The sequence below is a fragment of the Chaetodon trifascialis genome, chromosome 5 (assembly GCF_039877785.1).
Source record: "Chaetodon trifascialis isolate fChaTrf1 chromosome 5, fChaTrf1.hap1, whole genome shotgun sequence".
Lineage (NCBI taxonomy): Eukaryota > Metazoa > Chordata > Actinopteri > Chaetodontiformes > Chaetodontidae > Chaetodon > Chaetodon trifascialis.
In genome coordinates this window covers 15,145,563-15,402,500 of record NC_092060.1, presented here as the reverse complement: position 1 = coordinate 15,402,500, position 256,938 = coordinate 15,145,563, and the positions used below count along the sequence as shown (strand labels likewise).

The 256,938-nt window shown below is 43.1% G+C and overlaps 10 protein-coding genes across 12 annotated transcripts in view; 8 read left to right on the top strand and 2 right to left on the bottom strand.

Moving 5' to 3' along the window:
• The window catches only part of LOC139331384 (uncharacterized), a 2,343-nt gene extending 1,077 nt beyond the window's left edge, over nucleotides 1-1,266 (top strand). The window contains exon 2 of the mRNA XM_070962834.1: nucleotides 127-1,266. Within this exon, the coding sequence (XP_070818935.1) occupies nucleotides 129-917 (789 nt within the window). The 5' untranslated portion in view covers nucleotides 127-128 and the 3' untranslated portion in view covers nucleotides 918-1,266. The remainder of the gene's footprint in view (nucleotides 1-126) is intronic.
• Nucleotides 1,267-8,061: 6,795 nt separating this feature from the next.
• LOC139331498 (C-X-C motif chemokine 10-like) lies at nucleotides 8,062-9,444 on the top strand. Its single transcript, XM_070962985.1, has 4 exons — nucleotides 8,062-8,255; nucleotides 8,443-8,563; nucleotides 8,899-8,976; nucleotides 9,086-9,444. The coding sequence occupies exons 1-4, from the start codon at nucleotides 8,192-8,194 to the stop codon at nucleotides 9,162-9,164; spliced, it is 342 nt and encodes a 113-aa protein (XP_070819086.1). The 5' UTR covers nucleotides 8,062-8,191; the 3' UTR covers nucleotides 9,165-9,444.
• A 1,582-nt stretch (nucleotides 9,445-11,026) lies between these two features.
• On the top strand, nucleotides 11,027-20,189 carry LOC139331429 (putative monooxygenase p33MONOX). Its single transcript, XM_070962895.1, has 8 exons — nucleotides 11,027-11,250; nucleotides 12,258-12,380; nucleotides 12,528-12,715; nucleotides 12,900-13,011; nucleotides 13,282-13,409; nucleotides 16,816-16,979; nucleotides 17,158-17,336; nucleotides 18,959-20,189. The coding sequence occupies exons 2-8, from the start codon at nucleotides 12,353-12,355 to the stop codon at nucleotides 19,162-19,164; spliced, it is 1,005 nt and encodes a 334-aa protein (XP_070818996.1). The 5' UTR covers nucleotides 11,027-11,250; nucleotides 12,258-12,352; the 3' UTR covers nucleotides 19,165-20,189.
• A 9,053-nt stretch (nucleotides 20,190-29,242) lies between these two features.
• Nucleotides 29,243-46,703, top strand: gfpt2 (glutamine-fructose-6-phosphate transaminase 2). The gene is made up of 19 exons (XM_070963440.1): nucleotides 29,243-29,353; nucleotides 30,496-30,603; nucleotides 31,804-31,911; nucleotides 32,412-32,537; nucleotides 34,095-34,153; nucleotides 35,082-35,216; nucleotides 36,333-36,394; nucleotides 38,340-38,419; nucleotides 40,404-40,521; nucleotides 41,429-41,592; nucleotides 41,932-42,027; nucleotides 42,377-42,474; nucleotides 42,637-42,757; nucleotides 42,980-43,137; nucleotides 43,328-43,442; nucleotides 43,695-43,822; nucleotides 43,995-44,162; nucleotides 44,258-44,419; nucleotides 45,483-46,703. Exons 1-19 carry the CDS (start codon nucleotides 29,347-29,349, stop codon nucleotides 45,525-45,527), a joined length of 2,058 nt encoding a protein of 685 aa, XP_070819541.1. The 5' UTR covers nucleotides 29,243-29,346; the 3' UTR covers nucleotides 45,528-46,703.
• An 894-nt stretch (nucleotides 46,704-47,597) lies between these two features.
• Nucleotides 47,598-62,909, top strand: mapk9 (mitogen-activated protein kinase 9). The gene is made up of 12 exons (XM_070961920.1): nucleotides 47,598-47,815; nucleotides 53,194-53,340; nucleotides 53,819-53,948; nucleotides 54,890-54,948; nucleotides 55,225-55,363; nucleotides 55,793-55,958; nucleotides 57,083-57,154; nucleotides 58,394-58,576; nucleotides 58,976-59,100; nucleotides 59,181-59,244; nucleotides 60,524-60,595; nucleotides 60,749-62,909. The coding sequence occupies exons 2-12, from the start codon at nucleotides 53,225-53,227 to the stop codon at nucleotides 60,883-60,885; spliced, it is 1,263 nt and encodes a 420-aa protein (XP_070818021.1). The 5' UTR covers nucleotides 47,598-47,815; nucleotides 53,194-53,224; the 3' UTR covers nucleotides 60,886-62,909.
• On the bottom strand, nucleotides 61,889-65,329 carry LOC139330941 (uncharacterized). The gene is made up of 2 exons (XM_070962176.1): nucleotides 64,332-65,329; nucleotides 61,889-63,369 (listed from the first exon to the last, which is right to left on the bottom strand). Exons 1-2 carry the CDS (start codon nucleotides 65,327-65,329, stop codon nucleotides 63,132-63,134), a joined length of 1,236 nt encoding a protein of 411 aa, XP_070818277.1. The 3' UTR covers nucleotides 61,889-63,131.
• Nucleotides 65,330-104,799: 39,470 nt separating this feature from the next.
• LOC139331762 (ras-GEF domain-containing family member 1C-like) lies at nucleotides 104,800-125,209 on the top strand. 2 transcript variants are annotated; one of them, XM_070963385.1, is made up of 14 exons: nucleotides 104,800-105,163; nucleotides 116,611-116,826; nucleotides 117,018-117,140; nucleotides 117,333-117,470; nucleotides 119,497-119,718; nucleotides 120,899-120,973; nucleotides 121,552-121,653; nucleotides 122,141-122,243; nucleotides 122,326-122,405; nucleotides 122,501-122,596; nucleotides 122,713-122,808; nucleotides 122,891-123,014; nucleotides 123,124-123,196; nucleotides 123,283-124,716. In XM_070963385.1, exons 2-14 carry the CDS (start codon nucleotides 116,617-116,619, stop codon nucleotides 123,305-123,307), a joined length of 1,467 nt encoding a protein of 488 aa, XP_070819486.1. In that variant the 5' UTR covers nucleotides 104,800-105,163; nucleotides 116,611-116,616; the 3' UTR covers nucleotides 123,308-124,716. The 2 variants fall into 2 exon arrangements, with proteins under 2 accessions (XP_070819486.1, XP_070819488.1); XM_070963387.1 differs by having other exon boundaries at nucleotides 105,022-105,163; nucleotides 121,555-121,653; nucleotides 123,283-125,209.
• Nucleotides 125,126-126,613, bottom strand: tmem126a (transmembrane protein 126A). The gene has a single exon (XM_070963388.1). The coding sequence runs from the start codon at nucleotides 126,463-126,465 to the stop codon at nucleotides 125,839-125,841; it is 627 nt and encodes a 208-aa protein (XP_070819489.1). The 5' UTR covers nucleotides 126,466-126,613; the 3' UTR covers nucleotides 125,126-125,838.
• A 1,226-nt stretch (nucleotides 126,614-127,839) lies between these two features.
• LOC139331761 (dual specificity protein kinase CLK4-like) lies at nucleotides 127,840-135,424 on the top strand. Of its 2 annotated transcripts, XM_070963383.1 has the most exons (13): nucleotides 127,840-127,982; nucleotides 129,294-129,454; nucleotides 131,104-131,350; nucleotides 131,995-132,097; nucleotides 132,410-132,476; nucleotides 132,575-132,691; nucleotides 132,811-132,977; nucleotides 133,078-133,172; nucleotides 133,283-133,412; nucleotides 133,501-133,583; nucleotides 133,670-133,749; nucleotides 133,885-133,975; nucleotides 134,652-135,424. In XM_070963383.1, the coding sequence occupies exons 2-13, from the start codon at nucleotides 129,294-129,296 to the stop codon at nucleotides 134,865-134,867; spliced, it is 1,557 nt and encodes a 518-aa protein (XP_070819484.1). In that variant the 5' UTR covers nucleotides 127,840-127,982; the 3' UTR covers nucleotides 134,868-135,424. The 2 variants fall into 2 exon arrangements, with proteins under 2 accessions (XP_070819484.1, XP_070819485.1); XM_070963384.1 differs by lacking the exon at nucleotides 131,995-132,097 and having other exon boundaries at nucleotides 127,845-127,982.
• Nucleotides 135,425-136,265: 841 nt separating this feature from the next.
• On the top strand, nucleotides 136,266-254,262 carry LOC139330829 (collagen alpha-1(XXIII) chain). Its single transcript, XM_070961940.1, has 31 exons — nucleotides 136,266-136,858; nucleotides 137,360-137,429; nucleotides 221,437-221,481; nucleotides 224,602-224,609; nucleotides 225,607-225,633; nucleotides 232,567-232,593; nucleotides 232,680-232,706; nucleotides 235,204-235,230; nucleotides 236,123-236,149; nucleotides 241,344-241,418; nucleotides 242,920-243,036; nucleotides 245,426-245,452; nucleotides 245,579-245,605; nucleotides 245,754-245,807; nucleotides 245,920-245,979; nucleotides 246,135-246,170; nucleotides 246,277-246,354; nucleotides 248,880-248,924; nucleotides 249,081-249,125; nucleotides 249,278-249,358; nucleotides 249,450-249,503; nucleotides 249,979-250,053; nucleotides 250,149-250,175; nucleotides 250,270-250,329; nucleotides 250,420-250,491; nucleotides 250,577-250,603; nucleotides 250,709-250,753; nucleotides 250,957-251,043; nucleotides 251,385-251,477; nucleotides 252,017-252,055; nucleotides 252,893-254,262. The coding sequence occupies exons 1-31, from the start codon at nucleotides 136,565-136,567 to the stop codon at nucleotides 252,941-252,943; spliced, it is 1,827 nt and encodes a 608-aa protein (XP_070818041.1). The 5' UTR covers nucleotides 136,266-136,564; the 3' UTR covers nucleotides 252,944-254,262.
• Nucleotides 254,263-256,938: the final 2,676 nt, after the last annotated feature.

Sequence of the window (256,938 nt, the reverse complement as noted above, 5' to 3'; positions counted from 1 at the left end):
AACCTCAAACTCAGACTGACAAATCAGTAGAAAATGGCTTTCCTGAGGCTTTTATACACCGTTCGCGGACATTTTGACAGATTTTGGCTGTAAACATGACCTTCTTCCTCCTTGCCTTTCTCTCAGCCATGCGGCCGCGGTCCAGACTGCTGTCCAAGAGAAGGCTCCTGCTGCCCACAATCAGAGAGGGCACAGAGGAGACTGTGAGGGATTTGAATGAGGCGAACACACTCCACATCGCTGGCCACAGCCAGGCTGTCTCCTCAGAAGACTACCTCCTCTCCATCTGCCACCTGGCCCACCCCACCTTCCCCAGCAGGGACACCTCACCCTGCAACATCCACACACGGCAGCTGGACACTGTGCACCAGAGGATGCGGCTGTCACGGCTCAGTGGGACTCCATCAGACACCTTTGAATTCAGCTCCACAGAGGAGGCACATGCCAACAGCATGCAGCAGGGAGAGGAGAAAGACCTGAATGGCGAGCTCAACTTTGGCAACTCTGACCCACTGGAGTATCTTTATGGACACCAGAACAACCTCTCGGGAGGTGTGAGGGGGGCATTTGCTGAAGGAAGGTTTATAAGGCAACATGGGAGCATCTGGGAGGGCCAGGCTCGCCCCAGAGCTCACAGCATCCCCCGTGCTTCAAGTCCTGACCCCCCATGCCAACGCAAGAGCAGCTGCCCTGAGTTACACACCAGCGCTGACACTTCTGTTCCAAACTCCCCAAAACACAGCTTGACCAGGTTAGGCGCCAGGAGAGGGGGCCCAGCAGATAGAGGAGCAGAGGGGCAAAAAGAGAATCCAACTGCCAAACAATCCCTCATCTCCCAGTGGATCTCTGACTGCAGGTTGGCGTGGAGGGAGGCGCGTGTGCGAGCCTGCATGCTGCCCACCATCGCTGAGATATAGAGTGCAAATGGACAGACATTGTGACAGGAGACATTCCTCAATAAAGTATCCTAATCTTTTTCTGTCAGTGCATGAGACATTGACTTAGGAGATGTGTAGAAGTGTATTGAGCTGATATATGTAAGGGATATGATTAAATACACATTTAAATACATGCAGAGACAAGTAAATATTGCCATGATTGTCCATCTGTAATGTAATATCAATGTCCTTACTGACTGCCTATGCTTGATGTATGCTGGTGATCATACAAAATCATAGAAAATAGACAAATCTGCAAAATCTTTTTTTACCTTCCAGTGTTTTGTGAACTACATATGAATCAATTAAACATCCTTTTGATACTCTCAACCAAACCACCTCGTTTTTCTTCCTGCCATGATTGGTGTTGTCTTGCATGTGCAAATCCTTGGAAAATGAACCCCACTCTGCTGGTGCCAGGCGCTAGAGTTTCTATGGTAACTGTCGTGGGATCCTGCTCTGGTAAAAACAAGTGTGGAGAAACACAGGCTGAGCGGAGACTACAGCGCTTCACCGAAACATGCATGACTGCAGGTCATCTGTTGCTGCGGTGGCGCGACTGCATCGCCCCCATGTCACAATCAAAAGCAGAATTCTATATTTTGATAGAAGAAAGAGCATTCATTCATCATTTAATGAAGACAGAAAAATATTTGCTATGATTAATGAGAACAGATTTCATGTGAGAAGGTTCAGCAGGAGACACTAAATAACACAAAGCAAGCCTTGGATGTAGTATGAATGTTAAACACTAGGGGGCGGGCTTATGTCATGCACAACTGTCAATATGTCCAAATTAGCATAAAAGAGTATCCCTTTAGGGACCAAGTTATGCAATTAGTTTTGGGGGGAATAGGGTGTACCAGGTTTTAATATATCTGCTTCTCAGATGCCCTAAACAGCTCAATAAAAAATAGTTTTGTCTCTCTAGAGATAATATCCATCCTCCATACACTGTCTTTTTTACAGTCCCTCTGAGAACAGTTGACAGCGTGTTCTGAGGATCATCCAGAGTAACTGGGACACTGGTTCTGTAAAGTGATGATGTTGTTGTTGCTGTTTCAAATACATTTTTTCTATTCTATGAGCACTGTAAACAAAATGTCATTCACCACCATTGTACTGGGATGGAGGCAGAAATCTTAGACACAGATACCATCAAGGCTAAGAGAACTAACTCCATAATTCAATACCAGCACAGCAGGTGATAAACTGATAACACATAATACTTCCAAAAAAGCTGGGAAGCTACATAAAAAGTAAATAAAAACATAATAATAATAATAATAATACATTTTATTTAGAAGCGCCTTTCAAAACACTCAAGGACACTTTACAGAGTGGGTAAAAACACAAGCAAAATACACAGAATAAATAAGAGCACAATAATTAAAAACACATCAAGTTAAAAACAAGCTAAAAGGAGAAGTGAAAAGAGAGAAAGCAGTCTGGAACAGATGAGTTTTGAGTCTGGATTTGAAGATGGGGAGAGAATCTGTGTTTCTGATGTCAGGGGGCAGTGAATTCCAAAGTTGGGGGCAGAGTGACTGAAAGCTCTGCTCCCCATGGTGCTGAGACGGGCGGAGGGCACAGAGAGGTGGAGAGAGGAGGAAGATCTGAGGGAGCAAGAGGGGGTGGCAATGGAGATGAGGTCAGATAGATATGGGGGGGCAAGGTTGTGGATGACCTTAAATGTATACAGCAGGATTTTGAAAGTGATTCGAAATTTGACCGGGAGCCAGTGAAGCTGCTGCAGGATGGGGGTAATATGGTGCGAGGGGGGGGGGGTTCTGGTAATAATGCGGGCTGCAGAGTTTTAAACCAGTTGACGCTTATGGAGGGACTTGTGAGGGACACCGAAAAGGAGTGAGTTACAGTAGTCAAGGCGGGAGGTGACAAGGCTGTGAACCAAGATGGTGGTGAGGGGTGAGAGAGGGGCGGAGACGATTGATGTTACGTAGATGGAAATAGGCAGACCGGGTAATGCTATTGATGTGAGAGTGGAAAGATAGTGAGCTGTCGAGGATGACACCCAGACTCTTAACCTGAGGGGAGGGGGACACCGAGGAGCTAAGAATGCAAACATTTGCCAACAAACTGCGTTTAATGACAACTGTTTTATGAAGAGTATTAATATCCTTTATACAGTCATGTGTTCATAAAGTGGTGAGCCTCACTCCATCCTTGCTTGTAAGCCTTTCAAGGATGCCCCTTTCATACCGTGTGTACGTTGCTTGTAGTTTGGTTAAATTCATCATTTAAGATTAAACATTATTCTCCTTAAAGAAGAATAATAAGAAACAACAGTCTTATTCTGAAATTATCACAGAACTAAATGCAGTTTTTAAACATGTGGTTTGCACTTCCTGGTTCAAATTCGCCCAACCTACGTAGTTGTGCCCAAACACAGTTTTTCTGTGCAATGGGAGATTACAACCAACATTTTCAGGGCTCACTTTTGATTTTATTGCTAAATAAAGTAGGCCTAGTTGTACCTGTACAAAACGTCCAAACTAAGCCGCTGTAATAAACAGGAATTATTATTTCTATCATCTATTAAGAAGCTGATCACTGAGCCAACACTGAGATATGGCCATAAACTGGAGGAAACAAAGGGGGAGACGTACTGCACGTTGATCGTTCCAGTAAGTGAAAACCACCAGACTCTCATGCAGTCAAGCGACTCTCAGCTCTGCCTTTGTTTTCACACTTACCTCAGCACACCCCAACAAAAGGCGAGGTCTATTTTTACCAACCTGACACTTAGTCAAGAGAAATCTGAGCAATAATTTGCCTTTCTGTAGGCTGTTGTAGACAAATTAGAGCAGCTGTCCTAATCCGGGATGACTCGCTCCATGGCAGCCGGGTTTCATTACTGTTACTGCTCTGCCTTTAAGGCTTAAAAAAACACCCTCAAAACATCATTCTGATCTCCGGCTCTCGTATATTTGAAAACAATTGAAAGGGAATTGTCTCGAGTACACTGTGGAGAGAATCAACCACACATAGGAACCACACAAAGGAACAGTCCTCAAAACATCAAATGAAACTGAAGTGTACCCTGTTGACCTTCACCAGCAACGTCTGCTCCCTTTGCCGGAGGCAATGGGTCACTTACAGTATAGAGCTGATTATGCATGAAGAAGTCCAGACAAGCTACGGCTTGACTTCTGTGTATAACACAGCATACGGGCTCTTCCCGTTTTGCGTAGATTTTACCAATCAGGGTTTGTATGCCACCCTGTGTGACCATTGGAGAGAAGAGATGACGCCGATGAGTTATTGCGTTGCTGCTTGATATGTCACTACATTTCGGATGGGAATATTGTATTTTTTACTCCATCACATTTATTTGACATCTACAGTTACTTTTCATTTTTCAAATTTAGGTCCAGACAAGCATCTACTGTACTTAAAAAAAAAAAAAAACATACGCTCAGCTCAAAAACCCAAAACACATAGTTCAAGATTAAAGCAGTGGTTACCAATGGCTGCATTTCAGATGTCCAGCGAGTTACAGGAAATGAGTGACTGTGATGCTTTCATTTCCGTAACTCTGTTGCACAAGACGGAAAAAAAATCCCTAAAATCAAAAACAGCCAAGATAAAAGTCCCAAAAAATACATCTCATGAACCCCCAGGTTCATACTATGACCCTGTGGAGGGGCTGGACCTCAAGTTGCAAACCACTGGACTAAGCTAAATGCATTTACTGTAAAGTGGTTAAAAAAAGTCAAATGTTATTTAAGAACAGGCGCATCAATATTAACAATGTAATCATGTAATATTGTATCACTGTCAGGGGCCTGCAGAATGTGTATTTTTACTGTTGATATCTTGAGTACATCTTAGTGGAAAGTACTTTGACCTAAGTAAGAGCTGACTTTTACTTGGAGTACTTTCACATTGCTGTACTTTAACTTCAGCACAGGATTTGAGTACTTTTTTCAAAGACATTTTTTTCTCACACTATTCGCTTTATATTTCGTCATAGCTTTTCTGTTACTCATAAAAATGACTTTTACAACAAAATGAGAAGTGCAACTGCACCGGACTGCACACTAAAAGTCTGCAGAGGAAGAGACTCTGCTGACGTTATTAGTTCCTGTCGGCTCATTCCTAATCAGGGTCACACTTTGTGGTATTGGCTTTTTGGTGAAGAGCACTGCTTCACGAAAAGGAAACATTAATTATTAAAGATTATGGCTGGCAATCCCCCCCCGCGTACCCAGACCAACATTCACCTCCTACACAGCCAGTAGGGCAGCTAAAAAAAAAAAACCCTACACTTTTCCATGAGCCATGCTGGTCATACAGTATGTGTGCTGCCACTGAGAGCTGGACAGCAGAGGAGTCGCCTCTTTTTGTTGCTGTGCCTGTCAGAGCGCATGAAGGAACATGCTGTACCTTACTGATGAGAGCTGGTGCACTCCACGCTCCCCAATAACTAAAACTCATGAAATATTAACTGCAGGGAAATATAAAATATTCAAGCTTGCTAAGAGCAGTCTGTCTGTCAGAATGAAAACGCAGTTCAGCAGAGGTGGCAGAAGTATGCTCAATGCAAACCGCTGCGTGATTTCTAAATCCCCCCATAAGTCAACCAGAGCTCTGGCTATGACTCACAGTTTTCTACTCACATTTTTTTTGTGTGCCTTGTGACAGGATTTAATTTGTTTTAAAAGCTCTCTTTTTTGACAGCGGTTTTATAGAAGCCACTCCTGCTGACCACCTGACCGCTGTTGTTCGGTCGGATGCAGAAAAAGATGAAAGTCCCTTTCGCTGCTCTTTTTTTTTTGTCAGGGAAGACCCCCGTGTCTCAGATTAGCACAGCTCTGCTTTGACACATTTCTAAAGAATTCTGAAAGCTCTTCCTGTATTTCAAAGATTAGATGTGTTTGGTGGAACACAGAGGAGAAATGCATTCAGCCATGAAGGCGGTGAAAGGTACATCAGGGTTAACACTTGAGAAATGTGATCATTTTACATTGCAGGATTTTATACTCCAACCTGCTTACAAACCCTTTCAAAACCCGCTCGACTGTTAAAAATAAAGGCTTCACCCAGATTAGAAAAAGCCAAACTTTCACTCTGACCTGTGGTGGATTCCAGTGATGCAGATACTTTTGGTTTTACTTGTCCAGTCTCGTCTGCCTTCACCTCAAAAGGAGATACATGCTGAACCTCAAAACTTGGCCAAGTAACACCAAAACTCTCTGCGTCACTAGAAATTGTTAGAGGTAAGTGAGAATGCCTTTTATTCCCACTAATTTTTGCAGTTTTGGTGAACTAACCCTATAAAACAAGTCTGAAAGTAGTGAAAGTGGACATTTTTAGGATATATGGTTTTCAGAGGACACACATCTGCTTTTCAATGACATGTTCTCACACTTCAGTGACTGAACAGGTCACATATATGGCCATAGGAGAGTACCAGTAACAGGCATACCGGTCCTTCATCATACCAGACCTTCGTCGTACCAGCCCTTTGATGAAGCAGTCTTTACATGATTAACACTTTGATTTAGACAACATGGTTAGGTTTATATAAAGATCATAATTTGGGTGAAAACAAGTACGCTACTGTTACGCACCTGGTGTAACTTAGCTACATTAAGTTAAACTAAGTCAAAGGTTTCACACGGGACACAAACGGTGGTCTGCTGGGAAGATCCTGCGTTTGTTTGACCCCTCCATCAATCTCACATCATCCATATGCAAACTTGCACCTGACTTCCTCCTTGATCCCATTATAATGATTATATCCAGTAGAGGTTGCCGCCCAACAACAAACGTTAATGTGAATGTTAATAACCTGCTTGCACAGAGGACCTAGCCAGCCATTTTATTTTTTTTAGGTAATTCAGTCACCATCTTTTGCCTTCAGGCCTTTATCATTCTTTTGAATGCTCGATTTAATGGTCATGAGTGGCCTAAATACAAAGGAAAAGGGAAGGGTGTCAAAAATAGTAAAGGAAGAGAAAAGCCGTGATGGGATTTTGTTTTGTCCAAAAAAGTGAAAGAGGACATAAAAGTGAAACTAACATTTAGACCATCCTTTCTGTTGAAACCGAGCATTTCCTCTCAAACCGTGGCCTTATAGGGGCACGTGAGATCTGTCAAGATATCAAAGTTCATTTTATTGTCATTTTACAACACCAGCCCCTTCATCCGACACATACTGAGAACATACACAAATATTTCAACTGGAGGAGAATAAAACCGAATAGAATTACAATAAACAACATATGCAGTTACTCACATTCATACACATACAGTATATACCTGTACGTATGTAAAGCAGTGTCAGTGTCTGTGTGCTGGTGGTGTTAATATGAAGTAACAACAAAATATAATGATGAAATGATGATCACAAGCCTTCAGATAAAGGTGTTAATACTCACCACAAATGTCATGACAGTGTGACTATCATGCAGCTCGTGGAAAGACAAGACTTTTTTCTTTTTTTTTTCCCCAAAGCACTCATACGTCTGACTTGGTGCCGAAGATGCTAAAGGTGTTAACCACAGGTGCATACACAACGTGACAAAGCTCACCATTTTGTGTTGAAAATATCAAACAGCCCACGTACATCTAAATCTCTTTTTCAAAGTCTATTGAATGGAAGAAGAGATGTAACAATATGCCTAAAGAGAGATTTGATATGGCACTTTTTTCTTTATTGTGGTATTTTATCGTCACCAAACACATTCATTTCAGTTGTGTCTTCGTCTGATTGCTTTGTTTGTCTTAAATGAGAAAATTGTGTGAACCCCATGTACTAATGTGCAGTCAACTCAACTCAGCTCAGCTCAACGGTAAGATTTGTTGGGAACTCACATGACAGTTTACACAAATACTGGAAGTACAAGATGGAAACACGACTGTTTTAATGATCCTACATAGTATGTAAATGCACTATTGAAATCTTATATTATATTATTATATATATTATAATGGCAGGGAAGTGGGGGGTGTAGGGGGAGTGGAACGAGTGAGTGTCTTTATTTCTTGTGGTTTGTGAGGTTTCACTTTCCAGTCTCCGAAAATTCCCTTGATCACCGGAAGGATGATGTATGCGTCTCAGGAGAATATTTAAGACGACCCTCAGCCTCTAACCATCACAGTCACCTTCTGTCAACACACTTTGCCCTCTGTGGCTGTGCTTAATACAGCTCCTTTCTGTCATCTTCAGCACAAGAAAGATTTTTTTTCTAGCACAACTCTCATCTTGACCAAAGAGGAACTCAACAATGTCCAGCATCATGAAAGTGTTTCTGCTCCTGGCTGTCGTGGTCTGCATCTCCAAAGCCCAGCGTAAGTTTTTATACTTTTTTCATTTCGAACTCCAATAGAGACAATGTGAGGTTCTTCTTGTTGAGAGTGAAAGAAAGAAAAACCTGTTTCTGATGCATTTCCGTTTGTTTTGGTAGCTCTGAGCAGAAATCTGTGGAGTCAAAAAGATGTTAATGAAATTAATCTTTTAACTTGCTTTTATCTCTAGACAACGAATCAGGGCAGCAGTGTCTGTGTGGGCGTGTCAGGAGACCTGTTGGCTCGAGGACGGAAATAAAGGACATCCAGATTTACCCAGCAACCATCTTCTGTGACAAAGTGGAGATTGTGTAAGATATACTAAACTCTTTTAGACCGTGGGAATGTGGGGTGGTCATGCAATAATGTGCTATAATTACACAATTAGATTGGCTGTTTGTGCTAATAAGAGGCTTCTATGTTCCTACGCAAACATGGTAACGTTAAACCTAGAATGGCATTTTAATCAATTTTTAAGATTTGGCAAAAGTTGCTGTCGGGCCTCAGTTTTACTGAAAATTCTGATTAGCTCCTGCTAAAGATACCTGCATACTCAAGATGTATCACAAAACTCTAAAATGGTTTCTAGTTATCAGTCCACGTGCCTTTTTCACCTGGGCTAAACCTCTACTGTCCATTTCAACAGTGTCACCAACAACAACGGCTTTCGCTACTGCCTGAACCCCAAGTTGAAAGCAGTGAGCAATCTCCTTGCCAGCATCATGTGAGTACATTTACAGCGATGGAACTGACAGCGATGAGAGACGTGACGTCTTCTCCATGCTGGTACAGCGTGTCTGATGTGTGTCCTTCTTGTTTGATTGGCATTTCAGGAGAAAACAGAAAGCCTCCACACCCAGCCCAACTGAGATCAACTCCACCCCAGGCAGCACCAGCACAGCTTCCATGTGACTCTCTCTTTAAGTCCCTGGATCGACAAGAAGTTTGCTTGACCTCTGACCCCTGACAAAAGCACCTTCAGCGAATAGAGATGTGAAATGAATGAAACTCTTTGTCTATTTATCTTCTATTTATACTGGTGTGCGCTTAGTTTATCTTTTATTTCCTTTGACCTGTTTTTGTAAATAGGGTTATGTGTGTATGCAAACCAAGTTTTTCTGTATTTTTGTAATTTTTCTTATTTTTATTTTATTTTATTTTTTTTGTAATAAAATAAAATCAAAGAAGCATTGAGCGATTGTCATCTGTTGTCAGTCTGACACTGGCAGGTAGGACTATATCAACAGTGCCACCTTGTGGTTCAGGGCTCTCAGTGCAGGAAATACATTTCATGAAAAGATAAGAGTTAGTGAGTGTTAAACCCTCAGATCCCCATGCTTTTAATGGAGAGGTAAGTCAGAGACCCTCCTCATAATCAGTTTCCTGCTGTGTTAGCAGGCCTGTGTTATCTCCTGACAGGCAGGGCGAAGGGGGGCAGTCCTCAGCTCAATGTGACCATGCTGTGCGTGTTTCTAAGTGCTTCCAAACGGCAGTTGGACTTGTGGTTCTGAGACATTTTGCCTCTCATCCAAAAGGCTTCTTCAGTTCTGACCTTTGTCATAGTCGTTTACTTTGCCAGTACTGATCTGTCGGAGCTGTTTTATTGGAAGATCTCTGTTACTGTATGTGCGCTCTTTATCTCCTGGAGAGTGCAATGCCATGAATATAAAACAAACTTTATAACTATTTTTTTCTATTTATATCCAATAATATTATAACTTTTTATGTATATTTAAAAATCTGAGACTGCATGATATCTTAAATAAAACAATGTGGCAATAATGATTTAGTTTGCTTTGATTTTCATTCGACAAAAAGGTATTTCTGATACAACTCAAATGAGTAAGACATACAATAATACCTGCTGATATGAAAAATGCTGTGATGCTGATCAGGATATTAACTTTGTTGTCGCCTTATCATTGAGCGTCTGGCCCTATATGCAATGCCACGAAATGCCTCTAAAAGCTGGTGGCCTTTGCATTTTTTTTTTGTCCGTGGATCTGAGACAGCCTGAGACCAGCACTGTTGCCAAGCATTAAATATCAGAGGGTGTCTTCCAGACACCGTTAATGAGTCTTACTAGTTCATACATGCATCAGATACCAGAGGACACCAAAGCTGCAGACAGACTCTGGGATTACAGGGTCAGTGACTAACCAACATCATGTGTTCCTGCTCAGTTGTGACAGGGGCGGCTCAGATCGGTTGAGTCTCATAGGCTGTAATCCTCTACACCCATCACACACACCCATCGCCCCCCCTCCCCCCCCCCCCCCCCCCCCCCCCCACACACACACACACACACATACACACACACACACACACACACAGGCACTGACTATACTAACCACCATATGTGTATAAGTCTAACCTACTTTTGTTTCCTATTGGGAACCAGTGTTTTGACCCCAAACCGGAATTGAGAATCATTCTGTGGCTGTGTGGACTGATTTTTGTCCACACAAAGTGCAAACAATACAAGGACACACACACACACACACACACACACACACTTGGTGAGTTCAGTGTGCTCCATGCAGAAAACATATTCGCCTATTTAAGGCAGTTTTTGCTGCAAATTAAATTCTTCTCCAGATTTTACAGAAAACTTTATTCCCTGACCTCTCTCAGCTGTGAAATGTGACAGATTTGTGCGATTTCCTCGCACTAGTTGACATTATTGCATGTAAAACGGCAACATTTCCCAATGCCGGTACATTGCACCACATTTATTCCCACACAGGCTGCAGGGCTTTAAGTTTCCCATCATCACTTCCGCCGGCTCCGTTAGCGGAGTGGCGCGTTCACTGGTGCTGTGTGGACGTCTCAGCCCTCTGTTTACTGTTTGCATGTCCAAAAGTCATGGATGAACCGACCGGTGAACAAACATTCACTATTTGTTCTTTCAGTCTGTCAAAGCGACGCGACTGTGACACAGAAGCCACTGCAGCTGTGGAATAATTCCAGCGGGAGAGGAGGATATTGGCAGGTTGGGGTAAGTGTTAAAAATCCTGCAGCGTGCATGACAAGCCTATTGTCCTTCATCGAAACGCTGCAAAGGACTCAACAGTATAAAGAGGCAATGAAATTCAAGGCATGCCAATATTCTAAACATGCCAATCAGTGCATGGTCAGTGGTGCAGACACTCGACAGGTTTTCTCTGTTTAGGCGTCCACCCCAAAAGCAAATGTTTTTTCTTTTTTTTGTTGTTTGTTTGTTTTTCTAATAACAGTTTGCAGATAACGGTAGACGTTCCCACTCGTCTATGGCGTGACTCCGGCTCCTGTTTTTTTTGCAAGTCACTGTGTTTGGCTCCCCACAGCGCCGACGTGAACAACAGCAGATAAGCCAAGTGTCAGGTGTCTGCAACACTAGGCTAAAAAGTGGCACCGACCTAAATCTGCAAAGGCTGACTTCTGAAACAATTTAGATTTCGGTGTTGCAGACGGTGGACGGTCTTATCTTCATTCATTTAAATGAGGAAGACGCATGTGGATTCTAATGAAAAGTGAGCTCAGACACTTGGCTGATAAGGTGCGCTGATTACAGACAGATTCACCATAACACAAGAGGACTAATGGCGGCTTTGTATTTCAGACAATAAGGAACTGACTGCAGAGCAGATTTGTCTGTCAATGAGACACAGTATTTCCTTAATTCAGAAACTTTCATTTCCCTATGAAAATGAGCCTGCTGTGTGTCACAGTTTGGCTGTTTTCCTCTGCCAGTGCAGACGAAAGGGTGGCGTGTGAGAGAGACTCTGACATAAACTGATATTAATGACTGTGCTGTAACCAGACTCTCTGGTTCTATTTGCAGCAGGTCAGGAGCAGGGCACGCTGCACTGTGCACATTAAAGACAAGTCTCTGATGAGTTATTCTCTGACTTAACCATGGTTAGGTTAAGCTAAACCTAACGTTCTCTGAGGCGGTGGTGACAGGACCAACATCAACGAGCTGTCTAATGATCCAGTAACACTGTGTGATGTCATGTGATGAAGTGTTCAGATTTGGAGTCCAAAGCAAAGCAGAGTGGACCTCTACATCGTTACCCTCCAGAGTCTCCTGTGGTCATTCCCATTCATTTGCTGTAAAAATGGCCTCAAGACAGGGAGACATTCCAGGTAACTTTGGATTTAGAAACTTAGACATGTGTAATAATCCTTACATTCCTTAACTTGTGGAACGAATGCCGGTTTTGCTGAAATATCAGAAATAGTTTCCTTATGCAAAATGAAACATAACATTTCTTCCTTCCTGCCATGCTTCAGCAATTGAGAGTAGCACGTCATCCGGACTCTTCAGTGCCTTATCGTCTCCTATTGGGATGACACGGCGCAATGTCAGTTATGACGAGCACATGGATGCCCCCATACATTCACCACCCCCAGACTTGACTGTCAACATCTTGTGGAAAGACCCTGTCGTCCCACAGCACAAGTTCAGGAACACTGCAGAGGTACTTCACTGTTTGTTCTTATCATCCGATCCAAATTGTTTTGTAGTGGCTGCCTGAACAAAATGTTTGTATTGGCTTGTGTGAAACTTGTTCCTGAAGGTTAGGTCGTGCCTGGACATATGTGATATGCTTGTCTATCTGTTATGTAACTGGCTCGTAAGCTGATCCTGACTTGTGTGACCAGGAAAGCGAGAGTGCTGGGAATTTTCTGACTTTTGAGGCAGCAGCGCCACCCAAGTCCCCAGTGCCTGTTGTGAAAGCCAAAGCCACCTCTTTAATGAGCTCACTCATGATCAGTAAGTCCCACCGAGTAACTTCATTTAAGAACATTTATTTTTATTTAGATAAACCCAGACACACAAGTTACAAAGGCACCAATAAGTTTCTTCACTACATGTCACAGAGTTGTGTAAGCTTTATCAATGATTGTCCACATGGCTGCTGCCTTGGCTGTCTAATCTGGATAAACAATCTGCAGAGTATCAGTGGGCTATAATGGAGTGCAGCATATTAAAACATTGACTTATTTTGTCTCCACTGTTGACTGTATGTCCATCTTTGGTCAGGGCAGACCCAGGAGAACCTACAGAAGTTTGAGCAACAGGCAGGGCTGACAGACGCCGTGTACTCTCCCCACAAGGGGCTGTCTGCAGAGGAAACTCGCTTTCACCGGCTTGGTGATGGCACACTGCCTGTGAGTATGAACAAATGTGAGGTAGAAGCCACATGATGTGCCAAAGAGCAGTGAAACATTTCTTTCTGCCTTCATATAATAATAAATAGCTGAGCAACTGTGTGACAGGTGTGCTAGAGGACAGAAGAAAACACCTTGCCTTGCTTACAGCTGGTTCATTGCAAAGTTTAGGCCTAGAGGAAAGGTTGCAGATCTGACCTTCAACAGATGTACCTGCTGAACCCAATCAGGTATATCTGATGACTTCTGTTCAGGCTGAAATGTCATAACAAACAAGGAGTAAGCAAGGCTGTGTAACAGGGTTTTTATAACCTTTACATTTTTCTACCACCAGTGAACTTTTGGCAAGATCGACATTGTTAGATCCCATCAGGCTGAAGGAATTTGGCTCAGCAATGTCACATTAAAAATAGCTTTTTATGATCATCTTGCAGTGCGCTAACATCCCATGAAAGCTGAAAACAAGAATCCTGTCTCAGTCATCAAAATATAACTGACACTAATAGAAAAACCAAGTTGTGTGTTAAATGTTAACCAACAGGATTAGTCTTTATCTAGATGGTTTTGCAAATACTGTTTCAAGAAAATCACGGAGGAGTGCAGCTACACAGTACCTGTGACTGTGTAGATGCACAAAAGGTTGTGCTTTCTTTTCTACTAAGGTCTGTCCAGTTTCCCTGCCCGTTATGGTCCGCCCCCACATGCTCACATTTGATGTGATATCATCTAACCTGTCAGAGGCACAGCAACTTTCCACAGTGTTGTAATTTTGAACACACCAGATCACAAGTTATCAAGGTGTCAAGTAATCAAGTTTCATTTATTTGTTATTTTACAACACATGGTTGCACATTAGAATGTAAGTTGTATCCCTTCATGCTACACACATTTAGAGCATACAAATATTTAAATCATAATATAAATATAAAATCTTATATACCTTTTAACATAATGAGGACTGTAGTTTTAGAATGAATGAAGAATGTTGTTTGTGTCATCGCTTTAAAATAAACAAGCATTTTTCTGCGTAAATTAGATGATATTACTGTATTGTTGTAACCTCTTGAGTGACTGCAGGGAAACTACGGAACATCTTGGTAAACAAATTACATAATCAGCTCTGCGCTGTTTCCACAGGCTGGAGTTTCTATAAGTGATGTTACCAGGCAACGCCTTTAAATGAGCCGAGCCCCCTTATTTTCTGAAACGGACCAATCACCGAGCTTCTACCAAAAGAGACAGTTTGGAGGCCCACTGCTGTGGATAGGGACCGTGTCGTCTGTGTTTTCGAGAAACAATAGTCCCTTAACCTTGTTAAAACAGCTAATTATGGACAAAATGAAGGAATCTATCGGACTGGAACGCCAAAGAAATATTATCATAAAAAGGTTTGTCCAGGAATTATTATGTTTCGCTACAGCTATTTGTATATCCCGGCCGGAAAGAAGGCCGTTAGCAAAGCTAACAGCAGAGCTAACCTGAGTAAGCTAACTGTTAGGTATATCTGACTATTCTTTTCCTCAAACCGAGAGCTGTCAATTATCAGTCTACGACAACTTTAGTTAGGCTACTGTAGAGCTCATAACTGTCTCAGGACCAAAGAGACTGACCTTAATTTAAGCTGTTTAGGTAACGTTAGCTCAGTGTGTAAGGTAGCTTGATAAGTACATACAGTAAGTCAAGTGGTCTGTGGCACCGTTAGCTTAGCGCCTGCAAACAAACGTTAACTGTACTCTTGACGGTAATATTGTTTCATGAGAATACGTTCAACAGAGAGTTAACTTTATCAGAGACTGCTCCCACGCCTGTCGAGGGTTGTGGGGTATTAACGTCATCATAGAAACTACCTAAATTATAATGCATGAGAGGTACAAACGGGCTAGCTTAACTTGCTAGGTTTATTTAAAACTTGTTCCACACTAGACCCTCTCCTGCTATGTTCTGTCGTGTGTTATTAATTGATGATAGACACATCTGTAAACGTGTTTGTAAGAAATATAACATCACCTGCTTGTCTTTTATCAATACTCGATAAGCGGTGGGTATAACGTGAAACTAGTTTCAAACTGCCGAAATCGTGTTGAGTTGTGATTTGGAGTATTTTGACTGAGAGGTCCTGCCGTGGTTGAACAGTGATTGAATCTAACAGGAAACAAAATAATACAAGGATGGAAAGCCCCGCGGCACTCCCTGTTATTCATTTGCATTTCCCTGAGCAGAATACAAGACCATATACACCAGATTCATAAGAGTTTGGAAGGATGTTCTGTATCCAGATGTGAATATTCCCACATTGAATGTAGACCAAACATTGAGAATATTCTTTCAGAGATCATTACACTTAATGGCAAGGTAAGTCTGGTTGATAGTGTTTGTGGTATCAGGGTCTAAACCTAGATTTTGCACATTTATTGTTTGAATAGAAGAGCAATGATGTAAAATCAGAGCAGGTTATATTCCCTTGGACTGGTGATTTTGCATGTGTTGCAGGATGACTTCCAGGAAATATACTATTGTAGTAATGGCCTTTTAAATAAAACTTCTTACCTTCATGCTTATGTTAGGGAAGCTCATTTATATGCCCCTTTGCTGGCGATAGCCATGGCCAGAGGTTGTTTTTGTTTATGCTTTGTCCATTGAACACAATACCTCAGGAACACCTTGAGGTAATTTTTATACATTTGGCACAAACTTCCACTTGGACTTCAGGATGAATATATTAGACTTCTATAGTCAAAAGTCAAGGTCACTGTCACATCTAATCCGTGTCATTCTCATGAATGTAACATCCGTAATGCCAGGAGGAAGTTTGATTACAGCTGGCACAAACTTCAGCTTGGATCAAAGATGAACTCTTTGGTTTTGGTGGTCAAATGGCACTGTGGCCTCACAAAACATGGATATAAATCAAGATAAGACATCATGGATGATGATGGATATGCGGAGGCATACAACTGCAAGGCGGTGGTTCTATTTTTGTCTAACAATACATGTGCCTCATAAATGTAAAATCTTAATAATTTTGTCTGTGGTCCTCTATGTCTGCCCTCTCTCTCTTTCCTGTACACACCACATGGTGACATGCAATAGGCTCTTAGGATCTTTGACGTACTTTGTTTTTGATCTGCAGGTCCAGAAAAACACTGCTGACCTTTCACATTGTGTATTCAGGCAGTGCTTGCTCTGTAAATACAATCAATGTTTTGTCTGAAACATGAATCACAAGTGTCACAGCTTTGGTGCTTGTACAGAGTGTACAGGTAAATAAAAAAAAATAACAACCAACTGTTGTTTTGAAGATTACAACCCTGAATGGCCTTTTGTGGTACAGGGTGATTCTGGATCAGTGGGGAGATATTCCTTCATTGTCTGTTTGTTTCATTGCTTGTTTTTCTTGTCTGTGCAGAAGTTGAGAATGCCAAGTGGGGACTTCAAGGAGGACAGGCTTACAACATCAGCACAATCCACCCCAAGTGGCACTCCTTGTGTCACCCCCTCCGCCACCCCCTCCGTCACCCCCAGTGTCACACCCTGTGTTAGTCCCCACTCATCACCAGCTGTCAGTCGCAGGTAGGCATCATGCTGGTGAATGCTTAGCTGATGTTGTGTTTTTTGATCTAAACCAAGAACCCCTTATCATGACACGATGCTTCATTTCCCAATGTGGCCCATATTAGGTGCCATATGGCATATCCCTCCATGTTTATTTTTGCATTAATGTGTTGCTCTTTTTTTGGCGGGAATGCAGGACCTGGTTCCAGCTGAGTCCTGCACCTTTTCTTACCACTCCAGAGCTCAACAGTCCCAACCCCAGCACAGACATGGGAGGAAATGAGGGAGGAGGAGGAGGAGAGAGATGGAACTTCTTTGGAACTCGATCTGTGGTACAGAAGTCCCCCACTGACCCAGGCTCTGAAACCAGCACAGGTGAGAGAGTTATACCCTGACCTGCATCTGGGTTTTAACTGTATTTCAGTAGCTTTATGGTTGTAGTGCTCAATAGATAGCACGTTGTTATAGCAGGGGGTTGAACTCTATGTCACGACAAACTGGTTTGGCCCCCACTTTTTTTTTTTTTTTCTCTGAATACAATAGTGCTGTTTCCACTGCCACAGATGAACTCTGGTTGCAGCTGAATAGCTTTTCAAATGAGTGTGGATTTTCCAGTGAGAGGATTGGGCTTTGTTGAAGCCACAATCTGTGATCCAGGTCTAAACAAAAGGGATGCCCCACTGCCCAATAATCAAAACACAAGATGGCACCCTCTTATCACTTGTATTACCAGACATGTGTAATGTTGTTTTAATACAAAGACTAACATTAGACAGACAACAATTCTCCATCATTAATGATTTCTGAGGCATGTTTTATCTGGTGATGTCACATGGTTCTGAAGCACACTGCTGGGTATACTATGAAGCAAGTCCAACTAGTCCAGGCTTTCTTTGCATTACCTGGCTTGACAAAACCACAAAACCCCAATTAGAGATAATGGGTATCATGACAGTATTTATCAACTGTCTTTGTTAACCGGGGTTTTCTTCATCAACGTCTTTGCGTGTTCCCATGAAAAGTGTGTTTTGTGTCTTATTTGCCTCATCTTCCTCATAAAAAAGGTAGCGCCTGCTTCAGTCCAGGGGAAAAGGTTATTTTAATGGAGAGCTATGAAGAATAGAACAAAAATATAACCTCAGAAAGCAACACACTTGCTGCAAATAAGGCAAGAGGGGAATGCTGGCGGAAAACTGCTAATCTAATATGGCTATATTAATATATGTATTGTACCACTCAGTGCACTTTCAGTGTCTCCCATTTATTTCTAACGTGCCAACAGTATATTCTTCATCTCTTAAACTTTAAACTTGATACAGGATATTTGAACATTGTACTCAATCAATTCTCCATTAGCTATAATACCAGTAGTGTCAAACAGACCAGGCAGCAAATCAGGACCAAGCATAAAAAACATAATCCAACGTGTTCACATTTAAAGTGTTAATATTAACTGAAGCCAAGGGGGAGGGGTTTCTGCATCACCAAACGAACTCATGTAGGTTCACATGGCAAAAAACAACAATGCAGTGCACAGTTTGTGCTGCTGTCACCACACGGCTTTGTTCAGTGACATTACTAAAATATGGATCAGCAAGTTTACATATGTAACACATCCCCTCAGCTGAGAATCTATACTGCTCATAGAGAATATCGTCAGGAAAATAATGAGTGAAAGGGTGGTGCCTTTTAAAGCAGGTTTAATCAGAAACTCTGAATATGACCCCCTGTTGAGCACATTAGGTGTTTATGCATTTGTGCATCTATGCATATTGGTTTTTGTGCATAAGTTACCATGGAAGTCTAGCCAGGTTAAAAGGAAGCCACGTTTGTGACAGGGAAAACTCTGGCTGTAGGCTCCGGCTGTGGCTGTAGGAAACCGCCCCCCCCCGCCCCCCAAGGGCGGGGGTGAGGGGCATTTAAGTGGCTCTTTGAAATCAAGATACTAAACTAGATCATTAATGACAACATCCGCCACTTCCTCCTCTCTCCTGCAGGCTTCTCACTGCAGTCCTACTTTGGCATGCAGAAGTCCTCTACCATGGATGGCACCAACACCCAGGTCAACTTTAAGGTGGAGGACCCGGCCAACTTCTTGCCCCCCAAGATTGAAATCACGGGCATCGAAGCCAAGCGGGTACCCCCACGGCCACACAAACTTAAACCTCGGGACATGAATGTTTTAACACCTTCGGGCTTCTGAGGCCGGACCAGCTGTGTAGTTACACCTCTGTACTACATCAGTTGTTTGTTTTTCTGCCTCTCTCTGTCCTCTTCACTTCCCTGCAAATTCACTGGGGCTAAGAGAAATGAGGACCACCTATAGCATTAGCTCACCAGCCCCAGAGACATCACCGCACTGTGTCTCCCCCCAGTGGATCTTCTATAAGTCCACATCAGCCTCTTTGTGTCTCCCTCAACTCATTGGTCCAAACACAACACCACATGAAGTAACTTCCTTCGTCATCCCTAAAGACGGCTCTGCTTTGTATTATTATTGTTGTTCTGTCACATAAAGGGTGCATCGGCGTGCATTGCCTTGCTGTCCTCGTTCCAATGTCAGTGATGGCATGAGATAGAAGTTGCAATATTGAAATATTTTGTCAGTTCTTTGCTCAAGTTCATCACTTTAGCATTGCCTCTCACACTAAAACTGACCAGCTATTTCAATTCATAATGCTCAGTTGCCTCATTTGTAGTATTATTATTATTTTTTTTATTTTAAATAAGCTTACAGATTTGTAGTTGTGTAGTGCTTTCTCTGTTAGCATGCAGAGTATAGTGTGGAATGACTGATATTGTGCCTAAACTTGCAGCGTGTTTGCTTTTGGCATTCTTGCCATTGAAGTTCAGCATTTTTTATTCTGTGAAAGAGCATCTTATTTTACTTTGTGAGAGCGTTTGACTTCTGGCCTGAAGTGTTTTTTTTTCTTTTAGTTATCATTTCAGCTTAAATATTTTCAGACTGTTCTGCTTTAAATGAACATTGCTCATTAGAAACAGTAGTTGGTATGTTGGCTTTATCACATTTTTATATTTCATCACAACATAGTTTCAACGTGCTATAAAAATACAAAGCATTGAAATGACAATTTTCAATCCATTGTTTTTTGTGTCACAATCCCCAGTGTTTTATCTGAAAAGCTGACAAATTCCAATAAGTAATTGCACAAGGGAGATTGTCTCCCACTTACATCTGTAAATAAATCTGATAATAACAAGCAAAAATGGTTCTGATTCCTTTCTTCACACAAACAAATGGAAATGCACATGCATGGAGTCTGTACAAGCACCCCTTTCCATTATCATAATGTGCACTTCTTTATGTACACTATCTTGTGATAAGCATATGCAAAATCATAGTTAATCTCTAAACTGAAGGGTCTTGATTGACTGATTTATGTTGTTTGCTTAGGAAATCAAAATACTGCAGAATATGAATTGTACTGAGAAGATGCAGCCTTGTAATCTGACTGAGCTGTCTTTTAGACCATTCCTTCCCCTGGAGCAAGGCCATTTAAAATTATTTTCATATATAGGCATTGTATACCATGCATCAAAGTTAAAGTACTATACAATAATATATTTGTATATTTTCCTTGTCATGGAACCAAACAGAATTCTCCCTTGCTGCAATAGCAACTCATAAAAGTGAAATTTGACACTGGGCCTTTGACAATCTTGTGGAAGGATTTTCACTGACTTTCAGCTACAGTCTTTGGCCAGAAGATGGCGCAATGACTTCAACATGAGATGACTGGGTTTTATGACTTTTACGTTCCATTATGTGTTATATTACTCACATTAGAATGAACAACAGGAGCAAGTGAAATCAAATGATGTATTAACTATGACACACTCCACAAATATTTATTTTAATTCTATTTTTTCCCAAAAAATGAAAGGTGTGATAGATGATCAGGAAATTTATCTTGCCACATGAAGGCCAGAGAAGAGAAGAATGTTGGCTCGTCCATCAGCTCATCTACTCTGTACACGTTCATTTAATCACTCATGCCTCGCTGTTGACAGAGAGACTGATGTTGTAACAGCGATTACTTTGGCAACAATACCACACAATGGCTGAATGTTAGTAACAACCCAACCGCCTCTCTCCCTGTTAAAACCTTCAGACAGTCAGACATCAGGTTGAAACAGTGGAGGCCGGAGTGCCTCCCCTGTAAGCTCAGTCGTGAGCTGGATGAGTTCAAAGTCTCGTTAAAGCTCTCGGCAGTTATTGTTTGATTCTCTGTTTATGGTGTGTGTGGTGAACTTATTACAGGGTGTGCCTCTTGCTCTTGTTTTATTATTTCAAAAACATACCAGAATGCAGATCAGTGTTAGTCATAATGAATCTGAGATTCAGTGCCATAGTTCTGATAAAAGCAAGGCCTCGGCTTGAGGCAAAACCTCAGTTTCTCATCAGCTTTAAACTCTGACTGTCGTCTATTCAGAAATTAACTGGAGCTCCTAAAGGGAGCACTCTTTTGCTAAATTACAGGCCGTTGAGTGTCCACATCTGGTTTTCAGGTGGTGCTACAGGAACGAAGGTGTACATCAAATGAGACAGGCGAGTGCAGACGGGGTGCTGTCAGTCAAAGGCTGGACAGTCATTGGTGGCAAATGAAGTGATAGACAGACGCAGGATGAAAAATGATGGATAAAGTGCAGCAACAGAGACAAAATTTGGTGTGGGTGTTTGGTTAAAGTGCAAACACAGATGGAGATATTCAGTCTTGGGTCACATTTCTGTGAGAGGCATGCAACATGGCACATAAACAACTGGGCAGCAGTGACTGTGTCAGTAACACTAAACCAAAAACACACCCATGAGGGGAAGGCAAGAGAAACAGTGGGTGGGGGATTCTGGGAGGCAGGGAAACAAGGAAATACAGAGCAAAAGGGTGGAGTGCTCCGGCAGCCATGACATAATACAGATGGCTCTCTCTGCGGGTTCGACATGACCCGGTTGCGTAGCCCCCTCCCCCGGCTCGGGTCCCCACCCCCACCTCTGCTCTGATCCCACACAAATCATTTAGCTCACTCACAGATGTGCCATGGCAAGCACCACCCTGCCAGAGTGACCACGCACCATAACAAACACCAGAGCCTCAGCTGACACTGCACGCTCACTTACTCATCTGTATGTTGAAAGACGAGTCTCGCCAAATTCCTTCCATAGCAACCTCAAAACAGTGACTTTCAGTCCACAGATTATACTTTAATTCCTCACACGCCGATGACACAACTTAGATTTCCCCGTCTGGCCAAACTACCGTGATGCGGAACACAAAAAATAGAACACGGTGCCAGTTAACAAGAACCCACAGCATTTTTTTCAGATCAGCTTGCTCCAATGCCCCAGGTTGATGTGTGTTAGGGATACTGTGATTATTAAATGTGCACTTTGAGGAGGATTGTGTAAGCTTTCATCTCTAACGTGGAGGAGTGGTCGAAGCACTCTATGTCAGGGTGATTCCAGGAATATGACTCTGAAGTGTATAACTTCCAATAAATCCAAGTCCAGATTAGGCAGTGCCTTGGGCTGCTGATGCCTGACCTATGAGAATTAATTGCCCTCAAGTGGTGGAAAACTCCTTCCTTTGTTTTTCTTTGTCATCCGTACATGAGATGTTACAAAGCTATGAAGAAAATTAGGATGAACTTCATAAGTTAAGGAGAGCTGCTGTGATGATAATAATAGCAAGAAGCAGACTTTATTACTGGAATTAAATTTAAAGCGTCACAGCAGCTCCTCTCCATCGAACTCCCAACTTGTTTGTGCAGCAAGCGTCACCGTCCACAGCGATGACTAATGTGCTGTTTTTCAGAGCTAATCTAGTTATTCACACGATGACACAAACAGCTGGTGATACAGCTCGACAGGAGATTTGAAGGGGGTCCCTTTTGACGTTTGCTGCTGGGTGGGACTAGCTGTGTCATATGCGACAGCATCCGACTCCAGAACCACATCTGGGGTTGATTCACAGTGAGCTGGCCCGGAGGTGAACCCACCATGCTGAGAGGGACCTGAGCGACGCTGATGGCTGCCTTCAGGTTCTGCATCCTGCGAGAGTAAGCATCAATCATGCCCACTACCTGGGATAGGGTTACTGTGTTACGGCTATTAACGCAGATGTAGGCCACGCACAAAGGAAATCAGTGTGCTCATGTTACGCAACAGCAAACTGCTGTACCTCATAAATTGTTAAGACATGACCTTTGATACAGCATCTCCTTGTTCCTGAAGAGGGTGTGCAGAAAATGTGTGACGTCTCATCCGTCTGTATAGATCAATGCAAAGCTTTCCCATAAGGTCATGTGTGCAAAACCTTTTGCTTGAAATTGCAGCATCGCATCTGATTTCCTGAGCTCCGTCTCTGCATCTTTCCTGCTAATCTGAAACTCTCACAAGGTTGTTAACCTGCGTGTGCTTCAACAGAAGAAAACAAAACTGAAGGGCTACCATTCCAAATAATGAGGGGGGGTGCAGATGTCCATCCATCCATCCATTATCTATACCGCCTATCCCTTTCGGGGTTGCGGGGGGCTGGAGCCTATCCCAGTTACAATGGGCGAGAGGCGGGGTACACCCTGAACCGGTCGCCAGCCGATTGCAGGGCCACATGTAATGACAAACAAACATTCACACTCACACTCACACCTACGGACAATTTAGAGTCATCAATTAACCTAATGAGCATGTTTTTGGTCCCGGAGAGAACCCACGCATGCACGGGAAGAACATGCAAACTTCACACAGAAAGGCCCCGCCTGACCCGGGGATCGAACCGGCAACCTTCTTGCTGTGAGGCACGCGCACTACCTGCTGCGCCACCGTGCAGCCGGGGTGCGGATGTGTTTTTTTAAATACTATCTTTTCTTGTTACTTCTGTGTACTGCAGCTGCTTTATTTTTGCCTTTTGTTCTGTATATTGTGCCTTTAGAAAAGAAAGAATCACTGGGTATATTAGACTAAAGATGTTACCTGTTTTACATACAGTAACTGTGTGTCTCTGTGCGGTTCATCAGGCATTTTCCTGCCATCCCCCACTGAGACAGAGGGAGAGAAGTGGAGTGTGTTGTTGGGCCCTCCTGTACTGGCTGCCATGGCCTAACACGAAGCAGATGTGGAGGGGGAGATCCCCCTACAACAAAGTCTGAGCAGTGAGCTGGAGGTGCTCAGCTCAGTAGAGCCGCATCCGGCTGATGCACTCAGACCTCGGACATTCATTTAGAGGCTACACACCCCCAGAGAGCTGCCGATGTCTAATGCTCCGGGAGCAAGTAAAAGAATGTGTGAGCGTACGTGCTTTAAAGTGTAACGAACATGTGTGAGATGATCCATTTCATGGATGTGCTGCTGCAATGGAGCTACACAAGAAATGTTATTTTATTGTCTAAATCACGTCATCCAGGCTGCAGTGTTTCGTGATAGAGGGGTCTCCATCCATTTATCTCCATGACACCGCTATAGACCAGTTTTTATCATCACATTCACATACCCCTCCTCAAAAATCCTGTTTTGTCTTATTCTACCTGCTACTTTTTCTAATTAATAGTTCATTATTTTTCACTGGCTGATTATGAAAAATGGATGAACGGATGGTTTTTTTTTCCTGTGCTACGGGTGTCACGAGTTGTCTGACTGTGATTGCTATCACCCCTGAGTGCTGGCCCATGCTCAGCAAATAGCGCTTGTTAATCTGGGTGTTTCCACACAGATATTTCTAGCATTGTCTCTACCATGACACAATATAAAACGGTATTCCAGTAGTATAAGCATGTAACAATTAGAGAGGATAAACACCAACAAGTAAAATCATAACCTGGCGAACGAGACAACAGATATTAAAAGGTTAAAGTCTTGAAAGCTAAACGTGAAGGTCAGTCAAAATGTAGAAACTCCCTGAAGTTCCTTGATTAGCTGTGGCAAAACCTCGCTGTTTGCCCATCATTTTATATCATCGTAGTAGTTAAGGAACCTTTGATCTCTGGGGTGGATCTCATTGGATAACAAAGTCATGGTGCACACATAATTATGCTTAGGCTATTAATCCCTTAAGCTAGGGGAGGAATGTAGTTCTTTGGCTTCTGTCACTGGTTCTCACTCACGCACATCCAGAGCACACCTTAACACACGCCAACCTACAGAACAAAGAACCAACCTCATGTCCAAAGTCACATCGCTGTGCACTGTGTGATTTTGGATCAACATCGGGAAAAATATTATCTGATTCTACAAGTGTGTGGAGCTCTAGTGGAGGGATGGAGCACCATTCTTCCAAAACATGTTCCCTCATTTGGTGTTTTAACGGTGGTGGAGAGCACTGTCTAACACACAGTCCAAAAATCTTCCACAGGTGTTCAACTAGGTTGAGATCTAGTGACTGCATGAGCCAAAATATATGATTCACATCATATTTATACTCACCAAACTACTCAGGGACCCCTCAAGCCCTATGGATGGGGGCATTGTCATCCTGGAAGAGACCACTCCTATCAGGAAGGGGGCAAGTGGACCCAAACCACGCTAGCAAAATGCCCCCCACAGCATAACAGAGCCACTGGATCCCCTCACTGCAGCGGTCAAGCATTCAGGCCTGCCACTCACCCACTTGTGGAGAAAATGGTGAAGAATGACTCGTCTCACCATACCACTTTTTCCAGATTTCTGTAGACCAGTACCGATGGTTTTTGAACCACTGAAGTCTCAGATGTGCATTCATCTTTGTAATGAGGGGTTTATGCACCGCAGCCCTACTATAATATCCCTCTGTGTGTGTGTAATTGTTAGACTGTTCTTGCTGACACAGTTTGATCACATCCTGCGTTGACATTCTCAGTCACCTGAGGAAAAGCTGCTCTTCTGTTTTCATTACATATCACACTAATGCACGAGCATAACAATCATCAAATGTGAGCCCAATTTCTGACTATTTACTGATGTCTTTCCCATAGATCTAAAGGCAGATGTCACTTTAGTCACTGTTCCTATTGAAACACCAGTCAGCTGAACAGTCTCTGTGACTGAAGCTCCTTCCGACTGCGCCGATGAACCCTCTTTCATAGTCACTCGGACATTTTCCTCTTGTCATTTTGATGCAAAATCAGAATCAACTGGGCCTGCTCAGCGTTTTTATACGTGCCACAGAGCACGACTGCTTAAATGTACCATGCAGCGCACCTGTGTGCAAAGTTTCTCCACTCATTTATTCAGGTTTTTCCTTTCATTTCTCTCCTGTCTAAATAAGCACAAATTGGTCTAAAAATAAACATTTAATGAGTTGTCTGTAACATTTCCTGAGGCTTGTAAAAGGTTAACAACAAATTATTCTTTTCCATACACTCACAACTGCCCACTTGTAAAATAGCCCGTCCCTGTTCTCCTTCATCAGGCTCACATATGGGCTGATGTGGTTTGGACAAAGCGAGGTGAGGCGTGTGACTTGGCGAGGCGCAAACACATTCCTCAAGCAGAGATGTAGACAGTAAGCGGAAATGATGTGGTTAGAGAAAACACACCAGCTCCCATTCCACACTTTCCTGATTCTGCTGCTGTGCCTTTCTTTGTCATTTTTCTAAGTCTTCCTCCCTCCAATCTTGTCTCAATGCACGTGTCCTTCTATCTGTGCTCACTGGCTGTTGGTCCACATCCAACTGAGATACAGGCAGAGACTGAGATAAGCTGCGTCTCCAACGCTGTCTGTGCCTCTCATGGACATCTTTCATATGTTTTCAAATAGACCAACCATAGTTCAACTGTAGTTTGGATAGACTATTATTGCTTAATAAAAGAACTTGTCTTCTGCACGTGTACATGCAATAAATCAATGTAATCCTGCTCGACGTCAGTTCAGTTTGTATCGTCCTTTATCGCTCTAAATGTTGTCTGGCATCAGATCTTACCTCAGGCAAGACAGCAACACAGGTAAAACCAGAAAGTGTAGCAAGTAATCAAAATGATAAGGCTGTTACAATAAGCACATGATGTCAGTGCTGGACAGCTGCTTCAGTTGGACTTTTGCTTTGATGACCTGCTAATACAAGTTGCTGTCATGCTGAAACAATCTTGTGAATGATATATATGAATGAAGGAGGGGTATGTGAATGTGTTATCCAGTCACTTGTAGTTTGTCATCTGTTGACTGTTTATGTAATCTAAATCTGACCTGACATTTCACAAGACTCATCTCTGTGTGTCTGTTTGATACCTCAGACTTCTTTTTTATATATCAACATAATCATAAAAAGCTTTCAATGTAACTATGCACGCTACCAACAAATGTTCCAGAGTGCAGGAAATATTCAGAGATGATAAGGAAGTAAGTCATACCAGGCAGGATGGGACCAAAACAGGTGCCAGTGGACTGAACTCCCTTTCTGTCTTTAAAAAAAAAGACAGAAACTGTATAAAAAAATGTATATTCATAATAAAAAAACAGTAAATACGGCCAAGTTTTATGAGGTTTATGAGCCCGCTGCTGTATCTGCAGGTTCCTTGGAATAGCAAGATTACATTAGCTTGAGTCACTGAATTAAAAAAAAAAAAAAAAACAGGTCAAGTTTTTACATTATTTCCTTTCAGTGGATGTCACGCTCCCTTCAACAGAACTGAGTCGCTCCTCCTGACAAAGGTATGCATGGAGGAAAGGTGCATGTTTTGTGATTTCTCACCAGGAAATGACTGATGAATAAATTAGGAACTGGCAGAGTTAGATCACCTAAAATAACAAGTAGCTCATGCCTAACACTGAACCCACGACTGACTACATGACTTAAACCATTTCACTTATATAGGTCATTCACAGCATTTTGGGTCGCTTTCTCGGTTGTTCTACCAAGGTACCTCCAGGCTGGCCAGACAGGCGGGTGTATGGTGGGCAGCTTTGCCAACTGGGCCAGCCTACAGTTTGAATACAGTAGCCAATGGTGCTCTGGTGAACCTGAGGGGGCCAGACTCCTGGCCATGGTGGCTTCTGCAGATTGCAAAGACAACCACAATGATCTCGCTACTCTGGGGCTTGATGCAGGAAGTTATTTAACACAGAATCAGTGGATGATGGTAAGTTACATAACAGACAAGGGTACCATGATCTGGTGCGATTAGATCGGGAATCTGAAATCCCCTGATTATTCCCGAATCATGAGTCAAGACAAAACTCATTAATACTTCCTTCATACTTTCTGCTTTTGCATTGTGGGAAGTTACACAGCTGTCATGATGTAGTTATTCAGAAGCTCACTTCATTTGGTAGCACTTAGTTCCTTATTCGATAAGATGATTAGATTTGATTCAACTTTATTGTCATCGTCAGAGTGCAACACACAGAGAAAACGAGCTGCAGGCAGCATTTGCAGCAGTATTTGTTGCTCACTGATTCCCTGGTAATTCATAATGTAACGTGAGTGTTGATTGGGTGAGTTTGTGATGTTATGTGTAGGTGTCTGTGGGCAGGGTAATAATTATCATTATTACTATTAATTACTCAGCCATTCCTAAGCACAGTATGCCTACCATTAAATATATAGAAGCAACAGAATATATATAGTTTCTTTAGAAATAACTGCATTTCGTTGTCTCTGTGTTGCATTCTGACAATGGCAATAGAGTTGAATCTAGTTTAATCTGATAACATTGATTAAGAAATAGATTTATTTATTTCAGGGGAAATGAATGTAAACACAGCACCAGATTTTCACAGAGATACCTATTTTCAGACCTTTGGGGAAATTATGGAGCAGGAGGGACCAAATCTTCTGCAAACAGAGGGTTTAGTGAAATCAGTAATAATACAGCACAGTTACATCCGTTTTACAGTAAGCGCAATACACCCATCCTCTTCATCACCATCAAGATCCCTGCAAATTATACAGACCCAGCCTCATTTACAGCCTGGTTCTTCATTCACAGCCGAAAGTTTTGGTGAAAACAGTTTAAGTTGACGCAAAGAAGTCAGGTCCAAACCTTGATCAAATAAATGGTCAAAGAAAGTAATGGCTGGCTAGTGAATATAACTCTTTCATTACACGGTACACATGTCAAACTTGGCTGATAGATGAGGTGAACCACACATTTCGTGTCCCACTGAAACTCTGCAAACTCTTTAATACTGCTGATTGACAAAGAAACGAGTTAATAGGCCCCTATTCATCTATGCTAGATGAAGTGGCAAATACCTGTGAGGCAGCAGGACAGTGAATTCGGGACAAGCGGAGGAGGTGGGGCCGCCGCCCCTTCAGGAAACACCATTTAAATGACTTGTGGGGAGTGTGCAGTCGCTCTGGATTTAACGCGGCAGAGGCTGAAGCATCACTCCAACCGGGAAACTGCGACTCATTTTCTGACCGAAGGGTGTCCAACAACGATTGCGAAGCTTGAACCATGTGTGGTAAGTTTCCTTTTTGTCGAGTTCAAATCTTTTAAACTTTGTTGGAAGGAACTGCGCTTCTTACGCACGGACTACTGTGCTGTGATTGCGATGTCACGCGTGTAACCAAAGCGATACAGCGTGGAATTGGCAGTCATCATCTCACACAACTGAACTCACGGAGTCACTCTGCTCTCGTAGTTTTAGTGTTGACGGACGTTAATTCTGATCCGAAACAGCTGGATAAACGTCTCCGTTGTCTGATCAGTGTGGATATCTCAAGCGCTTTAGACTGCTACGTGTCAGTGTTTTCACTCACTGGTGGAGACTACAGGACAGGCAAGTCCTACCAGTTCCTGTCAAAACGAAACAAAAAAAATACAATAAAAGATTCAATGGATCATCTTGAAGGGACTCACATCCATCCGCCGAAACGACCACAAATCGAACCATTAGTACATATCGCGCTTTTTGACAGCCTCACATGTCCCAGTCTGGAAGAGGGACGTTTCCATCCGACAGTAAACCTCTAACAGTACGGCGGCCTCTCTGCAAGGAAGGGGCCAAAGCTGTGGGGGAGCGCACAGCAGCCTGCCTCCCTGGCTGCCCCAACACTGCGCGCAATGTGCGTCCGTCAATGGCCAGCTGTGTGCCTGCGGGAGCGGAGCTGCCCGGAACATTCCTACACACACACACACACACACACACACACACACACACACGGGCAGGTATATAAGGACAACATACCCAACACCTCACACTGTACACCGTTATTTTAACCCAGTGTGAGGACGCACCAGCTTGAATAATTGAATGTAATGAGATGACATGTCTGGTCTCTCATCCTACCTGTTGTGAGTTCTTGTCCTTTCACTCTTAATCGTGTTAGGTGAAGATTATAGATGATGAGTTCCCTCATGCATCAACCCTGTTTTTCCTCAACCAGTGAGGCAGAACATGGATATTAATGTATCTAACAGTCAGCCATTGTTTGTTCCAGTATTCATTATCTAAACTTTCTATTTATCTTTAAACACAATTTGATCATGCGTAGCTCAAAAGATGTCCGCTGTGCTCTGTGCTGCAGTTGTGTAAAGTCTGCCTACAAGGTTGGAGCATCTCAGAGGATTCAAGTTTTCTTTCTCTTTCTCCCTCTTTAAAAGGGATCTTTGCCTACCTGAATTACCGAGTGCCTCGCACCAGAAAGGAGATATTTGAGACGCTGGTGAAGGGGCTGCAGAGGCTGGAGTACAGAGGGTACGATTCAGCAGGTAAGACACTCAGCCTCACAGTGTTGCCCCACACACACACGCACACACACACACACACACACACACACACACACACACACACACACACCATGCACAAAAGCTTATAGTACTCCTTGGCAGCACCTGTGTGTCATGTCCTTTAAAAAATTAGATGTATGAAACATTTCGGAAACAGAATCAGAAATACTTTATTGATCCCCGAGGGGAAATCGTTTTCATTACAGGTGCTCCTTACAAGAATAGAAGAGATAGAAGAGATTTAACATGTAGTGCAATTAGAGGAGGAAAAAATATATATATAAAAACTATATATATATATTAAGAACTATCAAATATACAAATAGACAAAATGGCAAAAATAGAAAATAAAAAGAGTATATACAGTAAAGGTATGTGCTTTGTTTTTTGAACAATAGTATACTGATATTGTGCAGGCTTGTTATTATTCATATATACTGTAATAGATTACAATGTACAATGTCTGTGAATATTCTCATTCATCCAGGTCATTGTAAGCTTACAATGTACAATGTATTTGAACATATGTTCTGGAGTTGAATCACTGTAAATAGCCCTGAAGCACAACATACATGAGTCATGTTTAACTGACAGCCTTTAAATACTGTGGTCTCTCATTGGATTGGTGCTTTAAAGGGCACGAGCACACCTTTGAATGCACATGATCATAATTACCTCAAATGAAATGAAGAAAGACTGGTGTAGCAGCTTACGCCTAACCTAAGAGCTGCTGGGCAGAGTGCGGTGGGAGTCATGTGGGAATGCCTTTAATCATAAAATCAAAGTGGAAACATCTACTGTAAGAGACACCTTCTTTGTCGGAATACAATGTATGAATGAATAAAAAGCTCCATTGACTTCTAACTCAGAGCAATGTCCTGCTACGTGGAGGTTTAATGATGTTCACACACACGCACAAAAGGTGTTTGTTCATCCTATTTGAGCAAGATGCAGTAACACAGCCAAGAGGTCATTTAATTGCTCCTACACACGCATCCATTCAGACACACACACCCACTATAAATAACACCTCAGATGCTAACATATTAAATCCAGGAACACATCAAATAAACGACCTGCTGATCTGCCTTTTCATGATGAAGTTGAATTATATAAAAGACTCAGTGTCTTTCTTACCTCACTGTAAAAGGATCTATGTCATCCCCCCCCGCCTGCCTGCAGGTATCGCTGTGGACGGCCCCAACAAGACAATGACTGACATCAACAGCAACACCATCTGCCTGATCAAGAAGAAGGGGAAGGTCAAGGCTCTGGATGAGGAGCTATACGGTGGGTTTATGCACATTTGTAAATTAAGTTTCTGATATTTGTTGCTCAGGATTTCAGATTTGATATACTGTCCATTTACCTGATCCTGTGCTCTTTGCCTCATTTGTAAAGAAATTCAAACACACAATGCCCTCCTTCGATAAACATCTTGTGCCGCATATTTCTGTCTTTAAAATTCCCTGCAGTCTTTTCCTGTCAGTAAAAAGGAATGATGCTGTGTTTTTATGCTTTTATCCAACTGAAATCCAACTGACTTCACAATCTGATCACAGATCAGTTCATTTTTGAATAACTGTGCATTAACATTCCTTAACTGGTGATCTAGAAGTGTTAACTGATCACATGACATCATACTGATTTGATCATTTCTTAATGATGAGCAATTCATGAAACACCCCAAATGAATTCATGCATCAAATCATCATGAGTCAGGCATTAGTGAAGTATTACTTAAGTATATGATTTGTATGAAGTCTCACTGCTGTGTTTTGCTTGTTCAGAGAAAGACTCGCTGGACCTGGACGAGGAGATGTGCACGCACTTCGGCCTCGCTCACACTCGCTGGGCCACACACGGAGAGCCGAGCGCTCTCAACAGCCACCCTCATCGCTCTGACAAAGATAATGGTAACATGTTTGAATGTGCTTTGATGCATGCTCACATATACAATACAGTATATAGAGAATTTATCACCAATGCTTCACCAACTATAAATGTATGCAAAACATTCTGTAGGAATGTCAGTATTAATGTCTTTTTCTGGCGTTCAATGTCGTGTTTCTACTGTAGCCCAGAACAGACAAACCAAACACTGGCTCCAGAGAGCACCTTTCACATTTTTCATGTTTTTAGCGAGGGTGAGGCAAGGGGTCACCATTATATGCCATTAAATCCTACATATTGGACCTTTAAAACACCCTCACACAACCACTGTTCTAACCAAACATACACCCACCTCTTTGTCACTAGTTCATATGTTTGTCCATAACGTACCTTAGCATTAGACTAAGGTATGTATGCTCATTGTCAAAGGCCGAGCTGGCAGACCAGAGAGACACAGGTGTTTTTTCTGTACAATGTTTTCAAAAGAAGAAGAACAACGTAACAAAAGCAGGCTAATTCTGGGCCCATAAAACAAGTAACACAACAGAACCAAACTCAAGCTCTAACAGAAGAAACCTAAACAGCACAAACTAACCAGCCAAACCGAGACAAGGAGAGGCACAAGTGGTGAACTCCATGGCTGAAAAATGAAGCCAATGCAAAGTGTTAGGCTGCCTCCAAAAAAACGAGTGAATCCCCATAGAACTCCATATTAAAATCGGCAACTTTACAGCTGAAATAAATATGTTCACATGGTACAAAAGTTTTGGTCTCTACAGCGAATTTCCCTTCCAGGACAGCTATAAGATGTCCATGTTTTATACAGTCTATGGGGAAACCCGTGTAGTGGCTGATCACATGGGGCCATATTTTAAGACATAGCCATTTAAACAAACTACAGTAGTCACAGAACAGGTCAGTGTAGTGCTCCCTAATATTAACAAAAGAAAGAAACAACAATGTCAAAACACAGTTGTCAAAGACGTAACATCAAAAATCAAGCTAGAAAACACTGCCCCCCCCATAATGATGCAGGAGTCCAATGAGCAATAAACACCATTTAAGCAGATCTGGCACTGCTGTGACTCTTTTTGTTGGCCAGCAACATAACTACAGCAGCAACCCCCCCTGACCTCCAACTCAATCACACCATCACACTCGGTAGTGTGAGAGTATTTGCATTATATTGTGCCTTATTAGTAAATTATATTTGCTATAGGCCTATTATTTCTTGGTTATCATTTATGCTGACTCATCACCTTCCCTGTTCCTAGCCCTTTTGGTTCTATATTTGGCTGCTTGCATGAACCTGCTCTACCACGCCACTGTGACTGCTGAATGCACTGCTTTGCCTACATGCATTAAGTCCCATTGTTGCGACGTTCTCTGCGCAATGGAAACATACTTTGCAATTATAGCTATAGTTCTATTTTAAATGTGATCAGACCTGAGACAAAATGTGAACTCAATTAGACTGTGAATCCAAATTAGCATAAAGAGGAGAGAGCATCTGAGTGGTTTTATGACAGCTTCTCTGAGCCTGTTTGTCTTATCTGTTCACTCTCACTGCCTTTCCTCAGAGTTTGTCGTCATCCACAACGGCATAATCACCAACTACAAAGAGCTTAAAGAGTACCTGGTAAGTCATCTTATCAGCAGGAATTCCTTTTTTACGGATGACTTTCTGTTCTGTGCTGTTTTCAGAACCACCCTTTACAAAGGGCTCAAATTACCACAACAGGTTTCAGATTCATCCTGCCAGCGGCAGGCCGTTCTGTCACTGCCCCTTAGATGAGTCATAAAGATGATGCAATGTGATAATACTGCCAGCGAAGGCATCCCAAAACAACAGTATCATATGAGTGCATTTGCAACAATGCAAAGATGTTAAACAAATGAATATTACTGATATATTGACAGGCAGGAAACATTAGACTACATGTTAGAACATGTATGCAGATTAACATTTATTATTCAGTGTGACTGATTAATACTTATACCACATAACTTTTATGTTATCCCTCTGCAAGGAGCATTGATAAAAAAATTAGGATGTTGTAACCTTTATTTTAAAATAGCACATGTTTTGATTGACAACACCTATGGCGTCTGTTAAACTAGATTGTTGCACATACAGCATTCAGTGTGAAATCACTTCATTGGCCCATGCAGCTTTAGGGTCATATCATCCCTGTAGCGGGTAAAGTATTGAAGAGCTTACCTGGTCGAGGACATTTTCATTTAATTAAGTTGGTAAGAATGATAAGACTACTGTAGTAACTGAATGAATGCTCAGCCACAGTTGTTGTAGTTTGACCATACTTTCTCTTTCTGTTAATCAGTGACATGCAAAGGTTACGCATTTCTGTCTTAAAAGTGACAGATTTCACCCTCTAAGCTAAAATTTTGGTGTTTGCTCAACCCTGCTTATTAACAGCAGTTAGTAAACCCTTTCAATGTATGATGGTGAGTTAACAGCACAGTTGTCAACTGTGTCTTACGGGATGACTGACAGCACATCTGCATTGTGTTCATGTTCAATAAGCTATGTCTTTTTTCTTTCTCAGATCACCAAAGGATATGAGTTTGAGTCAGAGACGGACACGGAGGTGATCCCGAAATTGATCAAATATGTCTACGACAACCGAGAGAGTGACAACGTCACCTTCTCCACCCTGGTAGAGAGGGTCATCCAGCAGCTGGTGAGTAGCTCACAGACAGCAACACAACTTAATGACAGCTGCAATTCGACAAAAACACACCAAGCCACTTTACAGCAGCAGCGCACGTACTGTTAGCATGCTAATCTGTGTCCTGTGGTGATATTACAAGATGTCAGGGGTTCACTTCTTCCTCTTTCTTCTGTCGGTGGGACACATCACAGTTGTATTCTTTACTTCAGCTCTACCTTAAGTGATGGAAATTTTTACGACCATCTTCTTGGTAACCATGAAGGGTAGCATCATGTAGCTTAGCATCATAAAATGTGTCATTGACTGGTCATAGACACACACACACATGCACACACACTCATTTGCTCATTCTGCAATGGGCGAAACTGCTTGAGTTTCCTGTCCATTAAAACTCTGTACACCATCACAAAAACAGTCTCCACAGCAACCATCCTAGCAGCATCACAAGTGACATCATCACTCGTGGAAAGAGATTTTTTCGGGGTGAGATTGAGCAAGCCTCTCTTTTCCATTGTGTGATTTTCGGAGCTTCATGGTTTTGGTTGTTGTGGGCCCTGTCTCCTCAGAGGACCAGAGGAGGCAAAGGCAGCCCGTTTGGATTTGGAGTAATGGGAACCAGATAGTGAGACCCACTAACAGACTCACAACCACGACCCCTCGCCTCCCTCTCGATGCTTATCCCCCCACTTTCAACACCACACACAAACACACTCTGAGCCAGTTCTGCTTCTAACCACCACAGGCAGCATAGCAGCCAGTGCTTTCGAAACACAGCTGATGTTATACAATAGAGGTCTTATTCCCCCCCCCCCCCCCCCATCTCCGCTCCCCCACTTCTTCCCAACACTGACCCACACTCCCACCACAACTACCAAACCCCACAGGGCCAGAAGAAACTTTTGTTTTTGTGCTGTGTGCTGTGTGTTTGTGCTGTGTGTTTGAATGTTTCTCTTCAAGCTTGCATACTTTCCAGGAACACAGGACTGGATTTACCTTTACGTTTTCATTTTTCTGTTCTGAATCGTTTCTCCTCTTCTCCCCTAACGGTCTGCATCAGCATTGGTGTATGTCAGCCTTTCATCAAGCTAATGTAAACTCAGTGTTTCCTCTGCTTCTCTGTCTCAGGAGGGCGCCTTCGCTCTGGTGTTTAAAAGCCGTCACTTCCCTGGAGAGGCTGTGTCCACCAGGTTGGTACACGTGCACACACACACACACACACACACACACATCTGATCAGGTCTGACATTTCACTTCACATTTTAGTCCATTATGTGTGCAGTGAGCCAGACACTGTGGAGATGAGTCAGCCCTGCTATTACCACTGTGAAGCAATCGCAAATATGATTTAAGGAGACTTCTTCGATTCAGTCATTCGGTCTTATCTTAGCTAACATCCATTACATGTGACACGTTGTAAACGTGCTTTGCTTATAATAATGTGCAATTGGGCTCTTTCTCAAGTGCACGTGTGAATGTGAGTAAATTCCCATCCGCCTGCATGCGTCAAACCTATCTTGCGTCTTAAGACCCAGGCGGAGAAGGCAGCAGAGCAGGGGTTGAATTCAGGTCCCCCCTCTCCCTGCTGGGCCTCCGGCCTCTGGGCTGCTCGCCGGCTTCTCTATGACTCATTAACGGGGAGACTAGAGAGTTTCCTGTTTCGTCTCTGGGAAGTGCCCCTGCCAGAAAGACTCCTGGTTAATCACTTCTCATCATTTTATTTCACTTTATACTTTCCCTGGTCCAGCGAGCCATCATGAATCAGGGGAAAAGGAAATGGCTGGTGCATGGGAGTAGGAGAGGGAAAAAGTAGGGCAGAAGGGCAGCGAAATGAAGCGAGATAAGACAGCCATTACTTGTGGTTTATGGCAGCAGGCTTCCTGGCAGTGCTGCTTCTTGGCGCGAAAGTCACCACAGTTTAGCAGCTCCTTTGTCTTTATTGTGTTGCTGTAGTTTCTGAAGAAAAAGATTATGATGGCTAATATCAGTGTGTTTCACGGCTTTGGCTAAACTCAATTTAGTTATGTGGACAATATGTTGAATAGTCAGCATTGTCTCCAAGGAGGGAGGCATGGAGGAATGTTTGTAATTATCTAGTGATGCTAGTCACCACCCAGCCTTCGATGTCAAGGATCACCTCCCAGCAAGACTCTTTACTCCTTTCTGAGCCTCTCTTCCTTTAACTTTCTCTCTATCTTTTGTTCTTATGTTCTCTTTCTGTCCAGTCTTTCACTCCTAACTTCTCTCACATCCTTTTGCTTTGTGTCTCTCCCTCCCTCAGAGTAAATATTGTATTGGATCGTGACCATATGTTTCTGTTTGCAAGCCTCCCTCTTCAAGCCCCACACCCCTTAAAACAACCAGCAGTCTTACATCAGCATAGCCGAGCCCCAGAGAAAGACTGAGCAAAGAGAAAAGAGAGATCCAGACGGAGAAAGACGAGAAATAAGCAGAGGTCTTTTGGACGCAGTTTCTCAAGAGTTTGTGTCATAATAACTCACCTTGAAGAGGTTTTACTTTATGTTGAGTGTCGTAAGATGAGTGTGTAGGGTTTTGTGTATTTTAAGGTTAGTTTCCTCACACCCTCCTTCCTCACCTGTCTGATCTGCACGTGGTTGCCCCTTCTCAGCCTCCACAGCCAATAGGAGAAGCCCACATGGAATCAGTGGCCAATGAGGAAGTAGGGACTCGGTCTGGGAACTATGAGCAAATCCAAGAGGGATGTAGACGAATATAAGATCGGTTTACCCATCGAACGTTGAAGATTAGACAGTTTAGAAGAGATTTGGAATCAGTGGGAGGATGTCTGGGTCGCTGTCTACTCATGGATAAACTCAGCCTCAGGACTGTGTACAAAATGATGTAAAAGGAATCTTACAGAGATTGAATTAGAGGCGGTGCAGGTTGAAAAAATGAATAGATGGAGGAATAAGTAGTTTGAAATGTCTGCTTTGCTTGGAGTAATACAGTCGGATAGGATGTCAGATTACCTCAACATTCATGCATTTACAAAAGCGCCACGTGAAGAGTGTGTGTATCTGACATTGTTGTGTGTCTGCAAAGCCTAATCCTCACCTCACCCACACTTTCTCTCCCTCTCTCTGTCTCTTCCTCCCTCCACTCTCGTCCCGGCAGGAGAGGAAGTCCATTGCTCATTGGTGTGCGAAGCGAGCATGAGCTGTTGACCGAAAACATTCCCATCCAGTACAACAGTGGTGAGCTCTGTTCCTCTCTCTGTCTCTGCCACTATCCGCTTACACTGCACCCTAAATCTCTGCATAAATACACACTCACACCCAGAGGTACTGTAGGTACACACATTCACAGAGATCTATACATCTGAGGGAATATTTAACAGCATATTAAATTATCTAAAATAAAGCTCGCTGCTGACAATCACCTGACAGTGTGTGTGTCTCTGAGCTGCATAAAAATACTCACAGCTGTATTTGTCATGTAAGTTTGCATGTGGCTGGATTTTAGTTTAGTAGCTTAGTGGCAACACAGCAAGGAAATATGAAAAATAAATGAAGAAATTAAATATGGGCTTCTTAGATCTGGCCTGACCTCTCCAATAGGAAGTTATGAAATTGGAGCAAAGCCCCAAACCAACAATGCACTAGTCCGTCTCTCAACACTCCCTGACTGTTGGGGAGTGGCCCATTCATTCCTACTGAAGTTGTAAACCTTAAAAATGGGTCACACATATAAGCTTTCATTTTCGAAGATGATGAAATAATTTCCTTAAACAGACAGGCACTGTCTGTTTAAGGTTTTGACCAAACTCTAACAGGAGTAAATATTTGTTTGGGACTATTTTCAGCCGCCGATATGGTGAGCGAGTGAGTATTTACAGCAGCAGGACTGTGTGTGTGAGACTGAATCAAAAGGAACTTCAGTGCCCGTGTTCATTTAATGAAGGATCAAGTCACCAGCAGTTTGCCTCACCAATGTGTTTTTAGTCATTTTTGGATGACAACAGAGCTCTATGGCACAGAGGAATAAGCTAAATCAGGCTTTGGCCATGCAGGTATGCTTGTTAGGTGGATAAGTTCATTGTTGGTTTTGGTCTTTTCTTGAAATTCTTACTAGACTTATGTTTACATGGGTCATTACTGAATCTGCTGCAGGTTAAAACAGTGTCTGATTCAGCAAGATATGCAGAAGACAGCCTCACAGCTTGTATCCTAACAAAGGAGCATTTCCTTTCTTTACTTTCTCCCTGGAATAAAGTGAAATACCTCTTTAACTACTAATTTCCTCAGTCAGTCGAAGCAACGCACTTGGCTAACTGCAGAAGTCATGCAAGATGTTTTGTGTTTCTGTTATTTATTGTGCAACAATTCTGTTGAAAAAACTTTCTTAGAAAGCCATTTGTGTTGCCAGGGATCTCTACGGGAAGTTTTAGAGGATAGTGGTCCTTTGGAAATCCATTTGGTTCTCAGTCCTCCAGCTCTTTCTCTCGTTTCTCTTGCAGTCTTGCTCCGACTACAATGAAAACATCTGTCGGTTCTGGTTATTTATTGTGAGCAGCACCCTGCAGGTCTTTGTCTCTACTGTCCTTTCTGTTTACACACTGTTTACTGTTTAAAATGTGTGGTTCCTAATGGCTCGTGTGAGATCTGTCCAAAGTCCAAAGCAGAGTTAGGTGGTTTGAGGCCAGGAAGGAACCCAGCAGGATGTGTGGTTTTAATGGTAGAAAAAAAAAATCCTTTCAGTTCTCGTTTTTATAACATTTGAGCTAATACCAATGTTACCACAGGTCTTCTGTTAAGATGCATTATTGTTTAAACTCTATAAAATACTGCAGCAAAATTGCCAAATAAGACCATGATGACTCTTTGTCATGCCGGTCTTATTGTAAACTATGAGAACTAAGAGGAGATGATCCTCCTTGACCTCCCTCTTGCTGACTCCTCCAGCATCTTTATTGTGCATCTTGATTCAGGTAGCATCAGGAAAGACAATGTGTCTGACAGAAACGTATTGTGCTGTCTGAATGTTCCGCCTCAAATGATTTCTGATCTCACCATAAAATCAGAATTTCACATCATAACGACCCCATTCCCAGCGCAGAGACCTGACTGCATCTGGAAGTTGAGAGGAAGAGTTCAAGTGATGAGCACATCTTGATTGTTTTAGTCACTTGAAGTCACTGTGCGACCTCTGACCCTTGATCTCTGACTTTTGACCCTGTAGTCCACTTCAAGGAGGGAGTCCAGGAGAGGAACAACCATAACCGTCCTGACTGCTCCAACGGCATCAACTCTGTGGGGGATGGCAGGGCAGTGGAGTATTACTTTGCTTCTGACGCCAGGTCAGGCACCAACTGCTCTGTGTGTTTTGTGGTGAATGCAATATGGAACCTAATCATTGAATTCTTATTTGTCATTTTATTAGTGTCACCAATAGGGTTGCAGTGTCCATAAATTTCCAGAAAACTTCCAGGGGAAGTTGAGCTAAGGAATTTTTGGAATTGTGGAAATCTTGCATATATTCAACATAAACTTGTACCTAAATACACATAAAAAAAATACTAGGTCGTCTGGCATGCCCATCTAACTGAACTGTAACAGTGCACTGTATTCAGCAGCACACTCTTCCATCACATGATGTCATGAAATAGGAATTCAGTAAAATTACAACCCTTTGCATACACAGTGCATCCTCCCATCACATGTGCAGCACACACTGCTGTCAACTGCACTGTCTGAGCGAGGGGGCTACATGCTGTCAATCAAAACCTGAGTATACTACTGGCCTGAAGCAAAGTACGCAGCTTTTAACTTGTTAACATCTTCCGCTAGTCTTTGTTAGCTAGCAGTCACCATACGGTATGTAGCTCGACTGAACATGCAGATTGAGGAGTTTTAATGAATCTATTTTCAGTCATTCTTGTTAACTGTCAGCTCTTTTTTCATTTCTTTAAGAAGGGTTTTATGCCTGTTTATGATATGATAAGAGATTTGTTTCTGTCTGCATATTACATGATAAATACAGCCAGTAACTCCTACAGATTTTCATTTTATTCCAGTTACTTCCCATAAATTCCTGTTAATTCCCATGCACCTTAACATTCCCAGAATTTTGTGACTTTAGTCACTGACAAGTATGAGTGAAAAATTATCCAAAAAGAGAAAAAGGTTACGTACCCTTTGCAAACATCAGACCAGTGGACGTCCTCAGGAAATCAACACACGTATCCATCTTATGTGTACCCACAGCGCCATCATTGAACACACCAACAAGGTGCTGTACATGGAGGATGACGACATTGCAGTGGTGACTGGCGGGAGCCTCTCCATCCACAGGGTGAACCGGCGGGCTGGTGAGGATCCAGTGAGGGCCATCCAGACCCTGCAGATGGAGCTGCAACAGATCATGAAAGGTTAGAAAATGGTCCAAAAGACAATTTTGTTCTCTGGTGGATAGGAGGACAATACATTGCTTTTATTTTTTTCCATTCCAGATAAGTAGAAATTGTTGAAACACATAAGAGAGCAGAGATTTGAAAGAACGTTAACACAGTTTCTATCAATCCCAATGAGTACACTGGGAACATACTGCAATGTGCAGTTCTGCAGATAAAGTCTAGTTTGCAGACTTATACTTGCTCGCCCTCTGCTGGCTGAAAGTGAATATTACTACTGTCAGCCTCCCCCAGCACAGATCTGATCCTCTGTACACCTCTGAAAACTGATCTTCATATATGCTCCTCCCGTTGCAGGCAACTTTGATTCCTTCATGCAAAAGGAGATCTTCGAGCAGCCAGAGTCAGTCGTCAACACCATGAGAGGCCGGATTTGTTTTGACTCCAACACAGGTGACAAGTGATTTTACAATCTGCCCTACCCGACAAGGTTTCAGGATACATAGTGCACGTGAACACCTTGAATCTCTCCTCACAGGAACTAATCCAGGACACAGGAACTGCCGTTTGTTTATATGTCCCTGTTATCAGCGTCTATTTGAATGTGGAGCTTTGAAAGATAAAGAGCAGTCAGACACGGAAACATTTGTTTGCACAATAAGTGCAATATAACTCCTTAGGTAAATTTGTTATGTGTGCAGGATCTGTTAATGATAACTATCATGTTTTCCTAGGGCCTTAAACATTCAGAGAATCAAAAGTATACTTGTTCAACTAATGCATCTGTCTTCTGTTCTCTCAGTGGTTCTCGGTGGCCTGAAGGATCACCTGAAAGAAATCATGCGCTGCAAACGGCTAATCTTGATTGGCTGTGGCACGAGCTTCCATGCTGCAGTGGCTGTGAGTAGAGCTATCAAAAATTTGGGACAGACATGATGAGACATCTTGTGAGACAGACAGTTGTGTTTAGCCAAATTAAAGTTTGAAACATGAAATTACTGATTGTGCAAAGAGTGGTGGCGGTGGTGATGATGGTGATGCTTTTGTTTCCCTAATGTTCAGACCAGACAGATCCTCGAGGAGTTGACGGAGCTGCCTGTCATGGTGGAGTTGGCAAGCGACTTCCTGGACCGCAGCACGCCGGTTTTCAGAGACGATGTTTGCTTCTTCATCAGCCAGTCAGGTGAAAACACGCCACAAAAACATGTCCTCAGTGTCTTCTCTGTCTTCCGAGGTCACTGGTTTAGCTTTGTTGGATTTCAGTTCCTCAAAAACAGTCATTTCTGACTATTCTGATCATGAATCTGGCTTTAAAGAGACACTTTCTTCATGCAAAACCTGCTGGCCTTATTGTGCTGAAAGTCTGCATTGTAAGCATATCTCTTCATTCCCTCTGCTCCCCCAGGAGAGACAGCAGACACCTTGATGGCATTACGCTACTGCAAGAACCATGGGGCTCTGACAGTTGGCATAACCAACACCGTGGGCAGCTCCATCTGTAGAGAAACAGACTGCGGAGTTCATGTCAATGCTGGGCCTGAGATCGGAGTGGCTAGCACCAAGGTATTCTTCATGCTGTAGACTCCAGTATCCAAAATAGACATGAAGGTGCATTCATGCATTGCATTCACTTTCATTCTAAAATTCACCTCTTTAAAGGCTGCATGATAATACAGAACTTTTTGCTATTTGCTAGATGCACTGTTCTGCACAGCTTAGGGTTATATGAGTGTTTCTTGTGTGTGCGATTCAGGCCTATACCAGTCAGTTTGTGGCCCTCATCATGTTTGCCCTGATGATGAGTGAGGACAGGCTCTCCCTGCAGATGAGAAGGCAGGAGATCATCAACGGCCTCAGAATGCTTCCAGGTCAGTCTGACAAACACCAGAGGTCTCAACGTGGACATACAGCATCTTTAAAGATCTCCTCCACACATATTTTAACACATATATAATTTGCTATGCTTTGTATCATAATTTATATCTAGTCCACAAAGATTACAAATCTACAATGTATAAATAGAAGTTTCCTAACTAATCATGCTAACAAGTCATGCCAACAAAACTCTGTATCTTTTGTGTGCTCCCATATGCTCACTGTTACTTCTTCTGCTCTCCTAGAGCTGATAAAGGAGGTGTTGTCCTTGGATGAGAAGATCAAGGCCATCGCCAATGAACTTTATCAGCAAAGGTCTCTTCTGGTCATGGGCCGAGGATTCAACTACGCCACCTGCCTAGAGGGGGCGCTGGTGAGTTGAGAATGGCACAGTAGTCCCTTCTCCTAGAATATCATAAAATATGAAGACAAAGTAGAAATATTCGATGAGATAACACAGTTGTATGTCTGTCCTGCTGTATGTGTTATGTTGTTACTTGGGATGATTTTCCTGAGCTTGTTTTATTTTTATCATTTTAATGCAGAAAATCAAGGAGATCACTTACATGCACTCAGAGGGCATCCTGGCTGGGGAGCTGAAGCACGGTCCCCTGGCACTTATAGACAAAGACATGCCGGTAATCATGATCATCATGAGAGACTCCTGCTACACCAAGTGCCAGAATGCTCTACAACAAGTCACTGCCAGATCGGTAGGTCCTGGACAAGCACTTTCACACAGTACAACAAATGAAATACAATGAACTGACTGACTGAGCAATCTTGCTTGTGACTGTCTCTCCATCAGGGTCGGCCCATTGTCCTCTGTTGCCAGGATGACCCTGAGATGACTAAGAATGCCTACCAGACCATCGAGCTGCCACATACTGTGGACTGTCTGCAGGGCATCCTCAGTGTCATCCCCCTGCAGCTCCTGTCCTTCCACTTGGCCGTCCTACGAGGATATGATGTAAGTAGTCAACGCGATTTTTGACTCAGACGTGAGACTTTTCGTCTGCTAATTTGATTACTGGTCTGAGCCCCAGAAACAAGGCAGAGCATACAAACAATGAAATATGTCTTTGTATGTAATCTCCTCAGGACAAAATCCTCATACTGAGATGTTGTAGCTCATACGTGTCATGTCCATATATACTGCAAATGTCATTGGTTACATTTTATTGAAAAACAGAGTTAATTTTATTAATTACTTGATTTTGTAGAGGTCAGTAAATTATGTCAGAAATCATTTGCAAATTCTAACAATATTAATTTTGTCTATACCAATAACTAGTTTGGAATATTTCAATGGAAATGCACATATGTACTAAAACACCTTTTAGCTATTTGCTTTTCAAATGCTTTCAGTTGCATCTATTTGCATGTGACTTTGGTATTGATATTGTTGCACTTTAGTTTTAATGCCATGCTGCTGCAATTGGCAGTACAACACAAGATGTATATCTCAGTGTGTTTTCAAAATTTCAGTGGAATTTCATTTACATGCAGCACAAGACTCTGGGAAGCTTCTGTTTTTTGTTTAGTCTTTTGCCTGCAGTTAATTATTAATGAACTGTACAGTGTCTGAGGAGACCAGCTTATCAAGCTGCACTTGCTAAAGCCATATGTGTATCTATGTCTCTCTCACTAGCTTGAACAGGCACCATGTCTTGTGTCGTGTGTAATGTCTTTCCAACACTAAAATGTCTTATTTAAGGACAGAAACTGGACAGTGACTCAGGCATCAGTGTGTACATTGTGTTGATCCTGTCTCTCTCATTTCTATCCACCTTTTCTTACCTTGTTAACGTGTGCTTATTTATCTTAGCGTGACATGGAAGCACGTGTTTTCCCACTTAACATACAGTGAATGCACTTTCTGTGATGCAACACTTAACGCTTGATACACATGGCACATCTCCACCAGTGTGCTATTTATACTTGTTATACCAAGAGTTAAAAATATGTACAGTGCAGCCACAGTCCTGATCACAGGTAATTTGCTGTAACAAACTGTTTTTATCTCTTTGCAGGTTGACTTCCCCAGAAACTTGGCCAAGTCTGTGACTGTGGAATAATTACAGCTCGCAGAGCACAGCAGAGGAGAAAGGAGGCTCATAGATTTACAGTGCAATTGAACATTCAGTGTGTGTGTGTGTGTGTGTGTGTGTGTGTGTGTGTGTGTGTGTGTGTGTGTATGTATGTGTGTGTGCCCAGAGGTTGGGGTAAAGTAAAGTAGGGGGCTGTATATGCATGCATGCACAGATGAGGGTGTGATTGACAGAACGTGGCTAATGAAAGAGGTACGATGACTTTTTTTAGAAAAAGAGAAATGTGAAGTCCGACCAATACACTGCTGAGGAAGTACCAGTGCCAATGAGGCCTCGCGGAACAATCTATGAAAACAACATTCTTGCATCCAAAGCAACACGCTGTGCCTTTTGTCTTATCTCAAGTTGAGCCAAAAACACATACAACAGGCTTAGCAGAAAAGTATTGACAAGGTTTATTGAAGTGTTTACAGTTGTGCAATATGGGACCAGATGTGCATTATGAATGTACACAATCATGAGTGAGGTGATTACTTCTCTTCCTGTTTTATTCATTTCTTATGTCTGTTGGGGCCTTCTTACCTCTCTTCACATAATGGCAAATGTAGAAATTTAACAGTTTTATTCCAGAGAGTTTTCTGAATTATGAAAGTGTCATTGCACATTCATACTGTCATGGTACCCGGTGTGCCCTGAATCCACAACTTCAATATTTTAAGCAAAAACCACCCAAAGGAAGTTCTTCAATCTAGCTTTTCACTTCATTCTTTTGATTTGTTCATGCTCCACTTTATTGTTATATCATTTTAATTTAAATTATATTGTATGTCTATTCTGTTTAACAGAATTGCAATTTCCAAAGTCAGCTCATGTTAGGACATGGACCTTTTTTCCAGAATTTCTTTATACTTCTTGTCATCGGTTGGAGCATTTTAATAGACATACATTAGGATTATTTAAAGAGCACTCATGCAGCAAAAAATAGTAATGCAGTTACTTTCAATAATACTTTTTTCAGCAACTTGTATGGGATTATGATACTGATAATATTCTGTATTTATCTGATTTTTATTTGATCTGAGTTTTATTTTACAGGGACTTAAGAGAGGGTTTGATTTATATCTTGAACAATGTATTTTATACTGTATGCTTTGTAGACATAAGAGGCACGATCAATCAATAAATAGATAAAGCATTCTGTTCAGCCTTCAGTTATTTTTTTTTCTTGTTTTTTTCTTTCCTACAAGTGTTGTAGTAAGCAAAATCTGATTTTTATCTGACTATATATTCCTTGAGGCTTTATACTGTTCTATATTACAAAAGGTGAGCCTGCATGGCCATTAATTCAGTCAGTCCTGGTTTGTGCTTGTAATGTATTATCATTATGAGATGCATAAAATGGGGTTAGTTCAGACTATAAATGCATCGCTAAGATATGTTGCAGACAGGAATGACATTAATGGAGCCAGTTCACAAAAATATTTAAAACCCAGGACAGAATAAAAGTGTATACATTTTACAATCCCGTCATATCTCCTTGTCTTTCAGAGCTGCTGTGTTTGTTGGATATTTCAGCAAATCACATTTCCATAATTGTGCTTCCTTGTCTGGGGTGAACAGAAGTACAGAAGTACTGTACTTAAGTACGTTGTTGAGGTACTGGTACTTTACTGAGGGAGTACTTCAGTTATGCTAAATCTACATTTTGGAAACATTTCTGATAGCTAGAGTTACTTTGCAGATTTTGCACACAAAAATTATTACAAAATATTAATTAGGCACACAGATAAAACACGTTGATGCATCAGTAACAATAATCCAATACTGTGTTATATTACAAGAACACTGACAGGGCTCATTCCACTTTTAATAATTTGAGTACATTAATTCGGTTTGAATTCTGTTTTGAATGCGAGACTTTTGGGGATTGACTTGAGTTTACTTCAGAGAACAATCTGCGTATTTCTCCTCCCATGAATCTTTACACCGTATATTTTAATCAATAACGCGCACAAAAAAAAGTTTGTGTTTTTTTTCTACAGTTTTCAGGGAGAAAAAAAGTTTGCGCCCACGTAAACTTTGCGTGATGACGTCATTAGCATGCTCGCTCTCTGCTTGTTGTGGCGTCTCCTTCCTCCGCACCCGTCCCTCCGCGCTGCTGCTGGAGTTCGCTAGGAGCCGGAGGAAGGTCTATCTGTCGTGACAGCCCGTTCTCCTGAACTTTTTCAAGTCGGGGTTGTGCCTGAAAGCCGGAGAGAGGGTTTTATCTGTGTTTTCGATCCATGGGAGTGCCCTGGGAGCGGCGAAGGGAGAAGGTAGGTCTCGCTGCTGCCGCTGCCGCCTCCTCTGCCGTCCGTTGGTCCGTCAGAGCTCCCAGTTCAGCCCCGGCCTGACTACCGCATTGCTGCCGACAGAAGTGAAAATACGGCGAGTGTAGGCCTCGGTAACTCTATAACCGACCACAGGAGAGCTGAATTTAACTGGCCTTCGTGTTAGTGTGACTAGTGGCTGTGTGAACCGATGATTTCTGAGTGTTAAACCACCAAGTGGCAGCGCTGCTGCGGCCGCGGTGTGTCATAACGTTACACGGGTGACTTCATACCTCTGTGTGTGTGTGTGTGTGTGTGTGTGTGTGTGTGTGTGTGTGTGTGTGTGTGTGTGTGTGTGTGTGTGTGTGTGTTTCAGAGTGGGCGTGCTGGAAGCGAAAATGATTAATAATGTCAGTTTTACACCTTTGTTACGTTACAGGGTTGTCAGTGTACAGAGCTCACCCACAGACCCACGCTGATGCAACTCCAGCCAAATGAATGACATTTGTTCAGGCCGGGTATGCTCAGGTTTTTAAACCTATACGAAAACAGGTGTAGATGAGATGAAAGCTAATCCTGGAGCTATATTTCACCCCCATCTAGTTTATTTGGCATGGTATGTCAGAGGCAAGATTCAGCTTGTCAACAAAGCAGGCACCATGTGTGCATGGGATTAGCCTGTCATGTCTGACGTGAAGCGTGTCAAAGCATGGGCAGGTTGGCATGGGTTGTTTTAGCTAGCAGTGCAGGGGGATCATACATACAGTATATCTGCACACATGTGAGAGGAAACCAAGAGAAGAAATGTTTCAAGATGGAGCAGTACATGTAGTACTGGCATCCTTTCCCATCGGCACACCTTCAGCATCCTTCATCTTCTTCAAGAGACTGGTCTCACCAGTCTCAGCAGACATCACCAGTGCAGCACCAGCAGCAGCCTAGATGGAGTTTTACCCGCCCTTGTGTGTTTTATAACTCTGCTACATCAGGATGAGACGCTGAGCCTTTGGGCCATGCTAATCTGATATCATAGCCAGCTCACTGACTCCCATCCAGCTGCCAACTGAGGGCCAAGGCCACGTCAGACCCCAAGGCTGGGCCGAGCTGAACTGGACAGTCGACACGATGAGCTTTGGTTGAGGATGGTGATGTTTGCACGAAGGTCATTTCGCTTATCGACTCCTGGACAGAAGGGTTGAAATTAACCAAATGCCATCCATTTATAACAATGGATTTGAAGGCACAAGGGAAGGAGAGCATTGTACTCATCTGCCATCTTTTCATTCAAATTTATTCTAAATAATAAGTGTGCAACAGATCAGACAGACAGCTCAGCCTTTTGCAGGTTTATATCTGTTTGATATTTGGTGACTAAAAGCGCTTTATTTTGCATTAAGTAAACACTATTAACAAGGGCAGCATAGTTAAGGGAAATATGAGAATTGAAATCGATGTTTTTTGACAGTTAATATCTTGGTTGGTGTCTGGGTAGAACAGGTTGGTCCTTAATTGTAAATTTGGTACATCCCAGACTCCAATTGTCCATGTGATGAAGTGTCCTTAAGCAAGATGCTGACCCCCAAACTGTCCCAGATTTATGTGTTGAGAGAAATATATTCCTCATTGGACAAAAGCCTGCCGAACAAATGCCAATTCATTTGGGCTCTATGAATTGTACTATTAGATTATCCATCTTCAGGAACTATGTGTATAACTTTTTCTTTTAAACATCACACTGTTTATACATATGAGTGAAACTTCATCTTTTAATAACAAAAAACTAAGTTTTTCTTCTCAGTCTGTCGCTCAAGCAAAATCTAAATGAAACTGGATCGATAATGTCCCCAAAGAGAAAGCAAGCGGCTAAATGATTCCTGCGTAGAAAACAGTGTCACGCTATACTGGCAGGCTGTCACTGAAAGCGCTCTTGCATGCAGCCTTAATGATGTTTGGGAAGCAGACACCAGTTAATAACAGCGTTCTCTTAAGAAACGTCTGTGATCAGCCAGCGTGGACCACAGTTACTGTCAGTTTACCAGGCACTGTTGTTCTCTGTTAATATTGTGACTGAGTAAGTTTAATTAATTGTTGAGGCTAAAATCACAATCATAACACGGGTAACTGTCTGTCCTCTGGTTGGTATCTGCCCTTTTATTTCCCCCTCTTCTGATGAATATTGCAGAATGATTTGTACCATGACTGTCATGACTGAGGTCAGGCAATGTGATTGTGCCAATATGATCACACCTTTACTAAATATGTCAGTGGTGGAACAAGTAGTTCAGCTTGTTTATTCGATCTGCCTTTATGTCCTGTTCCTTTGATGTACCCCACTTGTAAACTGCCTGCAATGGCTTAAATTTCCTTTGGGGGCATTAATGTTCAATCAGTTGATCAATTACTTGTCAGCTATTAAATAAATCCCCAACTATTTTGATAATTGCTAAACAGAAAAAAACCTGTCAAGATTCTCTTCTTCCAGCTTCTTTAATGAGGATATTTTAGAGTTTCTTCACTCCTCTATGACAGCAAACTGAATATCTGTTGATTGTGGACAAAACAAGACACTTGAGGACGACATCTTGGTCATTTTATGGATCAAATAATCTATTCATCGAGAAAGTCATCGACAGATTAATCAACAATGAACATAATCGTTAGTTGCTGCCCTAATTGAATCCCTTTGAATTTGCCGGCTTTAACAGGTGCCTGCTGGCGTCTTTCTTTCTTTCTGAGCTTACATACAGTTTTCATCTCGCTTCAGTTGTTGCCTGTCAGTGTCTGTATGTCTGTGCTGAGTCAACTGTACATTTAGCCCATAGTTGTGCCTAGCTTGGCAGAAAGTGAAGGCTTGTATATACATTGTGCTGCAGCTGAAATGAATTTTAGTTATGATTTATGGCCCCTTCGTAGTGTTTTTCAGCTTGATGTATGTGTTGTGAATCAGTGCACCACATGTTGAGTTAAAAAGATCCTGGAGAAGAAGTGCCGCTGTTAGTCAACACAGCTTCCAAGCTAAAATAGCACTATGTGTTTCGCCTAGAGGGAAATGCTTTGCAAGATAATTGTTGTACAAATTGTTCACGTGCGCGTGTTGAATTAGTGGCCTAGAATCCATGCTGTCTGCAAGAGGATCTTTAGTTTTATTCTAATTGAGCACAGCCGAGGCCTTAGCGTGTTGTTTTCGCCGCACCTGCATTTTAATCAAAGTGGGAGAAGTGCTGCTTGCATGTCCGAATCAGAGTGTTCATCAAAAGCCTGTCAGTACCTTTCAGTCACCCAGTGGAGATGTCTGCGAGGAGGCCAAAGGGAAGATGGAAGAAAAACAGAAAAGGGCAGAAGAGTGAGAGAATGTCAGGAGCATAAAATAACAACCAAGGAAGATAAAGCCAAGGAAAATGGAAAGAGTGAGGCGAGGATGGAGGAAGTAAGGGTCCTTGCTGCTCTCTCCCCCTGGGTGTAGTGAGAGAGCCAGCTGGACGTGCATGTGAGGAGGAGGAGGAAAGGCCGGGGAGGAAGAGGAAGAAAGTAGATGGTGATGAGAAGGATTCGTTTGTCATCTGAGTAATGGTGTGCTCGCAGACCCACACCTACTGCATCTGAAGGCATGTTTTTGTCAGTATTTCTCAAAGTAGTCGGAAAAGAGAAGCGACGGCATGTTCAAGAGCGATTAAAAACCCGGGCTCATAACAGAAGCGAACAATTCAGAACAAACCAACACAGGAAATAAACAAAAAAACAAGATGACAAGCGGAGACTCTGAGGGATTAGGTAATACAATCAGATGAAGACATGCAGCAAACGCGGAGGAAAATACTTCAGCCATTTTTTCTGCACGGTGACAAACTTCACTGCACCGCGATGAACATCACTGAACTAATGGTGATGAGGAGGATAGTTATTACTATTGCAGCAGTTTTTGTTTTATATTGTATTTTTATAAATACATTGTCTAAAAAAAATGAATGTGGTAGGTAGGTAGGTAGGTAGGTAGGTAGGTAGGTAGGTAGGTAGGTAGGTAGGTAGGTAGGTAGGTAGGTAGGCTAATTTTATCATTAAGCTTTCGGAGTTTGCTGTCGTCCTACCTGAGTAGGTTTTGCCAACACTGATCCATACATAAAACAATGATATTAGCGAGGGCTGCGACAATTAGTCAATTGATATTTGTTCATTTCTAATTTGCTTAAAAGCTCAAAGTATGAGCTTATAAATCTTAAGCTTCATTTCTTCAGTCACCAGCCTTCATTCTATTACTACTAATAATAATGTTTGTCATTATTATTGTCAGATGATTTGGTAATAATATAGTGTACTAAATCATTTCTGAAATGGCCTTTTTCTTTATTTTCATGCGATGGAAGCCTTTTTCTCCTAAGATTTTTTTTTTTTTGAGTGCTCATTGCTTGTCAAAAGGAAAAGGCTGAAGTATCAGACTCCGTTTAACCTGTGGCTGTTTTCTGAAGGAATTACAAACAGCCGTGACCACTTGCTGTTGCATAGCTACATAATTGTGTGTCCTCGCCCACACACACACACGCACACACAAACCCTGGCCAAGAATAATACTCCTCCACTTCCTGCCTGAGGAGTCGATGCTAACACGGACATATTTTTTTTTAATATAAACACACAAACACATCGTGTGTTAACATCTTTTAACATGTATTAGTTACCATGTCCTCATCCTATGCTGATGGCTACACACATGCTTGTTGTGAAGCTGGATGCAAATCAGAGAATAATGAACACACTCAAGCTGAATTCTGCCAGCATCAGTGTGTGTGTGTGTGTGTGTGTGTGTGTGTGTGTGTGTGTGTGTGTGTGTGTGTGTGTGTGTGTGTGTGTGTGTGTGTGTGTGTGTGTGTGTGTGTGTGTGTGTGTGTGTGTCTTTGTGTTATGTATGTGTTTACTGAGCATGAGTGTGTCAGCATGAGTTTAGAGATGGCAGTAAAAGCCTCAGGAACTCCAAGCTGTCAGCTGCCTCTGTTCTCCACTACACACACACGCAGACACACACACCAAAACATTTACAGCCTCGGTTTCAGTTCAGCTCCAACCCACTGTTACCTTTGTCGGATGAACAAACGGGGCAGAAAGTGGTGATAGATTGCTTGGCTTTGGACTGGGCTGAAAATGAAGGGAGTGATGCCAGGGACTGACAGATGGAGCCATATTAGGTCCTGCCATTCACTGTGGATCATTTGAGTGATTCAGTGGGCTGAAAAAAAAAGTTTTTTTCGTGCAGTAACGTCATCGCACTGATGTAAGATTATTAATGTCATTTGGAGATAGGAGATTTTGTGCACAGCTGAAGCACCTGGCATGAAGTCAGTCATGCTGTTTGGGTGTTTATCTGTTTCTTTTTTTTTTCCGCCCCCCTGCAGACAGTGCCGGTGGTCCTGACTGTTCAGCAGGATGAGTGAGGCGGAGGGCCAGTTCTACAGTGTTCAGGTGGGAGACTCCACCTTCACTGTTCTCAAGCGCTACCAGCAGCTCCGCGCCATCGGCTCTGGGGCCCAGGGCATCGTCTGGTGAGAGGCTGTGCTTTTTATTAGCGTGTTGCCAATTGTGTCACCAGCCGAGGGTGTTGTTAATGTTCCGAGTTCCTTCTAATTGCATAAACATGTCAGCTGGTGCTATTGTAGGCTGATTTCGCACACAGAAGGAAAAGCGCCGGGGTAAATGTTGAAATGAACGATGGCTGGATTCATTTAGCTGCTCCAGTTTCAGGGTCCTGGTGTTGTTCATGCTGGCTCCCTGTCACACTGTCATATCTTTGTCTGACGAGTCAAAAAAAAAAAAAAGCCTATTACAGCCAATATCAGTCTGTTTGTCGAGCACATGAGTTCAGAGTATCCCGTCTAAAGTGAAGAGAGGAAAGTCTCTAGCATCATTACCATCACGTTAATGGTAAGTCAGACGATAGCTTCGCTCTGCAGGATGCATTTATGTTCTTCCTTGATAACCTCTGTCTCTGTCTGTTCCCTCCTCCATACACTGCGTGACTAGCTCTGCTCTAGATACAGTCCTTGGTATACCGGTGGCAGTGAAGAAGCTGTGCCGGCCCTTCCAGAACCAGACCCATGCTAAGCGTGCCTACAGGGAGCTGGTGCTGCTCAAATGTGTCAACCACAAAAATGTAAGACTTCTATGTAAAGGGTAGGTTTCCATTTAATTGAAGAAAATAATCAAGTGCATATATGTACAATCAAGGTTAGGTTACTAATATGATTCCAGTGTAAGTTTCAGGGACAAATTCCAAAAAGAAAAATATGAAGTTTATCTGAGACTTCAGCAATGTCAGTTACAGGAATCAAGGGGGAATCATCCAAAGTAAATCTAGTTTTAGTTCATAATTCCTTCTTTGCGTGTCCTCGGTTTCTGCGCTGAATTTCAACGTAACTGAAGACACTGTAACTTTGGAAGGTACAACCCTAACGCTTCGATTAAGTCAAAGTACTGACGCCTCATGTTAACCACAGCTAAAGTTCAGAATGTGTTCTGCATACAGTGAGGATTTTATCCCCTATCAGTTTGAGCCTATTAGAAGTGTGTTAAGAAAGGAGCACTGAAAGACCAGTATGAACAGGAAGAATGAATACAGCATCAAAAGATGTTTCAATGTCCATCTGAGGGCCTGGCTATTGCTTTAAGACAGACTGGAAAACTATCCTGTAAAGTGGCCTCTTTTTCCTTCATTCTGAAATATGTGTTATATGTTTGATAGAGATACATAAAGTATTCTAACACAATAAAGCAGTAAAAATCGTTTTTTTTTGTTCTCGTCTATTATTTCATAAGAAACTTCAGAGTTAAAAGGATGCCCCTCCATCTTTCATTTGGCTGCATTAAACTGGCAGCCAAAGCACAGACTTCGAGATAAAAGATATTGAAATAATTTACCGACTTGAGGAAAAAGAGAGGGTCAGCTCGCTGAATGTAATTTCTTGCTCAAAGTGAGAGAATCCCGACAAACCTACTCGGAGCTCTGCCCCCGGTTGGCTCGCTCTCCACACTGAAGTGGATGTAGTGGATGGGAGAGTATCAGAGTGGACTAATGGCCTGTCTCTCTGCTTGCAGATCATCCGTCTGATCAATGTGTTCACGCCTCAGAAGTCCCTGGAGGAATTCCAGGACCTGTGAGTGGCAGCGGAGTGTTTTTTGGCCGCAACAATCTACTCTGTGCTCTCTGTGGGATTCAGAGAGTTTAGCTGAAGCATTTTCTTTGTGTGTTTTCTTTCATTAAACAAGCATTACCTATGTACTGTACCTCCTGTCAGCCTCCTCTATTGTACTCTGTTGCTTTTCATCCTCTCTCTGCTGTGATTGCTTATTTTTGTTCGTCACTGTTCCTTCACAACTTTTCTGCCTCTTCTTTGTCGCACTTAACTTTTTTTCACTCCCTCATCCTTTAGGTATCTGGTGATGGAGCTGATGGATGCCAGCCTATGCCAGGTGATCCACATGGACCTGGACCACGAGAGGATGTCCTATTTGCTCTACCAGATCCTCTGTGGCATCAGGCACCTGCACTCTGCTGGCATCATCCACAGGGTAACAGGACAAGGAATAAGTGTGATTTGTGCAGTGTAAAGAGTATCTTAATATCAGGCTGAAAGCAGCATCCTCTGTAGTTAAAATTTCATGTTTGTGACGTCACTGCTGGGTGCAGCCACACACCTGCAGTAAACCTCAACACCACTGCTGTAAGGCAAGGTGATAAACCAGCGGATGGCAATAGCTGATGTTAATTTGCTCATTAATCAGCCATTAGATCAAGAATCTCCTTAATATTTCTTACCACATGAAAAGTCACATTAGAACATTTGAGCTTTTGACCGAATGGGGGGATCGAATGTGTTTAAATGTTCAAGTTCAAGTCTGTCTCCAGCTGCTGTCTGCAGACAAATCTGCACCTCAGCGGTAATATTTGTGTGCGTGTGTGTATGTTTCTGTAGATTTATAGAGTTTCTCTCCCCTCAGGACCTGAAGCCCAGTAACATCGTGGTGAAGTCCGACTGCACTCTAAAGATCTTGGATTTTGGTCTGGCGAGGACGGCCTGCACTAACTTCATGATGACCCCCTACGTGGTGACCAGATACTACCGCGCCCCGGAGGTCATACTGGGCATGAAGTATAAGGAGAATGGTAAGGACAACATGCACCAGTCTTAAAACAGTAGCTCTAAAGATCATGCGGTATCTCTGAAATGTTGACATGAACTGAGAGGGATGGATGAAGGAGTAGGTCATTGTTGACTGATATACGTTTATCATACATTCACTCGAAGCTTACCTGTATGACAGCTAGTATGCAAAAAAATACATATATATCACAGAACATAATGCAGAGCACAGCGTGAGGTAATTAAGAAACAGTGTCATCATTATGTAGTTTGGCTAACAGACACAGTTTGAGTAAACAAAGGTAATTTCACTTTTCACTCGTAAAAACCAAGTCACAAGTCTTTGATCCAGTATCGGGTTGTTATCTGCTATCATAATAATGATAGCATAATTTATAACGTGTCAATTGTCTATAAAACTCAGTAAAGTTGTTCATGTTCTTTCTAAACTAGCTTTACTTCAAGGTGATGCATGAACCATCACATAGAAGTAGGATTACAAACAGGAAGCAGTCAAAGGACTCGCCAAGACTGGCCGAACAGCAAAGTCCTTTTGCCGGATCAAGAGTTTATGCACCGTTAAAGCAGTCACCATGAAAAGTGTTGCCTGTTGTTTAAATGTGTGATTTATGCATTGTGTTTTTAGATTAGACCTGAAGTGGTCCGTCTGATGTGGAGACGTTATCAGAGCGCAGAGAGCTTTCAGCTTCGGTGAAACTGAAATAGAGGGAAGAGAGGAGTTAATGGCTGTTTGCCACATACACACGCTCTAAAGCAAACAGGCGACTCGGAGAGCGAGCGTGAGACCGACTACATCCTACTCTGCTGAGCGCGCACACAGGGAAAGTGATGAAGAGAGCAACAGCTGTGTAAACTGATAAGCAGAGCTGCAGAGGCGAGGAGAAAGGCCTGGAAGGCTGCGGCTGCTTCCGGAGCCAGAGAGAGAGAAAAGAAAGCCAGCCTAAAGATGAGCATGATGAAAGCATGGACCAAAATAACAAGAGCCTGTGCTCTGGCTTAGTGCTTATCATTCAGATATAAACCATGGAGCTTCATTTTACTCTGTATTTTGTGTGCGTTATAGTATGTGGTTGATTTTGTCTCGTCATTATTTGATATCTTTTCTGTATGTGTGTTGTGTTCCCAGTGGACATCTGGTCAGTGGGGTGTATAATGGGAGAGATGGTAAAGGGCAGCGTCATCTTCCAGGGCACCGACCGTATCCTTTTCCGCTGTCTCTGTGCCACTTGTTGTCCCACTTCTTCTATCTTTCACCCTCCATCCTCCTCCATTTAGCACAAACTGTCTCATTCATCTTGCCAATTTTCTTGTCTTAGTGTTCCTACACTTGTCTGTCATTTTCCTGTCATGTCCTCTATACGTCATCTGTGGGAAAGGATCAGTCCTGCTCTCCGGTACACCTCTGTTGAAACACAGAGCTTAATGTGTTTCACGTCCTCTTCAGTGATTATTAATCTGTGGAGTTGTTTTTCAGATAACGTGCTAATTGAAAGAGGGAAGCAAATTGACGCGATTCAATTCATTTGCATTTATATTGGCCGTTTCTCCGTTTTTAATGCGTTTAGTCACCTCTTCACTCACCAGCTGCTTTCAGTGGCACTGTCCATTTGCACCTGAGTAGCTGAGAGTGGATGCAGGGTGCACTGTGATTCCAGGGTAGTTTGCTTTATTCATTCTAATATCCTTTTACTGCTATTGTAAGTCAGCAGACCCACAGAATGTGCATATCTGTATTTTTAGCCGCGCCAGTGGCGTGGTTCAAGGGATGGCAATGTTGGTCTCTGTCGGTCCACCGCTTTGGTCCAGCCTGAAATATCTCAACATCTGCTAAATGGAATAGCACAAAATTTTGTACGTACATCGATAATTCCCAGCTGATGTATCCTGCTGTCCTGACTCTGACTGTTCCTCTAGTGCCACCTTGATGTTGATTTTTGTGGTCTTTAGCAAAAAGTGGTAAAGTTATGAAATTTAGTATACACGTTCGTGTTTTCCTCAGGATGAAGTGTCATAACTTCAATAATCCTCAGACCTTTTGTTTGTTTGCACCATTGTCAGGTTTCAGTTTCTACAATACTTCAGTTTATGTTCAAATATCTACAAAGCTAATGACATTCTCATCAGCCTCAGCTGCACTTTTTGTGCAAATTAGCAATTGTTAGCATGCTAAACTAAGACAATGAAAATGGTAAACATTATACCTACTTAACATCAGCATGTTAGCATTGTGAGCATGTTAGCATGCACCACTGTGCCTAAGCACAGCTTCACTGATACACTAGCCTGACAGTAGAATCTTTATTTTATTTATACATGTTGTGCAAAATGCATCAATTTCAAACATTTATCTCCCGCCTAATCAAATCTTTCTCTCATTTGCTGACATGTGTACATGCCCATAATGCATCTGACTTTTCCGTAACAAGCGTGTTTCCAGACATTGACCAGTGGAATAAGGTGATTGAGGTTCTGGGCACGCCCAGTCTGGAGTTTATGAACCGACTGATGGAGACCGTCAGGAACTACGTGATGAACAAGCCACAGTATCCTGGCGTCAGCTTCGCAGAGCTTTTCCCGGACTGGGCCTTTCCTTCTGATTCCGAACATGACAAGCTGAAGAGTAAATCTGACACTAAAATACACTTGTTTACACTTTAAATGCATATTTTTACAGTTCCATTTCATGGATGTTTGAGAAGATGGCCAGATTTCATGGTTTTGAAATCTCATACCAAGCACGCTGCCATAATGTTTACATTTTAGTGAGGCATTTGTCTGCATTATATTGATGCAACGAGACATTTGAATCATCATGTAGGTCAAAAGTTCCTCTGCCCTAATCTGTGGCATTTAGAGTCAAAGACCACATCACTGAAACCAGAGAACAAATCTTGACTCTCTCAGAGATGTTACCCAACACTACAAGGGGAAATAATCAATTCTAATGAAGGCTGCTAAAATGAAATGATGTCATGGTCATTTCCGTATTAACACTGCCCTCTCTCTGTTGCCATAACAGCAGGTCAAGCACGGGACCTGCTGTCCAAAATGCTGGTCATTGATCCTGAATGCCGCATCTCTGTAGAAGAAGCCCTCAATCACCCGTACATTCACGTGTGGTACGACCCCGCAGAGGCCGACGCGGTGAGGAGACTGCTCCGATGTTATCGATGCCGCGGCTGTGTGTGACCTTGCTGATGTATGTATTTCTCTTTGTTTCTCAGCCTCCCCCCCAGATTTCAGATAAGCAGCTGGAAGAGAGAGAGCACACCATCGAGCAATGGAAAGGTAGGATGCACTGCCCTCTAGGGAAACCTATCAGCAGTGCAGCTTAACCTTCTTTGCACTTTAATTAAAATGACAGGAAACTAAGCCTATTAAGAATCATGTTTCGCCCATGTCTATATATATATATTTATATGTACGGTATATACAGTAGCATTCTCATTCAGTCTTTATTTCTGTCATTTTCTACATTGTAGATTCATATTGAAAATGTTAAAACTACGAAAGAGCACATGTGGAATTATGTAGTTAACAAAAAGCAAAACGTGTTTTAGATTTTAGGCTACCTTTACACTTAGGGAAAACGCGTATGTTTTCATGCGGTTTGGCCTCTCGTTTACATGCAAACAGAGTTTTTTTCATGGAAAACGATCATTTTTAAAAACTCCAGCCAAAGTGGAGATTTCTGAAAACGCCAGTTATGTGTTGGCATGTAAACTGGGTTAAACGGCATTTTAGGTTCCGAAACGTCACAACATGCGACTGAAAATACTTAACGTCATGTGAGCGACCTGTGTTTACACTCGCGCCCGTAGGTTTGGCATAGTTACGATGCGCTCGACGGCGTATTTATCAGGGTTCATGTAAACGACAACATTTTTGAAAACGATGTTGTGTGCACGATGTTATTTTTGAAAACGGAGGGGCCAAAATATCCGTTTTCCAAAATCCCCTGCTACGTGTAAACGTGGGGTTAGATTCTTCAGAGTATCCACCCTTTGCCTTGATGACAGCTTTGCACACTGTTGGCGTTCTCTCAATCAGCTTCGTGAGGTCGTCACCTGGAATGGTTTTCAGTTAGCAGCTGTTCCTTATCAAAAGTTGATTAGTGGAATTTCTTACCTTCTTAACACCTTTGAGACCATCAGTTGTGTTTTGCCACAGTAGTGTTGGTGAACAGTAAATAGCCTGAGTCAAATACTGTAGTAATCTACATTATGGCAAGAGTCGCCCAGCGAAGTAAAGAGAAACGACAGTCCGTCATTAGGTCAGTCAATCCACAACATTTCTTACTGCATACAGTAAGTCCACATGTTTTCTTATAGTTTTGCTGTCTTCAGTGTTAATCTACAATGCAGAAAATATATATCGCTGGCAACAGGAATTAAAGAAGTAAAATTTAAGTTACAGTGTGACCGATTAACAGCAAATTGATGACATTTCTCAGAGCTGATTGCAGGACCACAGTTAATTAACACATATCTAACGACAAATTGACAATCTAGCTGTAAAGCTACATTCTGAGTGTTGACAGCACCAAGCGTTGTCTGGTTTTCTACAGAACTCATTTATGAAGAGGTGATCGACTGGGAAGAGAGGAACAAGAATGGGCTGATGAAAGAAGACTGCTCCGGTACGTACACGCTCCATTCTCTTTCATTGTCTGCAATATCAGGCAGCACAGTGCTGTCAGGAGTCAGCACAACGAGCTCCACTAACTCTAGATGTTATTCCTACATGTACAACTGCCTAATCCTTGAATGTGTGTGTGTGTGTCGCGTATCAGATGTGGTGTCAGGTTCAGCCTCCCAGTCCTCATCAGCCAACGACATCTCTTCCATGTCCACGGAGCAAACCTTGGCCTCGGATACAGACAGCAGCAGCATTGACACGCTGACGGGACCGCTGGATGAGAGTCAGTGAACAGTCCATGGCCACGTGTGTCTGCCTGTCTGCTTCCCTCAGTTCCCATTTAGAATATCCAAATATCACTTTCCTTTCTTCTCTTTTCACCCTTATCCCCCTATTTTCTGTATTCTTTTGTCCTTTTTTTATCCCCTTTTAATCCTGCATTTCTCTTCTTTCCACTTTAACCTCAGTGAATAGGTCTATTTTTTCTATTTCTTTTCTGTGTGCGATGTGCTGGATCTTGGTGATTCTCAACAACTTCAGACTTAGTTTCTGGACTGCTGCCCAGAATTCAAAGCTATCTATTCTATCTATTGGCTCAAAGGTTTATCTTTCTCTTCCTTGTGGATATTGTTTAACTTGATCAAGTATATATGATGTATGCATCCATATGGATTTTCAGGTTGCCAGGAATTAGGTGGGGGGGATTGTTGTTGGTTCTGTACGCCTGTATTTTAATAGTTTTATTTTTTTAGCAGATATTTAGTTGAGACCAGAGGTTATTGTCATCAAATACGAGCAGACACGCACTGAACATAGACCACAGCAGCCAGCTGCTGTCATGCATGTAACGCCAATATGAACAAAAGCTTACCATAAGTCAGTCGCGCCGACCACCTGATGTCCATCTGATGATCAAACGCTCATCCAAAGTTTGATCGATCCTTTAGCAGCTTGCAGTATTGCAGATCTCCACCGTGGTGCTTTCTGCACAGTGTTTTTAAATTAATTGGCTTGAGTGATGTGGATTATGAGCTTTTCCTCCTGACAGCTAGGGGAAGCTGTGGTTGCAGTGTTACAGTTTTCTTTCCTGATTATAATGTACTGTATGTAAAGATGTTATGATCTGACACTTATAGTTGCTGTAGACTCTTTTACTGCTAATAGATAAGGTGTGCTTGTTTTGTTAAGAAACTCGGCATATCTGTAGAACCACATATTGCAATCATCCCCATTTGAAATAAGGTACTGACTAACAAAGTGTATATCACAAAAAAAAGATCACACTTGTAAATTCAAGAGAGGCAAAAAGAAATGTGGTATTTATTTTTGTGTTCATGCAAAATGTTGCACACAGTCAGATTGAGGCTAATGTCAGCAGAGCCTCTTGTCAAAACATTTCATCCACAAATCAATACATTGGCTGCTCCTTTTCTAAACCATTCCATTCGTCCTGGAACAGTCACAAAATTGGTCATGAATCAGACATCATGTAGAACGCAGTCAAACACAGATAACAGTGTTTAACTTGCATGAAGGCATTAAATAAGATACCGTTGTTCTTGTTATAAGGAGAAATCGGTTCAGGTCAGTTCTTTCATTTACAGAAACTTGATGTTCTTGGTTCTGAAAAGCCTGTTTTTGATGCAGATGTTTTGTTTGTTTTGCTGTTTGTTTTTGGTCTTGTAAGCATATATTTGTGTGTATTATCAAAATGTACTGTGCAGCGCTCTCCTTCATTATCTCTTGTAATTGTCCTTAAAGACAGCAGTGGCCTGGTTGCAAAGGCAGCGTCTGTGGAGGACGTTGGCCCCTCAGCGATGTTGTGGTTTAAAATGAGGATGTGACTGTGGAGTCCTGGATGAAAATCTGGACATCAGAACTCCAGATGGAAACTCAAAAGCGAACCTCGGAGCTGCTTTTTGCAGAATTGATTGCACAGTGTGATGGACATGCAGAAATACGACACTATGGAGTCACTGGACTTGAAGCACCATGTTGTACACTATATTTTCCTTTTATATACCATGACCTTATTCTTTCAGTCATGCCTTAAAAGACCAGAGGAGTGGCCAATTCACTCCCAAAAATCTTACAAGATAAGGACTGAGCATTACAGAGCATCCTGTGTGTTTACCATGTTGTTAAAAAAAAAAAGAAAAGCTCCATTGTACACACTGTACATCTCACGTTTTTGTTCCGTTTGTTTCTCCTTTTATTTTCAGAGATGTCCTGTGTGACTGCAATGACCACAATATAATCACTTGGCCAACATCTTATGCCCTCACGTAACTAATAAAGTGGACATCAGTGATTCATTTTCTTTCAGTGATGTTGTTTTGTACAATTCTCAGATTCTTAATGAAGAAACGACCGTAGACTTGAACCATTCCCAATCAGGGAAGGACATATTCTGCTTGGATTTTGACAAACTACAGTGCTAGAGCCTCTCTAGAGCTTAAAGACTAGCCGGTCTTGTGCCTTCTGTCCTTCTTTTTGCACACACTGTTCATATCATCACACTTTTTTTTTTTCTTTCCTCAAAAGCTCTTGACGATACATTCTGTCTTCTTGGCCTCATTATTGAGCTCTCCAAACGAGTCAAAGAACTGCTCCATCTCCTTCTGCAGGCTGGCATTGTGTTGTTCTGCGGCAGCCCGAGCCCTCTCAGACTCCACGATCTTAGCCTGGACGACCTGGTACCAGTGCCGCTGCTGCGCGAGGTTTGTTTTCAACCGAACAACCTCTACCTGCAGCTCTTCATTTCTTTGCTCTAGGCTGGTGGTGAAGACATGAGGAAGAGGGGAGAAAGACGGCAATATTGAAATGACTGGGTCTGAGCAAGAGGCTGAGAGCAGGAGTGAGAGGAGAGGTCTATTTGTTGGGCAATCTGTAACATCAGTATGTTGATTGTTTGGTTTTAGTAGCTTTGATTCTTAATGCCTGATCTGGTTGGATAACATAAAACAGGTGGCTTTTAAGGTTGAGTGAAATTGTACAATTAAATCCATCCACTGTATCTATCGCCTTCCTCCTCTGTTGAGCTAAAAGAATCGTCATTTTCCTCTTGACCTTCCAACCGGTACCAACCAACCTTACACTGAGACTTGCTCTATCTATATCAGTAATAAATGAGGTATGTGTTGTGTCTAGGTCAGCAGCATGGCCCCTTAAATTAGCTCTCTTTCCAGTGCCATGAGCCGTTCCTATAGGTCAACCACACAGGCTGTGCTTTCTTTCTAATAAAGCCAAACTGCTATTTTTCAACAGAAACACTGAATTTGTAGTTTAAATCAGCGGAGGAAAGAATTATATGTACATCCAAGTATTTAATGCAGTAGTCCCTGAGATATCCTGAGATTTCCTCGATAGACTGACATGAGAGGTGGTTAAACAGAAGAAATAATTATGGCTTCAGATAGTTCAGACTTAATTAGTCATAATCTTAGTATTGTCCATGTTGTAAACAGCACATCGTGGGAGAATTTGGGGAGACTTAAAAGGAATAACATTTGATGGCGCACTCAAACTAAACAGGAAATAGCATGACACTCAGGTCAACTGTGGCCTGGGAACATTATGTTAAAAATGGGCTGTAAAAATGTCAGAGGCTAGTCAGTAAATTGAAAGTGTAATACCGAAGCCAAGAATGTAAACACGTTCAGTTTGGGACATTTTGTTTGTGTCTTGTCTGTGCAGCTTTATAACTGACATGCAGGACCAAATGAAGTAGACATTACCTGATTATCCGTGCCTCATACTCCTCCCTCTGTCTGACTATTTGCTGTTGGAGGCTGGTGAGGAGGCTACGAAGGGCACTGGCAGAGGGGTCAGCCAGGGGTACAGGTGGGGGCACCCTCGGAGACCAGGATGGCTGCTCTGAGTGCTGGGCTCCAGCTGGGGGCCACAGAGCCTGGCACTCAGTTTGGGATAGCTGATGGGGACTCGCTGCGCCTTGCTGTTGCTGAGGAGGTGACATCGGGTACTTGGTGTGCTTCATCAGGTCCCCCTGTTTAAATCTACAGGACCCTGAGTCCGGCTCTGGATCCTGTTCGTGCTTCTTGTCTTGGTCTGGATTCTGGTCCTGGTTGCTGGAACCACTTTCAGCGAGGATGATTTCACAAGAAGACCAGGGGCTCTTGTCTTCAGTCACTCCCTCTGCGTCCATCTGTCCCTGGATCTGCTCAGGGGCCCATGCGTGGTACAGCTGCTCCTGCAAGTGCTCCTGGAAGCTTGTTTCCATGTCAAAGACCTCTTGGAGGCTGTCAGGGGTGACGGCGTCTGGGAGGTTATCATACAGAGACAGAGCACTCCTGTGCTCCTCGCTCTGTGATGGGCTGTGGCTCTGGTTTAGATGAGCTCTGTCCTCAACCCCCCAGCTACCTCCCTGTTCTCCTCCTCTCTCTCCTCCTCTTGTTCTGTTTATGCCTGGATCCAGCTCTGTTTCCCAGCCCAGTCTTCCCAGGCCTCTTCTCCAGCTGCAGTAGCTGTGATCTGGCCAGTCGCCAGTCCCTCTTCCCCCACTGACCAGTGTGGGAACCTCAGCTGGGGCCAGACCAGGCAGAGGGCTGCAGGGGCCTGGGAGTCTGGTTACAGCCGGGCACACAACCCTACTCTCCATTTCCTTTTCCCTGGCCATCCCTCGCTGGGCAAAAGGTGGGCAGTTGTCGTACAGGGGGTCCGTGGAGCAGGAGCTGGCTGTGGTGGGGGTCTCAATGGGAAGACAGTGCAGCTCCATGATCCCACCATGCACATGGGGGTGCTGAGAGCCTTAGATAACTGCCCTCCCCTCCTCTCTCTGCTGTAACTTGGGATTCAAGTCTTGGGTTGTGGATTTGTCAGCGTGGTACAGAGTCTGTGCCAAGTGCTGATGTGTCGTGGGGAGAGGAAGGTGTAGGAGCCCTCCTCCCCTTTGGCTGGCTCTCTGCTGTGAAGCTGCCGCCTAACGGTGGACAGGTTATAGTCAGTGTGTGTGTGTGTGTGTGTGTGTGTGTGTGTGTGTGTGTGTGTGTGTGTGTCTGTCTGTCTTTCTTTAAGCAGGACTGACATCAGCTGTTACTTTAGCACAGCTTCTGAGGGAGGGACCAGGGTGTAATATAGTCTGGCTCATTCCTAAAGACAGTCACACATAACTGCAACCACAGAAATAGACAGTGGCCATGGGCACAAAGTGTGAGGCGCACACACAATGATCCCCAATGATCCCCATCTGCGCACAATGTTTGTTTATTGAAATGTGCCGAAACACATCAGACTTAAAGATTTGATATACAGTAATACAAGATTTTTACTTTTACTGCATAATGCTTGCATTAGCCTCTTACTTCAGCTCGGCCATTGATTTTCCTTCTCCGTTTTAATGCACTCTGTCTGCGTTAATGCTGTAGGACGTGTTAACAGCTAACTGCTTGTACTGTAGACAGAAGTTCACCCCATGGAATCTGCCCCAGTGCATTTATCAAAGCTCCCAGAGCAGCTCAGCACCAAAGCAGTGAAATGTTGACATCATCAGGAGTGAGGCGACAAGTGATTTAGTGTCACCTGCTATTATCAAATCACGGAGGTTGCAGATTTAACCCACACTGTGTGGTTGAGAGGGGACATGTGGCTGATGTTCAGGGACATTGTTTGTCTCATTGCAGGTGTACAAAGTGAAGGACACAAAGGGATGACAGGAAGAATCTGCAGAGAGAGAGAGAGAGAGAGAGAGAGAGAGGCTAAAAAACAAGACACACACAAATCCTCAAACACGCCAGTGTGTCTGAAGACCACAAGGTGGAGCTATAGACAACAATATGAAGAGTCCTTGCTGTAAATGGGCGGTGTACACTGAAATCATTTAAGACATTTTGAAGACAAGATGATGCATTCAGAGAAATCTGATTTGATTTTGTTCTCAGAATTATTTCTTTGTCGTTTAAGATCATTTTGTGAGCTTCTTGCCTTTCATCCGTTCTTGTTCAACTGGATGTTTTATGGCTTCTGTTTCTATCTGAAGGTTCCTTTTTGGTCCATGTTTGATTTGTAGAGAGAGGTAGTTGGTTTTTGGTGCCCTATAAAGATCAGATAAGGCCAATTGATCCACTAGTTATCTAACAGCCCAGTGAATAACTCCCTAATTACACTGATGCCATGGAGGAACCACTATCAAGGCACTTCCTCTTGATCAGAGGAAACATCCATACATGCAATTTGTCCTTAAATCACTTCCAGTTAAACAGCTGCACAGAGGAAGGAGGAAGTGACGTCAGTCAAAGGTTTTTTTTAACAACATGTACTGCCTTTGTTTTTTTGTTTTTGATTTACTCTGTATTACTGAGGACAAAGGCTTCCTTCCCAACTCACATACATGTTCTTTTTACTTGTAGTACATATTGCAGCTGCCCTTACAAAGTATGTCCTGTTGCCTGCTGTTTTGCAAATAATTGGGACATGCTACTTTGTTGTAATTTGCGCCTTGAACTTTGACCCTCTTGTTCCTACATCTGTCGCTGTCCATAGTGCGAAATTTGAAGTAAGAAGATGATGAGACTTTGAAGGGGCACAAAGGCTTTGTGCGAACCCTGCTCTCGGCGGCCCAGTTGATGTGACGTATCTTTCACTGCACAGATGATTGTGGGTCAGAATAGCCAGAAAAGCATGCTGGCTTGCATACTGCAAAATGCAATTTGACATACTATGAATTGGTACATACAAAATCTTTTACTGGTGGACTAAATAGCATGCCAGTATGCTATTGGACCGCTGCAAATGTGTTCCATCAGAGCCTTGGAGTGTCACAGCAATTTTTCACGAATCAAGGGCGCGCTGCAAACTTCACTTGTCCATCAACGCTGATAAAACTCCACTCTTATCTGCCCTATGTAAATCGCCCAACGTCCTTCAAGACTGCACAGACAGAGGAGGAATCACAATGTTTTTCAGTGTTTGTAGACCTACTCTGCAGCATTTAAATGTGCCGAGTTTCCTCCCTGTGCCATCCTGGCCTAATACAGGCAGATGTGTTTGAGATGTTTGAAAAAATGCTCTGAAATGTCCCCTCTGAGACAGCAGGGACTGCATAAAGAAAACAACCAGCTGGAATACAGACTTGTCCTTTAATCTCGCTCATGTCCCTCTGAGGCTTTGCCCTGACCTCCACCTGTCATTGAACAAACGCCATCTTTACCCCCTCGCCCTGAAACCCCTGTGACTGATCACAGCTGGATCTCCACCGCACAGAGGTTAAGCTTCCTCTGAGATCCCTTATTGCCCCCGGCCCTCCCTTCTCCTTCGTCCTTCTCCACTTCCTGTACATCTGCATAGTTGTTTGTAGCCATGACGACAGAATCCATGGCAACACAGATCCCCATGGTTCCAAATAATAAAGGTGGACGGAGGAAGGCGGGGGGGCGGATCTGTGGCTATTTTAGCAAGTGTCTCGATGGAGAGTAATTGAGGAGGGCCCTTGTTAACAAGAGACCGGCTCTGTTTAACAGGCGAAGCTTCCAAGGGCAACACACAGCCAGCTTCTCTTTGAACTGCTGAGTGGTTATACTGAGGCGTAATGTATAGCATACAAATTCATCACTGAGTATAAAACTTAGACAAACCAGGCAAAGTGTGGCTGCAGAGGACTGACGAGAAGTCAAGCAGATAGGCAGCAACTTGGACTGTTAAGGAGAGATAAACAAGCAGACAGCGTTTGTGTGTAAAGCAGTGGTATGTTCCTGCACGCAGGTGTGTTTTTGAGAGATTAGCATCCTCGCCTCTCTTGCCTCTGATCCCCAAACTGTGTGTGTGTGTGTGTGTGTGTGTGTGTGTGTGTGTGTGTGTGTGTGTGTGTGTGTGTGTGTGTGTGTGTGCTTTAAAGCTGCAGTGCCACTTGAGCAGATTATATACTGTTTCATTGCTGTTTACTCGTGTTTTATTAAGACGAGCATGGTTTCCGATGCAGCAGTCTCCTCGGCTCTCACAGAGGAGTCATACTTTGATGCTGCTCTAAGTACGTTGCTTTAGGGTGTGGGGCATTTATTCTTTTTGTTTTATTCCAATATTCTGAGCTTCAGAGGCCGCGCTGGAAAATAATTAAAGGTATACCAAGCAGGAACTGCTGTTAATGTTTTCAAACACAACATTCAAACGTTGCCTCTCCTACCCGGCTCAATGACATCAGAATTGCAGTGCTTGTATGTGCACTATGAACTACTATTCATTCATTCATTCATTCATTCATTCATTCATTCATTCATTCATTCATTCATTCATTCATTCATCCATTCATTCATTCAGCCTTTATCTAAATGTCAAGGAATCATTGAGAGCATGCCCTCATTTCCAATGACGTTGACAGTATTTGACAGAATAGAATAATCATGAGAAAACAACAGAACGCAGTTAAAAAAGCTACATTCAAGACCGCAGGAGTTTGTAAAAATGGTTTTAATGTGTGGAAAGCTGCTGGGGCTCCCCCTGCCTACACTGCCAGCCTCCAGAGGGGTCCCACCCTCACCATGGGTCTCCAGCCTGGCCTCCAGAGGTGTTTCATCGTAAGTAAAATTTTAAATGCATAAATTTTACTTGTAATGGAATATTTTTTACAGTGTGGTACTGGACCTTTTCCATAAGTATATGATCAAACACTTTCCTCCACCACTGGAGACTAAATTCAGTATGTTTAGGTGACAAAAGAATTTCTTTTTTTGATGGCATTTCATCGACATCACCAGTAACCCACGATTTCAAATAAATTTTTTTTCTGAGCACTTTCTGTCCAGGTTTCTTTCTGTCCTTCGTGGCTTTTCAAAGTGAATATATGTTGTCCAATCAAATGATAACGAACGGTTCCTTTTTCCAATAGCATAGTCTAAATTAGCTTCCTGATCCATGACAGGAGTAATGAGGGTTTTTCTTTAAAGGAGGCACAAAAGTAATAATCAAATAAGGCTATAATTGACCTTAGTTTACTTGACATAGCTTTACCAGATGGATGAGGACCATTTTTCCAAAGGACATCCCCTCATTTTGTGTTTTCACGATGATGGTAAGAGTCTCAAACCTTCCACAGGTGTTCACCTGGGTGACAGCAAAGCCCACAGCACACGATTCACATCATTGTCTGTGTGTTATTCAGGGTCGGCTCCTAAACTTTCCCAGAATATAACTCACACCCAGATGAACAGAATGAAGTCATGAAGTGTCTGCACCTCAATCTCATCCATTTTACACAAGCGTCTGTTACGAGGTTTCATTCAACACAGCGGATTATTTGAGAGCACGAACAAATCTTCAGGCACACACTCACATGCACACACACTCCTACTCTCACTCAAACAATCCCACATAGATTTATCTATTGGAGTTGTGCGTCATTGGTATCCATGTGTGGGTAGGTTATGTTGCTGCCATGCTGAATTGGATTATATTGCTTTTTTTAAAACCATCTCTCCATATTCTCTTGGCACATTTTAGCGTGTGACACGTTCACGCCTGCCAGCCAGCGTCCACAGGCTCTACAGTTTCATTATAGCTCATATCATTAACATTTTGATTAGATATCTCCTCCCATCATCTCCTGAGGCATCTGTGATTATCTACCAAGTAATACGATACATTTGTTTGCAGGGTTTTTTTCTCATCATGGACCATCATACATGTTGGCAGTCAATTAACAGACCTGGCAGAGTTACCATGGGAACAACTTCTTTTAAAGTAGACAGGACGGGAGAGAGCACTCAGGAGCGACACCTTTAACAACCAACCTGTCTTTGTGGCTGACTGCAGCCCAAAGCAACTGATGCATGTGTTATATGTATATCTGCAACCGCCAATTTGCATCACACAGCTGTCGTCCCGGAGTAAGGTGAGACAGATGTTACACTTTGCTCGAGCTGAAAATGAAACGGAGGGGACGAGAATTTCAGCGGAAATCCCCTTTGAGCAGGGACGTTGTTAAAGTGTCCTGCTGTCAGATTCCTGGATGAGCAGAGGAATGGAAAATGTGTCAAAATGAAAGCAATTATTACAGATATTTTGGATGGATGGAGAGAGGGCAAGGACGGGTTTGAGGAGTAAAATGATGACAAACATGACGGAGGACAGAGCGAGAAACAAAGTGAGCACAGTTAAACGTGCAGCAAGTGAGGGAAGCCCAAGCAGACATGGAGGAAAAGAAAGGCTAAGGGGGCTGAAAATATTTGTGTGGGGAGAAAGAAAACAGTATATTGGCCAAGATATGGAAGGTGAAAAGAAATATGCCACTGATTTGATGACTTATTCAGGCTTTCTCTAGAGCTCTCTTCCAAGAATCCCTTTGAACAGGAGCATATTTGAAGCGTGTGCGTATATGATAGTGTGTCTGTCAGTGGGAGGTGGAGCAGGGGGTGTTAGAACCGTCAAAAAGACAGAAACAGAGTGTGAGAAGGTGAGATAGGGAAGAAGGAGGCAGGAGGAAAGAAAGTGCTGTAAACAGGAAGACAGCATATCAATGCTCTCCTCTGCACTGTGAAGGCTCAGCAGGGAGGATATAAATATAAAGCCCAGCAATGACGAGAACGCAGAACCCACCAGAGAACCAGACTCGGTGCAGTTCCAGCTCCGATGACGCGCCCTGCAGAACCTGCATTCATGAATCAGGCCTCGGAGGACATACGACACCTCCTGCTGAAGTTGCATTCAAGAATCAGGCCAGGTCAGATATAACTTTAAAGGCCAGGAAAGAGGAGAGAGCAGAACCCATCAGAGAACCAGACTCTGGTGTGGTTCCAGCTCCAGTGGCATTCCTTGGAGAACCTGCATTCATGAATCAGGCCAGGGAGGATATAAATTTAAGTCCCAGCATTGAGAAGAAAGCAGAACCCAGCAGAGATCCAGACTCCGGTGCGGTTCCAGCGCCGATGAAACCCCCTGAAGAACGTGCATTCATGAATCACAACAGGGAGGATATATGACATCCCCCGCTGAACCTGCATTCAAGAATGAGGCCAGGGAGGATATCAATTTAATGCCCAGCAATGAGGATAAAGAGTAACTTTTACATGATGCAGGAGTCACAGAAGGAAACAACGAAGTGACAACTTCCGTCAAGTTGCTTGCATGATCACATGATCTGCATGGATCATCACATGATCACAGTAACACTCTTCATTTTTCTTTGTTTTCATTGATCCTAAACTAGAACCCAATCTAATTACAATGCCTGAAAAAAGGCGGTGGGGCTTATTTGTGAGCTGCTGGTTCTCCACAGTCAGAGGGAGGCAGAGGTGAGTTATCACTGAGGAGTCAGCAGAAATACTGTATGACTGCATTACTGCTCATCACGTGTGGCTGACGACCAGTTACCCCTCAGGTTTGAATAGGAATAGCTGTTAGCATTAGCTTATTAGCCATTTGAGAGCAGTTTTCTTCTTGCTGGTGAACTGTAGACTGTCGCTCATGTTTTGTTCCACCTGCTGCCTGCCTGTTGCCCAGTTTCCCCTTCATCTAACCTGAATATGCCCAGGATTCGTGAGGGCATGATAACATTGTACGTACATTGTTATTTTATGCTTGTGTAAACAAATGAAGCGGCCTTTACAGTTTTTAGGCCTCCACGCTCCCGAGCAACGACCCAGGCTATCTTTTCTTGTTTCCATGTTGATATCACTGAGTGTCTTTGTGAGTGTGGGCCCACAGTATATTAAAGAGGTTTACAGGTTAGAGGTACTATTCACCATTGATATCAGAGATGAATTAAAACTAACAAATTTTATTTAAAGGAGACATTGAGAGAAATAGACTCATATTAAGTTAAAGGTACAGGGAACAGTGCCATACCCACAGCCCCATCCATACTACTACTACACCAGCAGATTGTATGACTACATGGGACGGGTGTTACACCCGTATGTGATCACACTGCAGCTCTGCTGGAATATAAATAGTTCCAAGTCTCAGGTAAGACCCTCTGTCCTTACAAGCCCACGCCAACAAAAAATGATAGACTCTGTCTCATCATGCTTAAAGATGAGTCACCTCCTGTCTGTTTTGTAGATTGCACTGGTGATGGAGCTCGTAAGGCTTCAACAGAAAATCACAGATCCAGTCTGCTGAAAATATTATCAACGTCATTTTGGACCAGAGCGAAAATAAGCTAAGAGGACGGTAAGTTACAAAGAGACAAACAGACGGTCCGCCACGACATTTTGTGCTAGGGTTGAGCAATATGACCATAAATTTCTATCACAGTATTTGTACGAAAATGTGCTTTGGAAGGAATAACCTGCCCCATCATATAGCTTAAGTATAAAATGTAATGTGATTCATGCTCAGGGTCAGAAAAGGTTCAGGATTAGGATCAGGATTTTCCAGTAAGAACAAAACCAGGTTATCTTCTATTAAAAGCGGAGATAACATTGGATCTGACTACGTTGTATGATAGTAAAACCGTGTGAAAAAACAGTATCAGGTTTTACATTTAAAGCCGAGCATTGAGGAGAAAGTAGATCCCACCTGAGAAGCCGAACCTGCATTCACAAGTCAGGCCAGGGAGGATGTAAGTTTAAAGACCAGCATTGAGGAGAGAGCACAAAACAGAGAACCAGACTCTGCTGCAGTTCCAGGCATTGGCAACATGAAACAGAATATGAAAACTGGCTGTTAAAGGGTCTGAAACTGATATCACACACTTGATTAGTGCACTGAAGAAATGCTAAAAGAGGGCAGGAGAACATGATGGGATCAAAAATGCTTTTATTGGAACACAAAGCGAGACGGAATCAATGAAATGTGTATAAAGGTTCTGCAGGATACAGCACAGGAATGTATGACATGAGAAAACATTTAAATGAGTCTATAAACATTGGGAGCTGATGTCATTGTACCTCAGGAGCTGCAGGGACCGTAAGCTTTTCCACGCCCTCGTGACGAGTAAGGACACGTCCGACCTTCTCGCTGTCTGCTCATGGGCAAACAGAGACCTGACAGTTTTTCAGTTTAACAGAACGATCTGGCCTCACAGCGTTGGCTCCTACGCCTGCACCGTGTGTGTGTGTATGTGTGTGTGTGTGTGTGTACGTACGTGTCTATGTGCATCTGAGCACACATTTGAAACAGGTCCAGTTTGCACAGAGCACCGGGAGAGCTCAACTCATTGGCCGGCCCCACTGTCGCTGTGGGAAACGGTCCCAGGACTGCTGATTGGATGTGGGAGAGTAAACAATGAGGATGATGGGAATAGCCACTGTGAGGGTCAAAGGTCAGCAGGGTGGATTACACGTATGAGCTGTTACCATCCTCGGTGTACCTTTTTCATACACACACACGGATCACACAGAAAACATGTCTTAATGTAAGTGAATAGCAATCATGTGTGAGCACATTATTCTTGGCTTGTGTGGTGTGTGTGCATGTGTACTGTGTCCAGGTTAGCAGGCCATCACACAGCATGTGTAAGACACCAGGTTTACCCATGGTTCCTTTCTATTTATAGGTGTGTAGAAAGCCACAGCTCATGTTTATTTATACAACTGATACACATGCGGAGAGCAGTAACGGAGGGCTGTTATATTGCAGATAAACAATGATATGTGTATTTATGAGCTCACAGTCAGCATGGCTTTAGAAGGGGATGCAGGGATATTGCAGTGTTTTATGGATGTACTTGTGAACATCGCAGTGATTGCTCTGCTTTTACATACTACAGGGGTTTAAAGAGAGAGCGGGAAAACGAGCATGAATCCACGGGTGATGATTGTATTAGTCCTGATGGTGTGTGGCATGCGTGTGTGTACTGTAGATGTGTTTCTGCTGCCAGAGCCGCTGGCCTCCCATCCCCCTCTGAGAAAGGCCGTTTCTGTGCTGTTTACACTGTAAACGGACAGGAGCTGGGCATGGCTTTCATTATTGTAGCAGACACTCAGAACCACTGCTGCTCTACCTCACATACTAATATATAGGCCTGTGTGTCTGGCTCTCATATTTGTGGCTGTTATATATATTCATCATTGTTGGAAAATAAAGGCTTTATTTGACAGCTTTATTTGGAAATGTTATTTTGAGTCTAAAGTGAATATTGTATAGTATCTGGTGAGTATGACGTGACTGTTCGCCATAGAAAAGATGGCCAATACTACGACCAAAAGATCCGTATTATATGAAATCAAAATTTCATTTCAACATCAAGATGAGGAAACTTAGAGGCAACATTGAGAAAATGGCGTGGGGTTAAAATGTAGAACAGAATAGAGAAGTTAGCAAAAGGAAAAATATACAATTAATAATAACAATAATAAAATATCGAAGATTTATAGAGAATTGATCTGCTGCTGTATTTGAAGCCAAATCACAAGTGAAGCGCCCCTCAGCACACTTTCTATTTTCTTTCTATATATTTATTTCACAGCAGGCTGCCCGCTGCCTCACACTACGTGCTGTATGTTACAATCACTCATGTCTCAGTCTGAACCTTTTTTAATTCCTTGTGTGTGATTGCATGAATTTATATGTAAATTACTGCAGAAAGCATGGATTCTTTCGAGCTGTCACACACGTGTTCTCCCTCACTTGAGCGCAATAGCAAGAGCCTACAGAGGAAGCGGATCTCCGTTTGGTCATTTTGACAACCTGAGTTGAATATTGATGATATGATTCTTATGATAGGAAGCCTTTGAGGAAATGTCGCCAAGCTGCTGGACAGTGAAGTATGCAAATATTTGCTTCCTAATCAAACGATGGGCGACAATACAGATCAACAAAGTTTTACCTCTGGAGCTTCTTGATAGAAGTCTGCTTCTGCTCCACTGCTAGTCGGAGGAAGAGATTGGAAAGCAAAGAAGCAGCTAAGAAGAGCCAGAGGCATGTGCTCTGTGTCTCTGCTTCACACCACTGTCTTCCTCAGTGGGAGGGCTGATGATCACACACTCAACTGTCTACTTCTGTGCGTGATTCTGCACACCTACCACTTCCAGCCCTGCAGGCACAGACACTTGCTATCTATAGAAAGATTGCTTGCTCTTTAATTCAAGCTCAGTGGAGGCTTGTGCTGCAAATGACAATGATGAAAGATTCACAGAGCAATTGTTTGCTTCCCTCTCTGGACAGCCATTCAAATTCCTGTGAAGGAAACGTTTTATGGTGCGCTGTAAGAACACCAATACTCCATCTGTCACACATAATTCCCAACGCATTGTCAACCCTTCCGCGAGCAAATACCGAGGTATAAATAGAAAGAGTCTTATCAACTACAAGATGTGGTTATGAGAGAGGAGGGAGACCATAAAGCGTGGATTTAATAGGCAGAGACTGTGTTCCTTTAATGTACCTGCTGCTGCAGAGGCCCACATTCATCAGATACTCGTTAAAATTCTCTCACACAATGACAGGAAATAGGCTCATTCAAGCTTACAGAGGATCCATATGAAATCAAATTATTGAATATAATGCTCTCCTTCTCCTCGCTCTGTCTCTATCTTTCTGTCTCTCCGGTTTGCACACACCAGTCCTCATCCCTGCTCTCCCCTCCCAAATGCTGCTCCCTCTCATCTTCACGGACAGGCTTTTTGAAGATTTTTGTGATTTGGTTCCCATCAGGAAATGTGTCAGGCAGAACAATTGAAATATTCTTTCTATTTGCGCCGGAGAGTAGGAAAAAAAGAAAAAAAAAAGAATAGGAGGGTGTTAATTTGCTTCTCTGTATAAAGGAGGATGATTTTAGGATCTTTCAGATGTGTCATCCATTTGCACTTTGATTGCACGAACGAGGAGAAGTGACAAAGTAAGCGAGACGTCTTTTATCTATTTTTAGAATGAAAACATTATTCAGTAAATTTGCAACAGAGCAGCACCTCGAGGGCACTCACATCTGACCCTCACCACTTCACACTGACAGTGATTTATACAGTAGCATTACATGTTGTATGGACACAAGGCCGCATCATTCACACTGTCCTCTGGACATGGTCCTTATCACAGCCATTACAGCCCTCTGACATGACAGTCAACAGGCTCTACTGGGGTAGAGATGCATACATACATGAAAGAAAAGCCCACATTTGGAAGGAGAAACATCAGCTTTTAAACATGAAAAACTTGGATATCAACAGGTTTCTACGCCGACCTTTTTGAGAAGGTGGCTGAACGAATGAAAGAAGGAATATTCCTTTTTATTGACCATGTAAACAGCTTAGTAGTAATATTGTGTATGTATTAATATTTTGTGCATGTGGACATAGTCAGTGAGCCAGCATGCACACTACCAGGACCCTGAAACTGAAGCAGCTAAATGGAATTCAGCCATCATTCATTTGATCATACACCTGTGCTTTTCCTACTATGTCAAAATGACTCTGTGAAAAAGGCCTTGGAATTTTTAAACTGTTTGCTCTTGAGCCATTTCCCCTATATTTCATCACAATTTGTTTCATGCAGCTGTGAGCTTTGTTCCTTTTTGTATTTCATCGTGTGCCAATGGTGTCCATCAACAGCACTGGAAAATCAAATTTAGCATGCATACTAACACCTTGGAGCAGACTTAATGTTTTCACTTTTCCACTGGGAACACATGTCATGCTGAAAACCTGCTTAGATATGACAGGAAGTGGGGGACTGGGTCACAGCTCAGGCATCACCAGCTGATTCATCTCACCTGTGAACGTCAGACCCACCTCTCATTGGTCAGACTGAAATGCAGTGGACCAATCACATTGATCACCTGTTTAAGAGCACCTTGAGGTACATGTAGAGTTTGTTCTGCCTTTGACTGTGTTGAATTTGTCCAATGTTTGAGAGTTCATTGCAGTAAATCTATGTGCGAATGCAGCTATATTGAGAACAGAGGGTCAAAGTTGAAACTTTCAACTTTCTTGGGCTGATGATCTGACCCTTTCCCTGTTGGACTCAGCTATAAAGTAAGTGTCTTCACTGCACACACACACATCTTTTGGGGTTAAATAATGAGGCTTTTTGCAGATAATTATTATTTTAATTCTTACTTTTGAGCAAGGAATTTTTATCGGCAGCTTTAATTTGGCACGACTGTTATGTTTGTTCCCCCACACCATACAGTCAGGGTAAATATTGTCAATAGGGAAATCATCTTTTCTGTCCCTGTCTGATGTTTGATGTAAAATTTTTAAGTTTTTTTTTTCAGTAATATAGACTCATAGATTGTTCTACAGTGATAATATCTGTTATCACTGCATTGCAATAGTTTTATTCACTAAGTGTGAATAAAGTCCCCAGAAATGCATTAAAGGCTTGTAATCATTAAACATGTGCTTCACAGCAAACCATGATTGCTGAGGAAGCTTGAGGTGTTATTTTCTACCTCAGCTTCTCCTCCTTTCCCACGTCCTTTCTTTCGCAACACAACACACATTAAGCCTGTTTCATCACATTGTGGAGGGGTATCCTCTTACCTTGGTTTGTGTAATTGCTTTCTCTGTTTCATAAAAGGCCTCTTTAAAGGAGATGCAACTCCCAGTCTCACACACACTTAATGACTATTCCCCTGGATCTTATTAGGCCTCGTATTCAGGAAATCAATTAGGACCCAGAGAGAGATTGCAGAGACTCCTTACCCTGATCAGGCAGCACTTAAAGATGAGATGTGTAGTCATTATTTAAGCATTATATCCACACTGAGACAGACAAGGACTAGAGGATGCAACAACGCAGCCCCAATACCACAGACAGAGTCGGAGTAATGATGGAAGACGGGCAGAGGGGAGTGTACAAAGCCCTGTCTGAGGGAGAAAAATCCAAATTGGTCTATTGAAGAGAGCTGAGGGAAGCAGAAGAAGGACAGACAGAGAGAAAAAGGCAGAGAGTATGTGGGCCAGGTCTCTCTAAAGGTTCCTGTCACATTAGAAAGGCTCCACTGTCTACAGTGCCTCCTCTCTAAAGGTGCATCTCGTTTGAATGAGCTATCGTTTTAGACTGTTTGACTCCCTAAACCAAGATTCATAGCTTTTATATCCAAGAAACCAAATTCAGTTGAGCACATCTCAGTGTGTGCAGTATGAAAATGTGTCCAGAGCTTTTCTAAAGGGCTGTGATGTGATTTGGCCTGTCTCCTATCCATAGTATTTTACAGACAAAAGAGGAGCCCACACCAGCCCTCCTCTGCCTTCCCCTCCCTCCTCTCCTCCCTCCCCCGCTGCCGGTAGTCATTTCTCAACTATCCATTAACTGCACCAAATAGATGCCTGGAGGAGGAGAGGAAAAGGTCCTCACTCTGTTAAAGGGATTTTCTGAGAGATGGAAGGACATGAAGAGAGGCAGAGGGGGGAAAGTGAGGTAACAATGAATGGGTGGGAGAGGAGGGGGGAGGCAGGGGGAGAGATGGGTGAGGAAGAAATGGCTTTAAAAATGGTAGATTGGAGGAAAACAGGAGGAGGTGGGTGGTTGGCTTTCAGCTTGATGAAAACACGATGTAGAAAATATCCCATGACCTACTTTTGAACATGTCAGTCATTATGTTCCTCTTGGCCATTTCCCTGTCGCCGGTCACTCATTAACTCTGTACAGTCCCTTATTCACTATGCATGAGACGGGCCATCAGTCAGAGCCCGGGCGCTGCGCTATCTGAGTGAGATATGCTGTTGCTGTTCTTCTCCCGCTGCCCTCTGCACCACGAGCCTCAACAAGCAGCACTTTTTATTGCTTTTTTCTAAATCATGATGATGATGATGATGATGATGATGATAATAAGCTGTTCAAATGTCACTGCCCAGTAGTGGATGGTCATTTAATTAACTATATATAGAGAAAACTCCACTATTATGTTTTCACTGTGTCAGAAATAGCAATAAATGAAACCCTCTATGAGAAAATATGTGTGAAAATAAAAGCTAAGCCTAATTTAGATACTTTGTGCTGTGTATTTGGGCTGCTCCCCTGAGAATCTGTTGTAAATGGAAACCTGAATAAAGAATAGGGACACTCAGACTTTACTTCTTTTTAGAAATGCTCCTCTAGCTGCCTTGCTCATTTTTCCACAAGGCTTTGGATGAAGGGATTTACTCCAAATTGAGAAAATTACAGCCCAAATGTGTTGGACGGGGGTTTTGTGCAGGCCAGTCCTGCTTGTCCACATCAAACTTGAAAATACGATTGTATGAAAAAGCAAAATAGCTTTGAGATTCCTTTTGATTCACAGAAGTACACTAAAGGACACAAATATATCCTTTTTTTCTACATGAACTTCAATGTCCAATGCACACAAATGTTAATGTTACACCACCTGAACTTGTCATTAACTTATATTCATTTTCCTTTGTGTCACTTTTCACACATTTCTGTGCCTTTTTTGCTGCCTCACCTTGTGAAAAGGTCGCCACACTGTAAGAGACAGCCGGCACCATATCTTTGTTAGCTTCTCTCACTTGTATTTCTGACCTGAAATGCTGAGGTGTGATGCGCTTATCGGGGAGTACTTGCGGTCCAGGGAAACATAAATATACGAACAATTCCCTCTCTGAAATGCAGAGTAAATTTAGAGATCACTCATGCGTCAGAAACTGGGCTGTATGCACACCAGATCTCACAGCACAGCTCTCTAGGTAATTGTTGCAGCTCAATCTGCTGTTACCCCTGGGACAGAGCAGAGGTTCAGCATCTAAAACTGTGTAATGGATGGCACACTGGCACACACACACACACACACACACACGTAGGAGGTCCGGAGTGAGACCATATCACTGTGCATCACCTGATTCGTATCTCCACAACACAAAGTCCCAGTTTGATACTGTAGAAATAAATTGTGAGACTGCTCGTTAACTCTGAGAGCACAGCCTGCAGCATCTGGGTGTTTGAAAGGAGGACTTTCTGCTGGTGGTTTGCCAGAGCCAGACGGCTGGGAATGGCCTGGATCTAGATGTAGATCTGGGTTCAGACCCTAGATACAGTCAGTCTGTCTGCCTCTCTGGCCCCCAGTGCTTTCAGCCTCCCTGAACCTCCCAGACGGGGGGTAGTGGATGAGCTAAATGCTTTTAGCTCTCCTTAGCATTTTTAGTTTTTGTGTGTTTTCCCTCAGTAACCTTAAAATATTTCCTCTGGCAAAGCTTATTGACAAACTGCACTTTTATAAGCCCTACTTTTTTGCCCTTACAAATACATTAATAGCACATTGATCATGGAAAAGTGAAATGCCTTCAAATTGCCCGTCAAGTTGGTATGAGTGTGTAATGGGAAGCAACAGGGTATATTAACCCACAACGATGGGTTCAAGCTTGGTGTCTGGCAGACAAGGTTGCTATGACGACATGGTATTTGCATAGCTGACGACCTGTTAAAGGAAAAAGCATCATCCGAAAACAAAGAGCGACACACAAACAAAAAGCTTAAGATGAGAGAACAATGAAATGCGGAGGGGCAGATCAGCTTAAAGTGAAGTCCAGTGTGCAAACCACAGATTTTATTGTGATGCCTGTCTTTGTTTTTACCATCCAGGTATGATAACAACTTACCAGATACAACGGCAGTGGTGGAGGCGAGCGAAACAGAGATGCAGGTGGGTTTTCTTAGTCACCGTGGGCTGAGGAGAGAAGATCTCACAATAATACACCAAGCTCAGAGGGAGGGCACGTACAGAAAACAAATGATGCACCTCTAGATGAATTCACCGATGGTTATTCTCAGTGGGACAATTGCAACAGACCAATTGCTGTGATTGTATTTTGTTTCCTGCTGTGTGCATGTGCAATAGGTTTGCCCATGTCTGGATCTGTGTCTTCGTGTGCAACACATATCCCCCCCTAATTAAAATGTAATACACATGAAGGTTAGTGTGAAACATACTGACCTGCTCTGTGACAGGACCTCGTGGACCTCACTGAGGTAGAAAAACATCTCTCTATCCTTCTTCCCGTCTTCTCACACACGCAGCCTCCTTCCTTTTGTCTGCAAACAACTCTGCTTCTCCTGCGCAGATGTCCTTCCATACGCCCACATTTGATCATATTCCCGTCTCCTTCCTCCCGAGAGGCCTTCACCCCCACACCTCCTCCCTGCCAGAGCAACATTCATTACAGCTATAGCTTTCCAGATGAACACGTAGTATTCGGCCTTTGGCTTCCCATCCCCTTGCCTCCAAAGAACTGCATCAGTGTACAACTAATTTGAAATTGAAAATTTTGTTTAAGATGTAGATCCAGCGTAGGAAGCGGAGGAATGTTCGCACAAAACAGGTGTTAGAGGTCATGGTGGTGGATTGGTATACATACAAACATTTGACTTCAACACCAGAGGCGTTTAGCTGGATAAACATAACCATACAAACCTTCATGTTTCAGTGTTTTAGTTGCAGATAGAAAAGATTGTTCAATATGAATATTTGGTTGATATATAATCAGGGCAGCATTACATTTCCTTCAGAGTATCTAATTGCATATGAATGTTATATATTTTTATTTCAATCCACTTGACTGGAGGACAATACAGCATATTCATATGCTTTGTCTGAGTGAAAATCTCATGGACATCACTGTGATATTCACTCCATCTTTAGTTGTGATTACAGTTCTCTGTTGGCTGTGTTTAAGCATTGGTTGACTGGTTGTTTCTCAGTGAAGATGTTGGTCATTCATGCATTCATAGTTCCCACATGCATGTTGTGTTTCACTTTTCGCTGGCCTCCTCTGTGCGTCTCCACTCTTGGCTTTGCATTCACAACAGATTATCAGGCATCCAGCCTCTGTGTGTCGAGCCTGCTGCAGCTGATTGTTCCACTGTTAGAAAATCTAATAAGCATTTAGTCTGTTTATAAAATGCCCTGTGACAGAGAGCTTAATGACTTGGGGCTATTTACACATATATGTCAGCTTTAGCATGAGTGCTAATTCATCAACTGTCACACCGACACTTCAGTAGACTGGCCCTCCTGCAGCTAGCTATTATAATGCTAATGTTATGGATTGAGATTGGATTGCCATTTTATTTTGGTCAGCTCAAACATTCCCATAATGCTGCAGCAGACAGCAGAGACTGTACTGCTGTAGCAGCTCAACTTAAAAGCCGAAACAGCATTGACGGGGGATAAATGAGGCGGATCCAAGCAGCCTCTCATTTATGTGACAAGACTAAAGATGCTGTTCCCTGCAGGCAAAGCAGTTTAGTGTGAAATACATATTACTCCAGGGACAGAAAATTGTACTCAACCTGTCCTGCAGTATGTATGGCATATCTTAGTTTGTTTTTACCTCCGTCTGAGAAGCAATTTCAATTTTAGACTGAAGACATTTTGTTCCTTACTTCATCAAGGGGGTCTTTAAAGCATTAAAGGGGTATTTCAGTGATTTAGGGTCAAATTTTCATACATTTGGAGGAATAGCAGAGACATAAGAGACTTAAAAATGGTCGTAATTGAAGCAGTACAGGCAGAGATATCCTGGCTTCAACACAGGATTCTAAATTTCCCATGTTGCAGTCAACAATATCTTTTCTTAGAGTCTCTCCCTGGCTTCTAAGTGACCATGTCTTTCAAACTCCATGCCCCCAGTTTGTAACATAGAGGTTTTCTGCCAAGCTTTTGTAATCTCCGAACCCAAGATGAGATAACCTGTGATAACACCATCATTTTATGAGACTTGTCAAAGCTCCCGTCAGAACCGAGGAAGAGATTAAACAACTGTTTCAGCAGGCTGAAAAGTGCTGCCCACGACCAGCAAACTGAGCTTTATCTGTAAAACCTGCGTGGTTCCCCTTTAAGATTCAGTGTAATTTAAAAAACCCATAATAGAGTTTTGTTAGGTCATAAAAGTGACTGCAGTGTTAATGCATTAATATGCATGTCATAAATATTTTAATTATTGCACACTCACAGCAGGTGGAAATGCAGTAGTAGTAGTAGTAGATTAGTTTTATTATTGCACAACATCCCCCATCTGAATGTTCACACCATCTTTCTTCAAGTTATAATCTCAAAGTTTTTAATACAAATAAATGTTTGTCAAATCACTCTTTATTGCTGAATGAGGCAACACAATGGTCACTGTCCCACTCATGAAACTATCACAGTATTTATATATTGCAGTGCAAACTTGATGTCGGTCTCAACATTCCTGGAAAAAAATGATGCATTAAATTAACAATGATAATGCAAACAGATAATTTCTTACAGCTGCAGCTTCACATTAAAAGCACTAACCTCTATTATGAAAAATGTATCTACAAAATAAAGCAACAACCTTTTTTTAACCGCAGATCGGTTTGAAATGTTGCAGGAAGTAATGGAACAAGAGGCAGCAGCCACAGTGAGCTGTTGGATGAAGAGCTGCAGGCCACAGGCTGCACACCTCCAACTTCTCAGCAAGGTAACAAACTCCTTTCACCGTGCCCTGTTCGCAGACTCAAGCTGTGCGCAGCATAAAATCAGATCAGGACTGTTCACAGACTGATGGAAACGCCACTTATTGCCTGACTTCTTTATTAATGGAACAATAGTTTGTTTTGCTGCCTCCAGATTTATGTGACCTGTAATATTTAACTGTATTTGCTGCTGCCAACGGTGACTTTGCTGACTGACTGATACAACAGAATAGTCTGAGATGAATATGAGGAAAAAGAGAAGAAGAGGCAAAACAAATTGAAGACCCTAACAATGCCACAGTTAACAAAATAAGAAATGTAATCTAATTTCACTACAATGGTCATCATGCTCGTGATGTGATTTACATTAGTGCTCCTTGGGCTGTAAGATTTGGGGAATATGGAATGCATTATGCCAGTAAGGGTCCTTACAAGCATGGTAATATATGTGTGAGTGAGTGAGACCACACTCCGGAAATGTCAACATAATGAACTACAGTCTGATGATGACAAATTGGAGAGCAGAAACAAACCCCTCTGCAAAATGAGATTACTGAAGCATTAGAGGTGATGTCACCTTTAAAGGGCCGGTGCAGGTAATGAGGAAGTCCTTATTGGTACCTCTGAATGCAGGACTACAACCCTACACTGTTCAACCTTGTTTAATGTTAACCAATGTAATTTTCCTATCGTCAAAAAAAAAAAATAAAATAAATGTCGAAACGTGCAAAATATGTAGGCTTGTCCATTCATATATTCATATATGAATTAATTATGTCACATTGTCTCACTCACAGTAACTTTTTGCAGTTAGTAACAAAATGTTCTGCTAAGCCTGCGGTCTGTTACATTTTGTTCCCATAAAATATTCAACTTTTCAATCTGTGATAGTGCCGGAAATGTGTGCAGCTCAGCAATATTTTTTTGGCAGATGAGTCTCTAATCTGTTTATATTTTTCTTCAGAAGAAATGAGAACAAAGTGAGTCTCAGTTTTCACTTCTCACTTCCTCTCTCTTTGGCCAGCTGAGATTTTCTTCCAGGCTGTGGTCACTCTCTGACCAGGCACACTCTGTCTCTCCTTCCTTCTACACCGGATCATGCAATGAATCACACGGGAGCACAATCAGTCTATAACACAGACCATAAATCTCTCTCTCTCTCAAACACACACACACACACACACACACACACACACACACACATACAGCAGGGTTCTTTAGCTGGTGCAGTACAGAGGCTTCCTCCACTCCTTAAGTGTGTGAGCAGCCTCCGGCCCTGCAGAGCTCCTTCTACACATCAGCCAGACTCCTCAGGGTTGAAGGATGACATGAATAGCTTCTGTACGACAACTATTCTGATATTAAGCATGAAAGCATTTCCATCTGTTTGTATATATTTGTGTTTTTTTCTGATTGCAAGGGCGCAGATGTTACTATCTGCCTCACCTGCCTTTTTCTAAAGTGACTCCCTCATTTCTGCATAAGAAGGAAGCCTGTCTTTCCACGGGGACCTACATGAGTGTTGTTGTTCATGTGAATTAGAGCCCACTTACGGGAATGGTTTCATGATTGAGCTGAGAGAGAGGGAGAACAAGGGGACAGGGGCTAGTTATCCACTTGCTGATGTGGGACTTTGTGTAGGGAGCGGAATATAGCGGAGACTAATCTTTCACCCTAATACAGCACTAGCAGCTGTCTCCCAAGCCCCTGCAATGAAGACAGATGATACTGAATAGCTATGATCAGTGGGAGCAGGAATTCATTTGCTAGCGTAAGAGAGTGAGAGACAGGAAAGAGTGAGAGACGGTGTGTGAGTGTGTGCTCCAGCTGTAGAGCAGAGATAGAGGAGTGAGCCATGCTGTTTTAACAGGCCATTTCCCTCAAGCTTTCTGTGTGCACAGCCGGGGCCCACAGAGACACTGCAAAGATACAGACAACCATTCATTTAGCTTAAAATATTCAAGGTATTAGATGAAGCAAGCATAATGACTGCGGTTGAAGATGTAGGCCTGCTCACATTACAATGAAAGTGTTATTGAAAGGGAGCAACAGTTTGTTCAAGTCTGAAGTACAGATTAAAACTATGATGAACTTTGTATTGGCAACTGTATATCTCAGCAACTGTTGAATGGATTGCCATGATATTTTGTACAGACATGCATGATCCCCAGAGGATTATCCTTATTGATCCTCTGACTTCTCCTCTGGCGCCAACAGCAGGGAAAAAGTGTTGTTTATTTAGTGGATTTATGTGCGTCTTCAGTTTGATGGATTGGATCCTTTGGTGATTTCCTGACTTTTCCAGTAGGAGCAGGCTGGCATTTTCGGGTCAGGTTGAATGCTCTCCACACTTGTGGATGAATTGCTTTGCCCTTTAGTGCAGGCACTCATGTAACCCACAGGATTAATTGCAATAGCTCTGGCTATCCCCTCAGCTACTTCTGTAGTGCCTCTGTCAGGTTAAAACTTCAGTTGTTCCAATATTTTGGTTTTGTACAACCTCTCAAAGCTGCTACGTCATCCACAGACTGCATCAACAGCTGCAGGAAAAGCCCGGAAGCTGACAAAAGTTTGTCTTCATTTTGCCCATTAATCTGCAACACAATGGCACTGAGCAAAAACTGACATCATGATGGTTTATTTTTGCATGTGTTCACCACAAAGAACTTTGTAACTTATATGAGTCTTTCTCAGCACAATCAACAAAATAATCCTCCTTGTGAATGCAGCGTGATGCAGTTGAGGAATTGTAATGAGCCTGATTGTGGCAGTGCTCTAATCTCTTTCATAAATGCAGCCTGAGGCCTTGGCAAAGACTCACACAGGCCATCTGAGTACATGTGAGCTGCAGCTGATGCCACATTACCAGTCTGTCTCTTTTTAAAAAGAAACTAAGTTACTGGTTAGGAATTAACATGAAGTAAAAAGTATTTACTAGGGGTCCACCGCTACCGACACCAGTATCCGGGCCAATACTGCACACATGTAGGCCCACTTGTCATTGTAATAGTAAAACTACTCCGATGCAATGGTAGTTGATACGGCTTCATGGCAATGTGGCATTAACCTCTTGTCATTAGAGCAGGTAGGCTGAGGACATACAATATCTGCAGTTTGGAGATATTTTAGGATAAGCAATGATGACAAAAGTGGAAGAGACTGCAAACTATGCTCTGCTAAACTGTACAGAGGAGGGCTGACAAGTAGATCCTTTAATGTAATCAGTTTGATAAAATATCTGAAGAAGCAACACAAAGCAGAGCTAAAAGAGTTTACTAATGCTAGCAGCGGGAAACAGCAACAACCAATTCTGCAAATGCTGGAGAAGTGCAGAGACAACTCACAGGCAGTAAAAATAACTCAGCCCATTGCTCTGGATGACCAGTTGCTGACTTTAAAAACATGTTTTATTTTCATCATGTGTTCTTCACTTCCTGACAGTAAGAAATCAACATCTACATCATGAATTTTATGAAGCTTTCACCAACATTTTAACATTCAACTTTGTGTTTTCCTGGTCATTCTTAGAACTGCAACGGTATTATTAAGCACTCATATCAGTACCCAGATGTGGGTACTTGGTCTGAAGAAAAGTGTTATCGGTGCATCCCATGTATTTCCTTTGTACAGCTGGTTGACAAAAGCAAAAGGCAATGAAAAATACACATGGCATGCACGCGCACAAAAAGAAATGTCTGTGCTTAACGTTGTAGTGATCTTTTTGTTTGGAATTTTTGGTTACTCTCTTTGTTCCCATTTATTTTCCTCATGTTCTCCTTGTATCAACAAGGCAATGAAAGATTAACAGCCTCCCCCTGCACACCAGTGTTTAATTCCCCCCAGGAAAACATGAATGACACAGAACAGGCGGCTAGGCAGTTAAGCAATAAGTGGAATGTCGAATTGGGAGATGCCCTTTTCAAAATGTCCCTCTGCTCTTTGCACCTGAGGGACATTTCAGAAGCCTGAATCTGCTGACTCATTAATACAAGCAAGAGAATACTGCTTAGTATACACTTTATGGGATTTCTGTGGATTTCTGTGTATGGACTCTCTCACTCACACACACACATTTTCCTGCAAGTAATCCCCAAGCTCTGTCTTTCTCAGCCTCAAATCAAATTGAGCAGCCACCACGGCGAACACCACAAAAACAATTTGGCTCCCAGTTAGCAGTGGAAGTGGTGAACAATCATCAGATAACAGTGGCTGGAACATTTGTGGAGAATCTGACACCTTGCTTCAGTACAGACTCTCTCTGCTCCGGGGAATACACGCTGAGAGATGTACTGGATGTCGAAGCAAGAGCAGGAGGCTGGAAATGACAGAGGCACAGAAACACGGAGAAGGAAATGTTCACACACAAGCATGCAGCATGTGCATCCAGTATATTCTGCAGCAGCTCAAAAAACACACGCACAGATAAGCACACGCGCGTAAATGCAGGAGATTCTGTGAAGATGCAGCAACACGTGCACAGAAAATGAATACCCTCTCATCTCCCCATCCCCCAATAACACAGCTCATATGTGTCAGCATGAGTGGATTTGAATAGTATTTTGGAAAAGCTGCCCTGACTGATTGGTGTGTGTGTGTGTGCGTGCATGTGTGTTTGTGTGTGTGTGGGTAGTAGTGGGCACAGCATCTTCAAAGACTCATTGTTTCATGATGTGATGGCATGAAAACAAATCCCTGGGACGAGGAGTATAACCCTTTGTGCTTCATCCAGATACATATATGCGTTTTCTATAGAACTATGACAGCTATGCAGTTATGTAATCAGCTGTGTATTGAAGCTGTCAGAGTCTTTAGCTGGCTGCAAAGACACTCTCTATACATAGACGCCTCTTTCGGTTCTTCTCGCGCTAGGCCTACACACTCTGACTCACCGACGGCTCCACGCTGGTTCTCCAGCAGCACGTAAGATAGATATCATCTGTGTAGAAGTTAAGCGGCAGGGCTTTGTCATCTATTTGGGGACTTTTGAAAAATATTATTAAAAGAACTCAACTGGGGTGTTTACTGGCAAATGCAGTGACACTGGTAAACACTGTTTCCCAGCTCTTCACCATAGTAACCACTCTGGTCTCTGCAGGATTGTGGGTCATCGCTGAAGGCTGAGTGAAAATGACACAAACAAATGCGCTGAACTGGGAGGCATCATGGACATTTAGCATAATTTCCTTTTCTTGGTCTGTGTTCATTTGCATTTTGAACTATGTCCTCGAGATGTGTGCATTTCAATAGTGAGTGTGTATGTTGCAGAGGAAATCATAGCAGGAATGCAGAGAATATCCTATGTTGCATATGTATGCATGTCACACATCTGCCATAACTCCATACCACCACCCATATACAGTACAATCACCGGATCTATCTAATTTAATGACAAAATATGCTAATAAACCAATCAAAATCTAGCTACACTAAGCTGAAATGAATCATTGTGAGGGAAACGCTGTGGCACTTTGAAGGTGATGCACACAGATTTCACTGCTTTATTATGTAAAATCCTTTATCGCAGCGATAAACAGCGAGAGCGGGGCAAGACTGAGGTGAATATTTTGCCTGAAGGAACATCTTTTATTACTGTACGATTTGTTCCAGCATGCTCAACATCTCCACCCACACAATGCCGGGTGGGGTACATGTGTTTGAACACACAAACATACAAGATGTACACTCACAAACAGACACACATCCAAGCCCACTTTACACATTTAGAAATGAAGTTTCAGTTTCTCCATGGGACCTCTTTGTACCAGGCAAAATATCTTATTTTTTCACCCTTCTCGATTCCTTATGCTTTTCCTCCACCTCTGCCTCCTCCATCTCTTACTCTATCTTTAGTCTTCCCTGCTACATTATTTGGTTTGAAATACAATTTAAGGCTACAAAAGGGTTCCTTTAAAACGAGACTCACTGGTGGGAAAATTCTTCACAATAAGTAAAAGTTGGACTACAATTAGAAGTAAAAGTTTTGCATTCAAACGGGTGGATGAATGCAGGAAAATGTTCTTACGGTTTAAAAAGTGCAAGTAGTATTACTGAAGAATTAGAAAATATTATATGATTATTATTTTTGACACACTAACGTATGTGCAGCACAGAAGTTATACTGGTGGGCAGTTTAGCGTGTAACATTGTATTTTCTGAGATGATCATCATGTTTGTAAAGTGTTGCCTGCAAAGTGACAAAGTTACCACATACAAACTTAAGTTACTTAAGTAAATAAATTAATTAGTTACTATCTATTACTAGTATAGAGAAAAGAAAACAATTGGCACTGCAGCATTAAATCAGGGGTGGATGCAGAGAAAATGGCTAATGGACGACCTATAGGTGCCAATCTATGGGTGTTAAGGAAAACTTTGCAGGGGGGGGGGGTCACTTCCATTAAAGCAATTAGAGGATAATCATGATAGGGACAGCGCTTCCCCCCCGTGCCAACCATCACACAGACCTGTTGCTAGGAAACCCAATAGAGGCCCGTGTAAGGACTATCAAAACAAACCTGCCTTATGCCTCATAATAAATTCCCTGCATCAAGGAAGGTAGCGCTGAACGAGACACTGGCAAAATCCAGACATGGTAATGTGATGGAACAGTTGTAAAAGAGAGCTGATGGCGTGAATAGCTTTCCCCACAGGTGGGAAATAGGTTTTGAGGGCTGAGAACTGCTATTTAATTCATATGGTTTTATTTGATGCAATCTGAAATATATCCATTTCAGTAAGACAGGTTTAAGAAGCAAGTCGGAAGAAGCTATGAATAGACGGTGATGCATGTTGTGCTTCCTTTGTGTCTCCATAGGCATGTTATTAGCGCTATTGTATATGGTGCCCCATGCGTATCCATCCCAATGATAATGATGGAGCAGCATGTCGGTAATTATGGAGAAGAGGGAAAGACATGGTTTAATTATCAGACATAATGAGTCGAGATGTTTCTTCCTCACACATCTTTTCAATCTCTCCACCATCATCTCACCATGTTTTCCTTTCTCTTCGTCTCGCTACGTCTCTCTCTATCTGACCATTGGCCTCCCTCTTGTTCTGCCCTCACTCGCAGACTCACGCTAATTATTAGATATTTGCTTTCCTAATTGCTGATTCTGCCGTCTTTGTGAATTCCCTCAGGCATGTGGAGTGAGTCCTGCAGGCCTGGACGGCTCACTGAGATCTGGGGTAAGCTCAGGGAGTGCAGGGCAAGACCAGAGGGGAAAAAGAAAGAGACAGCAGGACGTGTGACGGCATGGAGGGTGTGATGAAGCGAAGAGCGCTATTCTCCTGGAAGACAAAGTCATCATCAAGGTATGATTCACTCGATTGGCGACAGCTCACAGCACGAGAGTCTAAAGTTGTGTTTTGCTGAAGGTCATGTGAAGTTTGTTCTGTGGACTGGTTAGCAAGTACAAGTGAATCCTGAATGAGTCCCCATGAGGGATAACCAGCCACTGCACAGTAGCTAAAACAACAGCAGGGTACTCAGCACGTGGTGAAGGTGAAGGTGACACACTGACGTTACAGACATGCACGAAATAAGCCTAACTCAGACTGCACTGTCCATGAGTCATACTGTAGCAGCACTCTCATTGCTCCTCTCTTTGCATAATGTACCGTACTTGGAGGATCACAGTCCCACACACCCACTCAGTGCCCCTGAAGAGTTCTCTGCAGCTGTCCATGACTTGGAGCGCTGCTACAGCGATCTTCATGCTGCAGCAGGCACTTTTATATAATAAGCCGCCAACTGTGGATGCTCTGGTAATGTAAAGCCAGACATGTCATGGATGACAAGCTATAACCAACATCATTTTGCTTAAGTAATCGCTCTAATGGACTGTCTTTTTGCATGTGTGGACAGAATAATCTAAATCAGTTCAAGTCAACGTTGCAATTGGATGTTCGCCATCGGGCCACATTAATTTTTCTGTCCATGTGCAGGTAGGACCTGTGTGGATGTCTGCGCGTCTGACACCGTAACACAGGCATGCTCTCTGCAGAGAGCACTTTCTGCTTCTTTCCTTCTCATGCTGATAGGGTGCTGTCAGTATTAATGATACATACGCTGCTGACTGGCAACTATTAGGACAGTCACCGGAATGTGCACAGATAGAAAATGTGCTTTGTGGGGTGGATTTCATCTGCAAGATATTACCCACAATCCCTCACCTTTGACAATGCATTTTATCCTACTGTCACTCTTGAATGCTGACAAAAACCCCCAGGGTAGGAGCTATGCCGGTGGAATATTGCTAGAACATGAGTGTGACTACCTTTTTTATTTTATCTCATGTTGTCTTGTAAGTGCTGTGTCCACCTTTGTGGCTGTAGCTCTAGCAGCAGATCAAAGTCAAATAAAGTTTATTTAATAAAATGATCAAATTATTTTGCACAGTGATCAGATTTGGCTTTGTCACTGCTGTCTTTTGTCTTTTCTCATCAACTTATTTGGTTGAAACGGAAAAGTTGTTTCAGGATTCAGGACATGGAATCAGAAAGCACCTCTCAGCAAATTCCTCCCATGTATTTCATGATTTTTATGAATTCATAACCGTCTCCTGATAGTCAACCGTAGCTTGGAGGCAGCATGCATGTGTGTTTACTTTTGTGTGTGCCCACCCCTATGCAGTTCTTGTGCATCAGATGGGCGTATGGAGTGTAACCAGTGAAGCGTCCTCCTCATGCCGTAACACACCATTCACCATGTCTGAGCATCTGAAATGATGTTCATTATCCACCCATAATTAAACATGTCACATACCTGAACTGCTGTCAAATGTGACAGGATGCAGCTGTGCATTTGTGTTTGCGTGTGGGCTATTTTTGTGCGTTCATGTACATACCAAAGAGAGAAAGTGTGTGTGTGTGCATGTATCCAGCCCCTCATGACTAATAAGACACTTTTTCACCCTTTTTTTCCCCTTCATTATCACTGCAGACGGTTCAGTGTCTCACCTTGTTCCCTCATGTGCCTCTTCTCTCACATATCTGTCTCAGAACAGGGAGGTAATATACTCACCTCGAACTTCCAAAATAGCAAATATGGCACCACAAACATTTGGGGGTATGTAAGGTTACAATAAAATGGCCCAAGTGTTCAACAAGAACCTCTACAAAACAGAAGAAAATTACAAAAGGGAAAGAAACTTGAACATGAACTTGAAAGAAATTGAAGTGGAGTGTTATATGTGTTCTGTCTTGACCTCAAAGATGAGAACATGACCTCTTCACATTGTGACCACACAGGAACCAGCAGGTATGATAAGAACTTGATGGACACTCTGTATTAGTATGTTTGTAGTGTGTGCTCGCACCTTCCAGTAATGCACATTCATCTGTTCTTCTGCAGTGTTTTGCTGTCATATCTCTCTCGTGGGAAATCACTTTTTCTGTCGGGGAACCTTATGAGTGTTTCCCCACCTTTTTTTTTTTCCAAACCTTTCTTTTATTTTCAGCACGTCGGCCTGCTTCAGAGACAGAAAGGAATGCAAATACAGTATGGAGCGTGTTGTGGGGCTCCGCGACTGTTGCTGCGGCAGAGATCTAACAGAAGAAAGGGCTTAATAGGAAGAAGAATGATTCCAGTGATTAGACTCAGCAGCCAGTGTACCCACACATAAACACACTGTGACTGTGTGTGTGTGTGTGTGTGTGTAATAAATGTGCCAAAAATAAGTAAAAACTGATTAGCAGCCAAGGTGTTTCATTGGAGATGGTGTGCATGCAGTGTGAGATTATCTGTGCGTGCGTGCGTGCGTGCGTGCGTGCGTGCGTGCGTGCGTGCGTGCGTGCGTGCGTGCGTGCGTGCGTGCGTGCAGTGTAGTGCAGCTGGACAACTGAACTGCCCTGTGGCCTTGTGTAAGACTCCTACAGGGTGAGGTAACCCTCAGGATGCTGCTAGGCTCCACTGACTCTGATTACTTTTTGTGTGTTCTTTGGTGTGTGTGCGTGTGTGCTGTGTTGTGAGTCCGATGAGGTAATGTCACACTCCATTATTCTCAGATAGGTCTCATAAGTGTGCATGTGCGTGTACATGTATATATGTGTGAGTGGTCTCCAAAGAGAGCCTGTCCGGATGGACTTGAGGCTGGTGCTAACAGAGCATGGGAGGAGTGTTTACATTAGTGAAATGGAGAGGTGAGAGAGAGGAAGTAAGTTTAGGCCACATCTTTCTCTAAAGGTCCCTGTCACATTAGAGAGGCTGCACTGTCTGCCTGGCCAGTAAAGGTAAACCTTGTTACAATGAACTATTGTGCTTGGCTTTCAAAACCAAAAGTCATAACCTGAGAGGGGCCTTGACATTTGTCTACCTCTGCTACATGTGAAATAAGTAACAATTTTCCTTTTTAAGTCTATATCAGATACTATTTTGTTATGTCTGTGCAACAAGATACAATATTACAAAGATGGGAGGGGGCTGAAATCCAGTGGAATTAGATGGGATGAGGTGGGACTGAATAGGATTGAATGGGATGGAGAGGAGAGGAGAGGAGAGGAGAGGAGAGGAGAGGAGAGGAGAGGAGAGGAGAGGAGAGGAGAGGAGAGGAGAGGACTCAACAGACAGGGGAGAGACAGACAGGAGACAAAAGGAGGGGGAAGCAGAGGAGTACAAAGGGCAAAAAGGAGGGGAGACTGCTGATCTCTACAAGATAGAACAGGGTAGGATTGAATTGGACTGAATGAGATTGAATGGGACAGAAAAGGAAATGATAGGATATAATAGGATAGGTTAGGATAGGACTGACTGAATATGATAGGGTAGAATAGGTTTGGATGGGTTGGGGATAGGTAAGAACTGAATCAAAACAAAAAGACAACAAAAATATACAAAATAAAATCAACAATATAAGGCTATGGACATTGTATATAAAAGATTATATCATACACTGATGACAGTGAACATCAACAATCAAGGACCATTGCACAGGATCAGATCGGATAGCAGGACAGCACAGAACCAGATTGGATAGGATCGAAAAGAAGGAAAGGAGAGAATCAGATAGGAGAAATGGCAGAAACAAAGATAGCAGGTGTGTTTGTGACGGAGGCTTAATTATTACAGGCTGGCTGCTCTCTGTTATATGTCGAGTGTGCATCTGTTAGAATGCACTCCATATGTTCCTCGATGTAAATAATGAATCCTGAGACAGTTGATCAATTTACCGCACTTTAATGCAACACAAACATTGTGTGTGTGTGTGTGTGTGTGTGTGTGTGTGTGTGTGTGTGTGTGTGTGTGTGTGTGTGTGTGTGTGTGTGTGTGTGTGTGTGTGTGTGTGTGTGTGTGTGTGTGTGTGTGTGTGATTCTGAAAGATAAGAAAATATAAGGTGGCTACTTATAACAGCTCACTCATAATAAACGCTACAGCGCAGATATTCAATAACCAGATATCTGCAGCTGTGCCCCTCGTGGCTGGGCCCCCAAAACAACCTGTCCTGCTGCACATCAGTGTTTGCCAAGCGGTGTTTGGCTTTCACACAGGTTCACACATGCGAGTGAGCGTGTCTGAATGCACCAGTGTGAACAGCGCATAGACAGTCTAGATATGACTCATTTCTCACACCTGGTTCAGTATGATAAATGCCCAAATTCTTTCAGGGGTGATCCGGGACCTGTAGTCATTATTAGTGAAGACACTGAAACAGATCATTAGATACCAGCAACTCTCATAATTGACTCACACAGGATGATGTCAGTGCCTCCGTTGGGAAACTGGCTGAAGGATGATGTCATGGGCTCAACGCTAATCATGTCCAAGGCTCCACATTGGTGTCTGGGAGCCTGATTGGATTGGCGACAAGCACAATGGATGATGTCATCCATCTCATTTGGCAGTGGCCCAATTGTGCCATGGGCACTGCCAGTGTGAATGATGAACTGTGCTAATAGCAACACTGTTAGAGCTGATGCTTAGTGACAAGGAGAAAGGCCGACATAAGAAAGAAGGGAGCTAAACAAAAAGAGAGTGGCTTCAGCTGGAGAAGTAGCTGCCTCCAGGCTATTTTTTGGCCTGTTCTAGTTGGTTTCGAATCAAAGACTCCTACCTTTATGCAGGCAGCCAGAGCAGTGTGCTTAAGCGCCCTATGTGGCAGAGTGGAGGAATATTATTATAGTGAATCATGGACAGGCCCTCACAGGCACTGGGCTGCTTTTTATGTCAGCTAATGCTCCAGCCTGCATGTGATTGGTGTTGAGCAGAGTGTGATAGACTATGAGACACTGTCGCAGTTATAAACATAAACGAACACTCGCTGTACGCTGTGTGTCTGCATTGCTGTCGTTTGTCATGGGAAGTGCAGGATTGACTGAGTCTCACCTATCCCTCCCCTCTCTCTCACTACCTCACCAATCTGAGGTGACAGAGACGGAGACGGAGTGTTTCGATGGAGAAAACCCATCTGTCACCCTGGAAACGAGAGGTAGGAGGGGTATTATCCAGTGGAGACACAGCACAGGCCTGTCAATCACACAGCCTCCTGGAGCCTCTGGTTGTGAAGTGAGAGGATGGATGTAAGATCAATGAGAATGTAATAAAAGACAGGAAGAAGAAGTGTATAAAGAGAAAATGTGAACACAAGAGAGAAAAAACTGAGTGATAATGAGGTAAGAGTCACATGAAATGATGCATTGCTCTGGATTGTTTAAGGGATCGTGTTTAGTCCCATTCAGTTACATGCCTGTCAAATCTTACATCAAATCAAAATAGATTACAGTAGGTAGCACGTCCACTACACTGTGAACCTTAAGTAACTCACTTTACCATCCCAAGATCTGCCTTTTCAAGTTGCGTAGACTAAATCCAACCAATACATTGCGGTTCACTCAGAAAGTTAAAGAAATTATACAATAACAGAGTTATTTTCTTTCAAGTTTCAGTAAGAAAAGATGAGGATAGAGTCGTGTTTCAAAAGATAGAACTTGAGAAACATAAAAGGATAGAGAGTGAGATGAAGCGATAAGAACAAGCGAAGACGCGTTGAGGAGATTCAGTGTGATGAAGAAAGAAGAAACCCAGAAGCAATCAGTGACAGACATTCAATACGAACCTGAAAAGTTCCAGCGCTCTAAAGGCATCCTGTAGCCTTTTGGCTATCTTTCAAGTCCTCATGCTGAGAAAATGTAATTGCAGAGCGATAAAGCACAGGTAGAAGAAACAAGGAACACCTCATTCATGTACGGGTACATGTGCAACAGCGCCTCGATCAAAACACCTACATGTTGACATCTATCAGACCGCACAATAATCTATTAGTCAAACGTTTTTCAAGTGCTTCTCATGGATGTCAAGACTCAAGTTGATGATTCAAGTTGATTAAATATAAAAACTTTTGATAAAAAAAAAACAACTAAATATCAAATCCTTCACTTCCATGACAACTTCAGAAACTCTATCTGCCTTTTAAGATGATGTGACTTGACTGAAAGCTCCAGAACAGCTGATAAATGGATCTATGGGTGATATTGTTTAATTGATTGTCAGCTTTCAAGATCAATTGTGATCTTTTGTAATGACACTTTCATCGTACCAGTGTGTACCAATAAACTTCAGTATTGGCTATTTTGGTTTTATTTATTGATTTTTGTACTTGTACTTTGTGTCAAGTGCTAATTAGCAAATGTTAGTATGCTAATGTGTTAAACTCAATTTGGGAGCATACTAAACATTATACCTACACAACATCAGCATGCTAGCATTCTTATTGCATGTTGCCATGCTAGCATTAGCATTTAGTTAAATGCACCACTGTGCTGAAGGCTTTGTTCAGATTGCAGGCAAATCAGATTTGTTTCTAAAATCAGATCTTTAAGACAGACTGTTCACACTGTTATTAGCAGGTGATCAGATCGGATTTATGTGTCCAGACATCACCGTCCCATCTGCATACGTTGCTGCGGTAATGATGTCAGCATCAGTTAACTATAGATGCGGGTGACACGGCTTTACAACATGGAAGCATGAGAAGTTCCAGTTTGACCAGTACAGAAGCCTCCCCCCAAATGCCGGCAGACAATTTATTTCAGCGTCGGTGGACTTTTGTTCTCTGGGTTGTCCCCCATATCGATCTGCTAGTAGCAGCATGGCTTCTGATGCGTTTCCGTCACTCTGGATTGTGTGTCACGCTGCGAGTGATGCCAAACATGCTTTGAAATATGACTAGAGTGGCCAGGGCTGAGATGCATTTGAAAACCAAACTGCATTTCAAACCACCTCTAAGTGCAGATTGGAAAATAATGATTTGCAAAAATCACATTTCATGCATTCATTCTTTGTGGTCCAGACTTTCTTCTTCCTTCTGGCTGTTGACTCTTCTTGTTTAATTTTGAGATTATCAGCAAAGGAATGTTTGGTTTCTGAGTGCCAGGCTGTTTATTTCATGTGTTTCAAACAGCCAAATGGTTGTATTAGGCAACTCTGTCTTCTTATTTGACATGAACCTGAACCTTTATAGTAAAAAAAAATGGCTGTCACAGAGACATGCACTATGTACAGTACATCCTCTTTGGAGATACATGATGTCAGGACCAAAGCTGTCAGTGTAGATTCCTGGAGCTTCACAGTGACCTTGTATGAACCAGTCAGTCTCGTATCCTTTCTCCCCGTCTCAGTGTCAGCATAAGACATGACACATGTCAGAAACTGTCAGGCACAACCATGTCAGTGCAGCGCAAATAAATCACACTTGTGCCCTGAAATCATTGTATGCACAAGCACAGAAAACATTCATGAGGCTGTCTGACAAACAAGAGTACACATCTTCTCCCTTTAGTCTTGCTAAATATTGCAGCTGACACGGATTTGGATCCGTGCTGTTTGTGCGTCTGTGTCTTTGATGAGGAGCTCAGGCGTCGACTTAAACATCAAATAATCCTTCATTTGTCTGGAAACAGCTGACCAACATTGCAACCCTGAAGATTCCTCAGTGTGAATATTAAGAGTATGACTATATTATATATATGACTATATATATATATATATATATATATCTTATTTTATACAAAGTATTTTGAACTTTATGTATTATTGTTAATCTATGCTTTTCTAAGTCTAAGAACAAATCTGAAACCCTACGTCTGTAAACAGAGTACATTTCCCTCCATGTGACCATGTAATCCTCTGTATCCTGCTGATCCCACAATCACAGGGAGAGTGGCAGTGGCCTGTCGCCCATCGAAGGAGCTCTATCTTGGGCAGGCTAAACACAGACAGACCCCTTCACCCTGGGAGTCCCGCAGCAAACATGAGAAGGATTATAATCCCTGTTTGAAAACTCAGCATGCGATTGACGTCCGGGTCTACACTGTGCATGACAATAACGTCATTAATTACATCTTCCTCTCTGATAGAATAGCAGGGGTAAGTGCTGTGTGGGAGGGTTAGTCTGTGAATAGATGCTTGCCATCACAGTCTCCTCTGGTTGTTAATGACAGAGGGAAGCATGCACAGGTGTGGAAAGACGACTCAAGATGATAAAGCTTTCTCATACACCCCCTCAGACACACACTCTATGGAAGGTTAAAGATGTCACACTGAATCACCAAGACCTCCTCTAACAGCCATTTAAAAAACCAATTGCAATCACTTTCCTCCTATTTCTTCAGCTTCATGCTATCAAACATCTGTGCATTCCTAAGTGTTAGCAACAGACCCACAGAAACCTTTAACCAGCCTGCAATTCTTGTGCCAAGCTAATACATTGCCTTCTGAATTACCAACAATTTATCAAGCTCTTGCACAAACAGGTGGGGGGAAGGAGAAAGGCTGAACCTACCACTGTGTAACATACAGCCCAGGAAAAGTTTCTGACAATTTTCTGATGATGATGATTCCTTCTACAACAAACATGGGACAGCTCTCTTTGAGCTAGCACACATACCAGTATCTTATATCTCAGAACTTTCTGTTTCTGACAGAGAGTCAACATGGGTGGTTTCTAAGACACACAAAAAACTAAGAAGTGATGCCCCAGAAACCAAATGTAACCTAGATTTAGAAGACACCACTTGATGGGGAGAAAGTTTGGCATGTCAAGCTCTGACATGTCAGGAACTAACTTTGCCTGCCATCATGTTCTTGACATCTTTTGATATCGAGGCCTGTCTCTAAAATTTGCTTGAGCTCTATAAAATGCTAAGTTGAAGTTTCAGATGATGTCAGCGAATTGTTTTAAGGTACCATCTTGTCTAAAGTTTCACTTGTTTATCAGCATAATTGAGCAAACTGTAATTTCAAGGAAGCAGCTGATGGTGCATTGATTACTTAATTAGCTGTTTTCTCAATCAAATCTTCTAAAAACAGCTGTAGTTTAACCCCATAATGACGGTTGCCAGTTAACAGACAAAACTTTCAATTTTTACCTTCATGTGACATCAAGGACTCGTTGCTTAAAAAATGAGAAGAATCTTGAGTGCTAAATATTCCACCGTTATCACTGAACCCTCCATACTGTATGTCCTGTAACTAAGGGAAGCAGGGCTGAGCAACAGCCATGCACTTTGTTAATGATTAGATAGGTGAAGTGGTTGCTTCATTCAGTGTAGATGCTGCTGCTTTCAGAATCTAAAAAGGTATAAACAGATACCTTTTTCTCTGAGCATGAAACAGTAAACACTCATAGCCGGGTCAGAATTGCTTCTGTCATTAACTCCAGGTCATACTGTCCTGAACTTCTTTGTCTTAGACTAGAACACAGTATTCTGGCTCTTGCTGTGGTCTCTCAGGCCTTGTTATTGTGCCTGTTCAGTCCTCACCGCTTTCCAGATTTGCCTGCCAGAGGGGGGCCTATGGCTGGGAGTGTCAGACAACACTCCCTTTCCCACAAAAGAGTGCTCTCATTTTGTCACCTATTTCAGTTTATCCCCCTCCTCTGAAAGGGGGGGACATGGGACGGGTGGCGTACAGACTGAGCCATTCGACTGAGGAGACAACGAGGCGCCTGGGGAAAGGACTGATTGGCCAGGGTGGCCGACTAGATCTGGCACTGACAACGATTTGGCCAGCTTGCACTCTTCACAAGAAGCAATGGACCAACAAACGACAGACAGCAAAGGTCTCTCAGCTCTTATAGAAGCAAAGCCTCCAGGAATCTGTCCTCTGAAGTCTTTGAGCTCCCTATTCATGCTTTTCAATGTAACTATCTCTCTCGTGAATGCCTCTTCTCTTTTCTCTCTTTCCTCCCACTCATCCTCTGGCAACTAGTTGTCTGTTCGTCCTGTTGTGCACAGGGGAAGTTTTGCTGAACAGTCTCTACCAGAACATCCTCGCGTTACATCACAGGCCCTCTTCCCTCAATGTTACAACTATTTTTTTTTTCCCACACACAGCAAGATTAACAGGGTCTAACTCCAAAGCACAGTGTGTTTGTAGCTTAAGAGTGAAAACCTAATTTGTTCAATAGAACTTGTAGCCACATTTAGAAATGATTTATATTTATACAGATGCAAAAGCAATTTCATGTTGTTTTGGTACATTTTCAGTGGCATAAATAATGAGCATGCTCCTGGCAAGGCATGGTGGGCCCTGCAGGAGAGCCAAGGAAAGAGGGTTGTTACAGAAAGACAGAGGGAGAGAGAACAGACAGAATAACCTAAGAGCTACTGGAAGTCAGGGACACAGCAGAGAGAAAAACAGAGCAGAGGTCCTAAAAGAAAATAACAACTTTTTATTTTCTGCTGAAAGGTTTTAAGGTATTAGGTCAGTCTGCACCCATTAAGGAGAAAGCTGGATCTAAGAACTTACATTTCTGCAAGGTCACCTCCACTGCAGCTACCTTTGTTGGTCGACCACGTCTCATCCAACTGAAAGGAATTTGCATAGCAACTTAATAATTATGCTGCTACAGTTAGATGCTACAGTTTCCGTGAAGACTGTATTTGTGGACATAGCATTCTCACCTATACTGGCTGTTAGGGCTTGATTTGATCTGTAACTGTCAAGTTTATTAACAGCACGTCTCTGGGATGTTGTTCCCAAGCAACAGCTTTTGGTACGGCCGCAGTGTGTGTGTGTGTGTGTGTGTGTGTGTGTGTGTGTGTGTGTGTGTGTGTGTGTGTGTGTGTGTGTGTGTGTGTGTGTGTGTGTGTGTGTGTGTGTGTGTGTGTGTGTGTGTGTGTGTGCGCCGCAAACAAACTTCGAGTGTGAAAGCTGCAATCAGCATCTGTCACTGATACTGCTGCAACACTTCTGTACAATGTGAGCCTGCGAGGGGAGAGTGTGGAGCAGAAGCGAGGCGCAGCCTTTGAATGTGCCTGTGTCCACTTCCTCTTCTATTCTACAAAAGCTGTTTGGAAAGTTTAAATATAAGAGCCCTTCTCACATGCGCAGGGGCAGCACGACACTCTGCTGTGTAATCATTAGTGGAGGCTTCTGTTTAAGTGACTACACACAAACACACACCAGACGAGCTAACCGAAGAGACTGGTGAAGATGAGAGAGGTAGAGTCAGTGAGTGGATGTCTGAAACGGGGACAGACATCCTCATAAACAAAATAACCTCAGCAGCTCTAACATATTCTAAGTTGGCCACGTGCTTCCTCATATGCTGGCTGAGTCATCACTGTGTTTGTGTGTGTGTGTGTTTGTGCGTGTACTTGTATTATTCACATCTGTCACGCAGTCACACTGTGGGGGACTTAACCTTCCATCTGGGGAAAAACACTTGGTCACTGCAAGCATGATGACTTTTGGTTGTTGGTTAAGTGTTGGGGTCAGATGTTTGACAGAAAAGGTTTATTAAATTTGGGATTATTCACTTTTTGTCTATAGGTACGTGTGTCTGTATGTGAGGCTTGCGTGAAGGACATCAGAAAAACTGCATCTCCCCAGGAAGAATAAATTAATCACTTCTTGTTTAAAACCAGTCTGATCATCCGATTGCTTGTTTCTTGGAAACCTGTTGCCAGATGAGAATATCAATATTGAACAATTCTGCAAAACTTAGATCACGTTCAGTACCAATTTTTATTTTTACAACCAGAATAAAGCTGAATTATTCTTTGAGGTTAAGTAACCCTTCATGGACTGACTATAAGTCAATACAGACTCCTCACAAGTGCCAACAACAAGTACAACATGAGTATGTGTTCGTCTGAGAGTGAAATAGCATGGCTGGTTAATGCTAACACCTCACTGCAGCAGGACCCTCCACACCTGCGTCAGCGCCTGTGTGTGTGTAAAGGAGAGTTTTATCTCTGCCCTCTGCTGCAATGTCAGAGCCATCCTCACCCTCATCCAGAGGGCCCAGCAGCAGGCGTCAAAGCTTCAGGGACAGCAGCTCACACACAGCCCCTCATGGCCCGACAAGGACCTTTACCACTGAGCATCTCTTCCGTTAATTAATTCTCTCTCTGTTCATCTCTCCCCCTCTCTCCCCCTACAATACTTAATTAATCCCCTCCAATAATTTACCTCTCAACCTTGCAAAAAAGAGATCAATACCAAGCAAGTCCCTTAACCCATCACTGCAGCTTCTCATCTGCACTCAGTCAGGAGGTTTTGGACATTCCCTCATTGTTGTTTTTAAATCAGGTAAATGCTAATAATTAACTACGGTTTTAATGGCTCTGAATGCCAGAGTCTCATTTCCATATTCAGAGATGGCCCTTTCATTCAGGGGTCACAGTCAGCGAGTGTCACTCAGGATGGAAGAGGGGTTGCCCTGGGAATTACAACTGAAGAGTGCCCATTCTTGTTATCTGCCCACGACTGTTTGGATAACCTCGCTGGTCTGCAGCTTGTGTATAATGGGATGACTCATTTGCCAATGAAAGAACAATTTGTATAATAAATGAACAGTTCTGTTTTGCCTCTTATATTCGCTTTGAAACCAGTCTGGCTTCAAAAGCCCCCTAGTGAACATGCTGTCTGCGTTTTTCTCAACTCTGCCCCACACATGTCATTGCACTACATGTACAGCTCACAGAAATGAAGCTGCCTTCTCATTGTCTTTACATCCTTGAGTCAGGTGAAACAAGGATACACTCTATAGTCCTGTGAAAAGAGAGAAAGTGCCTGAAGCAATCAGACATGTGGGACTGGAGCGTGTTTGTGCATGTTTGTGTACTCGTGTTGTGGGGACATAAATATAGTCACACATTGTGGGGACTTGCCTTCCTCATGGGTGCAAAACTCAAGTCCCCATAACATAAGACATTAAATTTTAAGGTGAAAGGTTAAGGTTAGTGTTAGACAAGTATCAGTTGGGGTTATGGTCAGGGTAACTCCCCAGAAAATGAATGTAAGTCAGTGTAATATCCACAGAAAGGATTGATGTGTGTGCGTGTGTGTGGAGACCAGAGAGAGAGAGAGAGAGAGAGAGAGAGAGAGAGCACCTCTGCTTGCCAACAGCAGTATGAAAACAGATAGGCTGCCGGAAATAATTTTCACTTCAAAATAAAAGGTAAAAAAAATATATATATATTTCATAGTTCAAATTCCAGCACCGACTTAAATGATGATGATGAAAGTTTGTCTATGTGAGAAACAGCGGTTTTTGGACCGAGCTTGGATTAGAGTGGGTAACTGCCTTAGGGCACCTGGCCCCAAAAGCCTCAGATGCACTCTGTGTATGCGTGGTATATGTACTACATAATTACAGTTTCCATATTGAATTAAAATGACAAGGTCTTGTAAACAGACCCTGCATTAATCTCATCAAAAATCTTTAATAAGCTGCATACATATATGCATATACATACGTGTGTGTGTGTGTGTGTGTGTGTGTGTGTGTGTGTCATGTTAAATTTGTTAAGGTAAGACTGTCGCTTGTTGTGTCCCTAGTGTCGAAAAGTGGATTAATCTAGGCCCTTGTGTCGTTCCTCCGCCGCCAATAAATGAAACTCATCGAATGTCTTATTTTGAAAATCGAAAACGGAAGTTAATTAACTGCACTGACTTGACCGGTGTATGAGTAGTTCTCTCTCCTCTCCTCCGTCTAATCACTTGCTCCTAGGACGTGTGGATGTGCAGTGCGGCCGCTGTGGCTCCGTGGCGCAGGCAGGACGGTCGCCACGCCTTCAGGGACGCACTTTTTCACGGCGTCAGCTCTCCCGCTGTGTCCCCCGCTCACCGGTGGAAACCCGTCCAGAGCCAGAACGTTTGATAAGCTTCGATCAACAGACATCTTGCCCACTCTCATCTGTCAGGCTGTGCCTCTGGAGTCCGGCTCTACTTCCCCCGCTGATGCCAGCTGAACAGGCTTTTTTGTAAACGCTAATTAATTTGGGAATATCTGCAGCGGCAGTTTTATTGATTTGACATCGGACACAAGTCGGATCAAAGATGGGGATCAAAGTGTAGTGCTGGTGAGTATCGTATTAAAGCAAGATTACAACACTACTATAATATTAACATATTGAGATTGCGCTCACGCCCACAGCCGCGTGCGTGTGTGTGTAGGCTAAGTGCAAGGTGTTAGAATGCCTCGCATTCCGCTTTCCACGCATACGTTCTATTTACTGTGACTGGAACACTGTGTCGTCACAGTAGAACTTTACTAGTGATGACATCATAATTCCTTATCGTGCTCGAGATACTGTAGGGGCGCTTGCATCACTTTACTACGATGAAAGCATCCCAGTCTGTGGCGTGAGTCAGCGGTGTCGGGGTCTGTTTAAAGGGCGTGTGAGGGGATCAGCTGCGTCTTCTGCCTCTGACACGTTTACGGGGGAGAATAGTGGATGTGTCAGCAGGTGACATTGTGATAGTCGATGGACTGCATTGAAAATGAAGACAGCAGCCGCTGATAAGTCGGACAAACGTCCCATTTTCAATTGTGTTGTTGACAAGCTTGGTTAACCGGCGACGTGGTGCAACGCTTATCTCGTCTAATTATTAACGGGCATTAACGTGGGAGGAAAGACTCCATGCAAACTCACTGCTGATTTTCTCAAACACTCCCTGGCCCTCTGTATCCATTTTTCCTCCGCATCTGCACATTTAAGTGTGGGCTATTTATTATTTTTCCCACGGAGGCAGGGCAGAGTGAACAGGTGTGGCACTGTTGACATTTGTACCCTGTTTTGCTTGGAATGGGGAAAAGAAAAAAAAAAAAAATCGCCATCATCCGCGAAAGCATCCAAGAGGTGGTAAGCAGCCTTTTCACCCAAGGGCGGTGTAGCAGCTTGCACAGCTTACCAGTACAAACCCAAAAAAGGATTTGTTATCTTTCTCTCGCAGCTTATTGCAAGGTGCATGGAAGTAAGACCAGCTCTGTCAGAAACCAGTTAGGTGGGGAGAAATTCTAGCCGGGGGTTGTTGATATTACCAGTAAAGCCACCTCTTCCCACACCGTCAGCTCTGGTCTCCTGCACTCCTCAGCCCCCCTCCCTGGAGTGAAAGCAGTGGAGTGGGGCATCACGTTTCGTGACCGTGGCCTCACAGCGCAGAGCTCCATGAGGCAGCAGCAGCCTCTTTCCCTTCTTTCTCACCACTTGCCCTGCTTTGTCTTTATTTACCCCCTCCCCCTGTTTAGGGTGCAGCCGTGGGAATTATGTGTTTGTTCACCTTCACCTTCAGCGGCAGTGTGGGCCTCCGTCTGCTCAGAGGGCTGAAAAACAAATATTTTTTGTTTGGTGTCGTGCCTGCCGAAAACGAGTTCCCCTTGCGAAATCAGATGGTGCTGCAAATCAGTTCTTGTGTGAGGTAATCACTGAATTATTTCACTGCTGTACCATCATCAGATTAGCACCCTTTGACTTTGTCCTCCAGCGATCAAGACCCTGCACGTGCGCCTCTTTGTTCCACCTCTTGAGATCGTCTGTGCTGTGCCCATAAACAGCCTCTGCCCTTGGTGATAGAATGGTTTTGAATTGAAAAGACAGCTTTGCTCTGAACAGTACAGTAGATGTGGGCTGTACAGGCATGAGTCATGAGTAGGGGTCTGTTGCTGGTGACCCGTCTGCAGGTACAGACACAGATTACAGCACATGTTCCCTCCAATTCAGGCCAAGTCTGCAGAGAATAACAGGTGTGCTGGTAATGAGGGCATCGTTTGTTCTTACGTGAGATTGAGAGAGGCAAGTTCCCGGAGAGTGAGGCGGCCAGTCATTGAGAGAGAGAGAGAGAGAGAGAGAGAGAGAGAGAGAGAGAGAGAGAGCTGGGGCAGCGTCTGTCTGGGGCAAGTCAACAAGGAGGTAAACACAGTAGCTGTTAGTCTGGTAGCAATGACAGCTTTATCACCACTACAAGGTTTATGGCTTTGTGTGTGTTTGTATGGGGGAAGGGGGTGTGTGTGTGTGTGTGTGTGTGTGTGTGTGTGTGTGTGTGTGTGTGTGTGTGTGTGTGTGTGTGTGTGTGTGTGTCTGTCTGTCTGTCTGTCTGTCTGTCTGTCTGTCTGTCTGTCTGTCTGTCTGTCTGTCTGTCTGTCTGTCTGTCTGTTCAGAGGAATCATAGATCACCACTTTACAGACATGACAGAATTCCACTACTGCCTTGTGGTGGAGCAGTCAAAACAGGAATTCACTACAGCATCCTGCTGGCAATTCTGTTACCTGTGCAGTAGGAACTCCAGCTCATTACGGGATTGTTAGATTGTTAAACGCATATGAAGCAACCAAACTTTTATTTGATTAGGTCATTTAGTCGATGGCCCACTTGTCCTCGCTGGGATATACTTGAACTCTTCCCCCCAACCGACTGCGCTGGATGCATATATTAGTAACTTGTCAGCAAAGAGGGAAATTCTTCATTTCTTCTTTTTTAAATATAGAGAGGGCTTATAGAGAAGGTTTCTTCTTCAATAAAAGGAAACTTATTATAAATAGTGAAAATAAATTTTGGGAAACTCCCAAACTTCTCTTCTCAGAAGTTTGACCAATGGATTTCCTCGTATGTTTGATTTTTTTTATTGCCCACCAAACAGCTCCTCAGGCCGACAGAAGCTCGATTGAAAAAGGGGACAGAACACGGTGATGGCCTGTGTACCTGACAGGCCTTCGGATGTCCTCTAGCTACCGGCAGCTTTGCCACTGACACCGGGATGATGAGGGCGATCTCGGCAACAGGCCGAGGCAGACGGGGTTCACATGTGGAATCACTCTGTCACACCCGGCTGCTCTGTCACGAGAGAGAGAGAGAGGGCGAGAGAGGCGGGGGGAGGAACAAGGGATTTTGATGGAATAAAAAAGAAAAGAGGGGGTGTCACAATGGGGACTCAACAGGCATCTAATTACCTCCCAGCAGGAGCCTTGACTCCATGGAAACGCTCTGTGCTCTCCAGAGCTGGTCTTAGCAGCCTCCACATGGCCTGCATGCTGTCATATGGGCAGCTATTGACAGCCTGTCTTTATGGATCGTCTGGGTCAAGAAAAAGCAATGAAATATGATTAGATCCCTGGAGTGTTCAATAAACCTCTGGAGTAAGCGTATAGATTGCACCATCAGATATAGGCTCCAAGTAAAGAATTTTTGTTGCCAATGTGAACAGCATGTTTTATAAGAACTTAATGTGGGCTGGTTGTAGAGCTATTGAGCAGTGTTTTGAACGGGTGGACCCTTGTTTTGTTTGTATAATGCGCACACATGATGATACACATTGCTGACTGGTTTCAAGCTACTGTGCGACTCAGCAGATGGTGGCGGGAACATGTAGAGAAGCAGCATTAGCAGTGCACCATCAAAGGAATGCTAGCTAATGAACATGGATGCAGGATTTCAAATATTTAGACAATGACATTTTTGTAAATGTAATCTCTGTAGAGGGATGTCTGCATGAATTAATGCGCAGAATCTGTCAGCAAATGACAATATTCTATGTATATTATATTGGCCAAAATGCAATTTCAGAACCCCTCAGCCATCAGCTGATGGCGATTTTGCTTTTTATTAGCTTTTTTTTGTGAAAGGTATTTGTGAAACAGTCCAATTGTAGACGTCATCTCTGAACTCCGTACTCACCTCTCAAGTTGCCAAGCGGACCGTAAACAATGACTGGCACACGGAAGAGGAAGGCTTGTCCCTGATATCTGTTAACTGGATATCCTTACCAAGACTTCCTCTGGCTACCATTGGCCATTACCCCCAGAGGCTAAATCATCATCAGACTTTAGCCAACTTTACACACTTGCATTAGAAACCTAATCGATGGATACAGTAGGTCTGAACTCTTATTATCTGCTCTAATGATGTGGTTCCACTTTAAAAATGTGGTCTTAATTTTAGCATTCAGTGATCAAAATATGACGGTAAGATCTTGATATCGATAGCGTGCTGTCATGCTAACTGGAAAGTCCAGCGTGCTGTTGCTGTAATTGATACAACCACTCATCACAGATAGAAGTCCATGCATAGAAGGTGTGAATGCAACATGAATCATTTTGATTGGATGAGAATGCACCGTGTTCGAGCTCCCCTCAACAAGCTGCATGTGTTATTTCACAAAGTGTTACATGAAATGACTAGTTGCAGATTAATGGAGCAAGTATTCTGACCTCTGTCTGTCTCTAATCATATCAGAATACACGGGCACGAGTTGTGAACGGTCGGGCCGAGCGATCCCTCAGCGCTAATTAGTACGCTTCGATATCATACATCAACAGTGACACACCGCGTGGCCTCTGCCCATGCTGGTTATAATGAGCAGATAGATGTGCTTTAACGGGAAAAGAGGCAGCCATGATGAAATTAGTAACATCAGGTTATTAGATTTGTATCTGTTGCCGTCTCACTCATTAGTTTGTGGTGGTTATTGTGCAGGTTTGATTGAGAGTAATGCAACACTGAGTGGGTGTTTGGATGAACAATTTAATTTTGAAAAGAGCTTAAAGTACTATTGAGGTAGCTGCACATAGGCATTGTTTCATTCAGCCTTTCTGTCTGGATGCTCTTAATCACTCCACTTTGTTTTTCCTTCCCGTATTCCTCCGTTCACTTGGCAAGCTGGTAATTCCTCATAAGTGGCACTTGAGGCAAAATTATGCCTGTTAGGAGACAAAGTCACTCTTGTCCGATTCCCCTCCAAGGAGCATTGCATCAAGGGTGGTTGTAAATTGGAATATTATGAATAATACATGACTGTTTTTTAAAGCATTATGACCATTGTGAATGACAGATTTAGGGCACTCGAGGCTGAGACATGTGCTACGTTTCCCACTAAGAGCCAAACTGCGCTCAGCTCCAATTATCTCTGAGTAACATGATAGATTGCCCAGACCCATCACATGTCACAGACCTTCAGTTCATTTTAGTGCACCATTTCCATCCACTCTGAACAGGGCAAATAGATTCAGAAGTGTATTTTTCACATGTGAAGTGGATAATGGTGCTCAACCCTTTGGTTTCAAAGGTACTGACTTTCTCTCAGGCAGATGGCTTTGTGTAATGTTGATCCTGATCTCATCTAAATGTAAATAGCAAGGTAATAGTTTGACTTTAGGGATTGAAAGTACACAGTTTCTCTCATGTAACACAGTCGTTGCACCTTGCCTGATCTCACACTGTCTCAGCTTAAAATGTGAGAAAACAGAACCACAGCCGCACCTCTTGGAGAACAGTAAGCCAGATGGTTGTATGCGCCGCGAAGGAATGACTTCACTTGGACTTAGATACACTTTGACTCTCTGAGCCCTTTTGCAAGCGCACATACAAACAGAGACACAAAATGCATGCACACAACTGTGTCCAAACTCGCTCAGGAATGAGGATGGCTGCACACGTGCGCAGGGTGTGTACATGGAGGAGAATTCCCCATGGGCTTTACGTCGGGACCGATGGCGCTGGTGGGTGTGGAACAGGTGCCAAGATGTCAGTGTGACCTCTGCTCAGACACAAGGGGGATTCCAACAGAAGGGATTTGGGAAGTGTGTCCCTGTTCAGCCTGGAGTGTGATTCCCAACCTCTGTCAAGCTCGTACCACAGAGTGAGGCTGGGGATTGGGTGGGGAGATGGAATGCCTTGGACAGTAACTCAATCCCGTGTTTGGCTGCTGTGTGGGTGCAAGTGTGCACGCATGTGTTCCTTTTTTCAAGACACAATGAACTCATTTGTTTTCAGCTCCACTCCTCCCCAAACACACACCATTAACCAACAGTAGTGCGCTGGTTTGATTTTGTTGCAACCCGTGTGCGGTGACATATGTGTGGTATTTTGCGCTCTCTCTGTTGTCAGCGGCGCCAAGCAGCCACCGTGCATCTCAGCAGCCAGATTGGCTCGGCCCCTGCACCTCGGCATTCAATCTGGACGCCAATACACTTTTGGGCCTCCTGTTGAGACTAGGGATGATGGTAGGGGCAGAGGGCCAAGAAGCCTCCCATGCCAGCAGCTCCCACTGGGAGAGCAGGCTGCTGCAGGGCCATCTGCACAGGCGTCCTGACTGGGCCCATTGGAAAGTAGGGCGTGGAGAGGGAGATGAAGGAGGAGGGCGGGAATGGAGAACAGACGTGTGGAAGGGAAAGGGGTGCGTGAGGCTGGATGACAAAGAGGTGTTTACTTCCTTTTAAGCCCCTGCCACCACAGGAACACTCCATTATTTCTCTGGTCGCATCATTTCAGCTTTCAAAGAACACTGTAGAAAATTTAGGCCAGAGCTGCAATACTCGGAGGCACGCAAAACAGTGTCAGGACCAAAAATATGCCTGTATGTGCTTTTTTAGAGCGCAGTCCCAAAATAGATGAGGTGTTGAAACTGTAATGTGTTACAAGAGCGAACATGTGGATCCTAAATTAGAAAGGAAGTGTTGGAGTATGTAAATCAGTCTGCAAAGGAAAGAGGAGTTTAGTTAATCTGGCAGTAGGTGAATTTAACACACAGAGCCTAGACTGTCTGCACACTACCCTGGAGGGAGTATCACCCTCTTGCCCCCTCTCTACAGCTCACCTTCTTCTTATTCTTCTACTCTTCACATCCCAGAGCAAGGTAGGAGATGCTGTTTTTACCTCAGTCTTTTCACCTCCCTTTAACAGTGATCTCTGAAACCAGGAAGCGACTGCAGAAACAAAACAAAACGTTGCTGCAATACCCATGCCGGATATTTGCTGTGCTTACTTCTGATGATGTGCTGCTCCTCTAAGAATAGCATTGCATCACATCTTAGTTTCACTCGTGCTTTGTGGTGTTTCTCAGTATTGACATGCCAAATCCTTTCTGTAAAAAGAAATGTGTTCAGTCTGTTAGATATGAGCAGTCCTAAGGCAGGAAAATGCCAAAAATTCAGTCTTTTAACCTTACTCATCAGAAGTAGAGCTCATTCTTGTCCAAACTCAGAAATTAAGTAGTTTTTTTCATCATCCTTATGAAAGGAACTTGACTGTTTCTGCTAATATAAAAAACACGAGGGTCTGAGTTATAGACCTGTAGGCCAGTGCTGTGTCCTTACCTTTCAGTTGGGATGATGATAAATAGACATGGCCAGAAGTGCCAATGAATCAAAGTCAACTGTGACAGCCCTAATGGATCTTATAAAGGCTTTTTTAGAGATGTCCCTGAATGCAGACAAAGCCTATACAGTATGCCTCAAAGCTGAGCCAAGCAGCAGAGCACTATTACAACAAGAGCGGCTTGGGATCCATCTGCCTTCACTGAGGAACCTTAACTTTTCACCTTTGACCCTTGACTCCTTAATGGTGAAGGTCACACAGTGGTTTGATTTGCTCTGAATAAGCCTCTTCAGTCTTAATGGAGAGCCGTCTCCAATGCAGTCCTCATTCATTAACTCCTTAGTCGCAGAGCAGATTTGTCAGCAGCTATGTCACCATTCTCCTCAACAAACACATGAGTAATACTATTTATGTATGCGGTGGAACAGGTTTTACAGAGACTAAGATGGAAATGGTCACTGGAACACTGAGATTAACAGAGTTGTGAAGCCGTTTGACAGCTTCGGGCTGCTCGGTCATGTCAGGAATGCCATTGTTTCATTAACACACTTACACACACACCCATGGACAGCAAGAAAATCAAGGGTGCTGATAAAGATTGTGTGTCTCCAGACATTGCCGTTCTGTTAATCATGATAGAACAAAGCAGGCAGATCCCCTGATGGCAACGATAACAACCTGACAGAATCACAAGACAAAACACAGACACGCTTACCCTGCAAGGGCCCTGAACAATGACACTCCCCCAGCTGTCTAGACGGAGCGCAGGGCTGCCGTTGGCTAGCTGCTGGAGATCTCAGGGGGGATTAGAGCACACGCCACTGCACTCACCTGTTCTTCGCTGCTTGTTTCTCAGTGTATTTTGTCATGCAGTGTTGATGCAATGTGACAGGCACAGAGGGAGCTGGGTGTATCATGAGGTATGGAAACAAGTTATACATAGAGTCCAGCTGTGGATGACTCCTTGGTCACATTGTAGGAAAAAGACTGCGTAAGTGATATGGCTGAGAAATAGCACTATAAGTTCTAAAATAGTAATCTGTGACATTATTTTTGCTAGCAGCCGCCCATTTTAGTTTGCATTCACCAATCATAAGACTCGCTGCGTCATGTTCACAAAAAGTGATGAATTATAACCGAAGATAAAGGGACCAGTTCTAGCTGGGAACTACTCGACTCCAAAGCTGTCACAGCTCGGCAATAGCGTTGTCACCAAAATAGCCAGATTGCTCCATTAAAGCAATTCAGTGCACTCAGGGGTTTAGCTGCTGCAGCCATGCTTGCTCTGGTCCAGTAGCTAATGTTTGCAAACCTGGTTACTGGGTACTTGGTTTGCAGTTTAACTGAGTGAGTTCATGAACTTTTGAACTCTTCTGTACTTGTGCTACTGCTACACTATGTTTTTGCATGTCACAGATAAATGTTTCAGTGGTAATGATTTATTTAAAAGAGTACACCAGTGATTAAGCTTTGCATTAAGATGCTAGTAGCAGCTAAAGTACCTCCTCATTTCTGCTTGAGGCTTTGGCCTCAAGCAGAAATGAGGAGCGAGCTACAGAGGTCTGGTCAGCTCTCTTCTTTCTAACTCTACACCAATAGCTTTTTTTCATCTTCGCCCTTAACCCTTTAACTCAAGTGACATCACATGAGGCAGATTTTGGGCAGCTCCCTCTGGAGCCACAGAAGGCTTTATAGGACTCATATGTGCAGAAGTGCTCCCCTGAGCATGTAAACACACTTTGATGTGTAAAATTGGTGGAGTACCCCTTTAAAGCAACTGACTCCAGAGACTCTAAAGGGAAATTGAATGTGGCATTTTCCTGTAAATGTCACTTTTGACCAAAATGACTACTGTTCAGCAAAAAGTTGCATAGTCACACTTCAGCATCAGTGCAGTCCCTCTCTTCATTGTCTGGGTGAGTTTTAGTGACACAGTGAGAGCACGGCCTGTTGTGTCATACACAGACACTGATGACTGGTCTGTCATGTGATGTACACATCTGGAGAGGAGTTACCTGGCTGACATCTGCTCGCACGCTACAGACTCTGAGGTATCGACTGTGATGAAATGATGAATCAGACCCGGGGAAATGCTGGAGGGAGGAGAGGGGAGAGCTGAGAAGGGTGCAATTGGGAGACATAAGGAGGGTGAAGATTACCACAAATGATAGAGGAAATCATTGACAGTGTGGGCACGTAGAATAACACTCTCAGTCACTCCCATACATAAATGAATAAAACACTGGCAGAGGGATGTGTGTGTGTGTTTGCATGCATGCAATGACTCACAGATAAACTCCTGGATTTAGTCACACACACACACACACACTCCTACACACTCACTACAGCTGAGCAGACTTTTTCTCCCTGTCGGTCCTATCAGAGATGAAGTTTCCTTCTAGCCGCCATATGCTTTCCCACTGCATCTGTGCGGTTGTAGAGGCATGTTGGATTTGTCCGTTTCTCTGCTCATCAGGCCATTTCTTCTCTGTGGCTGCATGTTGCAATCCAATCTTGAGGAGGTCGCTGCAAGGACACCCCGGGTTTACCCCCTTTTGGAACCTAATCTAGGGAGTGACGATCACTTTTACAGGAGGAAATTCTTTTGAAAAGGGAATTTTAGACCAGCATTTTAAATTATGGAGTGTGTGTTTTGCCTGTTAAGTACAGAGTAAAGCTTCAATATCTAGGTTGGTTCAGCTCAGTCAGATGTCCTGAGTGTCATCTGCTCTTTTTTTCACTCTCACTGTTTCACAGAGTTGGGTGCAATGCAGGAGCCGTGGTTATACTTCTGAAGAGCGCAAAAGAAGATGTCGGCCTTCTTTAACCATAACTGTATATCATGAGAGTGTGGCTGTGGGTGTCAGCGGTTTAAGTAGGAAGGAAGGCAGTAAAAGCGCCCCGCAGAAAGGCTCCCCATCCCCCAGTCTTTTGTGTGCCTGTCCGCGTGTGTTCGTGTCTAGGTGTGTGCAAGTGCATGAATAAGTGCTCATGTGTAATAGAGCAGGGAGAACAAAGGAAAGATGAACCCATCACACGGGAAACTTGAGACGCGAGCTGTGCTTCTGCATGCTAGTGCGCGCTTGACCTTTCACCCCAGGGACCTGGGACACCCGGGACAGTTTAGGTGGTGGCTGATAGGCAAGGGGGGGAAGGGAACCTGAAGGTCACTCGATGATGAAACCACTGCAGCAATCCTGGACCATTCCTGTGTTTCCTCCAGTGATTGAGGATGATAGTGGATTTGGCCATAGCATGCTGCACCATTTTTTAGATTTTCTTTGAACTGTTGCTGCTCTGAAATCGTATTATTAAGGTAATTTAAAGAAGTTCTGCTTTATCTGGCAACATCTTAGTGAGAGAAAGGGCTCTTTTTCCACCCTTCTTGTGTTTTACTACTCAATTTCTGTCAGAATCAGTGTGTGCCTTTGTGTGCATGTGTAATGATGTTGGCCCAGCCCAGGCTGTTGTCTCAACTACAAACAGCAGGAAGAATATGCCATGGCTACTTCTGATATAACTTCCTGCGTGCTGCTCAAGGTCTCACCGTCAGCACGTGGGTTTGCTGCCTTTCTTGTGACTACTGCAGGCAGAGAGGCTTTGTGCTGCTGAACTTGCCCATAGCCACCCAGACTGCAGTGGTCGTTGGTGATGATGAGTGATTCAGGTGGATGTGGTCGCCAGGTTCAGGCAGTGAGAGCATTTGCCATTTTAAAACTTGGTTACGAGGGAAGGACGTCTATGATTTATCAGTTTACATGTAGATGACATTAAGGTGATGATGAGTGATGATGATAATTGCGCCCTGAGGACCACAATGCTCTTTGTTTCTGTACTGTCTCTACTCTAGCGTACAGCACAATAAGTGCTTCTTTCTACTGCAGCTGCAGTCCATTGAGGGAAGGAGCATGTTGAATTTTTAAAACGTGTAACCGAACGCATTCTTAAAGGGAAAGACATACAGGGCAGAGATGGAGGCCATGCGATCGCTTTCAGGCAGCAACAGTCTCCACGGCGACTGAGCGACCCACATTTATGTCCTCTCCTCTGTCTTGTCGATGTGGGAGACGGGGGGCAGCTGTTGGGGGGGTATTCCGCATCCCCCGACGACGGTAGCGGGTCATCAGTCTGACGGCATGAGTGTGCTGCTGTGTTGAATGAGAGCAAAGAGGAGATGATACTCTAAGAGGATGAACAGAAGACTGAAGAAGTGTGTCAGAGCTTTCAGGCTGAATGAGGGGCTTTGCAGATTACCACCATTACCACCAGTTGCTAAAAGTGGAGTAGTTGTGAGACCTAGCTTGAGCAAAATTAGCATTACATTTATTTCCTCTTACCAAATTAAGTTTCCATTTCATAAAACGCAGCCTCATTCCTCTTCCTCATCCTGTCTATATTCAGCTGACTGTATTTTTGGAAATTTCTGTTTGTGTTTTAGACAGGAATGCCCCAGACTGTGTGCTCAGGCACCATGTTCACCACTCCCAGTGGCTTCAGCCCCCATCTGGCCTGCGCTGAGCCTGGGGAGGAGGAGGAGGCCCCACAGGAGGGCCCGGGGCCCGGTGCTTGCCTGGCCGATGGGCCCCCGATCACCTCCGCCTCCCTGGACACCCTCATCCAGAATCTGGTACCCACTGCCGATTACTACCCAGAGGTAAATGGAAATGTTGTGCAGTCGTCAGCTGTTCATTATAAACTGTCAGAAAGTCGGTTCACTTTATAGTGCTTGTGACAGTGCTGTCAGTTAGATTATGAGCACCTGAAGTGCTTCCTTTAATTACAGAACGCTGCAGCATTTTTAAGTGATGTGGTGTCTTAACAATGTCTTCCTCTGTCCATTGACAGAAAGCCTACGTTTTTACCTTCTTGCTGAGCGCTCGTCTGTTCATCCCTCCTCCGGAGCTGCTGGCCAGGGTCTGTGAGCTGTGCATCAAACAGCAGCAGCTGGACCAGAGCCCGCTCGATACGGTCAGCACTGCACCACGCATAAATACATAACTCCTGTATGAACATGCACAAGCTAATTAACAGAAGCACACAGCCTTACATGTGTTTTTTTTTTTTTTTGCCAGATTGCTAACTTTATGATAGTGTATTCTCTTTCTGAGGATGTCCCGAACGCAGACAGCACTAAACCTCTTTCACTTCTTCCAACAACAGGCAAAAGTGCGCAAGTTTGGTCCCAAGATCCTGCAGCTGCTGACCGAGTGGACAGAGACATTCCCGACTGACTTTAGGGACGAGAAGATGGTCGGACACCTTAAAGACATCATCCACAGGATAGCTCCATGTGATGAGGTACGCTAAGGACAGCCATATGATAGCAGTCTGGCCATCTTTACAATAAGCAGGAAGTCTTTTCCATTGGAAAGATGTTGAATGGTCTTTAAAAGGGATAAAATAACAAAAAAATACCTGGTAGTTATCTGCTTTGACAGGATAATAATTTGTCATTCGATATTGGACTCTTGATTTTGATGTGTAGTGTAATTGTTGCTTTTATAGCCTTTGTAAGCTGTAGCTGCAGTGAGAAATGCTCTGATGGGGAACAAAATTCAATTATCATCACTACCATTGTAGCAGGGTGATGGAAGGAGTCAGAGTGTCAGTGCAGGGTGAGTAGCCACAGCTCCGTGTTACACAATCTTACATTACAGGAGAGGAGAGGAGAGGAGAGAGGAAGGAAGGATGTAGAGGAGTGGTTCTATCTGCAGCCTCGGGGGGAAAATAGGGAGATGGATGGAGAAAATAGGGGATGGGGGGGATGGGATAAAGGAGCACACAGAGCAGAGGAGATGGTAGAGGAGGAGGGTGATGGAGTCAGAGTGGAAGGGAAAAAATGGAGGGAGGTGAAGAGAGGACATAAAGAGGGGAAGGGCAGGTGGTGATGAATGTGCTGCTATTTACAGCTTGCTGTCTACAGTATGGGTGTGTGCGCGCGCGTGGGAGCTGTGGCTCTGGGTCATTTGCGAGACAGAGTGACCCTACGGCCTCAGTGACCAGTCGTGTGGACGGAGGGACATGGAGACACACATTCCTGGACACAACACGCAGCGCGTCGCCACTGTTGTCAGGAAAACCTCGAAAAAGGACATTTTAATTCAACTGAAAAATGACATTGTGCTCTTAATTCGGGGGCTCATTAAATCCTTTCAGACACCATTAGATAAAGTCAAAATGCATCGCCTTTGTTCTAAAAATAATGTTGTTTTTTAATCCTAATTTTTTTAAAGATCAAACCAAACAGCGACCAGCCACACAGTGATGCAGTTCATACGCTACCAATTTATGAATGTTAAGAGTTTAGAAATGCAATGGAATTTATGAATTCTTTACAAATCAGGAAGTAGATGCAAGCAATCACAGAGAGATACAGATACAGAGAGCTGAACAGGGATAACAAGCCAAACAGATAACAAGCAAGCCTTGTACACTTATGTGAAAGTATCAATGCTACCAAGACTTGCATTTAATTTTTATTGAAGTAAAAGTAAATAAGTATTACCAGTGAAATGGAAGTGTCAAAAGCAAAAGTACTCACTGTTCAGCTACTTAGTATAGCTGTCTAAATGAAGTAAAAAGTAGAATGTTTCCCTCTGAAATGTTGGCAAGTAAAAGTCTAAAGTAACATAGACATACTAAATTCTACTTAATGACATACTTAACTGCAGGTGTGTTGTTACTTTCAGCCACTGCAGGTCAGATTGTTATGTACTGTATGTGCAGAGATTTGGTACAGATTGTGTAAGAGAGCATGGCAGTGCAAAGAGTGCTGGACTAAATACTGTATGCAGAATACTCTTTTTTTAAGTGGGTTAGTGTACATAATGGCAGTATATGTGCTGTACATACAGACTTGCACATGATCTTGAAAGGATATTATGTATGTATGCATGTTAGTGCACAAGCACATTGTAATGTAAATGATATGTATGCGCAGTATGATTATTTAGCATTGCACCTATTTAGGAGGATAATTTCTGGGGGATTTTTTTTTTTAAATTTCAAGTAATTTCAGACTTATTAGCTGTTTTTCTGAGACAAGGCTTCTGAACATCCCTACAAATAGACATTTATTAACATCTATAACTTAAATTGATTAGAAGTTCTCAAATGAAGAACTGGGGTAAAAACAGTAAACATGCTTTGGTAGAGATTAAAGTGTGAACATATAGGCTCACAACCTGGCAATCCAGTGTTGTTTTGATTTATGCCTATTACTGATCTGTGGAGCATTGATAAATTATTCATTAAAGTAGTTATTGACATCTCTCCTCCTCTCCTCTCCTCTCCTCTCCTCTCCTCTCCTCTCCTCTCCACTCAGGCGTATTGGAAAACCCTGAACCAGGTGCTGCAGAAGCTTAGCCAGAGGCTGGCCCTGATGAGCCAGGGGGAAGAGAGCATCGTCAAGGTCTCCCTCAATGCCTCCTCTATCTCTGACAAGCTGGTGGCCTTCAAAACCAAGCCTCCACCCATCCAGAAGGACATGCTCTCCATCTGCAATGACCCGTACACACTGGCACAGCAGCTCACCCACGTGGAGCTGGTGAGGAAAGGGGATGTGAGAGGGAGGGGGGATTGTGGGTTAGACAGAGGTCAGGGTAAGAGATGATAACAAGGATGGACGAGAGGAGTGGAGAGGATGTTACATGGGGTGGGAGAGAAGGAGCTGAGGACAGTGAAGCATGTTTGGAGACGTGGTCCACGTCAAGGACGTAACCATGAAGTACAAGACATCAAACGAGGAGGTGGAGGAGATAGAAGGAGATTTGATGGTGATAGGAAATGACTCTGAAAGAACAAAGGAGAGCCAGGTAGACGGTGTAATAGCAAACCAAAACTGGCAATCCCTTAACATTGTGATCTTGTAGCATTTTGCAGCTCCCTGTAGTGTCACCTTGATTATTACTTGTCAGCTAAACCAGCGTTACCTGGTCTTCAGCCAGCGTAATAAAAAAAAGGGACTAATGCAATGAAACGTAGATGAACAAAGAATCTCTGCAGCACCCCTCACATTGCATGTGTGGTGCCTTCAGTCTGTTCATGTGTGTCTTGATGTGGGCACGTGGATCTGGGGGTGGGTTTCTTTCTGTGTGTATGTGTTTCTGTGTGTGTGTGTGTGTGTGCCTGAGTACGCTTGTACCCTTGTCTGAGTGGTGACATCACCCCAGAAGTCAGAGATGCGCCTGGGGCTTCAAACAAAGGGGATAAAACCGCTGTGGATATATGTGACCTGACAGCTTCACACTCGGGCGCACACACACACACACACACACACACACACACACACACACACACACACACACACACACACACACACAAGGAGAGAGAGAGAGAGAGAGAGACAGACAGGCATCTACAGTGCACACATACAAGCATATTTCTATTGTAGGATCTAGCAACGTGCTGATTTCAGTTAAAACCGATGTGTTAAGTGCTGTTTTTGTTTTGGATTATATCACGAGTTGAGATGGGTCTTATGAGTCATTGTGACTTGCACACATATGCAATCACACAGTTGTCTTTTAATAGAAGTGAATATTGTCGCTCGTGTCACTTTGAGGAAATATGATTCCAATGAGTCACGTCAATGAGTCATTACTTCCCCTCATTGATTGTCTTCCATTACTGAGATGAAAGAATTATTAATGGGACTACCCCCCATCGGTGTGTGTTTATGTGTGTGCGTGTATGTGTGTGTGTGCATGCGTGCGTGTGTTTTCCAGGAACATTTGAGTCACATTGGACCGGAGGAGTTTGTCCAAGCCTTTGTGCAGAAAGACCCCCTAGATGGAACCCAGGTAAACTTTTATTCATTTTAAATCAACATTTTTTTTCATGTGTCAGTATGTTTTTCATGCATAATGTATGAATTCTGAAATTTGTTTTGTGTAATGCAACACCACGTCATGAGGAAGCTCAGTCTGTCCTCAGGTCAAACCACAGCATTTTTTCATGTCATCAGTTTGGTTCTTTTCTCACATATAAGGCTTGTTGTTTGGCTCTAATCTGATCAGGAGGGGCCATACAAAGATCAGCGGGTCACTAAGGTCACATACAGGACAGCACTGTAATATCACAATCTGCCCTCTCTGTATAACTGCAGAGTGCATTCACTCCCTCTTCCTCCACCGTCACTCGTTCCTTTTTCTTTTCATTTATTCGCCTTCTCTTTCACCCACCTCCCCCCCGTCTGTCCTTTTCCTCGTACTCTGCATTGATCGTGTTATTTCCCGCTCCCAGCTCACTGTCTTTGTCATTTACACTCACAGAGGGACGGGTCGGTCTGTTGATAGGAAGCTAATTAAGATCAGATGAATTCCCCCCGGTAGCACTCCCTATACTGACTTGGTGTGTGAATGTGTGTGTGCATTGTCAGCAACCATGCTTCAGTGACCAGAAGAAGAAAACTTCTAACCTGGAGGCTTATGTCAGGTGGTTCAACAGACTGTGTTACCTGGTGGCTACTGAGATCTGCATGGTGAGTGGCAAATGTTGATACACCAGGTGCTCATTTACTCTAATGCTGGACATCAGGAACACGAACCCTGACATTAGAAAGATGTTCCATGTTTTTATACATGTTTTTTTAATGTTGTGCCTGTTGAATGGAGATTTCAAATGTCGGTAACTCTACACAGTATATGTGGATGAACATTTTAGGATATATGTATGTCCATAACTTCTATTTCTATTCATCATAGCTGCAATTTGTCTGTATTTTAACATATTTTAGATTGTTATTCCAAGAAAATCTTATGGGAGTATTTCATTCTTCAATATAAATAGAGGGCCAGCAGATAAAGGAAAAGGGCTGTTTGCTTGTTGCAGAGAGTGACTGCCCCCTAATGGTCATTTTGTGTTACTATACGCTCATCTGCAAGAATATGTGAACAGCGTGCATGTGCAGAGACATATAACATTCACTATGACAAATAAATCTGAAATCTCTGGTATGTTTTTTGAAGCCTGCGAAGAAGAAGCAGAGGGCCCAGGTGATCGAGTTCTTCATCGATGTTGCCAGAGAGTGTTTCAACATTGGCAACTTCAACTCACTCATGGCCATCATCTGTGAGTCTCATTTTGAGAGAATTATCAGAGAGAAATCTCCTGCATTGTCTGGAGTTAATAACTGACTGATTTCCCTCCGTAGCCGGTATGAACATGAGTCCTGTGTCACGGCTGAAGAAGACTTGGGGCAAAGCCAAGACGGCCAAGTTCTTCATTCTCGAGGTAAACACGGCCCAACGCTTCACTGACTGAGAGGTACAAGACAGGCAGTAACTTGAAGCTGACAGTGTATTTCTTGTTGCCGTTGGCTTTGACAGCATCAGATGGATCCTACGGGAAACTTTTACAACTACAGGACCGCCCTGAGGGGGGCCGCCCATCGCTCTCAGACTGCCAACAGCAACAGAGAAAGGGTAGGGCTCGGCACCACGGTGCTGCTATTACTCTGAAAGCATGCTGGCATGTGCTCAGTCCTTCATTTTCATCTCCAGATCGGTCCTACATCTTCCTGTCTGTTTTGCCTCCTCAGATTGTGATTCCCTTCTTCAGTCTGCTGATCAAAGACATTTACTTCCTGAATGAAGGATGTGCCAACCGGCTGCCCAACGGCCACGTCAACTTCGAGGTGAGCCGGCCCCTTTTTCTCCTTGCCCCTCCGCATTGAACCACCCCGGAAACTTTATACTCACTGTCACTTTGGTTCTCAGAAATTTGTGGAGTTGGCGCGGCAGGTCGGGGAGTTCATGACGTGGAAACAGGTGGAGTGTCCATTTGAGGAGGATCGGGCCATCCTACACTACCTCCACAATGCTCCCATCTTCAGCGAGGACGGTGAGAACCTGTTTTAACTTCTCCGCACATGTTGATTCACATTCTTGATCGCGATAGTTTGCTCTTACTCACCAGTCCTACACTTGTTCCCAATTCTTTTCCTCCCCAGGACTCTACCTCGCATCCTATGAGAGTGAGAGTCCAGAGAACCAGGTAGAGAAGGACAGGTGGAAAGCACTCAGGTAACAGTAATAACACCCGTCAAATGAGAGGCGCCACTGAACGTAAAGACACGCACCGATCTTCATCGTCCCTTTTCTCCCATCAGGTCTAACGTTCTGGGAAAGACATGAGGCACTGACGGCAGCTAACCCTCCCACCAGCGAGGGAGCGTGTGTTCTCATTGCACTAAAATGAACTGTGAAGGAGCCTAGCTGGTACTTAGGTGTTTTTCTATGAAGAAATGATGAAAAAAAAAAAGACACGGGGTGAACAGGATTCATCAAGAAGAGTGTAAAAAAAAAAAAGAAACATCACAAAAAAAGTGAATTGAAAAAGTGAAGCTATGAAAACTGGAGCAAAATGCCTTTGCAGCATATGAACTATCAGTGATGAGGATACAGTATGTTGGAGAGGCATACAGCCCCTGCCTGCCCCTCCCTCGATGTGTGTTTACTCTGTGCAGATATGTTTACTACTATAGAGAGTACAGTGACAGGGAAAACCACTTTCTAAAATGAAATTCCTACTGATGCTATCGTTGTTTTTGTATTTGCTCCTCTCCCTTTTCTCCCTCTTTCTCTCCCCCCTTTGGTCCAAAGCCTTGTCTAGGTATTTAACTTTTTTTCCCTTTCCTTGTAATGTACTGTAATGAAACTTACAATGATGTGAAGGGCGCTGGCTAGCCCATATCAGCTGTCAAATTTTATAGGTCTACTGAAGGAGTCGCAACTGGGAAGACGGAGGAGGACACGCCTCGAGCATTTTACCAGTTCATCTCACGTGTACTCTCGTGTGTTTGTGAATCAGACGTTCATGCATTCGTGTCTGTTCAGATCGTCACTGTCTTGTTTTTGCATGAGAGTGACTGGAAAAGCCTGTCGAGCGTTCATCTCTTCTTGCGTTTGTTATTTATTGTATTTTATTTGGGGGAAGTGTCGGATGGGGAATATGAACTGTTTTAAAAGTGTTTACTCTTTTTCCATGTATTGTGCCATTAATGCAAGACTACAGTATAGCTTAACAGTCACACAGCCAGGTGTACATTGTGTACAGGTGACATTTAGCCCTCATCTTTCTGCTCTTCAGGAAGGTTTCTCTGACTGACGTTCAGTTGTCTGATATATTTATGGAGATTTCTGTGCTGACAGATGTATAGTTTTTATCGTAACTTTCCTTTACTGAATATGAAGTCCCATGGCATGCTACGACAGGTGTTTTTAAAGGGGCATTAAGTGTATCCACCTTGTAAAGATTACTACTGCAACACCTACTTTGTAGTCATGATGCATCGTTGCATATTGTGGGAGGACAATGAGGATTTGGAGACTTCTGTCTTTCTATAGAGTAACGAGGGAAACTTGTGCCATATGAATCACTGCTTGTCATGACAATTCAGGTTCCTCTGACTTGAAACGTGTTGTTTATCGTTCTGTGGGATTGTCACTGAGCTTTTGGCAGTCTGGTTGTAATTTGGGAACCATTTTTTTGAGGGTGGGCGATGGGGACGGGATCGGGAACTATGTAATTATAAGCTTTTTTTTTTTCTTTTCTTAAAAATGGTCTTATTGAGTTTGCTATAATTGATTGATGTCAGTGTTTTCTCTGAAGAAGCACCTTTCCCTCCCAATAACAGACTGACTTTAATTCTCCCTCCTCATTTGTCATCAATAAACTTGCTTTCCTTGTAACACATTCCCATATAAGTTAAGACTGTAGAGAGCCAGAGATGTGAAGTCAAACCTGCCATTCAAGGTGAGGACATTTTAATAAAACATTGCCTGTGTTGAACACGTGTTTTCAATGACAATCTCCTACATCGCATCACTTCTGCTCTTTTGATGGTGTCACTGCACTGCCAGCTCCATTCTTTGAATTCTTGCTTACATGCGTACTTTGCAGTTGGAGGAGTGGAGTGCATTCAGTGTTTTTCATGGTTAGTGAGGCCAAGCAGACAAACCGTCGGCTCCAACTTCACTGCGAAATGTGTGACCGGTTCCTAAAAAGCCTTTAATAAAAGTCAACCATGCTCAGTTGATGGCCTGCAGTTGATTTTTTTTTTTTTCTGACATGCTTGCACGCTGTGCAAAGATTAATTCATGAGACAATTGGCAGAACCAAACCACACACTATCTTTAAAAGGGCTGCAGCTGACAATTGTTTTCCTGACCAATATTGATCAATTCATTGGCTTGTCTATAACATGTCACAAAATAGTGTATACTGCCCACAGCCCAAAATCAACGCTTCAAATTGCTTTTGTCCAACTAACAGTCCAACTATGTTTATTTCACAATGTAATAACAGACAAAAGCAATTCATTTGCAAATGGCTGGAATCAGAAAATGTTTGGCATAAATTAATTCTTAGATTCTCAATATTGTTGCTGATTATTTTTAAGGATGATTAATTGAACAATTGTTTCAACTCCAACTTCAAAGAACATGTACTGATAAGATTGTCAACTTTTGACAACAGTTTTATGTCGTACATGCATGAGATGAGATTTATGCCTCATTAATGTTAGCATACCAGAAATCTTTGAAAGGTAGTCCACACTTCATTTTATTCCACATATGTCACATGAAATAGTGAACGTGACAAGCATATAAGCCACAAGCCGCAGCAAATCAACAGAAAACGAACGTTAATTTCGAGGTTCGGCTCAGGACATTTCAGTCTTGGGGTCCTCTCTGTCCGAGCCAAACGTGATCTGGGCCAGTTTGGTGAAAGATTCAAAGTGCCTGCCGCCCAAGTAGCCGCCGAACATGGCCTGGAGCAGCAGCACTGCCCTCAGTTTATTCAGGATCGGCCGAGAGAGGTCCAGCCAGTACCGGAGCACAGTGCCCTTCTCTGGAGTCGGCGCTGAGTTGTACCTGGCCGCGAGGGCCATATTCACAGGTAAGGCCAGGAGGACGGGATACACGCCGCCGCCGATCACACCCACAAGGGCGCCTCGCATAAGGGCACAGGAGGGACAGTTGAGGTCACCGTACATGAGGGGGGTGGACACTGTCGCGTTGTACAGAAAATATGTTGTGAGGAAGGGCACCACGGCCATCGGCAAACTGGAGGTGATGGCCCCCTGCGTCACATTCAGAGCTCTGCGGTACAAGCTGTTGGAAATCAGCCCTGCGAGGCCAGCGTTTCCCCCCAGGTACGCGGGCCCGTAGACGAAGAGTTTCTGATCAACGTCAGGCAGTCTCTCGAAATTCTTCATCAGCATGTCAGCTATCACTGCTCTCGTGAGTCCGTTTCCGGGGACGATCTGCCCGTACGGCTCCTCCGACATCTTCACAGTGAGCGTTTGAACAAAAAGATAAAATCCACCGTTGCTCAGCGAGACATCCTCATTCACAATCTGAATAACTCAATGATTACACTCTGGCAAGGTGGACCTCAGGATGCAAACACGGCGCAGCCATGTCTTACCCACAATTCAAAGCGCATGACATCATATAGGAGTTTTTGCCCTCAGTCCGGCCTCTCAGGCAGAGTGCAGAGGCTGGTCATCTGACGCCGTTGAACACATATCTAGCTGTCTTTTTTCCCTCCAGTGTAATGTCAGAAAAAATCTCAATAGCCCAGTTTTATTGATGTTCTGTTTTTCCAGAATACATATATTTTCAAGTCTACTGAGTGTGAACAGATCTAAATATTTGCTGAAATAATCAAAAATAGACCATCTTTTTAAGATGCAGGCTGTCAAAGTGGGAATGGAACGTTTTAGTACGTTTGTTACCGGGTAAACATTGTGATTTTAACAGGTCAGCATGCTTTGTCAAAGAATCTGTAAGCTTTTTTCCAAAAGTATTTGTTATTTAATAAAATGTGTTAATTATCCCAGATAATATGGTTAGTTCATTTTCAAGTTTATTAAAAACAAATACATTTTATTCAAGAGACTAAAATGTTCTAAGACTACCTATATTAAGATTAAGATTAGATTAAGATTTACTTTTATTGATCACTGCACACACATGCTACAGGGAGGAGACTGCACACACGCCATGCTTCGTGAAATTATTTTCTCCGCGTTTGACCCATCCTCCGTCCGTCGTTCCTCCGCGGCAGACCAGGAGGTGGGCTGCCAGCTGCCAGCCGATGCCGGTGCCCGCGCCCGGGGACCCATCCTTTTTTCGTCACCGTTGGTCAGGCGGTGATCTTCTTGCATGTTTTTAGTGGGGGTTATTTAAGGAGGAAACCCCGGGTGAACACGGGGAGAACATGCAAACTCCACACAGAAAGGCCCTAGGTATTGACAGATTCATAGTTTCATAGTCCAAGTTCTTAATTTGAAAAGGCCCTGCCACTGTCACTTTTCAGACATGTGGGAATAAACTGTTCAAAGACATAGAGAATATTTCCTAAATTAGTGGTTTTTAAGCTTGGTCAGAAACTTGTTAGATGTTAATGAAATTACACATTGTCTGGAGAACGGAAAACCAGCAGTGATGGTTGTATGCAGTGCCATATGAAGACCTATTTTTGCAGACATAACTTGGATATTACTGAAAGTTTCAAATTCTACATTGGTATACTGCATTTAACACGCAATATTGAATGAAGGAAGAGCTGCCTGTTTGTACCTGAAAGGACAAACTGAGGACTACAAACCCCATAATTACTGTGTGGGTGTGGCTGTTGGATTGCGTCATGGAATTTGTTCAAGACTCTTGCATCGAATTCTGGGGAAGCTCGCCATCTTTGAAGACGATTAGTCAGAGACGTTTTTCCACTTTCTTTGTTAAGATATTTCACATAACTGATAAACCTACTCTGTCGAATCTCATAATTGTTAGGAGGAAGGTAAGACCGCTTTTTGGACCATATCCAATTATCTCGGTGTTGTGTTACCTACTGTTTTGTGTATTTCCCTAACGTTAGCTAACGTTAGCCAGTTAGCTTCTCCGCAATTCGACGTCTGGCAAACATGGCAGATCCTTATCTGGCGAAATAGCTTGGCAAACTACCAGAGGTTGGCCTATTGGGGCCTAGTGATACAGTTGGGATGTGCAAAAGGGGTGATTGAGAGTCATGGGGGAATGTCTATTTTACGTACGTGATGTATTAAGTTAGGCTAACTGTTGTAACATCAATGGCTTATGGGTGGCTAATAGGATTAGCATGCTCGGCGCTCGATGGGCCTTTGAAACGAGATCAGGCCAAGATTTGACGCCCAGAAGCTTCCTCTGTTCCCCTCTCGCCATTTGACTGGTGATAATTACAAACCTCCAACCAGAGTGCAACCTGTTCAATTGGAAAGTACTATGTGTGAATACTGCAATTGTCAAACCATCGACGTGGGCGATGTCAGTCTCTTAAGGGCCTTTCCGGCTCAGGTTATCGAGTTGTTGTGAAAACGTCGTCAGTACATTAACAAACCACATGTTAGGCCTGGCTTGCGTGTCATACACGCCCAGCATTTTATCGACCAGTCTTAGGTAAGGCAACGTAATATAAAGCATATTTAGTGAGTATAGTGTTTATTATTACTGTGAACTTAGTTTCATGCAGACATTGGTTTACGCATTATGTTTTTTTTTCGTGTTGTGTTTTTGCACTCAGCCACGTACTTTAACCATGAAGAGGTTTTGTTTTGATTTGTGTTGAGAGCTGCAACTACCGATTTATTTTTGCTGGTTATTTTATTGAATCATCACTGGACAAAAATTGGACGTATTCTTAGAGCCGAAGGTGACATTATCAAATTGCGTGGTTTGTTTGACCAACAGTCTAAAACGCGTATATATATGCGGGATAGAAATATGAGGAGGGAAGAGCCGGAAATCCTCAGTGAGAAGCTGAAGCAAGAGGACGCATTTGATTGTTTTAAATTGTAATTGACTGCAAAGTTTGGCAGATTATCAGTATTATTGCAAGTTGCATTGTATCAACAGTGGACTGATCTTTCAACTCAACTTGTTTAATTATTTACCCAGAGGTCTGCCACAGCTGGCTGACCACATGCAATGCATAATATTGGCTTTTCCATTGGGGGAGGGGTATCTCTGCAACAATCGTATTTGGAAGATTCCTCATGGCTACAAAATATCGAAAAGAATAGAATTGCATGTCACATTTGACTTTTTTTCTTTCTTTCCCATCCATGTCTTTCAGATGCGCCACTCAAAGCGAATGCGCTCCCCAGGTGTCTGGCTCGATGAGTACAGTTGGGAAGAGAGAATGGAGTGTCGCAAACGTAGGAAACGGGATTCACACAGCAGCGAACGAGAAAATAAATCCAGAAGAACTCAGCATCAGCACAAGACATATGAGGGGTAATAGTCTATCACTATTTGGTTGAAGTACCTGTTAAAATTTAAGACCTTTTTTAGGGTACACATTGTGACAGAGTTGAAGAATATGTAAACCGCTAGATTATGTCATGAAGTACTGTGAGCTTAGGTATACTCAAAATGTATTTATTTTACTTTTTGTTGTAAAGTTATTCATATTCCTACATCACATTATAAATGGGATGAATATGTTGGCAAACTTTTGGATGAAAATAAAAACAATATCATTTGTTTTCCACTTGGTCTTTAAAATGTGTAGATGGAGCCCAACTTTAGTCAAAGACAGATCAAATACTGATGATGCCAGAAATGCTGTTTAAGTTTAATGTGTATTTTCACACAAGAAATGGCAACAATGACACTGGTTAAATTGGGGAGTAACTAAAAGCTCAGATAGGTTTTGTTTATAAGAATAGTGACTGCATCTGATTAACTGTTATTAGATAAGTCCATTTATACTGCTGCTAGGTCCGCTCGTGTTGCCATATTTTGTGATGAATTTCCAGGTAGGTTAGCATCACAGATAAAAACAACTCGTGCTCCATACTGAAGGCTGCATACACACTTTAAAACACAATTCTCTTAAATAGTCATGACTCACGCTTTTTGTTTTCTTAAGGCAACGTCTTAATCTTTTTTTTCTTTAATGAAACCTGTTGACCTTCAAAGATAACTCTATTTGCCATTTTAGTCATCTGCAGTATACGTGCAGTATTAACGTTTTGCAATTCTAGCTTTTGGTTGGCATGCATGGTGGCCCATGGGGTTACATTAGATGTTTTCAGATCTACTCTAATTTTAATTCTGTAGAGAGGCAGACTTCTTCCTGGAAGACAACTGACACCACCAGGGTGCTAGGGCTGTAGGGCTTTCTTGGTCTTTTTTAGATGCTTGGGTGCTAACATGGACTGCAGGGTGTGTGTGCTGGAAGTGATTGGAAACATTCTGAGCAAACATGAGAGCAGCTTGTGTGTAAGGACCTGTTGGAAGTTAATAATAGTTTTTATGTAAGTAATAAACAAAGTTCCCTAGAGGTTTTTTTTTTTTTTTTTTAGATCTCTGCATTTCATATTGGCAGAAGTGGTAACACATAGGTCTTCACTTCTGGCGTATGCAGTTCTGCAGGTGTAGAATCACAGATTGTATTGCACACCATCAGGTTGTGCTGAAAGCTTTCTACAACTTTCAATGGCTCACACCTAAACTCTGCCAGTTTGGCTCTTTGCCCAGGTGCATGGGTTTTAAGAGGCATGCTTTGGTTTGCCAAGGAGATGGCTGTATAAATTTTAAAATTGCCCAAATATGTGGCATTACATTTTGACATTTGCATTCTCCTAAAAGTACTATTTTCACAGTGATAATCTGTTGATAAAATGCTTTCTGAACTGCAGCATCATTGAACAGGATGCTCTGTGTTTGGCTGTAAATCAGTATGTTGCTAATTACAAATGTTACATAAAAGGCTAAAGGGGTAGGGTGTCAGGCAATAGGCGGAACATTAGTACCATCATATACTGTCTTCATTTTGGAGCTCGGTCACAGACAAGGAACTGGGCTGTTCCTGACCTGACCTATGCTTTCTTCTCCTTGTTTTTAATCTGTATGTGTGTCCTGTTTTTGTTTTACTACAGGCAGTACCTGGAAACCCGCAGTTTGAACCAGAGACTGGACTCTCGGGAAGGACGCAGTTTGGACATGGCCTGTGATGAGGACAGTCGTGAAGGCACCTGCAAGGACAGAGACCTCGACTGGCACCACTACAGCAAGTCATCTGGGCGTAGTGGGCGCAGTGGTCGGAGTGGTCGCAGCAGGCGAAGCAGTCGCAGGCACAGAGACAAAAGGCGCAGACGTAGCCACTCTCGCCACAGGTCCTCCTCGGTACGAGAACCTCCTTCTCCCCTCTAGCCCCCTCTCCTGTCTATACCACCAAATGGAATGGGTCACTATCACGGGTGTTTAGCCAATGCTCAACACCTAACTCTTTGTCTCTCTGTATCTCTCTGTGTGCTCTACTCTTCACTATTAAGCATGATTGCCAGTAATGGGTAGGGGACCACGGGGCTCAGGGAGTAAGGGATTGTGAAGTAAGAGAAAAGTGGACCCAGTATTTGTGCTGAAATCTTATTGGGCAGTTATGGGACGTGATAGTAACGAATTAAGTTGTATAGGAAGAGCTACAAACAACGACACATGTAGAAAGACTGTAATCAATCAAGTTCAGTTTTTGTGTACTACTCTGAGAAAGTCTCTCATCTGAAAATCTTGTTGCCATGTTTTTCTTCTGTAACACACACTATGTGGTGGCTGGCGCCCAATTTCTCTGACGGGGCTGAATTTGAATTTGCTGCTCCGCCCTTCCGTCCATTCGACTGGCGGTGTTACTGAACGGGCCGAATCTATCCACTCCTACACCTCCCCCCTTGGCCTGGTTGATTGAATGACGATGTCGCATTGTGGTGGCCTGGTGCTGGCTGGCTGATGGGTTGTTGATGTGATGGCGGATTGCGGCGGTTCCGGTGCAGAGGAGGAGCCATCACCGCAGGAGCAGGAAAAGATCCAGGAGTTTTGAGGATGATGACGAGGGTCACCTCATCTATCACAGTGGAGACATGCTGAGAGCGAGATGTATAGAATATATACCTTTTTTTTCTACTGTTGTTCACACTTTGTCTCTCTCACTCTCTTGTTGTCTGGTTTTTATTTCCAAACATTAATTTATAGGCTGAAATATTTGGACCAGTAGACTTTGTATGTTTTGGTTAGATATTGCTTGTCAGTGTAACATATTTAGCATTGAGTTGTATGCCAGTGATGAGAAGCCTGTTACAGTAGTGTAGCTAAACAGAGCAATGTAACATCAGGCAGTGAACCAGCCAAAGGGCAGTGTTGCACCTCATCACTGCTGCCTTTCTAACTTCATTTCTCTATTTTCTGTAGATGAGATTGTGTGTACTCTAGGAGAGGGTGCCTTTGGGAAGGTCGTCGAATGCATTGATCACACTAAGTAAGTATTAATCTGAAAACATACCTCACAGTTTAATGTCTTTCTTACTGACTCTTTGTCTCTCATTTGATATTAACATATTTATGACGTGTTTCCAGTGACGGAGCTCGAGTGGCTCTGAAGATTATTAAAAACATAGACCGCTACCGTGAGGCAGCTATGTCTGAGGTAGAGGTGCTTGATCAGTTGAAGTCCCTCGACTCTGACAGGAGATAGTAAGTAACCTCATACCACGAAAGCCTGATCACCTTGTGGTTATCACATGAAAATATGCTCAGAATTTGCCATGCAAGAAACTTACTTCTTCATCTACTGTTCCCTTCCTCCCCTTTAGTGCTTGTGTGCAAATGCTGGACTGGTTTGACTACCACGGCCATGTTTGTATTGCCTTTGAGCTGCTTGGCCTCAGCACCTATGATTTCCTCAAGGAGAACAACTTCCAGCCTTTTCCCATAGAACACATCAGGCACATGGCGTACCAGATCATTCGAGCTGTGCAGTGTGAGTAATGGAGACAGATACCACACAAATACTGGACGTTTAAAAAAGAAAGAAACAAGAAACACCTTGGTTTAAATTTAATGTTTTTCTTTTCTTCCAGTTCTGCACAAGAACAAACTGACTCACACAGATCTGAAGCCTGAGAACATTCTCTTCATTGATTCAGACTATGATATGGAGTACAACCCTGAAATGGTAAGCGTTGTAAGTAATAAATCAGAGAAATCATGCCTGGGGAAAAAATCAAAACCGTCTCGCTTGTGCCAGCAGTTGTGTGAGTAGCATGATTGTGTTCTTGTCCCCAGAAACGGGACGAGCGAACGCTGAAGAACCCAGACGTGAAAATTGTGGACTTTGGTAACGCCACATATGAACACGAGCACCACACCTCTGTAGTGTCGACACGTCATTACCGTGCCCCTGAGGTCATTTTAGGTAAGTTACTGTTTCAAAGCGCTGCTCCGAAGCTTTAAATGGATCATTTAGTGGTGAGTCATTACTGAGTTAACGTTGTCTCTTTCAGATCTTGGCTGGGACCATTCCTGTGATGTCTGGAGTATTGGTTGTATACTCATTGAGTACTACCTTGGATCTACTCTATTCCAGGTAGGTGGCAGTAGAGATTGTAATTAAATTAGTGCTGTGACATTTACAACAGTTGGTGAGATGGGTTATGTTATTTTCTCCTTCAGACCCATGACAGCAAAGAGCACCTTGCTATGATGGAGAGAGTTCTGGGCCCTATCCCCACAAACCTCCTGCAGAAAACCAAGTAAGAGGAAAACTACCCAATCTAATTAACATTTGTCAGGGAACATTTCTAAGGTCGCCTGAACATAAGCCTCATATTGAGGTAATTGACTTGTTTTGATGTGTAATCGTTTCACAATCGATGTGTGTTGTGCAGGAAACAGCGTTACGTTCACCGATGCAAGCTTGACTGGGATTCACACAGCTCTTCTGGGAGATATGTCAGGAAACACTGCAAACCCCTCAAGGTAAGAGGAATACTACTGGAGACAGCTGCATGCCTTCAGTGTTGGAGTGCGCCTCCAAAGAATCGCATATGTAAATACACCTGTATTCATCAGCATGCCATTAAAAAAAAATACACCTGCCGACAACTCCCAAACTCTGGTGTTTAAATGTTGTATCATGTTAGCTTGCTCTTAGTGGCCTGATTTGCTGCAGCCACTGAGCACAGCTGGTAGACACATTAAGTTTACTCACAGGAGGTGTTGTGACCAAGTGAAATATACAATATGCAGGCAAATGTGTGGAGCTGGCTGAGGGTACCTTGCCTGAGCTAAGCAGCTAGTCTCTATGCTAAGCTGCGCTAAACACAACTAAACTGTCTGTATATGAATACATGGAAAAATTTTATTCATCTTTGCATCCTATTCTTGAAAAGATGGCACATAAACCTGTTTCCCAGAATCTGTTCCCTTAACAACTCTAAACTACTACCTCAGTGAGTCGAATAAACACAAACGAAAATTGAGCGTCACCAAACTGGTATTTACTGTAGTGTCTGTTGTGTCTTGTCCACCGTGCCTGTGCTGTTTATTATGGTAGTTTACACATGTAATGTCAAACTACATTTAAAATACAGAGCACTAAATTAATTGCAACATAATTTAAAGAGGCTGATTTACAATTGTCCTTTCCCATCAGCATTACATGGCATCCAGGGGTGAAGACCACCAGCAGCTGTTTAACCTGATAGAGAAGATGATGGAGTATGACCCAGCTAAGAGACTCAGTCTGGAGCAGGCCCTCCGACATCCCTTCCTCTCCTGCTACCGCAAGAGCAGCAGCAAAAGCGACAGCAGCAGCAGCAGAAGAAGAAGCAGCAGTAGCAGCAGAAGCAGCAGCAGCAAAAAAGACTAAACTCCTTGACCTGTAAAGCTCTGACCTGTAACCTCAGTCTGGGCTCAGCTGTCAACATGACATTTATTGTGGTGCTCGGTGCCAGCCTCTACTTCCTGACTCTCCAGGAGAGGTGTACCTCAAATGACTGTATCAGTCCACTGCCTGGCTTTGCTGTGTCTCGTCTTCAGCCTGTGTGTTTCTTAGTCTCACTCATCTCAACAATTCATGTATTCATTGGTGGCATGTTTTGATGTAACGAATCCCTCATCTGAATTCTATTTATTTGCCATTGTAATTTAATTTGTATCTTCTAAGCACATACTGGTATAGGTGGTTTTTTTTTTTTTTTTTTTTTAGCCCAGGTGTGTCCATTGTCTCTCTATGCGTTGTGATGGGTAACTGATTAAGAATTGCTTTACCCTGCTTCAGTCTCACCAGTAAATGTTGGATGTAAAAAAGCTATTGCAGGCAGAAAGTCTTGTACATAAAATTTGTTAAGAGATTTTTTCACTGACTGGTTATGCAACTTTTGCAGTATCGTGTACATTTTCCTCAATAAACGTGAATAGACGACAGACTTTTGTCGTGTGTAAGCTATGCGGTCGTTGAGATGTTCCATTAGGTGCAGTAGCTTCGTTAATCCGCAGGATGGCGATAAAGAGCTGCACAGCAGCATGGGGGCCGCGCCGGCTGACAGAACTGAACGTCACTGAAGTCCGACAGGAGTCTCAACCAAATCAATAACAGTCAGCATTGTAGCCTCATAATAGGAAAAAATATTGTCATGCTGATTTTCAGTTGAATGCTTGGCTATTGTGAGATTTCAACCTTTTTATATTAATACTGAATATTTACTACAAACTGCATCAAACCGATGAGGAGAATTTCACGTAGTCCAAGTGGTCGACAACGAAGATCAGGTCTGCATTTAGCACTGACTTCAAAATTCTAGATTGAATGTGGGATCATTAATAAGAGATGATTGATGATTTCCATTATTTTTCTACACGGTCCGCGGAGATCCGTTCTCTACTCAATACGGCGACATGCAGACTTTTAAAAGAGGTTCGAGGTGTAATTTTTTGCCGTTGTGCATTTGAAAGTCTCAAAAACAACAACTGATTCAGCAAATGTCACAATTTACCACATTAACAAAGCACATCGTCACCTGTTCCAGTTCCTCAGTCGCCTGCAATCATTCTGCAAAAATGAAAGTAAAAAATAACGTTGTCTGCGCAGTGTCCCGCACTGAGCTGAGGCGCCTGATCAGAGACAGACAACCGCTCTCAGCCTCACAGCTGTCAATCTGCAGCCTCCCACGTGGTCAGCAGGGCGGGCGCATCTAAACTAGTTGAACATGCAACTTTAAGGGAGGCAAACAATTGGACCCATTGCTAGTTGCAGTTGCACATCAATGTAGGATACTCCCCAACTGGAAACAACGACCTGCAAGTCAGTAAGCGCCTCTTCTGTGGCTGGCATCAGATCGCTCCCATCTGTGCCCGGCGTTCACCCGGTGCGCACTGCTGCTGCCTCCTGCTCCAAAACGAATTTAAGACGGCGCTTTGAACCCTTAGCCGGAGTTAGTGTTGTGAGTGTGTTAGGTGCGTGTAGCAGTTGGTCCGCGGAGGCCGGTATTTGTTTGTTTTCAGAACTACACCAACAAAACAAGTTATTTTCTTTTCATCAAGGACACACTGAAGCAAGATTTCAGCATGGATACAGCCAGCGACTCTGTCGGGGAAAGCAAGCCGGTTTTTCAGTGTGCGCCCAAGTCTGTGGTCCCGCGGTTGCTCCAGGGTTTCCCCAACGCTCTGTGCTTGCTGATGTCCCTGATCTCCGTCACCCTGTGTGTTCTGATGAGCTTCAAAACCAACCAGCTGGAGAACCGACTGCAGATGGAGATGAGCAAGGCGTCTGTCTTCCACCCGTCTTACAGGGCTTTTCTGAAAGAGGACGGTACCCTGATTCCAGAGCTGAGCACCCCAATAGGAAAGCTCGTGGAGGAGGTACATGACATCTATTGTGTATTTGATTAGACCTGATTATCGTTGATAAATGCACCTACATATATTGTGCTTGTGGACCTCTGACAGACGCGCTGCTCGCCTGTGCGTAAAGTGTGCGTAATAACTCAGAGCATATGCAACGAGCTTTACAAACACACAAACTTGGCAGTTGCACCCTCATTAATCCCTCCAAAATCAGTCCTTTTAATGCATGACCTTAGGGATCAACCATGCATGCAGCTGGCCAATTAGTTAGCAGTTAAAGCTCTTTATAGGGTGACATAATCACTGATGATAGACACAACCTATAATTTGATCTCATGGAAAAGAAATTGAGGAAACTCCTTTCATTCTGGAGCTGTAAGTAATGGCAGAACAATTATGATCTCATTATCGTTAGTGATGGTCATTTAGATTCGGCTATTTTCATCTTATTCCTTTCACTGAAATTTTGAGGAGTGATTTTTATGTTCTGCTGGACTTTGCTCTGTGTGTCTGCAGAAAGCTGTGGTGCTGATGCCGAAATTGCGCACAACTAGGGATGTTGGCCAAGAGTGCTCCTGTCCTCCAGGTATCTGTCTCTGTTCACTTACCAACACATACAAACAAGACACTAAAAACCAGAACCTACCAGGTCAAAGTTACAGTCTAGGCTTGACTGACTGCTTGTGAAACCTTATAGTCTGTCTGCATATGATGCTTTTGGTTGCTCTCCTGAACTTTGTGTGTGAGCGTGTGCATGTGTGTCTTTTTCTGTGTGGAGGATTACGGCCCCTAAGCCTGTGTAGGGCCCATACTGTGACAGCAGGGCTCAACACTCAGCAGATCAGTGGGGTTTGGGATGTCCAGCCTGAGCCCTGATGCCTGTCAATGGGGGGATGCTCACTTTAATAGATAGAGCAGCAGTGTGCCAAGATTGGCCACGTTTGGCTTGTGGTGTTCATTACAGGGCTTGTGATCGTTCCCCGGGTGGAGAACAGTGTGTGATCCACATCACGTTACACGCCAGAGTCCCCTGTTATGCCTGTAAATTACAGAAAGCTGATAGTTCTTTTATGATATTTGATGTGTGTGTCTGCACATATTGATGAGGCGTGAACATGAGTGGGTGTGTGACCAAGTCATCTCAGCTGTGTATTTAACGGTTTATATGGGCTCTTTTACTGTGTGTGCGTGTTTGATTGAAGCTGGCATTCATGACATTCCACCTAAAAAATCACAACTCAGGTGGAATCCTACCATTGTTTCCCGAGAGAGGATCTACTCGCACACATTTTTCTCCTCTTAAATTTTTGTGTCAAGAAGTTACAGCACAGTTTTTAAGATCTCCGCTTTTGGGAATTTCCTTCCGTGGCTCCTCTCTCTGTCTCTTGCTGTCTGGGTGTGAATAGCCCCGCAACAACAAGAACAGGTGAAAGCGTTCAGAAGTGGAATTTCTGGCCCGCTTTCAACACATTCTGTTTTCCAGTCTGAAGTCTGCTGTGCCAAGATAGCTCGCTGGCTCTGGCTGGCTGGTCAGCCAAGTTGGTAAAGTACTTGGTTGTTGCATTGGCTTCAGCAGAGCCACTGATACTGTTAATGCAAGCTGTAGGTCCATTTTTGACTCAGTAGAGTTGTCATGAGAGGTGCATGTACCTTGGCCAGTTAGGACTATTCTGCACTGCCCTTGCAGGGTACTCATGCATTTTAATGGAATTTCTCCATTAGATCATATTATTGTCTCCCATTTTCCTGTCAGTTTCGCTGAAATGCTGCGTAATCAAAGGGTTTTGGCACTGAAACACAATCCCTCCACAGCTATTCTCCTTCCAGTCTCTGGTCTTTAAATACGGCCTTTTGCTTGTGGTGAAACAAAAGGCTATTTGGTTTATTGCAGCTTTGATGCAACTGAATGCCTACTCAACTCCCAGCGATTAGATTGCTCAATGCAGACTTGTTAACATTTCTCTATAAAATGTGTTTATTTCTAAATTGGGATTTCTCAGCTGATAAACTTGGATTCGGTGGGTTTTTCCAGGTGCTTCGTGCTCAAGAAGCCACATGAGCTGGGCGCTGTCAGGGGTGTGCATGTGTTTGTGCCGAGTAGCGTATACAGTATGTGACTTATGTCAAACGTTTTCATGTACATGTATCTGAGCTGTGCTGTGCCTGCATGTCTGCATCCCATCTGTGTCCTTGTGATTGAGTGTTCATGCTTGTATGATGGTTCCATCTGGTTGCTTGTGTGGTGTGTGAGTCTGACTTTCTGTCCCTGAGAGCCTTTGAGGAGCCGACAGAGGCACCTCTCTCAACACAACTCTGTAAGAAGAGACCCTCCTCTCCCTTTAGCACCCACTCTTCCCACCTGAAACTTGAATCTCTCACCACCAGGATCACAGGCCAAGGTATTTCTGCCTGCATGTGTGTGAGAGACACGCTGCCACACAGCATGAGCGGCATCTCTGCCATTAAAGCTATGCCCTCCGCATCAGGGTGCTCACCTTTCAGTGTGCATGAAGATAGAAGCCCAACAGGGGGCAGCACTTTTGCAGCAGCGCTGGAAATGATGATGTTGAATTTTTCATTGACACTCGCGACTGAATGACTTCCTTCTGATTGAGAATTAGTATTCTGAAGGCAAGGCCGCCTGGTTCAGTCACATCGAAGCAGCAGAGGCACTGCCTATAAATGATTTAACCCCAGGCTTTGACTTGAGGGACATTTATTTCCCGCTTCGCCTCAGTGGAAGCAGCATTGTGACACTTTTATGCTCACAGATCGTGAGCTCTCAGTTGTCAAGACTTAGGCAAACTATGTCACAGAGTCAAACTCTACTTACAAGCTTCAGGTGTTTGCAATTAACACCCGCCTGTTCCCTCAACAGACACACACAACCTATGCTCTCGCACACAAACGGACGCACACACATTCATTACTTACACATGAACACAACACCTTTGGCTTGGCTAATTAGAACCATGTGAGGGCCTGTATGCGTCCTGCATAGGGGGAGTGTATTGTCATCTCTGCAACTTACATTTAAAGGCTGTTTAACACGTCTGTTGCCAGCTAGGGGGCACACAGTCTGCCCACACTTGGACACGAGCCCAAAATTAAATGCCAGCCTGAGACGTCCATTAATATCACTCAGTCGCCAGTCATTGCAGACTGTGCAGCAGGAGAGGGTGCTAAAACAATGCAGTCATCACCCATCCATTGAGTTTAAGGGGGATTTTCATGTTTTAGCAAATTGAGGGCTTACAGGCTCTTCTATGGTGTAACCTCTTGAGTAATTTGATTATTTCAGAACATTTAAATACATTTTAAAAACATGATTTCTCACTTCCTGCAAAAAATGCTTTGAAGTTACAGTTTAAATTGGCTACTAGACATTGATGGAGTGTGTGTTACTTTGACAAAAATGCCCTTTTAACTGTGTCAAAATGTCATGTTGATACTAGATTAGTCCAGTAATGGATTAGTCGATTGACAGGAAATTAATCAGCAACTATTTTGACAACCAAGTGCCAAATGTCCTACAGCCACAGCTGTTAGAGGATCACTTTGAACTTAGGGAAATGTGACATTCTTCTCTTTCTTTCTGATATTTTGTAGCCCAGACAATCAATTAAGCGAGTATATCTTGTTGTATTTGATCAATTGGTTACTGATTGTGGGATATCACAGTTTGTGGTTCACTGTTTAAGTTGAAATGTTGCTTGTACATTTGTATCTCGAGTCAGAGTTGGGACTGGGCTCCCTCAGTCAGTTTGTCTTTGGTGTAGTGTATATGAGGCCAAGAGGTCAGACCCCTGGCTGTGCGGTCAGCTCAATTTCCATCAGATAAGGGCTCATTAACACACTGAAGAGGAACACAGGCCCCCAATATATATGTGTTTGTGTGTATTTATATAATTGAGAGAGCATGCTCACAGCGGGGCTCCTTGATGCATTTCACATGCACACATACCAGCAAAGACTGTGTTTGTTAACATATTGTGTGCTTTCTGTACAAGTACAGCTATTTATAGTTATTGTGTCTCCATATTCCCACATATGCGGTGGGTTACTATTCAGCTCTCCAGCCCAGAATGTCCAATAGGCTGAGATATAGAGTAGAACGTCTTGTGTGGAGTCCATCAGCTGGCTGCTGGTGTTCACCGGTCCATCTGGGGATCAGCCTCACACCCAGGAGGCAGAGGGGCGGCTGCGCCCTCTCTCCGCCCAGCTCTCACCTATAGAAGGAGCCGGGGGAAAGCCTGGATGGGGCCAAAAACCCCCCAGGGCTGCATTTTGTTTTTAAAGCACTAATAAATCAGACAGGAAGCTTGCAACTACCTATACACTCTCACTGCCACAGGAAGAATACACAGGCCATATAAAATCCATTATTGTCCATTTTGAAAATAATAAACGCAGGAAATTTGTTTTCATAAGTGGTCTTGTTTTAGATTTGTTCCGCTATAGCTTTGGGCTGCCGGCAGTTTTTTTTTTTTTAAGTATTAATATGCTGGAGAGCAGCACATAACTAGCTCTGTGTGTGCATGTGTGTGAGTTTCTGCTTCTTTACTCTGTTTCTAGTTGTGTGTGTGTGGGGACACGCACGCGCTTGCACTGTGTTTTTTGCATGTGTGTTTGTTTTGATGTGTGCAGGCATATGTTTTAGTGTTTGGCTCCCAGTGACGGACTACATTGCTTTAAATTCATGGTGTATGAAGTCCATTGTGAAGGAAGGTATCCTGTGGCAGAAAATCCATATGCCTTCTTACATGACGCTGCAGGGGAAAGGAGATTTCAAACCAGGAAGGGAAAATAGAAAAATATACAATTTTCAAAGCACGAAGATGTAGTCGAGAGTAAATCCTCTGACACTCCTCACATCCACCCTTTTATTTTTTGCTGTTTGATTCTCCACCTATTTAACCTGATATATTGTACATCTTCATCAGGGAAATTCTGAATTGTCATTTAGTGTTCAAAGGAAAAGTGCTGCACAGAAAACGTCAGTCATTTCTTTGGCATTATTGCCTACGCCATCTTGGTTTTTTTGGACTCATGTCTTCAAGAAGTGGAAGCCTCCAGTTTGGCCTCCAGTTTGGCATTATTGCCTACGCTATCTTGGTCTATCTTTTTGGACTCATGAGTGACCATATTTGGACAAGAGGGAGGAGATGGGGAGGATACAACTGGCAGCAACAAACACAAGGTGGGACATTTGTGTGCAGCATGTAATGCAGCATGTTCTTCTTACTTTTACATAGAATCTGACTTCTTTTTGCAAACCAGTGGTGTAGCCCCCTGCTGGCCATGAGTAAAAATGCAGGTTTTAGGCACTTGCATATTAATGTCACTTTTCAGACCCAGTCCACTTATTAAGCTATTGATGATTGGTGGTTATTGCTTGTTAGCGAGGAAATCACCTCATCCTTCCCCTCTTTCCTTGCAGCCTGCTTCATATTTAGCACTGTATCACAGACCACAGATACCATGGTCATATGGACAGCAGCTCTAAGGCACAGCTGTGCGAGCTGCATGTCCTCAGGTTACTTTTATCCTCCAGCTGATGCGTCTGTTATTCCTTCTGGTCACTGTAAGAGGCGAATAAAAATGAGTGACTCTTCCTGATGTCTTGTTCTCATTTGGAGGATGATCTTGGAAGGCTCGAGTGTGTTCAGTTTATTTGTACAAGTGAAGGGGAATGCTGCCTCTTCCAGTTGGAAATATTAAGTCTGGAGACGGTTGAGTGTGTGTGTTGATGAAATCAAGGCTGCACTAAGATATATTTTAGAAAAAGTGAGATCATTCAAATGTAAAATCCAGTCTGACGTTTGCTGAGTATGGATTGGTCAGCACACACACACACACACACACACACACACACACACACACACACACACACACACACACACACACACACACACACACATTGACTTTTGAGGCCATTACATGGACTTGGACCTTCATTTCTTGAAGACTTACACTAACCATAACCACAACTTGTCTAACCCTTACCTTAACCACTGACCCCAAAAAACAGCTGTTTTCCAATTGGGGGTGCAGTTTTTGTCCCTAATTGGACAAGTTGTCCCCAATTAACTGGTCTTTAGTCAAAAATTTGTCCCCGAAAGTAGCCTGTCAGAAGTACACACACACACACACTATGCACCCACACGTAAACCACATCCAGACCCCTCCCCTCTCTGTCTCTCATCAGCCTTCTTATTAAAGTTAGCTTTGTGAAACCACAGTGTTTAACAGCAGGGCCGACATTCTTCCTTTTGAAAAATAAACAGCTGGACACGGGCCGGCCCATCGGCAGCCCACGAAGCCCCACAAGGACCTCAGGAACACGTCGAGGAGCAAAGGGCTGAGCGCCAGGCAGTGAAGCCCGGGCTGTGCAGGACAGCCACGAAGAAGTCTCTGAACAGACAGACTCGTCCTGTAACGGCAGTCTTTCATGGAAAACATTGCTGGATGCAATCATGTGTTGACATAGCATCGTATTAGCTGTGAGGTCATAAAAAGTGGAAAGTAATGCGGAGCAGGTAAAAGAGGAAACACACATTGTGACTTAAATGGTTTTGCATCCATGTGTTCATATTTAAGCATCAGATTGTACGTCGTCACCTCTTGGCAAGCAGAGAGCGTATTCACTTCCAAAAGGAGCCTGTGATTAAGCAGTAAGATGTGCAAGGGCCTGTTTATCTTTACATCTTTGTAAAGAGGGAACTGAGCCAGTGCTGTTTATGAGTCTTCTCATGCCCCTCATAGCTCCATGGTGCTGTTTCTCGTACACACCCCCATCATAAACATGGGCCAAATGAGCATGGCTTATTATCACACGTGGGCAGAAATATGATAGAGATCTGCATTAAACACTGCACATTGTAGAAAGCATGAAGTCACATAAAAAAACAAAAAACATGGCAACATAGAAAAAGTTGTTTTGAAGAACATCTGATTTGATGCTTTTCGTACGGCAATGCTTTGTCTGATGTACGGCTGCAAAACACCAATTGTTTTCAGCAGACCAGTGTGCACCAAAAGCATCAAGTGGTGTGTTAAACCACAGGGACATGATTCATTCCTTCAGTCTTGGACTGATTTTAGAGCATCGCCACACAATCGTTCACGGTGGCTCTGGAGCAACAGAATCCGCTAACTTCAGTTAGTGTTTGAAAGGCTGACAATTATTTTAATATGTCTTTATTATATCTGTTGTATTCAAATATGTTCTTGTCCGGAAAGAAGCTACAGGCAGAAAATTATGTCAGAATGTAATGGGAAATATGAACATGTGAGTATTGCCACACACTTGTAGGGTGTGTGAAATCAGGAAAGTAAAATTAAGCACAGGAGTTGCACATTGGCTTCAAGTTTAAGGGAACACAAACCAAATACTTGCCCTCCTTCCTTCCTTCTTAAAAACAACTGTCAAGCCTAAAAAGCTCTAAAATAAATCCTGATAAGGCCATAATAGATTTCCCAAATAACTCAAATCATCAGCCAGTATCAAAACATTTTAAGAAAACTTTCACAGGGATGCCATATTTCCAGCCAGAGCTGGAGGAGTCTGATGGAAGCAAGTAGAAGTGGGCAGAGCTTCCTGCGCAGCGGTGAGCACACACAGTGCCAAATGTGGAAACTATTATGATGTTTTCTTTAATTATCACAAGTGGCAGGTGACAAGGTGAATAGCCTTTTAATGGGGGAGCAGAAAAACTCTTTAACACCACCGTGTGGCCTCTGTCTGGCTGACAGCCCTGCGAGGTCAAACCGTCCCTCTCTCTGCTGCAGCATGTGCCTGAACCTGATCAGTCACCGACGAACTCTTTTGAAATGTGTTTAGAAAGGAGACACAATGCTGTCTCTTAAACCAAACCTGTGAAGTATGTACATGTCCAATCATCTGTTAAGATGTCCTGCATGGATCAGGGTTCACAGAAGTAAGTTTCCAGTATCAGTCTTTTTCCTTTTACGGCCCAGTTAATCCATCAGGAATGTAGAAGCTGAATCCAGCTGCAGGAGGGGACTCACGCGAACACACCTGGATTTATTGGACAGATAGCATCTCTGGACGTGAACCCAGACAAACAGGGAGACAGACTCGGAGCAGAGGTTATCGTTTATCCCTCCCAGACACAGAGTGGAATGAGCAATCAAGGTATCCTTGGGAGCCACGGAGGAGGCGGGTGGGGTGTTGGAGGTGTGAAGCAGGGCATCGCTGATCCAGATGGCCTCGCCGCGCCGAACATGCTCCTGCTCAGTGTACAAGCCCCTCAACAGGCTCGTCACTCTCCCAGCACCTCTTTAATGAGAGCTGCGCTCGTAAAACTGGGCCCGAAACCTTTGAACAAGACCTCAGCATCACTGGCCCATGTTATTCTGTCATAACAGGGAGACGAGGGGCATTTTGGGGTGCAGCACAGGACAGTTCTCAACAACTTAACACCACCACTCAGGGAGGGGTGTATTTACGTGTGTCAGGCCTGCTTTCTCTCTCAGTTTGACCTTTGCAGATGTGTCTTTTTGTCCCTTAGTTTTTTTCTGTTCACAAGTGATACACTTCTCTCCTCCTGCTTCCTCCTGTCCATCCCGGCCTGTATTTATGATTTGAGGAGTGTATATTTAACATAGGCTCTGGGATCCGGATGGCCTGGGGCTGCCGTACCTCCACAGTGGGTCAGCCTGCTTGCTGTATGTATACATTAACCCAAAGTTCAGCCAGGAGTGAGCCGGGGGGGGTGGACAAGGCTATCACACAAACTGTAAACAGACTGTGAGGAAGATGCAGAAAGACGTTCTCGGGGTAAGTGGGCGCCTCTTCAGGTGCGTCTACCCAACAAGCTCATTTCCTGGTTTTATGCAGCCCTCAGTGACAGCAACAGTTTACTAGCGGCTCTGTTTTGCTGAGGCAGAAAATGTAGTAGTTGACCACAGGCCTCATAAGTTACAACTCCACTATGGAATGAGAAATCTGAAAGAATAACCCAGTAATTATATATTTGCGTTTTTAATAAAAGGAACTATGAATCATCAGGGGTCTTGGTCAATTTTGAGGGAGTCAAAACAAGACTGGAGCTTAAAACCTCACATGGCAAGAGTTAACCAACCAAGACGTGCTGTTGTTCTGCTCTCATGTTTACAACCGTATGTAGCACATCCACGGCTTAACATGGAACCGCAGCGGCAGCAGTTAAAATATCGACTTCATTGTGTGTGAAACAGCCTGCCAAAGCCGTTGATGGGTCATTTCACTTTCTGAGGTTTTTCTGAGCCTGATTTGAGGATTTTGCACGCAGTCGTTTCCCAGCAGCACGGATATCTGAACACGATGACAGTCATGTTTCACTAAATTTAACAGCAATCCTTAGAATGTAAATTCATATGTGCACATCTTAATGTGTGCCATCAGTTGTGTGTGTGTGTGTGTGTGTGTGTGTGTGTGTGTGTGTGTTTACCAGCAGGTTTGTGGCCAATGCTGCTGTGACAGTGTGATAATGGGTGTTAAATAAGTGTTAATGAGCTCGCAGTGGTGGACACACACCATGACTTACTGCCATTAAATTGAAACATTCGGTGTCTGTCATGAGCGCTGTCGCTGCCGCCGCCGCTCACTGTCTAACTGCCTCGGCCAGATGGAGGCACAGATGGGGCGGCGAGGGAGGAACTTAGTACACCGAACTATAGCGCACATGTTGAAACTTTTTATCCATCTGTTTTTTACATACCGAGCGAACGTTTGTGTGTTCTGCTTGCAGAATGCGTGTGTGTGTGTGTGTGTGTGTGGGCCTGCACGTTAGCTCACCTCGCATGTGTGTTGTAATTCTCAATGCGTTCCTACGTTTCTGCATACCATCCGATAACCCATCTCCATCGCCAGCCTCTATAGGGACGTCTTATCTGCATATTTGCTGTTCTACTCAAAAGTCATCATAAAATGAGTCCTGCGTGTATTTTTGGAGCCAGGAGAGTATATCGCAGATGTCCAGTCAGCTCTGGTTACACGTGGAATATCTGGGTTGAACATGTGGACAATCTATCACGTCCACCATCTCTCTTTCCTCTCATTCTCTCATTTTCATTCACATTCTTTTCCTCCATTACTTTGTTTCCCTGAATCTCTTTTCTTACCTTTCCTTGTACATCTGGTCTTTGTGGACCAGCACAGTTAGTTTCCACACATTTAGGGTGTGGATGAGTTGGATCCTGGAGGCGCTGAACCATCAGATGCGCCTGAATCCGATCTATTGATGCTCACTTAAGCATGAGTTTGTGTGCCTTTGTGTCTGCTACAAGATAATTATCACGGTTCAGGAGCTTCAGCCTTGACACTCATCAAGAAGAAGGAGGGCCGCTTTGGTTTAACACGACAGCCGGGAAAACAAATGCTTATGCAAACACACACACACACACACAAACATGTAAACATACAGGCAGACACATTTCAATGCACACTTTCATGTTGCTGTCACTGCTTTACTTGCACATGGATGCACTTCTGGAACGGAGCAGGGCCTTTTTTGTCTTGTTTATTTACTTGGAGTGCTTTCTCACGTCCATGTGGTTCTGATTGTGCGATCTGGAACGAGGACAAAGACGAGGATGAGTAGAGCGAGTAGGGAGAGCAAGACGGCGGCAGGAGTGTCAGAGAGACGGATGTGCGCAATGTGATTCTGATGAATGGAAGTGCAGCAATGTAAGATTTATGTGAAGTGTACATATGGGATCTAATATTATGATTCATTTTAGTGTCTTTCTGTCATTTTAAATTGCATTGTCTTGTCTTAATATGCTATTATTGCAACACCATCTTGGCATGAGGTGCTGCCTTCTCTGCCTCGAGCCCCATATGATTCCTTTTACGTTCTAAACAAAGAGTTTGGCTGTTTAAAGGAAGGCTCAAACCAAAAAAGTATGTATACACGGCTATAACTGCCCAAATTGGCCCTTAAGTAGGGAACGCATTTATAACACACAATGGGCCAATAGGCCTGACCCAAATCAAGCTGCTCATCATAAAACATGTTGTTGAGAGTAACAGCCAAACCACCCATGCAAAAGGCTTCTCTAATGCAGTTTTAATTGAGAGAATTGGCTCAAGTTGTTAACGACGAAGCGACAAAGTCAGCGCACAGGAGAAAAATACCACTGATCAAATTGGTGAGCATTTTGTTTATCAGCGGCGGCGAGATGGAAGGTCGGATTTCTGGCGTGTGGATGAACTTCTTTCAGGATCTGTCTATTTCCTGGTAGAGTCTTACAAAGGAGCATGTGGACTTGTTGCATGCCTTGAATGTTTTTATGCAAGGCACTGAATGGTCCAAACCAAACCATTGCAAACTGACTGACCACATATTTGTGATGAATCCTGCACCCTGTTCAGTTTCTGAATGATATTTTGTTACCTGGCTGCTGCTTAGCACATTATTCGACATCTGTGATGCGGTTGTGAGGTCTGATCGGTCACTGCTGATTGCCTGTAAACTTATCCTAATCCAATTCATTTTAACTCACAGCCAGAAACACTTTTTCACCATACAGTCTTTTTCTGAGAGAACAGAAGATCTTTGAAAAAAATCCTGTCAGTTATTCCCTGCCTTTTTTCTTAATCACCATCAGTCTTTCAGTGCCAGCTACCTCCCCTGAAGAACTGTTGTAATTCATAGAAAATCCTCCATAATACCTCCCTGTTTATAGTTTTGCAATGGTGCAGCTCTGACTTTCGACAAACTTTTTTCGGAAACTGGAATCCGTCTGAGCTTTTTTAACAAGCAGATGTCTCGGAGACATCTTTCCTGTCACAGGATGTCTATTGATTTACGTGTGGCTGAGTTTGATCAAATCAGACAGATGTGACAATTTGTCTGTCTGGTATGCCAATTAATTTGCAGTACAGATCAGCTGATTTTATTTGGTCTAATTACCTCTGAACTTTTAAACTCTCTGTTTTCACATTGGCTCTATCTGGCTCTGTTTCCTCCTCCATCGGGAAGACAGACATGGGTAAATGGAGCATAAGTACCAAGATGTTTATCTTTCCTGTCCAGGGTTTTTGCTCCCTGCATGTCTGAATCTCTGCGTGTGTCTGCTTGTGCAAGTTCACATATACTTCTATGTGTGCGTGTGTTTGTGGACAGCACAGGTGAAATCCAAGGCATTACATGGTTTCTTTTCCTTCTGGAGGTATAACATGGACAGGAGATCGGAGGGATAGGAGGGGTGTGGAAGTGCTGTGTCTACCCCAAGCAAACAGGCCAGATAAGATCAGAGTGGAGGGAGCGCAGCTGGAAGTCTTCCTGAACTGACCCCCTTTCTCCGCCTCTCTCACATTCCTCCAAAACCCCTCACTGCCCTCTTTCTTCCCATTGTATCCATCCCCCTGTTTTACCTCCTAACATCTCTTTCCTGCTTCAACTCATCTTTTCGCCCCCCCCACCCCCCCATTCAGCCTGTCGCTGCATCCATTATTCTTTATTTTTCAAACAATATCCTCATGTTTGGAGTTTCCTCAGATCATTTTTCTCCTTCTGTGTGGTGTCTCCCCTCCTGTTCTTGACTTTACTGCCTCTTCTCTGTCTTCCCTCTCCTCCTCCTCCTCCTCCTCCTCCTCTCAGCAGGACCTCAGTAAAGTGGGGTCAGCCTTTAGCATGTAATGCTATGTCTTTCCCCTGTTTCTCCTGTGCTCTTTGACCATGTTCATTAATACTAGCCTCTCTAAACTGACCGATTGCCTTTCATGTTTTCCCCTGGGTCGTGTCCTAGACATGACAGTAGACCTAACATTTCAAAGTAAGGTCTCTCTGCAGGGGCGCGTGTGCTTTTTGTGTGAATTCACATTTGTGTGTCTGCCTGTTTAATAGGAACAAGACAAAGCAAAAATAGTGCAAAGCAGCTGTGCTTCTTATCTTTTGTGACCCGATTTAATGTCATCGTATGAAGCCATTACAGGTAGTGTCATTGCTCACGAGTGAGAGACAACTGAATTTCTTTTTGTTTTTTCCTGCTGCAAAAGATGGCTGGATTAAAATGAAACTGTGAGGAACATGAAGAGGAGAAAAGTGAGGAAAGGGAGAAATATGAAACCGTTGCAGTCTTGGAATGATTGTCATGTATATTTAGCTCAGTGTGTGGTGACACAAAGACAGCTGTTGTTGCCAGCTCACTTTTATTTTTGCCCAGCGTTGGTCCCTCCTGTCACTTTAACCAGACCCGTATCTGTAAATAGTCCGTGCCGCTGACAGAATGTTGAGACGGATCACACACTGCAGAAGTGAGATATTATCTTTAGATATTAATACAGCCAAGACTTTATTAGGAATCTAACAACCCAAATTAACTGAACTCAGGCTCAGATTCAGTTTAAGATGAGTGCTGCAGGCCACACTTGTTTCACCAATGTTGTTTGTTCAGCCTCTCCTGCCCAGTAATGATCCTCAGCCAATAACCTCACAACCCGGTAACCTTTATAGCACGAGTGGAGGCCCATCATCTCTCCTACAGTAAGTTTAAAACCCTAAACAAGTGTGTCCAAAACAGGACACTAAATAGAACATGCACACACAGAAACACACAAACACACACCCCTCCCCTCTTTCCTCTGGGGACTGGGCCTCCATCAGCACCTTGGCACTGTTCTCGCACCAGCAGGGGAGGGGGAAGTGGAGGATGGATGGAGTGAATGGGGACTGTACTAAGCAGAACAGAGTACATCTGAGACATCTTAAAATAATCATGTTAAAAATGCATAAATAGTATTAATAAGATTTTTTTGTTTTACTACCATTAACTACCCGAACCCTAATTTTATCAAAGCCTGTTTTACAATTTCCCAAGAAGAGAATCAGTGCATAATTGGCTGTTGGTGTTGCAGGCGGCACGGTGGTGCAGTAGGTAGTGCGCGTGCCTCACAGCAAGAAGGTCGCCGGTTCGATCCCCGGGTCGGGCGGGGCCTTTCTGTGTGAAGTTTGCATGTTCTTCCCGTGCATGCGTGGGTTCTCTCCGGGCACTCCGGCTTCCTCCCACACACCAAAAACATGCTCATTAGGTTAATTGGTGGCTCTAAATTGTCCTTAGGTGTGAGTGTGAGCGTGAATGGCTGTCTGGCTCTATATGTTGCCCTGCAATCGGCTGGTGACCGGTTTAGGGTGTACCCCGCCTCTCGCCCGTTGACAGCTGCAACCCCGAAAAGGGATAGTTGGGTATAGAAAATGAATGGATGACTGTTGGTGTTGCATTCCTATTTTTCTTGATTTTTTTTTTTTTTTTTTTTTTTTTTATCACCAGAGGACATTCTGACTTTTGAAAAAACTCCTGCCACACTTGGTGTAAAGAACAGCTTTATTGTGAGACCAATTTGTTTTGGCTTGAGGTCTTCATCTGGGTTATCATACAAACAACATGTTCTTTGTAATGTTGTCTTACATGATGACCCATGCACCTTGGAAGTAGGTGAACTTGTGTTTAAAATCCTTATTCTGCTTCAGTTAAAAAAAGTAAAATCCCAAAACCAAAGAGCATTTGTAATTTTATTTTGTTACACATTATCGGGTATCACATTTTAGATTAATGGTGTACAAATACAACAAACACAGAGAGAACGTGGGTCAGGGCTGTAGGTCTCTTTAAGGGGTAGGGGGTAACAGGGGGGAGTAGCAGGAGAACTGGAGGGGGTTGGGGTTAGTGGAGGGGTGTTGAGGGTTCCACGACAGGCCTGATCTGTTCGCTCAGGGGGTCAAATGGCCCTTCGCAGGAAAGGGATCAAATGACCTGGCTTTAATGGTCCTGAAGTTGTCTGTCTGTCTACTTGTCAGTCCTTCGATCTGTCGGTCTGTTTACAGGTCTGCCAACTGTCAATCATCAGTCACTTAGTCGCTCACATGCAAACACACACTGGCCCCTCAGACCAGCACCTGACCCCAGGCACTGATACCAGACTCGGCTGTGGTTGATGTTGAAGTTGGAGACTTTGAGCTGAATCGAGTTAGTCAAACTCTTTTTGGACCCATGTAGCACGAAACAGAAAGACCCAGAGGAGGACATCTGACCTGGTTAGACCAAACAAATATGTTTCAACACAGGGGTCACTGTAAACAGGTTTATGAATATATACACAAACGCAAAGCAGGCAGTACAGTACGTACACATACACGCACAGCTGTGCAGACACACAGTATATGCATGAGATGGAAACATACATATGATTTTGAATGCAGCCCAACTAATCCACGAGGACTTTGACTGCACTCCAACATGTCCCGCGCTCACACACATACCCTCACATTAACCAGTCAAGTACAGGAGGTGTAGAAAGGAGCAAAAAGAGGAAAATCCCATCCCATCTTTCCCCTCCTCCCCTGAGGGTTGCAGAATGAGACTATTGTTGTCTGTCGTCTTTCTCCTCATTTCAGCCATCATTTGTCTCTCTTTTTTTATCCTACACAACTGTGCACTCCACATAGTTTAGATACCCTATATGATCAACACCAAGTGTGGAAAAACAGGGCTGCTCTCTGCGTAGAAGACCCACACCATACCCCTGTCTCCTGCTGGTTGTGATTGTGCATGCGGTATTGGGCTCTTTAGTCTTGTGTACTGTGGTGTCACATTTGTGCTATGTGGTGTGGTGCTGCGGTAACACCGAGGAGGTGGAGGGCGGACAGGCTAAACAGGGCTCTTCTTTAAAGTGAATAAAAAGTCTCCAGCGTGAATAAAACCCTGTTTTTCATTCACGTTTGTTTGACACACTCTGGCATACACAGACATGTGCGCACACTTGAGTTACGCTGACGATCCTGTCTCCGATTAGATGATTTCTGCAAGTGCAGCCCATGTGTGCAGGGTATGACGCTCACTTCGTCTGTGCAAGCGCGCTCAAACGCTGCAAACAGCTCCAGTAAAGCATCAGGAACATACGCCTTGACCAAAAGAACCTGCATCTGGCTGTAGTTATGAACAACAGTGCCTGCTCCATTGAGCAAACATGGGAGACATTTACAAGATCCTTTTGAATGTCTGAAAGAAATCGCTTCCATGTGTGTTCATCAATCGAAGTATTGACAGATTCTTCACATGCATTGATATGTAGTGAAAGAAGTGTAAAGGAATACGAGAGTTATGAATTGTGTGGCTTTGGTAGTAACGGGACCAGCATTGGTGACTTGTTTTTTTAGCCATGCTAGAGGTGTGGCTGTAAAGATGGCAGTGATGGCTGATCCGCATGACATTTTCTACAGACGTTCATGTTCTCTGCGGGATGAATCCCAATCCCCTAACTTTTTCACACCACCAAGAAGTTGTCATTTGTGGTTTCGAGTGAAGTGACTCAACAGATATTCGATGGATTGCCATGAAATTTGGTAAAGACCTGTATGTCCTCCAGAGGTGGTGAATTACAATAAACTTTGGGGATAACTTTTATTTAGCGCCAGCATTTCGTTTTGTCCAACAGTTTGGTTTATGATCACTCCATCAGTTTCATCTGAATGTTTACATGCGGACACACTAAACTAGATGGTGACCACGATAAACATACCAGCTAAACAGCATGGTAGTATTGTCATTATGAGCACATTAGCAAGCTGATGTTAACATTTAGTTCAAAGCACTGCTCTGTGCAGCCTCAGAGCTGCGAGCATGGCTGGAGACGCTTAGTCTTGATATTAGATTAGTTGTGCTTTTATTTTCTGACACGTTTTATCCACACGCACAACAAACCTGAGAAGGGTTAGTGCATTAACCCTGCAGTTGTCACTCTTTTGCATCTGCTTTAATAAACGTAACTGGACATCATTTCTGCAAACAATATCAGGCTTCCTTCTCTCCCTTATATTTATACAAAGTGCTGTAACCACGTTCAATCAGAAACTCCTGCTGTTGACAGATCTTTCTTTCTTTTTATTGATGGTTAAATTGATCTCAAATTTAATCTCATTTTAAGATCCAGAGTCCTGCTTCAACCCCAGTTCTTTTCGGTTTCTCAAATCCTTTGTTTGACTGGGTTCGGCGGAGCGGGGCTCAGCCAAAACCACCACTGTCACTTTCAATTGACGGGATCTCAGTTGTCAGTTGATTGGCGCTCTGGTCTTTTTGAGCTGTGATTCAGTCAAGATGTTTCCACTGCAGAGGACTGTAACAGTATAATGCCATAATGAGGTTGCCAGCACATTATTTGACTCCACACACACCTGCAAACCAGTCTTAGAGGGCTGGGATTGTCGTTAGTCGAATCAGGGGACTTTTCTTTTACTGTCTGTTCACTTTGCTTTTTATGCTTTTCATTTCTAATCAGTCCTTTGTTCTGTTTAGTCTGTTCTGTAAGTCAGAATACAGATGTCAAAGCCATTTGCTGAGAGATGGGTGTATTAAAGGGGGACATTAAAAATCTCAAACCGTGTTGAACATGATCCTCAATGCCCCGTTAACCATCAGCTGACCTAAGCTTCCTTCTGCTCCCCCTTCCATTTTTTACCCTCTTATCTTTTCTCCTTCCTTCACTCTTGTTCTCACTCTCTTAACTCCTCACTCCTGCCCGCTCCTCATATCTTCCAACCCACCATTATTTTTTTTTCTTTTCTTTCCATCCTTCCCACGACCAACCCTGTCTATCTTTTTTCCCTCTCAGTCTAGCTGAAGACCGTGGCCAGATAACATTCAGAAATAATTTGGCATCTTCTGATTCAATGGTTTGGGGGGAAAAAAAGATGATGTCTGGCCAAAATTGACTGTAAAAAGTGATGCTAAATTACCGTATAGCGTTTTTGTTCTGTGTTGTTCAATATTTGTGGCACTGCAGAATGAAACTGTATTGTCCTTTGTGGAGAACCACAAACAGAAGAGGCCTCAAGCGACTTTAAACCAAACACTAAGAATGATTTGTAGACAGCTTAATTCAGGTCCGCTATTTACAGAGGACTCGTCTTTCCACTCACTTACCCATCCGCTGACCCGGGCTGACTTTAACGTCTTTGGAAGCATCTCTTTTTCCACTCATTTCCTCCACAGATCTCATTCAGTTGTCCTCTGGAGTATTTGGTGTCTCAGAATGCGGGCTCTCTTTCCCCCCATTTAGCCCACATGTGTCACCGGAGACACACGTGTTAGCCTGTTAGCACGCTAAGTACCACTCTCCAAATTCCCCTGATAGTTTTTAATGAAGCCACGAGCGAGAGGGATCAGAGCAGCAGTGTTAAATTTAACTTTCATTAACCTCTCCGTGTCTAAGGTTCCTGCTATTGTCAGACAGCAGGCGCAAGTGTGGCGGACAGTGAGGACTTCAGGGATGTGTGCGAGCATGGGTGTGAAGTCAGCGCCCTGATGATCGAGTCCACAGAGCGGAGATGAGTCGAAGGATCATCACCTCGACTGAGAGACAGATAGCTGGTAATCGATGCTTAGATGAATGGAGCAGAAGGATGTATAGATAGACGGAGTGATAGACAGATGGAGGTGTGAAATGAAAGCACCTAGTCCAGAGAGTGAGGAGGCCAATCCAGGGAGGGATCAATGGGTCGTGACCCCTGACAGGTGTGGAGGACGGATGCCATCACCGCAGCGTTCAAGAGGGACAGATGAAGACGGCAGAGATAGGAAGCAGTTGCCCACACAGAGGGTGAAGGAGCTGCAGGGGCAGATCACAAGTCAACACTTCACCAATCCTGCTTCCTGTTTGTGTGTGTGTGTGTGTGTGTGTGTGTGTGTGTGTGTGTGTGTGTGTGTGTGTGTGTGTGTGTGTGTGTGTGTGTGAGAGAGAGAGACGTTCTCCCCCTCGGGGATCCTATATCAGGGCCCACAATGCTTCTGAAAGGCCTCTTTCAAATTCAATTTTAAAGTAATTTCTTGTCAAGAAGCCAACACATCACTCACTGAATGTGATGTATCCAGTGTTTGCTCATGTCCATATATGGTATATTTGTCTTATGTTAATGAGAGCAGCTCCTGCCAAACCCAAAGAAGATAAATATACTTCAGTTGAGCATAAGGGAATCACTTTCCTGTCAATCTTACACTGAGACCAAGACTCCTGCTGCTTGTGGCCTTGTTTTGTACTGAATTTAACTCATGCAGGCATTTTCAATTTTTCTGAAGTATTTGTTTAAGAAAACAGAAGAGTCTGTGGTCAGGACTAAAGACGAGAGCCGGAACGATGAATCCATAACTTCATTAGTCGATCGACAAGCAACGGCTTCTCCATTGTTAGCATTTGCTTTTCTTTATTACTCAACTGAATATCTTTGGGATTTCTGCTTGTCTTTGAAGACATCACCAAGACCTTTTTCCATTTTTTCCATTTTATTGATCAAATTGAGAAAATATTCAATAGCTTAAGCGATGATGTAAATAATCGTGCTGCCCTAATAAAGACAGATTGTTAGATTAAAGTCACAGGACAGGATGTGTCTATTCAAGTAGAATCGCTGAGGCAGCATTGACTGAGATTACGCATCAGCTAGCTGTTGACACCTCATGTCTGTTTCTTTTTAGGGCAAGAAATAGAATCGGAAACTTCTTACTCCACCTTTGCTGTCTTAACACAGTGGCAATAAATGTCAACCAGACACCTCTGCAGCAAAACACACACATAAACCCCCATCCTGCTGAGTCTGAGAGGAGCAGCAGTGAAGCGCAACGTAAACACAAAGTCACTGCAGAAACTGAGATGCGAATCTTGCGTCGCTTCCAGCTAATCGGTCTGAAAAAGAGGGAGCGAAGAAGGGGAAGAGAAAAGAGGCCAATTTGGGTGACATCTGATCGGTGTGTTCTGGCTTTGAGCGAGGCTTCACCTCATGGTTGGAGTTCGGTTAGTGGCTGTTCATGCGTGGTTGTGGGTAATTGTAAGTGTGTGTGTGGTGCTGAGGATCTGGCAAATCTTCACTGACGGAGGCCAGGATGCCAGGCACCATGGGGAATGTTGGGAATGCTGGATGCCCTTTCACAATGACCTGTGTTTGTGGTGTGTGTGTGCGTGTGTGTGTGTGTGTGTGTGTGTGTGTGTGTGTGTGTGTGTGTGTGTGTGTGTGTGTGTGTGTGTGTGTGTGAAAGAGTGAGAGATAAGTGAGAGACGTAAGGGGGTGAGCAAGTGGCCTTGAAGAGTTTATAAGGTCTCCTGTATAAACAGACTGTAGCGATGCTCCTTACCTACTAACAGCCGAGCTAAGTGAATGAATACATTTTCCATGCCTGCCGTTGCAAATAGACTCTCATTATACGGAGCCTGTTTCATTTAAAAGGCATGTAACCTCTTATACTTGGGGTTTAACACAGAACTATTTCTAGTTTTCATTAAAATTCTCACTCTATATTTGGCTGTTTTGTCTGTGCGCTGTCTAATTAAAAAATATCTCAGGAAATCAAGATCAGCTTTGGACACTGAATTTGCGGTATGAAATGGAGAACAGATGTTTTTGGGCTAATTAAGTCAAATATTTATTTCTTTGACATTTTTTGGGGGCCTCTTGTTGTGTTTTTCTAACCTTTACGGTCTAATAGTTTAAAAAAAAAACAAACTTCAAAGCAGGCAGCGAGTGGAAAGCTACCATGTTTGCAGTCGTCCCCGTGCTTTTTCGAGGAGCCATGTTGGGGTCATTTTTCTTCAGGATAAGTCTATCTGTTATTTATGCCCCTGGCATGGAGAATCCAGCCTTGTGTTTAGCATCCGTCATGCTCTTATCAGAACTGTTGGGGGTAAGGCTTCCTGATCGATCGACTGCCCCTGCTAAGTGGACACCCCCAATTTGTTAAATGGACAACCCAGAGAAATTCTACTCTCAGAACCAAAGAGAAGACCGCAGAGGAGTAAATGTTTGCCGTGACACATAGATCACTTTTGGGAACACTGAAGCTCAGGAGCGAAGGCCATGTTTGGAGAAGAGTGGAATGCTTTGGCCCGTTGTCGTCCCGCTGGTCCGGTGATGGTGGTGTCAGGTTGACTGTGATCCCAAGTTAGTTGCATTCCCATCGTCCCCTCCCTAAAAACATAACACCGACCAGCCCGGTGCTGCGGCTGGATCACGCCATCAACCCACTGGTCAATATTGTCTCACCTCCTTCTTGTCTATCATATAGAGAGAGGCATGCTAATCCCTCTGTCCACAGAAACACACATCAGATGTCAGAGGGGGGGAAGATGGGAAGGACACAGTCACCTTGTGCAAATGGGACCTGGTGTTTTGAGACAAATGGACAGTCTGCCACACAGACAGCCTTCAAACAAAGCCCACCAGAAGGAGCTGGGCATATTTTAAATTCACTGTTACAGGCCTCTTACACAAAAACATATTGTAATGTGAACATCGGCTTAGACGTGCGTGCATATGTATGAGAGCACACGTAGATACACTCAAGCTATTCTTGTCTAACCTCTCGTCTGAAAAAGTGCAGAGCTGGTTATGTTTCACTGGGTAGGGCCGTGGAGGATTTGGAGCTGGACAACCTCATGCAGATAATGTCACTGTCATTGTTGTTGGCTCTGCGCTGTGCTGCTGACTGCGCAACTCCTCGTAAACTTAAACTTCCCCATTATGGGAATAATTGTTCTGGTTAGGTGGAATGTGAGTCTGTGTGTGGCCAATATCGCCTGCCTGCCGTGTGGTTCAAAATGCTCGGCTTCCCTCAGGGAGGTTTGCCTCACTTTGCCTCCACACACACCGACCCTCGGGGCTGCTCGCCACTGCTCGTTCAGAGCTCACTTTTTCAAATGGAATAATAATGTGAACACGATTGCAGTCAGCCTCATATAAATGATGGAGAAGGACACTAATGAAGAGAGAGTAAGTAGAGGAAGCGCAGAGGATGAATGTAGATTAATTCTTAAATCGATGTCTGCAAATAATGCCCATGCTGACAGGACTATGTCTCCACTGTCACTGTTTAGACACATAGCCAGCGGAAAAAAACATTGAATTACCAGCCAGTGTGGTTTGTACTCTGAAACTTTTATAAAGTCCTGTGTCAACACTTCCCCCTTTTCCAAATTCCACTCAGAAGCCTCAGGAATCCTCCCCACTGTGTTGCCCATTGCTTCTGACAGAAGTGTCTCGTGGAAATCAGGCCCATAAAGGCTGTTTGGACTGAACATTCTGTAGCGAGCAGTTGTGGTCCATCAGATGAAGAATAATGGGAAATGTGGCTCCCCTACAGCTTTTCTGTCAACTAGATGATATCAATAAATTTTTCCATTTTGTATGGGTAAAAAACTGGACAGATATGGGTATTAACACAATGGCTAACCCAGTGTTTCTCAATTCCGGTCCTCGGGCCCCACTGCCCTGCATGTTTTAGATGCTTCCTGCTCCAACACACCTGATTCAAATGAGTGGCTCGTTATCAGGCCACTGCAGAGCTTGATGACGAGCTGAGCATTTGAATCAGGTGCAGTGGAGGAGGGAAACATCTAAAACATGCAGGGCAGTGGGGCCCGAGGACCGGAATTGAGAAACACTGGGCTAACCTATATTTCGATATTAGTGTCAAATAATTCCATAAAAGATAAAAAGCAACAATGAATGGTCTGTGAAACCAGAGCATGATATATCTCTGCTGTTCCAAAACATATTGCACTGAGTGAGTGACATGTTTCTTCATTACAATCAACATGGGCACTGTAGTTTATTTTAAATGTGTATTCATCCGCAGATGAAAATAGTCCTCAGTAAAGGCACCGTTATCTCCAGTTGGAATACTGCTTGCTGAACAGGACGATGCCCTGCTGTTTTAAACAAAGTATTCAGCCTTTTTTAAAACAATGAACTTTACGTCTTAAGGGAACAAATGAACTTCGAGCTATTCACACAGAGAAGGTTAGGAAGTCAGAAAGTATTAAGACACAGACCAACACATTGTCGGTTTTTGTCCTTTCACAGAATATGTTGACAATAAGAAAATATGGATTTTATCTTTTAATTGTTTTTTTGCATGACTTAACTGACCAGCACAGAGTACTGATTTATAAATTGCAGTGCAGAACTTCAGTCTTTGTCTCCGGAAATCCCAAATCATCATGTCCGTGCGGCCTGGCATGTTGCAGTAAAGTGTGCAGAGTGTGTTTGGCGTGCAGTCGCTCTCTGATGCCTATCACTACGATTAGAAGTGTCATTAGTTCCAGCTCTGCCAGCTCTAGCAGAGCCTGAAAAAATATGTTTATCTATGGATACATGAAGCATAAGAGCATATGCGTGCACACACACATACACCCACCCACCCCCTATGGTACATTCAAGCATGAAAATGTGTGTGTGCCACGCGCGAACAGATGGACAATCACAAACCCTTCCACTCTCACTCTCTGTTTGTTGTTCTGTCTGTTTGTGTGTGTGTGTGTGTTTTCCCATGCTGTGTTTGCCGTGTGTGTGTGTCTGTTTGTCTTTGCCATATGTTTACAATTTATGAGGATCTAATAGAGGATGTAAAACTCAACAATTTGAAGAGGACCCAGCTCTCTTTGCATGGCTTGCTATAGGAAGCATTTCTCTGTATTAATGAACATAAGTGCTGTGTGCTGGGTGGTGTGGCTGCCTGGTTACATTTGTGCACTTTTTGCTGGATAAGCAGATGTTTGTGTGTAAACACTCCTTCTCCTCCATATGGGACATCAAATGGACCTCTCAGTGGCCGAAAAGGAGAATGTATTCTTGAGTGCTTTTAATAGATGATTTATGGATACAGACTGTATAACATGTCATTTGGTTCCGAGGAGCTTCCCACGCTTTGGGAAGCAGACTCTTACATCAGTGTATCTCGTGTAAACTATTAAATGGATTATTATTTTTCCGTTTGTATATATTTAAGTATCATCCCGTTTAATTGTTTCCACCTCTTTAATACAATGTATTCTCTCTGCGTGGATTCACCACTTCAGCCTCTTGGGGGTTGTTTTTTGTCATGTTTGCAGGAGTCTCCATGAGTCAGATTGTAATGACTCTGAATATATCGGAGTGTGTTTGAAGAGTTGGTAGGAGTACGCTGCCCTCTGCCCCACTCCCTCCGTCAAGATGTCTGAAGTGTTTTTCCTTTGCCCCTCCTGTGCCACCCCTCCACCCTTTTTCTCTCTCTGTACCGTACCTCCCCTCGAGCCCTCTACTCCCTGGATGTCTTACCCCCCTCATTCCCACAGTGCCTCCTCTCTTATTGACCCCATTCTTCTACCCTCAACCCCGACCCTTCTTTGTCCCCCACCTTCACCTGGTGCAGATGTCTCATTATCGACCGGTCTTCTGGGAGCTTAAACCCCCACTGTCCCTCGCAGCACCCCTTCAGCTTCTGGAGCTTGACGCTTGGGTCGAGGAATGCATCCAAGGCTGCAGGTCCACCCTGTGACGAACAGTCAAACACACATACACAACTTGGGAAGGAAACAGCAATATTGTGGTGTGAGGACAGATGGCTGCCAGTTCTCATCATCCTCTCAAGAACTTGACCTCACATCGAGCCTGAGGGAACTTCCACAGAGCAAGGTGTATATATGTGAGAGGTGCATGTGTGTGTGCAGAGGGTAGAGGTTGGATCCCCGTGGTGCAGTTTGCAGGACCTCAGTTATGAGATTAGTGAAACATAAATGAAGGGTTGTCATTGCAAATTCTGATTAATAGGACATAAGTATGCATTATGGTCCTCTGGGATCAACTAAAAATCTTGAGGCTCAGAGCTAACTTCTAGAGTCATTTCATCTCTTTATCTGACTGTTCCTCCTCTGTCTTCAGCCACATGTCTGCCTTCATGGACATGTGTCGAGTTATAATTGGTCCGTGATGTTGAGCTGGTAGAACTCAGATGACCTTTGGGCCCGATCCCCGAGAGAAAGTTCAATACCAGGAATGGAAACATCACTCTTTTGCTGGGCCACACAACTGGCCCCATACACAAACACAGCCAACCAGCAGCGCCACTAGAAACAATGAAAGGACAAGAGCTCCGATGGAGGCAGAAAGTTGCAACACATTCCTGTCTGTGAGCAATATTGAAGTAATCTACACATATCAGTCAACATTGTTTGACAGAATGAGACATTCCCCCATCAGTCCAGATGTCCCTCTTGCAAGAGACTCTTTAAAGGAGCGTGAGAGAAGTGATGGGCAACACCCAAATTGCTCTGCTCAGACGGAGTGAAATGTAGATGCTTTTAATCTCTCTTACATAAGCACATTAGCGAGGAGAGGCTCGTGTGCGGGTAGTTTACACCGAAGGCACAGTTATACTCTAGCTGACAGCTGTTTGAGGCCAAAGGCATTTTGGTAATTTCTTACGTTAAGTGACCACTCCTGTCTGACGGATCAACCTCCAGGATCTCATCACACTACCTCAGCGCTCTTCCTAAATGTGGCAGGGGCAAAAAAAAAAAAAACTAACTGAAGGTGTGGAAAAGTGCAAAGTTCTTCATTTGTTCTTTGGATATTCCTCTGAAGACACTCAACTCCCACACTTTGGCCTTGCCCCTGGCAGACAGCGAGACGACAACCCCCCAGTGCTGATGGATGAACCTCACACCGAGTGGAACTTTTGATATCTTCCTCTTCTTTTCCAACCCTTCACTCCATCTTCATTTTCCCCAGAGGGAGAGGCCGGGGCAGGCCAGGCCAAGCTGCTCTGTGTCCGACAAGCGGGGCTTCCTGGTGGGTGATAAGTGACAGAGCAGGGCCCGTGTGGTCAGGGTCCGCGGGGAGCAGCTCAGGAGAGGCCCTGAGGGGTCAGAGGGCATGTCAGAGGTCATTTGTGAGGAAGATGAAGAGAGGCTGGATCTAGCTCCTCGAGGTACCACAGCACAGATGGCGATGAGGAGTAATAAGAGAGGAAGCTGGTGTCACAGAGCAGGCCAAGGCATGGGAACTACTACAACAGAGATGTTCAGAACGTGTGTGTGTGTGTGTGTGTGTGTGTGTGTGTGTGTGTGTGTGTGTGTGTGTGTGTGTGTGTGTGTGTGTGTGTGTGTGTGTGTGTGTGTGTGTGTGTGTGTGTGTGTGTGTGTGTGACACATTCAAATTAAACCTCCCCACTAATGAAGCACTCCGCGAGCTCAAACACCCGCTCAAAGTATAATAATCAAAGAGGAGAGCTGTCTGACGGGGGCAATTAAGAGGTTTGTTTTCTGAATGCCTGTTTGAAGCAGCTGACATGCTACCCATTAATCTTTCATGGAGCTCGAGGCAGAAAATCTACATTACTTTACAGATTGTTGCACATGTTTGGGCAAGCTATTTATTTGCCATGAAATTCAAACTACAGGGTCATTAGCTCATATTATAATTTGTGTCATATATGCTTTTCTGTTATGTTCTGAACCTCCCTTAATGTGGTCTCAGTTTGGGACTCCAGCAGATGTCAGGTGTGACTAATTAGGATGTGTGTGTACAATGTGTGTGAGAGCAAAGAGAGAGAAAGTGAGGTTTGAGATGAGTGGGGTGTGTGTGAATGTCTTGATGCATGTTTGTACTCTTGACTGATTGTGCAGGGCTTTTAGTGTGAGTATGTATTTGCAGAAGATCACAGGGCCGAACTTCAGCTGTGGGTTGACCCCCTGGCTGAGGTCCTGCAGGCCCCTGGGGGCCGACCACTGAAGTGGATGCGTGCTCTCTCAGTGGGTCCTCTCTGTAACAGCGTCCTCTTGGCTCACACTAACTCTGTTAGCTGCAGTAATGCGATTTTTAAAGAGCATTATAAAAATGTTATTTTCAAGGAGATACAGTCTGAGTTGAGTTAAACTCAGGAAGTAGCACATAACATAAGTGCTTTCACAGTCTGTTAGTCACATCATCAAACTCTGGTGTGTCTCTTTCTCTTTCAGCATGTTAGGCTAATTACCTCCTGTCCTGCCTGGCTCCTCTGCGTAATAAAAATCAAATCTCTATGCAGACGAGCATTTCCTGTATGGCAGGAAATGGGCTGTAGAGATAAGGCCTATTTGCATAAAGATGGCAGAAAGAGGGGTGTAGTAATTATTTGCAGGGAGAACGAGAGTCAGGTCAGAGCTTGTTTCTACTCAAGGGTAAAGTCCTTGTCCTGATAGTGGTTTGGTTATCTTTATACCAATCCTTTGATTCAGTTGACATATTTGATGTTCTCTTATCACGGATGTCGGCCTGAGGACAGTTCCCATGTACTTGGCATTGCATGAGAATCATTATGCAGTCCAAATGTGCTGATTTATTGAGATGCTATCACGCATGTAACCAGTGCTGCTTAGATGCGATACAGGCAGGGAATATACCACAAAAGGCAAAGGGGATATGTTTGGGACAGCGTCCTTCTGTTGGAGATTTCAGGATAAGTTAGAGGAATGTTTGGACATTTTGGAAAATAGATTTATTTCACCTCCTTGGCAAGAGTTAGGTGAGAGGATTGACACGACTTTCATTGGTGTTCGTTAAATGTGAAGTTAGGAGATGGTTAGCATAGCTTAGCATAAACACTGAAGACAAGGGGAAACGGCTAGCCTGGCTCTGTCCAATGGTAACAAAATCCACCTATCAGCACCTCTAAAGCTCCATAATTAACATGACATACCTTTTATTTCCATTTGAATATATATTTTGTATATAGCTGCAGTTTTAAAGCTAGTTATGTGCTGGACTCGTGTGTTAATTAGCTAGCTGTTTCCCCTGTTAGTGATCTTTATTCAAGCTAAGCTAACTGGTTGCCTGCTTATTTATCGTACAGAAAGCACAGTGGTTTCTGTCTTCCTATCGAATCTCCAAAAATGTCTGACTTTCCCTTTCAAGAAATATCGACAATGCACCATTTGATTCAGTTAGCTAGTCAGCAATCTCATGACCTTGACAAGCTGTTATCACCTTCCCATCTAGAAGTGTTCCTACAAAGCAGTCCTTGCTCCTCAGTTAGCCACCGTCCAGCCATCCATTAGCGCAGGCTCACCTTCCAAAGACTGGCAGGCTTTCAAAGACGGACTTTGCTTGCATATGATAATGTGTAAGCGTGGTTATTGTGTCAGATGAGACGTGTTTTGGGGGTCGTGGAGATGTCTGTGTGCGATAGGGTTTGGTAGGAACACCCCGTTTTTTGTTTCAGAGCGAGGTTGTGCATTTTGGTCTGTTTTTCTGGGTCAGGTAATGAGCTGGGGGGGGGCTCATGTGTGTCACTTCAATCAGATTTTATGCTGTTATTGGAACCTTCTGTCTCAGTTACAGTTTCGGCATTCTTTCTTTCTGTGTTTTATATTTTATCTCCGTCAGTGAAATTCCAGATGTCAAGAACTCCCAGAGTATATTAGTGATTTTTTTTTTTTTTTAATGCACTTCAGTATGTCTACAGATGATTTGGAAGCAAATGCTGCCCTGTCATCAAGTGACACAGCAGAAGTGGAAACACATCATCAGACCAGGGGCGGAGATAGGCTCTGGCTTTCCTCACCCTTTCTTTGAAACACAGGAGCTTGGATGTGTTGAGAGCAGATCATCTCTACTCATGAGAAACTTGTGGTTTTATCCAGAGTTTAGATATCCGCAGGTTTAGTTGAGTATGTGTTTGCGATTCCTGAAAGAATGAATGAAGTCTGGGAAATGGTGGAAGATTTCGTTTTCCTCGAGTGCAGCATCAGATCAGTTTGTCCCGTCTTACTAACGCTTTGAAGTTTGACTGAAATCTAAACAGCTGCTGAAAAAACCCAAAAGATGCATCTCAGTCATTTCTTCAGCCTTTAATTTTTTTCTTTAGAACCACCATCAGGTTACATTTTGACTAACACTTTAGCTCATGACATCACAAAAGCTGCATAATAAAAGATTTATTTTATTCTATGCCAACTTTTTTAAATTTATTTTTTAAATAAATTATTAAATTCATATTTTACCCACAATTTCTTCAATTTACACAGAACATGTGGTTGCTTACTTTCAATCAATCCATCCTCAAAGATATTGTTTTAGGGTATTATTCAACTTAAATGATTAACTGATTAATCATTCAGTTTATAACTGATGGAAAATAGAGGAAAATGCTTTCTTGGAGTCAAAGAATTCTTCAAATTGCTCCTTTTGTGCGACCACAAAAGGAGCAATTTGATGAGAACCAAATTGTCCTTATTTCTTTGACAAAGCTACTTCATCATGCGGCTACAAACACGTTTGAAAATTCATGTGGAAGATGGAAAAGCAATCTAAAATTTGAGGTCATTCTTTGAACAAAAGTTAACAGCTGTATAAAATATATGTGATTTGATGGTCTAATACACACAAAGCCACAAAACACAAAGACTTTAAATCTCCAGTGACATTAAATAGAGAAAAGGAGCAAACCCTCATATTTGAGACACTTGAGCCAGTGAATGTTTGTCATTTTTGTTTGATGAATTACTTGAATAATGAATCAATTATAAAAATTGTTGCCAATTAATTTTCCGTAATAAAGAGATAAACTAATCGATTAGTTATTTATTTGTTTCAGCTCTGATATAATTGGAACTCTTTCCAGTACAGATATCAGAAGACCTTTTCCAATATTTTATGTTTTAATCCAAAAATCTTCTTTTTCATTTAAAAAAATATGTCATCAGTTTTTTTGGCATTGTCTTAAAATCCAACCCGACCTCTGGGTAGAGCATAATTTACATTTTTCCCAGCTCGTTGGCTCTTAAGTCAAATGAATTTACTGTACAAACTCCCTCTTATCTGAGGGATGGCGGTCAGGCTCCGGGGCCCCTTCATGGGAGTGTGTGCTCTGGATGCTGGCAGGTCAAAGGTCTGGCATTACTGTAGCAGTTTATCACATTTGGCCAGGGTTAGCACTGATAGCACCCAGTAGCATGATTGATCACAAAGCCTTAAACTTGCCCAACTCCACCACAGAGCCACCTTTTACCCAACTACAGAGTCAAGCGCCCCTCGCTGCAGGCTTGGAAGTGATCTGATTGGCTGAGAGAGACTTCTGGCAATAGTTATACTTCTTCTGTGGTCTCCCGAGCTTACACTGTGGTTGTCGGAATGATGCTGGGACTGGAGTGGTGTCTTTAAACTGTGTACAGATCCCGTTTGTCTTAATTCAAACACATGGGATACTATAAATGTTTGTGTCTCCTCTGTTTTTAGTGGCAGATTTGTATTATACAGTCTTACCTAACACACACACACATTTGATATCCTACGAGCACTATTGCTGACACACATATACAAACAGTCAATCTGCCTTCTCAAGTACACTTCTGTGAGTCAGCTGTTATTTCAGCCATTGCGTGGGTACGTACCTGTCAGAGTTTATGGAAATCTAGTGTAGGTGAGGACATTGAAGAAAGTTTTCCTGTCCGGCTAATCTGTTTAAGTGCTCAGGAGGAGTTCTGGTTTATAAAACCGAAACGAGATCCAATATGAAATAGATCAGGAACTATAATTCATATGTACTTTAATAAATACTATTTATTTCAAAGTCACCATAAATTTGTAACATTTTTGAAGTTTTTATTGTAGTTTGGACATCCGCAAAGATGAGAACCAAATTGTCCTTATTTCTTTGACAAAGCTACTTCATCATGCGGCTACAAACACGTTTGAAAATTCATGTGGAAGATGGAAAAGCAATCTAAAATTTGAGGTCATTCTTTGAACAAAAGTTAACAGCTGTATAAAATATATGTGATTTGATGGTCTAATACACACAAAGCCACAGAAAAATGTCTGCCCTGATACATTGGCTTGTTGTGCTCACCACCACTGTGCGGTTCCTCTGCTGCAGCTGGGACTAAGTGTCTTGCTCAAGGCCATTAATGTGGTAGCTTTTGAATTTTGGGAAGAATACCTCTCATTCACTTTCCCGTCCCAAATCTTTGCTTCCTGTTCAGATAGCCTTCAGGCAATCATCCCCCTCAGTACTTATGGGCTAATCAATCGTGTTTAATGCTGGTGTGGAACAAAAAGGAAGACAGATAAACGGTTCTTCTCTTCTTATCACAGATAGCACCTCTACCCTCTCTCCACAGCACTTGGAGATGACCATGAAGGTCTTCTAATGTTGAACGTCCCCAACAAGCTTCCTGTTTCAGAGAAGAATTTCTTTTTTTGGTTCGAACCAGCAGAAGGACCGACATGTACGATAAATGTCCACCTAATGGAGGGGTTCGCTCTGAACTGTTGTATGACTGATCGAGAAAGCATTTGAGTTCAGGTTACATGAGAAGAGATGAGATAAAGTTCAAGGGTAATGTAATGTCATGCTACTTGAGATGCCAGGTGGAGGTTAAGTCCACATCTTCATGACATCAGAATCGATGAATGATGCAGCAGACAGTTGCAAACTGTAGGGCCTTTTCAGTGCTTCCTAACTGATCTTCATTCACATCATCTACATTTTGTGTTGTCTCCACTTTGCATTTATTTTACCCCAATTTTACATTGTATTTGACTTTGGTTTTTGGCTTTTCCATTTTTATGCTTCATTTTAAGGCACTGTACCAGGTCACAATTTTGTTTTCCACTGCAGCTGGTAACCCCTCAGTGTAGGCGAGATTTATAGTGACGCCATGTGAAATCACATCATCTTCAATGCAACACAACCATATCCTATAAACACAGGAATAATGGAGGATATCCTTTCCTTTTAAGATCCTTTCATCGGCAACCAAACTGAAGAGGTTTGTGGTCAGTGTAAAGGATGTCTGTGTCACACAAGCAATGAATTCAGTGACGATTCTCTTTGACCAATCAATCGTCTCCAGTGTTGTGACTCTACTGTTTAGTAACAACTCAGCTCGCTTGGAATCAGGACTGAGTTGATGCCAACAAAAACTACCAGGTACCAGGTACTATCCAGAACTTTTGACAGTAGAAAACCAAAATGAACAGTTGAGCTGTGTCATGCAGTGGAAATACAGCATAAGCGAATGCCTGTTTGGGAGTTAATTTGTGAAATTTACAATGCTTATGGACCATGGCCAATGCATCACTGTAAAAACGTAAGTAGATATACCCTGAAATCAGATCTGCCTCTCCATGTGATAATCCTGTGCAGCCTGTGAGCACACGGCTGAGAAAGCAGCTCTGTGTAGCTCAGTGCTGTACAGCTGCCGGCTGTGCTAAGGTCTGTTTGCTGACTTGGCTGATGAGGTTCAGTCAGGATGCCTGTTAATAAAACTATAGCACCAGCTCCTACTGTGAACCCCAGCAACAGTCTGGGATAAAATCCAAATGTTCCATTGTTTTCTTTCTCTTTGGTTCTGTGACTCTCATTAAATTGAGTGTTCTTGCATGAGTGTGTAGCTCCATGCATGCCAGTGTGTGAGCTTGCCCAACATGCAAGTGTGTGTGAATCCTTTTTGTGAGACTGAGTGTCTCAGTCACAAGCTGAAATGGGATGTAAATTTATGAATACTTGGTGTTGAATAGCTGGCAGTGCGCTCAGAGGAGAAACTTTTGTTTTAGTTGGAGCATCACACTGACCCTCGTTCCACTCCCACAGCCTCATCCCCCACCATGACTCTCACCCATGCACATTCGACCCAGAGTTTGTTGACTGTTATCAATACTAGCATAAGATAACACTTTTGAGTTAGGGGAATGCTTGACTTTAGGAGTCATGTTAGCTATTTCTGAGCATTTTCTTCATATCACCTTCTGACCAGCCAAAGGAATTCCTTCACAAGCAGTCTATTTCTTAAAGGACTTTAAAGACAATTTCTTTGGAGTCTAAGCCTAAGTCTTGGCTGCCTCCGTCCTTGTATCTCTTGGTATAAAAAGCTCTGATGCAGAGCTGAGAAGGTTATTAACCAGCTCAGTACCTTACAGTGATGACTTCCTCCTAAGAAGACAAAGCCACTGTGAGCCTGAGGGTCTAACAGGTTTTTGAAGACTCTCAGGGGGTTAAGCTGCGCTTTCAAGGAGCATCCACTTGTTAGAAAACCAGGGACTGAGAGTCTTCCTGCCCCCTACCATCTTATTCCTGTCTGGTTGATGTGAAATTACATGTCCTACAAACACAAACACACACACAGTGTTAACTCACGCTGTCTATGTGAATGGATATGAATCTGGGCTTATTCTTATCTGGATGCTCATTTCCTGCCTCTCACACCTCACTGCCTTACCCTTAAACACACACACACACACACACACACACACACACACACACACACACACACACACACACACACTCAAAGCAAGCTCAGGGAATGGAGGGAGGGAGATTAAGAAGCTAGTCGTAGAGGTTGAAGGTTACTAACTTCCTACCTCCCAATAAGTTTGAGTCTGCATGGTGTGCGACTGTGTGCACCCTTGCGTACGTGCCCATGAGAGCGTGTGTGTTGAAGGTGGACAAAGCCGGGCTTGTGTGCAGCTGCGAGGGCCACATTGTGTTGATGAGGTCTTAATCAGAGCGCTTACAGCTGGGGTTAGAAGGTCGGTGGGCAATGCTAGGTTTTGATTGGGCCCCTGGGAACCTGACGGAGCCCGAGGGTCTGAAGGCAGGGTGGCAGCGGAGGGCCACAGCACCGTGACACAGCTGATTTCTCTCGGTCAGTGCACCCAGCATGCTTTTTTGCACATGGCCACACATACAAATACACACACACACACACACACACACACACTTGATTGTCCGCCACACACGGACAACAGCCAGAGGTTTGTTATTATAAGGCAGGAAGAGCCCACTGTGCTGCTAAGCCAGCTCTCACTCTTCAGCCATCATCTCTTGTACGTCAAAACAAATCATCAGACCGACTTGCCTGCAGTGGGTAAAGTTACTTTGAGCAGATTGACAGATATCAATCAGCTGAATGTATCTTTGTAAATGAAAGAATGCTTTATCTGCCTTTTACAAGGAATCCCCTCTCCTCACTGTGCATTGCTTGATCTCATGCCAAGCGTCTGGAGGCAAGAATGACTCACATGCTTGTGGGGATTTTAGAGGACTGTTTGGACAGGAGTGGGAGATGTGTGTGCATGTTTTGTGTATTTGTCACGGTCAGAGAAGTTTTTAAGATGCCCTTGAAATTTAAAAAAAAAATGTCTGAACTTAAAGTCAATCAAAGTCTGCTACTGGAAAGTTGGAGCACAGCCACATTAAGCATCATTTATTTCAGCATCCAGAAATGCAGGAGCTTCCCCCGGCGGGCCGTTGAAGGTGATTTGTGACTGCAGCCTTTTTTCTGGTTAAAAAAACAAAAACAAAAACTAGGCTTTCTTTTGACCAGACCACTGTAGGTGCGCCACCTGAGGCAGTTGGAAAAGTTGGTGACATGCCACAAGATGAAGGAGAAAATACTGACCACACACAAACAATTTCATCAAGAGAATATAGAAATGCAAACAGGGCTGGAACATGGAATATTTGGGGTCTAAGGGGAGAAATATGGCAAAAAAACAGCAGTTTCAAATTAGTTACAAGGAGCAACTTGAATATTTGCTGATATACAATGCAAACATCCTAATGAAAATTTCCATTAGCTGCATTTGAAAAGGACCAAATTGCTCCAGAGGGCTGAGGTGGCACTGGCCTGCATGACTTGTTTGTGCTCTGTCACCGAGATGAACAGTTTGGTAAACTTTGTGTGAATATTTAGACCTCCAGTGAACATCTCGTTCTCCCTCTGTGGAATAGCTTCGTGATGTGCTTATGGTCCTGTCTGGCTTCAAAGCAGACTTCCCCCTCTTTGTACTAAGCCCTTTAAGGTTAGCAAAGATGGCTATAAAGAGAATATGAAAGACGTAAAGGTGAAGCAGAGGTCACTGCAGAGTGGCTCCTCTGCAGTAGCTGGTTTTCCTCCATCCAGCTGATTTTCATGGGAGGGACAGCTGCCGTCAGAGCCAATCGGTTTCCTTGAAACCCAGTGAATGTAATACATACTTATGCTCTGAATAGATATACAACCATGCACCTTTCATACACTGACATGCCCAAATCCTGCCATGTATATCATGTATATCCTTTAATATACAGTATTAGATCCACATCACGTTTCTTAGTGATGCAGAACATCTGTCTTGTCTCAGCAGGCAGATGCTTTGCAGTGCTCTGACCTTTTCTCAGGATCACTCAGAATTAGAGGCCTCCTTTTTTGTGTGTAAGGGGCTTCATGTTTGACTGTTTATTTTCTACCCAATGTTTGCGTGCTGTTGTTTATTCAAGCCCGGTCAGAAGTGTTTGCCAGTGACTCCCCGAAGACGAAACAGTGGGCACCATGGCGATGGATCAGCGAGTGAGGATGAATGGATAACAAGGCGCTGGACTGCCAGTGAAGATGCATCCTGCGGTTAGCCGCTGGACTCTGTTGCAAAACTCTTCTTTTGCTTTAATGGACTCAGCTGTTGGGATGATGGAGACTGTACATACACTCTGCGTACTCCTTCCATATTTTCCCATGACTCAACAGTTAAAATTCCACAACTCTGTCTGCTCTTGCATTCTTTACCTCTTTGCTTTCTCTTTCTCTCGTGCACTGTTTCTGTTGCTTTGTCAGACGATGCAGTGCCGGGTTTGCCTGCCACAGGAATGCACACCAAGACCTCCTGAGTCGAGCGCTGGCTGTCCAATGCCCACGAGAATTTAGCTGTAACAGACGAAGGCAGGTTCAATGGCAACGTTACATTTTTCCACTGAGGTGGACAGCTGGCATGGTTTGGTTGTTTCCATATTTTCAGTCCATTGCGTCTTTCACATTTCTCTGATTTTCTTCACTTTATTTAATTTTGCTGTGAAAGACAAATCAAAAGTCTGGTCACTTGTTGAGGAGGTCAGTCATCACCCACTTGTATGAAGGAATGCTGCTGGCGTGTTGTCCCAGTGGTGCACACACACATTTGTGCTCATGCTCAAAGACAGATGCTCTCTCTCTCTCTCACACACACACACACACACACACACACACACACACACACACACACACACACACACACACACACACACACACACACACACACACACACACAGTCTAAAACACTTTAATCAAAGCCACACTGGTTAATTTCATACTTGCAAAATCTGTCTCTGGAGAATCGATTGAAGTAATTAGATGCCATGTGAGATGCCAACTATTGCAACTATTGCAACATAACACTGCTGAGCCCTGTTTTCTTTGCAATACAGCAAACTATAATAAGTATAATATGGCATGGCATGTGACATAGAAAATCCCAAATAAAGTTAGGCTATATGCCAATCAAACAGCCTTTTTAGAGTGGTCACTGAGCTAAAATCAATAAATCAGCATCTGACACCATTAGGTTTTGGCACGTATTACAAAGCTTGTGCACACAGCAGTGAATGTCAACCTGCTGTGGGTCTACATTAAAGCTGCAGTATGTGGCACTCAGTGTTTCCAGTCTGCTGCTTTAGACTGCAGGGTGTATGTATAGGGAGATTAGTGGCCTTCCGCTTGCTCAATGGGCTCAGTTAGTTTTAGGACTTAGCTTTGTCACGGCAGGCGGGTGAACTGCTTTCCAAACAGCTCTCTCTTTCGGCCCCAGTAACTGGGTGACCCACAATCTGGACGGAGTGGATGGGAGGAGAGGAAGAGCAGAGGGAAGATTGTGCATGTGGGAAAAATGGAAACTGCAATGGCATAACCATCCTGATGAGTCATGTATTAAATGAATGCTGTTGGCTGGCAGAGGATGATCAGAGATGAAGAGGTGCTCATTATATTGATCTCTGATTAACTGATAATTGGTAAATGCTGTGTTGCAGTGTAGTGCTGAAAAGCCCATGAGCAAGAGCATGTGTAACCTCTGCTCAGCTCCGAGATGAAAGACAGACCTCCCCTCAGTGTTTTGGTTCGGTATCGGTTTTGTTGTTTCAGGAGGCATAAAAGCTAATGAAAGATCTCGATCCAGTCAGCTCCATAAAGGGGGTGGGGTGAAGGAGGAGGCTGGGCAGGGGGACTTCCCTGCCAGGGGCTGCCAGATGTGCGACCTGCCACATCACTCTGCGCTAAGAGCGACAGCTGACTCTCAGCTAGAAGCGTATGAGAATCCACGATGATGCTTCCAGTCTGCACGGGAAGAAGGAAAATGCGATAAGCACGGGAGCAGACAACAGTGGAGATATGAGAGAGAGGAGATGGGCAATTCAGAAATGAAAGCATGGGGGAAGAGGCTGGACAGAAAGAGAGAAACTTCTGTTATTCATCTGCAGCACACATCTGCAGTCCTGTTTTGCTGAATGTGGCTCCTCAAGGCATCCATAACCACCCGCTTTCTCAACACAAGAGTTTCATCCGTCTTCCCACCACTAACAGGCTGTGTAATAAAACCAGTGCGTTTCACACAGATTGACTCAGTCTCTTCTCTCATTCACCCCCTGCATCCTGCTCTCTGTCTAATTATCTTACGCACACAGAGTCAGGCCGTGAAGGTTCACCAATTTGCACAAAGCTTACAGTGGACAGGAAAAGGTGATAGAGATTTATTAGCCAAGTTTGTATCTTAATAGACTGCAGACGCTGCACGACACGACTGCGCTCCCATTGGCAGAGAGCTTTTTTTCTGCGGCTCTGATTGGCCAGTCGGGAGATGCCATCAGTGAGCTAATGGCATAGTATCTTTGCGATCTGCTCAGCATTAGACGACCCCCCCTCCTGTTGTGCAGAGAGGCTGGACGCTGCAGAATAAAAACAGGCCACATGTTGATCCCTGTTGTTTTAGCCCACTGGGGAGAGGGAAGAGAGGTGATAAGGATCTCTGCAGGGTTTAGGCCAATCCCTATTGTTCAGTACTTTAGTGTGTGTGTGTGTGTGTGTGTGTGTGTGTGTGTTAGTCTGAGAAGGCAAGAGACCAAGAGGAATCCATCACTTCATCACATCACTCCATAAAAAGTCTGCAACTACAGACTGATGTTCGATGGCACAGTATCCATGTTATTTTGTATGAGCAGCAGAGGTTGTGCAAGAATGAAAGGAAGAAAAAATACTAAGAGAAAGGAGAGGAGTGAAGGACAAGGAAAACATTCAAGAAAACAGTAATTTAACTCCCACTCTAAATCACAATCAGTGTACGAGAAGATTCATCTAAGTTAGATTACTGCAAATATACATAACACACGTGTCCCTGAAGTATCAGGTATGACAGCGAAAGAACCCAGGAGAATGTTTTCACTTACTTTATGGGATTTAATAATCATTATGAGTCACTGTGGATGGAGTGTGCAGGCCTTCTGTCGCTGCAGGACCACCACAACCACAGGGCTCCTGGACAGAATATCGCTTTTCATCTGCTCTCGCATGAAAGTCATCCATTACCCCCAAAAACTACCTCTGTGTCCAGCAAAAAAGAAAAGTTCTATCCAACTATCCAACTACAAAAAAAATAATTAATTGTTCACATTAGAACAAGTTTGATCCCCCCAACTCAACAGAGGTCTACGTCAAAACGGAGGAGAGGCTGCACAAGAACAGGCATCTTCAGTTACAGGTCTGATGGATGGTGTGTGTGTGTGTGTGTGTGTGTGTGTGTGTGTGTGTGTGTGTGTGTGTGTGTGTGTGTGTGTGTGTGTGTAGCCAGGCATGCCAGAAGCATAAAGCAGCTGTAATGAGAACAGCATGGTTTGGGCAGCAGAGAGAGAGAGCAGAAGATAAATATGGAGAGGAGACAAAACCCAAAATACTGAGCTGACCTGCTGTTATCAGTTGTTCTTTAACTGAACATTTCCTAACTAGACTAAACAATCAGTCAAGCTATTGATTGATCAAGCCAATGACAGTTTCAGTAAATCATACAAGTCATTTGTCAAGTAAAAACACCAAACACTTTCCAGGCACAGCCTCTTAATTGTGAGCATTAGCTTGTGTTTTTCTGTTTCATATTACGTTATCATTAGCTATCAGTGAGACTTCCTCTATTAAGGGCTGTCCACAGCACAATGACAGCTACAAACATATCATTGGATCACTTTCAGAGCGATTTGATGAGTAATAGAAAGACCGGCAACTAATCAAAATTCATCCAAAGTTCCAAATTCAGCATGGCAGATGATATTGCAGAAAGGCTCAATCAATGCTATCAGGCTCACCTTTATGCTTATTATTCTCTGCAAATTACACATAAGAAAATGCTACTTTACCTGAGACATGGTGCCAAATTGTCTCTGCTGCTGATGGGCTCTGTGAAGTTCATTTTGTCCTTATTTTGTCCTCTTTGACAATCGAAAGTATGAATAAAATTTGTGAGAGTTGGATTCTGCTAACTCCTCATGCCTGCAAATAATTTCATGGACCCATATATTTGGGGTTTTCTGCAACATACAGCAGTAACAGGTCATCAGTATCCATTTCCTAAGCAGTCGACACAGCTGGAGGACACAGTGCATGCTTGATGCCCACATGCTCACATCATTAGCATTATTGTTAGCGTTATCATTCTTGGTGTACAGCCCTCTAAGACATTTCAAAGACCCTGAAAACATGTTTTCTCAATCAGCTTCTTACGATGAGCAATGAGGTCCCACATGAACACAACATGATCTTTTTTTAAAAAAAAAAAATGTTTTTTTCTCTGCTGTCCCATGCAACATGTAGGCGGGGCTCAGGGGAAAGAGGTGATGTCATTCTACAGTTCCTCCGTAGACTCTGCATCAATCTGCCCAGCATGCAAATGAGTATTAACCCACCAATTTAATCCTCCTGGTTGAGTCAGAGCGCCATCACTTCCGAGTTGTGTCTGGTGCGTGGACACATATGTCTGCTTGCAGTTAACAAGTAATGACTTCATTAAAATAATTAACATCACTTGGTATTTGCATGTCAAATCTTAATCCTAACTGATGTAAAATCAAGTGCTGTGTATGGGCAGTGTATGTAACAGTGTATATGGATGTCTGTGTGTGTACATATGGATCTGATTTTAACATTTTTCTTGGTATATATTCATGCGTTTCTGCCTTTTTTAAACAAACCTCATTTTCAGGCTCTGTCCGTTGTTCTTGGGTGATATGCCTGCCTCCTTCTCCTCATGCTAGTCCCCATTCGCTTCACTCTTTGCTGAAGTTAGAGCTCTCTAAATGTCCACATAAAAGGCACATCAATCACAACTTTGTGATTCTAACTTGTCTTTTCTTTTTGGAGTCATCGGGTTATTGTATTTCAGTGGCTTTCGTTTGTGTGTGTGTGACAGCAGGCAAAGCCTTGAGGATATACAGCTCAATAAAGTATGCAACCGTGTCGAATGTAAGAGTTGCAAGTTATGTAAAGTACAGAGAGACAATGAGATTTAGGACTTTCATTGGGTCATGGGATAGGCCCATAAAATCGGATCAGTGCACCAGATGATGAAGTTAAACGTCAGATAAGTTGTTTATTACTCTAACAAAGTTAAAAAGAATAGTCGTCAGATGGTTGACCACGGCCATCAACTGCTTCTTTCACGTGCCTTCAGCTTCTGCCGTATGCTCAGCTGCATACAAGGTGTGCATGTGCTGTCATTGCGTGCTACTGCCCATTGTTCTGCCTGGGTCCGCACAGGTATTTTACCCCCGATCTTTATATCTGCACTTCCTCTGCAGCTGTTTAACCTCTCTCTCCCTGTCTGCTTGCATTGTAGAGTGGATGATTCAGGCTTTGGGCTTCTATATGACTTTTGTGAAGTTCAAATGGAAGTGCAGATCTCAGCTGATCCATGCTGATCCAGATCCTGAACTGTAAAAAGCTGCAAAGATTCTGACTTTGATGAGCTGCACTGTGGTAATCTAACTTTAATGACTGTCAGGGGCTCTCTCGCCGTGCTGCTGCTGTTCATCCAAAACTAAGACAGACAGGAACATTAGAAGTGAGATAGGGAGAAGGATGAAGGTGGACGGTTCATATGGTGAGCCAAAGTGAAAGTGAGGGATGAAAGAGAGTTGATTTGGGGAAACAGTGTGGATGCAGGGATGGATGAAGAAAGACAAGGAGGAGGAGAGGAGAGAAAGAGCTTGAAAAGCAGCATGAGAGGAGTCTGGGCCAATCTTCTCAGGCTGTTTAGAAATGTAAAGTGATGTTTACGGTCATGTTGTTATTATTTGCAGGTGGAGACGTTGAGATCACTGTGTTGTCTTCTCTGCCCCGTCTGTCAGGAAATTCCACTCTAACCAACCCCGTCAGTGTGAGAAAGTGCCTCTTCACCAAAGAATAACTTTCTTCTTCTGTTGCTTGTAAATCAGTCAGAGTCTGGAGTTCGAGCTGGAGTGGCCATTAAAGTGCCAATGTTTCTAATTAATGGATAATCAGTTGTGCAAAGTACTCATTTGTTTATGAGGTGGTGGAAGTTCCACCAAAACAGCAGACAGATATTAGACTTGGTTTCCTCGTGTCACTCTCAGCTCTTCTGACAGTGGATGACAGATTCATTTATAATGCAGCTTCTCACCTACTCGGCTGCCAGAAGGCTCCCCCTTGTGTCCATTGTCATTTATATGAGGGAACCCAGATACCTCCAATATATGATCTGCTGACAGCTTGTAGCACATATAGTCCTTTAGCGTATGCCTCCAGAGTGTCTTGTAAGACATAAAAACAGTTCTGAGCATCACTTGCAGCTTTTCTGCACATTTTCTGGTCACCTGAGAAAAACAGTCAGTGTCCTGCACGCATGCATATGTGTGTTTGAATTTGAGTTCGACTTTGAGTGTGAGGACATTTTTGTAAAGTGAGAACATTTGGCCGATCCCGACTTCTTCAAAGTGCCATGCAGACTTGGTCTTACGTTTGAGGCATTGGTTGAGGTTAGTTTAAAGGCTGGGGTTCGGCATGTGGCTGTGATGGTGGAGGTCAGGTTTAGTGGCTTTAGTGGAGAATGCATAATGAGCGTCCTTATAAGTGTGGAAGTACAAATGTGGGTGTGCATGATTTGTGGTTTTCCAGGAGGTTTGTTTTGATTGGAGAGCTGAGACATTGAGTATGTCGCTGACGGCTTAAGATCTCGCACACACATCCACATACTCCAGCCTCATGCATCACATGCAGGCATGCATTTATGCATGCTCACAGAGACAAATTCATTCGATTGTTATTCTTTACCATTAACTGTTCTCCTTTTACTTTTTCCTCCCTCCTTCGTGTCCTCCCGATGATGATGCCTCCCTGCGGGCCACCTTCCTCCTTTCTTCATCTCAGGTATGTGCTTCAAGTTTTCCCTCCGCCTTTGAACCTCTCTCCATCTCTCCCCATCTTTCTTTTTTATCACACTGCCACATATTCTCAATTTTCCAATAACTGCCTCCCTGCTTCTCACTGATATGCTAAAACAGCGCGCTCAACACATGAGAATGAATGACCTCCATGTGTGTTGAGCCGGCGGTGGTACAGATTGGGGCATATAGCTGCGGTGTACATATTGCACTCACATTGACAAAGTGCCAGTAAATATCATTAATCACAGTCTTGTTTTGGCTCTTCTGAGTCAGCCATGTGGAAGTGATTTCTGTTGCTAAAAAGCACTTTGGATCCTTCAATGTATTCTACTCCTTCAGCACTTTTCTGTTTTTTCTTTTCCGTTCTAGTCAGACTTGCTCACATGGTGACTCGGCAGTTATTCACCTCATCTAAAAATACATCCTCCTGCTTTTTCAGCCCCTCCTTCTTCTGAGGAAGCCGCAGTCAGAAAAAAAATACATGTAGTTTTTCTGCCCTGTTGACTGCTGTTTGATTAAAAGCTGTGACGCAGGCAACTTTCAAGCCCAGCTTATGTATGTTGAGTGTGGGCATGCCTCTGTGAAGCACACGGCTGTTGGTTACATGTTTGCGGATCTAACAAACTCATCCTTAAGTATTTCCTGATGGGCGCTTGGTGGGTCTGGCTGCTGTATGCATTCCAAGAGGGAGACACAAGTGACAAGGGACCCCCTTTCCTTCAACCAGCTCTCAGACTTGCTGGGCAGGGAAGGCTCCTGTGGTTGGGGCTGGTGCCGTCAGGAGTTCAGGGTGTCTGCTGGTGGGTTCAGGGAAAGGGGGGGGGGGGGGGGGGGGAGCGCATCCTGTCTGCCCTGCAATGACTCCAGCATGACAGAGCTCTATCACAGAGACACACACTGGGACGATCATAGCGTGCAGAGATAATTGTGTTGACTGTGTCATCACAGATTTCAGCAACGCTTTCAATCTGATGTTGGTGACAAACATAATCATGAGCGTCTGGATTTTCATTGGCTTTGATTGTCTGCGTGTAAAAATCAGATAAAGACGTCTTGGTGAGTCACAATATGTGTCTGTCTTGTAAACAGCACCGCTGTCCATGAGCTCATTTGACGAAACACTGAAAACGGAGAGCGATTTGAGAAGCAAGTGGCAAAAACTCAAGATATAAGCTACATGAAATAAGTCTCATTGGTTTTTCCTCAAGGCTTTTGTAAGCTGTTCAGCTTTCGTCTTCTTCTGCCTTCTTCCAGTTATAGCTGATATGAACAATACAAACATTCAAACATAAAAAATTGTTTTGTTTCACTTTTTCACACTGAAATCGAATATTTGAAATTTGTTTTTAATCTTGTGCAGCAGTTTGTGTTCTGTGTAAAACAAATAGTTGGAAGCCATGCATTGAGGAGTGCAATAGTTTCTTATCCCAGTTCTAACAGTTAGAGAGCTAATTGTCCAGGTAAGAGCCAGTAAGTGAGGCAGCCTTTGCTGGAGTGATGCAGCGCTGATGACGGTGTCTCTCAGCGGAGGCTAGCATGGTTTCCCGGCACTTCAAAAGCACATGCATACAGTACAACAACAAACTCTGCGCTCAGCACTTGCGACCGCTATTGGATACTGACTGTAGAATCAAAACAAACGCGATAAAGCAAATAGGACCCCTTCCCCCGGCCCAACGGATGCGTGCTGGGGGGGGCACAGCTTGGCCTGCTGGGGGGGCTCTTTAATGTGCTGGGGAAGCGTCACGCTGGAATGCTCTGCACAAACAAGCCTCAGTTCACATGTGTTGATGGCCGGTGCGTGTGGCAAAGGGTAGGAGTAGAAATGTGAGTATGAAAGCGAGGGTCGTGGTGTGTGTATCTGTGTGATTTTTCTGCCAAACATAGTCCAGGTTTCATATGGACCCGGTATGGACCACAAACCCACATTGTGGTTGTGAGTGAAAACATGCCTGCAGCAGCCCTCAACAATGAGGACTTGGCTCGAGTTTGTCCAGGTTTTCTGGCTCTGTCAGAGATCTTTTTTACAGTAGTCTCTTGAATCACATTAGTGTTATTGAACCTAAATTACAACAGCACAAAGCCCTTTACGTCTAACCTTGTTTACCTAACATCGCAGAGGTGCTTCCATTTTTTAGAGGGTCAGAGTGCATCACTAGTTTCTTGCTCTGGTGGCATCTTCATATCTACTAACTATGCGACATAAAACATATCTGCAAACCCTCATGAAATTATTCTGTTGATATTCTGCTCGAAACACAAGATTTATTAGTGTTTCAGTGATTAATGAAAATGATCTGTTGCATATGTGCTGCACCACACTAGCACCACCCCTCACCCCTCTGCTGTAGTGTGTCAGGTCAGGGTGAGGCAGGGCGAGGTTGGTGTGACCTCTGATGAGCGAGGCTGTGTTTGTGATTAGCCTGTGTTTGTTGTCTGAAGTGTAAACACATGGATGCAATGAAGAGTTATATCCCAATGTGCTGATTTAAATACACATACCTAGAGGCTTAAAATGCCTAATTTAATCTTTTGGTCTCTTTTCCAACTATTAATGCTCCCAAAATGTGTAAAAAGTCCAAAACCTGGTGTAGATTATCTTTATTCTATGAAAAATTGAAGCCTATTTACAGGCTTGGTTTGTGTGTGACCTTGGATGTCCTTGAGGAAACCCAATCCCAACTCCGTAAACAAGCATTCTGGAGTGGTTTATGTTTATGCGTGTTTTGTGTTGCTGTTTTCGTCATGCTGTGAGCGCTGCCATTTGTTGGTGTTGGACTTTGCCTTCTTCAGATACAACCACTACCAACTTCATCAGCCTTGTTTGCATCGTTGTGTAAACATCTCATGAACTGCGGAAAATTCAGCCACAACATACAAGAAGGAGGGAAGAAAGTGAATGTGTGATTTTCTTTTATTTAAAAAAAAAAAAAGAATGTGGGTGAATGATTGGGTCTCTCATGCTGTTTGAAATGGTGGGCCATCTGTCTCTTCATGCTTGATGGCAACCATATTGATGGGTCTGCGTTTATAATTCTTGCCAAGCACTTGAAGGCAAGACCCACAGAGTCTGAGGGAATAACCTCTATGAGGAATGAAAGAGATGAAAGGAGGTTTTAATTAGAAATCTGCCCTTTATTAATGTCTTCATTTTCTTTATAGTGTAAACAATAAATTATACTGCCTGGTGATTTAATGAACTCATGACAGGGAGGTAAACACAACCATGCGCCGGGAGTGGAAAAAGAGACTCACTCGTATTTTTTTTATTTTTTTTTTCATGAATAAACCTTCGTCAGACTGGCTACAGTAGCTTTTACCTCCAGATTAAAGCAGCTCTTAAAATCAAATAATGTGCAAGGCTAAATGAATTTCCTCAACTATTAAAGGATACGTCTAGTGATGTTCTATATCTGTCGTAGTATTGACAAATGCCATTTAAAGACCAAAACCAACAATGAGTTGATTATACTAAAAAGTGTTGTCCGTGAGGCCCAAGCCTGATATAACTTATTCCTCTGTGGCATCGACCTCCAAAAACAGCCACACAGTCGTACTCGCTGACATGTTCTTTTATTACAATGAACACTGTAGTTTATTTTGAGACAATCACACAGTCCTGCTGCTTTAAATACTCACCATTGTGCCAAATCAGAGGCTGAAAATAGTCCCCAACAAATTTCTCTTGATTGAGTAACATCTGCTGAAAACTATATTTAACCCAGCTGGTTTAAGAAATGATTTACCCTTTTTTTTTTTTCCAAAAATTGAAATATTTGTCACCCGTTTTTAAAGATTTATGTCTTCATATGAACCATAAATGTGCCACAGACTGAGAGACAGAAAAGCAGTCTTATCTCTAAAAAGATAAGTGTTTTTTGTTTTGTTTTTTTTTCATTCTGGGCCATTAAACGTGTTTATTTGATGGCAGCAGTATAGAGATTACAGGTAATGAGGGGATAGAGAGGTGAGGTTTGCATCTCCAGGCATCGATTAGCAGCACACCCTGAAAATGTGTGTCGTTTTAATGCAGCTGTGTGTTCACATCCTATACGATACTTGTCCGAAGATTCACAAAGCAACAACAGCAAAGAAGAAAACCAAAAGAAAAAAAATTAAATCCACCATGGAACCTGTCGCGCGTAAACAAAATCAATCTAATTAAATAGTATCGTCCGTAATAATATTGTAAGTTTATGCATTCTCTTATTAACATTTATTGTATTTAAAGGTGGATTATCCCATTGCAGACATATGACACACACATTTTAACAACATGCTTGGACACACACGTGCTGCTTTTACAGGAATCTTCAATGCAGAAGAATTTCATGCTGAAGCGTGCTCATATTTGGACGAGGTTCAACACTCGCCATCTGTGTGTAATTGCTTACTCCACCAGCAAATGTTTCTCACAAAACACAATTTATAACCTTTAGCAAGCGGCGTCCAAGTATCAGACAATAGTTAGCTACATTACATTTACATTACATTATACATCAAAATGTATCCTATGATATTCGACTGAGCCAAGGCAGCTCTGCACTGCAAATCAAGTGTGACAGCAGCTGAGGGAGCAGATGATGAGCTTTCTGGATCCCTCAAACGTTGGGTTGATCTGACCTTCACGTTAATCGACTGATTGCATGAAATACAGCTTGAATTCATAAACTATTTTATTTTAAGATGCTCACTCCTCCCCTTCTTTAAAATCATCCACTGCTTATTTGAAGTTGTAAGGTTTGGTTGCAACGTTGTACCTCTAATTATCCCGACAGCACAAGAGCACAGTCTGATCTAAGTGTGCGCACACATTTGCACACTTTGCGTTTGCATGCATCCTCTCACTCTTTCAATCTTTCTTTCTTCAACATGTGTGTTGCCAAGTTTGCTGAAACACGGAAATGGTCTAGATTAATAAAGTGTGGAGACATAGGTGACTGCCTTGACTGTGAAATAAAATACCAGCCGTACATGTAATTGCATGTGTGTTTATACAGCACACAGACAAAGAAAAACATCGGAAGGGACAATTAACCTCAGTGACTTCATAGTGATGCACTGGCTCAGCAGCCGTTTATAACCATATGTTATTTCTATTACTGAATGTGAGGAATCCTGAGCGTTCAGCCTTGTTCCCTCTCCGGCTCTGCTCATGGTGTCATGTCAGAAACAATCAGCTCCCTGCAGAGACGTCAGGTGAAAAGGTTAAATGGGATCTGACCCTCTGCTCATTATCCCAAACCTGTGGTTGGGGTAAGAGGAGGGAAGGAGGGACAGAGAATAAAAGAGGAGAGGTGAAAGGCAGAGTCTCGGTATTGAGTGAAAGTGAGTTTTCGTTCATGTTTTTATGCCCATTTTAAAATCAGAGTGGTTGCTCACGGTAGCATCAGGGGCCGTGTTAGGACTGACGTCCGAGCCCGCTTCACATGCTTCACATTGAGGTGATATTTCGGGCCTGAAGTACTATAGTGGTACATTGCTCAGCACAATGTTCCTTTCATCAGTTCCACCTGGGCGTGTTTTAAATTATCCATCCATTTGGCCAAGCAACGGTTTGTCATCTGCATCCATCATGTTTATGAAGCTACTGTGTCGGTTTTATGTTGGTGATGTGTGGGGTCAAGGGGCATCACAGAGTGCAATTAATCTGCATTAATTCATAGATGTGCTATTTTGACAACCCTAGAGGAAACATATAAATTCATTGCAAATCAAGAGTGGCATTAGCAGTGTCGATGAATCTGTAGTTACCAAACAGTTAACAATTATAGCTTCAGCTGTATTTTACAGTTATTGCACAGTTGACTGTATATGAAGAGCATTACACCTGCGCAACATGTTAGCATCATGAGCATGTTCATAGGCCTGCATCCTCACAGAGCTGGACTGCTGTCTCCTCTGAGTATTTGAATGATATTTGAAGGATGTTTTTTACAGTATCTGTTTGCATTTACGTCTGCCAGCTTTGTGGAAATTTACTGAAAATGTTCACAAAGTGAGGATGGAAACATAGCTGGTGAGGGGAAAAATCCAATAAGATAAAGAGAAAAAAACACAAGACAGACAAAGACAAATCGCGGAAGCCAGCGTCAGGAGTAACAGCGTTTAAATCAGACTTGTGGAGAGATGTTTGCCCCGTGTCTGCAGTCCTCTGGCTCAGGGAGAGACCTCAACACTGATGGATGTGGTGCACAGTCCACTTTGTATCTGCAGGGTGGAGGCTCAATTGCTTTCTGATGGACTTGATATACAGTCTAAAACCTCTTTTTTTACTCTGGGGCTTCGTAAATCTCAGCCCACTACCCAAATGAGTCTCAGTCTGGGACTTGGCCTCATTAAAATCTATTTCTCCCCATGTCACCAGGTTCTTCACTGTCATATTTATTCTAACAATATCCTGTCCTGATTTTCTCTCTCAGCTGTATTAAATCATAATATAATGAGTGTTTTAAAGATGTATCAGGAGAAACACGGTCCAACGTCAACAGCGTGGAAGGTAACTGTCGAGCAGCGTAATGCTGTATCAGATGGTACAGAAATATGGTAACAGATTTCAGCTCTGTTGCAAGACTTTGGCTCCCTGAGCGATGGGAAAGTTTCAGATAAATATCAAAATGAAACGCTGTCCCAGTTGATCAAACAAGGATATGAAGACAATAATGTGTGTCTGTGTGCGCATGTACAGTATGTTTAGGATTAGTAACGGACGGAGGAGGTTTGTATGGGGAGCAGCGCTTATTGCTGAGTGTACAGAATGTACGGATCGCCTCCATCTCAAAGCATGAATCCAAACTGCATTTTCACTCCACAGTAAGTTGAATTTGACAAGTGTGCCAAACGTGTGTCAGAAATTACGTTTTACAGAAAATCTCTCTTCTGCATTGATTATATAGCCTGTGAATTAAACCCAGCTGCATTGAAGCACACTCTCCATGTGTGTCTGTATGCCAATAAATAGTCAAACGCGCAGTCGAGCACTCATTCGTCCTTGATTAAGAGTACTTGATCCTCATTCGTCTAACACCAAAGGTATACTTGATGACATATTACTTCCAGGAACTACAAAGAGAGCAGCAGGCTGGTTGGAGAGAGGGTCGGACGGTGATGTATCACCTTTATTTAGCATGGACAGATGGCCCATTACTGCTTATTACAGGCTGTTCCTTTTCTTACAGCATAATTTGTTTCCAGTTGTATGTTAAGTAAATCGGGCTTTCCTTAAACACAGATATCGGTACACGTACACACACCTCTACTTTTACATTTACACACAGACACACACCCGTTTGCTCATGCTACATCAGAGAGGCCTCATCTAAGACCATAAAAGAGGCCCCTTCTTTCTGTAATGCTGGGCTGCAGCCTTAAAAAATATGTCTGACGTGCTGGCAGTTGATTAGGTAACTGGTGCGTATCGAGTTTAAAGTGTTTTGTATGCGTGCATTTGTTTGTCACAGAGGGATGTAATGTTAATGTGCAGAGCAGCTGTTTGTCGGACTTGCTGCTGCCATACGAAATGTGCTGGGGAAAGGATGAAGTTAAAAAGCAGAGCTGGACGAGATGAAAGCGGGAAAGAGAACAAACAGGGAAGGATGAGGATAAAAGAGACGGGATGGAAAATGCAGGTAAAAATGGAAAATGGTGGTCACTGAGTGGAAAAGATGCAGGAATGCCAAACATTGGGAAAGAGCATGGCAAAGAAGCAGCAGGGCGAGCAGAATCAGGGTCTTTGGTCAGTGTAAGCGAAAGCTGTGCCAAATTCACATTAATGAGCCGTTCACTGTCGGCCAAAGACAGCGGAGCCAGAGGTGCTGATGTCAACGACTGCTCCCCGCTCTCCCTTTTCACGTCACTTCTTCGTTTGAATGATTACTCCAGTACAGCTATTACATTTATAGCATTTGATATTGTAAATATACAGCAAAGTATTCATTATGTCAACAGTAAAAAATAACAGATGTCTTTTTAAAAGCAAAAATGAAATGTGTTCAGCGTTGCCAATCCTGACAAGCGTTGTTATACTCACATAATTACAGTGCATTTAAAAATTCAAGACTGCTGCTTTCTTTTTTATAATGCTCCTAAGCAGGGAGCGAGGTGAGGTAATGTCATCTTTGTCCAGATCTTTCTCTTTTTGGACAATCTCCACGAGAAGGACACATGAAGAGCATCTCTCTTCATCACTCACCGCATTTTAATTTTCTTTCCCATCACTTTGATGAAATAAAACAATAATGCATTGGATCAAACTCACCAGCAATTGTGCCAAGATCTGTCACAGTAATCAATGAATTATTTCCAGTAACAGTGTGCATGCATTTGGCCAATGCAGTTCTAATCTAATGAAGCAGGTGATGCAGACGGTGAACAGAGATAAGTGACTGCCAAGTGAAATTCTGTTTGGAGCTACATGCACGTGCTGAATTTTTAAAGCTTGACTGCAGAGTGACACACAACCCAAATTCCTTAAAAGTTGGGATGCTGTGTCAAACATACAATACAGTGTGATAATTTGCTAATCCTGCATGCAACCAAAAGAGTACAAAGGCACCAAAAATCTTCTCCCTAGCCCACAAATGTCTGTTGATAGAGATTAAGTCCCAGGTGTCAGAGGTTGATGTGTGTTGTCCTCTCAGTGGAGTGGAGGTTGATGTCGGAGCATGCCCCACAGTTTGATCCCCATGTCAGGAGACTGCTGTTCAGGCTACAGGTCACCTCAGTCCTGCCTCGTCCCCGCAGGGAGAGAGGGACACCTGATCTGAGCTCCTGTCAAGCATGGTTAACTAGTTCCACACCAGAAGGGCTGGAGAGGGGTCACTGATGTGGTGGAGTAAAGGTGGAATGTGGACCAAAAAAAAAAAAAAAGATTAAAAGATCACACTTATGCTAATGGAGTCAGGCTTTAACTCCACCAGATGGCTTTAACCTGTAGAAACCACGTGGAAGTGAAGCTGTGTCACGCTGAAAGGAATCCCCCCCGTGTTCTCTTAGCTGTCTTCCTTTAGGGGGAACCACGGTTGCCTGTCATGTGTTTCCACTGTAAATGATGATGTTACCTGAATGAGTCAGATCACTTAGCTTTTCCTGGGGACTCATTTTTCGGTTCACTGGCTTTGACAGGCTCGCTCAGCCGTGCTTTGCCCCGTGATTGCCTGCAGACCTCAGAGAGTGCCTCATGACTCTCCACAGATAAACACGAACAAAAAAGGCCATTATATAAATGAGGTAAGCGTTGCCTCTTTGTTTTTTCATGATCAAAGATGTGCAAATATTGACCACAAACTGTACACTGACAAATATGTCTGCTTTGTTAGCTTAATTTAAGTAGTTAAAATCCAGGAAAATGATGAGAAAAATAGTTCCTGGTCAACAGATGCAGATCATAGAAGGCGTCCAACCTTGGAAGTGTCTCCAAGTCTCAGAGGTGTAAACTGTCTCATCCCTAAACACCGTTGTTTCCACCGCTCTGTCTTGATCCATCCCTAAACAAAAGATGGAGGAACTTAATGGTTAGCATATGATGTGCAAACTGATAAATGATCACAGCTTGTTATTTACTGCGATGAAAACTTTCTGCAACTCTCACTGGCTTCATTCCACTAAGCGTTGTCTAATTCCCATAGAGTTTGTCAGACTTTAGGGCGAAGATGCGGTTTAAATAATGATGAGTGTGTTTCGAGGGAGCTGATAAGGCTTTGTCCACCTTTGCGCTTCTCGGGTACTCTTTCAAATGGACACAGGACAGGAGCTGATGAGAGGGAGGAAACCTAGGATTGTAGAGTTTACACTCCTGTTAATCCTCTTCTGTGCTGTGTTGTTTCTGTGCTCCCCAACACACTTTTAAAAAATACTTTAATTTCTTTTTTATAGCATTTGTCGCAGAAGCCCTTTCTGCTCAGTTGTCCTCTGTCCAGTCGTCTCTGGCAGCTCTACAGGGGAATTCCACATGAAATTATTCATCTTTGTCATCTGCTGTTGTGGAAGCCACATAAAGAGCCTTGTGGTCAAAAGCTGAACAGGTTTCTATTATGTATTCCAAATGAAAACTAGATGTCAGGTTGCACAAGACCAAACAGAGGACGTAAAATGAGGCATAATATCAAATCCTACACATTATTTGTGTATATGTAAGGTGGAATTATATTGGGAGACAAGTATTTGACCTTTATGAGCCTGTTTTTCATGAATGCATGCATGGCATAATTTTTAATAATCCTGCAGTTACAGCTCTGTGTGTAAACTGGGGTTTTATCGCTTAACACAGCACACACTCCTGCCCGTGCTTTATGAGCACTTCAGGACCTGTCAGAGAGAGTGGGCCTTTTTCACCAGTTCAAAAAGAGTCCTTAGAGTGAGAAACAGTAAATGTCCACAGCGGAGCCTCCGTGAGCCACAAAGAGGCAGTCAGAAATGAAAAGTCATAACCTTTGCTTTCATAAGCTTGTCACTTCTAACCACGCATGTTTCAAGATAAAGGCCAACAGCCGTCGACATCTCCAGCACCCGGTGGTCAGAGTAGGAGGTGTTTCCACACTTTAGTATATAGATCCATCAACACACATTTACCTCATGCTTTCATCTAATATTTTTGCTCTCCTTGCAATAAGAAATACAAGTTCTCTTCAGTCATATCTCTGTGTTTTCTTTTCCTCCCTGTCTCTCTTGTTCTCCCATGAGAGCATGTCCTCAGCACTTGCGATGAAAGGGATCTGCTGCTGGCTGCAGTTTGATTGTCTGGCTGACAGCTGGCCAGCTGTTTGTTTTTCTATTTATCTCCGGCGCCCTGAACCAACACATGCTCGGCCACTCGCGACAGGTCGGTGAGAACGGGGAGAGATGGATGGACAGATGTGTGGACTGTGATCTGTGTTTCACATCAAAGATTTGTTTCTTGGGAGTTGTTGGATTTGACACATCTGGACTTCATGGAATCATCAGGCAGGCACACATATACACTGTCGATACACACAGAGATGAATACCTTCAACCATGTTTACATGAGGAAATGCTTCAGTTCTTAATCCAGAAATGTGTTTATTCGCGTTATTAGATCAGTGCTGTTTCTTTGTCTGCCCGCACTGTAGAGGGGCTTCTTCAGGTCAACTGGATTAAGAGACACAAGCTCATCCTCTGACTCCATCAAGCTGTGTGAGGAGCTCCAGTTGGTTACATGAGTTTTGCCCTGCAGAGGGGAATCCTGTGTTAGCGAGTGCAGTATTTTCTTATACTCTCTCCTTCTGAGTACTCATCTAGAGTGGCCCAGAAGCTACAAAGCTAAATGATATGTGTAAACACGTCATATTACCAATTACATTCACGGTAAGCGTTAGCTCTTTCCTTTGTATACATGAAACATGACCACACCCCATGTTAGCACTTCTGTGAGGACAAATGCTCACATCAGTGTGATGTGTTCACAGTCTTCGTTTGGTGTGTTAGTATTCTAACATTCGCTGAGACCTTATAAACCAAAGCACTGGGCAAGTAGAATATTTTTAAGTCAGGGGATTAAAGTTCCTACAATTCATCCTCTGGGAACAATTTATGTTGGAACCAACTTTCATGGCAATCAATCCAACAGTTATTGAGATATTTCAATAGAAAGATTTCACCCTCAGAGTGTTAGGTCTGACCTGCTGGAAGCACAAGAGGGAAAGACAAAGAACCTTTGAAGTCCTAAGAATTTGTCCTGTAGGGTTTTTCAATATCTGTAGCAAATGTCATGGTAATCCATCCAATATTTGTCAAGATATTTCACTCTCAGCCATAAATGTCAGCCTCATGGTCGCACTAGAGGAAAAAGTCAAAGGAACATCAAAGTCGGTCGGATTCATCCTCTGGGGACCATGAGTGTCCATACAAAATTCCATGCCAATCACAGCAGAAGTTGTAGCCTGGACACACAGCCCAGCATCACCATCCGTAGAATCAAGCATCTAACATTGGTAAAACATTAATACATAAAGAGAAATCCCGAACCAAAGAATACACACACATACAAACCAGCATCTCTCTGATTTCATCTCCCCAGGCTGCAAAAGAAATGCCATCATTCGTGCACCAGTGCACTTGTGTAGGATAGCAGGGAACTTCTTCCAGCTTAGTGTGGCATGTTTTGCATCTGTGCACCCTCAGGCGTTGCAACAGGTTTGTTCCAGTGGCTGAAACTGAAGAGAAGGGCAGGTGAGGTCACACGGCCTCCTGACCTCTTAACCCTTGCTGTGTTAACCCCTGGCACCGGCTGTATCTCCTTTAGCGGCTAACCGGATGCAGCGTTTGCCCCGAGAGGTGGCTGTTTGCTCTGTCCATCTGTGCCGACGCTTTGACCCTGACCGGACATTCCCAGACCATTCCCACACCTCTGACCCCGCTGGAAAAACCTTTCCATTCTCGGTTACTCATCCTTTCTCACCTCTCCATTCATCGGACCTCTATGTTGGCTACATTTTCCTTAACTGAATTACATTGTCGCTGCAGGGGGGAAAGAAGAGCCAGCCACGAGGATGACCAATCAATGACAGACAGACTCATCAAAGAGACGGGGGTGTCTTCTTGCTGTTTGTTGTTAACATGGTGTTCTGGAGGGCTGATGATGATGATGCTGGTGGTGATGATGACGTGAACAAATTTGTGGGAGCAAGAAGAACAGGAAGCCCTGTTAGTAAACTCCATCCTGATGGCAAAAGCCACAACTGGGTTCCAGTCAAATGTTCAGCTGACAGATCTGTCAAAACAAGCTTGTGATCTCTCTGTTTTCAAAGATGCAACAGATCTCTATGTGCCTTTTTTCTATTCCTTTGTTGCATTGTGTGTGTTTGTGCATGCATGTCATTGCATAAGAGCGCCGTGAAACCTGAACCGTACCCTTCATTCTGTTTGGTCCACATGATGGTCTCTGGTGTTGTTTAGTGTCGAGGAGACAAAATCTGTGTTGTTCTCCTCTCGGTCGCTGTCTCTCAAGGGGGGCCTGAAGAAGACAAAGCGTCCCCCAGAGGAGCAGTCAGTTCGCTCTCTGAGTAAAACCCATCCTTTTCGCTATGAACTTTGATTCGATCCACTCAGCTGTTGTTTATGCTGTTCTTTCATACAACAGCCACCGCAGGACAGTAAAGCCGGCCACACTGTTCAACAGGGGAGCCATGATGCCGTTAAAGACGACCAGATCAAAGCCAGACTCTTCATTCCTGGAATGAAGCGAGAGTTGTTTTATTACTTTACTGTTGTTTCTGCTGAAATATGAATGGCTGTTTATGTAGGGCTCAGATAATTTATCTTTGTGTTTCGAGACCTTCGGTCGGGCTCAGTGGCCTCAAATATTCAGAGGGATTGTCAGTTTGCCATGTTTGCTTTGTGTCGACTGTCTTTTTGTCGCTGTTTGACGTTCATCTTTTAGCACGTTATTTTGGTCCATTTTACTGTTTTGAACTCACACAGACAGAGAGACTGACATCTGTGGCGGCTGCAGCCCGTGTTCCAGGAATAGTGCTAGAATATCTTTTCTCACTTTATGTTAGTTTCTCAAGCTTGCGTTCAGTTGCTTCTTCAAATAATATGCCTCAGCATGTATTTAAGACCTGAAAGTAAGAGCCCCACAAGGTTGCAGGTCAGTGGTGGAAGAAATGTGGATACTTTAGTTAAGTAAAAGTAGTAATTTTACTTCACTTTATGACATCATCATCCATATAGTCATTTGGTCTCCTTTATAGCAACTGATCCTACAAGCTACAAACTAGCATTTTGTATCTGAAGGTAAATACAGCTGTCAAATACATAGAATGTAGTACAATATTTCCCTCTAAATTGTAGTGCAGTAGAAGTATATAAGTAGCATAAAATGGGAATACTCAACTAAATTACAAATCCTACAAGAAACTATGTCTTGAAAATAATGTCCAAAAAGACCATAGCAATTTCCCATAGCTGTCATCTGTAAATTATTTGTCTGAGCAGTCAAAAACCCAAAGATATTCCATTTACAATGATACTAAACAGAGGAACACAGCAAAGCTGCAACCAGGAATTATTTGGCATTTTTTGCTCAATAAATAACTTACATGATTAGACAATTATTTAAATTGTTGCTGATTATTTCCTGTCGATCAAGTAAACAGTGAATTGGCTACTCCTCTAAGCGCTAATATAGTCGGAAAAAAGAAGTCTCTCTGTGTTTGGAAAATGTTAGCAGAGTTATTCCCTGAATGACGAATGGCAATCATTTGTGCTGAATACACCTCATCCATGTCCGGCGATTGGACAGACAAAAGCTTGTGTCCTCAAGGTGTCTCTGCGGGATGTCCAGGCTCAAAATTCAGTGAGACAGATTCTTCATTTAGGACAGAAGCTGACTGGAGACATGTGTCGAGCGGCGATGCTCTCGTCTGTCGATGTGGCTGATTGGCTGAGCAGCACCTCAGAACAGTGTCATTGTCCTGCTTCCTGGTGCCTCCAGAAAGAAGTTGAGTCACACAGAGACATTACTTCGGTTTTTGAGCATCTCTACCTCACTGCTCACTTTCCGCCATCCATCTTTTTTATTCTGTCCTCGCTGTTCTATAATTTCTGTCTTTGGTTCATGTGTGACATCCATTTGTATGATTGATTCTGATCAGACCTGGATTAAACAGATGTCCAGATGACGACATCTGCAGCATTAATCGTCTCTGCTCACACTCGTTCCCCTTCTTCTTGTTTACATCATTGTCAGTATCTCTCAGCAGTTTTCCCCTCTCGTGTGTTTACCACATACCCTTTTGTTTTATGGAGAACGGAGGAGAAAAAAAGCATATTGCTCCTCTCTTCAGTCCAAAAACAACAAGACCATTACTGGAAAGAAGCCTTGCAAACTGGCCTAGCTTCTACACATGGTCTAAAGATGAGGAAATCCTCTACTTTAAAGAGGGAAATCAATGTTGAACAGCTGTTATACTCACTTATTTAGTGAAGGTCATCTAATAGGCCCCACAAGAAAAATACATTATCATGTAAAATGCTGGCTTGAAGAGGAAATGTTCCTCAAGCCTTCCTCTCCTTACTGCCCTTATCTTTACTTTTCCCCATGATTTGCTGTTATCAAACAAACAAGAATTTGAGGACAGTAGTTAGGACTTGATAGTCGAGATGGTCATGGTCAGCATCCACAGAAAACAGATGCAGAAGATGCACGAAAGATAATGCACTGTAGTGCTGGTGAGTTTGGCTGCAGGCCTGCAGGAAAGCTAATCTAAAGCCACCAAGATGTCTGGAAACGCCTCATGAGTTTTCCCAGCAATGTGCCTGAGGCGTGCGAGGTCTTACTCTAATTCACTGGAGAGAATAAAAACTGATATTCCCCATCAAAGGAACATTTTCCCCTGCAGGCTATAAACAGCCAGAGCTTTCTTCATCCGAGTCCAAGGTATTCTGTGGGACTGACGCTCACAGGGACAAGGTACACGACCTGTACCCTGAGATTTTTCTTTATTTGAGGCAAATTAAGGGAGAGAGGAGTGAACATGAGAGAAAATGTTATTGTGACAGAGAAAAGAGCAGGACAGTTAAAACTGAGGTTTGGCTTCCCTCTTCAAAGTTTCCTGGAAGCATCCATTTAGCCCCTTGCCACTGAGTGACGCAGTTTGCTTTTAAAATCCTACTTCTCAGAGTCCTAACTCAGTCAAATCTGAACACACAGTCATAATGCACATATTTTGAGATTCAGTGTGACATGTCCTTTCCAAGAAGATCATTATCTCAGATTATGAATAAACTTCTAGAAACCCTCTTCAAAACAGTCCTTATACCTCCAGAGCTTGCCTGACAATCATCATGTAATCCAGTAATGTTCGTCTGTACATCCATGATCACTTTGCAAACAGGAACTGCTAATAGCTCATTTTCAGTGGGGACAGTTTGCCATAATGTAGTCTTTATAAACAGATTCTTCACATGAATACTGAATCCGAAGGCAAGGGACAACGTTTTGGTACTGGAAGCGTTGTGGTTTCCATTTGTAGTTCAAGTAGCATTGAGACATCAAGGTTGAGCTAGCTTTGGTTGCTCAACCTTGATTGGCCAAAGGTGGCCAAAAGCACTGGGTTAAATGAAATTTCACCCGTGGACATACAGACAAAAGGCTCAAACAATTTTGCATAAAATCTATACATCTAGCCAAACTTCTTCTGCAAGTATCAATGGCATGCCGGCCTAATACATGTGCTGTGGTGACTCTGCTACAGCCTGTAAATACAAAGGAGTTCACTGACCATGATTCTCATTTGTGACCAGTGTTCTTTTCATATGATTTTCATATGGCTTTTGTAGGAAAAACATGGAAAAGCTGCATTTTAATCCACCACTAAACTACCAGGGGGCAGTTTCAAGGTTTTGCGTGCTGTTGCCGTCTGTTTATCCAGTTTGCCTGACCTGTGTTCTCCAAACACATCTGATGGTGCTTTGGCTCGTCAAAACTGTCGATTTCCCTAAACACTTACATCATCCGATTCTTCTCCATCTAAACATATGTGCCCTCCTCGGCTCTGTCAGACAAGTGTCTCTGGCCGTTCAGCATTCTTCTAAGGCCTCTGCCTTGCAATGCTGTCCCATGAGACCGATTACCTCTCAGGTTAAACTCTTAAAAGTCACAAAAAGCCAGTTAATAAGCCGTGTAATCTCAGATCATTATTGTCATTTTGGGGTTATTATGACACACGTGGATGATGTAATACGTTTTCCTCCCTCTTCTTGACTGATAAAGACACTAATGATAAAGCTTTTACTGTTTTACTATGTCACTGCTTGTTATGATGACGACTAAATGGCATTATCTCAATGAAATATGAGCCTCTTACATCTTTGTTTTTATGAGAATAATCGACCGTTTGCCTTGCAGTCAGAGAAAGTGGCTATGGGCCTTTAGATCTATAACCCACATTTCTGAACTCTGTGGATGGACCTTCACTGTAGGATTGATCAGAAAAGAGCAGGAAATGACTTGGTATGTGGTAAAGATGTAAGAAAAGTCAAGAGGCAGAATTGAGACAATAATCCTGTCCACATTTTGGAAGTTTGTGCAGGTGGAAAGAAGTCTTTGCCTCTATGTGCTTTGGTTATACAGTGATAGGCTGAGTATGTGTAGGGGAGCCCTTTCCAAACATACAGAGCAAGTCATTTTTCAGCTCCTTGCATACCGGGCGTGGGACACTGCAGATACCAGCAGCATGTCATGCATGTTAGCTGCAGGCCAGCAGTGATCAGTGGCCAGCTTCCACTCACGCCAATCTCTGAGACGTTGCAAATAAACAGAGGGAAGAGGAGGGAGGGCAGGCCTTGGGAGAAATCAACATGGAATACAATAAGCAAAGGGAGGAATTCAGCAGTGAGGGTAACCAATGGAGAGATGATGGAAGGACACAGGCAGGGAAGAGCTGGAAGGATGCAATCAAAGAAGAAGAAAATAATAAAAAGCGTCAATAAACAATGGCATCCCAGGCCTGTCTGTGACCCATTATGGATAGGTTTTCTTTTGTTTGTTGATAACCCTTAGAGTAGCATATTATTTACTCGTCTTACCGCATGGCACCGCTTGTTACACATGGCATTTGCTAAAAATGCGCTGGCGGGGGACTTTTACACAGAACAAAAGGTGGAGGAAAGGTCAGGCTGTTGCCATTGTTGGTTTAGCATCTGGCTAACAGAGGTTTAGCCCTTCACCACGTGTTTGACTGTTTTTGTAATATTTTACTGCGCCTAATTTCACACTACTGGAGCAGCATGAATGACCAAGTGTTCATCTTGCTGCTGTAGGTCTGTGAGGCCTCCACGAGTCAGCGTAATCATTTAATCACAAATCATAATCTCTGTGCCTTTCAACTGCCCGATGTCTGTGTTAGCCTCAGCCTCTGTGCAGCAGCTTCAGACGACTCCGCTGACATCATTTCATCGTTATCACTGTTTCTCCTCAGAGGACAGGGCCCTGAGCGTAAGACGGCTGAATAGAGTCCATTCTTTATTTCTGCACACACAATATTACAGAGACCTCCCTCACTGAAACAGGCTGTGTGTCTAACTTTAATCTGCTATTTGTCTTCCTCTTTCTCCCTCCATCTCTTTCACATGTTAGCTCTGCACCGCCACCACTGGCACACATACATTCCTGCCTCACGGCTCTCGTCTCAGGTAGAATAATATTGTCTCAATGGAGTGTCCGTCGTTCATACGATCTTCAGCATGGGACTGCAGTTAACCATGTCCAGACTGTGCTGCTACTTAAGAGCTCTCTCTCCACGCTCAGACTGTACCGCAGGTTGTAATTAACCTGAGACAAAGCACCGACCTGTGACAAATAGACTGTAACACTACACCCCCCCTCCCCACTCAACATAGCACAGTCCGGCATGGCACGACATGGCCCACTACAGTGTGATGGAGATGGAGAGGTCCTGCTGATCAAACCTGGCCTGAGGCAAAGAGGGAGCATTCCAGGGAAATATGTAGACGTTACAGCAGAGGTAAACTTTGGGAAATAACCCTGGACTGCAAGGGAATTACTTCTGAATTACATTAAGTGCTGTCCCCCACAGCCAGAGTGAAGTGGATGATATCGCCCTGCACTCACATGTGTGGTGATTATTTATCCTGCAGCTGCAGTGAGGATTATTGAGAATGGGCTGAGAGTGAAATGACTATGAGAGCACAAGGACAGCTGTCTGGATAGTTGGATATACACTGAGGTACAGTTTATTAAGTACAGTTGTGCGATCTATTATCTGGTAAGAGCACTGTAAAAACCCTACTTTTGTGAAATTGGTAAGGTTCAGTTAATGATGCATGATTTGACTTTGGATTGGACATCATGGTCATTTTTAAGCCTGTAATTAGAGGTCTACCATCACATTTACACATTCGAACTGTGCTGCTAGTCTAGATCAAATTTCAGAAAGTGGCAACAGTGATTTTTGATTTGCGTACAATATTGTACGTATATACAATATAATACACAGTATATGCATTTGTATACACAATGTGATGAAATAAATTTGTCAACCCTCATCTTGCCCTGCTGAGGTAGCTATTTCAATGATTGACAAAATGTACCTGTATTAGACCATCGTGAGCAAGATTGCAAATCAATTAGCAGGACTATTTTATGGCACTATTGGATTTATATATGATTCATCAATATAATAAAGTGTTTTTGATTTGAGAGGTCTATTATGTTTTGTTTGTAATCATCCAGTCTCAGTAGATTTTCAGTTGAAGGTTCAATGCTGTGTAAAACATAAAACAGGAAGTGATTTTCCAATCCTTTTTTAAATACACTCAATTTAAAACACCACATAGGCAATATATTTAGTTTGACCTCATCAACTTCATTGATTTTTGTAAATATATGATTATTCTGAATTTGATGCCAGTTCTTATTAATGTAGTTTCAGAGAAAACACAAAATTTCACACAGCACACAGATAATGAAGTCATGTTTTTATTTATATTAATAGAATCCATCAGGTGCAATGAAGACCAAACTAACTTTACTATTGGCACGCATGTCTGTTGCATGCCAGCCCTGTTTTTGCAGCATGAGAATATTTGGACTTTAAACCAGAGAAATGGGAGTAGAAATCCTGGCTTACAGTATTACTGCAGTTAAAGTCAGTTTTAGTGTTGTATCCATATAGTCTGTCCCACATAATCCTGTCATCCCTTATTCCCGTCCTCAGCTAATTGCAACAGAAAACACACACACAGACACTCCCCACAGCTTTTAACCGTACAGTTACCACAGGTATGTTAACTGGGCCTGGCTTTGGTCTCCGTGCATTAGCTGCACATTCCAGTGGTGCGGATAATGGGAAGTTCTATTAGGAGCTATTTGTGGCTGCGCTGTGGCGTGTTTCACCAGATTCCAACATTAGCCAGGGTTTTAACCTCATCGGGTGAAGGATACAGAGGGAGTGAGGGGCCGATGCTTTGTCTCCATTTGTCTTGTTTGTTGCTGTTGTCTGCCTCCCTCCCTGTGTATTTGCTCTGTGGCGTTGCAGACTGTCATGAGAAAGCGTGTTTGTTTACTGTCTGTGTGCATGTCGTGCACTTGTATCTGTGCTCATTTAGGCGCCTGTCTGTCTTTCTGTTTCAATGTGTGTCTCTGTCTTCACGTACGTGGCTCATTCCTGCGTTTTACACCTTCCCGTCTGCCTGGCCTGTGCGTTCATGTACACTACATACATGCACGTGTACCCTGTGACTCTGAGTGTGCGTGTGACCATTGCAGACCTTGTGGCCAAGGCAGCGAGGGGTGGCCTGTTGACACAGAGTCATGGCAGGGGAGCTTCCTTCTCCCCAGCTTATAGAAAGCAAACAAGCTAATCAGAGCCAGCACTCCGACCCCCTTTCAACTCCACAGCCATTCAGTCAGCCGGACAGAGGAGAGGACGACGGCCGTCCTGCTGTAGGGGAGTTACAGTTACAGTGAGAAAAGACTCTAGTGTGTGTGTGTGTGTGTGTGTGTGTGTGTGTGTGTGTGTGTGTGTGTGTGTGTGTGTGTGTGTGTGTGTGTGTGTGTGTGTGTGTGTGTGTGTGTGTGTGTAGGTGGTGGAGGGGAGCATGCAGATGTGCCCCCAACAACCTCTGGGAAACGTGGGTAGTCTAAATTTTGTTAACGCTTCACTAGCCACATCTCGATTAGCAGCTCTTATTAGCCTTTTTCACTAATTTTCACTAAACACACACAGATGTTTTCAAATGGCCGTAACAGTTCAAACTGATGTTTCACCTGTTGACAAAACAGTCTCACCTCGAGCTCCATTTATTAGCTGACAAGAGCTTTCAATCATATCACATGTGCTTCGTCAGCAGAGGGAGATTTTACAGTCGTCATGACTATTTCCATTCTTTTCTTGCAATTGTAAGGACTCCCTGTGTACGGTGGTTTGACCCTGGAAAAAGAAGAATTTCCATTGTTTGGATTTTCTTTTGCTGGGATTTTATGTTCTCACACACTAAATGTTGCTGTTTCCTATTTTCTTGTTGTAGTTTACAGTACATGAGTTCAGAAATGCTTCCGGATAGAGACACTGAAAGGAATAATGGAGAGACGACTAAAATGAGCTGCTGATCACACTCTACATTAGTGAATCAAAAAACATGAAACATGAACACATAAATCACAGCAGTAATGTTTAAACAGCAGTTTTTTACCTTTTTTTAGTATCTAATTTTTGAGCAGATTTCCACTTATGTTTTAGCATTTACAGTTGTAAAATGAGAACTGAAAAATTCACTGATTTTGGGGACATCTTCAAGACAGAATGGTTAAAACACACACCGTATTGTGTCCAGGGGTCTTTGTTGGATTTCTTTTCCCCTCTCTTGCCCCTTGTGTCTTGTCACCGCTGGTCTACCTTAAAATACGTTAAAAAAAAAAAAAAAAAAAAAGGCCAAAATACATCTGAAAAAGTCTGTATTTCTTTTGAAAAAATAATAACTGGCAACAATGAGCCATATTTGCTATGATTTTCCCACTACAGTTTATTCAGGTGTGTTGATCTTTCCTGACTGATCTCCACTGACCGGCTTCTCTCTATCTACCTTTCCCATCGCATCCCCTCCACTTCATTCTTGTGTGTACTTTAAATGACCTTTTACAAGTCAACAAATATTAGATTCTGTTCTATCACATCATCGCTGGTGTTTACGTTACTCAAGTCCGTCTTTTCATGCGTTTCGTTGTTGTGTAAACAGTCAGAGAAGGAAACATACAGAAGCTATAAGACTTAACAGAGTTGCATAGTGTAATCAGTTTGCAGTGAAAACACATTAATTCCACCTCACTCGCTGAAACTCTTCTCTGTATATGGGGTTGCAGAGTTCAGTGTGTGTGTGTAACATCTGATGCAGGTTTAAACGCCTCCATAAACCTTTGTAAACACACTTCCTCCTCCCCCTTCGCCTCCCCCTGAAGACCACAAACAAATAAATCTCAGAATTAGCATCCGCCCATACTTCACAGCATGCACACCTTGACATGAGACGACCTTCGTCTCACCTGATCACCCCCAGAGAGCAGTAAAGAAGCTGCTTTTAGACAGGTTCGTGATTACCCATAATCCTCCTTGGCCATCCTTGACCCGCTAAAGGCTAACAGGAGTGAGCTAGGAATAATTTATGTGAACTCTGCGCTCGTCCCTTGAACCTTTTGCACGGTGTCGACTTGTGTCCGTGAATTTTGGTCCCGACCGTATCTCCTTCTGTCAACACTCTCACGCTCCACATCCTGACCGCCCTCCACCAGGGGAGAGGAGGGAGAAAGATGAGCGCCGAGAGGGAGGGATGTACATGCTATACAGCAGCTTTCTCTCAGTCTCTCTGCTTCATGACAGAGGCCATTTGGCAGCTCTGTTATCTATCTCTGCTCTTCTTCACTCAAGGTCTGGCTTCCACCCAACACCAGACAACTCACGCACATACAGCACATGATGCACTGAGAGCATTTATCACGTTTTCTCCCAACAAGATAATAGAACTAATGGAGTGAAAAAGAGCCGCAATCCTGATGTGGTCGCTATTGAAAACACAAATGTTTACAGACAATAGTTTTACAATCAAAAGTGATGAACCTCGCTCCATCCTCGCTTGTGAGCGACTGAGCCTTTCCAGGATGCTCCTTTCATACCCGATCATGATACTATCACCTGTCACCAATCAACCTGTTTACCTGTGGAATGTTCCAAACAGGTGTTTTTGGAGCATTCCACAGCTTCCCCAGTCTTTAGTTGCTCCTGTCCCAACTTGTTTGAAACGTGTTGCTGGATCAATTTCGGAATAAGCATATTTCTGAAGTTGATGAGGTAAAATATTAAGCATATCGTCTTTGCTGTTTTCAATTGTTTCATTTATGTTTCACACAGTGTACCAACTTGGAACTGGGGTTGTATATTGTGACGAGCAATCAACAAGATACAGTTAAACAAGAGTTTTGTGTGAATGTACAATATAAGTGTGATTAAGTTAAGGCTCATTGTTCATTTCCATTTTGCCAATTTTCACTTGGAAGTAAACAATTTTTCTAACAAGAAGGAACACATCAGTTTAGACCAATTTTCATGTAAGTTTCCTGTATGTTTCCCACTGTTTGAAAAAGCTGATCAGCACAGTTTACAGTAACTGAGATCTCTGGATGATGACCACAATCTGATTTTCTCACATAAAAAACACAAACATTGCCAGATTTAAATGTAAAATAATAATCCCTAAGTGTAGTGGGAGTAGAAAAGGCAGGAAAAGCTGCCAGGTTTGGTGATTTACTCATCATTCCAGTTTCATGTATTTCAGGAGGAAAGAGAAGTGGCTGTACAAGTGATGCCAATTTCTTCATCGTATACTTAAAGTACTGTGGTTTCCTTCACTGCATTATGTTATCATTTATCATCACATACTCCCTGATAACAGTGCCTGCTTTGCACAATTGGGTTTGTTTACACTTCGGGCACTTGGAGAACCTTGACATGAGCATAGTTTGGCTTATATCTTTATTTTTTTCCCGTATGTGTCGAGTCAGAATTACAGCCATGTGTATCCCATGCCAGGAGAGAGGGAAGAAATGGAGAGGAAGTCAGAAAGAAACACACATGCAGTATTTATCCACACAGTACTGTAATAGAGATGCCTATCAAACACAGTCTTAAGTGGAAAAAGGTGACGTTCTCTGTGACATAAATGCTGTTTTCCACTACCGTGAAAATGAAAGTCCTCACAGATGTCTTCATATGGCAAACACGCTCGTTATCGAATCAACGGCTGCCTCTGTTTTGCCCCATGTTTATGGCATCAGTAACTTCAGAACATTATTGAATAAAGGGAAATAAGCCTTCCTCATGGCCACACTGTGTCGGTGTCAGATGGATTACTGAAGCATATTTAAAACACATCACAACACACATGTGCTCTCCGAACACTCTTCAGGGACTGTTGCACAGTGGCCCAATCTGCAGCTTCGGTCAAACAAACATCAAAGAAACTGGAAGTTTAGACAACTTGATAGTCTGTGTACTGCAGCAGAGGAAACCTCATAGCCTGTTAACCTGAGACATGCACTTCTGAGCTTTTCCACGCACTCCTTCCTCTTTCCTGCTCCCAGTGATACATTGCAGGGCTGACACACCTCAGTGGAATAAGAGTACACGTTAGTGTGGTGTAAGTCTGTACAAGCTGCATGACTCTACGTCCATAAATGGAAGACGAGGGTCCATGCATGTGGTGTGGGCCTCTGCGATACAGAGCATGTGGAATATGTCTGCCTCAGTGTATCCCATGTGAAAGTTTGTGTGCATGAAAGGCACGGCTCCCAGACCCGTAGCAGGTACTCGTGTCATTGTGGTGAGTCATATTGTAAAGGTCCCGGGGGATGCTGGAAGCTCTTCAAAGTGAGTTTTTTGCAGTTGCGGTGAAATGAGCTGAGAGGATCTGGACTCAGCAGATGAAAGAAGCAGAGAGTGCGGTGGGACTGGTACACAGCATGGATCTGAGTGGAGGAGATCTGGGCCGCAAGAAGTAGCACCCGCCTGTGCAATCATGTGTGTTGTGTGGGGGTAAACAGCCAGGGTGAATTCAGGGTAAACAGCCAGTTCTTGCTCTGAGTGCCTACTGCTGACAGGGCCCCCTGAATGTCGACTGCCAGACCTGCATGAAGAAAGGAGAGAGAAACCAAGACAAAGACAGAAATAAATTATCCAGAAAATCATGTTAACGTGAGAAAAATGTGTAGAACACATGATTGTGTGCCTTTGAGGTCCCAAAAAACTCCCACAGGCTTACTGAACTGAGTCAAAGACCAAAGATTTATTACATTTATATCATGTATTTATTATGCTTCATTTAATTCCAGCATCAGGAAACATGGCATATTATTTCAACATGCAATTACACCGAGAAAAAAGCGAGATTTGAAACAGACATTTATGCTCATTTTATTAATACCTTCGGGAAATGTCTTTGCAGTGAGAGACGTACTGGTGTGGAAACAGGAAAACAGCAACCACAGCAGATTAGACACTCGGAAGTTTATCAATGAAATATATAGTACATGTATATACAGCAGTCTGCAGTATTCTGTACATATTTGCTTTAACTTGTTTCATGGAGTGTTTACTGTGCATCAAGTATAAGATACAGACATCCTGGATGTTAGAGCGACCACCTGGCTGACCGTGCAGCTGTACTGCGTGACACTGGCCTTGAGCGCAACTGCGTGACTGCGAAGCCTGCTGAGCTGTAATGAGGGAATCCATCAACAAGGGGCAAAGTGTCAGCACAGGAAGAGGCAGGTGCAAATGTATACTATGCTATTTAAAAAAGAAAGAAAAAAGGCTGTTCTGGAAAATGTGGAGAGTTTTCATTCAGGAAAAACGGAGAACAATTACAGCAACTGGAGTTTATTCTGCAGGACAAACATTTTTGGAGAAAATCCGTGAAGCATAAAGCAAATTACTTGATGACAAATTAACAGACTCGATGATGAATAGAAAGACCTCCGGCACAAAAACGTAATCATTTGCTTACTTTTGCACTCCAAATTTCCCGGGACATTTTTCCACTTTTTGCATGTAAAGCTGGAACAAATGTGGAAAATTATGGGGACCCCCTTTCTTCTCCTGACGTGGATTCCCTCTATAGTCCATTGGTCTAACCTCATATAATGTGTCCTAAATGCACACTGTGTGTGTGTTTCCTAACAGCTGGGTTGGTCTCACTGAACCAAAGCACCATGGATGGCTGCTAATAACCCACCCTAATAATCCCTACATTACCTAATGTCTTTCTGCGTTCAGTGCCATTAAATACCCATTCATTATAATGCCAACACAGTGCTATTGTGTCCCAGAGGTGGGACATAACGCTAAGACGATGACTGGTTGACTCTGCGGTGGTGCTGGCTCATGCCCTTGGGTGGTGATACTTGGTGATTACCCAAGGTTCCAGAGAGGTGAAGCCCAGAACAGAGCTCCCTCAGCAGGGCATCTGGTTAATGAGAACTGGGCGTGCTGCTGGAGCCCCAGACTGGAACGATAGGAAATATACACAAAAGCTGTATACTGTACTGGAAGACAATCACACACACACACACACACACACACACACACACACACACACACACACAGTCTCAATGTTCATTTGATCTGTGGTCCATTTCCTCCTCACAGTGGAGGGAGACTTACAAGACAAGTAGCTGAACACTGGACACACATTTGATGGGTTACATTAAAGTCACATTTTCTGAAAATGGCAAATTTGACCCTAACAGCATTCATATGTAGATGCAGTAATGTAATGGAGTAATGGAGAGCGTTCTGCTCTGCTGCAAACCTGCTTAGACTGTGATTCAACAAATGTTTTATCCCAGATCAAATCCGAGTTTGAAGATAGCATGAAGCTGAGCAGTACATGTTTTGTTTGCGCCACTCTGAATGTAGGGTCTAATTGGACGCACGGAGGAGGCTCCCCTGGAGGATGGCTGGGTATACACTGGGGACTCTGGGACTTTACTGGAAACCATTAAGGAAACAAGACATTTCCGACCGCAGGGAACAAGAAAAACGACTGAAAAATGACGAGGAAAGAGAGAAAAATGAGACGCTTCAGGGCTGAATTGTTAAGAACATAATTGTACGGTGGATGTGTGTGTGCATGTGGTGGTGATGTTTCTGCGTGTGTGAGGCCTCTTTGTCCAGGTCGCGTGCCAAATTACAGGTTGGCATGGTAACAGCATGCATACACACTAACTACAGAGAACTCCCCACATGCATACACACTAATACCATGCTGTTAGATAATCACCTCTGTCCAGCCAGGTCCCTCATCCATATCGCCATCAATCAATCATTTATTGTCGTCGGGTTTCAATTTTGAGCTTAACTTGTTTGCCCCCTGTGGCAGCGCCTGCTTCCTTCTTCAAAAGCCCTGTGTTTTCTGCGTGCAGGGGGGCATGCTGTGGCTGCAGAGTGAGAATACACAGCGAAGAGAACAGTTTAAATATGAAACCCACAGTCTTCATGTCACTTTCAACTCCTGTTGGAGAAACTGACAGAAACTCTTCATTATGGTCGAAACATTTCGTGAAGCGCGTGGTCGGGAATAGTTAGCAGCAACGCAGTTGAATGGCAGTGGAATCTGTAATGGCACCTGGAAGTGATTGTGTTTCCTTCCCTGGAATATTTATGTATTGGTGAATTATTCTAAGCATGTTCCCAGTGTTTATTTCTACAATGATGTCTGGCTGCATGGCAGAACAACCATGCAGCCAATCTGTCAACTCTGTAAGTGGAGGAATTAAAACAACAACAGCTGCTGTCTGTGTGTGCGTCTGTGTGTGTGCGCGCGCGCTTGCACACGCGTGTGACCGGGTATTTATCATGTTGTGGGGACAAAAATCTGTTTACACAGTCACATTATTGGGTCTCACCTCCCTAATGGGGACAAAATGCAGGTCCCCTTAATGGAAATTATTAAATTTTAGGGTGCAGACTGAGGATAGGGTTGGTAAGGTTAGGTTAGGTACAGGGTTAGGGTAAGGCTCCAGGAAATGAATGTAAGTCTATGTAATGTCCCCACAAGTGATAAAAACACAACATGTGTGTGTGCGTGTGTGTGTGTGAAATGTGCATCTATTGACAGTGCAGCAGCAAACTCACTCCAACTGTATTCCCCATTAAAGCCCACCTCCCCTCAGGCTTCCCTTTTTATATGCACCACCCCATATCCAAACACTGTTAAAGACTCATAAAAGCTCAGCATAATATTTTGATATCTGTCATCTTATGCTGTTATAAAGGAGTCAAAGGGAGAGGAAGTTGACTTCGTTTGTGGTATCCATTCCCATCATAATACACAAGCTCCAGTTTCCCATGGGTATGTTTGCTGTGATGTCTTGTGGCACCAATGCAAACAGACACAGTCTGCATGAGGCCTAAAGGCCCAGTGAATTTGTTTAGTCTTGGTGGGCAAAACACAAGGAGAGGATTTTGGTCTTCCTTGGATGTACGCTTGTTTCTCCTCGCTGTGGTCTGTCCATAGGAGTTATTTGCCTTTGTGATTTCTAGTTTATTACATCTTGGGTTTTATTTTGTGATATAATATCTGAGTGCTCAAGTTTCTTTCGCAATCAGACTTTGTTGTAGCAATGTTTCTTTGTTCTCAGATCTCAGTCACTTTAGTGAGCTGTCTGAATTATGGAATCATTTAAAAGATCTTTTAGCTATGCAAGAGGCATGACACTATGAATGGCAGCACCAGTCAGTCCATCACTTTAGTCCAGAATGACATATATCGAGTACCAGATGGGCTGCCATGAAATTTGTTACACACAAACATGTCTGTTTTAGGATGAAGCATAATCATTTTGTTTATCTCTGAACATCATCTGGACAACGTTCCAATTTTGTCCAATACATTTGATTAAGACCTGCAAAACTAATGACATTTCCATCAGCTGCATCTTGTGTTTAGCACTAATTAGAAAATGTTAGCATGTTAACTGTAAACTCAGATGATGAACATGGTAAACATTAAATCCCCTTAACATCAGCACAGTAGCATTGTCTTGCTGAGCATGTTAGCATGCTGATGTACACATTTAGCTCTAAAACATACTGTACATATAATGGTTTGTTTTTTTGGTTTCGTATATGTTACTGAATGATGTCTTGCATATTTTTGATGCTTGATATATATTGGTGTCTTGCAATCCCGTGTGGGATGGTGTAAAAATTTGGCACAGCAGTTTCTAACTTTGAGAAGGAGCACACAGCGAGGTGCAGAACAGTGTGAGCTCTGATGCTAATCCATCAAAATTAAAACACGTTTTGCCTACACCACCATGCTGAAAGCAACAAAGCTGAAAATGTTTGGTGAGGTGAATAGTTGCAGGGGGGTGTACTGTATGTGTCAAGATGAGGTGGGTATGTACCGTATGTTGAGGGGTGAGGACGGTGCTGAAGGGTGGGGAGGATGGGTGAAAGGTGACACCCTGACAAGTGGTGTTTACACGTGTAGAATACCATTGAGCAACTGTGGGCTGCCTTGAATATGAGATAGAAGGAGAGACAAGGGGAGGAGGGGGACTGAGACAGACATGTGTATGAGTGAAAGTGAGATCAAGGCGGAAGTCGAGATCCAGGCGGGAAGACGTGACAGCGACATGAGGATCCCTCTCAGACTAACAGCAGCGCCTAACCCCGGGGTCAGAAAGAGAGAGGTGCGGTGAGACAGACACAGACTATAGACACAGAGGGGACAAACTTGGCAGCCATCTACTACGCTGCAACATGTGTTTGCATGTTAATTTCTCCATCAAAGTCCATCTCTTGTCTGTCCTTTATTGGCCGAATGTGTGTGGAGCAGGCGTGCCTGCAAAGAAAATGTGAATGGGTAGGTGTGAGGGTCAGAGGTGACCTGTGCTGGAGTACAGTGGCAGATTTATGGGCTGCACCAACCTGAATGTGGAGGTCACATGCTGACTTTGTTACACGCCTCAGCCGACACATACACGCTCACACAGAAAGCAATGGCACACACTGAATACCGGCCTGCTGATGCCAGGTCATGTACACTGATGTCCAGGTAATAGATAAAGCAGGGAATGAGGCTTGACTGATGTGTGTGTGAGCGTGCATGCGTGCAGGAGTGCATAAACTTCCCATGTGGCCTCTGGGGTAAACCATATAAAGTCTGATTAAGATTGAGGACATGGGACATTGATCAGTAAAGAAACAAGCCCTGGGCCGCGGATGAAAGAGCAAAGTCGGATCGTGTTGCTCTGTATCATTAATATCTATCAGGAGCAATACGAGGCTTAAAACAGCCAGACGGGGATGGATGAGAGAACGAGAGGCTGAGAAAGAAAAAGGAGGGAGCGGTTTCTCAGGGTCATAGTGTTGCCCCTCTCTTCCTTTCTTTATTCATTCATTATCTCCCTCCTTTCTGCTGTCACTTTGCAGAGAGTGCTTTTATCTCTTGTGGGTAGTTTGGTTGTGAAATCCAAACCTGCCGGAAGACTGTTTACATCAGTTCAGTGTTTAACTATTTATTCTGATGTAAACCTGTAGTAGTGCGTGTTTCTGCTACTTTATCCCCCCCGTGTCCTTTTTGATGTGATTTTATTTCAGACATCTATCCTACCTGATGGGCTCTCAATATTTGCATGTTTTAACTTTGCAGATTGGTTTAAAGAAACAGTTTAACATTTTGGTAAATATGCTAATTTCTTTTTTCCCTGAGAGTCCCTGAGAAGATTAATACCACTCTCATGTCTATCTGCTGAGCACGTCCCAGGAGACGGTTCCCTCAGCGTCTCGCTCTGTCCAAAGCAGCAATGCCAATTTACTAACTTTCTCACTAGATTTAGCAACCTTTAAAACCCCTTTGACATCGATTTCCTCCTGATTCTAGTCTTTATGCAATGCTAAGCTAACTGGCTTCACCCTACAGACATGAGAGTAGTGTTAGTAGCATATTTCCCAAATTGCCAAATTTAAACTATTGCGTTCCTACAGTACAGTCAGATGGGCGATGCTGAGGTTTGTCAGTCAACTTTATGTGTGCGAGTTACTGTCAGTCACTCACACTTTGACCAGGCATGCGTTGAGTGAGTTTAAACGTCTGTTATTCATCTGCACCCCTCCGTCATAAACAGGTGCTTTAGGTTTGACTCGCTCCTCCTCCGCTGTAATCTTCGGACAGCCAGAACAAATAATTAGGTCCTGTTAGTGCTCCCTGCCAAAGTCCTGCTCCTGCATTTATTAAAACAAGCAATTTGAATCTGTCATCTGAAGCATTTGGTCCCTTGTTGCACCTTTCTACAACAATGGATCTGTTAAAAACAGGCTTTTAGAAATGGTTTTAACAGAAGGTTGATTGAGTGTGCTGTAAGAGCCATTTGACCAAATTCTGGTTTAGTTTGAGGCTATATTGGCTTAGCTACAGTCAGGTGCATGGAGACAAAGCCTCTATTGTTGGGAAACCTCAGATAGTTAGTTGTACCATAAACCTCCTCTGACCGATTTATGAGACAGCCCCCATCCCGTGAATAAAAATGTGAAACAATTTCAAAGCGCTACCACTTGGAATGGATAGCAAGGTCACTAAATCACCTTCGAAGTGACCGCAAAATGTGTTTCTTGTACTGATGTATCATTTTACCCACAACTCCCGTTAATCTGGGACTCGGGCTCAGTCCAAGAACCTGTCCTTTGGTCAGAGGGGCGTTACAAATACAAGCAGTTTTCTTCCACTTGCCCTGGCAGACAAGTACTGAAACCTGAAGCCAGCCGCTCTAGTACGGCACATCAGGGTGCCTCTGAGCCTTGATTAGTCTTTGGGTTGGGCTGGGGATGGGTCTGCGCCTCATTCCTTTTGGTTCACTGAGAAGAGTTGTTAAATAATGTTCCCTCTGATATCATATCTCAGTAAGTGCTTTTATTGCTGAGCAGACAAATTCAGATATACAGAACGTTCTTTTCCTCCTTTTTCCACTGTTGTTGGCTCATTTGTTAGCGAGCATAAGAATGGGGGAGTTTGAGTTTTAGGCCAGCAGCAGCTGAGGTGGCTTGGCAGCAAACAGGTACAGCAGGAGAGCTGGTCAGTGTTCAAAGTGAGTGTAAAGAATAAATCCCATTACATCAAATTGTAAACATACATCTGGAGCAAATGGAGGTGACGTGACTGGCTTTGGATGAGCGTGTGTTGAGTGAAATGAGCTAAACGATGGCTCCTGCACTGCTCCCTCTCTGCAGCTGTGGTCCACTATCTTTTGCCTACGTGCTCCACCTTGACCCTTATGCAAGGTTACCGCATTATGAGCACTGATACAGAGATGTGATTGGTCAACAGCAAATGAATAGCACATACCTCTGTCATGCGCTCCCAGCTGTGTTTAACTTTCATTACTGCACACGAAGCCTATCAGACATATCAGCTGTGTCAGCCATCTATCACAGTCGCAGCTGCTGTCAGGCTCACAAACTAACATAGCTTGAGACACACACCCTCTGCACGCATACACACGTGCGCGCGCACACAGACACACACACACACACACACACACAACTGTAAATACCATCAGACACAAACTGAGACAGCAGAGGTCTCTCAGGCAGAGCCATCTGCACCGAGAAATGCAAAACTTCAGATACCATCACCGATATTTATTGAAGATGATGTTATATATTGCTGGTACATGAGTGGTTGAATGTAAACTCACAACAGACTGTAACATCAGACTGATCCCAGTCTATCACCGACTGTGTCAAAGGCTCGACAGCCATCCCAGCCATGCTCTGACCCCAGGAACCCGAGCAGGTGATTGGACCAAATATGGAAGCCACCAATCGGATAAAGTGACGCATGACCTCCTTCCATAAAGTTCACACTGGGGCAAGTCTGCACCTGCCTCAGGAGCAGCTTCACAACACAACACACACATAGACATACAGCACTGTCTCTTGAATCACGCAGTACTGAAAGGGGACATAGGTTATGTTACATCAGTAACATCCCGGCACAGAGAGCGAGGGACATTCAGAGAGCCTGCAGTGATGGCATCGTATCTCCAGGCACTATGAAATTATATCCTCCTTACACACACCTGCATGTGTAAGTCTTTGAAATAAACAGATGATCATCTTTAAAAGAAGCAGTTGATAACCCTCGTTTTGAAATCCCAAAGAGTTTACGTGTGATCACAGAGGCGGCAGCGCTGACGTCAGTGACACACGGGGTTCATGTCTCAGCAGGCTGCAGCCACCACTCAGATGACACGATGCTATCATCTGTTGACTGTGATGTCGTTAAATTGAATTTCAGCCAGAAATTCACATTTTCACCTGTTCATTGTGGCTAGATATTGATGCTGCAGAACCAACCAAAATATTTTATTATCTAAGTCCTAAGTCCTTTCATAGAAGCAAATTTCTTTCTCCTGGTGCCTGCCCTTATTTGTTTCGGGGGGGGGGGGGGGGGGGGGGGGGGGGTCATATTTTTTGGCTTCAGCCAAAAAAAAGCATTTCAAAAAGCATTGAGGCCACACATCACACCAGTACTGAGGAGCTGATGTTTGATCTGTCATCTCACAGATCCATTGTGCACCTACAGTATCTGTCTTATGTGTGTGTATGTATAGTTTGAATGAGCCAAGATGCCAGATTGCAGATATACTCACTCATCCTTTTCTCAGATCTTCTGCAATGAATGATGTTTGAATTGTCTTTGTGTGCCATGTGAATATTTTCCAACGTGGATATTTTCTTTTCCAAAATCTTCAATCCAAATCCTCTCTTTGATTCATCCAAAAGATATTTATGTAACAATCGTTAAGAAAATAACATCCTGTCTTTTAAACACTGGCCCCAAACTGCTTGTTCAGCATTTGGATTTGGTGCTGCTCCACATTGTCAATCACAACCGTGATTACGTGATTGGCCAGCGTCCACCGACTCCACATTAATGTTGATCGATCGATTCTTGAGCCACATGCATCACCTGGCATTGGAGGGTATTTGTTTAAGCCAGAATGGGTTGGCAGACCAGAGAACTGAGCGCTGATACATGATGAGTACCAGACCAGATACAGCAGAGTACTGGCACATAGTGGATGGATCAGGCCAGGTATGCAGGGCTGGTGGACTAATGGTGGTAATGATGATAGAGACAAAGTGAGGGAAGTCATGGTGTTGAGGAAGAGGAACTGGCAAAAGAAAATGAAGGAAGGTTTAGCTGGAAACAGGAATGCTATCAATCGTGTGGCAGGTTGTATACATGAGTAAGAAGAAGGAGAAACACATTTGACCACACATATCTGCTGACTTATCTGTTTATTTTATGGACACGTTTAATTTCATGAATGCATGTCTGCAGAGTTCCGTTGTGGCTAATGATGACTTGCTCAGTAGGCCCTGTTGTCACGACTGTTGTGACTATCTGTACCATGTTGTTCATTACTCACGAACCACTGGCTGTGCGGCTAGCAGCATTGCGGCTGCATGCTCTCACCTTGGCTTCCACACAGGCTGTTATTAGCCTGTCTGTTGTAAGAGAAGAGGAGAAAGAAACCAGAACAGGGAGCTAGCTTAGCGTAAGGGCTAAGGGCATGAGGGGTGAGACACCTGTGAAAAAGGAGAGATCTAGAAATAATGGTGGATATTTGAATTTGATTTCACTTGGCAGGAATTACACCAAGAAGCAGAGCTGGATTTTATTTATTTTTTTAAGCTGAAGCAAAGGCAGAGAGTTTCTTTCAAGAAAATGTGTCGGGGTTAAAGAAGGAGGATCGCTGGAATAAAGTTCCCTTTTGAACATTCACACCATGTTTCCTCAGCCATGGCCCACACGTTGTCTTCTGTTACAGCCACACACACACACAAAGATACTGCAGTTTTCGTTTAAAGTCGTGGTGATTAGTGCACTTTTCTCTTTAGTCCTTTACGCTGGAAGACCCACCCCCGCTCCCTCCATGCCGGGCTCTCCGGTTTTGCTCTAACACGTTCCAGAACGTCAAACTAGAACCACATTTTATGAATGAATAAGGGATTCAAGGATAAAAGGGCATTTTATCCTGTTACAGACCACCATTCGACATAGACTGGACGAAACCGGCACTTTAAAATATCCTTGTCAAATTACCATCACACTCACTGATGCCGCTGACGTTCATCACATTAAAGACTCTGATGCTTTTATCTTGTGTTAAGTGCATTTAAAGGAAGACTTGCACTTCTGGCACAGGCCCATGCTCCTTCAGGTGACCCATGTATTTTCTTAATCCCTACTCTACCTGTGTGTTTAACCCTCACGTTTATTCTCCCTGAGGACTGGATTCCACACTTCCAGACTTCTCGGAAGTCCTTGCAGCAGCGGTGGCCCCGATCTGATCTGATCTACAAACATAACCCTCATTCTCACCTCGACGTTGCACCAGTGATGGCTGTCCCCTGCCTTCAGGCACGTCAGCTATTCGTTATGGGATTCACTGCTTCCACATCTGAGGCTGGCGATTGGTCACAGGAGGTTTGTCAGCAACCAGTGTCACTCGAACCGCACATGGCTGAACAGCTTCTAAGAGAGTCACATGAAAAATGTGCAGGTATTTGTGTCTCCAAGCTAAAGCCATTGAGGATGGGTGTGTGTGCAGAGGAGCTGGGACTGCTCATTTGCGTGCAAGTGTGTTTGTTCGCTTAATATCCTCCCGAGTACCCAAATTCCAGCGTCTGTGATTACAGTCCTAACTAATGGAAGTACCACCCAGGAGCCTGTATGAACGGTGCAGAAAACCAAGCCTCTCACATACATGCCAACATGTCCAGCGTCAACAAACACACATCTGAGCGTGAACGCGTACGCGTGTGATTCACTTGCAGTTGAAGAGGGTTTGTTTATCTGGGGTCAACTCGTTTAAGGCATGGTCACGCAAGGGCCGTCTGTCCAAAAAAAGAACGCAGGCTCACAGACACACTTGTATTAACATGTGCTCATAAACTCCAAACACCCACACGCTCAGCATTTTTCAGGAGTTTCCTGCAGTGTTTCCCAAAACAAAGACCTGTGTGAACTTAGCCGTTGCTGACTTTAAGACTTCTCTCTTCTTGGGTGAATCTTACACTTCATTTCAACATTTATATTCATCCATGAATAGAGCCACAGTGGCTGTTGTTCATAAGTTCAATAAGTGTGTCTACTGTTTAGGTCATGATCAACTAAAGGAATGTGTCCTGAGCTGGGTGGCCCACCACCTCAGCTAAACAGTTTGCTGGGGAAACCCTGTTTTCAATCCTCACACTGCCTTTTCCGCGTCACGGTGAGGCTGGAAATACAGCCTCTGGCTACTGAACTTTGGGTCCTCCAGTCCACTTTGTTGTCATCTGCTCGTATTTGCTGTGCTCGGCTGATCCTGGTGGTGTTTTGCTAGGGCCGTCTCATTGTTTTGACTGCATCTGTCTCTCTGTGTGGGGGGTGGGCCTGTCTCCGCCATCACCTCTCATTAGCTGTGACACACAGTGACTACCCAGGCAGCCTTTCAACACCAGTCTGCCACTCAACGCAAACCACCTGCCGGACATCAAAACAGCGGCCTTAATGCAGAATATAGGGGTCTCCTTTGTCCAAACCTGTGCATATTCAAAGTTTTCCACAAGTGCAAGCTCTGTCACACCAAAAACACAAATGAACTGTCAGAGATTATAGAAACCCAAATAAATCCAGGCATGATGAGGTTTTCATAGATGGTGCTCATTAGGACTGAATGAGACATAAACACCTAAACAACCCTCCAGCTGTGAGAGCATGCATACTTACTCACACACACGCAGGTTTACAGCAGCGTCACTCAGCCCTGACAGAGCGTGTCAAGACAACTATACGCCGATCACACTCGCATGGGCATGAAAATGGCATCCATACCTTCACACAAACACACTCTCAGACAGCCTCTCACATAGACGTCCTCTCACTCAGCTCAGAGAAATCCACTCTGCAGCCACGCAACATTTGATGCTAAAAGTAAAACAGGAGGGTCGGCTCAGTACCGATGTGTCCTCACCTTCTTATTTCCCAATCACAGATGATCTTTCTCAAACCACATTTCATCAGCCAGACAGTTGAGGGATAGTCCACACACAGGCGGAGAGTTCGTAGCTTATTCTAGATGAACACATGCAAAAGACTTTGTGATAGTGATGCGTTTGAGGTTGTAGAAATGTTTAGAGAGGAGTACATTTATTACAACCAGTACATTGCTGCTCTGAGTGACAGTTTGTGGTTTATCAACTTTGAGATATTGAACCATTTGCTGAACTTGCTCCCTTCTTGCATCAGTCATTACAAACAGCCAATTTTTGGTCAGTTTGAGCACTTTAACCCAAATGTTTGGTTTGTTTTATGAATTTGATACTTCTTAGCTTTTACTCAGTCTGTGATTGTTGCATGTAAACATGATTTTGAAGAAAATGAAGCATTACTTCAGCTTGGAGTCAACATTAAAACATTGAAAGACAACATTAAAACTGTTAAATAAAATAGTTTTTACATGCTCTATTGCTATGATTGGTGTTGACAATACTTTTTATGCAGCACTACACTCCCAATTCCAAAATTAGTCGATTAGGATTTACGTTACTGGAGTTTTACAACAGCTTGGTCATAAGAGGTGGCTTTTAATCACATCAAAGGAAAAGGGAGTATTTAAAGAGAGAATATTTCATTTTCACGTTGTTGTGTTATTTGACCCCAGACAACAAGTCAAGTAAAGTAGAGTAAAAGTCGTTATCCTGTACTGATTAACTTTATTAAAGCTGCACCAATCATAAAAGTGATTTATTTATATATATATATATATATATATATATATATATATATATATATATATATATATATATATATATATATATATATATATATATATATATATATATATATATATATATATATAAAGAAGATGATTATTTTAAAAACATGGGGAGAATGTGAACCCCATAATATTTGGATTATGAATATGAGGAACATTTCCATAATATGTCGTACATTTAGTGTTTAATGGTTGATTCTGGTGCAAAAGCTAAGCATAAGACACAAACACTGATGTTTGAGTTTATGGGTTTATTTAAAGACCTTCACACGTGTGGTGCAGATCTGTATGAAATCTGCATCTCTAACATGAGAAGACTTGATGGGGTGAGGTTGGGTTACAGGTAACAGACTGCAGGGATATGACCCTGTCTGTGCCACTGAACCGGGCCTGACCCAGGACAGGAGAGATGCCGGGCAGCTGGAGAATGAATCACCGCCATGTGAATCACATCCGCTGTCTTCTTCTCTTTCTGTTGCTGTTTACTTCTCAGCATGTGTCCCCCATCTTATTGAAACGAAAGTTGGACAAACACAGGGGAATGCTGACAGATCAGGAGACAGTTGGGAAGATGCGGTTTTGTTTCAGACAAGGAGCCTCAACAGCTGTCCCCTTTTGTACAAAGACGAGATGGACCAGAGGAAGGGAAACCTTCCAATCACATCTCAGATCAGTCAACAATTCAATGATTGTGACAGGCGTCTCGTTATGAGCAAATATATTCATTGACAAATATTAAAACAACTCTGTAATTTCAAACAAATGTTATCAGCAATTCTTCAGGCAAAATGCTGCAATTATAGAATAAAATCCAGTTTTTAGTCTCATACAGTATACATAAATACATAAATCTGCAACTGGGATGTTGAAAAAAAAACATTAAATCATCAAAAGAAGTGAGAAAGGAGATACCGTTGCCAGCAGCGAACATGGAAGCAAGAAGTTGAACTTCACTACTTACATCCTGCCTCTCCACAACCCCACCCCACCTTTCCTCCCAATTAAATTAGTATTGGGGATATGCAACAGAGGAGGAGTGGACGGGTGGAGAGGTAGATGGATGAATATAAGTCCTGCAGTTGTGTGTACGGAGTATCACGTTCTGCTATTTTCATATGGCTCTTTATTGCTCCCAGTTGTTGGGTTAAACAAAATGGGGCCGAAAAGAAGCCGGGGAGGGGGGTCTGCTCCACCAATCCTGCGCTTTGTTCCCTGGAAGCACTTTGTTTGCGAGAAATGTCACAGTAGCTAAATCAAGCCGAGCCACGGCTATGAGAAACAGACAGAGCAGATGGAGGATGGAAGGGCGTGTGTGTGTGTGTGTGTGTGTGTGTGTGTGTGTGTGTGTGTGTGTGTGTGTGTGTGTGTGTGTGTGTGTGTGTGTGTGTGTGTGTGTGTGTGTGTGTTGTTGAGGCGGTGTGGATTCAGGGAGCACATCGAGATACATTTGGTAACATTTGCTGGAGAATTGTTGCTAAATGTTTTGAAAGAAGAAGAAAGAATGGGTGAAAGTGAACGAGTGAGGCTGCGGTTTCTAACACACAGACGTGCTTGCGGCAAGTTGATGGAGAAATTGCTCCTAACTCCGCTCAGGTCGATTGCGCTTGTCAGCAAGAACGATGAATATCCTGCAGTCTATGCATGTGGGTCGTTATTGCGTGCGTCTGTCTGTGTGTATGTGTGTGTGAACTCACACACAGGACTGTGATGTTAAGTAGGGGTCATTCTCGAGTCGCTCCCTAAAACATGCCGTGTAAAGAGCAATGAAGGATGCTGAGATCTGTGTGTGTGTGTGTGTGCGTGTCTCAGTCTCAGCTTTTTGACATTCTCACACACACACACACACACACACACACATAAACACATTTACAGTCCTGAGCGTTGACTTCTGGCTCCCAGTCAGACTTTGGACTGCATGCTTTCCAGCCACAACATATAGAGAAGAAGTTTAGGTTTAGCTTGAGGTACAGCACTTCAGGCGAACATGTACATAAAACTATTCAAGTTCAAATGCAGTTCACTGTGTGTACACAGTGTGTGTATTATCGTGCTGTTTCCAGGGAACTCTTTACATGCTCAAATTCATATTCATGACAGCTGATGGGGAGTGAGCCTCTATGTGTCCAACACTGTCCCTCAGAGAGATCTATGCACAGGATGTGGTTTTCGTTCCTAACTGTCTGACGTTTGTGGAGGTCCATATTTCTTTCTTTTGGGGTTTTTCAACACCTGTAACAATGAAGGATGACCTCCTCGCTCTGCACTTGTCCTCCTGTCTCAACACCGCCCTGCATCTTCTTCCCTCCACTGTCTGCTCCTTCCGCATCCTCCCATCTGCTTTACATTGTGAGAAACAACTGATGGCTCTAAAATGGAGCTTTGTTTCGTCTGTAAGTTGCGTACCCTTCTTTTGATGCTGATAACCTTTGGCCTCTAGAGAGAAAGAAGGAAGTCAAATGATGATACACACATCTGAGTAAAACAAGATCTCTCCGGTTCATCTTTTTCTCTGTCCTAACATACACACTGTTTCTATTTTGGTGTGCTTGTGTGACATTCTCTGACCCTGGTATGCCACCGCGGCACAGGAAGTCAAGACTGACACCAAAGTGCACGTCATGTGTCTGTATGTTTACGCGTGCTGTGTGTGTTCACTGCTCTCTCCTGAAATAGGAATCTGAGCTATTTCCTCACTTAGATGTACACACACTCATCCATGCGCTGCAGTGCTGCTGTTTTTCTCATTAATTCATCCAGTCACACATCAGCTTGCCATCGCCCACCTCCCCTCTGCCACTCAGGACCAATCACACTGCCACATTTCAGTCACTCTGACGCCTTCTCCTACAGCGTTTGGCGCCCGACCTGTCGACGTGCCAGCGGCCGCCTTTTATGTCTCAAATAAAGGTAGCGCAGGCACAGCCCCAGGTGACCCATATCTTATAATGTATATCCCCACTTGAGGAGGTACTTTAAATGGCCAATGACCATGTTGTACAAGGATTTTTACAGGACTGTGAAGCCATCCATCCATCCATCCATCCATCCATCCATCCATCCATCCATCCATCCATCCATCCATCCATCCATCCATCCACACTGACCATCCATCCACACTGACTCCCTTCAGCTTTTTTTGTGTCATTGATCCTCCTGCAGTATATCTTCCTCTCCGTCCCTCCCATTTCATTTTTCTAACCCAGTGTCTTCCCCACTCATCCTACCACCCCTTGCACTTCCTCTCCCTCCCCCACATGCTCCGGCCCTCTCTGCGGAGGCCTCGGCCCCCAGCAGAAGAGCTCCACGCTGCTGTTTATGGCGGTGGGGGCTAAAGCAGAGGAAGTAGAGCCCACTATGGAATATGGAGACTATTAATATCAATGCAGCGGCTGGCAGAGTGTGTGAGTTAGCTGGCATCTGTGTCTGAGGTTTCGAAGGTGTAGAGGTGTTAAATTATTAAAATTGTTCAGACATAAATTTTAAATGAGAGTCAGTAGGTGCACAGCTGTACTCATTCTCCATTGTTAGTTTTTAAATGGTTTCTTCTGGTTGCCAGCACAGTCTGGCAGCAGCTACAAATGGCAAACTGAATCAGATAAAGAACACGACACAATTGATTTATAATTCTGATTCAGACTGGGCCAATCTCAACTTGAGCACAGGCAACAATTCTTTTTGAGCTCTTTCTTAAGTCCTTCAATTCCAAAGTCGGATGGAGGGAAAGAAGGATGAAAGTGGGAGAGGTAGACATGAGGAGGAGGTGGAGGAGCATGATTGAGCTCTCTTTGAAAAGGCTGGCAGAGTCAGGAAGTGATTAGGCCACTACAATAACCCCAATAATGACAATAGGGAAAACATGTCTGCAGCCACAACCACTTAGCATCAGGAACAGCACGCAGTATGGTTCCTATTTCATTAGAGCAGGACTGAGTGTGGGAGGATGGGCACATGGAAGGAAAGAGAAAGAAAGTAAGGTGTTACCTGCAGGAGGGTTTCAGGCCATGGAGAAGCAAGCTGAAGGTTTGGTTGCTGTAGTTACAGCTGTCAAGCCTTCATGCCTTGCATGCAACATCTGAATTGACAACTGTAGCTGGTATCATTAGCTTCATCTTGTTTGACCTCGGCTGACTTGTTTTAAATATGGGACTACATTAATTATATCATGCAAAAAGACTGATTCAACGTCCCAATCTGCTGATGATCAGTGTAGAGGTGGAAATAATGGATGAGAACTGTTCTTATACTGCAGAGGAGCAGTGTGATGAGGGAAAATTCAAGTTAAATCAAAGACTTACTTCATTCTGACATAACTCTGTTTAGATGCATGAAAATATACTTGAAAAAGCAACATAAAGACTACAATAGTTATAAGACTTATGCCTTTCTGTTCATTTTTTTCAAACTGCATGTCTGATGTGTTTGGTAAATGAAAGTGGATATCCTCAAGAGGGCTTTTTCTAACATAGCCTGTATATCCACAAAACAATCCAGTAAGCAAGTAACAATAAGTAACACTACTTAAGCTGTACTTCTGCTAATCTTTGCAGAATTGTTTTCATTTTAAAAGGCTAAAAAAGCCATTTAGATGCAGATTCACTCTTACTACAGCACCATGCACACAGCTTCAACATGTGGAGAATCCAAAGCTCGACAGAGCGACCATGCCTCGTTACAGTAAGCTAAAGACGAGGGGTGGATGATCTTTCTGGGCCTGAGCAGAAACCTGTGTTTTTGGGGTGTAGTCAATGGCACCATCTCTTAAAAAAACACGACTGACGCAAGTCAGCAGCAGTGGAGAAATGATTCATGGTCTCATAGCAGCATGAGGTCTGAGGCTCTGGTTCGGCCCTCTCTCTGGCCACATCATTTCACTGCAGCCCCTCCTGCTATTTTTCACGATTTTACCAAACTTCTCCCTGGCAATGAGGAATGGGTCTGATGAACCTGGTATTCGGCCAAACATGTCTGAAGGTCCAGTTTGTTCAGTCTGAGATGAAATCACGCAGGATCCGGATCTTTGTTCTCACTTTGTTTTTGTTTCTAGCACCTGAATCTTCCTCGTGGACGTTTCAGCTCGATGCCAGCTCACACAAACCTAAAGCCAGGCACAACACATGACCACCAGCAGTTAAACAGCGAGTGATGCTTGGTTGTTCTCTACTCATCCCTGCAGTGCTGATTTGGGGGATTTACTGCTCTGTCTGTGTTTTCACAGGGCCTCCGGGGAAGCGTGGAAGGATGGGAAGAAGAGGGGAACCTGGTAAGTGACGCCCACCACCTGCTTTGTTTGCTTATTCCTCCCTTCTCTCGTTTCCTGGAAGACACACTCTTTCTTCATGTCTCTCCCCACTCTCACTTCCTCCCACATTCCCCTTCTTTCCCCGGGTGACTGAATAAGTTCGAGGGCTTGTAAAAGCAGTGATCCATGAGTCAGGCTGGTGGATGATGGGCCGCAGTTGGCCCTTCTCCCTGTCCCTCGCTATTTGCGCCGACACAACGCTAACCTTGGCCATGTGGCTGCACTAACTTTGCCCAGATGTCAGTCGTTCTCCCAGAGCGGTAGCAGCTGCAGTAGTACGGCCCTAATGAGACTCTCCCTTGCCAACAGCACTACCCACCATTATTGTGTTGCTTTTTTTTCCCCGCGCAGACCGCAAAACACTCATCGAGGAACCAAAACAGTGCCGAGACATAACTCTTGTTACGCCAGAGGTCGTCATGACAGATAGAGCGGATGTTTAACAAGATTGAGTCACATTCATTTTAAATGTTTTTTATTAAGTGTTGACTCCACCAAATTGTGGCGCGACACTCTCAGACGATTTTATCAAAACCTGCAGGACTGGTGCTGTTCTGGAGGAAATGTGTCAGATGGGAAAACTTCAGATCTGGTTGTGAATCATTATTGTGGATATTTAGTAGATGAGACCTGCTCCCGTGATGATGACAAATCACCAGGAACCCTTATTGCTCGGCTTTACCGCACCATGATGCTTTATTTGTAGTCATTACAGCAGTGTAATGTATTTGAAATCAGTATTTTCAAGCTGTTCAGTTGATATAGACTGTTTGATGATGATGTTTCCTACGCTGTAGTGCCAAAGTGTCTTTATTTCTCAATCCTGCAATCCCAGCTCAATTGTGTTTCTTTGTTTTCTGTCAAAGAATAAGGCTGGAAAAACCTTCTGTTTTTCTTATTGAACTTTCTGACCCTGCCATTTCGTGGCTCCAAGCCCAGTGATTCCTACTGAAGACAGAAATCTTTAAATACAGGTCACAAATATATAGTTCTATTTTCAAAGAGGCTCAGTCATTTCCTATAACAGCTGGGCACTGTAGTTTTTAGCAGACATTACACAAACAGAGTTAAAGTTGTATTTGCCGGGTTTGATTATTGGTTGGGATTATTTACGGCAGCATGACAGTGTATGTGGGATTGACCCGATGCAACGTTGTGGCTCACTGATGTGTTTTTAATCGTTTCTGGACAACAATGGCTGCTGCTTTTTGGTCTTTTCATGGGATTTTTTGACAATAAGAATGATATAGGTTTGACCACACTTTTCTCTTTGCTATCCAACCAACATCTTGATCAGCATAGATTAGGAAAATCCCACTGAGCTCTGTGATGCCTTCAGGCGTTCACCAGGACCAGGAAATGACTGTGTTTTTCATCAGGGTGGTGTGTATTTCCAGGCTCTTGGTCTGTTGGACGATTATCATTGCGGGAAGGCTCGCTGTTAAAGTTTCATCCAAGATGGGGCGCTCACTAGCTGTTTGTCGCAGGATGGTCTGTGTCCGAAAAGGCCGATGTGGTCCTGTTACGTCATCTCTCTTCTTGTTTAGTTTTGCGTCCTCTTCTTGCAGCCTGGGTTATAGCGCGGGGGTAGGTGGCACGGAGAAGATGTTGCGCCATCCTCTTGTCTAGGACGTCTTTTTTTACAAGACCAGAAGAGGTTTTTCTCATTCTATCAGAGAAACAAATGAGAGTGGTGAGAAGAAACCAAAACACGAACCTGAATAACAGGAAAGAGGGCAGACAGAGTAGTTCAGCAAATGTCTCCTTGTCTCCTGCATCAGCTCTCGCTATTTTTATTCCCATTTGGTCTTTTGACTTGTTTTCCTTTTCTCTTCTGTTCATTTCTCTTGTTCCCTCTTTCTTTCTGATTAGTCTCCACACTTTCACACACCTGTCTGAAGTTCAGTAGTTAAAGCTGGTCTCACTGCTTGGCTGTGTAACCAGTGTGCAGTTGTTTACCTAACTGTCTGGCCCAGGAGGTCCTTGTCCCGGCGTCTAGACACAGCTAAACACAAGTGACTTGGTCTTCATGCCTCATAAACTCCAACACCTCTCTCTTCTTCTTTCCTTTATACCTTCTCACAACAACCACCTTTATGTTTTCATCCTTCTTTCTGCTCCTCTTGTCCCAAAGAAATGCCCTTGAATCAAACAGCAAAACTTCAAGGCTCACATAGATTCTGGTCATGTTTAAGGGACGTTTTGTGTTTAAATAGTAACAAAACACCACAAATATCCCACTTTTCCCCAGAGGGGAGTCTGTTTTCAATCTTGAGTTTATGTAGATGTTTAGTGTTGCATGTATGCTGATGAGCCGTCCTGTGCCAGAACTGCAGTGATGGCTTTGCTCCAAATCGTGCCATAGACTGTAACTAAGTTATCAATCACATATCAGCATGATTGAGTTTAAATTTAGATCAGATAAATTTAAACCAATCACTAATGTAAAAGCTTTTAATGACAAAATAATACATTCACTTTGGAGGGGTTTATTAGTGGCTTTGGACTTTTAAGAGATGGTTTCTTTTTCTTTTTTTAAGACTATTCGATTAAGACCAAGACCACTGAGTCCTTTGATCACTACTGTTGTTTTTGGTTAGAATGAGTATGAAAAGCAGAGTGTACTTTTTGTTGCTGAGGCACAACATCAGAGCTATTCAATCAGATCTGAGAGACTGCCCCGGAGAAATCTTTTTTTTTTTTTTTTTTACATAACAGTTTGCCAGCACACCCTGACCTTTCCCCTGCCTGTTTGTCCTCTGTCTCATCTTGACATGACTTCATATCCTAATGCAAAACGTGGCCCATTATCCAGAAGTCTGTTTATCATAACGGCTTCACCACAAACTCCATTTGCAGCGGCACTAATGAGCTTGTTCTGTACCATATCTAGGTGGTTAATTACAGTCATTATCTAACAAACCGCATTGCACGCACAGATTTTTGTCGTGCACCACTGTTCAGGGGAATTGATTGCTATATAAACCAGAGGTTACCATAACTCACACATGCTGTTCTTCAGGCCACTGAAGATGTGTAGAGTTTATTTTCTAATGCCTGATTTCTCTTTTTCTGTTGCAGGACCTCCTGTAAGTACAATTTCATCTCGTCCAGGTAGTATTAAAATCAACTAATACATTATTGGACACATAGCTGTTACAGTACTTTTCCTTTGGCATTAAACATGCAAACACACACACCAATCCATATATTATCCTTCACTATACAAACTATACTGTGGTTTTCTCCCACAGCAGTAAAACATGAATGCAGACAAACTGTCACAATACTCAGTCACACATGTGCATCCACAGAGCACGGCAATAAACGGACCACCTGGAAACTGTGGCTGTGTGTGTGAGTGTGTGTGTGTGTGCTTGTATCTGTGTGTGTTTCATGATGGGTTATTCTTCTCTGTGGGACAATAACTCCTGCAGACACTCACACACACACACACACAAACAGCAGATAAAGCACAAAGTCATGTACTAACTGGAATCTGATGCGACTCAGGTTTGGATTTTTTTTAATTTTTTTTTATTTATTTTATTCATTTATTTATTTTTTTAATTAAATGTTGCAACCCGTCTGGAGAGAGTGTCCCATTTCTGATTATATTTACTTTTTTTCTTGTTCAATTTTTTTGGTCTTTTTTTGGTCTGCTCCGAAACACACCATAAGGTTTTTCCAAAAATAGTCGAACGGAACAGCGTGATATTTTTAAAATCCAAGGAATGGTTTTATTGGAGAAAAACTGTCCATGCAGCTGTGCTTGAAATGATTTCTTTTCCTGAACACACCCAAAGTCCAGCTTCCAGCCCAGAAAGTCAAAAGGAAGGTGTGGTAAAGCGGAGTCACCAGCTGTAAAGTAGCGGCACAATTAGTCTGACTTAGGTCCATCAGCTGGAGTCACTTAATTCATTCAAAAACCAAAGTCTCTGTATGAAAAACTGGACCCTCATTCAATCCTTGTCTCCTGTAGAATAAAGTGTGGTAGATCACGTGATGAGTTCATATATATACAGCGTGTTGGTTTCTGTTCTAACCTGTCTTAATGCTTCATGCTTTAATCTCTAACCTCACCAGGGCAAATCTGGACGGGATGGATACCCGGTAAATTTGATTTGTTATTTATCCTCTCACTCTTCAATTCACCCAATCACGTTTCTTTTCTCTCTGAACTGATTGTAATTTTTCAGCTTTTTTCCTTCTCTGCTCTCTTTGAAGAAATGACATTCACTCTAATCATCGCCTGTTTTCTTGCCTCTTCATTTAACCTTCAACATTTGCTCTTCACCAGTGATGTATCCTGCCCCATGACCGAGAGTGACTCAAATACAAAGACAGTTGTATTGAAACACAAGTAGACATATGACTGAGTGGTGAGATTTTTTTCCCACAGGCGATTTGAAGCATTGCAACTTACTGAGTGCTGAAAACGGTGACATAAAACATACTGAGTGCACCTGTGAAAATGAGTAAACATGAAGAGCAATAAACACAAAGATACGATCAGTAAACATAAGCCACACGAGTGTAAACCTGACCAGTGAAAATGTGAAACATTCATCCACAAGGCACAAATCATGCCCCAGCTTTTAAATGGGGTTTACTCATGTTTGAATAATATAACTGTACATCCAAAATTACTGAATGCAAAGCAGATCACTGGTTTCCACCAGCGAGTCATGCAGCACCACAAGCCTGAGAGTCAACTCTGGCGTTATCCAGAGATACAGCGGCCTCTTGTGGCCGGTCAGACTACTGACCTTCACCACAGCCGCTGAGATAAAAACAGCTCATGGCTCTGTTGCCGATTTGTGGTTCAGCCATCATCAAATTGTCGTCGGTTAATACAGATACACTCCCTCACCCCTTGAGAGCTCGAGAACTGGGTGTCCTGCATGGTGTGCAGTTGCACACCAAACAGTAGCATACGCAGGGTCCACGTGCTACATGCTCTCTGTGACCCCCTCTGTCTGGTTGTCCACTGTCGTCGCCCCAGTGCTGTGTTACGCGGCGTCTTGTCGGTTGTGTCATTGTGTATGTTGTCTCACTTGGAATTTTTTGGGGAAGTTCATTACCCATGGGGCTCGCTCCCAGTTAGATTCCCAGCCTGCCTGGCACTGCACAGCCCTCCTGACGGGAAATGCCTGCTGCTAATTACACACAGGTGGACCGTGTGCACAGAGAAGTGTGCGCTCGTTTGTGTTTATTTGCCTGCAATTCTGTTCATCTTTGTCACCGTCTTCATTGTAAATCCCAAAGCTGTGGCACATTGCAGCCTTTTTAACTTTAAAGCATCTGTTCAATCAGATGATGTATTGTTCTGCTTCAAAGCTGCATAATCTGAGTAATCCTTCCCAGTCAAGTTATTGCAATGAAATCAATCCTTAAAGCTCCATCATTACATAGATGAAATAATATTACAACTAGAGGAGCTCTGTTTGCTAAGTACAAGAGGCAGCTTCCTGCTATGACGGGTACGTGCAGGTATGACGAGTAAAGAAGCTGCGTGTATGAAGTTACCGTGAAACAACAGTAGATTAATCATCCTGGCAATTAACATGGACAGCACATTATTTCATATTGCAGCAACAGAGATGATCAGGTTCCAAAGACTGAAGCTTAAAATGGGCCATTCTTCCTGTTGGGCAGAAGTGTTTGTGTATCTGTGTCCATATGTGCAGATGTGTGTGAACTCCATCCAACCACCCGTAGTTTATGTAGATCTGTGTAACAAAGGCCAGAACTGTGGAAGTGGTCAGTGTGTGTGTGTGTGTGTGTGTGTGTGTGTGTGTGTGTGTGCTCGTACTTGCTACATAGTGAAGACAAGTTTTTACACACAGAGTGGAGATATTTTTGGAAAGTGAGGACACTTTGGACAGTCCTCATAACTTCAAAGGGCTGTTTGAAGGTTAAGACTTGGTTAGGTTAGTGTTTGGGTAAAGGTTAGGCATTTAGTTGTGTTGGTTAAGGTTAAGGAATTATAGGAATTATATCAATGAGGGTCCTCATAAGGATAAAAGTACAGGTACAGCGTGTGTGAGTGTGTGATATGTTTTCAGCATCTCTCACATGGACTGCTCATATGGAGAGGGCATGCGCAGTCAGTTTCCAGAGAGCACTGCAGTGCTGGTTCGTGCCAGTGACTTGTGCCAACAAATTTTCTTTATTTTCCCATTGTTAAAACAACAGCGACATCGCCTTCCAGCACTTTTTTTTCTTGCCCTCTTTCACCCTTATTATGTCCAATTCAAGCCGTTAACCCTCAGCAGCTCTCTGACTGTACACAGCTCACAGGAGCACATAATTAACTGAATGAACGCAGCAATTGAAGCGGTGGAACTAAATACATTCACTCAGTTTTGTTGTACTTGTACTTTACTTGAGTATTTCAATTTTCTGCTGCTTTTTAAAATAACTTTACTTCACAGATTCAGATTAACATTACAAAATATAATCAATGCATAAATGATGAGGTATTATTAGGTTCACATAAGACTGAAACTCACCTGCTACCATCAGTATATATAAAGTCATTTAAATAAGCCCTATCTTTACTTGCTTCATCATTAAAGTCAAGAACACATTAATGCATCAAATATTATAAACCAATAATATTATAAATATATAATATTATAAACCACTATTCTGAAATGAACCATTCTTCAAAAGGAGTACTTTTGCTTTCTGTGCTTACAGTATATTTTGCTGCTAAGTATTTCTCATTATTGTATTGCTACTTCTATTTCAGTAAGATATCTGAGTATCTCTTCCATCACTGAACTATATTACATAAGCTGTGTTTGAAAGTGTGTGCGTCTGCATGGGGTGAACTTCAGTCAGGTGGCATGCACATGTCTCCCATTCCTTCATCAGACCAATGCATGCAGCAGCCCACCTCCATTGAAGCATTGCTAATATGATAAACAGTGTTAATGAAATGCGGTTTGTGTGTGTGTGTGTGTGTGTGTGTGTGTGTGTGTGTGTGTGTGTGTGTGTGTGTGTGTGTGTGTGTGTGTGTGTGCGCGCGCGTGCTGATGTATGTTTTCTCTCCTCATGTAACCCCCGTCACTTCTTCCTGTCATAAATCACAGGCGAGGGGGTTTGAGTTTCAGAAAAGAGCCCTCCCACTGTCAAACAATCAAAATCAGACAGACTGACAGAACAGAGCGGAGGGGTAAACACACACCTACCCACGCTAGCTGATTATTCATATGCACAGTCACCAGCGTGCCCAGCTACTAGCGTGTTTATGCGAAAGTGCCAGTCTGTGACAGGCAGCGGACCTGGCTCGGCAGAAACATTGTTCAGCCTTTCAGGCCTCTGAGCGCAGATTAAAGCCAGACAGTCACCCAAAAACATGTCAGTAATTTTCTGTCCCAAACACACAGCACTCTGGTATGCTTTATTGTGCTCTTTGGTTCTGGTTGCAGACACTCTTTTTTTCTTTAAGAGCCAAATGCCATGTATCACAAATTACGCCCATGTAGCCCTGGCAAAGAGAGTTTTGTTCCTGTGGCAACATGGAAGTAACTTGACAGAGGGGCTGAGCAATATTCAAAAGATGATTGGTGGATCACTGCGAGAGAGGAAAAGATAATGACATCAAAGGATGCACAAGAAGCAAGGGAAGCAGAACAGGAGAATGGAAAGGGAGCTCTCACTCTCCCTGTCACATAATTAAACTCACTGAGCCCAATGTGAGCAACACGTCACTGCACCATGTTTGTTTCTAGCTGAGATGTCTGCTCTGATGTGCAGACACCAAGCTTTCATGCCGCATCCTCAACAATTACACCCTACGGGATAATTACCAGTCTGCACCATAGGGAGTACAATAAAGACAGCAAAGACACCCCTCGCCCTGTTTCATTGGGAGTAAGACCATGAGCATGAGCATGCACACACACACACACCAACATAGACACAGACATATGCCCTCCTGCAGGCCAAGTTATTTTCCAGAAATGTGTTTAAAAGCCATCTAATCTGTGGGAATGCTGAGTCAAAGCTTTTTTTTTTCTATCTGCCAGGGGACGCTGCAGGACAAGATGGCAAAGTAGACGAGAAATACACACAAAGAGACACACACACACACACACACACACACACACACACACACACACACACACACACATAAGGCATTATTTAATTTTCTCCCACATTCACTTGAGGTTTTGGTGGTGGTCTCAGGCCTATTTTCTCACTTTTTTCTCAGCATTAATCTCCCACTTTCTTTTACTTCTGTCCTCCTTCCTTTTTATACTGTGGCCTGATCCATTTGCAGTACGAGATGAAGAGATTTTTTTTTTCCAGTCTGTTCTATTTTTATTTGAGTTCCAGCTCTTTTTCCCGGCTTACAGATTGATGCGCACTATACTGGACCACACTGTAGGTACAGTATAACAATGCAACTATACAGAAAGAAAAGCACAGAATATATTAAGGGCTACACATCAAAACCCAATTTCCTCAGTTAGCTGTGTTTCTAACTGTTATTCTTGTTCATATAAACCCTACCGGCCCATTTTACCTTTCCATTAAAAGTTCCCTCTGACCTCTGCTGCTGATTTAATATAGCTCATATATTTTAAAGCATCTTTCCTTATCAGTCATAGAGGAGCTTCCTGGACTGCTTTATTGTTGGTTGAGTTATTCCTACAGGTAGCTAAAGTACTTCTGGGTCTTATTTTATTCTATATTGGACCCCAGTTAAGCTAGTATGGTCATGGAGCTTACAGTATCAATTATATGCAAACTCAGCTTCCAGATATTAGATATAGGGTTTGGTTGTTGAGAATAGACCCTCTCTCGCTCTCTCAAACACACAGAGTAATCGTACCTACAGGTCACAGGCCTCTGTGTGGCTCGTTAGCAGCCATAAATCAGCCTGTTTTTACTCCAGCTCAGATGACCTCACCACATACACGTCGTCTACTCATCCTGACGAGTCTTGAAGGAGCCGGTCCCTGATAAACGCTGCCAGATGCAGAGATATCATTGCACGCACACACACATAGACACACACCGGTACATAGATCCAGAGACATGGACACAGACAGGAGAGAAAACTCACTGGGACGTTTGTAGGATTATTCAAATTCTCCCACACGACGTGATAGACACAGCACGCTGCATTTAATTGAGTGGTGAAACTACAGCCTGTCCTGTACTGCATAGGATCCAGTGAGTGAAGTACAGAGCGCTTTCTCTTCACACTTCTCTCGAGTTTAGACAGTCATGGTGAAATTATTGCCGTCCAATTGGTCCCACTCATTTGTTCCACCCCTGTCTCAACCACCTACTGCTGATTTCACAAGGGGCCTTTAATCAAAAAGACATCAGGAGCCTCAAAGGCTTTTCTGCCAGACTTTTTATAAATCTCTTATACCGACTGACCGCTAAGGTTTTTGAAGAGCGTTTATAGCCTTGCCGTCCTGTTACAAGACTTACAAGAGGCACCAAATGAACGAATAAACTATTTAATGAGGGTGTCATTCCCTCCATCCTCCTCTTCCCTCTGTGCTTATGTGCCTACTGTCCATCCATCAAGCAGGCAGCGATGACACTGTGGTAGGTTTTCACGACGGGACCTCAGGCCGTATAGCACCCATGGGGCCTGTAAAGCAGGGAGATTAAGAGAAAACCCAATTTATGTAAGCCATCCAAGGCCAGAGAGGATGATTGTTAATGATGGTTTCCAGTCTGCAGAGCCACCAGGGCTGTGAAGGGTTGAGCAACGCCACGACTCGAGGGACCCTGTAAAAACTGTTAGCTTAACATTGAGTATGGCCGTTAAGGAGGAAGTCAACATTAGCCTTTACCACATACATCACATTTAAGTGTTTCTGGAAAGTTTGATCTAAGAGCCGACTGTTCCTTTTTGTTGAAGTAGGGATCTAAAGGTTTGTGCCTTTGAACTGAGCGCTGCTTTGCAGAGGAGGTTCAACGACTGCTCGGCTGTTTTTATTGAGGTAAACAAAGTGGACAACTTCAACTGCTGTTTCAGCACTTGGGTGAGGTTGGATGGGAACTTTAAACTGCCTGTTGGATTATCTCATCACCACAAACACAGAGACACAGTAGATGTGGGGTTGTGTGGAAGCTTAATCCAGCTGGACCAAATCCACCCACAGTCCATCATGTTGGACACCACAGTCTAAATCTTAGAATAATTATAAACTACAGCCACCTGGAAACGTCTTAATATCTGAACCTTACTGTGTGTGCGAACACAAACACACTCACAGTTAAATGAGGCAGGATATACATAGAACATTTGTATAAAAAACTCCTTTGTCCTTTTTCCTACTTTTTCATTCCAAACTTTCCAATTTTGGCAGCTCTTTGTCGTTTACAAACACACTTTTCACTGTCTTCACTTCATACATTTGTCTTGCAAAATCCACTTAATTGTTTTTCCTGAGCTAAGATGGTTGTTTCATAAGAGAGTCAGAGACAAGAGTCAAACATTATGAAATACTAATTGACAACAGCCGGTTTATGATATTATGAAGGAGGAAGACAGTTCTGTCGCTGGATTTAAAACAAATACGGTCTTCACGGTGTCGTAATCACATTCTTCATTCATAGCCGTCTTGCAGTAGATGTTTGTGAAGCCAATCATTAATGGAATAGTTTTACTCTTTTTTTTTTTAAATGTACTTATTCGCTTTCTTGCTGAGAGTTAGATGAGAAGATCGATACCACTCTCATGTCTGTGCATTAAATGCTATATAGCTAAATGAATCTTAGCTTAGTCTGGCATAAAGACTGGAAACAGAGGGATTAGAAAACCTGAAGTGCAAAAAACATGGGGTTTTATGGGGTTGATGTAAGACCACGGTGATAAGCTAAACTAAGCTAAGCTAAGGTGATTTGTGGCATGAGGATGTTCTGATCGATCTCCTTATCTGTCTCTTGACAACAAAGAGAATAAGCATATTTCCCAAACAGTTCATTTAATGGTTCTGTGTCGACATGGCTCTCCTAACTGCATTATATTCTTTTCATAATTTGTTTTTATCCGTCTTCCAACAGGGTCCACTTGGCTTGGATGGGAAACCAGTGAGTATTCCCATAATCAAATGCGTTAAACATGCCTGGAGTGACAGACAGTGTTTGAATTTTAACCCTCTGTTTTCTCCTCTCAGGGTTTACCAGGTCTCAAGGGAAGCCAGGTACACTATCACACACCCGTTGTCTTGTTTAGGTTCTCTAATAACCCATGGCAATTAAACTGAAGCAGTTCATACTCAAAGATTTTCTAACTGTGAATCCAGGTGGGTATTTGGCCTCTAAGACAGGTGATGGATTGCAAGCCTACATCAATCATTTTTACTGTTCCTAAGGGAACGACACAAGCCCACGGTAGCCATCTTGTTTCTTGTTCCAGCTCTTAAGTCATCCCAGTGTTCACAGCCACAAGGGAGTCATGGCTCAACTGAACCAAGTGCTGACATCCCCTTTGCACTTCACCTCTGAGTCCCATCCATCACCCCTCCCCTGAACCCCTGCCGCACCACCAGACACACCCAGGTGTAGTGTGGAAACAGGCAAAGCAGAGCAAATGGGTTACACACCAGTGGGAAAAGTGAGAGAGAGAATAGAGTTTATAACCTCTACAGAGGGTCTTTAAAAAGTCATTATCGTATCCCACCTCTCACCTTCTCTCTGGTCCCTTTGCCCACGAGAGGGACGAGAAATGTAAACTCTTCACAGCATAATGAGAGCTGTTCAAAGAGCAAAAGGAGACCTCAAGCTGGGTCCGTCCTTTAGAGGACTCTCCCCATCACTGAGGGACTGCCGTAAAACCCCAGCAGGTGTGACTCAGACCTCAGAGTCACTCAGGTACTATACTCAAGGAATGAAAGCAGGAGGATGAAGGATAAAAGAACAATATGATTGATTTGTTGATCATCGATGGCCAGGGAGACACAAACAGTGGGTTGTTGATGTTATTACCATGAACAAAAGAATAGAAGTAATAAGATAAGAATAAAGTTATAAAGGTTTTTGAACCATAATAAACTGAAAATGAATGAAAACCTTTTGATTAAGCCTTTATAGTGGATGGATGTAGTTTATGTAAAAGCTCTGAAACGCCTCCACTAAGTGGACCTGGTGCTTTTTTTTTTTTTTTTTATGTCAAACCGCAGTTTCCAAAGTCAACAGTGAACCTTCAATCTTAAGAGAAACCTTCGTCAACTTTTGAAATAACATAAATAATACACTCTGTGGATTTTATAATAGCTATTTTAAAATATTTGTCATAATACCTTTTGACAAAATCTACTCATATTACTTCCCATTTTAAAAAATACAACTATAATTTAAATTTGGGTAAATCTGTGAAATAAAACTCCCAAACTAAACATTTTCTATGAAATACATTTGCAAATGAAAAAGGAAAACATCCCAACTTTCTCAGCAGTCTAACAAACACTTTAAAATCATCATCATCTTATTTACACTGTTGGATTTAAAGTCTTCTATCAGCTTCTTCCACCTTTTTATTGAAGTTATATGATGTTAACACTGAAAAAAATAAGACTCTGCAGCACAGAATCAAATGGAAATCAAGCCAGGAGAACAAGGAGATTAAAGAGGCTAAACTGAAACTAAAAACTATGAAAAAATCCCTGCTGATAACACGGCTACAGGTGCGGAGGTGTGTTGTCACTTGAATTAAACCTCCAATCTCTTCTTCCCCTGAACCGAAGGAGAGAGCGGTGCAGCAGATAAGCTGCTGCCTGTCATCATGTGGCCAGTCACATTAACAACCTGCTTATCCTCTCCACCAGACCCGCTCTTCAGCTCCATGCTCCTGAACATAATTAGAGCTCCAGTCCAGAGAAAATGTCTGCCAGACAGAGGAGACGTGAGGGAAGGGGAAACAAATGAGAGAGGGAGGCTTCAAGGCAAATTGCATGGTCGATTTACAAGCAGGGGAAGTGAATACAGAAAGAGCAGAATGAGGGAACGAGTGAGTGAAATGCAGTCTGGGATGAGTGAAAAGAATAGATATAAAAAAGGTTGGTGATAAAGAGTGGCTGGGCTGTCAGAGGTAAGATCCTCTCACTGTGGTCACTTTTGGAGAGGCAGTGGCTGAGATCAGAAACAGTTGGGGCAGGTCTCCATGTTGTCCTCTCTGCCTGTCGCTGTCACAGTCTGTGGTCTGTGGTGGGGTCCTTGTACCACTGAGACAGACAGAGAAAGAGATGGACAACATCAAACTATCCAGCACCACAGTGTGACTGTGCGTCAGTGTCTCACATACTATACATAAATGCACAGGCCTGTGTTTTTAGTTACTGTGTCTAGTATTCCACATCCAAAGCGCCTTTGGACTTCTCTTGGTGGAGGAACAAAGGAACATGTTGCTCTTTAAGTTCTGTCCCCCAGCAAAACACCTCCCAAAGAGAAATCTTAAAGGGATTCTCCCTGAATGTCACGTGGTGCTCTTATTGTGAAATATGCTCAGACAGAAGAGGCATGTGATTGAGCGGTCTCAGTGGCACGGCTGCATTAAGCGGTACTAATGCTTCGGCTTACCGTTTGAGTGAAAGCTCTCTGCAAGAGGGCAACTGAAGATATATTGTTCTGTGATGTGTATTACTCACACGGTAACAGATTTAGCTTGACCAACTGTCTCTGATTATCTCCTCCCTCCTGCAGGGACCAGCCGGACCCAAGGGAGAAAAGGTATGCTTCAGCATGGATTTCAAAAACCCTGCTAGACAAGTCAATGCACTGTGTGGATGTGTTTCTCACATAAATTTACAGACAGGCGTCTTCAGATAGACACAAATGCCAGCATGCACACACTTGCACACAACTTCACAGGTGTTCCCTCCATCGCCCTCCCACGTTCACCTTTTCTTTGCGCGCCCATCAAACGAGCCATAGATTACATGTAGTTATGTAGGAGCTCATATGTCTCCGCACATTCTCACGTCAAGGCACTAAACAGGTTTACAGGCCTTCCGCAGGGCTCGATGATAGCCAGATGTTTTCCCGCTCTGTGAACCTCTGCCCAGCCTGAGATGTTAGCAACCGTACTGTAAGCGCTGCCAGAGGGGGCTCGTGCATGTGGTCGTTGTGTGTGCACCAATGGATGACTTTGTGTGTGTGTGTGTTTTTGCGCTCAAGCAAATATCGTCCAGATAAGCACAACCACAAGAACAGCACGAGTGCAGGAAACAGCATCTGTCAGAGCAGTCTGATGAGCCGGGATTGCAAATGACGGATGATGCTGAGGTTTGGAAAATTGGCTCCTGTCATATAATCATGCTAGTAGCGCTGTGCTGAGACCGTGTGCTCTGAATCCTCATCGGTCGCTCCCATTTTCACTCAGCCCATAACGCCCCATCTGAGGATTCCAGTAAATGGTTTATACAGTAAATAATGACATCCTGAGCTGGTTCGGGGACAGATGACCTTTGATTTGCTTCCTTCACATACACAAGCATTAGTTTGTAAGCCTGTCCGTCACAGCTGCTCTGCAGTAGTGGTGTTCAAATTGCATGCCTTGTCCTGTGAGCATATACAGTGGTAATAACTGCTGACAATTGTTATTTTCCTGTTTTTCTCTCAGGGTGACCAAGGAGACATTGGGCCAAGGGTAAGTTGTGCTTTCTGTCTTTGCCTGAGACGGTGAGACAAGATGTTTTTGAATGTTGTGTGTACATTTCAGAAGCTACTTTTTCATCATAGCTGACCTGGCTGGAAAGACCTTTCCTTTAATTGTGTTTTCTTCCTCGGCAGACCTCTGCAGTTTAAATATGAGCTTCCATTGAAATCCTTCCTTCCAGTTTTTGTCCTCTTTCTCTTTGTTTGTCTTTTTCTGTCTCTGCCAATTTTAAATTTCACTTTCCTTTAAGGTCAAGAGGCACTGTGCTTTCCATCCAGTCATTTTAAGGAGTGAACTTTCTCTGAAATCTGAAAAAAAGAGGGAGAGCATCACTTGAGAAAAATATGTGTTTGCAGTTCCCCTTTAAATGTATAATGATGGAACAGAAAGTTAAACAACAGGACATCCAAAAGCTTCTGTCATATCTCATTAGAGCTGAAACCAGAGTTGGAATGTAATGAAGTACAATTACTGCACTTTAGTACAAATTTAAGGTACTTGCACTTTACTTGATTCATTTCTTTTCACACCATTCTCCACAACATTTATCTGACAGCTTTAGACACTACTTACTTAACAATTTAGTATTTTAAACATACAAAGTGCTTATAAAATCTAATGTTTTGTTAGAAATTAATCCACCCAACAGTTTATGCAAGTTCAGCTAAAATGATCAATCAATTTTTCGATTGGCAGAAAGTTAATTGGCAGCATTTCACGTTTCCAATTCTGAATTTATTTGTACTAATTTTGAGGTTTTGACTGTTGGTTGGACAAATGAGCATCATGGAAGTATCACATTTCTCGCTATTTTCTGAGAGCCAAATATCAATTGATTAATCAAGACGATAATCAGCAGATGAATCCATAATGAAAATAATCAATATTTTCAGTCCTTCACAACACAGTTCAAAATGAACTTCAGCTCAACCACCTACAACAATAAAATCCTGCTATTACATGAATGCCTAACTAATAATGATCTAATGATATGAATCTTTAATAGTATAAAAGTCACAGGGGCTTTTTCTGCATGGAGTGCTTTTAGTTTTGATAATTTAAATACATTTTCCTGATTATACTTACTGAAGTAATATTTTCATCACAGGATTTTTACTTGTAACAGAGTATTTTTATAGTGTGGTATTAGTACTTTTACTTAAGTACAGGATCTGAAGACTTCCTCCACCACTGGCTGTAATGAACATTTACATAACACGCACCTTTGCAGAGATTTAGATGAGAAGATGAATACTATTCAAATGTGTGTCCAGTAAATGGTGAGGCTATGGCCCACAGTTCAGTTCATTACAAAGCTAACAAAATCTGCACCTGTACGCCCACAAATAAAATGATGCTTCTATGTCCCATCTGTGTACAGCTGACATATTAGTGCATCTAAATTGAAGTGTCATGACTGGAGGAGGAAACCTCCACCAACACAGGGAACATATGCAGCTGAGCTTCAAACTCAGACAGACCATCACAAATTGGAAATCAAAGTCCAGGAAGAGAGGAATCGTCTTTTTCTTTTTCTAACATCTGAAAAACTACTCATCATTTCCTTGTTATCATGCTGGGGGAGCAGTGTGCATGTGCAAACAAATGTGAAAACACTTCTGACCACAAGTTTTGGTCTGTCCACATAACTTTCAACACTCGAGGCAAGTCGTTTAATAATTCAAAGAAAAGTGTGTTTACCCTGCGCGGCTTCCACAGCAACTGCACCAACAACACAGTCCGGCTCCTATGATGAGGTTTGAGTTGCCCACATCTCCAAAGCCAGGGATGAAACATGATGATATTAAAGAACGATGGAAATACTTAAACCTTACCATCAAAACCCCATGGTCAGGACAGTACGCCAAGGCTGCCATCTAGTCTCAACCAAATGGTGTTTTTTTAATATTGCGCAGAAACCTCGCTCTGCATCTAGTCCATGTTGTAAGTGTTGTCTTTTCATGTGATATCATTCCACCCACCATGGGATCTATATAATTATCTCCTGTTTTATTCACTGTGGTTTGAAAATAACCCCCCTGTGCTTTACATGGTAAACAGCTTGGATTCTTTGAAGAAGTCATGTACCCGAGGAATCCTGAATGTTTTCATAGTTTTATTATGTTCAGCATATATTATCAGGTCAAGGTCACACTTCTTCACATGTAAAATGATCAGCTACTGAGGTAATCTATGCATTGTTTTGGGCTTTTAAAGCCACAGATCCAAACCTCTGTTGTTCTCATGTTTTTGTCTCTGAGGTTTCTCCATTTCCCCAAAGATGGTAAACTGTAGAAACATCACACAGAGCTGAAATGACAACAGAAAATTAATCTGCAACAATTCTGATTAACTGTTATTCTTTAAGCAAACATGAGAAAGGTTTACTGGTTGCAGCTTCTTCTTTGTTGTTCTCTTAGTGTTAGTGTTCTAATTGAATAACTGTTGACTGTTGCTTTTTTTCCCGCCATTTTTTTCCCCCCTCGTTACAAAGCCAGATATATTATTCAGATGCGTTGAGCAAATTCAGATAAATCACATGGCCAGTACGACCTTATGAATATTTCAATTGATGTAGCCCAAAATTCTAAGAAATTCTTCATTAACACCAGTGAATTGTCTTTATCAATCCTCAAACATTTGTACACATAATGATACTATAACTACTACATCTACACCGGACAAAAAAACTATAATTTCCATATTGGTAGAGGCCTGTCTTATGGGGACCATAACTCTGACTGTGAGCCACTTAAACTCTCAAAATACTCACAAAATACTGTTCTTCTTGAAAGGCTTAAAGCTCTTTTGTAGCCACTTGCTGCTTGTCTTTATTATTACTAACATTCTTTCATAAGTATCCAACAAATGAAAGGTTTGGAATAATAATTAGAAATAGATGTGTAGTCATAAATCTTCTACTGTAAGAGTTGGAGCCAGACGATATTGGCATAACAGTGCATGTAAGAGTATTGGAATGAGACTGAATGGCTATTGTTTTATAGCAGAGCACAAATGGAGTGTAAATTTGACAGGGCTGCCAGGCGGAACAAAATTTATGATGCGGCTCAGAAACATTACAGGAATTCCTGATTCCTATCAAGGCATACGCCATTTGATTTCCCAGCCTGTCCCTTAAGATTTTGAGGTAATGGTTTTGCAAGAATTAAATCTTTTTGGCATTCTGCATCATGCAGTTCTTCCAAATGGTAAATATTGCATTTGGACCAGGCTTCTGGTGTCCTTGGATAAGTCTGCAGCTGAAAAACCTCAGAGTATAGCCTAGAGACACAGGCTTGGTTCAAAACAAATCACGCAGCTCCTAAAACTACTGTAGTTGTGACTGAGGTTTGGCACTGGGGTGCATTTTAATAGATATAGTTAGATAAATTAGCCAGTGTCAGGCAACTGTCAGTCTCTGAATGTAGTAATAGCTTTAAAACATGATTTTTTTAACAGCTATGAATCAAAACTCCACATGTCAACTGAGGCTGAGCAGATTAAAGGTGGTGCAGTTAGAGTCCATCAACGCTACATAAGCTCAGTCACCGCCTCTCCCTGATCTCCACATTGTACGCTGATTCACCTCTGAACTCTATGAGAGGATGAGAGAACGCATTTGAAAACAGGAAGTGGTCATGAATCTCTGTCAACCTATGACTTCTTGTCAATCCATCAGTTCCAGCGCCTTTGTCAGACTGAATCTGATCCCTGAACATAATACAAACACAGGATAACAGGGGTGTTAAAACACGATCAGTTGTCAAAGAAGAACCAAAAAAGATGTGACAAAAGGTCATGTGTAGTGTTGCATCTTCTCCAAATCAACTTTTATTGAAAGGCATTAAGCTGGTGGCCATTTTTCCCAGCCTCAAAGCTGTCACTATGTTGACAGACAAGCTATGATGGGAGTTTCATCCCCGGCCAAACACCTCCTGTTGACTCCCCCGGAGCAGCTACAAAAGGGCCATGGTTAAACGGGCTCCGAGGTTGAATGGCTATTTGTCATAGTATGAGCCTAAGGTCTGATGAGAACGTGGTAAAGGGGGAAACCCACTGTGAAACAGCCTATTCTCTTATAGGATGTTTAAGGAGCATATGTGTATGTGGTGTCCATGGTGGGAACGGTGCGAATGAGTGAATGTGACAGTGGTGAGAGAGGAGTGTACAAGCAAAGACGGGAGGAGGAGGAGGGGTCTGCGGTGTCTGAAAAACCTCAGCTATCCAGCGCTCACCGCAGCCTGTTAACGCAAACCTCATGATCAGGCTAGCATCTCTCCTTCTTTCTCTACCTACTATCCCCCTGCTGTTCTTCCTCCCTCCTCTCTTAGATCTCCCCTCCATCCTCCCCTCCCTCTTTTGTGTTTTTTGGAGGGAACTCAACCAGAGAAGCGGCACAGTGCTCCAAGCTCTCTGGCGGCAGACAAACCTCTGCCCCTTTCAGCTTGACAGACAATCATCACAGTTGCTGTCTGTCGGCTGGAAAGAGCCAAGCTACCTCTGTTTGGTTTGGTCGCAAAGGGAAGGACAGGAAGACATTAGATGGAACACACACACACACACACACACACACACACACACACACAATTAAATGCATGTTTGAGTGACAGATCCAGGATACAGTTTCTGAAAGGCCAAAGAGGGCAGTTCTGTTTGATGAAGCAGTATCTCAGTTTTCATGAAACGTACAGTATGCCTCACTCTTTGCAGACGATGTTTTCCTTTTCAACCATGTTGGTATGCTACAGTCAGTTGCTCACCTTTCCCTTTGTCACTTCCTCTCTTCAGGGTCCTCCTAACTACAGCACATATGCAGGTCTGCACAGTAATCAGATTCTCACCGTCAAGGTTTGTCCCTCCAAACAAACTCGTCCTCAGTCCTCCCAGCTGCCACCGCTCTCTGTCAGACTGCTGATCTGTCACTAGAGAGGAGCAAAACACTCTTCTTGAGATTTCTCTTCTGGCTTACAGTTTCTGAGGCTGCTGAACTCTCATCTTTGTTTTTCCCACAGCTGTTCCCACAGCTCCTTTGGACTCTCAGTTAGCAATAGATTTCTTATTTCTTTCTTGTCTCCCTCTCTTTTGTCCTTCCACACGCTCCATTTCCTCTCCTCTTTTTCCCTTTACACTCTGCCTTGCTGCTGTCTTTCCACTGTTTGTCCCTGCTGGACCTCTTGCATCTCAGATGGTCTTCCCCCGATATGACCATGGCTTTCTCTCTGGAGAGCAGTCCAGCAGCTTTCAGAGACGCTTTCTGAAGGTAGACCGCAACTAAGGAATGTGTGCACTTTTAACTTTCACCAATTTTTCTTATTCATGTTTTGGTTAACCATGCATCTCCCTTCTTTCTCACTTTCCCCCCGTTCTTGGTCATGTTGCATTGATGTCATGTTTGATCATTTTTCCATCATTTCCTGTGTGTGCTGGCTTGTTTAGCTCAATTAAATTGACTTGATTAGGTGAAATTGTTTGTATAAAAATTCTAACACATCCAAAAAAAATAGGAAAAAACTCTCAAAATGAATCACACATTTCAGAGAGACTTAAGAAATGTGTGCTTCATATTACAAGGAGAATGGAAGAACTTTGTTGGTAACAGTTTAGGCCTGAGCTTAATAGAGACATAATAATTATCAGTGCAAGAAAATAAGGTTTTAGTCCTCTGTTTGGAGGTCTTGGTAATATCATTTCCATGAAAGGGTTTGACGTACCACATTGTTTGCCCCAATAAAGCAAACCATAATGCACCGCTTCTGTAGAGATGAGAGGGTGCAGAGGAAGTGTGTGCATGTGAGTGAAGAGACAGCGCTCACTGGGTCGAAATCCCCTTCAGTGGTGAGGAAGACATTTAGGGCATTAATGGGTTCTAAGCATGAGTGTGGAAGTCATCAGAAAGAAACATGTTCCCGGTTAGATGTAAATTCAGTGATGAAGGGATCTTCAACATGTGGTGACAGGTCTGTTTTTGTTTTGTGAAGCATGAACAGAAAGGAAACACCACATCCATTGTTGATACCTCGTCCTCGATTGACGTTGAAGTTCTTGCGTGTGCATTTGTCAGCATGGGTGTGTTTCACTTTGTGACTAAATATCTGTCAGATTCACTGGATGAGGACTCAGGGACAACTGGCAAATTAAACTAATGAGCTACACGCTGAGACTAAAAGTTTAACAAGGTTTCTGAATTATGCAGAAAAGCCTACATGGTTCATTCTGTGGATTGTATTAAAGATATTTAAAGCAGCTATAATCAATATTTTTATATAGACAGTGAGTCAAATGGCTAGTTGCATGTGAAAACTTAACTGTTTTGACTGACTAAAAATGGCAGATTGGCAGGCAAAGTTAGCAACTAGCAGATGAAGCATTTATCAGCTAAGAGCAGCTATGAGAATAAATATTGGATTTTGGATGCAAACATGACTCCGGTTGAATGTTAATGCTGCTCCCTATCTACTGGACATGTAAATAGGCAACTGCTTTCTTGCAAGTTCATATCTAGAGACTGAAATAATATTTCAGCATTGTGCTTACAGCTTGTTTGCCAAGTTGCCAAAAAATCAATTGCTTTGAGTCATATTTGCCATAAGTGAATTTCTCACATGTTATTATGTGATAAATATAGAAATTTCCTGGATAATTCTGTTTCATTTAAGAAACTCAATTTTTGCCCACCTGTTACCAACACAGACAAACATAGACTATAGGCAATCCATTCTTATGGGTTTTTTTGTTTGTTTGTTTTTGTTTTTTTTCATTAGGGTGACCAAGGCCAGGCTGGACCCGCTGGTCCTCCCGGTCCTCCAGGTCCCCCTGGTCCCCGAGGTCCCCCTGGGAACACAGGAAAGGACGGGCCACGTGGCCCCACTGGAGAGCCGGTGAGAGCTTCTCATCATGCATCGAAGTGGCAAATGTTCATCCACTGCACAAAGCAATGCACCCATACACACCCACACACGGCATTTAGCTGCTGCTACTCTCCTCCACTATTCTGCCCTTTTTCCTCACCCTCTATGTAGGGTGACACCACAAAGAATACAGTCACTTAAAACACCTCAGTCATCAGAGGCTACTGTTACCCCAAATGTGGTGACCTGGTAGGGTTCAACCGCAGGGTGTGACAGATTGTGTGTGTGTGTGTGTGTGTGTGTGTGTGTGTGTGTGTGTGTGTGTGTGTGTGTGTGTGTGTGTGTGTGTGTGTGTGTGTGTGTGTGTGTGTGTGTGTGTGTGTGAATGTGCACTTATACACATGTGTTAAGGGGGAAAGGGTCTATGCAGTAAATTGCAGTGAACCCATATTCTCATTCTTCCGGGATTGCCAGTGAGCTGTGGCTTACCTAAAAGCTCCCAGAATAGCAACTCTACTCCTGGCCTCATCTGTTTTGTGTAAGACAGCGGCCACAAAGTTCTACAGTACGCCCCCATTCTCCCACCCTCCTACCACGACTGTGTCGCCGTGCACCCCTGAAACAGATATGGCACTGAGGCGAGTTCATGGGCAGTTTGCCGGCCTCACCAAACAATAGTTGTGCTCTTTGCCTGAGGCAGTTTATGTTTCTCAGGATTAACTTTGTGCTTCCCAGAGTTAAGTTCAGACTGTATGCAATGGCTGCTTGAAGCTGTGGTTATAATTGGAAGAGAGAGAAAGAGGCTATGAAGGTATTTTTTGTTTATCTAAGTAAAGGAATAAATGCTCTGTTACCCTCAACTGGCACAGGATAGAAAAGAGATTCAAGTGAAAAATGTTGGTTTTAGTGTGGGTGAGTTGAGAGTTTACGCAGAACCTACAAAAGAGAAAGCCAGCACAGCGCAGAAAACTACTCAGAACAGACAGGCCGAAGAGAAGGGGGCCATCCTGTAACCTAGTCAGTCTCAAATGTATTTCTCCAAGTTGATTAAAAGGCGTTACAAAACCCAAAAGAGCAAAACAAGCCAGAATGGCACTAAGAGCCGCTCCATGTTGTGGGCAGATGTCTGAGCAGGCTGGAGAAAGTGAGCAAGCCTGCCAGCGTGGGTGTCCCTTGTTGTTTGTGTACAGAAAATCCTGTGGTGGATATGTACGTGAATAATATTTAGAAATTTGCTTTATTTCAACAGATCTGAGTTCAGGAATTTTTTTCAAGTTAAAGTCGCATCTTTTATAGCTATAAATGCATCTGACATCAGAGACTGGTCTTCATCCATCCTTTTCTGCAGTCAGGATAAAAGAAGTGCTAAAAATTATTTGCAACGGTGATTTGTTTCCCGCTGCTGTGGAAGAAGGATCAAAGCATGAGGAGGAGGTAAGAGGGGTGAGAAAAGAGGTTAAACGGCTGTTGCAGCAACTGAGGATGGAAATAAAAGAGGACCACATAGCTGTAGAGGAGATTGTGGTGACAGTTTGTATGTGCTGGAAGAGAGCAAGAGGAAGGAAACCAGCTGGGAAACATCTTCTGCACTTTATTGTAAAATATGAGGACAGAGTGAAAAGCTAATAACCTCCAATTTATATTATGCATTTATTACAGTGCACTGAGTGAGCAAGTAAACACAACTACTTGATAGCATTGTGTGTGTTGTGTGTGAGAGGGAGAGAGAGAGAGAGAGAGAGAGAGAGAGAGAGAGTTGGAGGGCTCTTGCACAAGATCCCAGTAAGCTCCCTCTGCCATGGATGACTTCATAACAGATGTTTAGCTGCTCCAAGCGCACGTCCACCTGGCCCTCACAAACAGCCACGTTAGGTCTGCTCACCTAAATAAGCCAATCACTAATGGACAGATGCCAGAAAGCAATGGATGCAACCAAGTCCTGGTCAGCGCTCCGTCGTCTTCTCCTGCCAACTGCAAAGACCAAAAAGGCTTTTTGAATACAGACCGGTGACAAATTAAAGCAGAAAGCAACCAAATGTGTCTTGCTAATAATTGCTGTTTTTATGTTCTCATATGGTGTTTTGATGACGGTGGTGGAGAATTCTGGCCAAAATCTCCCACAGGTGTTCAGTTGGATTAAGATCTGGTGATCAGAAAGGCCATAACATGTGATTGACATCATGTTCACACACATGAAAGCATTCAGTGAGCCCTCATGCCCTGCAAAAGCATCTGTATCTGCATCTGTTTTTTTCATTGTCGCCAGTCTCTGAATGAGTGCTTTATAAGTGCATATGATAAGGTCCAGGGACTGCTCATGCCTTGTTAAACACTGACATCTAGTGGCCAAAGTGGTTCAGCTGTTTAATGCACAGTTACCTGAAGCTGAGACGATTCCTTTCTCCTCTGTCCTCCTCAGGGTTTTCCAGGTCGAGATGGCATTGATGTGAGTGTTGTTTAAAACCAGTTAACACCTCAATGTGATTGTTGTTCATTCTAGCTGTTATAAGTCTGTGGTGATGATTTGTCTTCGCCTGGATAATCACCATAACCAAATGTGTTTCTGCCTCAGGGGCCACATGGATTACCTGGGAAGCCGGTAAGATCATCACTAGATTCCTGACCTTTCTGTCTTGCTTCTTGTTTTCCTGACAACAGTTTTGTCAGATTCTTCTACCTGCTACAGAGGGAAGATGTGACCAAGCATTTGTACTTTTGATCTTTTATTGGCTGTCATGAACTGATAGGGGGAAGATGGTGAGCCTGGCTATCCAGGACCACAGGGTCCTCCAGGAGCAAAGGTACACATAAGCTTTCCTTATCAATTGTCATATGTTGCTGACAGTGCTGATTATTTTAATGAATATGTCTTTTCATGCGTTGGCACTGAATGTTTATTGTGCATTGAAACAGGGCGAGCCAGGTATGGGAGAGAAAGGAGAGAGAGGCTTGGATGGATTCCCAGGCATTAAGGTAGAAGACCAATTTTGAAACAGCACTTAAACAATACACATACCAATAATTAGTGTTTTTATTGTAATAGCATCATTTCTAATCTATATGACAAATGTTAAATATCTATTGTCTGGGAGGGTCTTGCCATAATGTGCATACTGTCAATCACACAGGGAGAAATCGGAGAGCAAGGACCACAAGGCCCCATGGTATGTGCTACCCAAAGTGTTAACCCTTTAAAATCATTCTGTGCTAGTATGAAACACTTCAGTGACTTGTGTGTCTCTCATTCCTTTCGTTCCACTTCTGACTCAGGGTTATCCTGGTGAAAAAGGTGCCACAGGCTCCTCAGACATCATTGACTTCAACGGGAAGCTTCTAGACGCTTTCCAGGTGAGTGATGACATTAACGTGACAATGCAGCCAGATTTATGGTTGCATCGTGTGTTCTATCATGGTATTTCATTACTGAATACCACTTAAGCATCAGACACGACTTAAACATACCCAGGAAGGATAATGTGGTAAGAAACACATGTGAGTTCACATGTGAATTTTCTTTTCAAAAACCGCAAACCTGAACATGTCACCATTTCTTCTTGACAGGCCATCAACACCATCAGTGTTTCGGTAATTTGATGTTGTTTCCGCATGGTTTTGGTGGAGTGATCAACTAACACCTGTGATAATGTATAGACACGCATACTTGCATAAGCACACACTCTGTATGCATCCACACCTCATCACACCTGTGTATGTTTGTAGTTGCCCTCAACCCTCAACGACATACTTCAGATGTATTGGATGTCGCTCTAGAGGCCACATCTAAAGAGTGTCCCTGGTTTACTAGTCTACCAGGCTCTCTTGTATATTCATTTAGGCTAAAACGTGCAGCCCCAGCAAATATAGTCCAGCTGTGCTGTTCTATCAGATAACATGTCGCCTAAAGAAGCATGCTTAATCATGCAGAAAAATCAACAGTCTCTGTTACATTGTTCCAAGTGTGTTTTCGTGCTATGAATCCAATATGCCTCCAAAGATACGTGGCTGTAACTTGCTGTAGTGCAGCATGGCGTTTTTGTCTCTGCATCTGTGTTGTTCCACATAACTGAGTGAGTGCACAAGGGGAATGCATTGAAAGGGATGGGAAGCCCTCAGTCGCCACAGTCTCAGTTTCACATCCTTCTCTTCATACACAAGACCCTTTGATTCTACCGCGCTACATGCTAATAACAGATGGCTATCTCGGCAGTGGAGTGTGTATTTGATTAAAAACCACTATGCACCAGGTCCCCTTGGAAATGATCTGAAATGGGCTCCTGCATGCAACCCTGTAGACAGCAGTGTGAGATAGTTACAAAGGAGACGGTGAAAACATGAAGCAGAGATCTTATCAGAAGCCTCTTGCCAACGTGGATCAGTTGGTACCAAATCACACGCAAGCTCTCAGCTGGAGCGCTCAGTGGCCACCCAGCTTGTGTTATGATCCATTCACTTGTTTGTGTGAAAGGCTGCAGTGGTTTTATTTGTGATGAAAGTTTAGTTAATGATGAATTTGGTTTAAAACGATGCTGAAATTTATTCCGTTTGTTGTTGTTTGTTACTATCATTCACTTCATGGCTTTTTGTGTAATTACTTGCATGAGGAACCTTCACTTCCCAATGATGGAATATCTCAGATCAGATCGATGTTTGTAAACATCTGCTGGTTTCCATGGCTTACATGGGAGCCTAGAAAAGTTAGAAATTGGAAAAAGAGAAGGAATCAACATGTGCACCTCTGGGAGGCAACACAAGTTCCTTTTTTATGACTTCAAGATGGCTGAGAAGGAGAGGTAACAAGTGTAACATTCAGGATGTAGATTACAGAACAAGATTTAAGAGGCTTTCGAATCATCTGCGAGCACTGGAAGGCAGCATGGGATGGATATGGTATGCTATTCTTCATCCAGTGTCAGTGTTACATAAAGTCACATGAATGTTTTGTTTCTCCTCTTTTTGTGCAACAGTCTCATCCTGCATCAGAACAATCAACAGTAGGGAAAACGATGCCAGGCCATTGTGTAGCGCAAACCACATTCAGCACTGTTTTACAATCTTTGTCAGATAAAATTGCTTCAGCTTGGTTTTGATCAGCGACCAGCGTGAATGAAAGAAATCACCAGCTTTGTTTACTGCCAGGCTTGCATTGAGAAATCCATCAGCCTTGTTGTATTGTTTTGTGCTGGCCCGTGTTCAAGTCTCATGGTGGAATTCTGTGACTTCCCAGTTTTTCCACCGCTGTGATAAACAGAATAAACAGTGATATATACAACTATGTTTATGCAACTGTCTGAGATGTAATTTAAGAGGCTATAATCAATATTTTTATATTAACAATGAATCACGTATCTGATGAGAATTATCTCTGCAGTTCCTCTCAGCTCTGTGTAGCATTGTAGCAAATTTCAAGTCTTTGTTTTTGCTTTCCAAACTGCAGCTTTACATTTTCACCCAATCTTACCTGCTCAGCAACACCACCACCACCAATCAGGAAAAGTAAGCAACTAGCTGGTGAACACAGTGGAGCATTTAGCTGCTAAAGAGTCAGATATTTCCCTTAGGAGTTGGTAGAGAGTTGAAATATAACGAAAACGAGAGGAAACATTGGACACTCATTTATCAGATGGACGCAAACGTGTCTCAAACTGAATGCTAACATTTGTTGGATGTACAAATTAGGCTCTATTTGCTGACAGGTTCGCCATATCAAGTTAAAAGGTGCAATGTGCCAGTCTTGTGTTTCTAGCTTGTTTCTACTGCCTCCTAGTGGCTGAGATCAGTTACTGCAGGTGCTAGATGGATAAATTGTAATTTAGCGTAATAGTGGCACATCTATCACTCACTCAAATTCTGTATGTCTGTCTGTCTTTCTCCAGGGTCCACCTGGACCACCTGGACCCCCAGGCTATCCAGGAGAAAAGGTAAGGGGCTCTGTAGTCCTACCAATGTGCTGCCATAAGCTATTCATGGGGTTTAATGAAAATTTAAGTAGATTTTGTTTTAAAACTCGAGTTTGTGCAGCGTTAAAACCAGTCATATTCATCAGATGACTCTTTCCTCTCTTTGTCCTCTTCCAGGGTGAGCTTGGTCTACCTGGACCAGCAGGAGTCGATGGGCAGAGGGTACGTTTGTAAAGTTGCGGAAATTACCCACAAGCTGATTAAGTGTTTTATAACACTGTTTGCGCCTTCTTATGAGATACATGGTGCTTTGAGAGCTTAGCTTTTCCCACCCTTTCTTTGCTGAACGTGACATCTTGATTTTTTGCCTCCAGGGACCTAAAGGTGATATGGGTGAGACAGGACCACCCGGTGAGAGAGGCGAGAAGGGAGAGATGGGGCTCTCTGGACCTGCTGTAAGTAGTGACAGTAAACATGCTTCTCTGATATACAAACAGTGAAAAGTGCATAAGCAGCTGGAAGTTCATCTTGTTCTTTGTGGGCCAGGGTATGGATGGACAGAAAGGAGAGAAAGGCGACTGCAGAATGGATGACAACCTGGTGAGTGTAACACACACGCAGTTCATCACAGGCACACATAAGGGTCAACAACTTAAAGGACCCTACCAGTAACTGTGCGTCTTGTAGCCTTTCTGACCCTTCAGGCAGCCGTAGGTTGCCATTGATTTCTATATGGTGTAAATGTCTATTTGCAGACTTGCTTGATGATCCATCACAATAAACATCAGGGCTAGATATATCATAGTTTGGTAATTGTTGTGAGGATATTTGAAGTCAGTCTGCATTATGCAATGATTATGCAACTTTGAAAAATGTTTATGGCTGGTGGGAAGAATAAGTTGAAAAATCCAAAACTCTTCAACATGCTTTGGGAAATGGTCAGCAGTGATAAAATATATATGACTTAAGGATTTTAGGAGCCAAAGTGTCCTTTAATCAGTCCATAATCTGTTGGTATGACATGAGCTAAACTTATCGACAAAGAGCTTGACTCATGTCATTTCACGGTGATCAGGTTCAGATGATTTCCCAGCCAGGCCCACCTGGCCCACCTGGTCCACCAGGGGTTCCCGGGTCTCCTGGATCCATGGTGAGTACTTACATTGCAATGCAATTCAAGGTAGAAACTCACGTTTGTTGTTTGCACCTGTAGCTTGAACACTGACAGTACACTATGTTTTTCAGGGTCTGCACGGAATGCCGGGTCCGAAGGTAAGTCTGCAAGACCATGTATGTAGTATGTGGTGGAGGCTATGGCATGTAGTTGTACATGCTTGGTACTCAGTGTTCCCGTGTTCTAATGCAGGGTGAGCCTGGTTTCGGGATGAAGGGAGAGAAAGGGGACGCTGGTGCTCCTGGACCAAGAGTAAGTGGCATGGACACATTATCATCATAGTAAAACATGATGTAGGCTACCTGGACATGATACAGTGAGGATAATGTACTTTATTTGCAGGGATTTGAGGGCCCCCATGGCTCACCGGGATCTGCAGGGTTAGTGGGCCTTCCCGGTGCAAAGGGAGAAAAAGTAAGCATCCAATCACCTCCATAAATGTGTTTTGATTGTGTGGGTAAAATGATGAATGTGTAAATGTGTGAATGTGTGTTTGCAGGGCAGACCAGGGGAGCCTGGACTAGATGTGAGTGAGAACTTAGATCCGGACATTTTCATTAAGATGATTTTCAATTTAATTGAACTTTCAGTGATTAGCTGCTTCCTGACCTGTCTGTGCTTCTTTGTGCAGGGTTACCCAGGAGAGAAAGGTGACCGAGGAGAAAGAGGAGAGAAGGTTGGCACAGAAATATTTCATTATCCCCATCAAAATACAACAAATTAAATATTTTTTTCTCAACATTATTGCATCTTGTTCAACATTTCAGGTTTATGTGTGACCTTTACAGACATGCAGTGATTCTTAATGACACAAATGGTTAACGTTGCATGAAATGTTTAACAGTGTGTGTCTGTGTCTGCTGTCCTTCTCATGTCCAGGGGGACAGGGGAGCAGTGGGAAAGAGGGGTCTAAAGGGCCAGAAGGGAGAGCAGGGTCCTCCAGGCCTGGACCAGCCGTGTCCTGTGGTACGTCACTGACACACACACACACACACACACACACACACACACACACACACACACACACACACACACAGTCGTGCTTCCATCTTTTTTGGGGCATTATATCAACTTAAATTCATTTCTTGGAGACGTACTTTAACCATAACCACAAACGATACATGCCTAACCCTAAACCTTACACTGACTTTAACCTAGACCTAACCTTAACTCAAGTCTTCACCCTATACCTGATTTTCATTATGGGGACTTGGATTTCTCTGGTTTCTTCTCTCAGCACTGTCTCTGTCATTTTCTATGTTTTTCTTCCTCAATGCTGTGAATGTGTAACGCACTCTTGCTGACAGGGTTGCGATGAGACTAAAGGTCTGTCTGAGGAGGCAGGGCTTTCTTCCCCTCCACCTCTTCCTCCTTCCGGCCCTGAGGCCCCCTGTCCTGTGGTACAGTATCTCTGCCTTCTTCCTCCTCCTCTTGCATCACTATTCATGTGCCTACCGTTGCTATTTTCTTTTCAAACATCTTGTTTCCCCTTCCTTTTCATCTCTCAAACTCTGTTATGTAGGTGCTTTTTGTCACCAACCCATACTTTATGCAGGTCTTTTGTGGGTCACTGGTCACTGTAAAGAGAGACATATACAGATAATAAACAAATACAAAATCTTGCTTTGAATTTGTGAAATAAACAGAAGGCGGAGGGTGCCACGTTGTATTGTGTTTGCATCAATCTTCTCATGTAAATCTCTACCAGAAAGCAAATATGAGCACTTTTGATCTTTTTCACTATTGTCATCTGCTTGAATATGAATTTTTCATAGCTTAGCATCCACCACAGCCTCCACCTTTGCTTGTTTTTTAACATCATTTTTATTGATACAGAATGCACACCTTAGACATTATTGCATGGTATTTGAATAGTAGAACTGTAAGACATGTTTAAGGATGCATCACAACTTTCCACTGCTGTTGTCTCTCTCTGCAGGGACAGGATGGGCTGCCCATACCAGGCTGCTGGCACAAGGTGAGTGCCATGAGGTCTAACATATCTTTTTAAACACATATTGTTAACTAATTAAATGATTAGCAGCAGAAGACACACATTTAATACAGACTCTGGCACAGTCAGGGAATAGTTAAACATTAACACTTTCTGTAATCAAAGTATACACTGACATTTTTCCTCATGGATTGTCAGAATTAAATTCATTGCTTGCTTGTTTGATACAGGGGCATTTTGTAAGTATATTACAGTGTGTGAGTTTGTAATTGTAAAGCATGAATATTTGAGCTCAGTACTTATTTGATCATTTGAAGGTCTTGTGTTTGGATTCTAATTTTGTATGCTACTAATAATGACTCCCTGCTATTTTTCTTTTGCAGTGATGACTAACCAGCAGCATGGACTCTGTACATATTGATATGGTATATATTGGAAATGAATACTACACCAACAACCCTCTCCCTTTTTTTATCCCTTTTTTTTTTTAATAAAACATTTTATATAATATATTGAGATTTTTTTTTTTAACAAGGACATTTTTGAATCTACAGTATTATGAAAACTTTTTTTGAAACTCCAGAGAGTCAGTGTTAAGAATGCAGCTGTGGTTTTGAAGACAGGAACTGGCAGCGGGACTCATACGTTGAAGGACAGTCCAGATGACAGTGTTGGAGTGCCTTGACGGTCTAGCTGTCTTACTAACAAAGTTTGCCTTGCTGCCTGATTGTGCTGAAAGCTGTGTGGATATGACAGTGTATGCACTCACCCAATGGATGAATGGATGGACAGATCTCCTGGCTGTGGCAGATGGAGGAATATGGGTCAGTACTCTCTTCTCCTCTCTTTGTTGTCCAAAAGGAGGATATGGCGAGACAGAAGCTCAAACGCAAGCGTCTCTCTCAGCCCTGAAGGGGTGCAAGGCCTGGTGGAGAAAGGACACGTAGACAGGCGGAGATCACAAGGGGGCAGACTGGCCTTGATGAAGCAGAGCGAGCCACGTAACGCCTCACTCTGAACACTCAGATGCTCCATTATGGAAACTCTCTAGGAGGGAACGACAGAGAACACTGCATCTCCACATTCACCTGAGAAGAAGAGACACACCTGCGGCAAATTCTTGATAACCAGTCACAGTTCTTTGGGAGTCACTGACGTCACTGGCACATACGGAAGGATTTACTGCACAGACACATTGAACCTGTGGTGACGATCTCTTGTATGGCTCTTTTGTAAAAGGTTTTCACCAAATAAATGCATGATCATAACAAGGCACAGTGTTGTTGAGCATAATGACAGCTTGTCTGACTTGTGGTCCCTCATTGAAACCTCAAATGACAGTAGATTCATTTTCATTTGCAATCAGCAGTTTTTAATAGTCTTTCCATTTGAACAAGCCACTCAGAAAAGTCGGTGAGCCTGTCTTTTTATGGCTTACACTTGTGGCAGTGGTGACTTGTGTGTTATTTTGTGTGTTTTTTTGGTAATGTTTTTACCAATCTGTGTCCAGTTACATTTCGCATTCCTGTGCATTGCCATGGTTAGATGGAATATAGATAGTAAAATTTCAAGGCCAGATCTGAAGGAACCATTTATCATGACAAATTAGTGTTTCAGTTGCCTTCACAGATGATTGCCAGTCAAATGATTTCCTTAATAATTGTCAGTGTAACTGATGCTTTTTGTCTGATAATTATCCTTTAATCACTGATGAAGACATGTTTGATTAATGTTGCCAGTTTCTCTGGACAACAGTGTAAGTTCTTGCTGCTGACTTAAATATGTGTTGTTTGTTGTTATTTTTTGAATCAATATTAGTCAAATGGACTGAAGGACTAACAGATGAAGATTGAAATTTGTGCATACACAACCATTCTTTTTTGGGAAATAATTCATTTTTATTCAGCAATACACCTTCGCGCAATGGTTTATAACTCAGTTATTTCACATTTTGTGCGTGTGTTTTCTTTCAATAATCACAGGAAGTTTTAGTCTTCGCTATCAGATTACTTTTGTTGGTGTGTTTTAGTCTTTGTAATACATTTTTCTCAGATGGAAACATTTCTTGGTGCTTAAACACTTTTATATACCTGTTTAAAGCTCTACTCTGCATATTCATATGCAAAAGCACACACATGTCCACAGATACATGTGCCTTATTGTTTAATGTTGAACAGAGGAAAAAAAGAAACTGTGTTATTTTAAAATATTTCGTTACATGTATACAGGACAGAGATTACGTGGAATCATTATTTGGTTTGGTTCAGTGTTACACACACATGAATGGAAAATGGTATATAAGTTTCTTAATGGACTTCTGTTTATTCTACATTGGTATTAGTTGCACTTTTTCATACAATATGAATAATATTCATCAATTATCTTTTTTTAAGGCATACATATTCAGATTAATTGCTCGATACAACTGACTAACAATCATTTACAACATTTTCATTGTTAGTTTGAATATGATCAAGCAGCATGTTTTATTGGTTGATTGTCTTCTTTCACCATCAACAAACGCTGCAACATTTGCAAACAGGGTCAGTATTATTGTGGTGGAAGGATAACAGTGTTGGTTCAGTCCCTGCTGAATCCAGAAAACACACTGTACATTGCTGACTTCCTCTTTGTCATTAAACATATCTACTAGCCGATGTGTAAACTGCTTCATGTTGTGTTGCAATAGTCATGTTGTAGGCCACATATCTCCGGAGCGGTGGTTCCTGTTTTGGGTTGGAAATGACAGTGAGTTACATAACCTCTCATCAGCTTTATTTTTGCAAAGATCATTTTCCATATTGGTGAGATAAATAGGATGTGAAGTCCTGCTAAATAACTTCAGAAGGACGTGGTTGGAAGTTAAAGTTTTCTAGAAAACAAAAATCTGTGTATGAGTTGAGCCGAAATGACATGCAAACTTTGAGAAGTTGAGTCAGTAATTACATTGAAAGCAGAATGGTATAATTGTAAACCATACAGTTATTATTTCACTGGAAGCTGATGGTTATCTGCCACTTAACATTATTATATGTGTTTATTTCTTTTGCAGATTCTATCAGGTTCGGTTTAAAACAATTTCCCCTCGGGGATCAATCAAGTATTTCTGATTCTGATTTAAGGCTTAATAGAGTCAATAAATGGCACAGTGTCTGAGTACAGGTTTGGTATTTTAACAAATCATATATCACAGTATTAGCTTGACTTTGTGAGAATGTCTTTTGGTTGTGTATTTGGTTGTAAAAGAATTAAGCTATTTTTGTAATTACTTGTCTGAAAAATATGTAACATGAAATCTGGTCAACTAAACATGTAGGCTGAAGTAAAGTCTTCAGCTGTATGTTTTTTTTTTGTCCATTAAATTGTAATCATGTAAAATCATTCAGTTTCATTCATTTGACATTAATGTAACGTCAAAGGAAAATGGTGATGGTAATGTTATATGATAGATCTACTGAATAAAAAAAGATCTATGGACTCCACAGCAGGTGCAACAAGCATTATTAAGCTAGTTTGGCGTTGTACTCACCTTTCTGAACATAATACTCACAGTATGATACATGTAACTTTTAAGTGTGATTCTTAATCGCTGAATGCAGTAGTGGCTAAGAGATGAAAGATAACGATCACAATCATTTCTACCCACAGTGCCTTTCCTCAAACACAGAATCAGCCAATGGCAGGCCTCCAAGGAAAGCGTGAGGCTGTGTCACATCAGTCATCACACTTTCATGTATATTTTGTCATGGTTAAGAACAGCCAAGATACATTGTACCCATCATCATATCACACAATGATGCACACTGATAAAATATTTACATTTTGCAATTCACATTATTTTATTTCAGATATCATAGATGCATCGATGTCATGTGGGCGTGTGTGCGTTCGTGGGTGTGTATGTGTTAGAAGCTTCCCAAACCCAGCAGCACAGAAGAAGTAGACAGTAATGTCCTCTGCGGTGTTTGGGCTGGGGTGTTCCTCACCTTCTTGGCTAGTGGTTGAAGGCAATCAGGGTGCTGAGAATGCTTCAGTGGTTTGTTGTGGTGCTGGGCCTTCCTGGGATGACTGGCTGGTTGACATCCATCTCAACTGCTCCAGGACCACCAAAAACACTGTAAGCTACTGGTCAGTCCCTGCCATCTTAAGGTTGCTGTTGACAGAACCCGCGGAAAGCTCCAAATAAATCAAGAGCTTTTCCCGACCTTAACACCAGTGACACCAGCAGAAAGTTTCTTCTCATCCAAATGGTGATGATGGTGGCATCAGGGTGTCTTTGGACCATCTGACTCAAATATATCCATAAGAAGTCCAGGCATTTGCGTGTTTCCCATCAAGGATATAAAATGTGCTCTTGATTTCACAAATGTGATCAAACAAATACAGAAACATTTTCACAATCACTCTCATATGGCCTCTATTGGTACAGCTCAATGAGCTCATTGTTTCTAAGAGTAAACATCAGGTTTACTCAATTGGCTACAGTTGGTCCATGTGGAAGGAAACGCTGAAACAAAGGCATACAATATTAACATCTGCTTTAATTGTTTACAGCAAGTCTGAATTTCATGTTTTTGATTTGAAATAATGGCTACTTCTAAATTATTGAATTACCTCATATTGTGTCGATTAAATCTGTGCCACGTGTTATGGTCATCGATCATGATTGGATCAGGACTTCATAATTGGGAGGAATTGGCCAGGTTATTAGTATTTATCTGTTATCACTATATAGTTGTCACTTACTTTGACTTATATGGCTTTCATAGAATCATGAAAAAAAATGTATAATGTTTTCCCAAAAACTGTGTTATTGTTGATGGCCATTTTGTTAACATGAAAGTACTTTCTGTAAATGCTTAATGTATTTGAATGTGTGAGAGTGTTTTGTATCAAATGCAGAGTGG

Excerpts from the sequence above, each read along its gene's own strand:
- LOC139331498 (XM_070962985.1), top strand. The coding sequence starts at position 8,192 with ATGTCCAGCATCATGAAAGTGTTTCTGCTCCTGGCTGTCGTGGTCTGC. Across the intron at positions 8,256-8,442 it reads CTGCATCTCCAAAGCCCAGC|ACAACGAATCAGGGCAGCAG; the intron begins GTAAGTTTTTAT and ends TTTTATCTCTAG. Across the intron at positions 8,977-9,085 it reads AATCTCCTTGCCAGCATCAT|GAGAAAACAGAAAGCCTCCA; the intron begins GTGAGTACATTT and ends TTGGCATTTCAG.
- LOC139331429 (XM_070962895.1), top strand. The coding sequence starts at position 12,353 with ATGGCCTCAAGACAGGGAGACATTCCAG. Across the intron at positions 13,012-13,281 it reads AATGAGCTCACTCATGATCA|GGCAGACCCAGGAGAACCTA; the intron begins GTAAGTCCCACC and ends ATCTTTGGTCAG. Across the intron at positions 13,410-16,815 it reads TTGGTGATGGCACACTGCCT|AAGTTGAGAATGCCAAGTGG; the intron begins GTGAGTATGAAC and ends TTGTCTGTGCAG.
- gfpt2 (XM_070963440.1), top strand. Across the intron at positions 32,538-34,094 it reads TCGCTCTGACAAAGATAATG|AGTTTGTCGTCATCCACAAC; the intron begins GTAACATGTTTG and ends GCCTTTCCTCAG. Across the intron at positions 41,593-41,931 it reads GCTGCAACAGATCATGAAAG|GCAACTTTGATTCCTTCATG; the intron begins GTTAGAAAATGG and ends CTCCCGTTGCAG.
- mapk9 (XM_070961920.1), top strand. The coding sequence starts at position 53,225 with ATGAGTGAGGCGGAGGGCCAGTTCTACAGTGTTCAGGTGGGAGACTCC. Across the intron at positions 54,949-55,224 it reads CTGGAGGAATTCCAGGACCT|GTATCTGGTGATGGAGCTGA; the intron begins GTGAGTGGCAGC and ends CTCATCCTTTAG. Across the intron at positions 60,596-60,748 it reads GATGAAAGAAGACTGCTCCG|ATGTGGTGTCAGGTTCAGCC; the intron begins GTACGTACACGC and ends GTCGCGTATCAG.
- LOC139330941 (XM_070962176.1), bottom strand. The coding sequence starts at position 65,329 with ATGGAGCTGCACTGTCTTCCCATTGAGACCCCCACCACAGCCAGCTCC. Across the intron at positions 63,370-64,331 it reads TATGAGGCACGGATAATCAG|CCTAGAGCAAAGAAATGAAG; the intron begins GTAATGTCTACT and ends CTTCACCACCAG.
- LOC139331762 (XM_070963385.1), top strand. The coding sequence starts at position 116,617 with ATGCCCCAGACTGTGTGCTCAGGCACCATGTTCACCACTCCCAGTGGC. Across the intron at positions 119,719-120,898 it reads AGCTCACCCACGTGGAGCTG|GAACATTTGAGTCACATTGG; the intron begins GTGAGGAAAGGG and ends TGTGTTTTCCAG. Across the intron at positions 122,809-122,890 it reads ACGGCCACGTCAACTTCGAG|AAATTTGTGGAGTTGGCGCG; the intron begins GTGAGCCGGCCC and ends TTTGGTTCTCAG.
- tmem126a (XM_070963388.1), bottom strand. The coding sequence starts at position 126,465 with ATGTCGGAGGAGCCGTACGGGCAGATCGTCCCCGGAAACGGACTCACG.
- LOC139331761 (XM_070963383.1), top strand. The coding sequence starts at position 129,294 with ATGCGCCACTCAAAGCGAATGCGCTCCCCAGGTGTCTGGCTCGATGAG. Across the intron at positions 131,351-131,994 it reads CTCGCCACAGGTCCTCCTCG|AGGAGGAGCCATCACCGCAG; the intron begins GTACGAGAACCT and ends GTTCCGGTGCAG. Across the intron at positions 132,978-133,077 it reads GATCATTCGAGCTGTGCAGT|TTCTGCACAAGAACAAACTG; the intron begins GTGAGTAATGGA and ends CTTTTCTTCCAG.
- LOC139330829 (XM_070961940.1), top strand. The coding sequence starts at position 136,565 with ATGGATACAGCCAGCGACTCTGTCGGGGAAAGCAAGCCGGTTTTTCAG. Across the intron at positions 243,037-245,425 it reads GTGGCCCCACTGGAGAGCCG|GGTTTTCCAGGTCGAGATGG; the intron begins GTGAGAGCTTCT and ends TGTCCTCCTCAG. Across the intron at positions 250,492-250,576 it reads CCGGTGCAAAGGGAGAAAAA|GGCAGACCAGGGGAGCCTGG; the intron begins GTAAGCATCCAA and ends GTGTGTTTGCAG.